The sequence below is a fragment of the Stereum hirsutum genome (genome assembly GCF_000264905.1).
Source record: "Stereum hirsutum FP-91666 SS1 unplaced genomic scaffold STEHIscaffold_3, whole genome shotgun sequence".
NCBI lineage: Eukaryota > Fungi > Basidiomycota > Agaricomycetes > Russulales > Stereaceae > Stereum > Stereum hirsutum.
This window is the reverse complement of record NW_006763133.1, coordinates 2,077,050-2,329,866: the sequence shown is the minus strand read 5'-3', so window position 1 is coordinate 2,329,866 and position 252,817 is coordinate 2,077,050. Positions and strand designations below refer to the sequence as shown.

The 252,817-nt window shown below is 52.6% G+C and overlaps 86 protein-coding genes across 86 annotated transcripts in view; 40 read left to right on the top strand and 46 right to left on the bottom strand.

The window, feature by feature from the left end:
- Positions 1-86: 86 nt before the first annotated feature.
- STEHIDRAFT_74721 (isocitrate lyase and phosphorylmutase) lies at positions 87-2,559 on the bottom strand. Its single transcript, XM_007300546.1, has 11 exons — positions 2,144-2,559; positions 1,901-2,068; positions 1,790-1,841; positions 1,691-1,738; positions 1,288-1,618; positions 1,063-1,221; positions 826-997; positions 704-759; positions 543-641; positions 360-465; positions 87-275 (listed from the first exon to the last, which is right to left on the bottom strand). The coding sequence occupies exons 1-11, from the start codon at positions 2,542-2,544 to the stop codon at positions 176-178; spliced, it is 1,692 nt and encodes a 563-aa protein (XP_007300608.1). The 5' UTR covers positions 2,545-2,559; the 3' UTR covers positions 87-175.
- Positions 2,560-2,812: 253 nt separating this feature from the next.
- On the bottom strand, positions 2,813-4,164 carry STEHIDRAFT_119206 (CDP-diacylglycerol-inositol 3-phosphatidyltransferase). Its single transcript, XM_007301102.1, has 5 exons — positions 3,976-4,164; positions 3,742-3,916; positions 3,567-3,680; positions 3,422-3,503; positions 2,813-3,365 (listed from the first exon to the last, which is right to left on the bottom strand). Exons 1-5 carry the CDS (start codon positions 4,100-4,102, stop codon positions 3,072-3,074), a joined length of 792 nt encoding a protein of 263 aa, XP_007301164.1. The 5' UTR covers positions 4,103-4,164; the 3' UTR covers positions 2,813-3,071.
- A 388-nt stretch (positions 4,165-4,552) lies between these two features.
- Positions 4,553-5,968, bottom strand: STEHIDRAFT_27189 (t-SNARE; the record flags this gene model as incomplete). Its single annotated transcript, XM_007300289.1, has 8 exons — positions 4,553-4,694; positions 4,755-4,840; positions 4,901-5,020; positions 5,074-5,156; positions 5,219-5,327; positions 5,390-5,620; positions 5,696-5,875; positions 5,942-5,968. Coding segments are annotated over 8 exons (978 nt in total), but the record flags the coding sequence as incomplete, so codon positions are not given.
- Positions 5,969-11,970: 6,002 nt separating this feature from the next.
- Positions 11,971-13,682, bottom strand: STEHIDRAFT_153990 (uncharacterized protein; the record flags this gene model as incomplete). The annotated part of the gene is made up of 4 exons (XM_007301101.1): positions 11,971-12,032; positions 12,087-12,488; positions 12,538-12,852; positions 12,908-13,682. The coding sequence occupies 4 exons, from the start codon at positions 13,680-13,682 to the stop codon at positions 11,971-11,973; spliced, it is 1,554 nt and encodes a 517-aa protein (XP_007301163.1).
- Positions 13,683-14,030: 348 nt separating this feature from the next.
- STEHIDRAFT_74714 (aldo/keto reductase) lies at positions 14,031-15,873 on the top strand. The gene is made up of 10 exons (XM_007300545.1): positions 14,031-14,327; positions 14,394-14,413; positions 14,477-14,574; positions 14,645-14,748; positions 14,816-14,853; positions 14,927-15,134; positions 15,208-15,320; positions 15,391-15,475; positions 15,550-15,623; positions 15,697-15,873. The coding sequence occupies exons 1-10, from the start codon at positions 14,259-14,261 to the stop codon at positions 15,782-15,784; spliced, it is 897 nt and encodes a 298-aa protein (XP_007300607.1). The 5' UTR covers positions 14,031-14,258; the 3' UTR covers positions 15,785-15,873.
- A 1,140-nt stretch (positions 15,874-17,013) lies between these two features.
- STEHIDRAFT_51955 (asparagine synthase) lies at positions 17,014-19,486 on the top strand (the record flags this gene model as incomplete). Its single annotated transcript, XM_007300444.1, has 9 exons — positions 17,014-17,179; positions 17,244-17,392; positions 17,451-18,018; positions 18,094-18,384; positions 18,456-18,558; positions 18,619-18,769; positions 18,830-18,948; positions 19,053-19,211; positions 19,393-19,486. The coding sequence occupies 9 exons, from the start codon at positions 17,014-17,016 to the stop codon at positions 19,484-19,486; spliced, it is 1,800 nt and encodes a 599-aa protein (XP_007300506.1).
- A 1,196-nt stretch (positions 19,487-20,682) lies between these two features.
- Positions 20,683-24,166, bottom strand: STEHIDRAFT_52275 (Dbl-like domain-containing protein; the record flags this gene model as incomplete). The annotated part of the gene is made up of 7 exons (XM_007300468.1): positions 20,683-21,325; positions 21,389-21,447; positions 21,523-22,329; positions 22,393-22,961; positions 23,019-23,197; positions 23,256-23,809; positions 23,867-24,166. The coding sequence occupies 7 exons, from the start codon at positions 24,164-24,166 to the stop codon at positions 20,683-20,685; spliced, it is 3,111 nt and encodes a 1,036-aa protein (XP_007300530.1).
- Positions 24,167-24,326: 160 nt separating this feature from the next.
- Positions 24,327-25,190, top strand: STEHIDRAFT_52185 (uncharacterized protein; the record flags this gene model as incomplete). The annotated part of the gene is made up of 2 exons (XM_007300464.1): positions 24,327-24,550; positions 24,602-25,190. The coding sequence occupies 2 exons, from the start codon at positions 24,327-24,329 to the stop codon at positions 25,188-25,190; spliced, it is 813 nt and encodes a 270-aa protein (XP_007300526.1).
- Positions 25,191-25,471: 281 nt separating this feature from the next.
- STEHIDRAFT_51041 (uncharacterized protein) lies at positions 25,472-25,843 on the bottom strand (the record flags this gene model as incomplete). Its single annotated transcript, XM_007300375.1, has 2 exons — positions 25,472-25,711; positions 25,781-25,843. The coding sequence occupies 2 exons, from the start codon at positions 25,841-25,843 to the stop codon at positions 25,472-25,474; spliced, it is 303 nt and encodes a 100-aa protein (XP_007300437.1).
- A 164-nt stretch (positions 25,844-26,007) lies between these two features.
- On the top strand, positions 26,008-29,773 carry STEHIDRAFT_74706 (P-loop containing nucleoside triphosphate hydrolase protein; the record flags this gene model as incomplete). Its single annotated transcript, XM_007300544.1, has 11 exons — positions 26,008-26,084; positions 26,198-26,432; positions 26,499-27,308; positions 27,382-27,546; positions 27,619-27,818; positions 27,921-28,357; positions 28,425-28,536; positions 28,615-28,807; positions 28,870-28,939; positions 29,113-29,129; positions 29,259-29,773. Coding segments are annotated over 11 exons (2,432 nt in total), but the record flags the coding sequence as incomplete, so codon positions are not given.
- Positions 29,774-30,003: 230 nt separating this feature from the next.
- On the bottom strand, positions 30,004-31,008 carry STEHIDRAFT_153982 (NAD-P-binding protein; the record flags this gene model as incomplete). The annotated part of the gene is made up of 1 exon (XM_007301100.1): positions 30,004-31,008. One exon carries the CDS (start codon positions 31,006-31,008, stop codon positions 30,004-30,006), a length of 1,005 nt encoding a protein of 334 aa, XP_007301162.1.
- A 2,741-nt stretch (positions 31,009-33,749) lies between these two features.
- Positions 33,750-34,139, top strand: STEHIDRAFT_153981 (uncharacterized protein; the record flags this gene model as incomplete). Its single annotated transcript, XM_007301099.1, has 3 exons — positions 33,750-33,778; positions 33,851-33,949; positions 34,013-34,139. The coding sequence occupies 3 exons, from the start codon at positions 33,750-33,752 to the stop codon at positions 34,137-34,139; spliced, it is 255 nt and encodes an 84-aa protein (XP_007301161.1).
- Positions 34,140-39,259: 5,120 nt separating this feature from the next.
- STEHIDRAFT_74704 (Pkinase-domain-containing protein) lies at positions 39,260-43,487 on the top strand. The gene is made up of 3 exons (XM_007300543.1): positions 39,260-39,540; positions 39,591-40,733; positions 40,797-43,487. The coding sequence occupies exons 1-3, from the start codon at positions 39,307-39,309 to the stop codon at positions 42,429-42,431; spliced, it is 3,012 nt and encodes a 1,003-aa protein (XP_007300605.1). The 5' UTR covers positions 39,260-39,306; the 3' UTR covers positions 42,432-43,487.
- A 985-nt stretch (positions 43,488-44,472) lies between these two features.
- On the bottom strand, positions 44,473-46,548 carry STEHIDRAFT_129002 (uncharacterized protein; the record flags this gene model as incomplete). The annotated part of the gene is made up of 6 exons (XM_007301098.1): positions 44,473-45,243; positions 45,533-45,721; positions 45,780-45,808; positions 45,872-45,962; positions 46,018-46,206; positions 46,267-46,548. 6 exons carry the CDS (start codon positions 46,546-46,548, stop codon positions 44,473-44,475), a joined length of 1,551 nt encoding a protein of 516 aa, XP_007301160.1.
- Positions 46,549-47,318: 770 nt separating this feature from the next.
- On the top strand, positions 47,319-47,870 carry STEHIDRAFT_153978 (uncharacterized protein; the record flags this gene model as incomplete). Its single annotated transcript, XM_007301097.1, has 3 exons — positions 47,319-47,409; positions 47,513-47,664; positions 47,727-47,870. The coding sequence occupies 3 exons, from the start codon at positions 47,319-47,321 to the stop codon at positions 47,868-47,870; spliced, it is 387 nt and encodes a 128-aa protein (XP_007301159.1).
- Positions 47,871-48,498: 628 nt separating this feature from the next.
- Positions 48,499-50,421, bottom strand: STEHIDRAFT_51469 (FAD/NAD-P-binding domain-containing protein; the record flags this gene model as incomplete). Its single annotated transcript, XM_007300410.1, is given in 7 exon segments — positions 48,499-48,838; positions 48,903-49,191; positions 49,205-49,406; positions 49,477-49,633; positions 49,706-49,941; positions 50,012-50,214; positions 50,289-50,421. The coding sequence occupies 7 exon segments, from the start codon at positions 50,419-50,421 to the stop codon at positions 48,499-48,501; spliced, it is 1,560 nt and encodes a 519-aa protein (XP_007300472.1).
- A 233-nt stretch (positions 50,422-50,654) lies between these two features.
- Positions 50,655-54,125, top strand: STEHIDRAFT_92910 (kynureninase). The gene is made up of 11 exons (XM_007301096.1): positions 50,655-50,776; positions 50,840-50,939; positions 50,998-51,086; positions 51,147-51,280; positions 51,339-51,560; positions 51,746-51,918; positions 52,075-53,426; positions 53,493-53,664; positions 53,721-53,810; positions 53,883-53,978; positions 54,040-54,125. The coding sequence occupies exons 1-7, from the start codon at positions 50,683-50,685 to the stop codon at positions 52,586-52,588; spliced, it is 1,326 nt and encodes a 441-aa protein (XP_007301158.1). The 5' UTR covers positions 50,655-50,682; the 3' UTR covers positions 52,589-53,426; positions 53,493-53,664; positions 53,721-53,810; positions 53,883-53,978; positions 54,040-54,125.
- A 495-nt stretch (positions 54,126-54,620) lies between these two features.
- Positions 54,621-55,038, top strand: STEHIDRAFT_51974 (uncharacterized protein; the record flags this gene model as incomplete). The annotated part of the gene is made up of 2 exons (XM_007300447.1): positions 54,621-54,654; positions 54,761-55,038. 2 exons carry the CDS (start codon positions 54,621-54,623, stop codon positions 55,036-55,038), a joined length of 312 nt encoding a protein of 103 aa, XP_007300509.1.
- An 897-nt stretch (positions 55,039-55,935) lies between these two features.
- Positions 55,936-59,011, bottom strand: STEHIDRAFT_153973 (nucleotide-diphospho-sugar transferase; the record flags this gene model as incomplete). Its single annotated transcript, XM_007301095.1, has 10 exons — positions 55,936-56,346; positions 56,417-56,867; positions 56,933-57,068; positions 57,139-57,560; positions 57,637-57,762; positions 57,823-57,986; positions 58,070-58,256; positions 58,336-58,599; positions 58,708-58,832; positions 58,889-59,011. The coding sequence occupies 10 exons, from the start codon at positions 59,009-59,011 to the stop codon at positions 55,936-55,938; spliced, it is 2,409 nt and encodes an 802-aa protein (XP_007301157.1).
- Positions 59,012-59,563: 552 nt separating this feature from the next.
- STEHIDRAFT_153972 (uncharacterized protein) lies at positions 59,564-60,797 on the bottom strand (the record flags this gene model as incomplete). Its single annotated transcript, XM_007301094.1, has 7 exons — positions 59,564-59,827; positions 59,884-59,968; positions 60,030-60,148; positions 60,206-60,367; positions 60,424-60,519; positions 60,575-60,601; positions 60,654-60,797. 7 exons carry the CDS (start codon positions 60,795-60,797, stop codon positions 59,564-59,566), a joined length of 897 nt encoding a protein of 298 aa, XP_007301156.1.
- A 1,115-nt stretch (positions 60,798-61,912) lies between these two features.
- STEHIDRAFT_92904 (pali-domain-containing protein) lies at positions 61,913-63,476 on the top strand (the record flags this gene model as incomplete). Its single annotated transcript, XM_007301093.1, has 6 exons — positions 61,913-62,115; positions 62,189-62,278; positions 62,340-62,407; positions 62,464-62,687; positions 62,786-62,895; positions 63,053-63,476. The coding sequence occupies 6 exons, from the start codon at positions 61,913-61,915 to the stop codon at positions 63,075-63,077; spliced, it is 720 nt and encodes a 239-aa protein (XP_007301155.1). The 3' UTR covers positions 63,078-63,476.
- A 768-nt stretch (positions 63,477-64,244) lies between these two features.
- STEHIDRAFT_166389 (uncharacterized protein) lies at positions 64,245-65,419 on the bottom strand. The gene is made up of 3 exons (XM_007301092.1): positions 64,941-65,419; positions 64,687-64,842; positions 64,245-64,595 (listed from the first exon to the last, which is right to left on the bottom strand). The coding sequence occupies exons 1-3, from the start codon at positions 65,211-65,213 to the stop codon at positions 64,455-64,457; spliced, it is 570 nt and encodes a 189-aa protein (XP_007301154.1). The 5' UTR covers positions 65,214-65,419; the 3' UTR covers positions 64,245-64,454.
- A 432-nt stretch (positions 65,420-65,851) lies between these two features.
- STEHIDRAFT_92902 (NOL1/NOP2/sun family RNA met) lies at positions 65,852-68,591 on the bottom strand. The gene is made up of 8 exons (XM_007301091.1): positions 68,233-68,591; positions 68,102-68,176; positions 67,539-68,042; positions 67,377-67,482; positions 67,149-67,326; positions 66,721-67,091; positions 66,205-66,655; positions 65,852-66,143 (listed from the first exon to the last, which is right to left on the bottom strand). The coding sequence occupies exons 1-8, from the start codon at positions 68,550-68,552 to the stop codon at positions 66,049-66,051; spliced, it is 2,100 nt and encodes a 699-aa protein (XP_007301153.1). The 5' UTR covers positions 68,553-68,591; the 3' UTR covers positions 65,852-66,048.
- A 192-nt stretch (positions 68,592-68,783) lies between these two features.
- Positions 68,784-69,712, bottom strand: STEHIDRAFT_119189 (uncharacterized protein). The gene is made up of 3 exons (XM_007301090.1): positions 69,419-69,712; positions 69,146-69,360; positions 68,784-69,085 (listed from the first exon to the last, which is right to left on the bottom strand). Exons 1-3 carry the CDS (start codon positions 69,675-69,677, stop codon positions 68,876-68,878), a joined length of 684 nt encoding a protein of 227 aa, XP_007301152.1. The 5' UTR covers positions 69,678-69,712; the 3' UTR covers positions 68,784-68,875.
- Positions 69,713-69,946: 234 nt separating this feature from the next.
- On the bottom strand, positions 69,947-71,482 carry STEHIDRAFT_92898 (uncharacterized protein). The gene is made up of 9 exons (XM_007301089.1): positions 71,403-71,482; positions 71,229-71,314; positions 70,973-71,178; positions 70,824-70,889; positions 70,736-70,762; positions 70,543-70,661; positions 70,452-70,475; positions 70,274-70,385; positions 69,947-70,206 (listed from the first exon to the last, which is right to left on the bottom strand). Exons 3-9 carry the CDS (start codon positions 71,103-71,105, stop codon positions 70,058-70,060), a joined length of 630 nt encoding a protein of 209 aa, XP_007301151.1. The 5' UTR covers positions 71,106-71,178; positions 71,229-71,314; positions 71,403-71,482; the 3' UTR covers positions 69,947-70,057.
- Positions 71,483-71,593: 111 nt separating this feature from the next.
- STEHIDRAFT_137659 (uncharacterized protein) lies at positions 71,594-74,091 on the bottom strand. The gene is made up of 7 exons (XM_007301088.1): positions 73,892-74,091; positions 73,743-73,829; positions 73,631-73,691; positions 73,508-73,575; positions 73,403-73,456; positions 73,286-73,354; positions 71,594-73,223 (listed from the first exon to the last, which is right to left on the bottom strand). The coding sequence occupies exons 1-7, from the start codon at positions 73,935-73,937 to the stop codon at positions 71,878-71,880; spliced, it is 1,731 nt and encodes a 576-aa protein (XP_007301150.1). The 5' UTR covers positions 73,938-74,091; the 3' UTR covers positions 71,594-71,877.
- Positions 74,092-75,029: 938 nt separating this feature from the next.
- STEHIDRAFT_137658 (uncharacterized protein) lies at positions 75,030-75,923 on the top strand (the record flags this gene model as incomplete). Its single annotated transcript, XM_007301087.1, has 3 exons — positions 75,030-75,188; positions 75,273-75,618; positions 75,684-75,923. 3 exons carry the CDS (start codon positions 75,030-75,032, stop codon positions 75,848-75,850), a joined length of 672 nt encoding a protein of 223 aa, XP_007301149.1. The 3' UTR covers positions 75,851-75,923.
- Positions 75,924-75,931: 8 nt separating this feature from the next.
- On the bottom strand, positions 75,932-77,932 carry STEHIDRAFT_74677 (DNA primase large subunit). Its single transcript, XM_007300542.1, has 8 exons — positions 77,854-77,932; positions 77,539-77,796; positions 77,357-77,477; positions 77,207-77,293; positions 77,018-77,155; positions 76,704-76,964; positions 76,498-76,646; positions 75,932-76,440 (listed from the first exon to the last, which is right to left on the bottom strand). The coding sequence occupies exons 1-8, from the start codon at positions 77,925-77,927 to the stop codon at positions 76,065-76,067; spliced, it is 1,464 nt and encodes a 487-aa protein (XP_007300604.1). The 5' UTR covers positions 77,928-77,932; the 3' UTR covers positions 75,932-76,064.
- Positions 77,933-78,167: 235 nt separating this feature from the next.
- STEHIDRAFT_119184 (uncharacterized protein) lies at positions 78,168-79,099 on the bottom strand. Its single transcript, XM_007301086.1, has 2 exons — positions 78,851-79,099; positions 78,168-78,787 (listed from the first exon to the last, which is right to left on the bottom strand). Exons 1-2 carry the CDS (start codon positions 79,064-79,066, stop codon positions 78,536-78,538), a joined length of 468 nt encoding a protein of 155 aa, XP_007301148.1. The 5' UTR covers positions 79,067-79,099; the 3' UTR covers positions 78,168-78,535.
- A 5,493-nt stretch (positions 79,100-84,592) lies between these two features.
- STEHIDRAFT_50766 (thioredoxin TrxA) lies at positions 84,593-85,049 on the top strand (the record flags this gene model as incomplete). Its single annotated transcript, XM_007300343.1, has 3 exons — positions 84,593-84,637; positions 84,699-84,872; positions 84,933-85,049. The coding sequence occupies 3 exons, from the start codon at positions 84,593-84,595 to the stop codon at positions 85,047-85,049; spliced, it is 336 nt and encodes a 111-aa protein (XP_007300405.1).
- Positions 85,050-85,757: 708 nt separating this feature from the next.
- Positions 85,758-90,783, top strand: STEHIDRAFT_74670 (ubiquitin carboxyl-terminal hydrolase 5). The gene is made up of 19 exons (XM_007300541.1): positions 85,758-85,876; positions 85,944-86,022; positions 86,083-86,224; positions 86,307-86,476; positions 86,549-86,735; positions 86,800-86,908; positions 86,964-87,066; positions 87,120-87,232; positions 87,281-87,389; positions 87,449-87,663; positions 87,728-88,124; positions 88,184-88,266; positions 88,335-88,584; positions 88,646-88,728; positions 88,782-89,074; positions 89,147-89,309; positions 89,369-89,950; positions 90,012-90,141; positions 90,229-90,783. The coding sequence occupies exons 1-19, from the start codon at positions 85,874-85,876 to the stop codon at positions 90,345-90,347; spliced, it is 3,330 nt and encodes a 1,109-aa protein (XP_007300603.1). The 5' UTR covers positions 85,758-85,873; the 3' UTR covers positions 90,348-90,783.
- Positions 90,784-91,060: 277 nt separating this feature from the next.
- On the bottom strand, positions 91,061-95,201 carry STEHIDRAFT_119180 (uncharacterized protein). Its single transcript, XM_007301085.1, has 6 exons — positions 94,859-95,201; positions 94,634-94,745; positions 94,477-94,569; positions 94,163-94,422; positions 92,140-94,105; positions 91,061-92,081 (listed from the first exon to the last, which is right to left on the bottom strand). The coding sequence occupies exons 1-6, from the start codon at positions 95,116-95,118 to the stop codon at positions 91,638-91,640; spliced, it is 3,135 nt and encodes a 1,044-aa protein (XP_007301147.1). The 5' UTR covers positions 95,119-95,201; the 3' UTR covers positions 91,061-91,637.
- Positions 95,202-95,352: 151 nt separating this feature from the next.
- STEHIDRAFT_74667 (uncharacterized protein) lies at positions 95,353-99,006 on the bottom strand. The gene is made up of 19 exons (XM_007300540.1): positions 98,934-99,006; positions 98,565-98,830; positions 98,454-98,487; positions 98,344-98,395; positions 98,251-98,290; positions 98,182-98,190; positions 97,953-98,125; positions 97,815-97,904; positions 97,655-97,745; positions 97,579-97,597; positions 97,441-97,519; positions 97,169-97,379; positions 96,803-97,115; positions 96,649-96,742; positions 96,553-96,589; positions 96,403-96,496; positions 96,269-96,349; positions 96,169-96,213; positions 95,353-96,111 (listed from the first exon to the last, which is right to left on the bottom strand). The coding sequence occupies exons 2-19, from the start codon at positions 98,783-98,785 to the stop codon at positions 95,524-95,526; spliced, it is 2,271 nt and encodes a 756-aa protein (XP_007300602.1). The 5' UTR covers positions 98,786-98,830; positions 98,934-99,006; the 3' UTR covers positions 95,353-95,523.
- A 1,638-nt stretch (positions 99,007-100,644) lies between these two features.
- On the top strand, positions 100,645-103,682 carry STEHIDRAFT_74664 (DEAD-domain-containing protein). The gene is made up of 11 exons (XM_007300539.1): positions 100,645-100,693; positions 100,792-100,974; positions 101,030-101,245; positions 101,295-101,606; positions 101,683-101,916; positions 101,975-102,119; positions 102,178-102,484; positions 102,552-102,718; positions 102,784-102,963; positions 103,022-103,431; positions 103,490-103,682. Exons 2-10 carry the CDS (start codon positions 100,910-100,912, stop codon positions 103,418-103,420), a joined length of 2,025 nt encoding a protein of 674 aa, XP_007300601.1. The 5' UTR covers positions 100,645-100,693; positions 100,792-100,909; the 3' UTR covers positions 103,421-103,431; positions 103,490-103,682.
- A 786-nt stretch (positions 103,683-104,468) lies between these two features.
- Positions 104,469-107,182, top strand: STEHIDRAFT_50834 (uncharacterized protein; the record flags this gene model as incomplete). Its single annotated transcript, XM_007300349.1, has 12 exons — positions 104,469-104,735; positions 104,798-104,939; positions 105,007-105,109; positions 105,211-105,355; positions 105,419-105,641; positions 105,701-105,737; positions 105,917-105,984; positions 106,049-106,164; positions 106,325-106,448; positions 106,560-106,575; positions 106,699-106,940; positions 107,028-107,182. The coding sequence occupies 12 exons, from the start codon at positions 104,469-104,471 to the stop codon at positions 107,180-107,182; spliced, it is 1,638 nt and encodes a 545-aa protein (XP_007300411.1).
- Positions 107,183-107,667: 485 nt separating this feature from the next.
- Positions 107,668-110,128, bottom strand: STEHIDRAFT_145273 (heat shock protein 70; the record flags this gene model as incomplete). Its single annotated transcript, XM_007301084.1, has 6 exons — positions 107,668-108,211; positions 108,278-108,651; positions 108,715-109,577; positions 109,647-109,791; positions 109,859-110,008; positions 110,082-110,128. 6 exons carry the CDS (start codon positions 110,126-110,128, stop codon positions 107,838-107,840), a joined length of 1,953 nt encoding a protein of 650 aa, XP_007301146.1. The 3' UTR covers positions 107,668-107,837.
- A 352-nt stretch (positions 110,129-110,480) lies between these two features.
- On the bottom strand, positions 110,481-113,866 carry STEHIDRAFT_119175 (protein phosphatase 2A regulatory B subunit). The gene is made up of 7 exons (XM_007301083.1): positions 113,660-113,866; positions 113,073-113,601; positions 112,815-113,011; positions 111,894-112,750; positions 111,736-111,837; positions 111,147-111,672; positions 110,481-111,082 (listed from the first exon to the last, which is right to left on the bottom strand). The coding sequence occupies exons 1-6, from the start codon at positions 113,681-113,683 to the stop codon at positions 111,375-111,377; spliced, it is 2,007 nt and encodes a 668-aa protein (XP_007301145.1). The 5' UTR covers positions 113,684-113,866; the 3' UTR covers positions 110,481-111,082; positions 111,147-111,374.
- A 156-nt stretch (positions 113,867-114,022) lies between these two features.
- On the top strand, positions 114,023-115,446 carry STEHIDRAFT_153955 (uncharacterized protein; the record flags this gene model as incomplete). Its single annotated transcript, XM_007301082.1, has 5 exons — positions 114,023-114,029; positions 114,082-114,159; positions 114,213-114,256; positions 114,312-114,826; positions 114,903-115,446. The coding sequence occupies 5 exons, from the start codon at positions 114,023-114,025 to the stop codon at positions 115,444-115,446; spliced, it is 1,188 nt and encodes a 395-aa protein (XP_007301144.1).
- Positions 115,447-116,527: 1,081 nt separating this feature from the next.
- STEHIDRAFT_166375 (citrate synthase) lies at positions 116,528-119,406 on the bottom strand. The gene is made up of 14 exons (XM_007301081.1): positions 119,128-119,406; positions 119,008-119,067; positions 118,829-118,942; positions 118,570-118,772; positions 118,160-118,518; positions 118,020-118,098; positions 117,826-117,951; positions 117,650-117,761; positions 117,531-117,572; positions 117,427-117,463; positions 117,316-117,353; positions 117,172-117,202; positions 117,037-117,102; positions 116,528-116,967 (listed from the first exon to the last, which is right to left on the bottom strand). Exons 1-14 carry the CDS (start codon positions 119,203-119,205, stop codon positions 116,933-116,935), a joined length of 1,380 nt encoding a protein of 459 aa, XP_007301143.1. The 5' UTR covers positions 119,206-119,406; the 3' UTR covers positions 116,528-116,932.
- A 248-nt stretch (positions 119,407-119,654) lies between these two features.
- On the top strand, positions 119,655-121,043 carry STEHIDRAFT_92870 (uncharacterized protein). Its single transcript, XM_007301080.1, has 4 exons — positions 119,655-119,815; positions 119,918-120,310; positions 120,433-120,695; positions 120,767-121,043. Exons 1-4 carry the CDS (start codon positions 119,725-119,727, stop codon positions 120,794-120,796), a joined length of 777 nt encoding a protein of 258 aa, XP_007301142.1. The 5' UTR covers positions 119,655-119,724; the 3' UTR covers positions 120,797-121,043.
- Positions 121,044-121,092: 49 nt separating this feature from the next.
- On the bottom strand, positions 121,093-124,128 carry STEHIDRAFT_74653 (uncharacterized protein). The gene is made up of 7 exons (XM_007300538.1): positions 124,048-124,128; positions 122,582-123,992; positions 122,468-122,531; positions 122,110-122,409; positions 121,877-122,005; positions 121,622-121,817; positions 121,093-121,550 (listed from the first exon to the last, which is right to left on the bottom strand). Exons 1-7 carry the CDS (start codon positions 124,084-124,086, stop codon positions 121,200-121,202), a joined length of 2,490 nt encoding a protein of 829 aa, XP_007300600.1. The 5' UTR covers positions 124,087-124,128; the 3' UTR covers positions 121,093-121,199.
- Positions 124,129-124,316: 188 nt separating this feature from the next.
- Positions 124,317-125,650, top strand: STEHIDRAFT_145268 (actin depolymerizing protein; the record flags this gene model as incomplete). Its single annotated transcript, XM_007301079.1, has 7 exons — positions 124,317-124,422; positions 124,488-124,666; positions 124,722-125,048; positions 125,113-125,206; positions 125,266-125,304; positions 125,358-125,582; positions 125,607-125,650. 7 exons carry the CDS (start codon positions 124,317-124,319, stop codon positions 125,648-125,650), a joined length of 1,014 nt encoding a protein of 337 aa, XP_007301141.1.
- Positions 125,651-126,126: 476 nt separating this feature from the next.
- On the top strand, positions 126,127-128,499 carry STEHIDRAFT_51031 (3-oxoacid CoA-transferase; the record flags this gene model as incomplete). Its single annotated transcript, XM_007300373.1, has 13 exons — positions 126,127-126,361; positions 126,425-126,448; positions 126,525-126,614; positions 126,684-126,738; positions 126,815-126,912; positions 126,971-127,199; positions 127,263-127,323; positions 127,400-127,743; positions 127,803-127,861; positions 127,919-127,977; positions 128,035-128,098; positions 128,152-128,231; positions 128,290-128,499. 13 exons carry the CDS (start codon positions 126,127-126,129, stop codon positions 128,497-128,499), a joined length of 1,608 nt encoding a protein of 535 aa, XP_007300435.1.
- A 153-nt stretch (positions 128,500-128,652) lies between these two features.
- On the bottom strand, positions 128,653-132,679 carry STEHIDRAFT_108696 (uncharacterized protein; the record flags this gene model as incomplete). The annotated part of the gene is made up of 16 exons (XM_007301078.1): positions 128,653-128,896; positions 128,971-129,024; positions 129,080-129,222; positions 129,291-129,500; positions 129,568-129,659; positions 129,718-129,840; positions 129,905-130,767; positions 130,878-131,200; positions 131,255-131,372; positions 131,433-131,562; positions 131,613-131,619; positions 131,684-131,805; positions 131,876-132,096; positions 132,165-132,315; positions 132,387-132,446; positions 132,508-132,679. The coding sequence occupies 16 exons, from the start codon at positions 132,677-132,679 to the stop codon at positions 128,653-128,655; spliced, it is 3,033 nt and encodes a 1,010-aa protein (XP_007301140.1).
- Positions 132,680-133,170: 491 nt separating this feature from the next.
- STEHIDRAFT_92858 (3-oxoacid CoA-transferase) lies at positions 133,171-136,164 on the top strand. The gene is made up of 12 exons (XM_007301077.1): positions 133,171-133,852; positions 133,930-134,043; positions 134,111-134,165; positions 134,230-134,305; positions 134,433-134,581; positions 134,638-134,739; positions 134,798-134,858; positions 134,915-134,996; positions 135,081-135,210; positions 135,278-135,412; positions 135,471-135,529; positions 135,587-136,164. Exons 1-12 carry the CDS (start codon positions 133,648-133,650, stop codon positions 136,000-136,002), a joined length of 1,584 nt encoding a protein of 527 aa, XP_007301139.1. The 5' UTR covers positions 133,171-133,647; the 3' UTR covers positions 136,003-136,164.
- Positions 136,165-136,283: 119 nt separating this feature from the next.
- Positions 136,284-138,835, top strand: STEHIDRAFT_145266 (uncharacterized protein). The gene is made up of 3 exons (XM_007301076.1): positions 136,284-136,563; positions 136,620-137,496; positions 137,553-138,835. The coding sequence occupies exons 1-3, from the start codon at positions 136,340-136,342 to the stop codon at positions 138,522-138,524; spliced, it is 2,073 nt and encodes a 690-aa protein (XP_007301138.1). The 5' UTR covers positions 136,284-136,339; the 3' UTR covers positions 138,525-138,835.
- Positions 138,836-139,058: 223 nt separating this feature from the next.
- STEHIDRAFT_166368 (uncharacterized protein) lies at positions 139,059-143,629 on the top strand (the record flags this gene model as incomplete). Its single annotated transcript, XM_007301075.1, has 9 exons — positions 139,059-139,259; positions 139,318-139,470; positions 139,525-140,674; positions 140,729-140,878; positions 140,934-142,038; positions 142,098-142,595; positions 142,658-142,845; positions 142,904-143,461; positions 143,531-143,629. Exons 1-9 carry the CDS (start codon positions 139,204-139,206, stop codon positions 143,627-143,629), a joined length of 3,957 nt encoding a protein of 1,318 aa, XP_007301137.1. The 5' UTR covers positions 139,059-139,203.
- A 1,317-nt stretch (positions 143,630-144,946) lies between these two features.
- On the top strand, positions 144,947-146,736 carry STEHIDRAFT_50952 (uncharacterized protein; the record flags this gene model as incomplete). Its single annotated transcript, XM_007300361.1, has 11 exons — positions 144,947-145,058; positions 145,138-145,204; positions 145,267-145,279; positions 145,328-145,531; positions 145,589-145,622; positions 145,684-145,824; positions 145,887-146,133; positions 146,211-146,242; positions 146,306-146,334; positions 146,403-146,476; positions 146,544-146,736. The coding sequence occupies 11 exons, from the start codon at positions 144,947-144,949 to the stop codon at positions 146,734-146,736; spliced, it is 1,146 nt and encodes a 381-aa protein (XP_007300423.1).
- A 273-nt stretch (positions 146,737-147,009) lies between these two features.
- STEHIDRAFT_166366 (Swi3-domain-containing protein) lies at positions 147,010-148,567 on the bottom strand (the record flags this gene model as incomplete). The annotated part of the gene is made up of 3 exons (XM_007301074.1): positions 147,010-147,717; positions 147,804-147,926; positions 147,983-148,567. The coding sequence occupies 3 exons, from the start codon at positions 148,565-148,567 to the stop codon at positions 147,022-147,024; spliced, it is 1,404 nt and encodes a 467-aa protein (XP_007301136.1). The 3' UTR covers positions 147,010-147,021.
- A 176-nt stretch (positions 148,568-148,743) lies between these two features.
- On the top strand, positions 148,744-150,003 carry STEHIDRAFT_74641 (DUF858-domain-containing protein; the record flags this gene model as incomplete). Its single annotated transcript, XM_007300537.1, has 5 exons — positions 148,744-148,831; positions 148,910-148,926; positions 148,998-149,674; positions 149,733-149,834; positions 149,902-150,003. 5 exons carry the CDS (start codon positions 148,744-148,746, stop codon positions 149,915-149,917), a joined length of 900 nt encoding a protein of 299 aa, XP_007300599.1. The 3' UTR covers positions 149,918-150,003.
- A 91-nt stretch (positions 150,004-150,094) lies between these two features.
- STEHIDRAFT_137644 (ADK-domain-containing protein) lies at positions 150,095-151,932 on the bottom strand. The gene is made up of 6 exons (XM_007301073.1): positions 151,595-151,932; positions 151,420-151,520; positions 151,214-151,322; positions 151,067-151,131; positions 150,817-151,009; positions 150,095-150,752 (listed from the first exon to the last, which is right to left on the bottom strand). The coding sequence occupies exons 1-6, from the start codon at positions 151,787-151,789 to the stop codon at positions 150,468-150,470; spliced, it is 948 nt and encodes a 315-aa protein (XP_007301135.1). The 5' UTR covers positions 151,790-151,932; the 3' UTR covers positions 150,095-150,467.
- Positions 151,933-153,547: 1,615 nt separating this feature from the next.
- STEHIDRAFT_153942 (mitochondrial protein) lies at positions 153,548-154,895 on the bottom strand (the record flags this gene model as incomplete). Its single annotated transcript, XM_007301072.1, has 6 exons — positions 153,548-153,921; positions 153,980-154,192; positions 154,276-154,531; positions 154,616-154,673; positions 154,736-154,790; positions 154,844-154,895. 6 exons carry the CDS (start codon positions 154,893-154,895, stop codon positions 153,548-153,550), a joined length of 1,008 nt encoding a protein of 335 aa, XP_007301134.1.
- Positions 154,896-155,096: 201 nt separating this feature from the next.
- On the bottom strand, positions 155,097-156,746 carry STEHIDRAFT_145261 (barwin-like endoglucanase; the record flags this gene model as incomplete). Its single annotated transcript, XM_007301071.1, has 7 exons — positions 155,097-155,642; positions 155,708-155,760; positions 155,817-155,896; positions 155,951-156,324; positions 156,384-156,399; positions 156,466-156,542; positions 156,612-156,746. The coding sequence occupies 7 exons, from the start codon at positions 156,744-156,746 to the stop codon at positions 155,487-155,489; spliced, it is 891 nt and encodes a 296-aa protein (XP_007301133.1). The 3' UTR covers positions 155,097-155,486.
- An 811-nt stretch (positions 156,747-157,557) lies between these two features.
- On the top strand, positions 157,558-159,075 carry STEHIDRAFT_92844 (scamp-domain-containing protein). The gene is made up of 11 exons (XM_007301070.1): positions 157,558-157,593; positions 157,655-157,873; positions 157,933-158,116; positions 158,174-158,218; positions 158,274-158,298; positions 158,361-158,379; positions 158,441-158,489; positions 158,549-158,566; positions 158,619-158,751; positions 158,805-158,846; positions 158,897-159,075. The coding sequence occupies exons 1-11, from the start codon at positions 157,584-157,586 to the stop codon at positions 158,948-158,950; spliced, it is 798 nt and encodes a 265-aa protein (XP_007301132.1). The 5' UTR covers positions 157,558-157,583; the 3' UTR covers positions 158,951-159,075.
- A 437-nt stretch (positions 159,076-159,512) lies between these two features.
- On the top strand, positions 159,513-161,887 carry STEHIDRAFT_108688 (polyadenylate binding protein; the record flags this gene model as incomplete). Its single annotated transcript, XM_007301069.1, has 7 exons — positions 159,513-159,727; positions 159,786-159,862; positions 159,925-159,976; positions 160,043-160,166; positions 160,187-160,381; positions 160,442-161,637; positions 161,698-161,887. 7 exons carry the CDS (start codon positions 159,513-159,515, stop codon positions 161,885-161,887), a joined length of 2,049 nt encoding a protein of 682 aa, XP_007301131.1.
- Positions 161,888-162,335: 448 nt separating this feature from the next.
- Positions 162,336-163,976, bottom strand: STEHIDRAFT_51100 (S-adenosyl-L-methionine-dependent methyltransferase; the record flags this gene model as incomplete). Its single annotated transcript, XM_007300382.1, has 9 exons — positions 162,336-162,406; positions 162,474-162,608; positions 162,745-163,042; positions 163,126-163,157; positions 163,225-163,280; positions 163,348-163,368; positions 163,450-163,521; positions 163,606-163,754; positions 163,836-163,976. The coding sequence occupies 9 exons, from the start codon at positions 163,974-163,976 to the stop codon at positions 162,336-162,338; spliced, it is 975 nt and encodes a 324-aa protein (XP_007300444.1).
- Positions 163,977-164,352: 376 nt separating this feature from the next.
- STEHIDRAFT_128963 (WD40 repeat-like protein) lies at positions 164,353-167,072 on the bottom strand (the record flags this gene model as incomplete). The annotated part of the gene is made up of 8 exons (XM_007301068.1): positions 164,353-164,459; positions 164,541-164,659; positions 164,842-165,035; positions 165,201-165,896; positions 165,982-166,128; positions 166,186-166,594; positions 166,675-166,676; positions 166,941-167,072. The coding sequence occupies 8 exons, from the start codon at positions 167,070-167,072 to the stop codon at positions 164,353-164,355; spliced, it is 1,806 nt and encodes a 601-aa protein (XP_007301130.1).
- Positions 167,073-167,241: 169 nt separating this feature from the next.
- STEHIDRAFT_51830 (signal recognition particle protein) lies at positions 167,242-169,379 on the top strand (the record flags this gene model as incomplete). The annotated part of the gene is made up of 8 exons (XM_007300434.1): positions 167,242-167,319; positions 167,384-167,551; positions 167,608-167,706; positions 167,769-168,114; positions 168,172-168,280; positions 168,336-168,584; positions 168,655-169,060; positions 169,122-169,379. The coding sequence occupies 8 exons, from the start codon at positions 167,242-167,244 to the stop codon at positions 169,377-169,379; spliced, it is 1,713 nt and encodes a 570-aa protein (XP_007300496.1).
- Positions 169,380-169,621: 242 nt separating this feature from the next.
- Positions 169,622-170,411, bottom strand: STEHIDRAFT_153936 (uncharacterized protein; the record flags this gene model as incomplete). Its single annotated transcript, XM_007301067.1, has 4 exons — positions 169,622-169,762; positions 169,821-170,003; positions 170,062-170,212; positions 170,266-170,411. The coding sequence occupies 4 exons, from the start codon at positions 170,409-170,411 to the stop codon at positions 169,622-169,624; spliced, it is 621 nt and encodes a 206-aa protein (XP_007301129.1).
- A 353-nt stretch (positions 170,412-170,764) lies between these two features.
- STEHIDRAFT_50993 (transcription elongation factor Spt6) lies at positions 170,765-176,099 on the bottom strand (the record flags this gene model as incomplete). Its single annotated transcript, XM_007300366.1, has 11 exons — positions 170,765-171,352; positions 171,406-171,536; positions 171,592-171,774; positions 171,833-172,850; positions 172,904-173,611; positions 173,665-173,997; positions 174,049-174,351; positions 174,413-175,138; positions 175,190-175,307; positions 175,361-175,805; positions 175,871-176,099. 11 exons carry the CDS (start codon positions 176,097-176,099, stop codon positions 170,765-170,767), a joined length of 4,782 nt encoding a protein of 1,593 aa, XP_007300428.1.
- Positions 176,100-176,337: 238 nt separating this feature from the next.
- On the top strand, positions 176,338-177,139 carry STEHIDRAFT_51906 (uncharacterized protein; the record flags this gene model as incomplete). Its single annotated transcript, XM_007300438.1, has 6 exons — positions 176,338-176,389; positions 176,440-176,491; positions 176,546-176,563; positions 176,622-176,694; positions 176,750-176,886; positions 176,950-177,139. The coding sequence occupies 6 exons, from the start codon at positions 176,338-176,340 to the stop codon at positions 177,137-177,139; spliced, it is 522 nt and encodes a 173-aa protein (XP_007300500.1).
- Positions 177,140-177,241: 102 nt separating this feature from the next.
- On the bottom strand, positions 177,242-184,640 carry STEHIDRAFT_119154 (uncharacterized protein). Its single transcript, XM_007301066.1, has 16 exons — positions 184,387-184,640; positions 181,853-184,336; positions 181,001-181,799; positions 180,834-180,946; positions 180,675-180,776; positions 180,449-180,619; positions 180,113-180,394; positions 179,974-180,057; positions 179,801-179,919; positions 179,678-179,745; positions 179,311-179,626; positions 178,576-179,254; positions 178,390-178,522; positions 178,179-178,333; positions 177,567-178,127; positions 177,242-177,515 (listed from the first exon to the last, which is right to left on the bottom strand). Exons 1-16 carry the CDS (start codon positions 184,588-184,590, stop codon positions 177,360-177,362), a joined length of 6,426 nt encoding a protein of 2,141 aa, XP_007301128.1. The 5' UTR covers positions 184,591-184,640; the 3' UTR covers positions 177,242-177,359.
- A 131-nt stretch (positions 184,641-184,771) lies between these two features.
- Positions 184,772-187,601, top strand: STEHIDRAFT_92828 (uncharacterized protein). Its single transcript, XM_007301065.1, has 11 exons — positions 184,772-184,950; positions 185,009-185,112; positions 185,187-185,412; positions 185,470-185,569; positions 185,625-185,652; positions 185,712-186,282; positions 186,342-186,829; positions 186,892-187,054; positions 187,122-187,276; positions 187,332-187,427; positions 187,496-187,601. Exons 1-6 carry the CDS (start codon positions 184,871-184,873, stop codon positions 186,047-186,049), a joined length of 876 nt encoding a protein of 291 aa, XP_007301127.1. The 5' UTR covers positions 184,772-184,870; the 3' UTR covers positions 186,050-186,282; positions 186,342-186,829; positions 186,892-187,054; positions 187,122-187,276; positions 187,332-187,427; positions 187,496-187,601.
- A 186-nt stretch (positions 187,602-187,787) lies between these two features.
- On the bottom strand, positions 187,788-189,268 carry STEHIDRAFT_74612 (replication protein A subunit RPA32). Its single transcript, XM_007300536.1, has 6 exons — positions 189,218-189,268; positions 189,053-189,165; positions 188,887-188,997; positions 188,680-188,825; positions 188,198-188,626; positions 187,788-188,135 (listed from the first exon to the last, which is right to left on the bottom strand). The coding sequence occupies exons 1-6, from the start codon at positions 189,225-189,227 to the stop codon at positions 188,057-188,059; spliced, it is 888 nt and encodes a 295-aa protein (XP_007300598.1). The 5' UTR covers positions 189,228-189,268; the 3' UTR covers positions 187,788-188,056.
- Positions 189,269-189,461: 193 nt separating this feature from the next.
- STEHIDRAFT_74608 (uncharacterized protein) lies at positions 189,462-193,579 on the bottom strand. Its single transcript, XM_007300535.1, has 18 exons — positions 193,381-193,579; positions 193,237-193,322; positions 193,043-193,181; positions 192,868-192,986; positions 192,696-192,770; positions 192,344-192,639; positions 192,062-192,288; positions 191,861-192,012; positions 191,468-191,810; positions 191,129-191,409; positions 190,911-191,067; positions 190,761-190,861; positions 190,518-190,700; positions 190,196-190,454; positions 190,060-190,142; positions 189,937-190,011; positions 189,730-189,882; positions 189,462-189,672 (listed from the first exon to the last, which is right to left on the bottom strand). Exons 1-18 carry the CDS (start codon positions 193,427-193,429, stop codon positions 189,559-189,561), a joined length of 2,892 nt encoding a protein of 963 aa, XP_007300597.1. The 5' UTR covers positions 193,430-193,579; the 3' UTR covers positions 189,462-189,558.
- A 304-nt stretch (positions 193,580-193,883) lies between these two features.
- Positions 193,884-194,141, top strand: STEHIDRAFT_153928 (uncharacterized protein; the record flags this gene model as incomplete). The annotated part of the gene is made up of 2 exons (XM_007301064.1): positions 193,884-193,906; positions 193,961-194,141. 2 exons carry the CDS (start codon positions 193,884-193,886, stop codon positions 194,139-194,141), a joined length of 204 nt encoding a protein of 67 aa, XP_007301126.1.
- A 401-nt stretch (positions 194,142-194,542) lies between these two features.
- STEHIDRAFT_128954 (uncharacterized protein) lies at positions 194,543-195,116 on the bottom strand (the record flags this gene model as incomplete). Its single annotated transcript, XM_007301063.1, has 4 exons — positions 194,543-194,593; positions 194,668-194,787; positions 194,841-194,888; positions 194,949-195,116. The coding sequence occupies 4 exons, from the start codon at positions 195,114-195,116 to the stop codon at positions 194,543-194,545; spliced, it is 387 nt and encodes a 128-aa protein (XP_007301125.1).
- Positions 195,117-195,690: 574 nt separating this feature from the next.
- Positions 195,691-196,517, top strand: STEHIDRAFT_119148 (uncharacterized protein). The gene is made up of 2 exons (XM_007301062.1): positions 195,691-196,094; positions 196,170-196,517. The coding sequence occupies exon 1, from the start codon at positions 195,783-195,785 to the stop codon at positions 195,990-195,992; it is 210 nt and encodes a 69-aa protein (XP_007301124.1). The 5' UTR covers positions 195,691-195,782; the 3' UTR covers positions 195,993-196,094; positions 196,170-196,517.
- A 1,868-nt stretch (positions 196,518-198,385) lies between these two features.
- STEHIDRAFT_128952 (uncharacterized protein) lies at positions 198,386-199,574 on the top strand (the record flags this gene model as incomplete). The annotated part of the gene is made up of 2 exons (XM_007301061.1): positions 198,386-198,465; positions 198,533-199,574. 2 exons carry the CDS (start codon positions 198,386-198,388, stop codon positions 199,572-199,574), a joined length of 1,122 nt encoding a protein of 373 aa, XP_007301123.1.
- A 354-nt stretch (positions 199,575-199,928) lies between these two features.
- On the bottom strand, positions 199,929-201,175 carry STEHIDRAFT_108677 (uncharacterized protein; the record flags this gene model as incomplete). Its single annotated transcript, XM_007301060.1, has 4 exons — positions 199,929-200,149; positions 200,222-200,794; positions 200,863-201,046; positions 201,107-201,175. The coding sequence occupies 4 exons, from the start codon at positions 201,173-201,175 to the stop codon at positions 199,929-199,931; spliced, it is 1,047 nt and encodes a 348-aa protein (XP_007301122.1).
- Positions 201,176-201,547: 372 nt separating this feature from the next.
- STEHIDRAFT_166349 (uncharacterized protein) lies at positions 201,548-203,553 on the top strand (the record flags this gene model as incomplete). Its single annotated transcript, XM_007301059.1, has 6 exons — positions 201,548-201,621; positions 201,690-201,763; positions 201,841-201,893; positions 201,969-202,943; positions 203,005-203,153; positions 203,216-203,553. The coding sequence occupies 6 exons, from the start codon at positions 201,548-201,550 to the stop codon at positions 203,439-203,441; spliced, it is 1,551 nt and encodes a 516-aa protein (XP_007301121.1). The 3' UTR covers positions 203,442-203,553.
- A 158-nt stretch (positions 203,554-203,711) lies between these two features.
- Positions 203,712-204,988, top strand: STEHIDRAFT_153923 (uncharacterized protein; the record flags this gene model as incomplete). The annotated part of the gene is made up of 2 exons (XM_007301058.1): positions 203,712-204,520; positions 204,583-204,988. 2 exons carry the CDS (start codon positions 203,712-203,714, stop codon positions 204,986-204,988), a joined length of 1,215 nt encoding a protein of 404 aa, XP_007301120.1.
- A 166-nt stretch (positions 204,989-205,154) lies between these two features.
- On the bottom strand, positions 205,155-208,261 carry STEHIDRAFT_128949 (SNF2 family domain-containing protein; the record flags this gene model as incomplete). The annotated part of the gene is made up of 12 exons (XM_007301057.1): positions 205,155-205,263; positions 205,321-205,582; positions 205,638-205,703; positions 205,762-205,931; positions 205,998-206,099; positions 206,161-206,494; positions 206,558-206,780; positions 206,835-206,908; positions 206,964-207,068; positions 207,124-207,246; positions 207,305-207,512; positions 207,560-208,261. The coding sequence occupies 12 exons, from the start codon at positions 208,259-208,261 to the stop codon at positions 205,155-205,157; spliced, it is 2,478 nt and encodes an 825-aa protein (XP_007301119.1).
- A 1,688-nt stretch (positions 208,262-209,949) lies between these two features.
- STEHIDRAFT_119141 (MFS general substrate transporter) lies at positions 209,950-212,415 on the top strand. The gene is made up of 10 exons (XM_007301056.1): positions 209,950-210,005; positions 210,070-210,273; positions 210,334-210,502; positions 210,554-210,762; positions 210,820-210,957; positions 211,010-211,238; positions 211,295-211,438; positions 211,495-211,670; positions 211,732-211,935; positions 211,996-212,415. Exons 2-10 carry the CDS (start codon positions 210,075-210,077, stop codon positions 212,166-212,168), a joined length of 1,641 nt encoding a protein of 546 aa, XP_007301118.1. The 5' UTR covers positions 209,950-210,005; positions 210,070-210,074; the 3' UTR covers positions 212,169-212,415.
- A 906-nt stretch (positions 212,416-213,321) lies between these two features.
- Positions 213,322-216,252, bottom strand: STEHIDRAFT_119140 (uncharacterized protein). Its single transcript, XM_007301055.1, has 10 exons — positions 216,129-216,252; positions 216,014-216,063; positions 215,922-215,936; positions 215,828-215,859; positions 215,611-215,753; positions 215,117-215,543; positions 214,385-215,059; positions 214,192-214,323; positions 213,825-214,134; positions 213,322-213,766 (listed from the first exon to the last, which is right to left on the bottom strand). The coding sequence occupies exons 1-10, from the start codon at positions 216,187-216,189 to the stop codon at positions 213,572-213,574; spliced, it is 2,040 nt and encodes a 679-aa protein (XP_007301117.1). The 5' UTR covers positions 216,190-216,252; the 3' UTR covers positions 213,322-213,571.
- A 210-nt stretch (positions 216,253-216,462) lies between these two features.
- STEHIDRAFT_92813 (dynein regulator) lies at positions 216,463-218,924 on the bottom strand. Its single transcript, XM_007301054.1, has 10 exons — positions 218,654-218,924; positions 218,512-218,593; positions 218,363-218,446; positions 217,999-218,314; positions 217,723-217,900; positions 217,573-217,669; positions 217,359-217,490; positions 217,187-217,303; positions 216,865-217,128; positions 216,463-216,796 (listed from the first exon to the last, which is right to left on the bottom strand). The coding sequence occupies exons 1-10, from the start codon at positions 218,689-218,691 to the stop codon at positions 216,773-216,775; spliced, it is 1,332 nt and encodes a 443-aa protein (XP_007301116.1). The 5' UTR covers positions 218,692-218,924; the 3' UTR covers positions 216,463-216,772.
- A 140-nt stretch (positions 218,925-219,064) lies between these two features.
- On the top strand, positions 219,065-220,088 carry STEHIDRAFT_92810 (uncharacterized protein). Its single transcript, XM_007301053.1, has 3 exons — positions 219,065-219,358; positions 219,423-219,528; positions 219,586-220,088. The coding sequence occupies exons 1-3, from the start codon at positions 219,109-219,111 to the stop codon at positions 219,632-219,634; spliced, it is 405 nt and encodes a 134-aa protein (XP_007301115.1). The 5' UTR covers positions 219,065-219,108; the 3' UTR covers positions 219,635-220,088.
- Positions 220,089-224,697: 4,609 nt separating this feature from the next.
- STEHIDRAFT_108671 (uncharacterized protein) lies at positions 224,698-226,807 on the top strand (the record flags this gene model as incomplete). The annotated part of the gene is made up of 2 exons (XM_007301052.1): positions 224,698-224,743; positions 224,910-226,807. 2 exons carry the CDS (start codon positions 224,698-224,700, stop codon positions 226,805-226,807), a joined length of 1,944 nt encoding a protein of 647 aa, XP_007301114.1.
- Positions 226,808-228,127: 1,320 nt separating this feature from the next.
- On the top strand, positions 228,128-230,566 carry STEHIDRAFT_52158 (glycoside hydrolase; the record flags this gene model as incomplete). Its single annotated transcript, XM_007300461.1, has 7 exons — positions 228,128-228,573; positions 228,629-228,666; positions 228,778-228,920; positions 228,977-229,095; positions 229,155-229,442; positions 229,499-229,964; positions 230,030-230,566. The coding sequence occupies 7 exons, from the start codon at positions 228,128-228,130 to the stop codon at positions 230,564-230,566; spliced, it is 2,037 nt and encodes a 678-aa protein (XP_007300523.1).
- Positions 230,567-231,437: 871 nt separating this feature from the next.
- Positions 231,438-231,982, bottom strand: STEHIDRAFT_166341 (uncharacterized protein; the record flags this gene model as incomplete). Its single annotated transcript, XM_007301051.1, has 3 exons — positions 231,438-231,753; positions 231,850-231,906; positions 231,968-231,982. The coding sequence occupies 3 exons, from the start codon at positions 231,980-231,982 to the stop codon at positions 231,598-231,600; spliced, it is 228 nt and encodes a 75-aa protein (XP_007301113.1). The 3' UTR covers positions 231,438-231,597.
- A 284-nt stretch (positions 231,983-232,266) lies between these two features.
- STEHIDRAFT_92803 (WD40 repeat-like protein) lies at positions 232,267-234,650 on the bottom strand. The gene is made up of 12 exons (XM_007301050.1): positions 234,617-234,650; positions 234,302-234,566; positions 233,868-234,246; positions 233,628-233,815; positions 233,287-233,576; positions 233,193-233,226; positions 232,965-233,139; positions 232,814-232,902; positions 232,684-232,749; positions 232,584-232,625; positions 232,498-232,532; positions 232,267-232,435 (listed from the first exon to the last, which is right to left on the bottom strand). Exons 1-12 carry the CDS (start codon positions 234,631-234,633, stop codon positions 232,324-232,326), a joined length of 1,692 nt encoding a protein of 563 aa, XP_007301112.1. The 5' UTR covers positions 234,634-234,650; the 3' UTR covers positions 232,267-232,323.
- A 2,677-nt stretch (positions 234,651-237,327) lies between these two features.
- On the top strand, positions 237,328-238,736 carry STEHIDRAFT_119134 (uncharacterized protein). Its single transcript, XM_007301049.1, has 4 exons — positions 237,328-237,432; positions 237,489-238,178; positions 238,240-238,280; positions 238,351-238,736. The coding sequence occupies exons 1-2, from the start codon at positions 237,390-237,392 to the stop codon at positions 238,061-238,063; spliced, it is 618 nt and encodes a 205-aa protein (XP_007301111.1). The 5' UTR covers positions 237,328-237,389; the 3' UTR covers positions 238,064-238,178; positions 238,240-238,280; positions 238,351-238,736.
- A 365-nt stretch (positions 238,737-239,101) lies between these two features.
- STEHIDRAFT_119132 (uncharacterized protein) lies at positions 239,102-241,725 on the bottom strand. The gene is made up of 10 exons (XM_007301048.1): positions 241,684-241,725; positions 241,411-241,576; positions 241,332-241,349; positions 241,179-241,274; positions 241,086-241,112; positions 240,919-241,016; positions 240,823-240,831; positions 240,212-240,712; positions 239,995-240,138; positions 239,102-239,920 (listed from the first exon to the last, which is right to left on the bottom strand). Exons 1-10 carry the CDS (start codon positions 241,698-241,700, stop codon positions 239,632-239,634), a joined length of 1,365 nt encoding a protein of 454 aa, XP_007301110.1. The 5' UTR covers positions 241,701-241,725; the 3' UTR covers positions 239,102-239,631.
- Positions 241,726-241,917: 192 nt separating this feature from the next.
- On the top strand, positions 241,918-243,453 carry STEHIDRAFT_119130 (uncharacterized protein). Its single transcript, XM_007301047.1, has 3 exons — positions 241,918-242,274; positions 242,360-242,588; positions 242,728-243,453. Exons 1-3 carry the CDS (start codon positions 242,108-242,110, stop codon positions 243,292-243,294), a joined length of 963 nt encoding a protein of 320 aa, XP_007301109.1. The 5' UTR covers positions 241,918-242,107; the 3' UTR covers positions 243,295-243,453.
- Positions 243,454-243,722: 269 nt separating this feature from the next.
- Positions 243,723-247,209, bottom strand: STEHIDRAFT_166337 (uncharacterized protein; the record flags this gene model as incomplete). Its single annotated transcript, XM_007301046.1, has 6 exons — positions 243,723-245,630; positions 245,716-245,887; positions 245,965-246,359; positions 246,443-246,664; positions 246,722-246,959; positions 247,030-247,209. The coding sequence occupies 6 exons, from the start codon at positions 247,207-247,209 to the stop codon at positions 244,294-244,296; spliced, it is 2,544 nt and encodes an 847-aa protein (XP_007301108.1). The 3' UTR covers positions 243,723-244,293.
- A 109-nt stretch (positions 247,210-247,318) lies between these two features.
- The window catches only part of STEHIDRAFT_92798 (uncharacterized protein), a 5,644-nt gene continuing 145 nt past the window's right edge, over positions 247,319-252,817 (bottom strand). The window contains exons 1-20 of the mRNA XM_007301045.1: positions 252,604-252,817; positions 252,445-252,542; positions 252,145-252,390; positions 251,665-252,077; positions 251,437-251,599; positions 251,266-251,371; positions 251,023-251,179; positions 250,778-250,935; positions 250,561-250,670; positions 250,388-250,479; positions 250,049-250,274; positions 249,665-249,936; positions 249,504-249,598; positions 249,209-249,403; positions 248,857-249,123; positions 248,620-248,780; positions 248,421-248,561; positions 248,294-248,361; positions 247,606-248,230; positions 247,319-247,548 (exon numbers count right to left, since the gene is read on the bottom strand). The exon at positions 252,604-252,817 is cut by the window's right edge and continues 145 nt beyond it. Of these exons, the coding sequence (XP_007301107.1) occupies positions 247,912-248,230; positions 248,294-248,361; positions 248,421-248,561; positions 248,620-248,780; positions 248,857-249,123; positions 249,209-249,403; positions 249,504-249,598; positions 249,665-249,936; positions 250,049-250,274; positions 250,388-250,479; positions 250,561-250,670; positions 250,778-250,935; positions 251,023-251,179; positions 251,266-251,371; positions 251,437-251,599; positions 251,665-252,077; positions 252,145-252,390; positions 252,445-252,542; positions 252,604-252,817 (3,501 nt within the window). The 3' untranslated portion in view covers positions 247,319-247,548; positions 247,606-247,911. The remainder of the gene's footprint in view (positions 247,549-247,605; positions 248,231-248,293; positions 248,362-248,420; positions 248,562-248,619; positions 248,781-248,856; positions 249,124-249,208; positions 249,404-249,503; positions 249,599-249,664; positions 249,937-250,048; positions 250,275-250,387; positions 250,480-250,560; positions 250,671-250,777; positions 250,936-251,022; positions 251,180-251,265; positions 251,372-251,436; positions 251,600-251,664; positions 252,078-252,144; positions 252,391-252,444; positions 252,543-252,603) is intronic.

Sequence of the window (252,817 nt, the reverse complement as noted above, 5' to 3'; positions counted from 1 at the left end):
TTATGATCTTGAGCCACGAAATAATCGTATGTTGTAGGATATCATGTTCTTGTTACGGCTTTGCAATACCCATCGATCTGAGTTTCGTCCACATAGCGATGTTTGTTTTTGCATTTATTATGAGATACAATGTATATTATACACATGCTTGAACTCGCGCCACGTCGGATTAGAATCAGAAAGAGTGTTCCGTGGAGTCCTTCCCCGTCGACGACGAGCTTGAAGAGCCCGAAGATATCGTTGACAAGATCCCGTCGATGTAGTTCGCGCCACTCCTATACGGGCAAAATAAGTTAATAGACCGTCGAAGAATATCGCACAATACTAAAGGAGAATGAGAGACAAGGAAGAAGGCGCACCATTTCTGATGCGTCAATACATCACATCCGATCTCCTTTTCCTTCCGTTGCACAGTCTCGACATAAGCGAGCATCCCATCCGTCTTGAACCGGTTCGCTAGTTCCGCTGCAAATTGAGAAACAAAGCCAGTCAGCGAAATATCTTCGTGTGCGAACAGAGAGGACAAAGGAGGTAAAACGAACCCATCGAGACGGCATTGCTGTGAAGGCCGGCTAGGGAGATGAGTTGCAGGACGAAACCTTCCTTAGCGATCTCCCAGACAAAGCTCTTCAAATCCTCATCTAGACAAACCACCTATAGTTAGCAATCCGACCGCTCAGGGACCTCCACAAGACCAACATACCAGAGAAACCATGTGCGGCCCAGTTGAAAGATGGGCTCAGGTTATAGACGAGCCACCTTCATATGTACGAAAGTCAGTACCAAGGAAAGATCGAGGAGACGAAGCAGGAGGAGAAGGCGCACTTTCCGGGATATTTCGAGCGAATCTTCCTTGCGATCATACGCGCCTCCTCCACGTTGGGTTCTGTCAACTCCAGCCAGAGCAGGTCGGCGTACGGTGCATATGCGAGCGCGCGGTTAACGGCACAGTCGACTCCGCCGGTAGTGTGGTAGTAGCCTTCACGAGTGCGAGGAACTATGCGATAGACAATTAGAACATCCTCGAGCGGAGAAGGGTAGAACATCGAGAGAAGTACTAACGATCCCAGTTCCAGTCGATCTGTTCTCCGAGTATACCGGCGGCGATTTCTCTCGCATCGGTATTAGACTTTCCAGCAGATGCGGAGCGGTATTGTTCCAAGACGGAGGCTTTGCTGTCCGACGAAATCGAGCTAGCTGACTGTATAGCCTTCTCAACAGCTGCAACACACCAGTGAATCAGTATCTCGGTCCCACAAACTACATAGGGAAATAATATTATCGCACCTTCATCAAACGTCAACAACTCACTCTCCGCCAACCACTGCGTCTCCAACTTATCAACCTCCGCCCCACTCAATCCCTTCGCCTCCGCCTCATCCAAAACCTCCGCTAATCCCTTTCTGCGCTTCCCATCGGCTCCTCGTGTAGCCACGCCACGGACGTAGGGGTGGTCACGGATATCGATGGTCGAAGAGAGGAGACGGGCGGATTCGGCGTCGGTGCGGGCGATGAGGAGCATGATGTTCTGCATTAGGTCGAGTTGGAACCGGGCGGCGATGAGACGGGAGATGTGGGCGCTGGTGGGGACGGTGACTTTGCCTGCGAGATGGCCACACTGGAGGAAATGTCGAGTATTTGGTCAGCTACGGATGGGTGATGGTGTAGTGTGAGGAAGGTGATAGTGTACCTTCTTGCCGCCGTGAAGTTGGTCCTCGAAGTGTATTGCGGATGCGCCCTGTGTTGTGTTTGTTCAGTGTGGCGAATATGAAGCACGAACGTAACTCACAGATTCAGCAAACAGTTTCGTCAGTTTAAGAACAGCAGAAGTGCCTCCATGTCTAACCCAAACACGTCTTCAGTCAATACGATACCATGCAACTAACCCAGCCATACTCACCCCGTATCCCCATCCGCAATAATCGGCCTCAAATAATCCACATACGCCATCTTCTTCCTTTCCTCCTCCGTCGCCCTCACCCTCGCATCATAATGCTTCTTATCATGCAACTGCTGAGCACGAAACAGCCGATGCACCTGGTTCGGAACGGTCGTATAAGGATAGTCTCTGCATATTGTGTTTCCCAACAGAAACGATCACGCACTGAGACTACATCGTAACGATGGGTGGACAGATGCTCACCCCAAGTCCGGCCCGACCTCATTATTGCCCGTCGTCAATACGCTGCTCGCGGCCCAGCCAGAAACGTATAGCACGGGAAGATGAGGTGCCATTTGTGTCATCTGCACGGGATCTATGGCTCCCATAGTATGGAGAGGAAGACCTTGGGCGGAAGCTCGCTGGAGCAAAGCATACAGTTTATCCGCGAGCAGAGTATTCGGGAGAGGAAGAGGAGGAAGAGATCCTTGCTTTGAGGCTACAGCAGCCGCCGTGTAGGGACGGGTAGTCGAAGCAAACCGAGGGAGAGCAAAGAAAGATTCCATGGCCGCGACTCTTGCATCGAAGGCAGCTTTCTTGGCCTCGGGAGAGGGGGGATCGAGCGCAAGTGGCTCGAAATTGTTATGAGGGACCTGAGAGGACATCGCTCGTCTCGCACGATAGTGAACTAGCGGCCTTGACCGAGCTAACAGTCGGACGCGGTGCATCATCGCGGTCCAGGAGCAAGTGTGAGTTGGAATGCGGGGAAATTGCAAACGCCCATGTTTATATGCCTCCTTACCGGCTCTCCGGTTCCAAGCACAAGCGGGTGCCACACTCGCCGGTTCGGTGAGATGAACAATCAATTCTAAATGACTAACTTGCTCTAATTCCGGCCGACAAGACCACGGCAGGCCAAAGATGACCCAGGGCCAGCAACATCGAAAATAACATAGAAAGGAGCGTCTATAAAAACGGGGCGTATTACAGTCCAGATGTAACAGTACTAGTAAAATACGACGCAGCACACAGCGACAGCGACAGCGAACGAACAACGCATTACCTATCTCAGCTTCCGCCCACCCACCACTTGTCCGGTCCATCGTCCACATCGCAACGCAAACGGGTCATCACCCCCACCTCCTACCCCCATCATCGTAATAATAATCCAGCAAATCTCGTCGACCCGTCCTCACGTCCCCTTCCTCGCCGCCTTCAACGAATCTTCCCGAGCCTGCGCCCTCTCCGCCAAGTCCACCCCGACAAGGATTTTCGATGCCTTCCATAGCTGGACCACATTGATCACGTTCTTCGTGAAGCAGATGGGGAGAGTGAACGCCGCGACGAGTAATGGCCAAGTCGCGGGCCCGACGACGGATTCGAAGGGTATAGGAATAGGAAGACCGATGGGCGTGTGGACCCATTTCATAAGGTATAACGAGACGAAGAAGAGTTCGTTGCCCGCGCACATGATGAATAATGTTCGCTACCATAGGCCGAGTCAATGACGCCGCAGTGGGGAAGGGTTCGAAATGCACTCACTGAATCGTTGTAGTATAGCCAGAGAATACGGCTGACATCACTCGTCACTAGTTTGTGGCTTCGTGCTCCGGTTACAAGGGAACTAGGCGGTGCATACGCTTCAGACACGCTGCGCTCCCGGGTTATGAAGAAAAGTAACTCTCACCTGTACATGTGCATGTAATGACTTGCGAAGTCCAGAGCGATGAGAAATTGAAAGAGGAGTGCCGAGTCGGGATACGCTGAAGCTAGATAGCACAGAAGGCACGAGGTCGTACACCTGAACGGACAGACAACTTAAGCCACACAAGAACAGGACGATTATAGCAAGATGAACGCACCTGTCGGTGACCATGTCAAGAACGGCTCCAAACTTGGATGTTTGTCCGAGTGCGCGTGCAGCCTGACCATCGACGGCATCGAGAAGACAAGAGATCCCATACGCAAGCGTGCAGTACTTCGGATGGTAGTTCATAAAATGAAGGGCCAACGCCGCAAGAAGAACGCGTGTGTATCCTGTCGCATCCCCGTCGGGGTGAGTTCAGAGCGCTCCGGAATCTCAGCTGGATGCGTACCGATGAGATTGGGGACGAAGAGGAAGACATTCTCAGAGTAAGTCTGCGCGGTGGCGAGGTCGACCGCAACTTTTGGGTCGACGACCTCGACGGACTGGTTTCGACGGCGGTTTGCTGCTTTGCCCATCATCGAGTTCGCGGGCGGGGATGTTGTGGGGGTATGTATGTTATGGAACGGAAAGGAGAGGAGCGGGACGATGCCCTCGGACGGTTAAACACTCGCAGACGAATTCCAGTGCCGCCGCGAGCGCTTCCAGCTTTTCAGAGGCGACTCGGCAGATGAGGAATCGCGCTTACGTCCATCCGCCGGCGCGTCCCCACCCAATCCCACACGTCCCTGCTTTCGCACAAACATTGTCACATTAGGAGGGAACAGTAGTATGCAACACGAAAAAGTACGTGATCAGACAAAAGAGACAGGTAGGTAAGAGTCCCATACAAATAAATAATAAAGAGCGTAAAGGGGGATATATGGCAGCAAAGCGCACGGGTGAAGAAGGGGAAGAGGGATGATAAAGCAGGCAGGTAGATAGTGCTAGTGAGAAAGAACCACATGCAATGGCATGGTCTAGCTCTTGTTCTTGTTGACATTCTGGCTAACCACAACTCCCACCACGATACCGACGATAGCGAGGATGATGAGGGTGATGAAGAAACAGATCCAACGCTTGCGTCGTGCGGCTCGTGCCGACTTGACGGCCTTCTCGGTTTGTGTGAGACTGCGATATGGATACAGTTAAGTGGGTGTCCCTTAAGACTTGCATGTTTCGAAAACGTACCCGGCTTCCATGTCGGTCTCGACTCGTCCCGCAGATTCCTCAATAACATTGATTGTATCATCTTGTTGTAGTACAAGGTCATTGAGCTACAAGGAACGGAAGTGTGAGACGGGCGTAGTCATGCAGAACAGTGAGAGAGTACGAACGTCATTGAACATCTGAGCAAGCTCCACGAGGGTGTGCTCAATCTTGCGAATGTCTTCATGCCGCTCTTGGACCTCACGGTACGCGGCTCTCGACTCTCCATAACGAGTCGAGGACATGAGCTGGCAGGGGCATAAGATATAGTGACAGTCGGAAGTTTTTAAGCCAAACGCACCGCTTGCGAGAACATCTGACTGCCAGCCCCGTTGTCATCGTTCACCACAGCAGCGACCTCGTCAGGGGTCGCGTCGGGTTTGACTGCAGCACTCAGTTGGTCAGATACCGTTGGGTGTATTCACGCGGCGTTGAGGTGGACTGACCTATTTTGAACTGCCGCTCGACACGCTGTCTGTACCGAGCACGATAATCCTTCTCGACCTCCTGATAACTCTGCAACGCGCTCATGAATCGCGTCCGGACCAGCTGGGTCTATTCATGACCCCACAGGTCAGCATCTCACAGCCTGAACCAGACCAGAAAAACGAGCGAACCTGGTTCTGCCGTATCCGCGCGTCCTGGCCTGGCGGCGTAGGCTGTTTCGCCAGCGTTTGTATCTGGTTTCTCAACTGATTGCTCAAAGCCCTAGTCTCGCCCACAAGTTCGTCGAGCACTGCGTGGTTTTGCTGCGAGTCGTCCATGGAGTTGAGCGTGCGCGAGTGCATCTCGGATATCCTCGACACGTTCCCGTCGAACTGACGGATCCTGTCTTGGATGGATTGTATCTGTGCAGTACGGAGCGCGTTCTCTCAGTCAGCATCGCGCCTGAGCCTGGTTTACTTGTGTGAGATAAGACGCACCTCAGCATAGAAATCTGCCATGCCACCCGACCCGTTTGTGCCTGCGCCGTTGCCATTGTAAGGCGCAGGAGGATACTGCTCAGCCTGTGGCTGCTGGACGCCCGACATCTCGTACGAAGGCTGGGTTGTCTGAGGTGAAGTCGGTGTAGAATATCCCGACTGGCCTCCTTGCCTTTGAGCCTGTACCGAACATCGCACATTAGCATCCCGAAAGGCTCGACGAGAAGAGAAAAAAGACCAGCGCACCCTCATAGCCGCCAAACGATCACGAGCTGCCATTGTTCGTTACTGAGTTGGTCTGAGATGATTAAGAGTTTGGATGTGATGAGAGGAGACGATGGTTGGAATAAGGTATCCTGGAACGAGCGAGCCACAGCAAAGTGGTCGGCGAGGGCTGGCCTGGCGGTGCGGGAGAGTCAAAGCAGTGACCGAGACAAGCAGAAAGATCGCACGAAGAATGGCCTGACGCCAAGTGGCCAGGGGCACCATCTGAGAACAGCCGCATGAGACACTCCCGGCAACCTCCGCGACTGTTTCGCCACCGCGTGCCACAACAAGTTCAACCAACCTGCTCCTGACAAACGCGTCGAGCAACGTGCTATCGCTTATAGTAGCTTCTTTGTACGCAAGGAACTGCACAGGTCCTGGCTCTCTAGTCTTCTCAATGGGGTTATCGCTGGTTATCGTTGTACTTTCTCGCAGTCTCGAGGATTGGAACAGCTGTGTGGCCCCGGCATCTTTTGAACGTCTGAAGCCAAATAGCAGCTCGGAGAAGTGCAGTATCGACGTGGTATCCTTTCTCTGAAAAAAGTAGGCAATATATGTCGCGGTTCACGTCAGTTTTGTTCTATCAAAACGCAAAAAACATGAACTAAAAACGGTGAATGTGGTGCGAGATTTGACACTCAGTTCGCACACAGCGACCTCAACGCTCTCGTCAGTTACATGTCCAGAGAGCCTTTTATTGGAGGTAATAAGTTAGGCATATTTGTAGCGATAAATTTCATCGCTAAAAATCTGCCCTAATAACTGATCAAATGTTTAGTGTCTGTGTTGGGTCAGTGGTGAATAAAACTCGAATGAAACTGACGGGCGCCACACTGACACCTCGGACGCGCTTGTGGCGTGGGAAGCGGAGTTTGAAGAGACTTTCGAACCGCACGATCGTGTCTGTGTCACTGTTTCCGCATCTTCGCTACGAATTCCTCGAGGCTCGACGTTCTCGACCCTTGCCACCTAGGTCTTTTGTGCCATCTCCATGATAACCATGACATTGCCGACTAAAGTCGAGGGTTCTCCGATCGCCTGCAAGGCGCAGGATACTGTACCTCCCAGACGTTAGGCGACGTCCGGTGTCCCAAGGGGCCCATCGCCCCCGCCAATTTTGCGCGGGTCTCCCGCCAAATGGGAGTTCCCACGTTATGTAAGCGTTGTCTAACTGCTGGGACGTACAGTATGATCGGTAGCAAGAAATCGGCACCTGTGAGCACACGCGACATGCGTGTCCAACATTCATTCGACCGGATCTGACGATGTCCCTTTGTCTCATTTCATAGGGAAGCTTGTGCACGGCACGTACTCGGGAGTCACCTTTGTCCTCAAGTACATATGTATCGCAAGCGGATGCTGCTTCGTCTTCATCCCCCACTGTTACTCCCTATCCCCAGTATGGATCCTCCCACTTTCCAAAGCACTCCGTACAAGAAACGCACTTCTCATGCTACTCACTCTAGTCAAAGGGTCACGAAGGCCGACGAGCTGGAGCTGATCGTGCACACAGAGATGCATCACTCAGCCTTCGGCAACACGCCCGATTTCTTCGACACACTGTTCGCCTGCGACGATACGCTCATCGATCAGATTTATGAAAGCTTCATCAGTGGGGACAAGCCTTTGTACTCCGAGGACGACGGGTGCTGGACCTCTCTCCCGACCAACCCGACGAGCGAGCACGCCCTTTATGAACCCCTTGTAAATATCTTGAACGCGATTACGGAGGCGAATGGCAAGGCAATGGCATTCATCCTCGTCTGGCAGGACAATCACTCCAAGAGTGTCAAATCAGATGCGGCTGCTGATCTTAAACCTGACATCATAGGCCTCATACAAGCATGTAAGGCCGACTCTCCCGACTTGTGGAGGCTGCTACAGACTATCATCGAAGTCAAGAACCCGATATCACTTCTACCTGGCCTTCTTCAGGTTCTCAAATACTCGCGTCAGGCCCTATACGAGCAGGTCGACAGGCGGTTTATGTCATGACCTTTTGTCATTTCCATGCCTTTTCTATTATTTCCTGGTGGGTGCCACAGTTGGGCCACACTTTTCCGAGTTTCTGTGCCACTGTGGCCTGGGTTTGGTTGTGTTTGGTTCTGGCTAGTATATAAACCTACCTACTTCCTGTTTTGTACTCTAGTCTTGAGATCGTCAGTCTCCCCCCTATACAACCTTTTCCTCGCCCTTGGTGTGTGTTTCTGAGTGAGAGATCGCCTGCCAGCAACCCCTCTTTGTAGGATATGGTTGTTCTGGTGTGGTCGTGACAGTTTATCTTCGGTCTGAGTCTTGTCTATGGTAAAACTGATCTTACTGTATGGCATGTTGATCGTTCGGGGACTCTGGGCTCTGAACCGTTTGACGTTCACAAGGTGTGTAACCGTTCAATAATCCTCACCATTTCAAAGTATATTTATTCGGCCTTCCTCTTGCGTTGTCTTTCTCCAGAATCCGAAACTCCTCATACGTGTCATCGCCTGCATCACCACAAAGAGTCCCCAGGAGCTTGGATGGGACACACACTTCAAAATGGTGGTCGGCGATCCTGAAAGAGTACCTCTTGAGTCATGCCATTTGTGGGAGGTGTCTGGTGGACATCGCTTCAGTCCTCATAATCGTTACGACCAGCACTGGTGGCTTTTGTCTATGCTTAAACCAAATCAAAAATCCTCAGACGGCCAGCGCAAAAATTTCGTTATATGGGGTGCCATCAGCTTAGCCAGAGGAGAGGTGATCCGTGGGAGGGCTACGCGAGTATGGAAGGCATGGAAGGAGGAGGATCTGGTCCTCGACGTGGAAAAACGGAAGGTGTGTCAATGTCTTATTCGCCTCCATTTCTTGTGCCCTGGCTGATCTAGCCACAGATCCATGTCATCAAGGACAATTGGCGTGACGAACGTCGAGGGCTCGAGGGAAAACTCTACGAGAAAATCGGGCCTGATGCTCCTGGAGTCGCCTCGATGTATTCGTACAAGACGGTTGCCTTTGACGGCGAACCGGACACAATGTTAGGGCTTGCACGAAAGGGACTATCCCACTCTGGTGCACCGCTTAATCTCCAGACCCCACAGAACAAACCGTCCCGTGTATACTCCCGAGATATCTATATCCACAAGAATTGTTTACCCGGCGATTGGGATGATTTTTTCGAAGTCACTCCGACATCAGAGCCCGCACATCCCAAGTGTCGTATTCACTCGCGCACAGTTCTAGAGATTCACGGTTGGCCTATCTCGCAATTCTCTAGCTTACAAGAGTTGGTCGAAGGGTTGCATGACGCCGTCAGAGGTAGGATCACATCCTCCATTGGCTGCTGTAGCACGTTTCTGATTCTTTTCTTTTGGAATAGGACATCAATACGCACTCGAGAAGGGTGTTCTTCATCGTGACATCAGCGACGGGAACGTTCTACTCACGGCATCAGAACAGCCAAAACGCGGTGTTATCATCGACTTCAATTACGCCGTCGACTTTGAAGACCATATACCCGTACTAGACGATGAGCGGACGGTAAGCCCTCTATGTATGCTTCTACATCAGCAAAGGTGCAAATCCCGCCTAGAGCGCCAGAGGCTGCAAGAGCTCCCAGAATGCTCCATTCACGCCGGGTGATCACCGTTGGGAAGAAACGACACGTGAAACGCATCCACGTCCGCCAACGTTCATATCAAGTTCATCTTATTTGCCAAGAGTCGACGCCTGGACATCGTAGGTATGACAGTGCCCAATCCACGCTACACATATACTCCTTGTTCCCCAAGGTCACTGAAACTTGCCCTAAACTGAACAGGTGTGACGTGTCTCCAGGCGTCACGGTCTGCATCTGTCTGCCTCACGCACTCGCCATCTGTGTCCTTCCACTGTATCACTCTCCACCCTCGCAATTGCAAGCTCCCATTTAGCCACATCTCAACAGCCTCTCCGGTCGTGAGAACAGCAAGAGCGACTTCAAGATTGTCCACTATATTTTCAGGTCATATGGTGCGTGTTGGTTCGTGAGTGATCCTTTCTTCCTTGACTTATCATCGAGTACTTCACCAGCCAGTCATGCCGCCTGTGTCGTGGCGAGGGATGCGGGACAAAAGCAGAGAATCAAGTGAGGTGAGTAACTCTTAGCCTCGCCATATGTATCCTGTGTGTCGTGTACCACATCCGCTTCACTGTGTTCAGCAGCCTCCGCTTCTGTTCTGCTGCATCACCATCATATCACTTCGGTAGCTCATACCTACACCGTTGCGACCGACTCCTCCCTGAAGTTATCGCTGTTTGACTTGCCGTCTTTATGTACCATTTCATACCTGCGACACCTTTTGCTACGAGTAACGAGGGTATACAAACTCACATGTTACACTCGTTCGTCCGTTTCACTCAGTGCATTACAGACCTCCGTTCGTATCACGTCCCTCCCTTTTCCCCATCCCCTTTTACTCGTCATTCTATCTGTGGGGCCTGTATTTCTGTATCATAAATATGCATGAATACATGTGAAGTGCCCAATACCACCGTTCGAGTAGGCTATAGAATGAGCAGGATGGTATCCATACTGAAATGAACCGAGAAAATGTGGGAGAAAAAGAACATTCTATTTTTGCCAAGGAGAATGATCGACGAGTGTAATCGGATGAATTATACACGCTCGCGGCGCGTCTTGACGCGTCTTGGAGCTCTCTAGGAAGCTCTCAATAGAGGGGGTGTCTCTAGAATCACTTGCCGGTCTAGGAGCTCTTGCTAGAGCTAGCAAGAGCCTCCCAACTTTGCTGATGTACAAGACAATCTCACAAAATTCTCTCTAGGGCACTTTAGCGTTCATGAGCGCGGAACTGGCAGATTCAGATCACGAGCCATATTGGACTCATGGTCCCTCGGCCACGCTCATTGCTCACCACAAGGGAGTTCCCCGGGTCACATACAAGGTCAATCGTCACGAACCTATACATGACCTTGAAGCTTTCTTTTGGATTCTTTGTTGGTTGTGCATTTCTTACAACGGACCTGGCAGGCGCGTCGTTTTGAACAAGAAGTCCTCCGAAGATAAACGCCTGAAGAACATCATCTATAAGTTATTCGATGGAGACCACGCTGGGCACAACATCGAGGCCAAGAGAAATATCATTACTAGGGACCTGGTTTTTGAACGAAACATACTCGACAACATACAACCTTACTTCTTGCCGATCCACGATACCATCGTCGAGCTCTATCTTCTGCTCCAGACGGCTTATCAGACTCGGACTTGGCCGACGATCCACGAAGACTTCCTGCTCACCCTTTCAAAGGCCAACACATTGCTCAGTGACGCCGCTCAGGACAACACGACGGCAGAGTATCAGGAGATGGAGCAGATTCAGCGTGATTTGAGGGCACTCGATCTTTTCCCCAGAGCGAACCCGCTTCCTGCGGACGACGCGAAGGCTGCAGAGGAGGAGGCTTCGGACGAAGAAGCTGCGGAGGAGGAGGATGTGGTCGAGGCGGAGGAGGTAAAGATGAACGATGCCTCTAACTCGAAGACCAAGAGGAAGGCCGATACCGACGATTACGCGGAATCCTCTGGGGCGAAAAAGTCTAAGATGATCTCTTAGGCGTCTCGCCGACTTCCTACTATGGCTTTGTTTCGAAGCCTTCCGCTACATTTGATGTTTTATGTCGTTCTTTTTTGACTACATGTAATATTAATATGGATACATCCCATACAATTCAATTACATCTCACTTTTCGGAAGATGTGTGATCGAAATTCCATCGGAATCGGAACACAAGGACTTGAGTAGATTGTGAGCCACACGCCACGCATAGTAGATTGCTAAAAAGGAGGAAGAGTAGCGCCAATAGCTGATCACCAAATACTGAGAGCGTGTCGTAGGGGAGAGGGGACTTTCTGGTTAATGGCAGACAAAACAGAGAGAGCATACAACACAGCAAGAGCAAGAAAAATGAGAAGAAGAAAAGGTGTTGTGATAATCGCCAATCGCTAAGTGCGTGCTGTAGGGGAAGAGGGTCTGATTTTCAGACACCGAACTGCTCCCGTGCTTTCATGACTTGCTCCGCTCTTAGCATGGCGGCGGTCACTGCGAAACATATCAAAGACTGACACAGCCATGAAAGCATATGAGACAACGTACAATTAGAATGTATCATTGGCCGCTGAACATAGCTATCATCAGAGGCCACCGAACTCTCAGATTTCTGCCGAGCCTTCTCTGCAGACTGGAGGGCCTCCAGGCCGTTGGAGATCTTTTGAAGGATTGATTCCCTCATCTTCTCCTGCACCTCAACATTTTTCTCAGAGAACTTGGGGCACACCCATGGGGCGACGAGTTGACTGTGGGAGCCGCGAGTGTGTATTTCCAACGTCGTCACCGCCCTGTACGCCGCAAAACACTCACCACACAGGGTGCATAACAGCTTCGAGACGCCGAAGTACGCGTAGAGGCCTGCCTGTCTGTGGAGGCTTGCAAGAAGCATACATTCGCAGTGAGGATAGACAGACTCGTACTTGGGCTGTATCTGTTGACGAGGCACGTCTGATTCGATAGTGAGGACTCAGGACTCAAAAGGGTGATATCCACATACCCTGTTTCGGTAACCGGAGGTTTTTGGGGAGGTCAAGGAAAACCTGTTCCAATACGTGATCACCGATCGACTTCCCTTCGCCATCCTTCTCCTCATCTTTCTTCCACCCGGACTCCTGCGCAGCTTGCCGAATTGTATCCAGTGTGATGTTGACAGAGATGGAGATGGGCGGTTGGGGATGGACGGCAACGACCTCGACCTTTGGGTCAATGAACGGGGCGAGAGAGGTAGACGTGACGAGGCGAGAAACGCATGAAAAATTACGGTGCGGAGTGATGAGTTTATTGATCCAACGCGCCAAGTCGTAACTGGAGCCTATCAAAGACGGATGAGCATTGCGGTATCGGGCGATCATCGGTGAAATCCTTACGGTCAAGGTAAAGCGTGCACAAGTTCAACACGTCCTGTCCCCGCTTGTTGACAACACGTTTGCCATATGATGCCTCCAGAAGCTGCATCGCTATATTCACCATGGCCGAGTCCTCTTTTGTCGGAGTCACGACGTCCCGGAGTGCAGCGTCCATAACTCTCAACGCCTCCGCGAACTTGGTGAGCTTTTCGCGCGCATCTGAGTCTCGCAGATCCTTGAGGAGATGCTGATGATATGCGAGAGTGTGATCATCGGGTGGGTTGCTGCGATCCGCCTCGGCGTGGACGTTGCCGTCCTCGTAGACAACATCTCGAAGAAGCTTGTTGAAGTCGTCGTATCGCTTGCGGAAGCGTTGCCTGAGTTTAGGCCACGCATACCCGATCACCCGATCCTCCAGATCATCGAGCTGTTTAATAATGGCGGGGTCCTGAACGTAGGGAGGAGAGCCCGGTATGCGGGAACGGATATCCCTGATGCAACGCACGATGTCTTTCAGGTGGTTGACGACAGTCTGTGGAACGGGGCAATTTTCGGCGACATAAAGGGTCACGAGGTCTTGGGTGATTGTAACACCTACGGCAACCACCTGGCCCTTCGCCTTGCAGACGGCGAGGGTGGCGAGGGCGTCCAAGAGTTGGTGTGTGCGCCTATCGTCTTTGACTTGCGAGGAGGTAGCCCTCCGGACATTCTCAGCATTAGGTTCGGGTAGACCAGAGGCGAGGGTAAATAGGGTTTGTAGATCGATGGATGGGGGTTGCGAAGACGAAGCAGGCATAGTGGATGGGTGACGGTTCCGTTATTTGAATTTTGTTTGAAGTAGAGGGAGGGACAAAACGATCTTGGGACGTTTTATCGAAGGTGGGGGATGTAATAGGGCAGAGCTGCAATGAATATTGGAGAATCAGGCGCACGACGGTTGAACGACAGCTACTCTGCCTTTGGGAGAATGATAGTGTCGAGAGAGAAGTCACTTAGTGAACGCAATCCACCCAACAGATCTGGTACACGGAGATTGCCGGTGGTCGCGCCTCGCGCCGCCACCCGCTTTAGACTATCGCCACAGACCGTAGTATTCTTTTCCTCTCGAGCTCGCTGATATCTCTGTGCACAGGGCCATTAGATTGGTTGCTCCATGTCCTTCTTGATATATGGACCCACAAGACATCGCCTTTTAGTTCGGCGGCGTTGGCTGACGCTTCCCCGCTGACAGCCAGTTACAAACACCAGGCTATGTTAGGCGCTCCTTAACTTGGATTTGGTATAAGTAGCCCACTCAGAATGCGGTCATCAGCTGAACCTGTCACCTCCGATATAAGCTTCACCATATTATCAGTTACTTCAGTACGATCTCATGCTTCAACTTCACAACACAGTCAACTTGGGTGGGACCGCCTCGAACATCGCTGTGGCGAGGATAGGGGTGAGTATCAACTTCAACTTCTTGCTGATAGCAAAACTCTGGAGGCTGATGTCGATCTTCGTAAAGCATGGGCTCATGCGAATGACGTGCGGTTTTACTCCTTCTCGGTGTGGCATCCCCAGTAACACTGCGCTTCGTTCTCACGACAGATGGAGACCTGACCCAGTCTCTGACGAAGTCGCTTTCGAGGCCATCAAAACGGGCTTGGACAGTTTGCCTGCGGGTGCTAAGATGTTGCTCAACAGCAGTGGGTATCACTAACGGGATACAAACATCAACGAACCTTAATCGTGAACGTATGAACCATTCCTTTGTAGGCGAGTTCTATGGCATCAACCCTCGCACGGCCAATGTAGAGCTCGTCGCGAGATTCTTTGAAAAATATCCGTCGTATGTGGATAAGGCGTTCTTGTCCGTCAAGGTTTGAAGCTTCTCACGCATTAGTATCCCTCCGCGTAATATATCGAGTGGCTGAGACGTTCTCTTAGGGAGGCTCCAAGCCAGATAGGCTCGAGCGCGATGCATCGTGAGTATTTCCCATCTCTCAGCCTCTGCCGACGCAGTCATCGGCCAACTCACCTAAATGAACATCTACCCAGCCCAGAGAATCTTAGACAAAGCGTCGACGGTATTAACTCCAAACTCCGCGGCACGAAAAGGCTGGACCACTTTGAATGTGCCCGTGTGGACGAGAAGTACGAGATCGAGGACCAGATGCGTACACTCGCAGGTTTCGTCGCAGAGGGTAAGTTCGACCATGTCGGATTATCGGAGGTCACTGCGGAACAGATCAAGCGCGCGAACAAGGTCAGTATTTACTGCATACTCGACGAATTCTGAACCACCTCTTGAACGATGGCTATTGACTGTTGCAATATAGATCGTCGCGGTCTCCTTTGTGGAAGTCGAAATCAGCCCGTGGGTTTACCCACCGAAGATCAAGGACGTTATTGAGACTTGCCGTGAGCTCAAGATCGCGGTCGTAGCCTACTCGTGAGTTTACATCCCAAGCAATATGTGACTAAAAGCCCATCATTGTCCATCTCGTGGCACCTCGTTATAGACCCGTCGGAGGCGGTGCGCTACTGAACAAAGAGCGCAACCCAGGCTTGGTGAAGGTCTTGGACGAAATTGCATCGAAGCTTCAGGCAAGTTGAATTCGTCTATTTGAAGGATGAATTTTGACCTATTAAATTTACATTACGCCCGTCATGATTTCTAGGTCACTCTTGGTCAAGTCTGCCTCGCCTGGGTTGCTTCACGAGGACCGCACGTCATTCCGCTCCCTGGATCTTCGTACGTGATTTCACTCCATCCATGAATGGATCTCTGAGATACATAATGTGGTTGTCGCGACGGTGATGTGCAGGAATAAGGCGCGTTTAGTCGAGAATCTCGCAGCTGGTGACTTGATCCTTTCGCCGGAAGATGCGACGAAGATTGATGCTGTTGTGTAAATGGGGCCGTCTGAGTCCGTTAAGCTCAAACATCGTAGATAATGTACGGACAGTAGGGCATATATGTAGTGGTTCACATCAGTTTCGTTCATTGGCATGCTGAGAGCGAAAAGTGTGAACTCGAAATCTCGGATGTGGTGCTAGATATAATACTCAGTTCACACTGAGTTTGAGTACTCGAGACGGATCTATTCCTGCTGGCATCCCCTTTTTCCTTACTGATGGCCTCTGATGCCTCGATTTTTCCGGATGCTACCGTACCTGGGCCTCCTGCGATAGTGTCTGTGCCGTTTTGAGACATGACAACGAACATGGAGAGGTAGGAGGGATGCCACTCTCGCGTCAAGTTTACCCTGAATGTGAATTGAGCTTTGATGCTCCAACGGGACAATATTGCGAAGTGTTGAACCCGTCACGGGTTTAGTTTACATCGCCAAAACACGATGTGAACCACTACATATATGCCCTAATACGAGGACAAAAACAATATGTGTACTACATTCATTCAAGTACAGCTACTAGGGCATATATGTAGTGGTTCACATCGTGTTTTGGCGATGTAAACTAAACCCGTGACGGGTTCAACACTTCGCAATATTGTCCCGTTGGAGCATCAAAGCTCAATTCACATTCAGGGTAAACTTGACGCGAGAGTGGCATCCCTCCTACCTCTCCATGTTCGTTGTCGTGTCTCAAAACGGCACAGACACTATCGCAGGAGGCCCAGGTACGGTAGCATCCGGAAAAATCGAGGCATCAGAGGCCATCAGTAAGGAAAAAGGGGATGCCAGCAGGAATAGATCCGTCTCGAGTACTCAAACTCAGTGTGAACTGAGTATTATATCTAGCACCACATCCGAGATTTCGAGTTCACACTTTTCGCTCTCAGCATGATGAACGAAACTGATGTGAACCACTACATATATGCCCTATTGAATCACCATTTCCTCTGTGATAATTTTTGCGAGATATATTGAGGTCCCTCGTCTTGACACGACCAATCATAGAGGACCGGAAAGGAAAGCGACGCTTTGAACACGGGAATTGGCAATGGCAAAAGGATGATCGCATCGGCATTGCGCGGCCGGGAGATCGGCGGCGGAATAATATCTAATCTAATCTTCAGTCTTGCAGTTTCTGGTCGAGTCAACAAATTCTGAAAGTTGTCCGTTAAGAACCCGTCTCGCCAGCGAAACGCTGCTTCACACCTCTCTCTACTATCCCCAACAATGTGTGGCATCCTTGCAGTTCACGGCATCGAACAGCCCGGCGCCGAGCGTTCTCATTTCCTCGCACTCTCGAAGAGGCAGCGCCACCGTGGCCCGGATTGGTCGGGCTGTTACGTCGGAAAGCAGAGTATTCTCGTCCACGAACGTTTGGCCATCGTCGGTGTCGGTCCGTAAATTCATGTCTTTTTTCTTCTACGATTGCACTCATATCTTGGGATAATGGTCTGTAGACACTGGTGCTCAGCCGCTCGTAAGCGACGACAAGAAGACTATCCTCGCTGTGAACGGCGAGATCTACAACCATGTCAAGCTTCGTGCTGCTGCCGGAGCTGGATACAAATTCAAGACCCACTCGGATTGTGAAGTCATCATTCCACTCGTACGCCCTCCTCAGAGTCATGCACACTCGTCTATCTTTCTCACCTTGAACCCGTTAGTATCAAAAACATGGCAAGGATCTTGTCAACATGCTCGACGGCATGTTTTCATTCGCCCTCCTCGACGAATCCGTAGAGCCTCCTCGCATCATCGCTGCACGCGACCCCATCGGTATCACCACCCTTTACCAAGGCTGGTCCTCCAAACGACCCGGCGCGACTTACTTCTCCTCCGAGCTCAAGACCCTCGTCGAAGAGTGCGACAAAATCATCTCCTTCCCTCCCGGCCACGTCTACGACAGCCAGGATAACTCCACGACGCGTTACTTCGAGCCAACATGGTGGGACGGCGACTCCGAGGGCCCAGAGGCACCGATACCTACGACGAAAGCCGACCTGACGTTGTTGCGCGAGACACTCGAGGCTGCTGTTCGGAAACGACTGATGTCTGAGGTTCCGTACGGTGTTTTGCTGAGTGGTGGTCTGGACAGCAGTCTCATCGCTGCTATCGCCGCCCGGGAGACCGAGAAGGTTGCGCTTGCTCAACATGTCGCTCGTCAGAAGAGGCTCTCAGAGATCGCTAACGGTCCCGCTACTCCTCCCATGAACGGCCCCATCAACGAAGATCGTACGTACCACACTACCGTTATCATGGCTCAACTTGACTGACTCTGACCGCGTCTCTGACATGCCCGTATGTTAGTGACCATCGCATCGTGGCCACAATTGCACTCATTCTCCATCGGTCTAGAGAACTCTCCCGATCTTATCGCTGCACGCAAGGCCGCTCACTACCTTGGCACGATCCACCACGAATACGTCTTCACCGTCCAGGAAGGTCTCGACGCGATTCCGGACGTGATCTACCACCTCGAGACCTACGACGTCACGACCGTCCGTGCGAGCACGCCTATGTACCTCCTCAGTCGCAAGATCAAGGCTATGGGTGTGAAGATGGTGCTGAGTGGCGAGGGGAGCGATGAAATCTTCGGTGGTACGTCTTATTCTCCGTATCATGTCCCAGTGTTCGTCCGAATGAACTCGTGGTGCGTATGTGTGCTCTAGGTTATCTGTACTTCCACGCCGCCCCAGACGCGAAGTCGCTCCACCAAGAGTGCGTTAAGAGAGTCAAGAACCTCCACACATCCGATTGTTTGCGTGCCAACAAGTGAGGTCACAACCATACTCGGGCATACACTCTGAAAAGCTGATCATTATTGTTGTCAAGGTCCACAATGGCTTGGGGTCTCGAAGCTCGTGTGCCATTCTTGGACAAGGACTTCTTGGAGGTTGCGATGAACATCAACCCCGAAGAGAAAATGTTCAGCAAGGGCTCTTCACAAGAAGTTGACGAGGACGGTTGCCCGAAGATGGAGAAGGTAGAGCGCCTTATTTCCTTATTCATGATCACCCGTCGCTCATCATGTCATCGTTTACAGTACATCATCCGCAAAGCTTTCGACATCTCACCGGACGGCAAGCCATACCTCCCACGGTCCATCCTCTGGAGACAAAAGGAGCAATTCTCAGACGGCGTCGGATACTCCTGGATCGACGGGTACGCTCACCTGCCTCCCTTACCACTCCCCTCTCCTCTTCCCCTCCCCTCTCCTCTTTCGTCTCGTCTCGGCTCCCAAAACTGACCCTCCCTCCTGCCAACAGCATGAAAGACCAAGCCGAACACGCCGTCTCAGACGCAGCCTTCGCCAAAGCCTCAGAACGCTGGCCCCAAGACGTCCCGACGACGAAAGAGGCGTACTTCATCCGTGACATCTTCGACGGTCTCTTCCCGTCAGAAGCGGCTGCCAGCACCGCCGTCAGGTCAGTACCCTTCACCTCAGCTCTTTCGCATCACCCATCATTCCTTCCCACCCAATCAACCATGACCGATTCAAACTCATCTCATTCCATTATCGATGAACGAGCTTGTCGATCTATCTTTTATATAACACTAAATACCGAATACCGAACGCTAACAAATCTTATACGTGTATTATCGTAGGTGGGTCCCCCGAGGCGACTGGGGCTGCGCGGCAGACCCGAGCGGCAGGAGCGTCAGCATCCATGCCGCCGCTTATGGCGCGAGCGAAGAATGAGGCAGGGCGCGGAATAGGGAGGAGCGGGAAGAGCAGGGAAGAGGGGAAGAGTAAGAGGGAAAGAGCAGAAAGCAGTATGCGATGATTATGGTTGTACAGTGAAAAAATTCGTCGTCGTCATTGTTGTTGTGGGTACGAAAGATACGATATGTCTATCTATATAGGTCCAGTACTGAAATAATAGAGCTAGAGGCGGGTGTATACATTAAACTTTGGGTGCGCGCTGGAACGAGTGAAAGAGGGCCCGGGGAGGGAATGAGAAAAGAATATAGCGCCGTGACAATAACAGGAATCGAAAGTCGTTCGACCGTTCAGTTCAGTTCGAGGGCAAACATAAGAAAGCCACTGATAAGATCACTCAAACGGGTTCGATCAGGCAACAATTCGAGCGACGCGACTGAGGTTTGGAGATTCGGAGCAGCAGAGATGTGTGATTCGGTTCACCATCATAGAGAGTCAAGCGTCACGTCAACAAAAAACCCGACCAACCAACCAACCAACCGAGCGAGCGAGAGAACAAACGTGAAAGTGGAAAAAAGAGGAACGGAGTGAGTGAGCGTGAGTGTGAGGTTGCCTCGGACGACGGTATGATCAGCAAATGTGAAAGGGGAAAAGGGCCATACTAAAAACAGAAGATAACAAAGAGTTCCCATGACAAGGCGAGACAAGGCGAGGCGAGAGGCTGACAGCATGCAAAAGACGTATGGATGGATGGTATCGCGCAAAAACAAAGGGTAAAAGAGAGGAAGAGGAAAAAGGTAGGTACTGATACGAGAAGTAACGAAGAGATATAAAGAAAATGATCCTTGACGATTCAGACAACGAGCAGGACTGAAACAAAAAGCTGAAAAACTGAAAACTGAGGGAAAGAGAGAGAGGGGGATGAGGATGAGGAAATGATGCATTGACCAATAAAGAGAGATTCAGAGAGAGAGAGGGAACAGAAGAGAGGAAAGCATGCATATGGTAGAGAAAGAGAAAAGCGGAGAGAAGATAGTACGATACGATACGGTGCGTGCGAACGTGAAAAAAAGGGAGCAGGAGCAAGGAGAGTGTAAGTGTAATAGCGGTCATCAAGAACGGAGGGATCCAACTGTCAGGGGAGAGAATCGTGATTGACAAGGTATAGGCGTACGAGCATCATGCAAGAAAAAGGAAGACGGAGCGATAGGTGGTTGCGAAAACGATCTAAGACTTCAGACAGCGTTCAGCGATGGATCCTGCGCCATCATCTGTCGATAAAGACCCACTCCAGAATCCTCCGACGGCGCCGGACTCGCCAACATCTTATTCGACGTCGTCGTCGCCCTCGTCGCCGCACTCCCCTGCGACACATTCCTCGTCCTCTTCGCCATCGGCGTCGGCGTAGCCGTCGCCCTCGTACTATTCCACGCCGGCTTCGTTGTCGTCGTAGTCGTGGTCGTCGTGGTCGTGGTGACCCGGACTGTATGACCCTCGTCCGACGCGACGCCCCGACGACTAGACGGCGTCCCCGACGCCCCCGTCCTCCGACTCGCAGGCCGACTCACGCCATGTCCGCCGCCGCTCGGAATCTCATTCGACACGAGCCTCGTACCAAACTTCGCGTTCGCCGACGATTCCCTGTTATACCCAGACGGCGTAGACGAGCCCGGTCGTCGCGTGCCGCTGCCGACGGGCGGTTTCGCCTTCATGACCGGCTTTTGGAGCGTCACCTTGTCTGCGCCCCAGTATGAGAAGGACATCTTGGACTTGCGGTCGGAGTCGTCTGATTCTACCCCACCGTCCTCGTCGTCCTCTGGCATGGGGATTATTCGGGGTTGGATGGAGGTGTGGATGTGTGATCGTGAACGGGCGACCCTGAGATTATTATCATGGCTGTCAGAAAGGTTGCGTGAAGTGCAGAAATAGCAGAAAGCCTACTCTTCCATCGTCACCGCCCCTTGACGTGGTTGCGCCACATCGATAGTCCAGTTTTCGATCTATCACAAAGACTCGAAAATGAACAACCAGACTCTGCACAAACGACCCGAAAGAAAAGAAAAGAGAAAACCGACCTTGAGGAACTTATACATATTCCTTGGCCTCGTATGCGAGTTCCTCCGCCCCGTACTCGCATACTTCGGCTTCCCCTGCAACTCCGGCATCGAATTCGCCCTCGAATTGTACGCCCCGCCGAGCGGCAACGACGTCGTCCCCGTCCTCTGGCACTTCAACACCACATCATTAAAGATCACCAACCAGAGATCCTTCTTCCCGCCCACGCCGCTCGACCCGGGCTGCAGCGCGTCGCTCAGACGCTTCAGGGACGTCTTCCCCTTCACGTTCTTCGCGGTCCCGTTCGAGACCGGCGGCGGCGACGACTTGGTGGCGACCATCTCGCCCGGCGAGGCGACGTACATCCGCTCTTCGACGAGGACTCTCGACGGTTTCGGCACAGCGAGCTGCTTGACCTTATCGAGCCCTTCAATCCTCGCAAACACGTCTCTCGTCTTATCCCTTTCCTCCTTCTGTATCTTCTCGTCCTCGATCGAACGCACGATCGTCTCCACCTCCGCCACCATCTGCAACGTGCTCTCGTACTCGAACGTGGAGGGATCGGTGTGGAAGAGCAGGTTCTGGAAGAGGAGGGGGTATTTGAGCAGACGCTGGAACGGTTTCGAGAGCGAGATGGCCAGGCCTGTTTCGCCCTTCTCGCCTGCGTCGAGTTCGAGCCGTTGGAGGAAGGCGCAGACTTTGGACCATTCGTCGGCGTCTTGTTTCTTTGGCTTCTTTGAGCTGACGGTGTTCATGCAGTCGTCGACCTGCTCGAGGGCGCGTTCGAGGTGTAGGACGTAGTCCGCATAGCCACGAAGGATGTTGGACTATGGCAAGTACGCGCATGAGGAGACACATACAGACGAGAGAGAGGAACGAGAGCGACGTACGTTGGCAACAAAGACATCGGCCAACGATCGCACGAGCGGATACTGCTCGTCATATCGCTTCCTAAGCCCCTCACTCAACTTCAAATGCCCGTCCAATATACTCCGCTCGATAGTCTCCAAACACTGCCTCAGATCGTCCGGGATCTGATTCGGAGAAATCCCCCCGTTAGCAGTGATATTATTATTGTCCGCCTTCGTCTGGCTCTTCTTCGTCTTGCGTAACACACGCGACGCAGGCGTGGCCGTCGACTTGCGCTCCCGGTCCCTCTCTGCCGCATTCGGCGAGGGACCGACGAACGACTGACGGCCGAGCGACTGCGTCGACGCGGTAGGATTCATCCGTGGGGGCGGGGGTAGGGAATGGTGCGATCGCGAGGGGAAGGGCACGATGGGGTTTTTGCCGGCCGATTTGCTGGGCGAGCCGTACGGAGATCGTGGGTGGTTCAGCTTTGCGGCGAGCGAGGTCGCGGTCGGTCGTCGAGAGCCGGGGTAGTCCTTGCCCATCTGGTCGTCGTCTTCGTCTTCGGAGTTGATGGATTCGGCGTCCATGGTCGGCGCGTCTTTGTCATCTTTTCGGGACGCGGTGTCGGCGGCGGCAGCGACGGGTGGGGTATCTGAGCGGAAACCAAGGGGAGAGAGAAAGCGGGAGGCGATGGGAAGATGATCCAAAGATTCTACAGGGGAATCAAAGCGCGGGAAGTCTTCGTAATCCATGAGGCCGGGGGAAGCGACGGGTGAGGTCGAGTATGGATGTAGTAATGGCACGAGGAAGGTATCCTTCATCTTGAGCAGCTCGGCTACATATCTGCATGGCGACGGAGTGAATACGGTGAACATATCGGGATAAATTGCGGGCAACTCACCGCTCCTCGCTACAGACGATCTCGAACAACACCTCCTGCCTTGTTCTTTCCCTTGGGCCCAAATTAGAAACAAGATCTTCCTCGGTAGCTTCACTCCAGGAGGCAGCGGGTGCGACGTTGGTCGTGCTTGCGGCGCCTGATCTCTGGGAAAAGGGCGTGTTGGAGCGCAGGGACGGGTGGATGGAAGCGCCGTCACCGGCAGACTTCTGGGGGAATGGAGAGGTGGCTGAGCGCGTCGACGTCGGGCCGCCCTTGGCGGTGCTCATGCTTGCCTTGGAGGTCGAGCCTACGTCTGTTCGAGAAGCGGAGGCAGCAGAAGAGGTAGAGCCACGAGCATCCTTGCCGTGCGTTCCCTGGAAGCGCGACACAGGAGTCTTCGTGGCGGCGGTAGATTCGGCGACAGATGGGAGGGTCGCATTAAGACCTGAAGGAGTGGGTGGGGGAGAGATGAAGGCGACTTTCTTCTGGATATCGCTGTTGGCACCCGAGGTATTGACGCTGCCATTGGTGGCCTTGCGAGAACTGCGACCGGTGGAGTCAGGGTCGGCTGGTGGCTTTGCAGCGGAAGTGCGGGTGGAGACGTTTGCTTCGGAGGGGTCTTCCTCTGCGACGTCGGAGAGAGGGGGACGGTCTGGGGTTGTATTTACAGAGCCAAAGTCAGGGAAGGGAGAGGGAGGATCGTCTATCGGAGGGAGCGGTCGGGACGAAAGCTCAGGAAGAGGCTTCGTAGAAGCAAGTGAGGAGGGAGTCCCACCTGGACGCTGCTGCTGTTGCTGAGGGGGCCAGTCGGGGAGCGGAGGCAGCTGCAGCTTCTCTTTCGAGTACAGGCGAGTGCCATCGGCGTCCTTGGGGCTGCCGTCTGAGAGCTTGTCCTTTGGGGCTCTGTTGAATCTGTTGAAGAAGGCCTTCATGGCGGACGGCCAGCGTGAGCGGTGGAGACGACAGCGACGACGACGACGGCAGGACGTGGGCGGGGAAGGGGACGATGGCAATGGCGATGGCGGGGAGAGGAGAGGAGAGAGCGAGCGGACGAAAAGGGCAGCGGCCTCGTGGCAGCTCGCGTCGACAGCCATGGCCGCTCTCCCCGCTCAGCACACAAAGCACCTTAACTCTCTTCATTACCCCTTCCACGACAACGACTTCCTCCTCGCTCAGCGCGACGATGGCGTATCCAACGGCACTGCCCTCTGGCTCGGCGGCCAGCTCATGGCTGCGTTCCTCTCTCAGACCCTCGCCACACGTCGCACTCCCCGTCTTCGCGCAATCGAGCTCGGAGCAGGCATCGGCCTCACATCGTTCGTCCTTTTCTTTTCGAATGCATACCATCATACTTCCTCCGCTCTCAGTCTCGTTCTCAGCTCCATAGGCGTCGACGTCCTCGCCACAGACACACACCACGTCATCTCCTCCGTTCTCCGCTACAACGTGCACCAAAACGCGCCCTCTGAATCCGCTAGCTCTGGCTCTATCCAAGTCCGCGAACTCGACTGGACAGTACCGCCCGACAAATGGAGCTGGGACAATACCTCCGTAGTTGCCTCATCAAACTCAAACGAACAAGTACCTCTACCGTCAGATGAAACAGACCTCCTCGGTCCCCCGTTCGATCTCATCCTCTCCTCCGATACCCTCTATTCCCCCAAACTAGTCACCCCCCTCCTCCGCACCCTGCACGCCCTCAGTCTCGCCTCCTCCCAACAACAACGCTCCACTCGTTTTCCTCCGGTCTACATCTGCCTCGAACGACGCGATCCTGCGCTCATCGACGCTGCCCTCGCCGAAGCGCGATCGGACTGGGGTTTCGTTGTCGAGCGTGTGTCGCAGAGGAAGGTGTGTAAGGCTATGGGGAAGACGGGGTTGGAGTGGGCGAGGGAGGAGTGGGAGGGGATTGAGATTTGGAAGATGGTGTTGCAGAAGGGGCAGGGGAAAGTGTAAGTAGTACGACGTGATCATGGTTGTTCATGACGAGGAAAGACGGAGAGCTCGATCGAAACCGTGTTTGCCCTGTCATTGTCAATGCCATTGTGAGACAATTGCGTCAATAAATTCGAACTCGATCGCGAGAGGTCCGGTGAGAGGGACACATACCAAATCCTTCCACGTCTCCGCTTCGTCGTTCTGCGTCTGCAATGCATACAGTTGCATAAATCCCTTGAACCTTCATCCGCAAAAACTCATCGACTTCGCTCAACTTTGAAATGGGATAATCGAAAAACTCACGTCAAGCATCCATCCTCCGTAACATCCATATACTCCCCTATCTCCTCCTTCTCCTCCGCACTCAACTCCGCCCCATTCGTATCCCGCGCCCATTCATCGAGACCTTCGGCGGTTAGGTACGCTCCTTCCGGTGGGGACAACAACTGCGCTCCAGATGGTGGAGAGGAGGATGGAGGGGAGGGAGAGGGTTTGGGCGTGCAGTATTTTGCGAAGATGTGTGCGAGGCAGGTTTCGAACTGTATTGTATTACCGTGATTCACTTGAGCATGAAGAGAGAGAAATTCCATGTGAGATGTAGCACGGACCTGTTCGGTAATCCCATCCTCCTCATCTAACAAAAGACTGCTATTCTCTACGGGCGAAGACATGACTGTAAGGCTGTAAGGCTTCAAATTCAAAACCCCTCAAGAGACATTTTACATTCAAGTTTTTGTGGCGCACGTGGCCGCGCGATAGGGTGCGTGTGGCACCATACGTACTGTATGTGGCCACGTCTTGTTTCTGACCACCACCACCACCACCACCACCACTACGATGTCGAAACTCGAGCCGCTCTCCATCGACTCGCTCCTCCTTAAACAAAAAGCTGAGAAAGAAGCCGCGTCTAAGGTCCGTCTCTCTTCTCTCTTCCCTCATCCTCTCCCTTCTCCCCACCTCCTCCCCCATCCACGTACTTCAATATCTGACAACCCCCACCCCCCCTCCACCCCCACAACACACAGCCAAAATTCCTCTCCAAAGAAGAACGCGCCAACCTCGCAATAGCCCGCCGCGCCGCCGAACTCGCCCAAGAAAAAGAGAAAGTAACCTCCGTGCAGCGGGACCGCGAGGCCCTAGAACGAGAAGCGGAGCAGCTTAGGGCGAGGGAGAGGGATGCGAGGGGGACGTATGGGGGTGGAGGTGGGGGTGGGGGTGGGAGGTATGGAGGTGGAGGAGGTGGTGGAGGAGGGGGGAGATGTGAGTCCTTTTCTGTTCTGCTTCGTGTTTAGAGATAGGTGGGCTGATGAATGGAATGCCGTGAAGACGAAGATAGGTATGACCGAGATGGTCGGGATCGGGATCGTTACAATAGACGAGATAATCGTGGACGTCCTGCTCCTCCGCCTCCAGCACCTGCTCCCCAGGGCGGCGGAGGAGGAGGAGGAGCAGGCTACGCCGGCGTACCCACAGGTCCTCGCGCCGACCGCTCCAAAGCCCCTCCCACCGGCCCATCAGCAGCCGCCTCTTCCTCCTCTCCCGCCCCCTCATCATCCATGCCCCCTCCCTCCCTCCCTCCCTCCCACGCCTCCACCCCCACCCCCTCTTCTCACCCAACCTCAACATCCACCTACACGACAACAACCTCCGACTCTTCATCAACCTACGTCCCCCCCATGACCTCCTCCGACCTCAGCGCGATCCGCTCTCGCTATCTAGGCGTCGACAAAAAAAAGCGCAAGATCCGAAAAATGAACGATCGGAAATTCGTATTCGACTGGGACGAGCAGGAGGACACTTTCAGCTCCGCCGATGCGCCCCATATCCTGCCTGAGGGCGTGACGAGGCAGGGCGCGCAGGTTATGTTTGGGAGGGGTCATATTGCCGGGATGGACGATGGGGGGAATTCGAGCGCTGCGAGGAGGGAGGCGGGTGGGACGGGGACAGGGAAGGGTGAGACGGGGGGGAAGGGAGAGACGAGGGCGGCGGTGGATCCGAATCTTGCGGATCCGATGGAGAGGAGGAAGGCGGCGAAGGCGGGGTATGATGATCGGCATTGGACGGAGAAGCCTCTGGAGGATATGAAGGAGAGGGATTGGAGGATATTTAGAGAGGATTTTAGTATTGCGGCCAGGGGTGCGTTTCGTCGTGTTCACTTTTTTTGTTCTTCCGTGGTTTGTTAGACTGATGTTTTTGTTGACATGTGAAGGTGGTAATATCCCGCATCCGTTGAGGTCGTGGTTGGAGTCGACGATTCCTCAGCAGATTTTGGATGTGGTGGATAGTGTGGGGTATAAGGAGCCGTCTCCAATTCAACGACAGGCTATTCCTATAGGACTGCAGAATCGCGATATCATAGGTATCGCAGAGACCGGTATGTCCTTTCTTTCTTTCACTCAGTATTCCCGTAGGGTTCAATGGCTAATCGCTGCGTGTGTGTGTGCAGGTTCCGGAAAGACCGCAGCGTTCGTGATCCCCATGTTGACCTTCATCTCGAAGCTCCCACCGTTCACGGACGAGAACCGGCATCTGGGACCGTACTCGCTCATCCTAGCCCCGACGCGTGAATTGGCACAACAGATCGAGTCTGAGGCGCGCAAGTTCGCGACGCCACTCGGGTTCAAATGTGTCTCTATTGTCGGAGGCGTACGTCTGATCCTTATCCCTCTCCTACCTCTCCGTTTTGCATTCTCTCATCCATTTTTTTTTTGTTTATTTGTGTATATTTGATGTTGTACACATACACAGCGAGCCGTAGAAGAACAACAATTCAACCTACGCGAAGGCGCCGAAATCATCATCGCCACCCCGGGCCGTCTCAAAGACGTCCTCGAGCGACACGTCCTCGTCCTCTCCCAATGCCGCTACGTCGTCATGGACGAAGCCGACCGAATGGTCCACCTCGGGTTCGAAGTCGACCTGACCTTCATCCTCGATAAGCTTCCCTCGGAGACGATGGAGGGCGAGGACACGGGGCAGAGGATGGACGTCGACGGGGAGACGATGGTTAATGTGGGAAGGACGAGGGTGACGACGCTGTTTTCGGCGACGATGCCGCCGGCGGTGGAGAGGCTGGCGAGGAAGTATTTGAAGAGGCCGGCGATTATTACGATTGGTGAGGCGGGCAGGGCGGTCGATACGGTCGATCAGAGGGTGGAGTTCGTTATTGGGGAGGAAAAGAAGAAGTGCGTTTGCTGGTTTCTTTCTTCCTTGTTACTGCTAGCGCTTGCTGATCGCTTGCTTGCTGCGAAGGCAACGTCTGTTGGAGATCTTGAACAATGGAGGGTTCCAGCCGCCCATGATCGTCTTCGTCAACCAGAAGAAGACCGCAGACCAGGTCGCGAAGGATCTCTCTCGAGCAGGTGTACGTCCCTCTCCTCCCCTTCTCCCCTTCCAATTACTCCATTCATTCTCAGATACTAATACTTCGTATCGCGTGTAGTGGAACTCGTCGACGCTGCATTCGGGCAAGAACCAAGAACAGCGAGAGGCGGCATTGCAAGCGCTGCGCAACGGCGACGCCGACGTCCTCGTCGCGACCGATCTCGCCGGGCGTGGTATCGATGTGCAGGACGTGTCGCTCGTCGTTAATTTCCAGATGGCGAACACTATCGAGGCTTATGTGCATCGTATCGGTGCGTTGTTGCCAACATTTCCCTCCGATTAGAAGACTGACTGACCGAGTGGCTGGATACAGGTCGTACGGGACGTGCGGGCAAGCAAGGTGTCGCGATCACGTTCTTGACGAACGATGACGATGAGGTCATGTATGTCATATCTTCCTTGTTACTTTTCTTCCCTGCTCCTCTCTGTCCCTTTCCCCTATCTAACAGAAAACCCCCGATCCAACACTTTTTTGCTTTGACTTTTTTGAAATGCTTTTGGAATGCCGAGGAACAATCTTATCTGACCTCTCCTCCTTTCTCTTACATCTTTCTAGGTACGATCTCAAGCAAGGTACGCTTTCCTCCCTTCATTCAAACTCAAATTCCCATCCCCATTCCCAATCCTCTATCTCCACCTTCCACCTCCACCTTCCTCATTCCCATCGACGTCTCGCTAACCCTTCTCGTCCCGAAATTCCAGAAATCTCCAAGAGCCCGGTGTCGAAGGTCCCGCCGGAGCTCGCCCGACACGAGTCTGCGCAACATAAGGTGTCGAGGGAGATGAAGCGCAAGCGGGAGGCGGACGACCTGGGGTAAGACGTTGTCGTTTCGTGCTTCCCCTCAGAGCTGCGATATACACTCGAGTACTAGTCTTTGGGCGCGATGTGTTGTGCTGGGGGAGGTTGAGAGTTTCCGAGGACTGAGTCGCCGAGATTGTGGGTGGGTGCCAGGGTGGGCTTGGGTTTGGGGAGTCGAACTCGGCGTCGGAGGCTCCTTGGTGCTGAGAAGTTATTTGTATATTTTCTGCTGGCCGTGTAATGCCTTTTGTGCGGATGCGTTGCAATCGGACCTCTTCGGACTGCGGTATGCTACCTTTTAGTGCTACTACTACTCCGTAGCTGGGTTAGCTTGTGACTTTGTTCTGGTATTTCGAATTTGGAATACTTGCTCGAGTGGCTAGGTAGGATTGGTCTGGAGAAATATCATCGTGGTCAGTGTGCTCATAATACACGCGAGCAAAGTATTACTAGGTCTAAGTTCTCTGAATGTGTGGCACCAGAGCGGGCAACTTTGCCACTTCGCCGCAGATCGCAATGCCAATAGTTTCAGATTGGCTGTCTGCCGCACACAAACAAGACTATACCGGTACGCTACATGTTTCAATACAGGGTATAACAAGATAAACAGACATATCCACGCAGAACGAACCCAAGATGACAAAACATTCACGTATCCTTCTTCTTCGCCTTATTCTCCTCGTCCAACTTCCTGAGCCTTGCGATCTCCTTGCCCATCAGCGAAACGACGACAGACCTCGGCATCATCGCCAACACGGCCCCCATCAGCGCATGCCTCCAATACGCCGTCACGAAGACCTCGCCACAGCCAACGACCTCCAGCGCCGCTTTCGCCATCACTCGTCCGGTGGGTGTAAAGAAGGATGGGGCGGAGAGGTTGGAAGAAGACGATACGGAGTGGAGGTTGATAGCGTGAATCATGACCACTGGTGCCGTCCTCCTCGTCGAAGGCGACGATGGTGCGTTTCGGAGACTTGGGTTCAACGGCGAAGTCGCCTCGAGCCAGCGGGTCTGCTCCTCCGGCAGCCACATCTCAAACTGCTTCATCTCCGTCGCGAGCGCCTCCGTGAAGTCAACAAAGTAAGACTTTGCGCCCGAATGCACGGCGAGGAGACTCGCGGGGTATTGGGAGGTCAGGCCGCCGATGTTGAGCATGGCAGACGGCTCGTTTTGCGCGAGAAGGGGGAGGAGACGGGATGTGAGGAGCGTTGGGAATTCGGTCTGGACGCGGAGGACGTCGAGCATCTCGGAGGGCTTTTGGTGTGCGAAGGGTGTCCATTTGGATTGATAGCCGACGTTGTTGACGAGGACGGTGAGGGGTATGTTGTTGGATGTGATCTCGTGTACGAGGGCTTCGATGTTGGCTTCGACGTTTGGATCGGCAGCGTCGTAGCAGAGCGTGCGGATGTCGAGGTCTGGGTGTTCGTATTGGAGAGAGGATTGTACGGAGGCGAGGGAGATGGGATTGCGGCCGTGTAGGAGGAGGTTGAAACCGCGTGAGGCAAGCTCCTGAGCGAAAGCATGTCCTACTCCTGCTGTTGAGCCTGTGACGAGAGCATAAGGCTTTGAGCTGGGCAAGTCTGGAGTACCGTGGAGGCAGAGGTCGATGGAGGAGGAGCGCACAGAGCGGTATATAAAGTTGATCAGACCCATGAGATGGTCAATGTTCAAGTTGTTGTGAAACAAAGCCAATAAACCACCGCTATATCACCGCTATGCTATTCCGTTTCGAGGTCTATCCCAGCGTCCAAGCGGGCAACACCGTAGCCTATTCAGTTCAAACAGTTCAGAAGCCCGTAAACTTTCCCGAGGAGACCGAGTATATTCTGCCAGTCCGGGTTTCATTCAAAGTCCTTGTGAATTATGAGCCCAGTGTCCTAGCCCAGCCGTAGCGAGAGATTTGGATAGGATGTCGTTGTCTACGCATTACGACAAAGTCTATGGAGGCAGAAAGAAACGTAGGAAGGCTCGGCGGAGAACTGGAAACTGATGAAGGGATAAACCGTGAGAATCCTGTTACGTCATAATGTGGCAGCAGGAGAACGACTCGGACTCGTTGATCTCGACAAGCCGCTCGTCCCTCTTTGCTATGCATGCCTTTCGGATGATTTTGCATGTTCCTCGCATCAGTGCTGTGAAGCTCTTCCCAGCAAACCTGGTCATCTGTGTCCGTAGAACTCTAGGGTACATTCCAATCGAGTATCCTTCCATTGCCACAATGTTCAACAATTGGTGTGTTCTTCCTCAGACTTGCCATCCTCCGAATTTGCGCTTGACATCAATGGGTGTTCTATGATCACATAATTGTCCTCCTTGAGTCCTTTATGTTTTGTTCATCCCGCTCTGGGTCATCAATCTATGTCTCCAAACTCTAAAAACTATGCTTGAGCTGCGACCATAATCATATCCCCAAGGGACTCAGACTCTGTAGGCTTGCTATTTCATTGGGACCCCGGATGTGACACATTGGGCTTGTCCTTCTTCAGCGCTAATTGCGTGTCTACGGTCCGATTACAATATCCACCGTCCTACCGCGCTCTTCAGTGGTAGGTCATAGATTGAAATTTAATCATGGCGTTGCCAGTGGGCCACGCAGAGTCATCATATTCATCGTGCGCTGACATATCACTACTTGCTTGCTCTCCCGTTCGACGGCCAAATATACCTTCATCAAAGGTGTAAATGATTTCCAGCCTTCGGATCGGACGCCACATGATTGGCAAACAATGTTATAACGGCGTCTCTGGACGGTCCGACCTCACATCTAACTCCACGGAGGGCCACTGAGCGCCGTGTTTGTGCTCTACAGGATGATTGATTCGCTCACAACTCACGGCGCTTTATTGCCTAAGAATCCGACCGCTTTGCATGATCATCGCCGTACGATTCGGAGCAGCTGCCTAATAACGGGGGCCACAAATGCGACGCGGCCAGTAATGGCCTGACATGTACGTCCTCTACTATCAATGTTTGAACCAACTCGATTGATCACCGTCTATGCCCAGGTCACGCCATATCCAGACAGCTTTTTTCTTCCTCAGGTGCAACTTTACGCATACTTATGGGGACGAAGAACTCGAAACTCGATGACTTATGTCTAGTCTCAGAAGAACCGCTTTGAGGTGAAAACGCGACACGACCCCTGCGCATGTATTTATATGTATGTCAGTTTCATCCTATCCCAGGTCTAGGTGTGTCGGGCGTACACTTGAAGTGCCACCCACGCGGAAGATTATGCATACCATTCACTCAGGCTGCCCGAGTCCACCGATGCGAGTCGTATGACGGTCGCATCGCAATCGACGATATATGGTTCGGCCTCACTTAGACTAGTAACTCAAGCTTGAACCTCTCGGATTCCCGTGACCGTGATTTTTCCCATTCATGATCCTCCATGAAATAAACCGAGTCTTTCGCGTCTATTATACGACTGTCGGAAATATTGGCCCGCACCATTGCTCAGCCTTGTCTGCCAAGGCCAGACATTACGATCCGCATCCCACAAGAATTAGCGCACTGGGCTTGGGACAAAGGACCATCATACTTGGTGCGCTGCCGCTGAATACCAGCGGCGGGTCTAACGCACAAGAGTGGCGTTGCGCAGGGCAGTCATGCATGCGGCGATCATGATTTATTGTTCCACAAGACGCTTCTTTGCGCTCGACATCACCGCCGGCATAAGGGTTCCTTTGTGGCGTCTCTGTTAGGGCTCACTGGCAGCTTACACTAGAAGAGACTGGCTGGCTCTGATTCTCCTCCTGACCTGCCCTTCTCGCAACATGCTCATGTGGGTATAAATGCTGGCTGCCACACTGCTGCAGTATTGGGATGGGCCGAGAAACAAAGTTCGTAGTCTGAACGCACGATGTACTACGGCACTGTGAATCACGTCCAGAAGGACTGCTAGTCTAGCCTGGGCCTTGTGGTATATTATCTGATAAACGCGCAGCAAGAGCGAGGCGTACTACACTGTAACACCTGAGCACTCCTGAAAGTGACTCCTGAACATACCGCGGCCGTTGATAATTACTCGGAGTGGCGGCGAATGGCAGGAAGTCCTGATAATTCGCGACCAACCAGCAGCACTCACTGGTAGTCCTTTCAGAATCGGGGATCGGAGTCTCGAACGAGTCTTTTTCCTTCCTCATGCAGGAAGATCCCCAGGCCTGTCCGAGATCTCGTGCAATACGCCGCCGTAAGAACATGGAACTGGCCCTTTGAGGCTAAGTACCCCGATTCGTCGTCAACGTTTTCGTGTCGTGTGACCCACAACTTATTTTTCCCCAGAGATCCGCGACAGAACTCGTGGGTTCTATGTACGCGTCGCGGGGTAGTCGAGTCGGAGATATGATGTGCACCTCGGACCCCAAGTGTGTTCGTGCTTTATTTACACAATGTCTGGACCAATCTTCGAAGAGGATTCGTGAGTCCGTTTGCGCGCAACCACTACCTTTGAGCTCGCATAATCGGAAACAAAACAATGCTTAGTGCTCAGGCTCAATAGGGTCTTGATAGACTTGGACTCGTCCGAGTCGACGTATGGGCGCAACGCCGCAAATCGGACGAACGGACGGACGCAAGTTGAGCGGTTTCCGTACGTATTGCGACAGCTCAATCTCCAGCGGATACTAACCCCATACTGACTGCCACGAAGTAGTTCTAAGCTCATCGACACGACCTCCAACAACACATCAAAGCGCATGCATGATTATTGGAGTTCAAGATCCGAGGACTACGTCGACAGTAGCACAGTAGTGACGGACACTGGTAACGAACCTGAATGATTGTGACGAAAAGAAACCGAGCGCTGCGCAACAAGTCATTGGACAAGCTAGAGTGTGAGCAACAGGGAGAAATAGGAGGACCTGTCTCGAAGGGGACGGAGATATAATTCTCTGGCGAGCGGTATCCCAAAGCGCAAGTGTTCAAAACGGTGAGTTGAAGTGGTATCATCCTCTCGGACTCGAAGTCCGAGTATGCGGACCAACGGAAGCAAACGAACCTGTTAGATCCCAGAGAAGAAAGGAATGAACAGGAGGTCAACAGTCTACGTGGTGATGATACTCGTCAAGCGAGAAGCAAGATCCAAAAGAGAAAGAAGTGCGTAGAGTCGCAGCCGCTCACGAGACCATCCAAATCGCCGCTAAGAACAGTTCGCCACAGTCGCTCGCCACGCTCGAGAAGTCGCCGCTCTTCTGAAATACCTGCACTCTTCCCGCTGTTATTATCGTCGATGCTCGACGTACATCGGCGCAGTCAGAGTCCGAGAAACCCTAGATTTCGAACTGCTGTATCCAGAGCGATGGCTTGACGATCATTTGAATGTCCTCGAGTGTCCCCACATCACTAGCACTCTGTCGGTGTACTTAATCCCAAATGAAACTGGTACCCAAAGCTTGAGCAAAGCGTAGACATGAACATACAAATACGCACTCAGCTCCTCACTAGGTGACACAAGCATCAAATCAGTACGCACAACTCGGATATACATCCTCTACGCCCACAACACTGGCATTTCGGACGTCGACGACCAAGCGTGTCACGCTCTGAGCCCAAATTAGGTATGCTCCTTGACTACTTACTCGTAGATCTGTGTCCCCGCACTATCTCGTACCGTTAAATGAATTGCGTACCCAAACCTTGAGAGAAGTCTATACATAATGACAAGTAGTCAGTTCTTCTCTTGGTACCACAACAATCGAATCAGTACGCACGATATAATTATATACATCCCCTACGCCCATGACTACAGTCTGAGGCTCATAGTCGACATTAATAGTGACGTCGACAACCAAGCGTGTCACTGGCATGCCCCTGAGTCCAAAGCAGGCAAGTTCCTTGACTACTCGGTGGGTGAGTTCAGGCGGTCTCGCCATCCTGTCCATCTAGGCCTCTGATAGGAGGATTGGCAGATTCAGACTCCCTAAGAAAGTAACCGACTTGGTCGTAGTAGATCTGTGGAGTCCCCGTCGCGTACGCGTACCCAAAACTTGAGCAAGGTCTATTCATGATGTCAAGTAGTTAGCTCTTCTCTACGTGAAAGGTAACACAAGCATCCAATGCGCACGATATACATCCCCTACGCCCTCGACGGTTGGCATTGACGTCGAGGACCAAGCGTGTCATGAAACTCAGCCCAAATCAAGCAAGTTATTTGACTACTCAGTGTGTGAGTCTCCGTGACGATCTAGGAGCGTTCCCCCGATGCAAACAAGACGATCTTATCCAATCAAAAACCGACCTGAACCTCCTTCCTGGGCATATATTATAAGAAACCTTAAGAAGCAAGTCTAAACATACAAGTGCGTATAATAGTCAGTTCTTCTCTGGGTAACACAAACATCGGATTAATACACACGATATACATCCCCTACGCCCGTAGCTACAGTCTGAGGCTGATAAGTAGTCGACCATTGAATCAAGTTGACGTCGACGGTCAACTTGTGTGTCATGCCCCTGGGGCCCAGTGTGCCCAAAGCAGGTAAATTTTTTGATTGCATAGTACTCAGTACTCGTAGTTCGATCTGATCATAGCCTGCGAGGTACTGCAAGTGATGCAATCGAGAAGCGCGAAACACCCGAGTGAAGACCGACATTAAAACTTTCATCCATCCACCACTTCACAACTTTTCCGCAAGCCTCCCAGGAAGTCGACGAACGTGCGGGCTACGCTCGAACGCTCGATTCTCGTTGGTCCCGACTCCGACCAAGTCAGTCGTGTCATCGACGATAAAAATGCGAGCGTGATAGGAGGGAGGGTCCCGGATGGCCAAGAAATTTAAAGCTTCCACGCACGAGATCGAGTCGACGTTCAATCGACCATCGACCATGGCAAGGTTAAAATGAGCTCGATGAACATTGAACGCTTTGAAACCATCGACTTCAAAAGGTCAGCCGACTGCCACTGAGCACCACTGACACCACCGCAAAGCCGGAACCAGAACATAGATCGATTCTGAATTTGAGTCCGCCTCGTCCCGCCTGGCCTAGCCACGGTACGAGTCTGCGGCCTCGAGACACTCGAGCCTCTGCTGGCTCGTCATTCGGGACTCGACCAGACAAGACACGACCCACGGCGAACCCACGGCGCAACTACCAACGTTCTGCCTCCGTCATCTAAAGCAGAAATGACAAAGAGTTGACAAGAACGCTAAGACCATCATATTGTTCCAGGACAAAGTGCCAAAACTCGGCGCCGAGCTGGCCGAGCTCAAGTTTGAATCCAGCTGTCCATCGGTGTCCATCTCGGCGTCGGTGTAGACGTCGATTGTGACTTTCTCGAGCGATACTAGAATTCGGTCGACTGTCAAAGAGGACGACTAGACCGAAACTAAGACTGGGCTGAGACTTGACAGGAACTAGACATGGAGAGCAACATATCATGCATGCGCAGTCACGGTCATGGCGAGCGAGCTCGTGGCAGACTCCAGAGGTAACTTAGAGTGGAGTGCTCGTCGCTCGTCAAAACGTGCCTCGATAATCAGAACCAGAGGAAAGCCTCACCAAAGAAAAAGACAAGAAAACCCTTGATATCATTGTCATTCTCCCAACACCCAACCACCCACCTCCAAGGCACCGAAAATAGCCCCTCCGCCTCCACCTCGTCGCCTCGAGGTACAGTACATCTGTCATCAAGTTAGCACTCGCCAGGTATTAAGATAGTCGATACTCGGCGGACGCTCGGCATCTAGATATCTAGATATGCAGGGCGGGACTACTAGTACTGAGGCTGCCAACTGCTGCCAACCTTTTGCAATCTCAATCTCAATCAATTATATGACGCAAGTGGCGTCGGTAGCATGTGCGACTCTCCTATACTTGTCCCTACTTGTCCTATACTTTCTGTGATGCGGGTGGCAGGGGGCTTGTGGGGATTCGTTGTCAAAAGTCCGGTGTGAGTCCGAGAACAGAGAAACTGAGAAGGAACGTCGACGTCTATTAGATCGAATTCGAAGCGAGCGAACGAACGACTCAGATGCCTAGCCCATAATTTAAATAAATCGTGAACTCGATGGGAGGGTGTGCGTGTGCGTGTGAGAGCTCGAGCTTGAATACGTGCAAAGCCTGTGAGATCCTGACAGCTCACAGCGCACACGAATACATCGGAAGGTTCAAGAATCGGAATCGGAATCGGAACACGATTGGGCTGGGGCTGAGGCTGAGGTTATACGGCCTGAGGCCTGAGGCTGAGGGGTTTAGAGATGATCGATGATTGGACGAGCCGGTCTTAGAGACAGTGATTGGACGAACCGCTTTCAAGTTTAGAATATAGAAAAATAGAAAATAGCACGCCAATAGCTATAAGAGCGTGCTCTAAGGATATACAGTACATGGAATTAATGAGGAAGTGGCCGCGGAGAGCGAAACGGCCAAGAAAGTTCACGTTCACGTTCGAACGGTAAGAATCCATGGCAGGATGGAGAAAACGTCTGCGACAGGGCTTGGCGACGATTGGCACGGTCTGAGAGGCTTAGAAGGGATGATAGCCTGGAGTAGCGGCGGGCAGCCGTGACGGATGCATGGAGCGAAGTGCGCAACGGGCGATGCAGAGTATAAGTTTGGGCGGCGCTGAAGCGCGGATTTTTGCCAAGGTCGATGGTTGGCGTCGACAAGACAAGCGGATTGGCTTGTGTGATGTGCGTGCAAGCCTCTCGAAGAAAGAAAAGGTTTGAGGCGACGGATCTTGTGGAGAAACGCGCATGCATGCAGCGCTGCTTATGCATTATGTTCGAAACGCGGAGGAAGGAAAGGGATGACGCGCCATGGTCTGCGGAGAGTTATATCCGACCGAACGAAACAACGAAACAAAATACAAAACGACACAGCTGCTGTAAGTGTGAACGGCGGGCAACAGTGCGGCGCCTAGGAGAAAGCAGGAAACGCTGGAAGTTTGACTTGTGCGTTGCATGGAACGGCGGACGCCAGGCTTCCGGGAACGAGTTGACGGAAGAGGAACGTTCCCTCGGGGGCAACACACGTCATCGGGCGAAGGTCATGCGATGTGTGGGACGCAGGGGGATCTGAGATTCGGGCTGAGAATGGGCGATCGTGATTCGCTCGCTGCTCGGGGCGATCGGGCCCTGGAGTGGATTTTGGGGATGGAGACTAAAAGTGCGGTGAGGTTCGGGGGGGCCTCGTTCGCTGGCGTTGTGGGGTATACAAACGTGTTTTAATAAAAAGAACGGGTGAGACAAGAGCGTGAGCGGTGTGGAGAGAAAGCAAGGACAAGGGAGGGTGGCGGGAGAGCTGGGTGGCATTTTTGCAAGAGTGGAACGAGGGGGAGTGCCTTACGGAATTGCAAGTCGGGGATGCAAAGCGAAGTCGGCAGGGGGTGCCGAGATGGGGATCGGAGGGCAGCCGGCGGGATGGGGATTGGATGAGTGATTGGCTGACGGGGTGGCAGCGCGTAAGAAATGGTGGGTAAACGCATAAGGAGGGCATGGCTCGGCAGATATGCTCATTCGTTTATCATTTCGGCGCAGAGCAGAGAGCGTGCAAGGGTTTTGGGTAGAGCGGCAGGCGGAAACAAGGAAGAAAGAGAGTGAACACAGAGGATGTCTGAGGGCACTGGGGACAGACGCCGCCAGGCCGGTGTAGAGGGGCACATGACTTGTTCGAAGCGGTGTGTGGGGGACGAGAGTGACGACGGCTTCGTGGGCAGCGGGGACGTCCTTGGCGAGGGCGCTGTGCAGCAGCTGTAAAGGATTAATGTGAGGTGTAAGACAATGAACGAAGCAAGAGACGAGACGGTGGATGAGAGGACGGGGTGTGGCGAGGTGGCTGTGGCGCGTTTGTTTGTTGGTGACGGCAGAAGATGAGGCCGGAGTCGGACCGGGAGTGTTTAGATGGAGAGCGTCGGCGAAGGAGTAGAGGTCACTCCTCTCCAGCCGCTAGTGCTCTCTTCCCCCGTCCACCACCACCACCACATCCTCCTCGACGTCGTCCTCGACGATGCTCTCCACCCGTCCCATGGAGCCCGTCGCTCTCATCAACAACATCCAGCCGGCCCAGCGCCAGTCGCCCCGCCCTCCGTCATCCCGCAAGCCCTCGGGCTCTGGTGACCTCACTCCATCCCCGCCTGCAACTCAGGCCCTTGCCCCCTCCGCTCGGAGCCCATCCCAGCTCTCCTTCCCCCACTTTCAGCACGACAACGCAAAGGCCATGCCCCAGACCCCGCCAAAGCAGGTCTGTATTCTCCGCAGCCTCTTACACTAACTTGCACTCATTCCTCCCAGGGCTCCCGCAATTCATCGTTCTTCTCCCCAAAGCCCGCAACTCCCTCCCAGGGCTCCCTCACGCCTGTCCCCCCATCGACAGAGCACCCCACCATGACTTCGCGTTTGGGTTTCTCCTCCCGCCGTCGCTCCCTCGGCTTCCTCGCCGCTGCCGCTGCCTCTGCACCTAATACCCCTTCCCAAACGCCCGCACCTAACGGTGTCGAACAGTCAGATCCCCCACCAGAAGGAATAGCAAACGATCCTACTGCAGGTAATACCATCAAACAATCAAAGCACTTCCCAGGTCCTCTTCACGACCTCAAGCGCTTCCTCAATCATCATATTCCCCATCAGCATCATCACTCCGCTTCTCAGTCTAACGCACATACAGCCGCTACCTCCGCACTTCAGACTCCTGGAGAACCTCACCAGCTCCCCATTGATCAGCTTCGTGGGGAAGACTTTGACAACAGCACCCTCTCCGACTCCCCTTCATCTCCAATCTCCACCCAGCCTTCGACGCAGCCGTCCTCACCTCCCCGCTCCAATGGCCCTACCCCGGATCCCTCTGCACTTCCTATTCCAGAAGTCAAGGTCACAAAGTCGCCCAAGGAGTTCAAGGAAGCCGAGAAATCCAAGATCAGTCTATTCTCGCGCAAGGACAAGCACAAGGACGACAAGTCCTCGATTGCTCCCAGCCAGAAGGGCCGCAAAGACCGCGGCCTTGCCAAGACTCCTTCGCCCTCCTTGTCTGCTGGATCGAGGAGCAAAGGCTCGCGCTCGCCCACCGGCGAAGCCTTTCCCCATCATCTTCACCTACCGCCATCTGCCCGCGCCTCCGGGACGTCGACCCCAGCCCACGGACAGCACCCGATCCTATCTCTTTCAGCCGCTACCCAGGCCCATCTATCTAAGAAGTACGGCAAGTGGGGTCGTGTTCTTGGTTCGGGCGCAGGTGGTACCGTTCGTTTGATCAAGGCTAGCAGCAAAAACGGCGGTCATATCTTTGCGGTCAAGGAGTTCAGGCCAAAGAGGAACGGTGAGTCGGAGAAGGAGTACCAGAAAAAGGTCACCGCCGAGTTCTGTGTCGGTTCGACACTCAAGCACGCGAACATCATCGAGACTGTTGATATCGTGTCGGATCACGGACATTATTACGAGGTTAGCACTTGTCTCCTCTGAACATGTCCATGGTGCAGTCGCTCAGACCTGTGTTCGGTACAGGTCATGGAGTACGCGCCTTACGACCTCTTCAGCGTCGTCATGTCCGGTAAGATGTGTCGTCCCGAGATATACTGCGTCTTCCGCCAGATCTGCGACGGCGTCGAGTACCTCCACGAAATGGGGCTCGCGCATCGCGATCTGAAGCTCGATAACTGCGTCATGACCACGGACAACGTCGTCAAGCTCATCGATTTTGGTACCGCCACCGTATTCCACTATCCTGGCAAGGCACAGCTGAAGGCGTCGGGCGTTGTCGGTTCTGATCCGTATCTCGCCCCAGAGGTCCTCACTCAGGAGAATTATGACCCGCGCAAGACAGACGTATGGAGCGTGGCCGTTATCTTCATGTGCATGATACTTCGTCGTTTCCCTTGGAAGATCCCAGACCCCAAGACCGATCCTAGCTTCCGTTCGTTCGTCAATACACATCCCGAGCTATCGCAGAAGCCTGCACCGAGGAAACACGTGACTTTACCTCCACCAGCCACTTCGTCCGACTCACAGGTCTCATTGCGCAAGTCTGCGACGACGCCCAACCCGCTCTCCAATACCAACGACGAGAAAGATGAATCGCGGACGGTGAACTCGACGGCCGACGGCGCCGACAATGCGTCAGCGACGGACGCCTCGAGTAACTTCGACGCACGGTCTGTGTCGGAAAGCTCGGAGAACAACGACGCGAGCGACTCGGCCTCACGGTTATCGGGTTCATCCTCTGAAGCAGAAGCAGAAACCGGACGCTTCAACGGTCTACTCCCTCCCTCTGCGCGCGGTCGTTCCACCGCCACCTTGCCCACCATCGTTCCGCGTCCCATCAACACAAGCGAGAGAGAGATGGACGCTTCGGTACAGATCTTCGCTCGTCCTGGTACCTCGACAGAATCCCTGCCTTCGTCTCCGACAATAGCACCCGTATACCGGGGCTATCAGGGCAATGGGTCCGGTTCGATGGACTCCAATGTTCTCGAGGACGTCAAGACGCCGACGATGAGGCCCGCGCAGCTCTCCCCTCGGAATCGTACCGCAACTTTCCATGGACCACTGTCGCCTCCTATGATCGCTGGTGAACTGAAGCGAGCGGATGCTGACCGTGGTTTGACGGCGGTGAAGGAGAAGGAGGAGGACGATGCGAGTGGCGAGGCTAAGAAGGACGAACAGAAGAAGAAGACGACATCGTCCGCTGCTGCGTCGTCGACCGCCGTCTCGTCTACCACTGGCACCACTCGGGGTACGCGGCCACGAAACGATAGTACGGCATCGGTCGCTACATTCCACGGTGGCGTCGGCGGCGCAGAGTCCATCTTCAGGCTCCTCCCCCGCGAGACTCGACCCGCGATTCGTCGGATGCTTTTCGTCGAGCCTGAGGCGCGGTGTACGCTCACCGATCTGCTGAAGGGGCGGGGAAAGTCTTCGGGGCTGTTGTGTGGCTGTCAGCATAAGCTCGAGAGCACGCAGAGCGGGATCGATACGCCACCTGGGGTCTGTCAGGATCACGATTGCTCGCCGGAGGAGGAGGACGATGGGGACGAGTGGATCAAGAGTATTCAGGCGTGCTCACATCCGGGAGTGAAGCCGGACCATACGCATATCAAGGTCATGGTGGACGAGAAGCCGTCGAAGAAGAAGTTCTTTTAGCATTGAGGGCGTTGTCCCAGGCTGCGGGGGCGTGGGATGGGCACAGGGGCTGCGTGAGAGATCGCCGTTCGGGAGCGTACGTAGTTGGATGCGACGACCACAGCGGCGGCGAGCGCCTGTAGTAGATGTGGACGTTCGAACACGGACAGGAATGTCGAGAAAGAATGCGGAAGAAGACGATATTATATGAAGCGCTCGTGCGCCCCTATGTGCTCTACTCTATTATCTTTGTTTTACCTTTTCATGTCCATGATCCATCTCCGTGATACGCGAATTCATCCCTCAAGCCTTGCGATTTACAATTTTCTCCATTCATAGGCCGATTTTCATCTTCCATCTTCAACATCTTTCTCTCCATTTCTCCATCCTTTCTGTGATCCTTCATGCCCGTACACTTTCTCCTTTCCATATTCTATCTATCTTTTCTTTCCCCTTTTTAAGCTTCATTTTTCATTGTGCAATGTGCATCTGCATGGCTCTTGCTTCATTTTCTTTTTTCTTTTCTTTTTTTCTGATGTTCATGCTCATTAGAGTTGCGCCACGCGCTTTCATGTTCATATATTACTATTTACACCTTCCTTTCCTCTTTACACCTTTCACCTCCTCACCTCCTCCTCACTTTACACGAGACCCTACCCACCCTCCTTCACTCACGCCTTCACGCCATCTTTCGTCGCCGGCCCTTCTTTATTTTATCATTGTACCATCTTCGTTCGAGCGGCGAACGGCCTGATTTATTCTTTCATTCATTCTTTTTCTTTTTCGCCGAGGTGGGCACGTCGACGTTCATATCCTCCGACGAGCACGGTCGATATCAATCCACAGTTACAGTACCCCAGCCGGACTGGCCAACGACCGTGTGTCACTGTCTGCTGCCCGCTTCATTCCCTCTCCTCTCGTTTCCTCCTTTCGTTTTGTGCGCCTCGTACGCCTCTTTCATTCATTTCTTCTTTTTCTTTCTTTCTATTCTTTGTACGACGCACGTCTCTTTTCTTTTTCTTTTTCCTTTTCCTTTATGATATTAGACTTAAGACCTCCCAACCCAACCAACCCAACCCAACCAAGCCAAGCCAACCCAATCAAACACAAGCACCTGAATCACGGCCCCTTTTCTGTAATAGTACACGTTTACCAAGTTACCAAGTTTACGAGCCTCCGTTTTTATCTGAATTCTCTTTTTTTTTCGATAACTATAAAGTGCAGTCAGTTTGGTCGAATATATATTGGACGCTGTTTGCTGATCTTTTTGGGTGTGTGTGTGCTAAGTGGTGAGTGTGTGATGTGTGTGTGTGATGTGATGGGGTAAGTGGTGAGTGGTAAGTGGTAAGTGGTAAGTGGTGAGTGGTAAGTGGTTTGAGGTGAGGGTGGTGGGAGCGGTAAGGGGAGGATGTGGATGGATTGTGGTGTGAAGTTGTTCGTCTCGGAAGGCTGCATTCAGTCAGTCAGTCAGTCGCTGTGTACGGTTTACTCTGATCATTCATGAATTATGGGTGTGTTCCCGCAGTGCGGGGTTCTCGCAAAACGTAGAGGCCTGGACGCACAGAAACAGAAAGGTGGCTCAAGTCGATTTACGATTAGATGAGACTCCTTATTTTGTGTTTCTGTGCATCAGGAAACTTCCTAGATTGCTCCGGAAGGTCTTCCCCTCGAGAGGGATGTGAGCTTTTAGAGTCTAAGTGCAGAGCGAAGATGAAGTGTAGCGTGGTGCGGATCGAGAAATCGCAGATGAACGTCAAGGCGTAGACCAGTTTCTAATCTAGTCAGTTCCTTCGCCGGAAAGCAGAGCTGATCCTTTACAGTAGTGTTTTAATCTCGAGAGTCTAAGCCATCTTCGCCGGAATGATGTTTGGGCCGACAGACCCGGATAGCTAAAGGATATACTTAACGAGAAGATATGAACGAATGGAAGTAAAGCCTCATGATTATGATACAAACAAACAATGTAACCAAGCAATACTGTAATCCGGAGCAAAACATGATCACAGCCAAAGCACACACTACAGGCAGGATAATCCAGCCACAATCGCAATCGCGGTCACAATCACAATTCATCCCTTCCAAGGCCTCCCTGGGCCTGACGACCCGCCCGAACCTCCTCCTTTCCATTCCCCTTCTGCTGTAGCTTCCTCTGCTTCTGCTTCGCCTCTTCCTTCGAAAACGGCACCTCTCCCTGCACCTCATACCCCGCCGCCCTCAAGGCCCTCATGATCGCCTCCGAATCCGGCATCCCATTATTCACCGCGTCCTGTAACGCTTCGTCCAGATCCACGTTCTCCAAGTCCTGTTCGTCGACGTCGAGTTCCGTGATGAGCTCGATGACCATCTCACCGTCTCCTGCATCTTCGACGATCACGCGTGGGGCACCCTCCCCGATCTGCCGATTGAGGATCCGTTCGAGGGCGAGACGGAGAACGTGACTTGGGTCGTCGAGGTTCGGGTCGTCCTCTGCATTACCATCCTCGTTCATGTCCATATCCATACTCAAGTCCGAAAGTTCTCCGTCTTCGTGATGTTGGTCATCGCCACCACCACCTTCCAGGTGAGACCCAGCGCCAGAACCAGGCGGCAGAGGCGTCCGTCGGGGCAGCTTGATGGGATGGTCGGCCTCCGGAATGTCAGGGTTCGTAGCGGCGAGTGCTTCGGCGTCGACAACCTCGCGACAACGGATGAAGGCCTCTTCGCGCTGGTCGAGGCGGGACTTGAAGCCCGGTTCGCCGCAGAGACGGGGGGTGTTGACGACGAGCACGTAGTGGCATGTTTTCGTCTCCTTGACGAAGAGGATCGAGTCGGTCATTGTCATCGAGCAGTGGAACTGGAATTTATGTGGATCATTGATGAGTTTATGTGTTTTTTGATTGGGTCGCGCGATTACGTTGCGAACGTCGAGCGACCCGAACGGCCAAGACGAAGGGACGCGCAGCAACGTGTACGACATCAATTTTGGACGTGAGATAATAGATGGAGAGTCGAGAACATAATATTAAACGTCAGCAAAACTCAATTCCGGGGTGTTGATGCGGCGAAACCGAAAAAAATCGAACGAAGGGTGATTGCGGAGTTGTGATGATGAAGACAGAAAAGAAAAAAGAAAAAAGACCGACCTGGACCTCAATTTCACGCCGTCTGCCTGTTTTGTCGCAGACGCTTCCGTCACCCCAGCGCTGGACGAGATACCGAGAGCCAGCACCGCGAGCGACTTCGAGGTTGGAGGATAATGCGGCTTGTTCGGCGACGGTGAGATCTGCGCCGGCTTCCGTGCGGGGCGCACGGCCAAGGTCGTATGCCTCCCACTAGAGTACCAACGATGTCAGCTAGAGGCGTAGATGAAGGTCAAGAAATGTAACGAGCGCTTTGGTCCTCTTGTATTTGATAGGTGCCTGCGAAGCGAGATATTAGATAAAGTGTGAAGGGGGAGAGATATGAAAGGCGATGGGACTAACCAGGTGCGACGGGGTGGGTTGGGATGGCTTCGCGGAACTGCCGTACGTGTGAGTTGTGGCAATATGCATAGGTGAACCAGCCTTGACGGTGCTTTAAGTTGTGGGATGAGTATTCGTGGGCCACACTAATGCGGCGCAGGACTCACATAGATACATGATCCTGCAAGAGGCTGTAGAAGAGACCAGCTATGAGCCAGAGTGACTTCTGCTGGTGATTCCTCTGGTTGAGAATTCTCTGGCTGTTCGATGTGTGGCGGAATGAGGCAGAGATATGACATGCGAGGACCAAGTTTCATTAATTCGAGCGAGTACGTAGAACTAGACGAGGACGCCTTCTGTTACACGGGCAAAGGGCGTAAGGACATGCAGATCGACGGCTAAGAGACACGACGGACTTGCTCCGAGGACCCCTCCTGGCCCGAGCCAATTTCCCTCAGTTTCTGCGAGCGGTCCCAGTGGACTTCATGCCATGGCTGGTCGAGAAATTCAAGATCGCCGCCACGGAGGCCATCGCGAAGCCACTTGTCGGCTGTTTCGTTGAGTACCGGGTGCCCGTTGAGAAAAGAGACGCGGTACTTGGGAAACGCAAAGGGATCCTCCGGCAGAGAGTGCAGAGGCCCTCGAGCGGCGAGAGCGTGTGCGACGACGGCGAAGGATATGGCAGCAAGAGCGAACATCGCAGTGTGGACGCGCCACGTCGCGCTGGAACGAACTTGACGTGGCGCGTCGAACGGTGTGGCGTGAGTCGGAGCGGGCCGGGATTGGGGCTCCGCGGCCCGGAGAACGCCGTGGCTGGATCGGGCGAAGCACGGGAGCCGGCGGGGAGTGCCGGCGGCGCTTTGACGGAGGGAGGTCGCTGTGGCTGCTCTCCGTCGTCGTTGAGGTCAGAACCTGCGGCGGTCCTGCCTTTTTCTCGTTTCTCACAGCTCGAGGCATGTGCCTCCGACGTAAATCGTGACAACTGCATTTCCCATACCCGACCGAAATAGGAGCCTGGGCCCGCTGAGACCGTCCGTTTTCCAGGTGACAAGGGTTGTCCCATTTCTGCTGATAATATCGCCAAATTCAATTCGCAGCAGCACTTCCCTCCGGTGTCCGGCCCCCCCTCCGGCCGGGTGCCGCGCCTCCATCAGCCCAGCACTGCTCGACGACGACCATCAGACGGCGCAAAAATACGAGGGGACGAACAGCGCAGTGGGTGCACGGGGGAAATAAATTGGGACGGCCGGTGGGAGAGCACGCGGAGGTAAGCGTCGAAGGGGAAGGGGCGGCGCCTGATTAATGAAATAATTACGTATTCGCAGGCCTCAGGACGGCCGGAAATTGCACGCGAAAAGAACCGCGAAAACACTTAGGGATTAAAACGGGGCGCACGCTTCGCTGCCTCGTCCCTCAACTCGAACCTCCTTCCTCCCGACCATCACCCGTCTCCCCCCATCACTCACAAATGTCGGGCTCTCCTCCAGCAGAGGACGTCGCAGACGACAACCAGGTCGTGGACGAGTTGGACGACGGCGTCCAGCCAGAGGCTGAAGCCGGTAAGTCCCTAACTACCGCTTTCCCCACCCCCCTCTGATCGATAACGCGCGTTCCACACCTTCACTGACCGTGGGTTCCCTTCTCTTTCCCTCGCTCATCCAGAGCCCGCGCCCCCAGCCGAACCCGCTCCTCCCGTCAAACGCGGTCGCGGTCGCCCCAAGGGCAGCAAGAACAAGAAGAACGCAGCCGCTGCCGCGTCCGCGGCGGCAGGGCCCTCCACCGGAGAGAAGAGAAAGAGGGGCAGACCCCCCAAGGTACGTCGTCTGACTCCTTCTGTCCGATTCGCGCTTCCGACGCGTCTTTTCTTTTGTTATAGCCCAGGCCAGAGGGAGAGGAGCCTCCCGTCAAGCGCAAACGCGGCAGGCCTCCCAAGAACCCAAAGCCAGAGGCTGCGGCAGACAAGGCTGGAGAATCGAGCGCCGCGGAGGGCAGTGCGACGAAGACAACGGCAGAGACCTGACGTGCTATCACGTCCCGCTTGGTTACGGTGGTTGTGGCACCTTGCTTTTCCATGGGCATTATCCTTGATCCTTCACTTATCACGCACGACCTATACGATCACTCTTCTCCTTCACGCCCAACTTGTGCCTTGCTCGTCGAACATTTCGTTATTGTTGCCCCTCGCTAGCTCTTCCTTCGCAAACGCTTCTTTAGTGGTTATACTATGCTCCCACCCTCTGCTGCTGCCCGTCCTGTACTCCAAGTGTTTGTCGCTCTTATTACCTTTATCTCTTCGGTGAACACGATATCGATTGTTTTCATAGGATTTCCGAAACTGTACCGTCGTCTGTATCAAATGTGACCGCTCGAGAGCGCCGTCCCTCAGTCTCAAGTCATGTTTGAACCTGAATCACAACCTTTTTTTCCCACTCCCATGGTCTTCCCGCTCTCACGGAATTCTAGATTCAAACTTCACGACACAACTGGGTTGGATATTGAGGGATATTGATACGGCATACATAGAATTAAAAATACCGCTTATCCTACATTCCAGGCCAGTTTCTAGGTTTCCGACATCTATCTAGGTCCTCCTCTGCTCTCGCTGTCCACCGCCACGCTGCTGTTAATAAATCAGACTCTCTATGTCACTAATGACCCCGCGTGCGATGATATAACGCCATCCAGCCCGCGAATAAGCTTGCTGCGCCCAATGTCAACGATCCGAGGACGCCAGCATTGGTTAACAGCTGAGACTGTCGTTCCGCCTTTTTTCTTGCCGTAGCATAGCTAATATCCGGCCGGAACGTGACCATCGTGTAGAGGGGAAGCCAGCCACCGGGGCGCGAGGTGGGGAACGGAATGCGAGACAAGACTGGCGACAAAGAGGCCCAAGTGACCGGACTGTGAGAGCTCAGAGAGAACAGAAAGTTGTCTACCGCTTTGCGCAGAAGGAATACAGGGGTGGTCACCAGATGCCGCATCTCGACGCTTCGAAGAGAGAGGCATGTGTTAATTCGGCGTAAGAGAGGATAAAAGACGAGCCAGAGCTTACAAGTTATTCATGGCGAGGTCACTAATAGCATCGAGATCTTCATGGCGGGTCTCTGAATATCGAGAAAGTGCAGCCGCGAGCCGGGGGTCGTCGCTGGCGTCAGAAATGAACGTCGACTCGACTTGTGCTTCTTGCAAGAGAATCGTGAGTACCCTAACATCTTCGAGTCCACAGTTCAGGCCTTGGCCGTAAAAAGGAACCATCGAATGGGCGGCATCGCCGAGGATGACAGCCCTGTCCTTGTAGTGGTACGGATTGGCCTGTAGAATTGAGACAATGATGAGGCGAGCTATCTCACCCACCGATGATGAATGGATAGCTCGCCTTCAGAGTCATGAGGGAGCTGCGTGGATTCCGCGCAAATTGTTCCAGCAATGATTCGGTCCCAATGAGAGACAAGGCGTCTGGGAAGTGCGCGCCAAACCAGCTGACAATATTTTCTTCCGTGGTTAACGTCTCGAAGTCATTCATCGGGGCAAAGAGTGTGCAAGTAAATGTCATATCCTAGAAAAAGGTAAAACATGCGAATCGTCAAGAGCTCGTCGGAGGTTCCGGTGTTATTGAACAAGCTCACTTGATTAGGGAGGGCGATGAGCATGAAAGAGTGCCGCGGCCATATATGTAAATGATTTGGATCGAGGAGAAACTTCGGTTTCCCTTCAACGTCTAGTCCAGCCGGCATTTTCAGCTCAAGATATTCGTGAGGAAGGTATTGTTGCTGGTAGTCCATCCTGCAAATTTATTCAGGATGAAAGAAGTATCAGCATATCTGGCAGAAGAATCTACAAAGAAGGTTTGCGCACCGTACAACTCTCATCATCTGACGCCTGATGATGGAATAAGTCCCATCAGTCCCGACACAAAGGTCGAAGTTCACAGACACGCTCTTGTCTCCATCCTCGTCATGAACGATCATGCCCCGTTTGTCAAAGTCCACCGATTGCACTTTGTGTCGGAAGAAAATGCGGATGTTCGGCTGGGACAGGGCTTCGTTCAAGAGCCCCTCATTTAAGAGCGCACGATCTATCGAATTAATGCACTGATTGTGTCAACGGAAGGTTAGCTCAGTACGTATAAAGTTGTGCGCTGGTCGGAAAAAGGGCGCTCACCTGTCCATTAGGGTCGTATGATTGGCTATCTTGGTTCCCGTACAGGTCATGGATCATTCTTCCTCGCATGGGGACAACCGTCTCCAGGAATCGGCTGGTCGCCGCGGGGTCGATGGTCTGCAAAGCGGCTAAGCCCCGAGACGATATCGCAAGGTTGATCGACCTTTGCTGAGCCGTGGCTTTTGCGGCTGGGAGGCGAATATCTAGCAGAAGAGATTGGAGGACCAATCAGAGGGTGAGAATCCGACAAAATCCGCAGAAGTGAGCGAAAACAGACCTTGGCGAGCTTCATAAAGCTCTACATCCCATCCCAGCGTTTTCGCGAATGAGATCGCCGTGAGGCATCCCACAGGACCGGCGCCGATAATTACCGCCCTACGCTTTGAAGGTTTGTTCTGGCTGTCGTCCATCATCTGCTAGCCGATGTGGCAAGTATGATGCCCAAAACGCAGGCGAAAGATGAAGTAAAGATACGACTGCGAGTGAATGGCCGGCAAGTAAAACTGTTCGCCGGATGTCGTAAGTAGTTGCCGGATCAAGATACTACTATTTACTGGTATTCCGGATCTTAACCATGAACCACGTACAAAATAAGACGTTCCTTCCGCGCCGCTGACCGCGTACTTCCCCAGTCCAGACTGCTCTTGCCGACATCGACGCCATCTAATCCCATGTCCGACGCAATTACACTCGACAAAGCCTCTTTGCGCGAACAGTTCGTCTTCCCGACGAATACAGGCGTGGGTGGCACACGTGCAGTAAATGGTCTGGCGCAAACGGCCCGTAGCCTCTTTCAAACAGTCATTTACCTTCCTTGATTTATTATAGGGGATGGACCATGCACATACTTGTGTGGTAACTCCTTAGGACTGCTATCAAAGACCGCGGAGAGCCGAGTTCAACGAGAGTTTCACGCATGGGGAGCTCAGTATGAACCGTCTTCGCCAGCACCGTAAGATCCACAGCTGATATCTTCTGATTCCCAGAGCTGTCATGGGCCATTTCTCTCATGTCGAGGGTACCAGTTGGTTGAATATGACCGATGATGTCGACCCCATCTTGGCCGAGCTTGTGGGTGCGTGCTGATGAGTTTCATCACGATTCCACGAGCACCGACTGAAGACACGCGGTGTAGGCGCAAAACCCTCCGAAGTGGCTTGCATGAGCACCCTGACCGCGAATCTCCATTTGATGCTGAACTCGTTCTATAAGCCTACGTCAGAGAGATTCAAGATTTTATGCGAAGGAAAAGCTTTTCCTTCCGATCAGGTGCGTTCTAGGTTCACGATCCCTTAGATCTTGCTGACGCCACACTGGGGATTTGTAGTATGCTTTCGCTTCACAAGCTCAGTCGCACGGCTTCAATCCTAAGGAAGCGGTTCTAGAATTATTTCCTCGTGAGGGAGAATACGTACTTCGAGAGGAAGACATCCTCGAGGTTATCCAGAAGCAGGGTTCTACTATAGCCGTGGTCATATTCAGTGGTATCCAGTACTACACTGGCCAGTGGTTCCCAATGAAGTCTATCACGAAGGCGGCTAAGGATCAGGTAAGTCGGCATTTGTGCCGAAGTTAACTTATCCTCTATCATGGGGCCGCCACAGGGGGTTCCTTCTCCGCGCGAAGTTCGAGATATTTTCTCCTTTCTATACGGTCAATGTGTAATTCCGATTGGATAGCAGACCATTTTCTCTATCGACGATGTTCTAATGCTGACGATCATTACTTCCACAGGGCTGTATCTGCGGCTGGGACCTTGCCCATGCAATCGGGAATGTTCCCATGTCTCTCCATGACTGGGATGTCGACTTCGCAGTGTGGTGCACATACAAATATTTGAACTCGGGACCAGGCGGGATAGCGGGTCTATTCGTGCATGAGAAATGGGATGATCGCGAGCTGCCGAAGTACGTGCGCTCCATTCCAAACCATGTTTCTCTTTCCTCGTGTTTCCCCGTGCTCCCCCTTTTCTCCCGCACCGATACTTTTTATTGGCCAACACAATCTTCCTTTCTTCCTTCCTTTTCACGGCCGTGCTGATGTGCTTCCCGTCGTCCTTCTAGATATGCCGGTTGGTGGGGCAATGACCGTGCGACACGTTTCGAAATGCGGCCTACCTTCTCGCCCATCCGAGGCGCTCAAGGCTTCCAACAGTCCAACCCCTCCACGCTCTGTATCGCCGCACTTTACGGTTCCCTACAGCTGTTCCAACAAGCAGGCATGATGCCCGCCCTTCGCAAACGATCCCTCGCGCTCACCGGTCACCTCGAGTCTCTGCTCCTCAAGTCATCGTTCTACGTTCCGCCATCCCAAGTCGCTTCACGGTCAGATAAAAAACCTGCCTTCACGATCATTACGCCCAATGACCCGGAAGCCCGCGGCTCACAACTCTCCCTGAAGTTCTTACCCGACACGATCATGGTGCCCGTGTTCGACGGTCTGAAGAGTTTTGGAGTGATCGGAGACGAGAGAAATCCGGATGTCATCCGACTCGCTCCTGCCCCGATCTATAACACCTTCGAGGATTGCGAAGTCGCCGCACGCTCACTAGAGGAGGCATTCAATTCTTTGTCGTAATCCCCACGGCTGTTCCATTACGATGTCTCAAGCCCACGTTGTAGAAGTCCTGTACAATGACACAATTATTTGACAATATGTAGCCTTTCGTTCGTCTTCTGCCACTCGATTATCGTGCTAGAATATTGACACATCCCCATCGGCGAGAATGAAATCACCGACTATACGCGCATATTTCCCTTCTGCCAGGATCTCGTTATGATCTCCATCGAGCTCTTCCCAGTTCTTCGACACCTTCGATCGAACGGCTGTTCCCTTGTCTACAAACAGCGACAGGTGATCGAACATCACCTGACTCTGGACCAAGTCGACCAGCGTATCCCCCGTCGAATGGATGATCAACCATCGGATTAGACCGCCACATTCTCTCTCCTTCATCTTCGCTACTGAGAACTGCTCGTACGACCCACGATCCTCAAATGCGTCGGCGACGAACATCTGCCGGTAGTCGGGGAACGACTGCAACAGGATGTCGAGATCATAGATGCCCTCCGACATGATAACACCCTGTATAGATTTGAGCAGTTGGGCGGTAGGTGTCAACGATGGTGTTGCAGAGTCGAGGACGATGGACGCGAGCATGTGCGCGCTGCAACTGTGACCTATGAGATACAGGCGAGTCGGGTCGTAAGGCGCAGAGTCGTATCCCTCTGGACCGCTCCAGGTCAAAAGGAAGGTGAGAAAGGCGAGGATATCTTCTGCGTGAGCGGGGTGCAGCAGCGTCGGCTCCTCAGCAGAGGGTTGTCTTGGTGTGAGTCGATAGTTCGGCAGGACGACTGGATATCCTGTCCGAGCGACGAGGTTGTGCGCGAGAACGGCGTGGTCCGCTTTATCTTCGCTGAAGAAGGGCAATCGTTAAGACGCGGAGCTCGAACTTTCATTCCTCCATGGATGTAGCACTCACGAACGCCAAGCGCCACCGTGGACAAAACAAATAAGGGGAGGTATTTCGCCTTTCCGAGGTGCACCGGACTCCGGAATATAAATATCGAACTCATGGAAGGTATCCCGTGGCTTTCCGGGGATGCTTGAGGTCTGATATGGCAGATTCAAGTATGTTTTCGTGGCCATGGCTGCTAATAGTGAAGTCACGGTGAACTTTAATATTGATGAACAGGCATCAATCACTTACGAAATACAGTGTAAGTCGGTCCGTCGACAGAAACGATATGTTTCTCTGACGAGAAATGTAGATCGTCAGTCGCGACCCCGCTGTACCAATCTAGTAAAAATGGTGGCGTCCGAGTCAGCTCTGGGCCCCATCGATTACCTGTGCTTATGTTCTCGCACTCACAGATAGGGACACTAACCCTGTGCAGCTGCGGTCAACTGGCAAGACTTTGATCTCAGGAGGATCAGCCCGCTGAGTGCAGTGATACAATGACCAGTACTGATAAGGCCAGATATGCTGTCAGATGACGATAACTATGACAGAATAAATACGAGCCTACATCGCGCTATGGAGTACACAAACCCACTGCTATCCACCTCAGAGAGCTCTCAAGAACGTAGGTTAGGTGCGATGCGTCACTGTAGGTTCGAACTGTGGATAATCATTCTTTCTTCACACACTTCGGCAAGAGCCCACCGTCGCCAGTGCAGCGGTAACGGTATCAACGCGGTCCGCGACGAGTTAAATAATTGACCTAAGGCGATGCCTCTAGCGCGCAGTCGCGAAGGCCCCCCATTCGCGGCCTGTAAAAGGATGTGGAAAATATTGCATTTTGGAGCAGACGAATATTCCGTATTTTATCTATATTTTTTTGTGAGCTGTTGTAGGCGGTGAGGCCGTCGGAGCGTTGGATGGGTCGTACGGAAGGTTCAGGGAATTGTGTGACTCGAAAGCTGTGGTTGCGGAGCGGTGTTGATTCCACAAAAGTGCACCGCCGACGTCAGCGTGCCTTTCCAGGCCTTGCCGCTATGGCGTCACGGAGGATTACATCATCGCACCGAACACTGAAGCGAGGCTATAAAGTCGATTTTGACGCGCACGTTCACGCTTCACTCTTACCCCTCACCACCATCTACACAAATGGCTTTCACTGCTTCTGACATCTGCAAGGTTTGTTTCTCTCTTTTTTTCTGCATGCATTCCAGGCTGACATCCGTTTTCCCTTAGATTCTGTTCGTTTTTCCGCTTTTTTCAGTTCTTGGCAGTCTCTTGACGACGAGTTTTCTCTTCGTTTAGCCTTGCCATCTTCCTGCCTCCTCTCGGAGTGTTCTTGGAGCGCGGCTGCAATGCTGACTTCGTGAGTGCATCTGGTTCAAACTGTAGAGACATGGGAGCTTACAGACCGTCTCAAATCTCAACAGCTTATCAACATCCTCCTGGTACGCCTCGTCATTCAAGCATGTTTTCTAATCTCTTGGCTGACGTATTTTCCCCTTTTAGACCATTCTTGGTTACATGTATGTCTCACGAACTGTACTCACTACTCACAGAAAGCTGACCTCCTTTCCTCGTCTCTTCGTACCTCCTCGCGGTATGCAGTCCCGGAATCATTCACGGTTCGTTTCTTGTCTTCGCGCACAATGCCTCGAAACTGACTTATTACTGCCCTGTACAGCACTCTACATCATTCTCAAGTATTAGGGCTGTCCTACCTGTTACGCCTTCCGGACCTCTTCGTATCTTATGACCGTTACTCCATTTCTACGACCGAACCTTGTGCTGTACATTTAGCCACCCCTATTTGCCTGTTTATGTTTAGTTGTTGACTGCAATCCGTCCTATACCCATCTGGACCTTTTTATTGCTCTTCTGTTGGCTGGGAAAAGACCGCGTGACAGCTACCTTCAAGCACAACCTTATTTGCACCCTTGTGGTACAGCAAGCAACGGAGAGCGAGAATTACAGCTGTTTGCAGAATCGTAGTCGCTGTTCGATTTCTGGCAGAGAAGCTCTGCTCCACATGAAGCCGCTCCCGACCCTTCCGATGGAGCCGCCACTAATTGGGCCACAGCAGGATTGTTTGGGGATTGTAGGCCTTCAGGTGGCCTATCATCAAAAGTGTCACTTAATATGATACTACTGGGTCTCCTACGAGGTCGACGGCGTTTTCACGTTGATTTGCCCAATATTTGAGGGATAGTCCTCCGTGGAATGCACCTCTGTTGTATATTGTGGCGCCGCCGCTGGAGGACGCTGAACTTGGCGCTCACGTCAGAATGGGAGTCGGTTGCTTCAAGAAGGTCCGACTGCTCCACCGAAAGAAAAAACGGGTACGACCACGATTCTGCAAATCGCTGTAAGACAAACGCAAAATCTATGACGAATTACAACAAAGCAGTGAAGTGTTTCTACAACATACAGTTGAAATCAAAGGTATTGATGCATACATATGAATTTATTCGTTATCTTCGTCTTCATCTTCATCTTCGTCTTCATCATCGTCATCATCCTCTTCCTCTGATTCTTCCTCTCCTTCACTCTCATCATCTTCCTCATTTTGGTGCTGAGTTGTGGTGCTCGCAGAGGCAGGCTGCCCCTCAACTTCCTCTCCCTCTTCATCGCTTCCTTCCTCCGAGTCTTCGTCCTCGTCACTCTCTTGCTCATCGAATTGATGGATCATGCGTGCGCCGACGATCCACAATTTCTTGAAATTCTCAAGGACTTCGCCTTCCTTGAGACCCTCTCCCTTCGACGCTGGCTTCGCATGCCACTCCCGAATATCGTCTTCGTCCACCACGTCATTTTGATACATCGCCGCCAGAATCTGCCCGAATAGTGGCATGCGCTCCGAGGCAGCACAATGTGCCTGTGCATAAGGTTAACCATGTTAACGGCATATCCAACGAACCACAACTGATAGCCGAGGGCACACGAACCTGTAGCAACTCAACGGTCTCGACGCCGTCCATACCACCAATCTTATTGATGAGTTCTCCCCACCTATCCATCCAGCGCTTAATCTCCCCACGCTGCTCTACAGCCCCATCCACGATCGCGATCTTCTCCACGACACTCCCAATGACCGCCCCGCGGACCTTCGTCAGAGGCACGTTACTCGCCATCCGGAGCGTCTTGAGTTCGACGGCCGCGTTGTCGACCGAGTGGCCCTCCGTGAACGCACGCTCGAGCGACTGACGGACTTCGGATTGGAATTCGTGTTCGGCGGCTTGGGCACCGGCGGAGACGGCCGCGGCTGCGAGGTTGGTGGCTAGAGAGGTGCTTGAGGAGGATGGGGATGCGTGTCCGAGGTGGAGAGAGTCCTCGGAAGCGTCGGATTCGTCTGAGGATGTGATGGACCCGGGGTCGGAGAGATCGAGGTCAGAGTGACTGTCGCCTGATAATGCGAAGACAAGTTAGTCTCGAGTATGCCTTGAAAGCATGGGGAGGTTGACTTGCCTAGTCTCACCAGTCGTTGGTTATTGAACGACTCTAGCTCGTCCACCTCCTCGTCTTCTCCTTGTGCTGATTTTCTTGGCCAGACAAACCCGTTGGAGTTCGTCCTGAGACCTGCAGCGAGCGTGACTTGATCTAGCGAGGGGCACAGCGCACAGAATCAGTATAAAGCGCCCATACAAACAATGTAGAACCAATATCTCACTTTCACGAGCTTCCTCAATCTCTGAATCGTCGTCGCTATCCTCTTCCTCTTCCTCCTCCTCCTCATCTTCATCTTCATCCTCATCATCCGCCTCCTCCCCGCCCTTCTCCTCAACATGTCTCCTCCTCGACACCCTCTCAAACTTAGCCAACCTCGCCGCCGGCCCAAGCCTCACCCCATCCGCCACAAGCGACCCCCTCGCCACCCGACTGCTCTCCCCGATCTCGACCCCGGCCCCAATGATGCTACAGTCGATGATACAGTTCGCTCCGACGACGACGCCGTCGAAGAGGTACGAGTTGCGGATGATGGTGTTTGCGCCTATGGAGCAGTTGGCGCCGAGGGAGGATGCGGTGATTTGCGCGCCGGCGAAGACTTGGGTGGAGGGGCCGATGAGAGTGTTGTTCCCGACTTTGCACGTTCTGTTGTCGTACGGTGGGCGAAGATGAGAGAATAAGGAAACAGGCTTTGGGACGGATTGGACGGGGAAGTACTGACCGGGACAGTACGACAGAGATGTCCTTGGGCATGTACCTGTTGCCGCGTAGATGTTCGTAGAGATGCTTTCCAGGATGATTGTCATCTGGAACCAAAGGGAACGTCCAACGGGAAAGGATGTCCTTACTATGCGAAGTATCAGCGATAGTTATACGAAATATAGAGCGTAGCTAGAACTGGACGAACCTGACGGCATCATAACTCTTCGTATCTTTCACTCGGGCAGCATATCCCTCCTTCGCGACATAACAGTAGATGTTCTTCATGAGAAGATCCGAAGAAAGCACGCCATAGACGAAATCACGTCGAATATCGCCATAGTCGAAGTTATCCTGAAACAACGAAGGGACCTAGGATACCATACCAAGTATGAGCTGATGTTCCGCCACTGGGTGGCACTCTGAAGACAGGACAGGGGGTTGGTACGACGTACCTCGACGGAGCAGACATCGATAGAACAGTCAATGAAATCGTTCCGAATCTCAATATTTGAGTGCTCTTCGAGTATCTCCCTCGGTATGTGAGCGATGTGCTTGGGTGGATATCCCGCCATAGGTTCGTAATGCAGACACTCTGACGTATCAGCGTCCAGAACGAAGACCGCCGAGTCTCCTCTCGACCTAACAATTCCAAAACACCACCATCTCAGCAAGTCCCAAACACAGCGAACAAGAAAACGAAAAGTAGAAGAGAACGCACTTCGTCCGATGCCTCACCCCTCCCTCCTTCACCACCATCGTCATAATCATATCCTTATTCGTCTTCCTTCTCTCCTTATGCACCTTCACCACCTCATCTATCCGCACATTGCTCACCAGATCGCCAAACACGAGCACGAAGTCGCTCGTGATGATTCCATGCGTGTAGATGTCGCGCATCGCGTCCCCGGGCGAGAACGTCTCCTTGGCCGTGATGATGGGCACGATTTTCATCCCAGAGCTCGGATGTGACCATTTCGATTTCCTGGTGGATGAGGGACGCGAACGAACAGAACGATAGAGGGAAAAGGAAACAAGATTAAGATGGAGGTCAGTTTGAGGCCAGCAGAAATAAAAGGTAGAATAGACGCACTTTATGGCCTCTTGTACTTCATCCGCGAACGAACGGCAGATGACGAAAACTTCCTGCACTCCAGCAAGAGCAAGACTTTCGAGCGTCCAGTCGAGCAAAGGTGCATTGCAGATAGGTAGTAGACACTATAAACCGATTCAAGCTAAAAGTCCTGTACGAGCGAAGCTTCGAGGCTGCTCACCCTTGGTCGGCTCGCGGTGAGCGGCTTGAATCGCTTGTCGAAGCTGTCTGCTAGTATCACGGCCTGTAGGACTTCATCCTCGTCTTCGACGAGCTTTTCTTTCCCAGAGTTTTTAGGAGGCATTGTGCGTATACCAGGGTAAACGAGTCGAGAGCGAGATGTAGCACCTTCATTGTCCCGTTCGAGCGCGAGGGTTTTCTGACTCGACCGATCAACGTCATCAAGCTCTCAAACTTAGTCGATCTTCGCGCGTCTTCAGAGGTCGTGTGCACAGAATGGATAGTGTGCCAAATGGAGAGGCAGATGAAAATCGCATTTGACTATAGAAAGATAGCGAAAAGCGAAGTGCGAAAGCGATCCAATGAATGAAAGAAGGTGGGTATAGAAGAGACCATGGGATCGCAATTAGGCAAGCCGACACATGGAGGAGAGGTGGTCGTAATGAGTAATCGTCAATGTAGCTGGGTAACCAGGACGAGAATCCCTCTGATCCAGACGTAGAATAAGGAGAGAATCAAAGGCATAAAAATGACACGAGAAGGAGGAAATGCTATCCGAGACGTGTGATAAGAAATGGGTAAAGGACGGCAACATGTAACCAAGGGTAAATAAGAGAGATGAGAGGGGAAAGCTCGTTAACAGTCGTACAGAAAGCCGGAGAGCGAAACAAGGAAATTATGCTGCGGCGGCAACGACAGGGGCAGCAGCGGGAGCTTCGGACTTGGGCTCTTCAGCAGCTGGAGCAGGAGCAGCCTCCTCTGTGGCGGGGTTCTCGAGGGGAGCAATGGGGGCGGGCTCCTCAATCTTGGGAGGGTTCTCATCCACCTTGGCGGGGGTGGAGGTCTCCGTCTTGGGCTTGGGCTTGAAGAATTCACCGACGCGGGCCGACAGACGACGGCTGACCTTCGCGGGCTTCTTCTCCTCCTTCTTCTCCTCCTTCTACGGGCACTATTAGCAACTGTATTTACTACGATACACGACACGAAGTCACTTACAACCTCCTCCTTGGGAGCCTCGCCCTCAGCGGCGGGCTCGGCAGCGGGCTCTGTAGGAGCAGCCTCGGCGGCAGCCGGAGTCTCGCTAACAAGATCCGAAAGTCAGCTATCGGTCACAGGTCGCAGAGATAGAACGAGTCACATACGTCTCCTTCACTGGCTCTGCGGCAGGCTCAGTGGTCTCCTCAGCAGGGGCCTCAGTGGCGGGGGCGGCGGGAGTCTCCTCGGTCTTGGCAGGCTCCTCAGCGGCAGGGGCAGGAGCGGACTGAAGTAATTTTATGAGCCAGGCCGGAGCGAATTTGAGAGCTTGGAAGGATCGTACCTCGGATTCCTCCTTCTTCTTCTCTTTCTTAGGGCTCTTCGGGGCCTTAACCTTCTTGTCAACCTTAGCCTTCTCGTTCTTGAAGGGCGCAAGGAGCTTGGCCAAGAGGCTGGGGCTCTTGGGCTTCTCCTCCTTGGTCTCAGCGGGAGTCTCGCCTTCAGCCTTTGAGAGTGAAAGGATTAGAAAAACGTCAGCAAGGAATTGAGGAGACAACGCACGGGCTTAGCCTCGTCAGCCTTGGTCTCCTCGGCGGGGGCCGCCTCAGTGGCGGCCTCGGCAGCAGGGGTAGCCTCAGCAGCGGGCTCAGCAACGGGCTGTGCAGCAGGACTTGAGTCGAGCAGAAGAAACGTATTGATGAAAAAACCGTACCTCAGCAGTCTCGGCCTTGGGGGCTTCCTGTGAAAGAAGTCAGCGAGTGCTCACGTGGAGGGTTGAGAAGAGAACATACGGGTTCGGCGGCGGCGGCCTCCTCAGCCTTGGGGGCCTCCTCGGCGGCAGGGGCAGCGGGAGTCTCCTCAGCGGCGGGTGCAGGAGTCTCAGTGGGCTTAACCTCCTCGACGGGGGCAGCAGTGGTCTCAGCGGGGGCAGACATTACGGCGACTGAAAATTGAGCTGGCAAAAAGAAGACGAAAAAAAGGGGGGAACAAAGGGTGAGCGACGAGGCAAACAGAGAAGAAAAAGGAGGATAAGATGTAGAAATGCTTACGGGAATGGGTATTAGAACAAAGAAGGTGGGGAAGAGGAGGAGGAGAGAGACGACGGTGAGAGGGAGAGGAGAGAGAGAGAGATAGGGAAGAGAGGCGGCGAGAGTACGCGGGTTCTTATTGCTGTTTGGCTCGCCAAACAAAGAATTGCCACGCGCGCCGCCTAAGTTATGCCCAAAACAAGGTCCTTCCTCGCTTCTTCTTCCCACAAGTCCCGCGCCCTTTCCCGTTGCCCGTCCCCCAGCAAAAGCCCAGGCTCGCCCGGAGGCCTCTCCCAAATGCGCACGGACCCCCTCGCATATATTCTCAGCCACTTGAGTACAACAGTCACGTCGTCTGAAACGGTAGACGTTGCGAGCCTGCGTCCCATCAATTCCAAATCGCCGTATCACGTCGGTGTCATCAGACCATCACGCGCTGTTAGCCGTCTTGCGCTCGCTGCATCTGGCCTCGTCTCTTCTTTGCCCCGACCACCATCCTATCTCGCCCTCTGCGACCTCCCCAGGCTTGCCCGCTGCACACGACAACCGTCCGGACGCGAGGGCGAACGATGCCAAGCAGATGAGAACACCGAATATTCGATTTAGAAACCCCACTTCCATAGAAACAATTTCAACTCTGATTTCCCGTCGAAACCGATCGCATTCGCCGACCCCTCGGTTCCTAGGCGATCTTGCGCGCCACGCTGAAGGCCTGAACCCGGGCGACAGTCCCTCTCCGGACTGCTTTTGTCTTCAACAACAACAACCACTTCCTTGTTCTCTCTCAGGCATCTACATGACTGCTGCGATGCTTCATTCTACCTGTATTGTTCCCTGTGGCTGCTACCCTGAAAAGCTATTAAGGAGCCACAGTCGCGTGCCTATTCTTACTCCACTCATATATCCTACAACCACCTGCCTCGTTGGTGCTACACGACCCCGACGCTGCGCGTCATAGCTCCTCAGCTCGACTTATAACCATCCCTGCGCTCATTCTCTGCTCAAACCTCTAGCATCTCGACATGTGGCCCGCCTTGCTCACCCCCTTCCTCCTATTCTCTGCTTTTCTGCTCTTGCTTTTTGTTTCACTCTCGGTCCCGATCATCAAGACCCTCTGGTTCTTTGGGGTCACTGCGAACGTCTCAAGCAGTTTGCTCAACTCCGGAGCCAGCGCCGACGTCCATTTCGGTCTATGGGGATACTGCGTTTCTGCTGTCGACGTATCGTACGTTAACCTTTTCAATTGGTTTATCTCCGCGGAGCTTGATCATTCCGGACGTTCCTGTTTCGTCAACCAGCGTTGTGGGTTTCTCGACAAGCGGAACTGCTGCTCAGTGCTCGCAGACAAAACTAGGCTATACCTTCGACAGCACTTTGTCGTCACTCCTGTATGTTCCTTTCGTCGTCTTCGACCCTTTCTTTCCAGCTCATGTAAAATCATCTTCGCAGCGGTATTGATGGGCTGGAAGATACCATATCTCACGCATTGACTGCTGTGCTCGTACTGCACCCTATCGGTATGGCTGCGCTGTGTGGTCATCGTTTTGTATCTTTTATCTAATACTCGCCCTAGCCTGCGGCCTCGTCTTTTTTGCGTTGCTGCCCGCGTTATTCATGTGCATTCGCCCCCGGGAAGGTCGCGGCGCACTAATCTCCATGGTGACCATGGTGCTCACCCTGCTCGCCACACTCCTCACGCTCATCATCTTCATCGTCGATTGCGTCTTGGTCTCTGTCGTGCACGGCAAAATCAAAGACGCCACCGATGGAGCCCTCACCGTCCAGTGGGGTGACGCAGTGCGTGCCTCTCCCTTTTATTTTATTTCAAACCCAAGCCTTTCTGTCTGACAGTACTTCTCCTGTTCTCTTTTTTATCATCCCGCCCGTCTCAAAAGGTGTGGATGGTTCTCGGAGCTCTCATCGCTCTTCTACTAGCAGTCTTTGGAGCCTGCGCCGGTATGTGCGCCTGCTGTGGATCTCGCCGAGGTCGATTCGGTTCCTCCAAGTAAGCTTTCATCTTCTCACCGTTCCCTCCGTCGTATCCGTATCCATATTCATATACTGATGTCTTATCTGCTTCCGTCTCTGTTTTACGTCGGGTTCCTCCCTTCGAATTCTTTCCCTCGACTCTCCGTAATATCATCGCCTTCGCCGTCGCGCAGACAGGTCGAAACCGCTCGCTACTAGCACTAGCACTAAGCAAAAGACGACATGAACCCGGCACACTGATTCCAGAATGGGGGTCACCGGGTCGGATGAACCGTATGACGCGACGCGCTCGCCTAGAATCTGAGCGATACGAACTATCTTCGGACCGATATTGAATCTCCTTCTACACCTATAATTTCTCCTGTTCACGATACTAGATACCCCGTACGTTCGTCTGTCTTCCTGACGCTAGTGTTGTCGATGATGCATGACAGCGGCCGTGGATACCTGTCGTGGCTCGGGCTGATTCGGGCGACGAGACTGACCTTCTGGCGACCGTTTGATGCGGACGTTGGTTGGTTGGGAAGCGGGCTGTCCTTCTTTATCCCCCTGTACTATATGTATAAGGCCTGTTTCGCTCTTTATTGTACTTCCTGTAGCTATTATACCACCGTATTTTTCGTGCTTCATGCTTTCCGACACGCCTTCAAGCTTCAGCTTCATACCTTGTCGGAACAAACGAACGAACGAACGAACGAACGAGCTTGGCCAACTCCCGAGATTGCTCCATACGTATGAGGTCCACGCACGTACTGGCACCCCCTTCATGCTAATGATTTTAGAGTGCTTGCGACATGAACGATGAACGATGAATGAAAAGAAGGAGGGTCGGTTAAATATAGTATGTACCTATAGACTCGGTTCCGACCGACCTCCCTCAGTATTTCGGTGTCCATTCTGGTCATACACGGAGTCGATCGCGATACTTTAAGCATTAATGTGCGCTACTCGGTACCAAGACCCGTTCATACGAATGAGAGCCTGAGGATTCGCAGCTTGGCATACTTGAACTTGGTGTTTGTCACGGTGCAAATCAGACCAGTCGAGGAATGATGCGAATTCAGAGGATCCATGTAGAGATCCTCGCTAACTGAGAAGTATAAAATGTCACAAAATAGAGTGCGAATTCAACCGACCGAGGAATGTTGCAGGTGAAGAAGGGAATCGGAAGCCCAAGTAGACAATCCTGCCCTTTTCAGGCTCGAGTGAGAAGTCACGAAATGGCGGATCGACGACTTCGAATGCTCGGATGCTCGATTGTTGACTGCTTAACCCGCCTACTTTGATACCTCATTCAACTCAACAGGATATCGACCCACAAGTCTAGCGAGGAGACGAGCACGGTATCCACCTCGACCATGAATAAACCCATCATGAAAAAACCATCAAATAGTAGAGTAGTCAAACGAGTGTACTTTGTCAGAAACTATGCGTAGTCCATGAAGTTGAAAGTCCGTGTAAAATTTTCCGAAATAGATTATCCTTGACTCGCAGCCCCGAATCCTTCTGAATCCTTGCACCTCGATAAACCAAAAAAGCCCTAAGAGGTACTTAAACCCACTGAAGACCGGCCGTTTACGACGAGGACGTGATGGTCAGAGGGGTGTAAAGGCCGCCCTGGACGAGGACCTGTTCGCCGGTGGGTCCGGCATTGGGGTAGGTGAGGGTCGTCTTCACGTTGAAAGTGGCGCCGCTCTCGTAGTAGTAGGCCGGGAGCTATTTTACATTTCACGCCACAGAAGAGAGTGTAATCAGCAAAGACGCCACAGGATGTGCAGATGTTGACAGGGAGAAGTCGGAAACCCACCGTGGTGTCGAAGGAGATACCCTCTGCACCTCCATCGTAGTCGTACCTTCCGATGATCACCGAAGCCCCACTGGAGGGGACGATGGAGAAATCGACGTATTTGGGGATAATGTTGTATTGGGCGCCACAGTCGTCAGTCCAGGTCAGGGTGAATGCCTAGCGCAGCGAGAGAAAAAAAAACAGAGACAATTGGTCAGCAAGACAGCAGAAGACGAGACTGGGTAAAGAGAAGAAGGGGAATTGGGGAGCCTCACATCACCGGGAGCCAAGTTCGAGTTCGACAACGACGTGGCGCCGTAACGAGAAGCTTCCGAACAAGATTGCCTGGGAGTGGGAGAGGCCAACGCGCTTGAGCACGCAGCGAGGAGAACGGCGAAAGTGGAGGCGAAGGTGAGCTGCATTATTGCTGATGAGGGGTGGGTTGAAGGATCGACGAGTAGGATGTGAATTAAGAGTAGGTAGAGGTCAAGTGTTGTAGAACTGAAAGCCTGGCTGTTAACGGGGCACCAGCCAGCCTTTATATACATTCTGCGACGCGGTGTATGATGCTCGAGTAGATCATGGGTCGGAGACCGATGTCAGATGTCATCCTCGCCCCGTACGTAGTTGCGGCCTTCTCTTCCCGTCTGTAAGCACTGCAGAGAGTAATGCAGCCTTCCCAGCCATCAGTGTCCCGCTTTCTACGAGAGGTCACCCGTGCACCAGTTGTTCACTTTCGTTAGACGGCGAGGCGATGCCGTCGAGTGCACCGCGACCCCGCCACATAATGGACACTCTTACGGCGCCACACGCATAACTAACCCACCTCCGGAACAGAGCCAACGGAAGACAGGTCCTCCAGAGCTTTTCGATCGACATGATGAGTCGTCGGACCAATGTTGTGCGGAAAAAAGTTTGCAAACCTGGGATCACCGTCGTTGACGATGATGCAGCTCATCTACCCTCTCGGAGAGATTGGAAGAATTCTGCATGATGAAGAGGATGTTCGGGGGATCCGAAGGTGATATGTTGAGGTGAGAGCAAGCTATGGGCAAGACGAAATTCTTTCGCAACACTGGTCCAACAACAATACAGCAAACCGCATCATATGCACTGCTTTCTGGATCAAAGGACCCAAAGCCTGCCAAAAAGTGATGCACTACCAGGCTAGTGCATGGAAATACGCCGAGAGCACTGCTGTCTTGGTGAGGAACCGGATGAGGACGATGATTCGCGAAGCGGATGAGCCAACAAAGGATCAGCAATCACGGGGGGAGAATGCCGCATAGTGTCACAACGGAACGTGCACCTGAACGTGAACGTCCAAACATCCAATACGTGAAAGGACAGAGAGAGAACATAGGAAGTAAACATTTTGGTGCGTTATGCCGTTGCTGCAACGGTCGTCGACGCGGTAGAAGGACGATTCCGAGGGGGAGGACGCAGACCCTTTGCCTTCATCCGTCTCCGCTTTGCCTCTGAACACGAAGTTAGCGCTCAAGCTTAGTATGGTCAGATATGAAAGAAGAAAAGACTGACCCTCGAGGTAGGGCTTGTCCGCCTCTTCATCGAACTTGACGTCCTCCTGCACTTCATCCACATCCATCGCCACACTCTTCACCTCCTTCTCCTCACCCTCGTCCTTCTTCGTCTTCACCCTCTTCTCGACTTTGAATTTAGCCACGAAGAAGCCGTCCATGTTATGGACATGGGGATAGAACCTTCTGGTCAGCTTGACGCTCTCGTCGAACGTCTTTCCGCGGTATCTTGCGTATCCTGGTTTTCCGAACTCGAGCCCAGTGTCGACGAGTTTGACGTTCGGCCGTTTGCGCAGAGCGTAGTCCACGACTGCCTCATTCTCGTCCACGGTGACGGAACATGTGGAGTACACAATGTAGCCTCCGGTTTTGGAGTTCGGGTTGACGCTGTCGATGGCGCAGAGGATGAGTTGCTTTTGGAGATGTGACAGGAGGGCGAAGTCGCGGTCAGACTATACATGGAAGATGAATTCAGTTGAGATACTGACAGTGGATCTGAGAGCGAGAGGTGACTTACTTTGTTGACCTTGACACTAGAGTCCTTGCTGATAACACCGGTACCACTACACGGTGCATCTAGCAACACCCTATCAAACCCACCCATCACCTTGGGGAACTCACGTCCGTCGTACGAGCAGACCACGACGTTCTTGCAACCTAAGCGGTGCACATTCGCAGTCAGACTCTTCGTCCTGGCCTTGTTTGCGTCGTTTGCAAAGACAACGCCGGTATTTTGAAGAAGCGCGGCGATGTGCGTGGTTTTTCCACCAGGAGCAGAAGCCATGTCCAGGACACGTTCCTGTGGTTGAGGAGAGAGGGCGATGACGGGAAGGAAAGAAGATGCAGCTTGGAGCATGTAATGACCAGCGAGATATTCAGGTGTGGCACCTGGACGTGACGTTGTTTTAGCTTAATATATCGAAGGAAAGACGAGAAAGCACGAACCTATTGGTACACTACTCTCGAATACTTGCAGACCAACGTTGGTCCACTTTCCGATGGGTTCGAGGTTGACGCCACGGTTGATGAGAGCCTGTGCGAGGTCTCTCCGCCTTGTACGGAGAGTATTTGTCCGAATTGTTACAGGCCGAGGAACTTCGTTAGCCTCGAAGAACTCGATAGCCTGAGACGGAGATTAGTACAAAATCGAATGTAAGAAAGTGAGGCATGTACCTCAGCAATGGGGAACAACTGGAACAGTTTCTCCGCTAGGAAATCGTTATAACCATAATAACTGGCGATGTCCGACACCAGCTGGTCAATGTACTCCGAGCGCGGTCTACATGAGCGCGATCCATCAGCGTGAGCCCATTGTCTATATTGGTGAGTGCGTACCGTCCAGACTTTTCGCCCAACTTCTTCCATTTACCGAGCACCCTCACACATTCTCGCATACGCCTCTGAACGACATGAAGCTCTGGCCCACCATTTTTCTTCTCCTCCTCCCTCTCCTGGACAGAGGGTAAGACAAACTCTTCCCCAGCAGCGCCTGGCTCACCCTCGTCCTCATCATCGTCCATGTCGTCCATGCCCTCGAACTCGTCATCATCACCTCCTTCAGCAGCCAGGCGTAACTCCTCCGCATCGAGTTCAGCCTCTGCAGCAGCTTTGTCATCCAAAGCTTTTGAGCGTGCCTCCATATTAGCAAGAGTAACGGGCCCGTCTTCGTCTTCATCATCCTCGTCAGAGTCAGAGTTAGAGGCGTCAGAGCCAGTCGGGATAATTTTGAGTGGGCGGTCTGCCTGTTTGGATTTCTTGGTCTTGATATTTGCGGGTATAGGTTCGTCGTCAGAATCGGAACCAAGATCCAGCTCTTGTGTTGGTCCACGGAGGATATCACTAGTAGGCTTGGTCAGAACGCCATAAGAATAAAATGCGTTCAGAATTGAGAAACATACTCGGCTCCGTCTACCTCAAACTTATCATCGACAATTTCGTCCATATCTTCCTCATCACTGCCATGAAATAATGACCTAACGCAAACACATGAAAAAACTTTCAGGTGTTCAAAAATCGTTGAGAAACGCACTGTGCATGTGCCTTCACGTCTTCATCATCCTCCATGTCATCCCATCCTCCACTGCTCCCTTCTGCGTCCGCATCATCCCAGCTCGTGGCAAGACTTTGCTGACCCTTCTTTCCCCTAGTCTTTGTGACATCTTGGACTCCCTTGCTTTCTCCCTTCTTCTTTGGGGACGTCTCCTTGACCTTCTTCGTAGGTCGCTTGCCCTCCTCAGGCTCCGGGTCGGCCTTGCGTTTTCCTGCCCTTCTGCCGGACGGTTTGGCAGAGTCTCGAGGTTCAGCCAATGGCTCCGGAGGTGCTTGCTTTGTTTTCGCGCGACGTCCCATAGTAGCAAGTGGAGGAAAGAAAGTCGGGGTGAAGCAAAGCAGTAGCCGTGTTATTCGCGGACGATCGACTGCAAAAAATCTTGCAGAGGCACAAATTCTGATTCCCACGCGCTACTACCATATCTGGACCCCTAACCCGAAGTTTAGGTCTACACAAAAGCCCCTGTCCTCGCCACTCTAATCAGGGCCACACTCTCATTACAAGTTGAATAGGATCGAAACGGTAGAGGTGTTTATGATTCGGAATGTATTTCACATAAATACTGGTGCTATTTCCCTCGTATCTACTAGACATTCGATAAGTGATACGCCCATATCAACTTTCAGCCAATCCTCAACCCTAGGGCCAACCCAGCAAGGAACGATGCCCTCGGCTGGAAATCCGCCGTCAAGAAGTCTACCAGCCAGTTCCACAAAGATGAGATAGTCGGAGCCTTCTTTGCCCCACTCGCATCCGTCTTGTAGAACAGGTTCTCAAACTTCCTCCCCATACGAGCCCAGTCCACCTTCACCACGGACATCGAGCCCAAGTACTGAATCGATTCAGAAATAAATGAGAATATTCCAATCACCTGAGAGAAACTGTAAAATACCTGAAGCAACACAAATATACCGCCAAGTCCAAATGCGAGGGCTTTGGCCCCTTTCTTGACGAATACGCCAGCGCAGATACCACAAACAGTGCCGAAGGAGAGCTCGTACAGGTTTAGCGAGGACTGAGGTGGTGGAGGAAGAGGGGGTAGACCGGGGTCATTTGAAGCATTTTTGGGAGGCGGCGGGGGAGTTGGGCTGGTAGGACCAGCTCCGGCTGCAAGGTGAGATCAGCACATGCCTTGAGAACGTATCAGGTCGAGTGAGCCTCTCACGTTCACAGTATATAGGAGTCCAGTTGGCAAGAGCAGACAATCCCAGGCCGACGGTGGCTACTCCTGCTACTTTCACAGCCGACAATGGTGTACTCCTTGCGGTTTCCCTGGATGCGGTGGAAGAGTATAGGCGAAAGAATGGGGTTTGCAGCCCAGAGACGCGACTAGGCTGAGGTCTGCCCAAAGCACGACATGAAGCTAAGGGTAGTCGATTGATTGAGAACGGCCGAGAGAAGACAGAACCGAAAGCGGTGGCCATTGTGAAAATCGGTCTGTGAGTACGGCGGTGAAGGTGAGCAAAACTGAAGTCGGTCAAACTTTGGAAAGCTTTAGAGTGCCGAGTAAGTTGACGTCATTGATCCGTGGCTTCGGCATCTTTGCGGCCCACTCGCCACATTATTATTTCATGTCCTCCCTTTCTTCCAACATCACAGGCGTACGTTACACGCAGTGCTCATCAGTTCCACTTTTGCGCTGCGGAAAACGACCTTATGCCAAAATGGTGTACGACGAGTACATATCACCACAGCAGTCCGCGTCCCAAGCCATACATTCCGAGTACTTCACTTCATCGTCGAAAACACTGCTCAGTACAAGTATCATGTCTTATTATGTCTACCATGTCTCCTTCTGCTCCAATCAACAGTCATCCAAAAAGCCCTGAAGAGCCGTCTTCTCCGTGCTATCGATCGTGAGGTCGTAAAAGTGCTTGACCGTAATCCAAGCGCGAACATATTCGCACTGGAAACTTGCGAGCGGAGGCATCCACTCTGCAGGGTCTCTGTCGCCTGCCATTCGCAAGCAGTTAGCTATAAAACACAAGGTGATCAACTTATATATATAATCATGACATACCTTTGGACTCGTTGAGGTTGTCGGTGACTGCGACGAGCTGAGGTCTGGTCAGGTCGTTCGCGTACGCTTCACGCTGAGCAGCAGTCCAATCTCTGGCTCCAGATATCCACGCCTGGAATAATAGAGGTTCGTCTCAGTCTTTCTCACCTCATGATAACCGGCTGAAGATATTACTTACCTCCTTCAGAGGAACTACATGGTCCTATGAAAACATCAAACAAGCTTGTCAACCATAGATGCAACTAATGGATGTCGAAGGTCAGACTCACGATGTCGAGGTCGCTCGCCAAGGTCGTGGCCACATTGTCATATGGGGAGACCCAGTTTCCAGATGTGGCCTTGCATGAGCTATCCGTCACAACGTTCGTGCCGTCCCGCTTCAAGACCGCTAGAACGAAGGTCAAAGATGAGCATTCTCACACGTTCACTGGCGTCGTGGTGCTACAATAAAGACCAACTCACTCTCTCTAGTATCGCACGTCCCAGAGACTATGATAGTATGATGGCTTAATCGTCTTCTAGTTACTGAAATACAACAGAACTAACGCACTTATGTCCCAGGTCTTGAACTGGTCGCGTGAATATGCCGGAGAGTTCGAGTCCACCGCAACAGTCACTGCAGACAAGGATTAAGGTAGTCAGCATGAGCTCCCAAGTGCTTGCGCTAAATGGTATGAAAAAAGAAAAAAAATGCCGCACATTGACTCAAATATGTCTTCGCAGTCGAGACGGCGACCGGCGTAGGCAGTGCTCTCTTTATCTGAGCAATAGGAGCAGCCGACACGACGAAGGCAAGCGCGAGCACGACCAGAGGGAGAGCGAAGCGTGCCATTCTGCGTCTAACCCTCAGTCGAAAGGACGAGCAGAAGGTGGCCCTCGTAGAGTCGCATTCCCACCTTATATCTGTGGGCCCAGGTCTTCTATCAAGGAGAAACGTTTCTGACCAAAAGACCAGTGTAGCAAGAAGAGACGTTTTCGGTTGGACGCACATGCGCATCCAGATAATCTCGCCAGTGCATTCCTGCAAGCTGGGAAGGGCAGGTACGGCCAGAGCACTTCTTTCTCCTTGCATACCACATGGAAGACCAGTGTGTCCATGCTTACGGGGAATGCTTTCCTTGGCATTCAGGACGAGTTTATAGATAAGGTGTTCCCCGGATGGGCGTTCTTGGTCTTGTGGCCATCGAAGAACTAGAGGGCCACGCCCGGTGCTACGATACTGTTTCGTCTTTCCAATAATACAACGTTCGTGTTGTGGCGTCTCGTGCCTATTTGCATAAGTATCGAGGGCAGAGTCAAGAAACCGGTGTCCACGGGTGCGGAATAAAACACATGTCTGCTCAATTTCGGTGTAGGCTATGCCCATTGCGATATTCTCCTCGAACGGAATACCTACAAGAAATAAAGAGTGTCCGGGTGAACAAAAGTCGGCTGCATAACTTGGCGACTACAAAGAGCGACAAGACCTGTAGAGCGATCGAAATCGAAATCGAAGGTATAATGTTCAGAATTTGTGCCCCAGAGAAACGATCGTAAGTCATGTACGTCACAAAGTCGCAAACAACAGAGAGAACATGACCAGGAAAATCGCGCGATGTCCAAACTCAGGCCGTCCCAAGAGCCGCGTCTCGTACCAACCGCCTCCACTGCGCATGGTCAACAACCTGTCCATCACTTCCTCTCCTCTCACCCAAAGCATAAACATTCGTCATCTCGTACGCTTCGTATCCTCTTCCGTATCCAACTTGCGTCCCCTGAACCGCACCATTCGGCACAGAACCGAACCTGCGAATGTGGGGCGACTTGGACGGAGTGTATGGGTAGTTGTACATCGGTAGGCTCGGGTCGTCAGGCCTCTCGAATCGAAGCAGTGCGCTCAGAGGCCGGCGAGTGGGATTACCGTTGGTGGAGGCCGGAGTTGGCAGGCCTGTACGATTACTTGAATGCGACATAGGTGGGAAAGTGTACGATGCCAGATGATCCGTACGCATGGGTCTGTCGGAAACATGGGAGTGAACGCTGGGGGCGACAGACCGTACGGATTGGGCGGCCGCTATTGGGGTGTGCGCACGAAGAGGAGTGGTGGTCGGGGGAAACAATGAAGGCATGTACCCGTTGGGAGGCGGGGCTGATGTAGGGGCCTGAACAGGGAGGAGGTAGGGACTAGGGTAGCGGTATGGGTTCCTTGCCGTGAATGGTGTTGGGAGCAAATACTCTGAGTCATGGTCCACTGGGATCATTTGGACTGGGTTTGTTGCCCAATTAGCCTGATTAGGAGGCACGGCATGGAGATCCCCTAGGATATTGAAGTGACCATGACCCTGTGCACCATTTGAATGAAGGGTGGTCGATGGCATTATCGAGCCTGCCGAGTATACGGAGTCCGATGTACCAGGACGCACAAGTGGACCTCTGAAAGGGTTCGAAAAGGGCAGAGGGCGTGACGAAGTCTGAGCAGAAATCACTGTAGGCGTGTATGGCAAGGGAGACGGCATCGCACTCAAAGGGTAGCCTTCCGGGAGACCGATTGGTGTCTTGAGCGACTGAGCTTGGGCCATGCTGAGAGCGAAAGATGATTGTGATGCAGGTGTACGAATCGGGAAATCGTGAATAGATCCGTAATGATCCACAGGCTGCAAAGGCTGTCTCGATCCCATTTCTGGGAAGACCTCCTGATATTCCTCCTCCATACGGTCACCGTTGACTACAAACAAAGGACCGCCTTGATGAAGACTCGTGACGGACGCTCTTGATTCGGAAGATATCGTTGGCTCATTCTCGAGTAACCCTGTGCGAGAATCGATGGATGAGTTGCGTCTCATGACGACAGGTGGTCGCTGGATGGGCATCCCGGGAGAGGTGGGGAGTATCACAGATGGCTTGTCAGGTAGATAAGTGACCGGTCGAGGCAGAAACGCTGCGATGGCCAGCAACGTGAGATACATAAGGACTACGTGAAGAATAAGTTAGACCATAGATCTCAGGTAGATTGTCAGTAACAGGGACACTCACGAAGGGCGCATACCGCCCAGGCATTAGCCACGATCGCCAGTCTGAAATCTGTGCATGTGTTTGTTGAACCTGAGAGGACGTCAGAAGTGTACGACTTAAGAGTGTTCGGAAATTTACCAAAGGTGACACAAGGGATCCTCGGCTTCAGAAGTGTGAAGATCACGGCACCTCCTAGAGATAGGTTAGGATAAGAATGCGACAAGAGATGAATTATGTACTGACCACTGTGCAGAACCAACACTATAAAGATGCGGGCACAGTCAAGCCAAAGGCGGAAGGGGACGACCATCCTGTGCGTAGGTGAGAGTTTGCATCAGAGCGATTTGACCGATACCAAAGGCGTACATGAGATATATTAGAATTGCGGAAAAGGCGTCCACAGCCGCCATGGCCACAAGGAGGATACCTATAAAGTGGGATTAGAGAAGGAAGAGAATGGGTGTCAGAATATGCTCACGTTGCGCCTCGCTGAGGAGAGTCCATCCTTGGACCATCGGTATGCAAAGTAGTCCGAGACCAGACAGGCATGAGAGAATGAGAAGAACTGGACTAGCGGAGGTAAGAACGGGAGAATTTGGGTGGTGAAAAGAGTCAAAAGATGCGTACAAAATAGTCCGATCCGCACCGTACGAAAAACAGCCCAGATATGCATAATGAACGAGTGAAAAGGCGAAAGAGTGTATTATTGCGAGCGAAAATAGAAGGGTAAAATATTGAGTCGAAGCGCACGACAGAGTTCCCAATAGTACTTGAAGTACCGAGAGGATGCCCAGTGCGCGCGGAGGACTGATCCAGTCAGTACGAAGGGAAGAAAGAGGGGTGGACGACATCAAAGAACGCTTGGTGAGATGATCTTCTTAAACGACCAGACTTGATCAGCGCGCCGTGATTGTTGGACAGATGGTCGAAGTTAAGACGGCCCAACGCACTCAAGGCAGTACCCATGGGTAAGATCACATTACAGACATCTTCCCACAGCCTTTGATCGTTTGCGGGGGGGAGGAGGGACAATAATCCATTGACATGGTTGAGAAGATGTGGATCATCAGCAAGATATTTTCCACAACATGAAAATACGCCTAAGATTATAGGTAGAGGCTGTAGCTGACACGGCGTCTAACCGAATGCTCTGAACTCTGTATCTGCTGGGTCAGGCCATGCGAGAACTGATGGTCTCTTAGGCTGCGGACATCAAAACGCGCTCAAAGTCAAGCCTTGACTCATGTCTCTTGCCATACTTTAACGGACCCTAGAGAAACCGATTCGTGAGAGTTCTTTCGATCATCGAGGATGTAGGGATACCTGATTGGCCGATCGATTCATCAACAGAGCTCTCAACATACAAGCGCGTCATACCGTGATTGCTACATGGAAAATGGGTAGCGACATTCGACGCTCATAGTATCATCTCAGTACACGCATCAAAGTCCCGCTGTCGCCCTGCGACTCGGTCGCTCAGTCGGAGTAGCCATTTCGCAGATGCTTACGCCCTGGGTCAACCTGAGCTTTGCGCAACATTATTGGAGACCAACGCCGAGACACTGACGAAGAAAAGATGAAAGAGGCAGCACAACGGTGATATACGAGCTCGACTCCGTTCGAGGACGGCGAGGGGGAAGAACAAGGGAAGAAGGTTGATGGAAACGTGAGCCAAAGGTGCGGCCCTGCCGGATTCGGCACTCTGCGTCCGGAGAGGATCGAGCCGAATTGGCCGCTTTGCCAAGCCCAACACGCTCAGGAAATAATGTCAGAGCAGGAGCCTCTCCTCGCCACCACATCCAACAACCCCGATGTTGAAGCTGCTAACGATGACTCTCCGTCGAGTTCGACACTCTCGAAATGGCGCACACGCGTCGGCGAGGCCCTCGAGGCCAAAATCACACACAAGATTGTCATTGCCTTGGTACGCACCCGTCTATCAACATCAACATCTGGTTCCGTCGTCGCAAGTATTGTGGCCCAAAAATGACTGATACTTCTTCAACAGATCATCATAGATGCGACATGCGTCGTTATTGACCTTGCCTATACCCTCCTCTCCAAGGGCTGCGAACCTGCAGGTCCCGATGCCCCGCTCTGGCTAGACATCCTTTCCGAGATCTCCACCGCCATAACCACATTTTTCTTGATCGAAATTCCTCTCGCACTTTGGGCCTTCGGATTGTCGTATTATAATCCGTTTGGAGAAGAGCCTCACTCCTCGTTGCATTTATTCGATGCGGTCATTATTGTCACGACGTTCGTATTAGAGGTGGCACTGAGAGGACGGGAGAGGGAGTTGGCGTCACTTTTGATCATACTGCGGTTGTGGAGGCTTGTCAAGCTTGTGGGAGGTGAGTCCAACCCATCTTCTCCTTCTTATGGCTCGTTGGTATTAAAGACTATGGTGTGCGGACAGGTGTTGCAGTAGGGGCAGGCGAACTGGAGGATGAGACCATCAAGGAGCTGGCAGAGATCAAGCGAGAGCTGGAGACGACGAAATCTGCACTGTCGAAGGCAGAAAACGAGAACCAGAAACTTCGCGCTCGCCTGGCCAGCTTGAATGCTGAAGAGCAAGATAATTGATATCAAATCTGGATTTACCTCGTTTGATACGCACACTCCGACTATATTGCTACTTCCACGCTTCGACACTGCTGTCGGAGGCGGGTCAGTTGTACGACACGATGGAATGCCTAATGCTGATGCGGTGAATTCCAGTCGAGATACTAAACATCATAACTACAAAGCATTACACGAGATGCGGAGGAAGACGGAAAACAAAACAATAATAAAGAGCTCATCCGACCATGACAACATCTCCGTCCCCATCGGCCCCAACCTCCTTCTTCACCTTTTCGACCATCGCTTTCTCCAACTCTCTACTTCGCTGAGCATACTGGTTGGGATGCGTGACACTCTCACCGCCACCTACGCCCTCCATCTTCTTCACTCCCTGATTCGCATGCGTGATTTCGAATACTCTGGTGCATGCAACGTGGTAGTGTCCACCCTTCACCGAGTTCAGGATGTCGGGTAGATCAGCGGTGGTGAGACCTTGGGAAGAGTACGTAGACAGCAGGGCAGTTTGTAGGTTGTCTACGGAGAAGTGGCGATATGGGCAACCGTGTGAGTCGTTCGAGCCTGGTTGGTCGGTCATAAGGATCTGTTGGCAGCTGAAAAGCGGGAGAAGAGTTAGTAGCAGGTTCTCTAACGGAGCGAAGTTCTTTCACCTCTTTGCTGGATAATTTGCCCGTTTACCCTCTAGACCGTAGGAGTGACGTATATTGTACTTGTAGCCTTTGTTGAACTGATCATCAGTCATCCCACTAAATGATCGGCGCCAGAATAAAACAGCTTCGTCTATCGATAGACCAAGAGCCTACAAACATTGAAGCTCGTCAGCCGCTAAGGAAGCCCTCCTTGCCACTACACATACCTTGATGAAGAGACCATATTGGAGGCGCCCAAAATGTTTGAGATGATGGTCCCTCTTGAGATTCTCGTGCAGGTTGCGCATACACATGGGGAAATGTTTCCGCGCGAGGTCGTCAATCATGTCCGCTCTGATCTCTTCTCCTGATCCCTCCGGCGCACCCCATTCCGATGGGACACCTGCCAAGAAGCCTTGCGACAGATTATTCAAGATAGGAACGATACGGTTGTCTTCGTCTAGACGGGGTAGACTCTTTGCTGTTTTCTGCGTGATCATCGTGTAAGCTATCAATAAAAGACATAGATAATGTAGCTCACCTCCAGCTGATTCTGTAAGTGCACTTGGAACTCCTGGAAGACGATGCTAGACTGTTCTCGGGCGGGAACATAAGCCCATCCCGCTTTGAGAAGTACTTTTCTCCGTTCAATAAGATCAGGCACTCGTGTCCATCGAACCTAGCCACACAATCAGGAAAGGTGTCAAGGCAAGTGAGGAAGTTAACAGACCTTGTAGAAATCCTGAGTATTAATATCCAACCCGGGAGACGCTGCTGCCAGCTCTTCAGCAAGGCCCACCTTCTCCTTCTCATTCACCTGAGGTAAATCAATGGGAGGCATTTCAGCGACTTAGGGCAGACAAAACTACGAGGTACGCACCTGTATCCAGTTAAAGTCCCTAGAGTTCAGAAACTCCTTCCGCTCGTCGTTCCCATCCGTATCATACCGAACGCGAAATAGCGTCATCTCCGCCTTAACAAACCGCCGTCTCAACTCCTCCCTTGCAGCACATATCAGCTCCTCGCTCACACCCTGCAGACGATAACGGAGCGATAACTCACGAGCGACAGAACGCCAGCCTCAGCACAAAATGTCCGATATGATCCTTCCTCCTCTGCGCATCCCGATTCACAGTCGTCGCGCTCGTCGCATTCAGCGGGATATACTTCTCGCACTGAGCGATGGCGATCGTCTTCAACTCGTCGTACGGCCTATTGCGCGCGAAACCGGACTCTATCTCCGCTAAGACGCGTAGTCTGTCGATGGCACAGGTCTCGAACTCTTCGATGGTGATGTCCTCCACTGGAGGCTTGTCATAGCTGGACGCGTCCTGTCAGGCGGACCCGGTTCCGAGAGTGAAGATGCATAGGACATACAAGTTGAGTCGGTGAGGGTATTTAAGTCGTGAGTGGCGTTCTACTTCGACTGCAGCTTTTCTTGTGCTGAACATCGCGCCCTCGTGGGTAAAGTGGCAGTGGCAGCGGGTAAAGACCTGACTGGGACGGTATGGGTGCCGGTGCAAACGCGCTCTGAGAAAACAGAAACGGACGCGCCGCGCCGCGTGACGTCACGCGTAGTCACCGTTCATTGTGGCGTTTAGGGTGCTTTGTGGCGACCCCTGGCTGAAAGTCCTGGCTTCCAAGTACGGTGCGGATCTTCGACCTGAACTCTCAGCCTCATAACAAGACAGGCAAGCACTTCTCTACATTATACACAGCAGACCTATTACCTCGTAACTCGTAAGACATGAACAGGAAAGTCGAAGAAAATAGCATAGTAAGGATACAAGGGCGTCATTCCGACATCAAGTTCCGAAACGCAATTCATAAGTACGAGTAAGAAAACCAAGAGGAAATTTCAGGAGGGAAACGAGCGAAACGATAGCTATCGACGAGCGAGCGACCTATCAGATGCGTCAAAACATAACTTATCAAGAGAGCAAAGTCAAACAACGAAAGCAGTATAAACAGAAAGCCGAAAGCACCATCGACGACGCACACCACTCCAAACGGGGCGGTTGACAGACCGCGAAACCAAGAGAAAATTGTGTAGTAGCCCTCATCGTGATGGTCGGCTGGGCCGAGTGTGGTACGCAGGTTTATTCCGTTGGGCATGAGGATGATCGCTCTCATACCCTTCGAACGTGACTCCCGGTCTCTTCCTGCGCGGTTTTGGTGCATCGCGAAGGTCCGCATCTTCTTTGATCCTCCATTCGTTCGTAGCCTGCACAGGGTCTCGCTGAGGAGCAGGCAGCTTCGGCGTCGGGCTACGCGTCGACCCTGCAGGCGAGGTAAGAATCGTGCTGTTACCCTGATCCAAAGAATGAGAACCGTAAGCTACAATGTTCAATGAAAGCGTGGACAAAAGGCTTACCCCAACTGTGCCATCCACAGCATCCACAGATGCAGCAGACACCGTCCGATGTCTCTTCGACACCAACCGAAACGGGAAAAACTGATGCGACGCGCTCGTTCTCCGCTCACGAGTCGGGGTAGTGGCTCCATTGGCAGGTGAAGGAGGAGGACCACCATTAGCAGCCTTCGCTGGAGCCGAAGGCGGAAAGGCAACGTTCTTCGCGCCGGTGTCCATCGGGATAGGCAGGGACGGCTCAGAGAACGAAATACGTCCGTGCCCGTGCGTTTGGATGGACTTGGGTGGTAGGTCTTGGGCGTGAGTCTGGGTTCGTGTCCGTGCGCGACTCTGACTGGGCTGTTGCTGCTGATGTTGTTGTTGCTGCTGGTACTGCTGTTGATGCTGCTGCTGAGATGACTTCGAGAGCGAAACCCTACGCATGATGTTACCGAGCAAACCGCCTTTCTTCTTCGCGTCTTGTTGCGTAGCGAAAGTCGAAGGGCCATTGGGGTCCGTCGGTGACAGAGGGGCCTGTGGGGTAGACGGTCCCAAGGACGAAGGCGTCAGAAGAGCATCGGGCTCAGGGGATGGCGAAAGGATGTATTTCCGCGAAGGTGCAGGAGTTGGGGGTTGACCCGGATAGCGAGGAAATGGCGTAGCCGACATGGGCTCGGCGGTTATTGGAGCATCGAAATACGAGCCACCGGATGCAGGCGTAGTAGGAGGCCGCGTGTTTCCGGGCTGAGAATCCGTTCTGACAGGAGCTGAGGGAGTGACGGGAGTCGTGGTAGATGGGATGTAAGGTGTCGCAGGAGGACTCGAACGCTGATTGACGGGATTGGAAGACATAGTCGACGGGTAAGGATTAGAGGCTGGATGGTAAGGAGATTGTAAGGTGGCGGCGCCACCGTTCGCTGGAGAACCGCCTTGCCCTTGAACACCCGGGAAACCACCAGGCATGAGAGGAGAAGCCTGCGAGGAAGGAGTCTGACCGAGGAGCGTCGTTGATCCTGTCTCGTACGAGGGTGTGTGGGATGCCATACGTTGTGTCAAGGGAGGAGCAAAAATTGGCGATGCGACGGGCTGCGCTTGCGAACGCGGTGGAGAATTATTGGATGGAGGGCGTGGCTGTGAATTAGAAGTGACAACTGGATTATCGGCATGACTCGTATAGGTGGCATATGTCTCTACTTGGGCAGGCTGAGAAGGTGCGGGGTATCCAGACGTAGCAGGGTATGAAGACGGTATCATATTGGGAGGGGGAGGAGCAGGGGTATGAAAACGTGGAATCTCCTGAGGCTGCGCGTAATTAGTGGTTGGCTGTAATGGTGCATGGCCTGACGAGGAAGGAGTCGTTTGGGTGAGATGTACAGCGGGGGATACGGAGTCTTTTGGAGGTGTGTTCTGCGTTACTGATCGTGGATGTTGTCCTGGGGATGGGGTCTTAGAGCGCTTGGAGACACGAGGATCGACTGGCTGAAGGAAAGCGGAAGATGGGATGCTGGCCGAAGGAGTGAGGCTGTATGGATCCAATTTGGAACTTCCTTGTCTGGTCTCGACAGTAAACTCGGCCTGGTATCTTTTCTCCCCCGACGATCGAGAGTGTGGAGAATAATTGATGGAGGGACCAGGTTGTTGTGGCGTCGATGTGGCGTAAGTAGCATCCTCGTGTACCAGAGGTTGTGCGGGAAGATCTTGAGCTGCTCGTCTTGAGCTACCTGCTGGCATTGGTGGTGTGGAGTCGTTCGTCTCAGCGTGCGTGACAGGATTGGTTGTCTGGCGAGAAGGAAACACGGCGTTCGGAGGTGGGATGTACAATGGCTCCGGAGAGTCTGGCACCTTCGGTGTAGACGCCCCATTGATACCCTCGGCCCAGCCTCCATACTCAGCAGTCACAGACGGCGGAACGGCACTGAGCGCTCTCGGAGGAGGTTCGACGCGACTCGGTTCAGTAAAGTAATCCTGGGATGAAGGTTGTGCAACTCCATTCGTTCTGGGGCTCTCCCTCTCCCTCTCCCGTGCAGATATATGATCCTGTGTGGCGGCCACAGTGGAGGTGTAGGGCACGGATTGAGAAGGACGGTGTCGCGAAGCGGATGACTGTTGCTGTCCATAGCTCGTTTGTTTCGACGTAACGTCTCGATCGTGCGATACTGTTCGTGCATGCGCAGAACGCGCTGCAGAGGAAGTATACGCATCTGGAGCAGTCTGACGAAGTGGAGGGTCTGCGACTCGGGTAGAAACGGGTGGAGGGTGATCTGCAACGTTAGTGGTTACTCCTTGTGCAGTGTAGTTTCCAATGGGAGGAGGAATGGAAGCTGGAGCGGAGGCCTGTGTGATGCTTGCTTGGGGATGTGAAGGATCAGCGTAGCGGTGATTAGCTGAGGTTTGCTGCGTAGCGCTGGACTGCTGATAGTCGGCCTGCGCAGATGGACGTCCGTACGATGATTGCCGATGTGAAGCAGAAGGACGAGCAGATTGAGCATACGGGTCATTATGTGCTTGAGCGCGTGAAGGGGGACGGGCAGGTTCTTGAGCAGTCGCTTGAGGAACTTGACGACTAGCCGAAGACGTATACTGCTGTGCGGGTGGTGGACGTGGTTGTTTCTGCACAGACGGATCTTCTGCTCGAGACTGGACTTGTGTTGTTGGAGCACGAACCGTGTCGACAGAGGGGTTTGTTGGCACAGCTTGTCGACCATACGAAGATGATTGCTGAGGGGCTGATGGACGAGAATACGGCTGACCATAAGCACCATCTGCCACCTGAGCTCCCGAAGGACGAGCAGTATCTGTCGATGGATTCGTCGCAACAGGTTGTCGAGCATAAGAAGATGTCTGCTGAGGAATTGGCGGCCGTGAGGATGGTTGGTTATAAGCCTCCTCAGTTGTCCGAGTGCGATAAAGCCCGTTAGATTCGGTTCCCCGAGAAGGGACCGCAGGAGCGCTCTGCGGATGGTCTCCATAGGGTATCGTGGCGGAAGCATATTGTGTCGGCTTTTGTTGCTCAGGTATTCTAGGATCTGAAGGACCTTGTCCCGCTCGGATCGTGACAAGCTGTGGGGGAGTATGGTTCGCACGACTGGGTGGTCGATTTATTGGAGCAGCAGTAGTCGCAGAAGGAGGCAATGCAGATGAGGGAGTGGACTTGGACTCTATCTTTGTATCACTGCGACCGAGGAACCAATTCGCGATACCGCCTCTCTTCGAAGATTTCTGAAAAGGTACAAATAAGCATGACTGGATACACCCGCGCCATTAAACACATACCTCCTGCTTCTGCGACCGAGGAAGCGTGTTCGATTGTTGTGAGGTATACGTCGCGGACGGTCGACTCGATCCCTGAACGGCGTCACGAGAACTGGGTTGAACTGGAACCTCGGCCACCTGTGGCATGGAGCGCACTGTGTCGTACTTGTGAGTCCCCTGAAAAGCAGGATGAGTAACTAAAGTCATACGAATGACACCTGTCGACGTACGCTCTCCTTCCTTGTCCGTGATGCAGGGTCCGCATCACTAGACGCCACACCATACCCAGGAGGATACGGGACTGTTTCGCTCCGAGATTTGGTGTGCTTCGTTGCTCTGGGTGGATCGGGTGGCTGCGAGGGTAGTGCGTAAGTCGGCTGAGGAGGTGTGGTATGTCTTCGTATCGGCCTTGTAGTGGCTCGAGGCACGTCGTTAGTCCGACTTGCGTAGGCCTGCTGAGGGGGGACGGGTTGCGAGGTGACCGTTGTTCGCTGTTGCTGATTGGCATAAGCATCACCCTGTCAAAAACAACGTTGAGCGGCCTGATACAGGTATAAAGCGCTCCCCAGGTGACATACGTTTGCGGGTAGTGCAGCACTCTGCTCATGACGGTGCTTCTGCCGTGAATTGGCCTTCCTGCGAAGAGAATTGTCCGAATCCTCGGGTTCTCTCGACCGCGCAGAGCTTGTGACAGCTACCAAGGTAGGTTCTGTAGGATCGTAAGGCCGTTCCCTTGCCCGATCACGTCCGTAGTTGACTTGCGTGGCTGCATATGCGTCCTCTCGTGCCCTCTGCTCCTGTTGGGCTTTCTGTTCTTCCTCGAGTCTATGCCTGTCTTCCCGCTCCTTCCGTCGTTGTGCCCTCGCCCGACGCCGCTCTTCCTCATGTCTCTCCTCTCGTTCCCGCTCCTTCTCTTTCTCCCGCTTCGACACGATTTCCCGCTCCTTCTGCCTATCCTGCCTAGCCTGTTCGTCTGCATATCGTGCTTCTGCGTACCTCTCCCTCTCCCTTTCCCTCGGAACCTCTTTTGGTCGTTCTGCCGTACTATCCTTCTGTGTCCTGGATGGTCTGGGAACGTCCTTGGAAAGTAAGAGCGATGAAGCCGGAGGTTCTCCAAGCGCGGCGACGGTGTGAGAAGTAGACGGGACGGCCTGAGAACGGTAGCGAGAACTCTTCGCCTGTCCGTCAGCAACAGGTGCTCTGTCCGGAGGCTGACGAGACGAGTATAACCGTGGGTCCTGTGACGGATCTGCATACCTCTGGGGTTGGGATGTAGCGTTAACGGAGGTGGGTTGCGTAGCGTAAGATGTCGTGGCTTTATGAGAGGAAGTGACGGGGTACTGGGACGACGAAGAGGGCTGTTGGTGATGGCGAGACGACTTGCTCGTGGAGGGCACGGTGTTGTAGTGTGTGGATGGGGGTGGAGCACGAGATGAAGAAGGCTGGTTGCTGTCGGAGGCGTACCCTCTCTGTTGTCTGCTATCTGTCTTCGTGGTCGTGCGGGGATCTGGCTGTGTAACGGTGCGGGAAGATTTCTGGCGTGGTCTGTCAGTGTCGTAGCCTGTGCGTGACTCGGTGGAAGGTTTCCATAGTTTGTGAGATTTCATAGTCTCCTGCGATGGGCCCGACTCGTTGTACCGATATCGACTCGAGGACATGCAAGAGCGCTGCGGGGATCGTGAAAGTGCCGGGCCCCGCCCAGGCAGCTGGAGCTGGTGGTTATGTAGCAGAAGACAGACGTCGCCAGAATTGTGGTGTCTTGGGCGAGGTCAGAAGGCATGAGGCAAATTCCACTTCTCAAAGGAACAGACGCGCAAAGTGGCGAGTGTGGCGGTGCCCTCTCTCCAGCCACTCTCCAGCCCTCGCCGCTTTCGTCTCTCTCCTGCGTGGCTCTCATCCACTTTCTAGCTCCAGTCGTCTTCTCCGTTTGACATATCTCTCACCAAACGCCCCCGAAGGTATCGCTGGAGACTGGATGTCCTCAGCCTAGGCCAATAGCCCGAATATTGCGCCTCATTCCCGCTCGAAATGAATCCTCATGGACGTTGCTTCCTGATGCTTCGGAATACTTCGTGGTCCGACTCGAGTACTGCATGCATTTTTGCGAACCAGCGGCAGACATCGTATCGCTGCTTCATTCGCTGCGATCCATGCAATGCACGGTGAACTTCATGAAGATTGGAGGGAACACGACGTCATCGATCTTCGTAGAAGGCCGGAATCAATTGTGTTGATTTTCTTCCGCACAGTTCGTCGAGACAAGATATATGTGCTGTGCTGTACCTGTGCTTGTGGTCTAATCTTTCGCCGCGTCGACTGGAAGTCTGGCCGCGGACGTTCGTGACTTGCGCTGAGCTCTCTAAGCACAGTTCCACCTCACGTGCAGTGCTGATTCAAGTCCTCGACTACGAACGACGATATAAAGATTGGCATCTTCTTTATCGCATCCTCTATCCAGCCCTCTCCCCGACCAAGTCATCCCTCTGCCGTTTCCCATATCTGCCCATTGCCACCATGCCCGTCACCCCTATCGAGTCTTTGGACGATTTCAACGCCACTGTAAGCTGTGGCCCAGCCCCCATTACTCATGGTCAAGGCTCACCTTCATATATTTTCCTAGATCAACAACAAGGACAAGGTGGTCATCGTTGACTTCTGGGCGACGTGGTGCCGCCCGTGTAAAATGATTGGGCCAGTATTCGAGAAGTATTCCAACATCTACACGGACATCGAATTTCGGAAGGTCGAGACGGACTCCCAGCCAGAAATTTCGCAGGAGATGAGCATCCGTTCCGTACGTCTTTCCTATCCTTTGGCTGGTCATTCTCTGGTGGCTTATAGTATGTATTTGTAGCTACCAACGTTCATCGCCTTCAAGGACGGTCAGAAATTGCAGGAGCTCCCCGGCGTGAATCCTGTTGCTCTTGAGGTACGCATAGTTCGCTATCATGTCAAAACTTGTCTTTGTTGACGATGTATTTTATACAGGCCATGATCAAGAACTTGCAGGCTGCTGGAGGGGAGGCTTCCTGAACGCGACAGGAAGAAATAGAATTTTGTATTTATAGTTCGTCTGCGAAAGCAGTATCTAATGATACCTAGCGTTATAACAGTACGTGAAAGAGTGAAGGACTTTGTTTGACAGCGGTATAGAACATACAGTGTTATAGACAAGACAAAAAGGATACGGAGAGGAAATGTGTATGCCAACAAGTGAAAAGACAGAATCCGTGTAGATGCACCAAGGCAAGGAGACCGTCCAAAAAATCACAAGCGGCGTACCGAGGAAAGATCCCGACCTGGCCAACTCCAAGACGAAGTTGACCAGAAGACCACATCCAACCGGTCTACTCTTACACGAAATTGACTCACTATCGACAGTGGGACAGCGGAAAGGCTGGTGGAGGAACGCGTCCTCCCTGTCGAGACAATTTAAGGATCGTGTGGTGGGGGAATAACTGGTAGTAATCGGACATGTGGTGAGACCAAGGTCACTTTCGTGAGGAATAAGCACGCAAAGAAATGAAAGGTTGCATGGATGGCAAGAGGACAAAAGAGGAGAGCGCAAAAGAGGAAAAGAGGGGCAGCAAGGTTTTTATGGGACTGTGGCGCCCGGCGGGAATGGCCGAGAGCCGGGTGTGGCTGGGGATGGCTTCGAGCGGGCCATCATCGCGCCCTCTGCCTGCTCCGTATCGGCCACTGAACCTGCTCTCTCCCTCTTACGCCCATCCTTCTCCCTGGCTTTTCTTTATTTCCTGTCCATACGACGTCCCAACTTAGGACTTCATCAGTAGCATGGTTTGTGCTTCCCCTTTCACTTCATCTTACGACGCGCGTTCTCATGCAGCCATGTGCGTCATAATAGAGTGACATGGAGGTCCTCGACGAGAAAGCGAACGGGGGGCCAACCATGGACATTGACGAGGTCGTATCCGTCAAAGATCGTGCGTTCTCTTTCTCTCTAACATCCTGCCTTGCTCGGCTTATGGGCGTCTCTCCCTTAGATGAGGCATTCGCCGCCAAACACATGCCCGACCTCGGTCACGACGTGAAGGAGTTCATGGTGTACACTTGGAAGCTAAACCATTGGAAGAAGCTCGAAAAGAAAATGCACAGTCCGGAATTCGAATGTGGCGGTCATAAATGGTGCGTTCCTTTCGCGATGTGACTCCTGTCTTATTCAGCACGGTTTGTTGACCGTGGACGCACGTCTTCTTTCGACTTGAAGGCGGATATTGTTGTTTCCATTCGGCAACTCCAACGCCCCACCGAATGATACCGTCTCTGTATACCTAGACTATGCTGACCCCAAGCGAGCGCCCGAAGGGTGGCACGCTTGCGCACAGTTCGCCCTTGTTATCTCCAACCCCCACGATCCAACAATCTACACCGTTAGCCGTGCGTATTCCTTTTTCTCTCACACGCGTTTTGGTGGCGATGTCCTCATCTCGCCTCATTCTCTCATTGCAGACGCGCACCATCGTTTCATTGCGGAGGAATGCGATTGGGGCTTTACCCGCTTCAGCGAGCTGCGTAAGCTCTTCAGCACACAAGAAGGCTACTCTCGACCGACGATTGAGGATGAGACGGCGGACGTATCCGTGTTCGTGCGAGTACTGGAGGATCCGACTGGCGTGCTGTGGCACAACTTCGTCAAGTGCGTCACCTTTCAGTCTCGCCTTTCAGTGGCGGTATATATCTGACGTCTAATTATAACGCAGCTATGATTCGAAGAAAGAGACGGGTTTCGTTGGTATGAAGAACCAGGGCGCTACTTGTTATCTGAACTCTCTGCTACAGTCCCTGTACTGCACAAGATCGTTCCGCAAGGTGACCCCTTTTGGATTTCTTGTATCCGTTAACGATACTCAGATATCATTGTTAGGCCGTCTACGAGATCCCAACGGAAGATGAACACCCAACAGAGAGTGTGGCGCTGGCCTTGCAACGAGTATTCTATCACCTACAAACATCAGATCAGCCCGTCGGTGAGCCGCACCTCGCACAGCTTTGTGAAGAAAAGGCTGACAAATCCTCGCAGGCACGACCGAGTTGACCAAGTCTTTTGGCTGGAAGTCATTAGATTCATTCCTGCAGCATGACGTACAGGAGCTTAACCGTATTCTGCAGGACAAGCTCGACACGAAGATGAAGGTGCGTTGATCTCCTGATTTGTCTCATCATGTCCAACCATGTTTGCAGGGTACGATAGCAGAAGGGGCCATCGGGAAACTCTTTACAGGGAAGATGAAGAGCTATATCAAGTGTGTCGATGTCGATTTTGAGTCTTCTAGGATTGAGGACTTCAACGGTATATACCTTACGAAATTTACACTTCTACCTCGCTCACTAATACGACCCATACTGCAGACATCCAGCTGAACGTGAAGGGCAACAAGAACCTGATGGAGTCTTTCAGGGACTACGTCGCGGTCGAGCCTCTTGAAGGAGAGAACAAGTACCAGGCTGAAGGGTATGGTCTTCAAGACGCAAGGAAGGGTATCATCTTCCAGTCATTCCCTCCCGTTCTACACCTACAGCTTAAGCGATTTGAGTATGATATCCAACGCGATGCCATGGTCAAGGTGCGTTCCGCGCATATCACATCATGTTTCTTTTTCGATCAGAGTATTAATAGTCGTTCGTTAGATCAACGACCGTCATGAGTTCCCCTTCGAGATCGATCTCGACGAATTCCTCGACGAGACGGCAGACCGATCGTCACCGTGGGTCTACAAGCTCCATGGTGTGCTCGTACATTCTGGTGATCTCCACGGTGGCCACTACTTCGCTCTCATCAAGCCGGATAATGACACTCGATGGCTCAAATTTGACGACGATAGGGTGACGCCTGTGACGGATCGTGAGGTGCTGGAAGAGAACTATGGTGGCGAGGCGTTGAATGGCGTTGTGCCAACTCTCCAAAGAAACCAAGCACGGTCGATGAAGAGGTTCACTAACGCGTACATGTTGGTCTATATCCGCGAGTGCAAGGTTCCTGAGGTGTTGCCACCCTTCACAGAAGAGGACACCCCTCCCCATCTCAGTATGTGGCCTCCATCTATTAATGCGTGGCAACTTTTCACCGATCTCGTCATCTTACAGAGCGGCGACTAGACGAGGAGAGGCTACAGATCGAGGCGAAAAGGCGGGAACGAGAGGAGCAACATCTCTTTCTCACCGCGAAGGTACGTCATCGCACCCTTTTTTTACGCGATTTTACGCGACCTCATACCCGTTCACCGTGCGCCTCCAGGTTATTACGGATGATACCTTCACGCAACACGAAGGCTTTGACCTGGCTTCGTTCGATGAGAAAAACTGGCCTCCTTCAGAGCTTCCAACGTTCCGCGTCCTCAAGCAAGAACCTTACAGCACCTTTAAGACTCGAGTAGCGCAGCATTTCAACTACCCCGAGAACCAGATCCGCCTCTGGGTCTTGGTCAATCGACAAAACAAGACTGTCCGGCCTGATGCTCCTATCCCGGAGAATGAGCCTCCTCTCAGTGCGTAGATGTTCAGTTGTTTGAGCTTGAGTGTATCGAGTTTTATTAAATCCTATCACAGCTGTCGATGTGATTCGGAACAATATGGCTGCGAGGCAGACTGATCTGCGACTGTACCTCGATGTCATCCCAGACCCAACCAAGGTATGCTCCGATGCACGCCTACTTGTCATCTCGTTCATGATCTTATGATTCAGTCGCAGCCCGAGCTCCCACAAGGGTCCATCATGATCTTCCTCAAGCATTTCGACACCTCGAAACAGACCTTGCACGGTGTCGGGAAGGTTTACGCCCAGCGAAACGCTAAAGTCAGCGACTTGATTCCGACGATCAACGAGAAGATGCGGTGGACGCCTGGGACGCCGTTGAAGCTTTACGAGGAGATCAAGCCTGGAATGATCGAGCTCATGAAGCCAAAGGTCACGTTCGCGCAGAGTGAGATTCAGGACGGTGATGTTGTTTGTTTCCAGGTTGATATTAGCGAGAAGGAGTATGTGCTTTCCCTGACCGAATCAGGAAATCGGAACTGACTGACTACTATATTCATCTTCGGTCTTTATAGGGTCCACGATCTTGAGAGCCAGGGTCTCTATTCGAATCCGATCCAGTTCTATGACTTTTTGCAGAACCGGGTCATGATCGTCTTCCGGCCGAAGGGCGAAGAGCCTGACCAAGACCGCACGGAGTTCAGTTTAGTGCTCAGCAAGAAGCAGACCTATGACACGGTATGCGCTCTTTTGCATCTACTTCTCCATTTCCCCAAGTCTAATCGATTTGTCTATAGATGGCCCAGAAAGTCGCTGAATACTTGCGACATGACCCCATCAAACTCCGCTTCACGACCACCCATGCAGCGAACGGCACTCCCAAGGCCATCCTCAAACGCTCATTAAACCAAAGCGTCGCCGAGATCATCTCCCCGAACTACGTCAACCCCGCCACGACCGTCATCCTCTACGAGAAGTTGGACGTCTCGATCGTCGAGCTCGAGACCAAGCGAAGCCTTAAGGTCGCCTGGACTGGCATCCACAACAAGGAGGAGTCCACACATTCCTTCCTCCTCCCCAAGACGAGCCCTGTCAGCGACCTCGCGGATCACCTGGCGAAGCAGGTCACCATGGTCTCTGGCGGGCCCGGGTCAGGGAAGATCAGGGTGTTCGAGGTGTCGAAGGATGGGAAGACACAGAGGGAGTTTACGGGCTCGGAGATGATTGGGAATATTCCAGATCCGGTGGAGCTTTATGCGGAGGAAGTGCCTTGGGAGGAGTTGGAGGCGGAGGAATCGGATAAGGTTATCAGTGTTTTCCATTTCTCGAAGGAGGTGTCGCGGACACATGGGGTGCCATTCAAGTTTGTTGTTAAGCCTGTGAGTACAATGGTCGCGTATACCCACCTTCTATGGCTGACCGAGTTTCCGTGTCTTACAGGGTGAGAAGTTCGCGGACACGAAGAAACGTCTGCAAGCACGACTCGGCGTGTCAGACAAGGACTTCTTGAAGTACCGCTTCGCACTGATCCAAGCCGCCACCTTCAAACAACCTTCCTATATCGAGGATGGTGAGTATCTTCGCCTTCCCCCATTTTCCCCCTCTCCTCTTCTAAGCAGCTCGAACAAAATGTTGACGATGGGCACGTATATTGCAGAGGACACGATCTACGATCACAAGTTCGCCCCCGAAGACGTCCTCGGCCTCGACCACCTCGACAAGTCAGGCAAGACGAGAACGGGCGCGGGGGAGAAGGCGATCGTGATCCGGGGTTGAGGACGTGTGGCTTCTAGGTCAGGCAGGCACATACTCAAGAGAGAGTGCGGACGAGCGATATGTAAATTGTATAAATACAGGTTGATGAGGATGAGACCAGGCCATCTATTTTTTCGTTGTTGTTCTACGCACGGGGCGATATTGGAGCTGAGGATGCGGGGCTAGGAGGAACGCTTCAGTGTCCGGCCGGGCTTCGTTGGTTTGGTGGTCTGTGGGTCTGCGACGGGCACTTGGCAGTCGGCTGCTGTCGTCACATATATGTTTCTGTTTTCTGTTATGTGTGCGCTTCGTTTTAAATTTTGTGGATTACGCTACTAGTAATGTCTGGACTACCGAACGTCGGTCGAGTCGTCTAACACGCCGTTTCTACCTAGTATGTTCATCACACTTGTACTTGTCTCGATTCTCTTTCAATCCCAATATTTGCCTCTCTTTTCTCTCAACTCCGCTCTCCGGTCGACTGCGACGTGAATGCATACGGAGATGAACTTGCTCACGAATCTGCCTGGTGGTAAGTGGGAGAATGTGCGTTCGAGTTCGATTCCAATGGTCCGTTGCACTGTGTGCCAATTCAATCATTACACTACCCGACGTATATATTTACAGAGGATCGCGGCCGACCACTGTCGACGAACCGACAGAGAACAGACCAGCAGTTAATATAGCGCGAAAGCAACGAAAAAAAAAAATAAGGTGGGGCAGAAGGAAGGAGGGAGTCGTCGGTCAGGCCGCGAGTGAGGTCTGATCATGAATCGGAGGGAGCGTCGAAGCGGATACGGGGAAGCCCATCGATCCTAGAGATAATTTTGGACAGTAATAAAGTGGGGGTACTGTAACGTATGTGCAGGGCAAGCGGACAGAAACTGTGACTGTCGAATGAGGAGGATGAGGGAGACGGCAGGGGAGGGGAAAATAAGGCCATGGGAGTTGATTGATAAATACGTGGTGTGCAATGCATGGCGTGCCGATAAAGTACGCAAATAATTCTAGATCCCGATGCTGAGAGATAGAGGAGAGATAGAGGAGAGAAGGGCGGAGAGAAAGAAAGAAAGAGAGGACAGGCAGACAAGACAAACCAGAGTCACGACGGACAGGATAAGATAGAACGAACCGAGAACGATGACCACAGCACAGAGCCAAGGAAGCCAAAAGGAAACGATGGACGAAAATGAAAATGAGGAGAAAGGATCGTGTGGAGTCGTATGATGATGGTGATGATGATAATGTCGATTGTGAGAGCAGACAAGAAACGTACTAGGAGTGAGGACGAGAGACACGCAAGCACGGATGTTAGAGTCCTTCAATGCCATCGTCCAGGGTAAGCGTCATCTCCCGCCTCGCTCGCTTAGGAGGAGTAGGGATCTTGAACGACTGGTTGCCTGGTTGTGCGCTGTGTGGAAGATCTCGTGAAGGTAGCGGTGATACTAGCTTCGTCGCGGTGGCCTGTGCACTCCGACTACGAGAAAGGCTTGGGGGAAATCGGCCGTCTGAGGGAGCGTGGAACTCTGCACCAAGGTACCCTAACTGCGACGGTCCTTGGGATATCGATGGAGATGACTGGACCATAGGCGAGTATGGACGAGGGGTTGTGGGAGTGGAGAATGATGAGACGTGTAGAAGAATCACGAATTCCTCTGTGGCATTGGTCAGCTTGACCATGTGCGATCGAAGGGCCGAAGACAGTGGATGCGAGTTTCCATAAGACTTGATGAGATGTGAAAGCTGGACGACGGTCTACGCGGTGGGAGCTATCAGCAAGCGTAACCAGTCGTAGAGAGATGGAGGAAAGTACCTTAACGAATGTACGGGCGTCGTTGTGTACACTCTTGCGTGCTTGTTCTGTCGCAACGGTCTGGATCCCAGACAAGCCCTCTTTCAGCCGCTGGGTGATAGCCTGCGCCCTACCCAACGTTTCCCGCACTTCCTCTCGCCTATCCGAAACATCCACCAAAATCGAGTTGAGCATGTTCCACACCGGCGGTGCAGCCTCAATCGCCTTGGTCATCGCGTCTACGGCCTCCTTATCCACAATTACGTTCATATTGTTGGACGGTACATCCAGTGTTGGCATCCGATTTATCAGTGACGGTGAAGAACTTGCAGACGAATCGAACTGCGACGATTGCGATCCTTGTCTTGAATGCGAGTTCGAAGTCATCAGCGGTTTCATGTTCGCTTGGAAGGCCGACTTGCTCGGTGTCGAGATGGAGATGGAGGCCATGTTGCCAGTCAAAGGAACGAAGTAACCGGCCTGACGCAATGCTGCTCGAGGAGTGGGTACCTCCGGACTCCCCATTGCCAACCCGGCCTGTAAATGGGGGGCATCGACGATAGGAAGGGCCCTGCCGATATTAACGTCTTCAGCGCTGAACGAGCCAGCATGCCGTCGGGCTTGATGGGTTCTTCCTGTCCCATCTGGGCCCGGTGTCGAAGGTGGATTATGTGGCAATTTCGGAGGAGTAAACATCGCGGCTCGTGGGGGCGCAGATGATGGGATATCTGCAGCTCCGGGGGTCGGAGGTGTCAAAGTGGCAGACGCTGAACGTTTGGTGACAGGAATTCGCCGATGATCCCGTAGTAAAGGCTCTACCGTAGCGATGTGAGGTGTCATAGACTGCCAAGCGTTGGAAATCTCTGCTGTAGCTCCATAGAGGACCAAGAGCATCTGCCTTGTATATCGGACATCGTCTCGGGTAGCAAGGACCTTGAGTTGAACAGACAAAACGGCTACGGCTTTCCCAAATGCGGCCACATTGTCCTTGCAGCTCTCGATGACCGCTCGGCAGACGGTCGGGGTGGGTATCGTTCGTCTGCTCATCGAATCAAAGCGGTCCAGCGCCGTGATCAGTTGTGTGATATAATTACTCGCCGGATCGAGCACTTTCAGAAGCACCGAAGACAGCCGTTCGTCAATGGCATACACTGTGTAGTGCTGCAGTGTCTCGTAAACTTGCGAGACAGCGAACAATATCCCACGAACGGCATCCACGAGCTTGAGAAGTGAATCCGGGATGGTTTTGGAGATCGTGGAAGTAGGGAGCGTGGAGAATCGTCGAAAATACGAGTTGCGTTCGACGTCCATGGACGGAGCAGGTCGGTCCATGGCGGTGGGCGATGCAGATATGGGGCCTTGAGCAAAAGGCCGAGCAGTACGAGAAGGTAGTGGTGCACCGTCCGAAGACTCGTCGGAGCCTTGTCGTTGCGATATTGGAGAAGGAATGGTGAATTGGTCAATGGATTTATTAATCTTCAAGGGCCCCGTATAAGCCGTATGTCCACCGGGTGACACACTAAAAAGGCCTTCGCTCCCAGTATCCACGCCGAGACGAAGCTTAGCTGGGCGGAGATCCGGAAGACTTTTCTTGCCATGAAGACCGGAACGATGAGTGCCTCGGGTGGCACCAGCGTAGGATGCATTCCGAGCATGGAATGATGAGAGGTCAGGGGGCTGCATGGTAAGCTCGTCATCCGTCGACGATACAGATTCCTCGGGAGTTGGCAGGTAAGAGTCGGGTGAGTGAGAGGGAGACATCTCAGCGGAGATAGATGCTACCAATTGGTCTAACTGGAGCGGTGGCGGCCGCGAAGAAGGAGAGGACGACGGTCCATGTGCACCAGATCCCGAGACGAGCCCTTCGACGAAGGAATATAGCGACGCGTCTGAGACGGTGGAAAATGTGCGTGCATGTGGAGTTGGGCCACTCTCGAAACTATTGTCCGGATCGGGGGGAATGGTTGGAAGTTTGAAAGGTTCGTCCCTGATTTGAGTATGATCAATACAAGTACCATGTGATGATATAGGGGGTGGTGCGTACCTTAGCCGAGCCGGGATATTTCGCTCGCTCAGGATAGAGTCCTCGCTAAGCTTGCGACTTCCTGGGGGGTTCGCAGTGTTGTCCTCGATCCATGTCTGGAGATCTTTGATCCAGTTCTGCATATCCTTCCCCGTTGAGTCCGTGACGGATTTAGGGGGCCATTCCAGAGGGTTCTGATCCACTCTCAGATAGTACATTTGAGTGAACTGAGAAATGTAGGACGGTAGTCGCGTCAACTTGTTCTTGTATAGGGAGAGTACCTAGTGGGACAATGACATGAGGAGATGTATTACTAGAATAGACGATACACATACTCGGAGGTTCACAAGGTTTCCTGGCTGTGCTGGGAGCCTCTTGATTTTATTGTGGCCAATTTCGAGGATCTCGAGGCAAGGCATGATAGTCAACTGCAATATAGAGTGGTCCATGAGAATTAGGAGAAACTCGGTGGAAGGCCACAGATGGACATACGACATCAGGAAAGACTGTAAGACAGTTCTTCTTGAGGTTCAAGTACCGTAGACGAGATAGGAGCGCAAACGCCATAGGAAGCGTTGCTAACCGGTTATTGGCCAAGGATATCCTATATGAACATTAATGAGCACCGGAAGCAATATTTCAAGCAGCACTAGCACAGAACCAAGAGCAAAGGACGACCACTCCGGACGTATATGGACGGTCCATTGTGTAACTCACCTGGCAACCGAGCTCTCGTCCTCCACATGATCCTCACGACCTATCGCAGCCAGCTCTTCCGCCCCATACTCGCCCACGTCTGTCAGGCCCCTATGGCTAAAGTCCAAAGTAGCACCATTATCCTCCGACTTGGCTAGAGCATCTGTGATATGTTCCTGGTTCAAGGAGGTAGAAGATATTGGAGACGAGGGCCGGCGTCTGTGTTGGAAAGGGCCTGGGGAAACGCGTCCAGCGTAGGACTCGACGTCTGAGATTGCCATTGGAAGAAAGGAGAAGGAAAAAGAGGAGGAGAGTTGAGGTTCAGACGAACAGCATTCCAACTCGGTTGACGTTGATGGCGTTCGACCTCCCGCGAAGCCTGCCTCGAGCTCTCTGCCTAATTCATCGCCTTCCACTACAGCCTCGGCGCTTGCCGCGAGGCCCAGAATGTTCGCCCGCCACAATTCCCCGCCCTTGTTCATCGCGATTCGCGGTTCCCATCCCTTGCACAGACAAAAAGGTCACAACAAGTAAATAATGTATACGACAACGACAGGAAAACAATGCAACGAGACAAGAAGCAAAATATTACAATAACACAGTCGGCGTATACAATCCAGTAGTACTATCAGACTCTAACCAGAGAACAAGAGACAAAAGAGCCCAAAATGGAGACAAACTGAACATCAGACGCTGTAGCCGCCTCGTGCTTGTCCATGATCATGACCAGCAGATGGCGGCCAAACAGGATACCCGGATGGGTCGTGCGAGAACATGTCCGCCTCCCATCCAGGCGCTGGCCGCGGAACATCACTCTGAGGGAGTAGCACACTCCCGTCCTGTGGAATCTGTCCGTACTGTAACCCATGCACATGCGTCACGAAATGATTCAAGCTGAAGTCCATCTCCGCCTCTCCCGAACCCTGCAACACCATGTTCTGCGGGTGTTCTGCTCTTTCGGCAGAGACGAGGGTTGGTGGGAGGATGGCGCCGGTGTCGGGCCACATGTACGCGTGAGGGGGAGACGGCCGACGGTCAGGCCCGTACTCTGGCACGAAGTCGGTGGACCCTGGGCGTTCGGGGACGTGGGTGGCTGGCCGCTGATCGTACTTCTTAAGCAAGTTCGAGAGGAACCTGTGGTAGAGCGCTGGTGTGTGGCGCTCGTCCATGGCAACGTCGTTCGAACCCAAAACATCAATGAGGGATCCCACAATCTTAATGATCTTGGTTTGCGTGGTTTCACCAAGGAGAGGAAGGAACTTGGGTCGAAGGAGCTGATAAAGAAAAAAGGTTCAGATATTGCAGTGCTAGCCACGGCGGACTTAACTTACATTGATGAGGAAGGCAGCGGCGAAGGCGACGTAGAGGAAGTTCGCCTAGGAGGCCATGGTCAGCGCAGGATCATGTGCGCCATCGAGCGGAAACTCATACCTCCATAGCAAAGCGCAAGATACCCGTCGGGTACAGTCGCTCAACCATGATTTTGATCACCGTACAGGCAACATCGATGGACTGCCGCGAAGTCAGCCGGGCTGGCGCCGTGAAATCGAGATGAAACTACTGACCGTCTCGGCAACATAGCTCTCGCGAACTATACCCTTTTTGACAGCGTAAGGGAACGCCATAGAAAGAATAACCAGCCTCAAGTACGTTCCAATCCTGTAAAGCGACGTCTCAATATTGTTGTGAATATAGCACGTTGGTCTGAGGCTCACATTTCTGTCGTGTTGCATCTGTACCTGCATAGTCGATCTATGATTCCAGACTGGTGAATGAGGACGTCTCATGCGACTATATTGAAATGCACTTACCATTGCAGGCTGTATAATCCTCTGCGTATCTTTCCTTCCAGAAGGTAATCTTCTTCGCCAACATCTCATCATACATCTCGCACTGTGCGATTATCTGCGACTCGAGCATAAGCTACCAGTCAACGCTCAAGTGACAGGAAAGAGAGGGCCTTACGCTGGCAGTGTCTTCACCTGGATGTTCTTCAAACCGTTTAACGGCTTTACGGAACCGGGCCATGAGAGCGATGATGTCCACATAAGCGACGAGCTGCAGATCAAAAGGCAGATTGAACCGTGAAGACCGATACCAGTCCGTGCATGATCGAGACACTGCATCATCAAGGGAGGACATTGGCAATTTCCCGAAGGCAGTCGCATGAGCTCCGTCCACACAGAAACAGTTCAGCCACGTTCTGATCCGGTTCGCGCATTCTCGATCGTCTGTCCCTGGTGGCGGATGCTCGTGCAGTTTGAGCTCTAACCCCATCCTGAAACAAAGGATTGGTATGAAGCGCGGAACTAGGAAAGATGTGACACGAACCGTATAGCCACACCCATGAGTATCCAACTGCGATCTTTGTCCCATTTCTTCCCGGGGCGAGGATAAACAGCCAACAGGAGGTATGCTTGACAAACGTCGATACTGATGGTTCCATCAACTAGAGCTTTGCCCGCAGCGTCTCGAGCAAACTCCATGGAAAGAGAGTAAAGACTGGGCTTCTCGGTGATGAAGCGGGAGGCGAGTGCGCAGACTGTTCCACGGTACCTCGCGATCAGGGAGGTGATGGAAGAACAACAATACAATTTACTCACTAACGGTGAACAGAAACGGAGAGCTCCAGATGAGTTTGTTGGGTGTGTGGAGCTCGGGATCAAGGAGTGAGAAGAAAGGCTGTATGGCGGGAATCGTCAATCAAACAGAACAAATGTTCGGCGTAACATGGGACCGACATTGATCTTATCGAAGAAGCTTGACACGAAAATCAGTCTTTTCTTCCTGAAGCAGTATGTATGTCCGGATGCTCACATATGGAAGAGCAGTGCTATGTCGTCGGGCGCGACCACGTTGTACTTGATGATATCTGGTGGCTTCAAATCCACGGACTGGGGTGAAGCGTCTAGAAAGCAGGAGCATACTAGATTAGTGACCTTCAGAGTTGTGATCCCATGGCAGATTTTAGATTTACTGAGAGGGTTGCTTCGGTATCGGAGGTTCTTGAGCGTGAATGCCAATTGTTGGTCCTCCGCTAAGGGTGTGTAGGGCGCAGGCGACAAACCTTGGAGCATATGAGCTATGGACTATGAGACTGTTTAAAAAAACATACCCATAGAACGATAGGCTTGACTCGTTGGGTCTGAGTCCCGGTCCAACTCTCTGTTCGACTTCATTATCCACTGCCTGACCTTCTCGTCCAATTCCATTTGTTCGATCTTCTGTAGCAAAACGACGATTTCTCTGTCTTGTTGCATACACTTCTCCTGCAAGTCTTCGTGTGTCCTGATGGCAGTAGGTCATTACATACCGAGTCTGTACATGAACAAAGTATAACTCACGGAGCAGCCCTAATAAATACCGAGATGTTATTGAATGGCTAGCACACACGGGGGAGATAATGTACTCACTTTCGTTTCTTACGCCCTCGAACTTCACATTCATGCTTTCCTACGAACCTAGTCAGACGCTTCCAAGGCCAGGTAGGGACAATCGAAACTGACCCGTCTGACAGCGGCGACATATAGTCTCGCCTGGTTGAAACATGCATTTGACCTGATACACAAGGGTCAGACAGCTCTTAAGTCAAGGATGTGCCAACATATGTACACACCTTCAATGTTTTGCAGTGTGAACATGCTCCCCCTCTACGACGCGGAAGTAGATCGACAAATGGATCCGACAGTCAGATCGCGACCTTCAGCCTTCTCGCAAAACCACTCACATCTTACTCTTCTTCTTGCGTCCTCGCTGCGATCGCTCTTCATCGCTGCCTGATTCGTCGCTTGCTTCGGTAGCCTGCGCGGCCCCAAAGGTAAAGACGGATGTGGATGTGGACGTGGTTTGTGCGGTGGCGGAGAAGGAGAAAGATGGACTGGACATGGAGGAACTGGATGCGGATTCGGCGGGGTTATGACCCTTGGCGCGAAAGGTGTCTTTGCTCATGGGTGGGATAAACTTGAGTCTGAGAGGCGGGGGAGAGCGCGGCTCCTGGGGGCGCGGCGAGGGGAAGAAGGCGTGTGCGGGATCGACAAGGGTGAGATTTACTTATAAGGAGATCGGGAGATGAGTTTGAATTAGGATTATCACGCACCTGCTTCAAAGATGAAGGAGGAAAGTCATGACGGGTTGATGCTGAGGAGCGAGGCCCGGTTGTCCATCGTGTCTGTTAGCCGGAATGGTAAGACGAGGTCCTCCACCGTGACACTCAACTCATTTCGTAACCGAACTCACCATCGCCATCGGTCGCTGCCGAATTTGATCGCCCTTCCTCCAATCCTTCTGCGTTGGCTTGGTAGCCGTTCCACTCGGAGCTTTCTTTCGTGTGCGTGCTGTCTTGCCTTTGGGTGACAATGGCGACCAATCCCTGAGAAGAATAATCGCCGATTTTCTACGCTATTACTAACTCGGCTGAGGTCAGTCGGAGACGGTTCAGAGGAAGGGCCAGACCAGTTTCCGTGTGGATGAGCGCTAGACGAGTTGCTGAGAGGGGCACTCTTATACTCTGTCTCTTGTTATTCCGCCATCTTCCCTCGCCGCTTGCATGACTATGATCGCTTCTCTCCAGGAACTGCTTGCTTGCTACTTCTGAGCAGTGTGAACTTCAAGGCGCTTTCACCAACCCCGGGGCAACGTCAACCTTCATCTCTCCGGTCGTTTTTGGTCAGCCGCACGTATTTCCATCCTCACGTCACCCATGATACACAATCCTGCTTCCTGCACCCACGCGCGGCCATTCAATCTCGGCAAACCGATACGTCGCTGGCTCGAACACCACCTCCTCATCTTACAGGCAGACGCTGGTGCGCCACTGGCTACTACGCTGCGAGCCAAAGCGTTAAGGCCGTACTCTGTTCGATAAACCCTCCGAGGCATTCCGATCCCGAGACTGTGGGTTTCGTGGTACACGCGGTTTGAACCGTCCGCTCGACGTGCGCCAGAAGTCCCGTCGATCCCACCACGGTGCAAGTAGAAAGGTTAGAGTGCGGGTCCGTGGCGAGTGGGACGGAGCGCACGTCCAAGTGCTGTAGTAGGCCAGTTGACCTTCCGTTTACATCTGTACTAACCATTGTATATGTGCTCCTAACTTCTAAGCGCTCTCCTTGTCTATTTTTGCTGGTCATCAGTTGCACCGAGTCTGCGATCACTCCCACTATGGTAGTTGTACTGAACTTTCTGATCAACGAGCTCCGTACGAACACGGCATTCATTATAACTTAAGGTAGTTAGCCTACATACGTTCTGAGCTTCGAGAATGAACGCCAACACTGCGTGCTTCTGCGTGCTCACAGTTGAGCCCGATACGGTCTTGATGCCGATTCCGGTGATTTGTGGTGGGAGACCCGATCCGGTTTAGTGGCCGAAACCACTTGTATGTGCACTCCTCAGCGCCCAAATCTTCTCCTCTTTCAAGCCGTGACGCCCTGGGCCAATGATGGCTCAACCCCTCACTTCGTCTATCTTTGCCTATCCGATTGTTTGCGGCACGCCGTGGTGGGAAATCGGGCTAATCGCGATACGAATCTTCCCACTCAAATATAAGCGCATTAGGATGCACTACAAATTGAAAGTCATTGTTAGCATGCATGAGCATGATAGACTGGTCGTAACCTGATGGTGAATGCGTTGAAGCAAAGTGGCGAACTTAAGACACTACGCCACACTGACACGGGCAAGTTGAATAAACCACGTACATCCGGGCACTGCCGGGCGCAAGGGTCCGATCGGTTGGCGCTCCTGTGGAGTTTTTCGTGCTTTCATCAACGACGACTTCCAAGTTCGACTCGCGTGCCACTCTCGCACTCGGATCGAGCTGCCTCTGCCTGTTCTCCTTCTGTTCCCGATCTGTGTATTGTAAGTACATCCGATCACCTAGTCGTACATTGAACGCTGAACTATAAACTCTCGATACATATCTTTACTGTCTGGCCGGCCTTCGAATCGCCACCCAGCTCCTGAAGTATCTTGTCACCAATAGCGTTTCACTGCGGAACTCTTTCAACCCGGTCTTCGTCAGCGTCCACAACCTTTGCTCGTTCTTCAGGCCCATTCCAGAAGTGATATTTTCTCATGGCTTCCGTGACCGCTCTCGCTGGATCATGGGCCTCGCTGCCAACGCCCTTAACATCATGGGTGTAAGTTTACCATCTGGCCCGCAGAAAGGTCTAGTACTCACATTTATTTCTGCAGGTTTGATGTTGTTCAGTCCATGGGGCACACGCAGATGACACCTGTCCAGTCGTCTACCATTCCTCTGTTCATGAAGAACAAGGATGTTGTGGTCGAGGCAGTGACAGGTTCCGGAAAGACGCTAGCTTTTGTCATTCCAGTCCTCGAACGCCTCATCAGACGAGACCACAAACTTCGAAAGAACGAGATCGGGGCGCTCGTGATCAGTCCAACAAGGTGACTTTGCCTACCGAGATTGTATTCGCCGCGGCCTGACAGTTTGCAGAGAATTAGCTTCACAGATACATTCAATATTCTCCCTTTTTCTATCATCACAGCCAGGAACTGAGCACCCTGATCCCGATGAGGACGTCCCTTCAACATCCGAACCGTCCTCTTCAACTCGACTACCTCCACCACTACTTTTAGTTTCTTCCGCGCAATCGTCACCCGTCCAAGACGTCCAGCGGTTTGTAGCCACGGGTGCAGACATCATCATCGGCACGCCAGGGCGTGTCGAGGAGTTTTTACTTGGTAAGGGCAAGAATGCCGTGAGTACCAAAGAGCTGGAGGTGCTCATACTCGATGAGGCCGACCGGTGGGTTCATTTCCCGAACCTTATTAAGCTTTCACCGGAGGTGACTTAGGCGCGTAACTGACCATGTGCTTCATAGGTTACTTGACCTCGGATTTCAACAGACGCTCACTCGTATCCTCATGCACCTACCGAAGCAAAGGCGCACGGGCCTATTCAGCGCCACAATGACAGACGCCGATGCCCTGTCGGAACTCGTCCGTGTCGGTCTTCGTAATCCTGCGAGAATCGTCGTGAAGGTCCAATCAAAGGCTATTGCAGACTCGGGCAGAAAGCTCGGTCTGGGTGGTGAGGAGAGGAGGATTCCCGCTAAGTGTGTCTCGGGCCTATCGAGTAAACAGGGAATCCGATGCTGACCGGAGCTTTCTCAGCCTAAAAATCTTCTATGTCCACTGTCGAACGTCGGAGAAGCTGGTCCAACTCTCACGAATCATCTCACAAGAAACCACACAAAACGGGTCCTCGCGTTTCATCGTATATTTTGCGACATGCGCATGCGTCGACTACTTCTATCGCGTAGGTTTAGGTTTTTATCCCCTTTGTTCTGTGTGCTTCAATTCTTTTCACTTGACAGACACTGCCTTTATTCCTTTCTGACAACGCTAATCTCTACTCTCTCCATGGGCATCTTCCCCCGGCCGCCCGAACCCGTACCCTGAGCTCCTTTGCCGAGTCAGTTTGCACACCCTCCTCACCCTCCATACTCCTTGCGACCGACGTCGCCGCAAGAGGACTAGACCTTCCGGACGTAGATGTGGTCCTTCAGTTCGACCCACCATCGGACACAAAGGCATTCTCCCACCGGTGTGGACGCACCGCTCGAGCAGGTAAAAGTGGAAGAGCCTGGGTTCTTCTCACCGGTCGAGAACGAGAGTACGTCGGTAAGTAGATCAACCTATCACGCCACTTATTACTGTGCCGTTGATTAATCCATTGGGTATGGTACAGATTTTTTGGCCGTAAGGAAGATCCCCCTGAAGCAGCGCCCATACCTTCTCGATGATAACTCCGCCGCTCCCTCGAACGACGACGACCGTGTCGAAGACGAAGCGGTCCCCGCGTACTTATCCAAAATACGGGAACTGTTACTGAGTGATCGTGCCCTTCATGATGCAGTGAGTCGCTGTTTCAATATATATTATTATTATTGTGCCTCACGACTTGTCCTGCGTGTCTCAAGGCGGCAAAGTCATTCGTGTCGTTCGTGCGTGCCTATAGCAAACACGAGGCGTCTTATATCTTCCGGGTGAAGGACCTGGATCTGGTCGGCGTGGCAAAGTCATTTGGGCTGCTTCGCCTTCCGAAAATGCCGGAGTTCAAGGGGGAGGATATTGGCGATTGGAAGGATGCTAATGTTGACGTAAGTGTTATTCATTTCTCGTAGTATGTTCAACCACTAAGAATATTCGCGACTACAGTGGGATGCATACACCTATGCGGACGAAGCTCAAGAGACAAAACGGCTAGCTGCTTTGGAAGAAAAAGCGTCGAAGATCTCTGCACCTCGGCCTCCACCTCCTGACAAGACGAAATACGTGCCGTGGAGCAACAAAATTAGCAAGCAAGAAGAAAAGGAGAAGAGGCGTGAGAAGAAGGATCGTAAGAAAAAGTGGCTGAAGGCCCAGACGGCCACAGAGTCAGGTAAAGATAGCGAAGCACCCTCGGCCTCAAAGAGAGGGCGTGATGATGATGCGGTAGCGTCGGGGAACGATGAGGATGATTGGGAGGAGCTTGCACGGGAGGAGAGGATGGCCAAAAAGCTGAAGAAAGGTGATGTCAGCCAGCGCGACTTTGACATGGAGTTTGCGGAGTTGTAGTGATGTATCATGTAGGTATGCTGACATCGCACGTTCATGCTGTTGCTCACTATCTCCGTTCATATACAGTCCATGCTACATCATCGTGCCCATCTATCGCGTAGTCACGACCCCCTTGACAGGATCTCCATTTTGTTGATTTAGAACGGGACATCTGACTCGCCTTCTCTCGTTTTCGCACGGTTATCAATGCATGTTTTGCTGCAAGAGGTGGGTCGGTGTCCACGACGACTTCATTGTACCTCTTAGCAGCGTCCTTTCCCCTCCGTTCCACGCGCTGCCTTGAAAGCTCCCACAATTGTTTGGACATAACGCATCAACTTCCTCGGAAGCGGAACTCCTTATGTCTTCGTATTTATCTCACTTGGGCGCGCATCTCCAATCATCGACCTCGGTGAGCAACGTGCGCCGACGGTAACAGTGCTGAGCCTCGCTGAGATCGTCTCCAACGTTCCAAATGACCCCTCAGCTAGTCTGGTGCTCGAGTTCTTCTATGCGAAGACTGACATGAAGTGGGTCATTACCATTCGGCCCTCCCTGATTTGCCGAAGCTTTTAAAAGGGGGTCTTCGAGACTTGAGATGCGTCCATGAACCCCACCATCATGAAGTCGACGCTCGTCTTGCTCTGCATCGTCAGTGCAGCCACTGCCACTGAGCTCCTCGATCGTAACTTAGTGTACCGTTCGCCATTTCTGTCTCACCCTCAAGTACGTATTCCTGGTTCCGGGTGGTATTCTCGGGGGTTACTCATGGATGTGAATTATTGTAGTTTTCCCATGACACTCGCGAGATACAAGCTCGTCACATTCGGAGTTTGAAGGAAAAGAGACAAGTAGAAGCGAACGAGTTTTCGGATGATGCATACCCGACATTTTACGGAGCCGACTTCAGCAATGTGAGTTGAAACGACTTGACCTCATATGTTAGAAAGTTGTCTGATTACCGTCGTATCAGGCTCCATTTGTATGGAGCGGGGGACTGAACTTCACTCATTCCGGTAACAGACAAATACTTGTTGAAAGACGATTATTACCCGCTAAGCAAACCATGATTTTTTTGCCTGCAGTCGCAAGTGGAGACCCGTTCAACACTTCCGTCCTGCTATGGACACGTGCGGTTCCATTTAATAACGAGACAGGCACGGGTCCATCGCCTGAGAGCGTTCCCGTCTGTGTCTCCTACTCAATCTTCAACGATTCTTCATTGGAGGGAACGCCGGTAGACTCGGCTCAGGGGTTCACCAGCTTTGATGTCGATTTCACGGTCAAGATGGAGGCTACTGGCCTTGAGCCTGACACTAAATATTGGTACCAGGTACTGATATTCCAGTTCATAGATTTTCTGGTGCTTGAAGCTCATTCTCTCATTTGTCATAGTTCGCAGACTGCACAAACTCTTCGAACGTCAGCCCCGTTGGTGCGACGAGGACGATCGCCAGCCCGGACACGCCTGCCGAGCAAGTCAACGGCGGGAACAACTTTACTTTGGCAGTATTCTCCTGCTCACAATACCAGGCTGGTACGCAGAATGAGGACCTCTCATCATTTGCGATAGCACTGACGCCACAGATTCATCTTCGGACCAGGCTGGTTCAACGCCTACAACTTCGCGTCGCACAACACTACTGCTGACGTCTTTGTTCACCTCGGTGATTACGTGAGTGACTATTCAAGGAACGGGGTAAAACAGTGATTTATTTTCCATCGCCGTAGATTTACGAATCTCTCGGTAACGGGTACGTTGAGTAGATTTCGTGCGTAGGGATTGCATGTCTCACGGTGATCTTTAGTGAACCTATCGGCCGCAAAGTCGAGGGCCGTGAGCTCGCGACCGTACACGACTATCGTCAGCGTATCGGCCAATACAGAACGGACGTTGGCCTCATCGCTGCTCACCAGAACGCTCCGTGGATCACTGTCTGGGACGACCATGAGGTTAGCATATGTCGGTCATTTTCTCATATATATGCAAGCTAATTGAACTGGTCTGGGTTGTAGGTGGCAGACCAGGCGTGGAAGGCAGGAACGGCGGACAGTAACGATTCGAGCGTCGGTTGTTCGTTCTCTGAATCTGAGGCCTGTTTCACGGATCGGAAGCTTGCTGCTGTTCGTGCGTATCACGAATGGTTGCCCATCAGGCAGGTCGATGCGGACGACAAACTTAGGATCTGGAGGAACTTCCAGATTGGACAGCTTTTGGATTTGACCATGCTGGATACCCGTAAGAGAGGCTCTGGCTTTTGAGCCCAAGATTCTTGCTGATCCTCATCGGTTTCAAAGGCCAATACGATCGCGATGTGACTGACGTGAGTTTGAAGTACATCTTCGACAATCTGCAACATAGACACTGACTTTGCGCCCTTTCTGGTCAGTTGTATTACAACACCGGTAAGTAAGCACCATCTGGTCGACGTCTTAATGTGACTGACTCTACCAATCTTCTTGTCTTTAGAATGTAAGACTTTTGACTCTTTTTGACGGGCGCATGCTCATGAGATATGTAGATGTCAACACCATCGCCGCCTTTGCCAACCGCTCCTTGATGGGCTTCGAACAAGAGAACTGTGAGAAAAGTCATTTTCGCCAGGTAGAAGTTCTCCCATAGACCGCTTCGACCTTACTACACAGGGTTCTTCGACTCATTGACCGAGTCTCAAGCCCGAGGAGCGGTGTGGCGCGTTGTGGGTCAGCAAATTGTCTTCACACAGTTGAACGAATCTGGAGTCTGTACGTTTATTCCTGCCGTCACTCTATAGTTGACTACCATGACATCTCACCATTATAAATAATTCGCTCCCGTAGTCGACTTGGTGAGTATTGAGCTGGCACGGTCCCCGTTCCGCCCCGGCGCCTTCGAGCTTCAAGGTTCGACTGATATAACTGATATGACTATGCTTCGCGCAGGACGCATGGGACGGTTACCGCGCGAACAGGCAGCGCGTGCTCGACCATCTCTTCTCGAACGGGATCAACAACACGGTAATACTTTCTGGGGACAGTCACGCCAATTGGGTGTCCGATCTCGCTCGTGCGTCCCGTCCCGTCTGTCCATTTATCTTCCGCACCATTTAAATAAAACCTTCTCAACTGACTTCCACCCCTCATTTGTATTCCTATACCTGATCCGTCTGCCTTCCAGATCCCAATGATACGAGGTATGTGCATGAGAAAACCTTGTATCACCCTTACCCTTACCGCCCGCAGGCCTCCAAAATTAAAGTCGGAAAAGAATAAGCCCTATGTACTGACGCTCTGACTTCTCGCCTTCATTTCCACAGTTACGATCCAATCACCGGCGCAGGTGCCGCAGGCGTCGAGTTCGCCGGGACTGCTGTGACCTCCGGGTCCTCCTTCGGTGCAAACATCTCTCCCGCCGCCGCGGACGTTATCTCGACGGGCCTCGTCGCCGCGAAGGGCAACGAAGAGCTGCAATGGAGCGAAGGGTCCTACCGTGGTTTCTTCACGTTGACCATTAATCCTGATACCCTCACGGCGACGTACTACGCCATGAACAACACCAGTGCGTTCTTTCTTCCTCGCTACTGCTTACTGCCTGTGGCCTGAACAAACGACGTGCCGCTCTCTCCTCCTCTTTTGTTTGCCACAGATTCTTCGAACCTGGACGGCTTCGCAAGCGCTCAGTTCGTGGTGGAGAACAACGCCAATAAACTCTCGAGGCCTGTCGCTGGAGGTGTCGTTAACGCTGGCGTATTGAAGAGCAGTGTTGTCAATGCTACGAACTCGAGTTCGTCTTCGGCCTAGGAGGCTTGTTTATGATAGATGACTCGGAGGAGCATTCTTATGTCTTGACTTGTCGTTATGATTGGATTATCGTTCATGGATGTCTTGTACTATTGTTCGGTCTGCGTTTCCTTTTTATTGAATCTGTTCTGGATGCACCTTTGAACACAACGTCACTGTTATTTATCATCGGTGATACGCCGCGTCGTCTGAATTGCTACGACACCAGCACGACAGCGCAGGTAATGCCATCCGAGCAAACAAGTCAAATCGTCATTTTCATTACAAAGACGACATCTTAGCGTCGCTTCCAAGTTCCAACAACATCGGGAGTCGTTCCACTCGAATGCTCACGTTCGCAATCTCACACAGAGTCAAGAGAGAGTCAAAAGGAAATGCGATTCTTTGTTCTATGCATGAAGTAACATAAGCCTACACGACGGTCATTACTTTTGAACATAACGAGTCCTCAGAGGAACAGACAACAGCATACGAGACATCATGGAGCGAGCAAAGCAGACGAACGGAAAGAAAAAGAAAAAGAAACGGCGACGAAGATCAATGATGGGTGTGAAGTACATGGAAAAATGCGCGTGGTAAAAAAATAAAGTAAAATCAAACAGCAACAATCGAAACCCGAACGAAAGACGAGACCGAGAAAGGGGCGAAGAACCGCTTAGTCGACCTCCTCGACGCTGGGGCCCTCCTCGCCACCAGCGGGAGGAGCGCCACCAGGGAAGCCGCCTGGTGCGCCACCGGCACCTGGGAACCCTCCTGGTGCACCGCCAGCACCGCCGTAGAGCTTCTGCATGATCGGGTTGGCGATCGCCTCGAGCTCCTTCTGCTTCGACTCGTACTCGTCCTTCGAGGCCTCTTGCGAGGCGTCGAGCCATGCGATGGCCTCGTCGACGGCAGAGGTGAGCTTCGTCTTGTCGGCGGGGTCGAACTTGTCGGCGAGCTTCTCGTCGGTGATGGAGTTACGGAGGTTGTAGGCGTACGACTCGAGGCCGTTCTTGGACTGGATGCGGGTAGCAGCCTCCTCATCCTCAGCTATAGAAAAAGGATGTCGTCAGCATCGAGTCAAATGATACGAAGAGGAAGGAAAAGCGACCGTACCCTTGTACTTCTCGGCCTCGTTGACCATGCGCTCGATCTCCTCCTTCGACAGACGACCCTTGTCGTTGGTAATGGTGATACGGTTCGACTTTCCGGTGGTCTTATCGGAAGCGGAGACGTTCAGGATACCGTTGGCGTCGATGTCGAAGGTGACCTCGATCTGGGGAACACCACGGGGAGCGGGAGGAATGCCGGAGAGCTCGAACTTTCCGAGAAGGTTGTTGTCCTTTGTCCTCGCACGCTCACCCTCGAAGACCTGGATGAGCACACCGGGCTGGTTGTCGGAGTAGGTCGAGAAGATCTCGGACTTCTTGGTGGGGACGGTCGTGTTACGCTTGATGAGCGCGGTCATGACACCACCAGCGGTCTCGATACTAAAGAAAGAAAACCGTCAGCGTCGAAGCACTAAAAAGTGGAGACAAATAAGAAAGACATACCCAAGGGACAGAGGAGCGACATCGAGCAAGAGCAAGTCCTGGGTCTTCTCAGAGGTGTCACCGGAGAGAATGGCGGCCTGGACGGCAGCACCGTAGGCGACGGCCTCGTCGGGGTTGATGGACTTGTTGGGCTCCTTGCCGTTGAAGAAGTCGGAGACGAGCTTGACGACACGGGGGATACGAGTGGAGCCACCGACGAGGACGATCTCGTGGACGTTGGCCTTGTCGATCTTCGAGTCGCGGAGGACCTTCTCGACGGGCTCGAGGGTAGAACGGAAGAGATCCTGGCAGAGCTCCTCGAAACGGGCACGGGTGAGGGAAGTGTAGAAGTCGATACCCTCGAAGAGCGAGTCGATTTCGATGGAGGTCTGGGTGGCGGAGGAGAGGGTACGCTTGGCACGTTCGCAAGCGGTACGGAGACGACGGAGAGCACGGGGGTTGGAGGAGAGGTCCTTCTTGAACTTCCTCTTGAACTCCTGGACGAAGTGGTTGACGAGACGGTTGTCGAAGTCCTCACCACCCAAGTGAGTGTCACCGGCGGTGGCCTTCACCTCGAAGATACCCTCCTCGATGGTCAAGAGCGAGACATCGAAAGTTCCTCCTCCGAGATCGAAGATGAGGACGTTCCGCTCGCCGGTGACCTTCTTGTCGAGACCGTAGGCAATAGCGGCGGCGGTGGGCTCGTTGATGATACGGAGGACGTTCATACCCGAGATGGTACCGGCGTCTTTGGTAGCCTGACGTTGTGAGTCGTTGAAGTAGGCGGGGACGGTGACGACGGCGTTCTGGACGGTGGTACCGAGGTAGGACTCGGCGGTCTCCTTCATCTTGGTGAGGACCATGGAAGAGATTTCCTCTGGCGACTATAAAAGGAAAAAGGCGAAGTCAGTTATCAAGAAGCGAGATGTAAGTAAAACGCAGAAAGTACTCACGAACTCCTTCTCCTCACCACGGTAGGTGACCTGCACGTATGGCTTGCCACCCTTGCTGAAGACCTTGAAGGGGAAGTGCTTGATATCGGACTGAACCTCAGCATCATCGAACTTGCGACCGATGAGACGTTTAGCGTCGAAGACACTGTAATGCGAAAAAACCAACAAGTCAGCGGTTGATGTCGAGATTATGCAGAAGTATGTGTACGTACGTGTTGTGAGGGTTCATGGCGACTTGGTTCTTCGCGGCGTCACCGATGAGACGCTCGTTGTCGGAGAACGAGACATAAGATGGGGTAGTCCGGTTACCCTGGTCGTTGGCGATGATCTCGACACGGTCATTTTGCCAGACACCAACACACCTGCACACATTGCAAACCCCAAGATCAGCACAAAGAAACAGGTTGCCCAAAAGAGAGAAAAAAAAAGACGTACGAGTAGGTGGTGCCGAGATCGATACCGATGGCTTTTGAGGAAGACATTGCTTAATTCAAGAGCGTTCGAGAGCGTAAAAGTGTGGAAAAAAAGGCGGGGATGGGGTGCTCGATACGATGCGAATGGGAGTTGATGTGGTAGATGAAAAGTGAGGAGGGGCGGGCAGAGGGGCTGCCATCTTTTATAATCGCTTTTCGACGTTCTGTCGTATTCCAGGACGTTCCTTCCGGCCTTTTCGACGCCCTTCGACCACTTTCGCTGACGTCGGTTTACGTCAGCAGCACCCACCCCGCCACCGCCACCCTCCGCCCTCTGCCCGCAGCACGCACACACCACGATGCGGGATACCCCTCGCCCATTCGAGAACGTTCAGTCCGAATCCGGAACATGTTAGAATTGCGGAGAATCGTAGGATCAAAAAGAACAGAGCGAAAGAAGACTAAGACTAATAAACGAGTGTGGGTTTTCGACGATAGGTAAGAACATATCGGGACTATACTAACTGGTAACTAAGAACGCCGTCTATACTACGCACGCGGGGCCACAGACACATCGTCCAGGTCGAACAACGGAGAACACTTCACGCAGTACAGGAGGCCACATCCGCGAAACTCATATGTACACCGAATGTACTTAGTAGACAAGTGAACGCTCGAGGACCGGCCGCGAATATAGAACATCCCAGCAGCGACAAGGGGAGGAGATGGCAAGGATTGTGTGACAAAGAATTCGTAAGGTAGTTGTCGACAAACTGCGAGTGTGAAGAAAAAGACACAACTATGGGAGAGGCATAAGCGTTAAAACGACGAGGCGAAACGAAACGAAAAATCACAACTCCGAGCAGGGAAACAGCGTGCAAGATTTCCGAGAGAGAGAAAGAGAGGATGAAAGATATCGTCCGAACGGACATACTCATGATGATAACAGCGACTTACTCCCTCATGCAGCTCCTCCTTCCAGGCTCTTGTGCGCTTGCAGATCACGTAGGACCGTGGGGTCAACTGGACAGAGGCAGTTTACTAACTCGCATTCAGAGAACAGACTGACAAATGGGCTAGTGCTGACCTGGCAGGACACTTTTTCGGCGCACATGCGGGCCCGCACCTGTAGGCGACTGTGGCGGAGCGGCTCCAATCTCAGGTAACGGTCGCTGCAAAAGCCGTGTCGATTCGATTCGGTCGTTTTTTCGATTGTGCGAAGCAAAGATAAAAGAAAGAGCATGGGTCGTGCAACAGGAATGGGGAGAGAAGAAAGAAAGGGAGAGAGAAAGGGAAGAAAGAGATAGAGAATAAATTAGCCACTGCCAAAGGTATGCAACTGCTGTTGTCCACTGACATCCATTCCAGGATCCGCCATCGGTACTCTCTCTATCCCCGTATCATCCAGATCTTGTGGCACTTCTCCGTCGATGGACACCGCGTTAAGCTCCATCGAGAGGTCCATGATGTCCAAGTCCTCCGGTGGTGGTGGCGGAGGTGGAGCCGGCTCGTCCTCCGCAAATCCTTCGGGCAGATGACCGTTTGCGTTCGCCTTTGCCTTCTCCCGAATCTTGAGCCAGCCTTCGTACTTGTCGACCATATGCTGCCGCTCGCTATAAACAACACGTCGCGTCAGATGCGATCGACAACCGTAAGAGAAGAAAAGGGCAGCGCACTCGATTCTCCTCTGCTTATACTGCTGCGTAACCTCGTCGAAGAGATCAGGGTTCAGCTCCATGAACAGCTTGAGCGCGTTGTATACCATCCCGTGTATTGTCCTAGTCATATCGCGTCAGCAAGATGCGTATTCGAGCAAAAGAGAAAAACCACTCGCCGGTTCCAATGTGATTTTGAGTTCTGATACAACGCAGGGAACACGATGGGTAAAATGACGCCCATATTGTCGCTCATGAGGTTCACGATGTACTCATTGTTCCAATAGTACAACGCCCTCTCCGCCACCTGGAAATGCTGACTGTTGATGCACCTCGCGAGCTGCTGGAACAGCGGCACCTGGATCTTTTGGAACTCTGCGAAATCGATGACGTCGAGGATCTCTTCCACCTCGCTGAGGAACATGACCTCCTTGGGCGAGTTCACTTTGGGCCAGAACTTGAGGAGGCCCATGACGACATCCTCCGCGAGCGCGGCATCCTTTTCGAGGAACTGAACGACACAGTACGCCAGCTGTGGGTGGTACATCGACAGGCTCTTCACCTTGTGCAGCGGGAGGAGGGCGCGCATGAGGAACGCCTTGTGTTCCTCCTTCAGCGGCAGAGCAAAGCCATTGATGATGGACCCAAGGATCTCCAACAACTCCGCGATTCCGTTGTGCCGCTCGGTCTCGTAAACGAAGTGATAGAACACGTTGTTGATCGACCGACGGATGGGGGCCCGCAGGTTCAGGAACTTGCCGTAGATTCGATGGAGCGTGGTTTTAAGGAAATCGCGTTCACGGGGATCTTCCGAGTCGAAAAGCTCGAGGAGGTTGAGAACGAAGGTCTGATCGATGTATCGCTTGGCGAGGTTCGTGTTGAAGTCCGGGCTCTCGACGAAACGGAGGAAGAACTCGTATACGATCTTGAGGTGAGGCCATGCGAGTTCGAGAACAGGCTCGTCCTCTTCCGGGTCGAAAGCGTCGCCCGTGGGATTGACGGGCGGGGGTATAGCTCGGAAGAGATTGGTCGCGAACTAGGCGAGGGAGAGCGAGCTGAGGATTACGGTAGGGGAAGCGAGGTAATAATAAATCACATACCATCTTCACTACCTCGGGGTATACGTTCTCAGTAATGACGCTGCGCTGCGTCGTGATATACTCTAGCATCTCGTGCAGAGTCTGAGCCTTGATTTGTTTGCCTTTCAGCTCGGAGCTGGCGTCGTTGAAGTCGAATAGGACATGGCATTGGTTCAATTTCTTGATGAAGAGCTGTGGCCGCTCGGCCGGAGGTGTTTCTAAGAGAGATAGATAAGAAAGGGCATATGAAGGAGAGATGTGGATCTAGTGAGGACATACCGAGGAAGGGAGGCAGACGCTCGATCTCGACTTTCTCGGAAACGACGAAGCGACTGCTCCTCTGTTTCCTCGGCGGCTTGCCTACCATCGGGATGGTATCCTTTGGGCCCGAGCGGAGGCGGTTGAGGGTACCGGCGCGGGGAGGAGTGGCGGAGCCATCAAGACCTCCCAGAGACGTCCTCTCGATTCCATCATACGAGCCCGAACGAACATTGGGGTCCGGAGCGGAGTCTGGACTGGTGACGACGATGGGAGGCGCGGGGGTGGTCTTGTCGTTGTAGGGGTACTTGCGATCTGTCGAGGACTGAGAGGAGCCGGGAGAGGCGGTACGGGTGAGAGATGAATTGCTCTGCGAATTCAAAGAGTGGTTGCTGCTGTTATTGGAGGAGAGAGAGGAGAGGGACTGTTGTGCAGGCGGTTGGGGGTTTGGCAATGGCTTTGAAGTGTTCGGAGGAGGATTTGGTGGAGAAGGTTGGGCGGCTGGCTTGGGATCCTTGTTCTTGGACGAGCTCGAGTCCTTCCTGTTGAGCTATAGAAAGAATGCAGATAAGCAAGGCCGAATATAAAAGATAATGTAAACGACGAACGAGTGTCTTCTTGAAGCTCTTCATGGCGAGCTGGAGGGGGTACGGGAGAGAGCTAGGTGGCGGACCGGGATGAAGAGAGCAATCGATGTTCGTTACCGCGTTGCAGCGCTGCCAGCAGTCGGTGTTCCCCACTCGGCGTGGACGTCGCCCGCGGGATCGTCGAGCACGATGGGGGCTGGGATGGCGACGGCGTAGTTGGCGGCGGCGGAAGAGTCGTCGACAACGGTGGAAATAGCGAAGAATGTAAGGAGCGGACTGCGTAGCACACGCCCAGCTGATCCGGCCTGTGCAGATAAATAAGACTAAAGCGGCGGCCTGCGCGAGTTGCACGCTTCGCCTCCTTCTTGCTTGTCCTCTCCTTCAATGGCCGGTCCGTCCTCTCTCTCCTCCTCCTCGTTCTAACCTAATCTGCTTTCTGCCAGCCATCTATGCCGTCTACACCTCCCCGACCCACCCACCGATACCCAACCATCTCCCGACCCTCATCGTCACCCCCCACGGTACGCCTCTGCTGTTCCACTGCGCACTACTGTCCTTGCTCATCTTTCTCTAGGTCAACCCTCGAACATCCTCTACTCGTATCTCCACACAAACTTTGTATGTTCTCGTACTCAGAGTATATGTCTTGCAGTCTCTGACCACTACTGCACAGAATGCCGAGAACTACCTCTTGACGCCCTCTCCCCAAGGCGACCTCTGCGTTGCCAAGCTCTTCCCGCCGCGCCCAAACTCCAATGTCCCAGGCAAGGCCACAGCGTCCGACCCAGGTCACTCGCACTCCTCGTCCAGCACACGGATCGTCCGCTGCGAAGCCTCTCGCAACCTCAAATGGTCCATCACGAACACAGGCGTCATCTCTCCCATCTACAAGCTCTCTCTTCCTGCCCCAGACTCTCCAGACCTCCCCCTCTTCCAGGTCTCCAAACCGAACCCGAATGCCGCTTTCTGGAGCATGTTCTACTTCGCCTATGCCGGCCACAACATCCCACCAAAGCGCATCGAATTCGGAAAGATACAGAAGAACCCGCCCGGTCCGAACGGCGGTGGCACAAGGATCACCATCTCTGGGAAGACGCCAGAGGAGAAGGCGGTCTGGCAGACCCTCGGTGAGGGCAACGAAGACTGTGTCGAATGGGTCGTCCTCTGCGCAGCTCTCAATCTCCTCGAGTGAGTCTCCCCCCATCCATCTCCCGCCCCTCCATCCCACCCCCACTCTCCAACTTACGCCACGTCTCCTTGACAGCGATGAGATAATCAAAGCAGCAGAGAAGAATCCGCCTCAGCCTGCTGCGTCCCCCATGCCAAACGGTCCACCGATGCCAGGCCCATCTCCAGGAGGAGGAGGCGGTCCCCCCTCCGTGCACGGTCGTGCTCCAGTCTCCCTCCGCGACCCCGGTGCCGCCCCTCCTCCCCAACAACACCCGCCACCCCCTCAACCGCACCAGATGCCCCCTCCCCAACAACACCGTGGCCCACCGCCACCCAACGCCGGCCGTGGTTACCCCCCACCCGGTCCAGGGGGCCCAGGGGGCCCACCACATGGCGGTTTCGCCCCTCCTCCGCACGGCGGCGGTCGCCCTGGAATGATGCCCCCCGCCGGCTCGTTCCCGCCTAACCCGAACATGCAGGGACGGGGGCCGCCGAATGGGTACCCTCAGCCGCAACAGTTTCCTAACCCCGCGCCTGGGAGCATGTTCAATGCGCATCCGGGACAACATCCGGGGCCACACCAGGGTCAGCCGCATCCGCATCAGCAGCAGCAGCAGGTCCCTGTCAGACGATTCTAAGTTAGGTTCAGGGCAAGGCAAGGCAAGGCAAGCAAGGGCTGGACTGGACTGTCATCGTCGTCGCTGTTGTTCTCATACCCCAATTTTCTTCTCTTTTTTCTTTGTCAAGCGAGCGAGATCGATTTGTGGTTCCCTTTGCAACTCCTGTTTGCATTCGAGTATCTATTCTATCCAGTGGCTGGTCCTCGTTCTTTCTTGTAAGGCCCTGTCCTGTCTGCGAGCTCTCTTTCTCTATCCTCGTCTTCGTCTTCCCGGTTCTTGGTATCAATATTGTGCACAAGCTCTTCCGTCCATCCACCCATCCGTCCATCCCATTCTCCCTCTCCATCCCACCCCATCCAATCCAATCGTGCCATGCTCTACGAACCTCTACGAATCTCCATGTGTGGCGTGGCGTGAAGTTTGAACATTTGTCTGTAAATATGTAATCCAGAAACAACCAAGTCAGCCCTTCGTTCTCTCTTTCCCCTCTTTTCTCGTTCTTTTGCGTTCTCGGTTTCGCGTGTCACTTGTTCGGCTTCTCCGTGTCACTTGTTCGGTTTCTCGTGTCACTTGTTCGGCTTCTCGTGTCACTTGTTCGGCTTCTCCGTGTCACTTGTTCGCCTTCGATTTTCTTTTCTTTTCTTTTCTTTCCTTTTTCTTTTCTTTTCTGTCTGATAGGGTATCGTGCGTCAATGAAGTTATTTTTTTTCTTGTCTTTGAACCCGTCCAAGCTCCCACTCTGTTCTCTTGGCGATGGAGTTGAGGGTTTCAGTCGTTCGTTCGGTCGGTGGTGGTGAATTGTGGTAGCACGACAAGAAATTGTGAAAAGGTCTTAGTCCTACCGTTGGTCTTGGCCTTGGTAGCTCGGCGTCGGTCGAAGCGTCCATGCATTCATGCGCGCCCACTCTGATGTTCGCTAGTCGGTTGCTGGACGGTGATATCCGCGCAGTGCACTGTCGGGCTCATGCACTGAGGGATGACCGCCTCCCTCGTTCGCGTATTTGGAGGGCTCGCGGGTAGAAGGAGAAGGACCATGACCGTACTGTACTGTATACAGAAGGACCATGACCATATGTTGACGTCGGATCTGAAATCGGAGGGGAATATACACCGTATGTGCTATGTTACTGACATGCGAGCAGCTACTTAGCCTCCAGTTCCCTCAGTCAACGAAATCATATACATACGTACTCTACATCCACCGGCACCGTCACTGGCACAGGTTCCTACCAGCCTGAGTAAAAGTTTGTCAAATATCGTACATACATACATTGTCGTCGGCTCAGTGAATCCACAGCATAGTCCCACACTCAGGCTGATCCGAAACGACACCCGAGGCCCATGCGCCCATCCCGACTCCTCGAACCTCGCTACGAAAAGGTTGGCAGTCGAGCTAAAACCCCCCAGAATGAAAGTGACTTGGGAAACGCCGGCAATGCAAAGCGAGGCGAGGCAAGCGAAGCGAGTGAGGACGCGGCTAGGCTAGGCTCACGCTTCCTAGCTCTTAGAGCAATTTCTCGAGCGCATCCATGGAGAGCGCTATTAATTGAGATGCAGCAAAGACATGTCAGCGAGGAGAGACGAAGATACTGATCATAATTGACGTACATTTCGGACGTTCGAGTGGCAGACCGAGCGCGCGTGCCCAGACGAGTTGGGTCAACGCGCCGAGAGCTGCGAGCGAATACGTTCGTACGTGAGCAATTAGTATAGAGCATCTAGAGGGCAGGCGACATTGTTTACCTCTGGAGACGCCGAAGATGACGGTGTAGTACTATATTAAATGACAAAACGGACGTGCGTTAGATTGAGAGCCGTCGAAGTGAGAGGAAGTGGCGCGTGGAAAGAACGGCGGCGAGTTTAACTTAAGGAAGGAAGGATACGAACTTTGAATTCTGTGAGGCCGTAGTGATGAAGAACGCATCCTAGAGGAGATTAAAGATCGTGGGAATGTCAGCTCGGAACCCTAAACTACTCAATTTGTCGGATATTGCATACCTGAGGTGGCGTCAACGTTCGGCCATGGGTTCTTCGTCTGCAAGACACGAGTGAAGCCTATCAGTACCGTTCTGTTTTCTGTACGTGGTCCATAACCCACTCACTTTGCCATGTTCAGTCAACACCCCAGGTGCGACCTCATACGTCTATCGAGTCCGTCAAGAAGCACATCAGGCTCGTCCGATCCGCGCATCAGCACCGATAAAACACCGCAATAAAATACCTTCTTAACCATCTGGACAATCGGGCTAGCGAGCAGCTCCGGTCTCGAATCGCAAAACTCCAAAAGCGCGACGAATCGCGGGTCCGACTTCCTCAGCACTCCATGTCCGTACCTACCATCGAGTTAGCCACGCGAAGGATGTTATTGAGAAGGAAAGGGGAATGGATGTGACGCACCCTGGAACGACTTGCCCACTCTTGAGCGTTCGCCAGAGGTACTCCTTGATGTGTTCATGCGTGACGTTGTCTCCGATCTCTTTCTGCATGAGCAGTTGCCAGCGGAGGACTTCTTGGTTCGCGAGTCTGGTATAAAGTGTTAACAACTATGAGGACGTGGCCGAGCGGGAGGATAAGACGGCGACGAAATTTACCCGTGAAGAGGGCCCGCTAATGCGAACAAGGCAGCGGAGTATGAGAGGTAGGGATCCGACAGCGTCGAGCCCACCAAATCTGTAAGCACGCGCATGAGCATTAGACTCTTGAATGCCTACACAGGTTTAAGAAAACCCACGAGCAGTATGAGCAGACGCATTCCCTCCCTCATGGTCTCCATGGATCGATATATACAGTCTCAAGTACTCCATCAAATCCTTATTCTCCCCATAGCCCAGCATATTCGTATAGTTTCCGACCAGATCGAGTTCCTTGTCGAGTGCAGGGATTGCTTGGCCGGGCTTGTATACATTCCTGTAGATACGTGCGGCCAGAGCAGGGAGTCGAGCGATGAGGTTGATGCAGTCTTCGAGTGTGTAGGTCCAGTAGTCTGTCTTCTTCATGCCGCGCTCGTAGGCGGCCTGGAAGGCAGAGTCGTGGTTGAGAGCGGCGACGCCCATGCCGAGTTGTGTCATTGGGTGGAGCGAGTTGGGCAAACTATTCATGCAATGTTAGACAAGGAGCAAGCTGGAGAAGGGGTGGACGCACGAGTCGATGAGCTTCTCGACAGCTACTGGGAGGTCGCCTTTCTCTGCGAGCTCGCGGGACAGTTGTCTGACCTCGGCTTCGGTGGGGATCTTGCCCGTCATGAGCAACCAGAGCATACTCTCGGCTATGATCTCTTTGCCTCCTGGAGCTGCAGGTAGCTGCTGCTTGCAGTCGGTGATGCTCAGACCATGGAATCGAATGCCCTGTACCACGGCAATGTCAGAACATTATTTGTGATAAATGATTTCGAGTAGCTCACCTCGTTAGGATCAAGGACCGAAGCTTCCCAGAGCATGGACTTCAGTCCACGCATGCCGCCAATGACATTCTCGACCTTGATATCTCCGATGACCTTCTGGGAGTGTTCTGCTTTCTGCGAGCGATGGTTCGCGTTAGGCAGTGTGCACACTGAGAATATTGTTGAGTCAATCCACGCACAAGCTTCTTCAACTGAGCTTGCTTTGCAGGAATGACCTCCTGAAGGGCCTCCTTCAACGTCTAGAGGTAATACTGAGCTTAATACCGAGAACAACGTGTCTATTGATAGAAACGACGCGCCTTGGTAGACGCGAAACGTCTTCCCCAGGTGGCGCTCCTGGATAGGGGCTTAGCGGACAAGTACACTCTGTGCAACATATCGAGGAGCGCAAGAACTGGAAAGAGAAGGTGAAGATGCGGGATAAGTGAGGCGGGGTAGGCGAGGGCGGCAAGGATATATTCTGGCGCCCCGGAGCATACATGGCCAGCTGACCGCCGTCAACAATCACGGTGCAAGTTACGAGAGCGCTTGGGAAGCCCGTTCGGCTCGAACCGATCGGTGTGAGTGCGAACAAGGCCCAGTCAATCTACCCAGTCCGTCTGCGAGTGAAATCAATAGGTCAATTCTGAGCTGGCAGCGTTGCCCAAAGGGAGAGTCCGTGACGGTACTCGGAGCAGACATATTGTTCGAGAGAATAAGGACGGATGATTGTTCAAGTCACGGTGCGGAGAACTGGAAAGGGACAACAACGCCAAACAAACGCCTCTTGACGGAGGCGCGCGTCGAACGTGGCACCGTACAGCAAACACCGTCGACGTGCCACCGTTTGGTGCCAGCACACGTCCACTCCTCGTCCTCACCGTCTCCTTTTCTCCTCCATATTTCGTTCCGCCGCCATGGCGTCCGTCTGGGTCCCCGTTCTCTACGTTCTCATTCTCTTTGGCTCTTTATTCACATTCGGTACATATTACCGTAAACGTACTGCAAGTAAGCACTTCCACCATCACACCCGTCACGAATTTATCTCCAAGTGCACAAAGAGACTGTTGGGATTGAATTTATTCTGATTGTCATTGTATTTGTTTACAGCTAAGCAGCTGGAACCTTACTTTCCTCGCCACCTCGAACGAGACATCTACGTCACCCTCCTCAACACCTCAGATCCCCCCACACCCGACTCCCTCCTCAAAGCCGCTCTCATGCGTCGAGCCGTAACCGACATCACACGCATCCTCCGCGTTCGCGAAGACAAACCCGCGCTCCAAAATCTTCTACAGAAAGGCTCTATTGGCGATGACCTCTGGAACAGTCTCCTTGCGGCAGAGAAGGAGCTCGAGGCGGAGATCATCGAGGTCGTCGCGGAAGCGAACAGTTTCGTCCCGGGCTGGGGACAAATCATCTTCCAAACCGCGGGTGAGATGATCGCTAATGAGAAGACGAAGTCTGTATGGGACCGTCTACCTGAAATGCGAATGGAGAACGGTACGTCCGCGTTTCTCCCTTTCATCTCACTTTCTTCGCCCACACGCGCAGTGGTTGACCTCGAACGTCCCCTCCTTATTATGCACGCGTTGAATTTACCCTCCTGGGCCATGAAACATTAGAACGAAAGTATGGCCCGAGCAAGAGACACATACAAGTCCAAATGGGACCTGCCCCGTCACCACCAGTCGGTCCCAAACCACCCATTGCCGCAGGACCAGCACCCCCACCCGCATCCTCCCCCGTCACACCCGTCACACCCTCAAATATCAAACGTCCCAACGGTCTTGTGCCTGGTGCTATCCCATCATCCATCAGCAAGCCCGAGAGCGTCGCCGCGTCGAGCGATGGTGAAGGCTCTGTTGCTTCGAAGAGTACACCGAAGGTAAGCCTTTTAACGTTTACTTGTTTTGTTAGATCGGGCTTGCTGACACGGAACGAATTGGTGTTCGATAGTCGGGAAAGAAGAAGAAGGGCAAAAAGTAGCTGCATTGCACTGATATCCATACAACATTTATATATTGTCTCTCGGGGGATTCACGGGATATACCATGCCATGCGTCCCTTTGTCTGCCCTTTACGCGACGTACAGTCAAGTCGCTATTTTGTGGTGCAGGCAACGACGTAAACGTGCGATCCACAGAGGCGTGCATCAGCAACATATGTACGTAGCAGTAGGCCTTAGACCTCAGTCTCATGCATGCTCCTGTAAAAGTCAGCAGAGACAAATCTCACCAAAAGTCTAAAATCTAAAGTCTAGCGCCATCACCGGAAATGTATCCGCGAATGCACCCTCATTTATTAAGTGGTAATGCAGAGGACACAGCCAGAACAAGAGATCCACCAAGAGTAAAGGCAAAAACAACATCGCATCGCACAAATCACACATCTACTTCCCCTTCCCCTTCTTCTGCCTCTTCCCACTCGCACTCGCACTCGCACCACCCCCAATCCCACCCCCATTCTCCTCCGCATTCGCCAACACCTTCTCGATCTCCCCCCTAATCTCCCTCAAATTCGTCTTCAAAGTCTTCGCGTCCTCGAACTTGCGCGACGCCGCCGCCTGCTCCACGAACGTCTCCAGCAGCGCCTCTTGTTCGAGTAAGGGCTGCAGGACGTGGGCCACTTCGGAGTCGGGATCGATAGGCGCGGGCGCGGGTGTGGCGGGTGAAGAGGTGGAGGCGGGGGAGTTGGAGGTTGAGGAGGTTCGGGAGGGGTGTTTCTTTGGTTTGGGGAGCGACTGAACGATATAGAAAGAAGAAAAGAGAAATTATTATTAAATCTGAAGTGGGATGTCGAGAATATACTGACCTGCAGAGGGAACATATTTTTCTGCAGAAAAGCCGTCCCACGAGCGAGGATCGCGGCCTGAACACGATCTTGCGAACTCCCCGGTCCAGGAGTCGGCAGCGTCCGTATCCGTTTCGCAAGCGCGTCGTATTGCGCGAACGCTTCTAGCAGTCTCTTCCGTGCGGCGGAGGCCTCTACGGTAGGCTGATCATCGTTGCTATATGTGCGATGTGTTTATGAGCCGAGCGCGTGAAGAGCGAAGATGATAGGACTAACTTGAGGGTCATGAGGAGCTCTTGAAACAGAGGCAGAGCGTCCTCGATCTCCTTCTCCAGATTGATGAACGCATCGTAGAGCTTTGAGAACGTCGGGACCTGCGCAGCCTCCTGTGTATACCTATGTCGTCTTCATTCCCCACATCCCCAACCAAACCCAACAAAAAAAGAGGGATCGCGACGTTACAACAAGTTACACCCCGCGCGACTGAAGACGATACAAGAGAGACGCACAACAGCACCGGAGAACAGTCCCGACAGATCCTGACGCCTTTCAAAAACTTCTCCTCCTCAGCGGTGATGTCCTTCCCGGTTTTCTTTCCCTGAGCGGGCCCGACCGTGCTGCTCGTCCGCTTACGAACGCCGTAGTCCACGCCTTCGCCTACTTCTTCGATCGCCCCGGTCTTGGGATCAGCGACGAAGAGGAGGGAGCAGGTTACGGGTCGTTGAGGACGCTTGACAGGGAGAGCACAGACGATTCGTCCGCAGAGACGACAGTGATGTTTCCGGTTCGTTATGGGGTGGAAGGAAGCGCTATACGGGATTGAATGTGAGCGTTATGGTGGGAAAGGCCACGAAGGACGTGACTTGCGCGCATAGTGGACACTGAGAAACAGATGCATCCTCCTCCCACGGTGTGATGCTCTGTTCAGAGGCTACAATGTTGATTAGACTTAATAAAACTCTATCAAACGAACGTGCTCACCCCGTATATCTGCCTTACTCCCCGGTGCAGGCGTCTGGCTCGTCACAACCCCACGCCACAGGTCTCCAGCGTCCATATTCCTCAAATCCCGGATATTAAAATCGAAAATAGACGAAGCCCGCCTAATAGCCATCGTATTCGGTCTCTTCTCCGTCTCGGCCGCCTTTTCCTTGTTCGCAGGTTTATGCTCGCTGAAATGCAGAGTGATGAGCTTTTCGAGCCGACGCTCCAATCGCGTTCGTTCTACACGATCCACATCGCGTTTCTCTCGACGAGCGTCGAGAAACTCGTCAGTCCGAGGACGATAAACGCCTTTCGGCTGAAACCCGGGACGGTACGGCGCCGATTGACGAGGAGCTGCGGAGACACGTGTAGGTGTGGACGTCGTCGAGCGTGGAAGGGTAGTGGTACTGGGGGATGGAGAGTGGAAGCCAGAAGGTGGTCGGGAAGGATGAGTAGAAATAGGAGAAGGTGATTTGGGAGGAGGCGTGGGTGGATGGCCTTGGGACTGGGTTCCGGTTTGTATCGGGCTGAGTGTGGCGCCACGGCTTGGTGAAGAAGCGGAACTGTGTGGTTCGGGAGTGAGAGCAGGAGAGAAATTCGTATCCAGAGAAGATAGTGGTCTATCTTTTGCGGGTGGTTGTGGTGAGGGGCCGAGGGGAGAGGGTATGCGAACATTGCTGGAGCTACCGGTGGATGTTTCTCGAGAAAGTGGAGCCGCAGACAGACGAGCGTGAGATACATCGGAAGACAGTCTACTGCGTGGTAGCTCTCTAGGTGGAGCTAGTGTCTGCTCAAACGCTCGAGAAGACAGAGAGACAGCACGAGAGGGTGCTACGGCCGGTCGGAGTGGGGACGAAGGGAGAGCAGTGGACTGGCCGCGCAGAGGTACGTGGCGGAAGGTGGACGTTCTTCGTGTAGTTGACGCGGAAGGTGAAGGGGGAGCAGGCGAAGCCGAGGTTGATGTTGATGCTACAGCATTTGATTCTGGGATGGGGGGAGAAACAACAGAGATTCGGTTGATGGCAGGCGCTGCAAGTGATGGCTGTGGTGCTTGTACCGGGTTCTCTTTAGGTGGCGGCGGTGGGGTCAGTGACGGAGCAGCTTCACTCTTCTTGTATGTAGCATAACCACTCGTCAACGGTGCATTCTGAGTGGGAGAGCTGGCACGAGGTACAATGAGCACGGATGAGTCCGTGGAGGAGGAATATGACCGTGTGTGACCGTACTGCACCCCATTGCCATTGGGAGACAGCACTGAACTACCGTTTGGCAACGGTGGGTGAGTATGCGTAGGAGACGACGACGGAGGTGACAAATAAGAGCCGTTGGTCGACGGACGCGTCGGTGAAGGTGATGCAGGACCTGGGGATGTGTTCTGGCCGGACAGGTTGCGAGAATGTCTCTTCGACTGCAGCCCCTTGCTCTTAGCATTAGTTTCAACAACGCACCGCATACGAGCTCACCTTGTAAGCTTGATACGGTACGAACGGCGCTGTGTCCATTGTGTCCAACGGTACAAAGAATGTTGAGCTCCACTGGAGCCTGCAGGGAGGAGGGAGGATGATGGGCACAAGCAAGGCTTATAAGCCGCGCCTAGAATTACCTCCGGCTACAAGCCGGTTGTAGTGCACTACGATCAATCCTTGATGATCACTACGTTTACTTGTAGCAGTTCTGGTCGTTTATAAGGCCCGCGGCTAATTGGCGATGCTTCACTTCCTTGTCCCAAACGATGTCTGCGACCTCAGGCATCGGTATCTCTCCTGAGCTTTCTTCTGCCTTTGCATCTGCTACCTCATCTCAGTCAGTTCGTTTCATCAAGGTCTCCATCCGCAATGGTCCATGTCCTTCTGCTACTTGTGCCCTTCGCCCAACTCTAACACCCGTGCTTGCGTCTAAACAGAGACTCTCGTCTCGGACACAACAATCAATGCATCTGGATCTGTTGAATCTGATTTCGGGAAGATAGATGGGTTTCTTGAGGAAAAGGAGCCCGCCTACGTTCTCGTCCGTCTAGACGATCCTCCCACTGAGTGGATCGCCATCCACTACGTCCCAGACTCGGCCCCTGTTCGCGACAAGGTGCGTATACGATGCCAAGGCCTGCGACCAAACTACTCAGAGCCACTTGCTCTAGATGTTATACGCCTCGACTCGCAACTCTTTGACCAAGGGACTGGGCTCGAGCCTCTTCACCGATACCATCTTCGCCACCTCGAAGGACGACCTTACTCCCGCTGCATATGCCGCACACAAGCGCCACGTTGCTGCACCTCAGCCCATGAGTGCCAGAGAGAAAGAAATGGCGGAGGTGAAGGCTGCAGAGCGTCAGAGCACAACATATGAGGGTAGTAGAGCAAGACAGAATCACATTGGAACTCCAATCGGAATTCAATGGCCTCAGAATGTCCAAGATGCCGTCAAGGACATGACTAGTCTTTCTCAGGATCGTCTGATCGTTCTGGTATGCTCTCGGATTGTCTTCCCTGGTTTTATATGACGGCTGTTGAGCGTGGTGTGACTGTCAGAATACGGATACCACTGCAGAGAACTTGGTCTTGACCAAGGACGTCCAGTGTGGGCCCGACGAACTGGGAGCAAGCATATCCTCCTCCGAACCTTGTATGTCTCATGTTGACGACTTTTCTTGTTCACACCTGACTTGATGCCCATCACCTCAGGCTATGCTTTCTACGCTTACACCAAGCTTTCGAAAATTGGTTCGTCCTGGGGATTGTTTCAGTTCCTGATTTGTGCTTATCCCTTGCATCAGTCTTCATCTACTCTTGCCCATCTGGCTCTCCCGTCAAGCACCGTATGATATACTCTTCCGGCAGCCAACCGCTCTACCAATACGCCAAGCAGTTCATCCCAGCTGAGATCCTTGCCACACGCAAGATCGAGACATCGGACCCATCTGAGCTCAACGAGGCATACCTTCAGTTCGAGCTGACGCCCACCAGTGTAGACCAAGCGCGTTGTGCGACCTCGACCCCTGGTGCGCCACCGGCGAGTGATGTAGCGAAGAGCTTTGCAAGGCCCAAAGGCCCCCCGAGGAGACGTTAGAGGTGGGGTTGGATGGAGATGTGATAGTCGCCAACAGGGCCAGCGGAATTCCGAAATGTGTATGTACTGTGAGAATAGGGGCTTTGGGCCACACGAATATCGGAACATTGGTGGAATATGTATTCTTTGGACTCTGCAGCGTTGTCCTCGGTCCTTCGTACATACTTATATGTTTTCGTCGGCCGATTCTCTCACGAACACAGCACGAAAGAGACATCGACCGTCTAATTTGGTCAGAGGTTCACTGGAAGCGTTGCTGCGACTCTGTTCATACCGAACTTGCTTGCCAAATGGAGGCAAAGCGTGATGACCCGCCCGACACGGTCGCCTTCCTGGTCAGGTGTCGCCCCTTCCACCGCCGCCCGCTTGCATGAAATATAAAGCCTGTCGCTCTGAACAGCCGTCATCGCCCTCATTGTTGCCTCCAACCACGTCTGAGTGAGAGCTAGACGAGAGCCTGAGCTCGAACGAACATCATGCTCTCGAATCGGACGCGCCTCGTCGCGTCTCGTGTCCCGGCGGCACGCTCGCGCTACCGACTTTCTTCGGAACTCACTGCTCTTCTAACTTTCTCTTACCCAGTAGGACTTGGTGGAAGGAGGGCGTATGGTACGCCAGTTGATGCTCCGATACCTAAGAAGAGAAAATTCTACGACTCGGTTGCAGATGCTGTAGCGGATGTCAAGAGCGGGGATACATTGCTGAGCGGAGGTGCGTTTTATTTCAGTCCTTGAGTGCTTTGTCTGCTTTTACGAAGAGGGATTCGCCTTGTAGGCTTTGGTCTGTGCGGGACTCCAGGTGAGTAGTATTGATCTTCGTTTCTTCAGCATTCACTCCAGAGGGCTTGACGCACGGCATTCAACGCGATGGTTAGACACCCTCATCGGTGCCCTAGCGGAGAGACCAGAGGTCAAGAACCTCACCGCTGTATCCAACAATGCGGGCTCTGGTGACAACGGTCTGGGTGAGTTGCTATGTTTGTTACACCCTCGGATACCAGAGCATCATGTTGATATGCCGTGTCATGTGCAAGGCAAACTATTGCGTAGCGGTCAGATCGGAAAGATGATTGCTTCGTACATTGGCGGGTGCGTCGCTTGGCCTTCATTGGTTTTGGGGATAGGTTCTTATTGAAGTTACCCTCGATACTTCGTCGTATTCTAGGAACAAATTCTTTGAGCAACTCTACCTCCAAGGCAATATCGCACTAGAGCTCGTCCCCCAAGGGACGCTCGTAGAACGAATGAGGGCGGCGGCGGCGGGTACGTAACAAACACGGTTGATTCGTGTAGACGTTGACAATGCGCGCACATGGAACAGGCATCCCAGCCTTCTACACACCCACAGGTGCCAACACGGCCGTTGAGGAGGGCTCTATTCCCATCAAGTATAACCCAGGAGGGATGGAGAAGGGCGTGTTGATTCCGGGGAACAAGAAAGAGACGAAGGAGTTTGGAGGAAAGAAGTTTGTGCTCGAGCCGGCCATTCCTGGCGATGTGGCGTTCATCAGGGCTTGGAAGGTAGACGAAGTCGGGAACACGGTTTTCAGGTGAGTTTGTGGTTGTGAATCGTCCAACGATTCCGACCAGACTTCATATGTTGCATGTAACAGGTACACGGCGAATAATTTCAGCACCGTCATGGCGAAGAACGCGAAGTTGACCATCGTCGAGGTGTGTGGCACCTCAAAGTATGAGTAAACCCCTATACGCCACACATGCTGATCGAATCATGGCGCACTCCATCCAGGCAGAGAACATCGTCGCAGTCGGTTCTCTCGACCCCAACTCGATCCATCTACCCGGAATCTACGTCGACCGCATCGTCAAAGCTACCGCACCCAAGCAAATCGAAATCAGGACCGTAGCGACCGAGAAATCCGAAGCTGGCACACCGAACCCCGCCAAGGACCTCCGTCATCGTATTGCACGACGTGCGGCCAGAGAGTTGAAGGATGGGTTCCATGTTAATCTTGGGATTGGGATGCCCACGCTGGTGCCGGAACATTTGCCCAAGGGTGTTAGCGTTTGGCTTCAGAGTGAGAACGGGATTCTTGGAATGGGTCCTTATCCGCCTGAGGCAGAGCTCGATGCGTAAGTCCCATGGTTCGTGAATCTCATAGAGGAGCCTATTATATTGATGCGTACGCTAGTGACCTTATCAATGCTGGAAAGGAGACCGTCACGCTATTGCCTGGTGCCTCTGTATTTGGTCAGTCCCAATTGTCGGGACTCTGAAGGCTCTGACTGATGGCCTCCTGCGTTGCAGACTCTTCCGAGTCTTTTGCCATGATTCGTGGAGGACACATCGATGTCTCTATTCTCGGGGTATGTCTTTTCGGTTTTCTCCATTTATCGAGACTTTCATTGACCTGCGTATTACAGGCTATGCAAGTATCCCAAGCAGGTGACATCGCCAACTTTATGATCCCCGGAAAGCTTGTCAAAGGTCAGAAGCCCAACTATCATATACTCGCCGTTGACTGACCGATCCATTCTCAGGCATCGGAGGCGCCATGGACCTTGTCTCCAACCCAGATAACACTCGAGTCATCGCTGTTCTGGAGCACTGCGACAAATACGTTGAGTAGCCTCCCGTCCTTGATGCTAGAGTCGCAGCTGACGATAGACCACCAATAGGGAAAATCAAAGATCCTGAAGTCGTGCACTCTTCCGCTCACGGGTGCGAGGACATGCAGCCAGATCATCACTGAGCTCGCGTCTTTCGATGTCGACAGGGTGAACGGAGAATTGACGTTGACGGACTTGGCCGAGGGTGTTTCGTTAGCGGAAGTCAAAGCGAAGACCGATGCCGATTTCAAGGTGGCGAAGAAAGTGGGATCATACTGAGTGCCACATACTCGGTATCTTAGTCATGGCCTATGTCTTTTCATCTATATAATTGTAACAATTCGATGTATAAAATAGGATTAAGTAAAACCAAAGGACACTCTCGGCGTCACTCGCCGAAGGGTATATCGTTGCACACAGTAAAGTTTTCCATCAACAAGAAGCCTTCCGGGTTGTCCATCCGGGATTGTTGGAAACGATAGCATCCCGACTCGTCGTCCATGTTCCGTCTAGGAGTTCGACCGAGAAACCGTCTATGACTTTCGCGTCCGTCGTGTTGTCCAGTGCCCAGAGCGAGAGAGCGACAGTGTTGTGACCGTTGGTGTTGATGATTCCAGGTGGGACTGGGAAGACCAATTGCGGGCCTAAAGCACCCACTCGCTTGCCGAACATCCAGCTATACGAATATTGGAGGAAAGAAAATGCGATCAACCACCAAATAATAGATCAAGAGATGCGCGTTTGACGGACCCATTGACATAAAGCTGAGAACGATAGTTGCCAGTGGTGTCTGGGTACACGAAACTAAAAGGGATTATTAGCATCGAGGGAGGGAATGGCTGTTGGGAAAAGTACGCACCTCAGAGGAGCCTCCAGGCCTTTCGGGACGTGCAGCTCAAACTCGGTACGGAAGAAGCCCACACCCGGCTTCGTCAATCCTTCCGAAGGCGAACGCTTCACCCACTTCGAGTCGTCGAATCCAGGAAGATGGTATCCAGCCCGCTAAGAGAGGTCGATAGCATCAGTCATCGAGCATAGTATAAACAAAGGGTCACATATGTTGAGCATACCTCAGCACAGAGTCCTCCTTCGTTGAGAATTCCTCGCACTCTATCGGGGAAGTGCGTGTTGCCGCCGTAGTTCCCTTGGATCTTCCACTCGAGGTCGGTTGAGAAAGAGTAGCCGCGAATACCTCTCGGGAACTTGATATCGTTGGGGGTACCGCCGTTGACGATTGTCTGGTCTGTCTGATCGAAGCCCATGTGGTCCGCCAGGATCGTCTGTTGAATTTTCGTGAATGAGTAAGTTTTCGTTCGCAGGATATCACAGATAGAAGTGGTAGCTCACCAATACGTTGTCTTTCCCGACTTTCAGCGCATCTTGAGGGATGGCGAAGGTCGCATTGACGTCCTCAATCCCAGCAGTTGATTCGACATAGGCTACCATGGTCCGTCAGTAAAAGATGCACCAGTATCGAAGGTTTCAAAATGAACTTACCGCTACCGAGGAACGCTTCGTTCAACCATACACTCCCAGCACCTGAAGGGCCCGTCGAAAGCGATATGTTGACCTCATCTTCCTTTCCAGTAGCCTTGAAATGCCCGCGATAGATGACATTACCTACCACAAGGCTCTGTCAGGACCAAGCCAACCCGGCCAACAATGATAACAGTCCATGACTCACCCTGCATGAAGCCATAATCTTGGGAATAGAGCACGGATTTGCCATCGTATGGTTTGTTCGGGTTGAGGGTAGTGACGTGGTCCGCCTTCGTCCAAGCCGAATCATCGAAACCCTTCTCGATTTCCGGTAACGCGTCGATAAAGCGCCACTCGCCCAGCTGAGGTGTCACCACGGATCCGATGGAGTGAGGACCAGGCAGGTCGACGGACCACGCTCCAAACGCGTTCTTCTTCGCCTTGGTCAAGACACCATTCCAGGACACACCCTTTGCGTGTGACGGTCCAAGCACCCAGAGGGATGCCGTGTCGTTCAGATCTCCCCGCAAGGCGATGATCGACTCCTTGTCTTCCAATTCCACATCTCGAACGAAATACGGTCCTCCGACCAAGACCGACTCCGTACTTCCGTAGCCCGCGTAGGCACCGAAGGGTTCGCTCGAGTCGGTGATAGTGGGGTTCCAAAGCTGATAGCTCGTGAGCATATCCGCGAACAAGACAAGGACCGATCCTTCCGCGAAAGTGACCTTAAACGTCGAGACCCCTGTCGAGATACTGTTCCAGTTCAAGATGATCTTGTCCGACTCGGTGGCTGTGGTGATGTTCACATTAGCAGCGCCTGAAAGAGGCTTCATCTGGCCGCGCGTTCCAAGGAGCGCGATCTCGAACGTCTGTCCGAGTTCGCCGTACAGGACCAAGACGTCTTGGGAGCCAATGGTCGTTCCCAGCATCACTGGCGCAGTGCTGTACAACAGCGTCTGTTTTGACCCGAATGGAAAGTCGGTCATGAAGACACGAGAATCACGACCTGCGAAGGTAATGTTTCCTCCTAGGCTTGGGACAGTGAAAGAGCCAAGAGAAGTGTTTCTGTAGCAAGACAATTTCGATCAGAAGGTGAAGACAGGCTCGAAGAGATGAGACCAATGCTCAGGTAAAAGAGGCTTTGATGAGAAAGCCGAGAGGATGAGGAAACTCACAGCGATAACTTGAAGGTCTGGGTATCGAAAGAAGAGCTATTGGTTTGGCGTCCGATGTAAAAGCCAGCGTTGTTGACAACATTCCTGAGTTCGTCCACATATACGCCAGAGTTGTCCACGTAGCCTGCTGAGCCGTTTCCGACAGGCACGGTTTGTGGAAAGTCGATCGCATAGCGAAGCCAAAGGCCGAGCGACTTGAATTCCCCGTACTTGTGCGGAACCAATGCTCGAGTTTCCTCGACTGGAGCTGCGTAGTCGTATGAGGTGATCGCACTGGGGTACATCATTTGGCCGAAGTTCGTCCCACCGAAGAACATGTAGAACTATGACATTGCTTGAGACGAGAGCAGACGCATGTAATAAAAAGGTTTGCGTACGTTGATCATCTTGATGTTCATAGCGAGCGAGTTGAGATAGAAGACACGTTCAAAGTTTGCACCCGTGAGTTGACGACATCCACTTGAACCAGTCTGGTTCCAGCCAACAAAAGCCCCCCTTTTAAGTTGAAGTGAGTTCAGTGCTGAATCTCGAGTATTCGATATATAGGATACTCACATCTGATACTCTGGAATGAAGTACGGTTCGTCATACTCACCACTCGTCGTGGCAAAGAAGTCAGTGGCTGTCCATTGAGTGTCGACTGTGTACCACGAATCCGGAGAGCTGCAGGAGAAACCGAGCGGATCTATGATATAGGTCAGTAGCTGTTCACGCCACACTTTATCACTGGCTTACAGGCGTCCTATAAAAGTGGACAGTGAGTGACCCAGCACCATCATGTATTGATATGATTTAATTGGACGCACCGCTCCGTACAGTTGCACTGCGCCTGTGCCATTCAGGAGACGGCCTTCTGGGGATGCATCATTGAACGTGAATGGAACATCGACACCGACCTCACGCATCTGGTTCTCGAGGTCCGAGATATCTGCGATTTGTTACACAGTAAGCATCCCGAAGAGCTGGTGACCGCTCAGGGGGACACTTGAAATACGCACAGGTACGGTCGATATCACCCGCCCAGTTCAAATAGTACTCGTTCTCTATTTGTACCGCGATAATGGGGCCGCCGTTGCTGACTTGATTGTCAGCAAACATCTTGCCAACAGCTCGCCAGTATGGGGTATAGGCTGCAACAAAATCGGATGCGTTGGTTCGAAGCTCGCCCTCGATGTTGGTGACCCATCCCGGTATTCCTCCGGCCGTGGTCTCGGCATTGCTGTCAAATGAGAGTGTATATTTATCGTTCAATACGGAGCTGCCGCGCGACGAATTCAGTGAACTCACATATAAGGTCCAGGGCGCGCAATGAGATATAGACCACTTTCTTTGGCTGCGTCGAAGAACGGTTGAAGTGCACGATAGCCGTCGAAGTCAAGGGTGCCGTCAGAGGGATTCACGAGCCCCCAATGGGTATAAAATGACAGCGCATTGAGCCCTGCGGGAACAGTGATTTAGGCGTTAGGGTGAGCAGAGACAATCATATGAAGCTGTGTTTGTGTTTCTGACCCGCAGCTTTCGCCTTCTGGCAAATGTCGGGCCACAAGTCGGGTACCGGTAAACGCCACGCTACGAAGGTGCAAGCGACGATCAGATGAATGGAGAAAATCGGAGGGAGGGAAGCAAGTACTATGAACTTCGCCGCTCCAAAGAACGATGCGCTTGTCGTTCACAATGAGGCTGTACTTATCCCACTGAACCTGCGTCGTCAAGCTGGCCGAGCGTGCGATGTGAGAGCCCTGAGTGAACGGAAATAGCAGGGCCAAGAGACCAAGAAGCCAGCTGAGCACCGTGACTTTCATGGCTGGCGCTGATGCTGGGAAGTCCACAACAGCACTCGAGCACGCTGTGGAGACAACAGAACCGCGGTACCATTCGCATATCGGCCCTGGCAGTGTGCATCGTGCCACGTTCGCTTGCGATGAAATACTCCTGTTCGAAGACCATTAGTTTATCAAGTGGACGTCCCTCAATTCATGATGATATACATAAAAGTCGGATGCGATCCGTGATGTCCGGGGCGCACCGACGATGACTGCGCGGTCGATTTCGGAACGACGAACGCGCGGGACGTTGCGGGGACGGGTGGAAAGTGTGGGGAACCGCGCCAAGCGGCGTCGGGCAGTACGGCTGTCCGACCTCTGGTCCCTGCGTCCGCCAACTGTCCGCCAGCATAACGTAGTATCGGAGCTTTCCCCGACTTGTTTCCGATGACCGACTATAATTGTTCTCAAGTTACTTGCATATGCTTGCAGAAAGTTTGTTTTGTCCTGGTCACTCTATTCCTTGAACTGTGCGAGGGATTTCGACGGCAGACTTGCTGGACCTGGGGTATAATTACTGGTGGACCAGACCTTAACTAGGCCAGGTCTTCTTTTGGCTAAAAAGCACATGCTTCCCAGCAGGAACATGTCCACTCCGTCAAACAAACCATCTCTCCGCTCCGTGACACCGTTGTTTGTGCTCTGGATGGCCCGTGCGAGTCGATCTTTCTTCACAGGCATCATCCGTGCAATGCCGAAGAAGTCAACGACTCGGAGAACATTTCACCCGTAGCCACTGCACGATCGGTTCTGGCTCAGATCTTCCGGGTTTGCGATATGCATATTTATAAGACCGCTCTGTGTTCCAGGCGTGGAGAGTCCTGTTTACCCCGCACCCTTCATCTTCCTTCCTCTCAACTCAGTTCCAGCTTGGGTCTCTGTCTATCTAGCCTTTCTCCTCCACACTTCGTCGTTGCTGGCATAGACTATCTTTGGCTTCAGGCACTATGTTGTCTAGTGCTGTGAGGGCTCCGCACAGCAGGGCTCTACCCCTTCTCCCACGTCAAGCAATTCCGCGGCGATTCGCAGTCCCACGGCATAGATTGTACTCAGTCATCGTCGACGCCGAGCCTCCAAAGAAGAAGAAAGTTTGGGCTTCTGCAGATGAGGCGGTCAAAGACGTGAAGAGCGGAGACACGATCCTGAGCGGAGGTACGCCACTTCATGGACTTATCTGCGCCGCAGACGATGCAATTGTCTGACGGAACCTGGCGGCCGTACGCGAGCAGGTTTCGGATTGTGTGGTATCCCCGAGACGTTGATCGGTGCATTGGAGAAGAGAAGAGAGGTCAACAATCTGACTGCCGTCTCTAACAATGCTGGTGCCGGCGAACACGGTCTTGGTGAGTCTGATCGCGTTCGTATCAGCCTGTCCTAATGTCGTTAATAATCTCGTCATGATGCCTCTAGCTCGATTATTGAAGTCGAAGCAGCTGGATAAGCTCTTGATATCTTACCTCGGAGGGTGAGTGGGAACGGTGTGGCGTTGGTATCGTTGATGATGATGTCAATGCGTTCATGCCGTGCAGAAACAAATACTTCGAATCCATGTATCTCAAGGGAGAAATTTCATTGGAACTCGCACCACAAGGAACTATCGTTGAGGTACGTCATCTTGCGTTTCATGAACTTCGTCGGAACGTTTCTGATGTTTCAATTTTTTTTCTGTCTACAGAGGTATGCGAAAGTTCATTACTTCCTCGCTGTTCGTGGGTAGTCCTAACATAATCACAGGATGCGTGCACACGCCTCTGGCATTCCTGCTATCTATACTCCGACCGGCGCAAACACGGCTGTTGAAACAGGAGAAATCCCTATTCGCTACAACTCTGGAGGTTGGGACAGTGGAGTTAAGATACCCGGTAACAAAAAGGAAACCAGGTGCGTTATGAGTCTGACTGCGTCGTAGTAAGTACCATAATTAAACACAATGACAGGATATTCAATGGCAAGAAATACATCTTGGAACCTGCTATCGCTGGAGATGTTGCGTTCGTCCATGCCTACAAAGCTGACGAAGTCGGTAACTGTATCTTCAAGTATGTCCCAAGGTTTAGTTTCTACCTCCCCATCATAAATACTAACATGCTCTCGCAGCTACACGGCAAACAACTTCAACGCGATCATGGCACGGAACGCAAAGTTGACTATCGTCGAGGTTGGTTTGTTTCACCTAACGATCATACCAAGATCTGCCACTGACCTTATTGGTAGGCTGAGCATATCGTCCCCGTTGGAGCTCTGGAGCCCAATGAGATTCACTTGCCTGGTATTTACGTCGACCGCATCGTTCAAGGTGAGCCTTCGGATTGATAAAGGAGTAGTTGAGATCGAACGGGCCTCCATGAAGTAAAAAGAACTGATAATCAGTTTTATTCAGCTACCCACGAGAAGGCTATCGAGGTTCTGAAGCTCGCACCCACTGCTGAATCAGCCTCCAAAGCCGGTGATCCCTCTCAGGATCTCCGCCACAGAATCGCGAAGCGTGCTGCTAAGGAAATCCAGGACGGGTATGTTTTTTTTCCGGTTCATCACAACCCCCAATGCCGTATCTCACAACGACCGTCATGACCATAGTTTCTACATCAATCTTGGTGTCGGTATGCCCACTTTGGTCCCTGAGCACCTCCCACCCGGCGTGAAGGTTTGGCTTGAGAGCGAAAATGGCATTCTTGGGATGGGCCCTTACCCCACCAAGGACCAAGTCGACCCGTAAGTCCATCGAAAGATCTCGTCAGTGCGTAGGTCGTTTGACTCACTGTGCGTGTAGTGACATCATCAACGCCGGCAAGGAGACCGCTACTTTGCTCCCTGGTGCCTCAACTTTCGGTACGTCGTGTTTAGTGAGAAGAGTCGGATGCAGAGAGACTGATGTTATCGTCACAGATTCGGCTGAGTCCTTCGCTATGATTCGTGGCGGCCACTTGCACGTTGCCATCCTCGGAGCCATGCAGGTCTCGCAGGCTGGAGACATCGCGAACTACATGGTTCCCGGCAAGCTTGTGAAAGGTATCGGAGGCGCCATGGACCTCGTGTCGAACCCGGACAACACGAAGGTCATCGTTCTGATGCAGCACTGTGCGAAGGACGGCAGCCCGAAGCTCATGCAGAAGTGCACACTTCCTCTGACGGGCGCTAGGGCCGTGAGCCAGATCATCACCGAGTTGGCTGTCTTCAACGTTGACCGTGCGGCGGGTGAGATGACGCTGATTGAGCTGGCGCCTGGAGTGACATTGGAGGAGGTGACGGCGAAGACGGATGCGAAGTTCAAGGTGGCGGAAAACCTTGGGCGGATGGAGTAGACGACTACATAGATCATGGACTGTAATACTATCATGCTTTGTGGATGCACTCTGTCGCGTATCAGTCCAGCGTGTCGAAACGAGGGCGTTCTGGAAAGGTGTCGACGAGGGTAGGTGCTGTAAGCTGCGTGGCGCTGGAGAGCGGCATCACGCATCATGCGCAGCGGCGCTGAGGGGAGTGGCGTTCGCCGATCGACCGAAAAAGGGAAGTGAGGCGGGTTGGACTTGAGTGCCACCGGGCCTGCGACAACAGAAGCGAGCGCACGCTTCACCGACGACGACGACCGACCCCGACTACGATAGCGACGGCCACGACACCTAGCATTCCTTTCAAATAATGAGCTGGCTAGCCTCCTTGTTTGGCTCAAAGTCCAACAACAGACGCTCTCAGGCGCTCACTGCGACCCAAGAGGCCTTTTCTATGCCTTCGCCCTCCTTTGGCCCGAGAGCAGACGGCTACCACGACACGCTCGGCACACCAGAGCCAGACTCCTCCGCAGCCTTCACTTACCCTCCTCAGTCCGGCCTAGGACACAATCCGTATGACTACGTACCGACGAGGTATGCTCACTTTCGTCATCCTCTATTTCGCTGTATTCATCGCTGTCGAACACAAGCGCGTCTCGCTCTCGACCGACTTCATTGCTGCCCCTTCACCATGCTCCCCTCTCCCCTCTTCCATCATATCCTCCCCTAGAACAGACATGGACCCGTCTAAAAGCATGGCTTTTCAACGAATATCCCGAGCTCGGTGATACCCTTAACTACGGTATCCTCCCCCAGGACCTCGCCGATATCGAGATGCAATTCGGCTTCGCTCTTCCTCAGGCCGTCCGCGAATCGTATCTCATTGTAGATGGACAAGAGCCGGAGTCCTCCACCGGGTGCTCAGAGGGCCTCTTCTTCGGTCTGGTGTTACTTCCTCTCGAAGAGGTCTTGGAGGAGTGGAGGTTCTGGAGGGAGGTCGATGATGATCCCAACAGTGGAGGCCATTCGCAATTACGCCAGGTTATGCAATCCATCCCACCTAATTGGATCCGAAAGGAATACTCGCAGCGCGGCTGGATACCACTCATCACTGACAAAGCCGGCAATTACGTGGGTGTGGATCTCAACCCAGGAGACGGTGGCTCTGTCGGCCAGGTCATCGTTTTTGGACGTGATTTCGACACCAAGGTCGTGCTTTGGCGTGGGGACGGGCAGGGAGGCTGGGCAAAGTGGTTAGCGAGCTTTGTTGAGGATTTAGAAAATGGAGATGGTTTTGAGCTTGGTGGACAGAATGATACGGAGGGTAGTGAGGATGACCTTGGTTATGACAGCTATTTCGGTGGGCGTGGTACCGGGGATGGGAATGGGGACACTGGGGGTACAGGCTTGAGGTTGACGGGCGAGTACCGGGGCTGGAATGTCTTCGAGGCATGGGCGGACAAGAGTCTCAAGAAATGGCAGGAGTCAGGGGTCCTCTCGGCACCATCGCCCAAAGACAAGGGCAAGGTTAGTAGCTCATCCTTACTCTTTTCGGTATCGAGTATTTACACAACTTCAAATAGGCACCGGAGAGGAAGTCCGTTTTCCTCGACTTTGCTAAATCTACGGATAGGTCAGGAGGAGCTGAAGTCGCCATTCCCGTATTCTCAAATCAAGAGCCGCACGAAAATGCACAACCCCCGCCCAAGTCAATCCCTGCCCCCATAGAGGTCGAACAACATAGGCCTCGACAGTCCGTTCCCACTATCTCCGTCACCAAGCCCCCGGCCCCTCTTCCTGTGGACCTCCCAACCGAAAGCGACATCATCCCCTCCCCAACCACCCCAGACTCCGGTGCTTCCTCACCTACCGACCTTGAGAGCGGAAGGCAACACATGATGCGCGAGATTAACGATAGACGTTTGGCATCATCGAAGGTCAACCCGCCAGTAGCTGCGCCGACGCCGTCCCAACCAACAAACGAAGCTGCGCTCATCCCGCTTCCCGTGTCTCCTGAACCCGAATCTCTCTCTTCGCGGTCGGTCGAACCAACACCCTCTCCAGCTGCATCCGCGCCTCTTGCCGATATCACTGATCTGCTTGCCGATTCCGCTCCCCCTGCGCTTGATGTCGCTGCCCCGATAGAGCCTTCAACTTCACCTCTGTCTTCTTCGCCACCTGCCGCATCGCCTCCGACTCTTTCTGACAATGTGTCCGAACCTGCAGCCATTCTAGATGAGGAAGTTGAGATACAGGAGGAGGAAACAGAACCTGATACAACTGTTCGCTTGATTGGTGGTGGTGGCACGGCTGGGGTTATTGGCGTTGACCAAGAGTCTACGCTGGTAGACGAAGAGGACGACACGGTAGAACCAGAAGCTGAAGCTGGTGACGAGGAGCATTCGGAGACGGCCTCCACCAATGGTGAGTTTAAGAAGAAGCACGAGAAGAAGAAAAGCAGCCTATCGTCTAGTCTGAAAAAGGTTGGTAATCTGGGAGGAGCTGGCAAGCGAAGAAAGGACTCAAGTACTAGTGCAAAGGATATAACGGTCTAATATACACGCTCGTCACATCATCATCTGGACCTTCTTTCTTTCTTCTTGTTTTCTACTTTTTTTTTCCCCTTTGCCTTGCCCCTCTTTTACCGCTACAGGACATTTATTTCCTTTGCTAGTCTCCTCTGCCTTCTCCTATAAGTATTTTTGCATGTCTCCTTTCCGAGAGCACTTTACGCAGGCTAATCTTCTCTCGCATGTTCTCATCACTCCCTACACTGTCGTCTCGTTCTCAATGATTTGAATTCGTGTATGGTATACATTCTTTTCTATACCCGTAATCTCATTCCGTCGATGGCCGGGCTATTCGTGCGGGAATTCACCTCTGCTGTGTATGTGGGCGTATGTGGATGCTTGTTTATTCTCGCGATGTGGCGTAAGACACAGTCGCCCAAAAAGGGAATGCAAAGGTTGCTCTGAACCACGACCGTGACACCTGCCCGAACATTATACCATTGCCTATTGTTCACCCTCTCAGTCACCTCAATATCTATTACGTCTACCTTTGTTCGGTTCTTTTCAAACCCCGCCTCTGAAATAGAGGTCTTGACGGCTCGGCGAATCCTGTTGCGACCTCATTCCTTGCCACACACCTGCGCTTGGTCCTTCCTGAGCTCCGCCAAGGCTGCGCGTACACAACACAATTTGGACCGAACTCTGGAGCTCTCTTGCATAGACCATGTCGGTCTCGGAAGAGCTCGAGTCGTTGGTGGAAGAGCGGATGGCTCAGTTGAGGTGTGTGGCCCAAGCTGACATCCTCGCGGGACTGACTGACCCTCCAACATATCAACAGCGAAATTTCCGACCGTCGCAGGGACTTACTACGCGAGATGTATTATCTCATTCAACGTCGCGGCAACGTGGGCTCAACGTTGTTTAAAGAGGAAGACGAGGGCGAGTATACGGGCGTGGAATACTTCATTGAGCGGTTTGACTTGTCCAAATAGTGCGTCTACTACTTCCGTCGTCCAAGCTGGGATCTCATTATCATTGCCGGTAGTCCTGAGGCTGGTAGCATCTTGACCATCCCTGATTCCGAGCTTGAGGTTCCATCTCCACAAGTTTCGAGAGAGCCGTCTATAGAAGTAAATGCGGACGAAGGCATGAAAGACAGTACGCCGGAGTTAGTTCTCCAGACTCAGGACGCAGAACCACTACCCCCAGCCCATCACGAATCTCCTATGTCCGATCCTCCTATATCGTCTGCTCGACTGTCCGCAGAGCCTGAAGAAATATTGAACGTCGAAGGCGCGGAACCACCTCTATCTGTAGAGTACCACGAGGTGGATGCCGTGGAAGAGGGGCATGAGGCCTCTGAGCCACCCATACCATTAAATCCACGCTCCCCATCTTCATCTCTACCAACTAGCCAAGAAATTGTCCAATCTTCCGTTCGGAATGAATCGCCAATTCATACACAGGTCTCGATCGACTTGCAAGAACCTCCGCAGACTGCTGTCGATGTACGAGATGCTGAGCTAGATAACACGCAACTAGACGACATGCCATCGTCTCCTGCCTCAGACATGCCGTTCGAGGGGCAGTCCTCACGCCAACCTTCCCGCTCGTCCCGCTCAAAATCTGTGGTACAATTATCTCACCCTTCCTCGCCTGAACCGAAGTCCGACCCCATCGTCGCCAAGGTCGAGCTGGAAGATGTGGAGATGGAAGACCTTGTACCGGAAGAAAAGACTGTCGTGCTCGATCCCCCCGTACCCACCACGCAACCTACCGCTGAAGCAGAAGTAGTCATGTCTCCCGCAGAGCTCGCTCTTCCTATACACGAACCTACCATCATCACCATTCCTTCCCGCCTGACCCCCATTACCGCACCGCCTAGCTACAACTTCCCATTGGAGCCCCCGCCAAGTGAGATACCAGAACAACCTCGTTCACCTTTCCCCCTTCCAGACCGTGGCTATACACTTCCTCCTCTCAAAGACCTACCTCCCGAATTTCAACGGAAGAGCAAGTCAGGAAAGCAGCAGAAAAAACGCGAAAAGGAACGCGAAAAAGGGGACAGCCGTCGGGAAACCAAGGAGGAGTGGCAGTCGAGTGGGCTCAACAAGTTGGGGGTCATGATGCGTGCCAATCCTATCTACAGGAAGATATCCCGTACCGCGAAATGTTTGAGTACTTCTGACTGGAATGTGCGCGTTCTGTTCCCCTTGTGTTACTATCGAAGTTACTGAATCTTGCTACAGGTTGCTCATAACGAGCTACGCATTATTAGGGTCATGGAGAAGATAGAGGCGTTGAAAGACGATGGAAAATGGGGCTATAGGCAGATGAAGAAGCAACGAGGCGTAGGCGGTTTGACCAAGACACATTGGGATCATCTCTTGGAAGAAATGGTGTGTATGACTCTATCTTTTCTTATTTCCCGATCGATGCTGACCCCGAACTTAGAAATGGATGCGCATTGACTTCCGCGAGGAGCGCAGGTGGAAGATTGCCCTGGCGTTCGACCTGTCCACGGCGGTACTCGAGTGGCATCGTGCAGGTAGTGAAGCAGAGCGGAAACGACTGGGTATCATCGTTCTATGGCACAAACCTCGTGAGGAAGAACAAGTCGAGGAGGTCGACGATGCTCTTCCTGAGGATCCCATGGATCGCGAAGAATCTCAACCTGAGCAAGATAATCTTCCGCCTGGTGACTATGGCTCGGACGACAGTGATGACGATCAAGATCAAGACAAACAGGATGTCGTCGATGCTTTGGAACCTTCCGCCGCCGTCGACGACGCTATCGAGGACTCTCAACGTACTCAAGTTGAGATTCAGCCGTCTCAGTCTCAAGCTGTAGATCATGTTCGTCCGAAGGAAGAAGACATGGACGACTCCTTCCCTCTGCGTGGCGCTACGGAAGCCCCAATGGACGTCGACCAGAGTCAACAACCCACACCGGCAGCCGAACCCACCTCGCAGACTCCTGATCCTGCAGTATCTGCTCTGCGCCACAGTTCGATCAATCCTATCTTGGGAGGTGATCCTGCGCCAACGACCACCGGACACCCTACAACCACCTCCCACAAACCGAGTTCTAAGTCCAATGCATACGCACCTTATCGCAGTCAAATCGCATACTCTGACGAGAGTACTCTGTTCCTTAATCTCGACGATTTCCCGCCTGTCAAGAAGCCCTCGTCGGCGTCAGCAGAGCATGCACCTCCTGAAGAAGGCCCTCCACCCGCAGATCTCGCGAGCTTGTTTCCCGATCTCCAGATGTACACCATTTTGGATGTAGCTCCCGATGCTGTCACCACTTCTTCCACCTCAGATAGCAAGAAGAAGACGAAAGTCGACAGAGAGGATCCTCACAAACGGATTGAGGAGGCTACCCTTATGAAGTTGGCCCCTCTGAGTAGATTTACGCGCGAGAAACCGACATTGACTGGCCCTCTACAACCATCGAAGCATTGGAAGGACGGGCATTGGACGGGATTAGATGACGGGCTCAGCTCGGCGGACCTCGAGGGCCCTCCTCCGAGGGTTGGTGACGAAACATCATGTGGTATGTCCGTTGTCTTGGAGTTTTGGATCTGAGCTGATAGTCATGGTGGGATCCAATAGCTCTATTCGAGAGTCGTAAGCATGCAAACTATGTCGACGATGACTCCCGTTTACCTAGCACACCTGCGGACGCCGACAAAAGGATGAGAGAGATCTGGTGGACCACTCAAGACGAACAGCTCTTGAAGAAGCTAGCGGAGCGGTATCCAAGGAACTGGACTCTGGTCGCCGACACGTTCAACTTCCATCGACGCGCCGCCGGATCTGACAAGAGGACTGATTGGGAATGCAAAGAGCGATATGTTTCGCGCTTTATGGGTGGGCGCCGGGAACGAGACACCCCTCATGCGGATGGCGAATCATCAACAACGCCCGCCCGTCCTCAGCTGCAGATGCAGACGCGCAAGAGGCTCGCGAGCATCTCCAATCCACCTGCGAATGGGGCATTGACCACGCCTGCCCCAGGGACAGAGGTCAGGAGACGGCGAAGACATATCCTTGTGTACGACACCGTGAACAAGCTGAGAAAGAAGAGGGAGCTAAACCAGAAGGCTAACGGTGAGCGCTGGAACTCGTTACGATTTGTGTGGGTGAAGCCTGACCTAGTTCCATTGTGCCAGCATCGCAGCGTAAGCCCAACTCACAGCCGCACGATACCCACCTGCAGTACAATAAGATGCAAAGATACGGTCCTTTAGAGTTGAGCAGGATGAAGGCGGAGAAAGACTCCCAAATAGCTCAAGCAAGGGCTGAGCAGATGCGCCAGCAAAACGTACTTCAAGCACAGCGTATGGCTGCCGCCAATCAGGTATAGTAAACTATGTAGGCAAGATTGGATCAGACTTCTAAGCAACATTGATTCCCAGGCGCAGCCCGTCCCACAGCAAGTACCCAACGGTCAGGCGAGGCCAGCAAACGGTATGCCGCCCCATCAAAGTGTGCCGCAGATCCGACAGCAACAAGTGAATATTTCGCAGCAGCAACGCGTCCCTTCAGCTATGGTCGCGGGCAACGTCCGGATGTCACCCCAGCAACTCCAGATGTTACACGCTCAAGTACAACAGCAGGCGCAACAGCAACAGCAACAGCAACAACGTCAGCACCCGCCTCCGCATGTTGTTGCTGCGAATGCAAACTTGGCCGCTGGAGCTCCCTCGGTCACTCAGACACACCTTTCGCCATCATATGCTTCTCGAGCCGCCACCTCTTCTCCCTCGGTATCTCAATCGTCCCCGCCGCGCAATTCCTCGACACCGAATCCACCGCGACCGCCCTCTGCCCAACCGCACACCGGAATGTTGCAGGCGTCCCCGAATATGCAGAGTCGTCCAGCTTCGAACATGGCAGCCCACTACATGCCCATAGCGCATCATTCCCACCCCACACCGGAGATGATCGAGCAAATGCGCCTTCAGAATATGGCGGTGAGTCTGTCAGACTCAGGCATGGATGTTGGTTCTTATATTGACGGTGTGCTTTCGCTGTGATACTAGCAACAGCACCACCTTCGTCAAGCTCAGGCCCAGATGCAGCTCTCCAACAACCATGGTTCGGGTGGCCAGTACTCTGGGATGCCGCCCCAGCAGGGCTGAACTACCTCCTCGCTTTGTCTTTGCTCTCATTTCTTGTACAGATATCCATCGACGCTGTATTTCTACATGTAATTCCGATGGCGTTAGGGCGCCCGAATCAACCTGCGCAGTCCCGAGTGAAGGGATGCTTTTGCGTGATTCGATTCTGTCCACTTCACTCTGACCTGTACAGCCGTGGCTGGACAGGCTAACAAAATGACACTCGCGTGCTACAGACTTCGAGTCGATGGTCTATGCAGATCAGTTGCTAGTGGGTGTCAGTGGCACTTTGTCCCGATAGACTGGCTATGCACACGGATCTGACCGTTGCAAACCCGAACTTCCGGCTCTTGCTTTTATACTAGGGGTATGGTTTGGGTATGGTGGAGGAACGAGTCTCTTGCACGGCCTTGACCTCGCTCCATCATCCTTATCCTGCTCCTTCAGAACAGACGGAAGAAAGCATCGAGACTCATTCTTCACTAGACTAACTGCTTCCCTGAAGACATCATGACAACAAGAGGTGGCACAAGGATGAAACACTGTCGTTCTGCGATTATGGCACCGTGGAACCCGTCCCACCATTGCAAGTATCCCTGTGCTCCTCGCTGATCATTGATCTGTAGGCCAGAACTGATGCTGCCAGTCAAGTAAACCGTCTCGATGAATTCGTTGATGGCCATTTTTGTAGGTTGGCGGCAGAAGGAAATGTAGTACAAGGCACTGGACCTGCTATCTTAGCGCTACCCGCTGCCATCGGCACGTTCATTCCCCCGGAAACCAGAATCTGGCCGTATTTGCCAAGAGGTCCCGCCACAAGTTCGAAATTTAGGCGTCGATTGAACGGATACAATCGGCGTTTACAATACAGATCAGCTCGGCCCCGCTTCCTACCAAAAGTTCTGAACTTGCGTCGACAAGCGCCGGTCGATTGGTATTGCGTACATAAATGGGCGTGCACCGGCAAACGACATCCTTTGAGTTGACGCTCCCACCCATCCCGCTGCTCGTAGAAATGGCCCCTCTACTGTGAGTCTGTTTCGTGGGCTCACTTCTCGAGTACAGAAACAACCGAGGCATAGACGTTAACTAACTCCCTTTTATTACAGCAGTCGGAATAGGTCGACACTACGCAAAGTTGTCGTGGTCACGCAAGTCTTACTTGTGGGGCTTGGCTTTGCGTTGTACTTTGGCAGGTCTGATTCGGGCACACATCAAATATCCTACAACAACTACATTCACTTTCCTTCATTTTCTGGCGACGTATCCCCTATTCAAGGCAGCGAGGATGACTGGAACGTCGAGACCTCGCCAGACATGACACGCCTAAGCCACGCCATGATTCCGGCGGTGGAGCAAGATAATCTGTGGACGAACGACAACAACAAGATGATAACGAACTTGTTTCAGTGTATGGAGATGGGGACATGTGCGCCGAATCAGAAGAAAAGTGGGTGCTATATATTATCTTGTTTTGATGCCAATGCCACGACGCTAGCACTTCAGCGCTGATTTCTACTATGGCTCAGTTATTATCCTTGGGTCCTATCATTTTCTCGGCGCTCTGGTCGGATGGAATGGCGGAGAGGATATGTGGTAAGAAATACTGACTGTCGATTCCTATACGCTGGATTTGACGTTGTCATATTCCCTTATAGGTGTCGGTCAACGGTACTCTAATCTAGACTTTGAGTCTCGACTGTATCTGACCCCACGCAGGTCCTAGCTCTCAAGGAACGCAACTACACTATTTTGTACGCCTTGAACAACGATCGCGCCGTTCAGCTCTACCAGATGTTCCCGAAAATGGTCAAAGCTGTGCTCTTGGAGGTGCCAGAAGTCTACAATTGTCACGCGGATACTGAGAATTGTGTACTTTCTGATCGAAACCCACACGGTATACCTATCTGGAAGATATTCAGTGTGAGTACTCGTATTTCTCATTGTAGCCAGCAGTCTTGCTCATGATCTTACCTTTAGTGGCATTTCTGGGTGCATACTGCTCATCCATTAGGTTCGTAACCTTCTGATGATACCTGTCTTTCCGAACTCCCCGGACCTTACTTTCGCCGCAGGACGACTTTGGACATTAAATCCAGAGCCATACGAACTCGAAGGCCACGAAAACCCGAATACGTACGTTGGCTACTCTGTCGAGCCATCCTGTCTTTCGACTCCATATGTTCCACCGGCGCAACGTCGTGGTCAAGGATATGGTATGCCTTCACGCATCCTTCACCTTGTGATTTACCTTACTTAGATATTCGATGCCCCTTAGTCATGGCCAAACGTCTACACTACTTCACTCCTATTCCCGAGAGAGCGTGGTCAAACGACTATTATGAGGACGCAGTGGAAGCCGCGGGTATCGAACTAGTCCTCGGGGCGAACTTGCTGGACGGCGGAGAAGCTTCAAGAATAGAGCTTCCCAAAGGTATCAGGAACCTAGGTGTTTTACCTCAGCCAAAGTTCATGGAAGAGGTAGCGCACTCGAAGGTTATGATTGGGGTGGGACAGCCGTGGACGTGAGCTAACCACTCTCCTCCTCGGAGACTATATTTCTGGGGCTATGGCACTGACAAAAGCGTGTCGTGCGTTCTAGGTCTCCGACGCCTTATGAAGCTCTTTGTCTGGGTAAGTGGGCTTTAGTTACCTTGAGCAAGGAAGTCCGCTGATTTCCCGAGTTGCGTCATAAAGGTGTACCATTCATCAATCCCATTCTTAGTGTACGTGCCTCGTCATTCTCATTGCTTTCCGAGATCGAGGCCAACATGCTTCCGTACTTCTCTTCCAGTGGGACGAGAACAACAAGACGAACCGGATGGCCTGGTCCACACAACATGGCCTTCTTCGTCATCTAAACCCCCCGTGAGTGTTTCTTCGCCACTAAACCTGATAAGACCATATCTCCTGATCATGGATGTTCTTCACACAGATACGTATACAATGTCCATCGAGACGACCATGCTGGATTTGTAGCAGCTGTCAAGGCGGCAGTCGAGAATCCCATCGAAAGACACATTCTTAGCCGAATGCGTATTCCGGTTATCGCGGAGAGGATACAAACTCTTTTTGACAGAGATTGGGAAGCAGAGTACAGAAAGTTGTTAGATGAAGGTGAACTGTGAGGACCAGCGTTTTTGGCTTCAGGGTTGCGCCATCTATGGCCCTGTTTGTTTGTATATGTCGGTTTTGGCTAGGGCATTCTAGGTCGTGTATTCTTTGAGTAGCTTAGTCTTGTAGGGGATATCGCACACGCACATACGGAGTAGCCCCATCCTATATCCTTTATCTTTTTCCCTACGTGGATCATTGGTGTATCACATCACACATTCGTTCTCTATGACTGAATGCAATCCTCAGCAGATACTAGTGCTAAATTAAAGGTGAATATGCCCGTACTCGATTCTCCACTAATCATACATATCGTCCCACTCGTGCTCATCCGCTGCCTTTTCTAACACAGGCTTCGCATGTGGTACAAGACCACTGACCGCAGGGCCTGCACTAGAAACCGGTTTCTTAGCCTGAGCCTGAGCCTTCTCCGCCTGCGCCTCTTGCTCCATCTCACGCATTATATCCCACATATCCTCATCTTCATCCTGGAAATTCTGATTCTGATTTGTTTGTGGAAGGGCAGGCTTCTGTTTCTGCGGCGGAGGCTGTGGCGCAGGGGCATCGAAGTCCATAGCATCAAGGGCGTCCCACATTGCGTCGTCGTCCGCATCCATGTCGTACACGGATGTAGAGGCCGCAGGCGCTGTATTTTGCGATTTGGACGGACCCGATGCGGCAGCGGAGCGCTGATTGGCAGCAGCTGTTTCTGCTTCCTCGGCGGCGATTAATGCGTCCAAGTCGTATTCCTCTTCCGCAGGTGAAGAAGAGGAAGGGGGTCCATGTGACGGTGGACGTGAGGGGATGACTTCTCCATCTGAGTCCATCTCCATCACGTCCTCCACGTCTGAGGGTCCAGAGGCAGCCGATACCTTGGCCCTCTTTGCGCTTGGTTCAACTTCGTCGTCAGAAGAGATATCAAGAGCGTCGTCGTCGTTGAAATCTTCGCCATTAATCAACCCTTTGGATTCGTCTCGCCACACCGATAGTGCCACCTAAAATGTGGGAATATGAGATTATGAGCAAACTTGTACGGTGCACAAAGATAAAGCGGTCGAAAGTGAAGGTGAAGGGCACACACATGCATCCGTTTGGAATGACAAAGCCTCTCAACGCGATCAACAGTATCTCGAAATCGTGTCTTCGGATACATTCTTGCTGTCCAGAACTGGTATATCTGGAGTACTTGGTTAAGGTCTGCTGCCTGATGTCGAATGCCTCAATAACTGAAAACAGAAGAACGAGAGGGAAAGAACAGACCTCATGTCCTTTGCCTCTAGGTTTCCAATCCTTCGTAGTCTTTATCAACGCCGGAAAACCGTCCTTGCCCAACAATCTCGCCTCGTCCATCTTAGGTATTGGCTTTCTCTTCTTTTTCTTATCCTTCCCTTCACCCGCTTCCTTGTCCTCTTCGCCTTCGTCTCCACCATCCATATCCAGCGCATACGCTCCTTTATCTTTTCCCTTCCCCTTCCCCTTATATTGGCTCTGTGTTTGTGTTTGCGTGGGTCGAGATGCAGGGACGGCAGGGCGAGCTTTGTGCGCGTTGCGCGCGTCCGCTTGACGTCGGAGAGCATCAAGATCGAGGGCTGGTGCGAGCTCCTGGAAGTCATCTGGTTCGTCGATGTCTGCGAACAAGGCATCAATCTCCGCGCGAGAGGGTTGTTGCTTCGATTGTGTGGATGTGGTCGCTTTTGCCCCTGATTTGGACGGACGAGATGAAGCAGTAGGGCCAGCATCATTGTCGGATTCGTCAGAGGGAAGGAAGAGGGGTGCGTTGCTTTTGGCGGGCACTGTCTCGATCTCGTCAGCGGGAATGTCCCAGATATCGTCTAGAGAGGCCATTGCTATTGAAAGATCAGGCAAGGGGCGGCGAAGAGCTTGACGTTGTGTATGTAGCTGAAGCGCGACGCGCGTTGAGTGCAAGACGCGTGAGAAGAGACAAGACGCGTCGACGCGAACGCGTTGTGTACAGCTGTTTGTCCGCTTTCCTCTTCCGTCTTCCAAGATCGTCAATTTCCATGTCCACCGTCAAAACTCGCGAACCGGTCGCAGAACATGGCATAGAATACTGGGCGAAACAGCCTGCAAGTTATGATGGTGTGCTAGGTGCGACTCATAAACTTCCTGTACTGTTTTTCTTTCGAGCCGCCACGCCCTGATACATTTCGTGGCCCAATCGCACAGGTGGATTCGGTACAGGCGTCAGTGAACTCTACGATTGATATTTTCTCTCGGTGGACTAAGCACGATACTGACGTCACTTTTTTGGTAGTCCTTACCTAGGGTCGAGACCCTCGGCTCTCGACAATTCCTTCTACATATCCGACCAGACCTCCTCACTGTACCGTCCGCTCTGCGCCCTTTAAACGCACCTACACCCGATCCAAACCATCGTACCCGTGCACTCGACGTAGGAGCAGGCATCGGACGCGTCACAGCAGACGTCCTTCTCCACTTCTTCTCCGATATCCTCCTTCTCGAACCCGTTGACAGTCTCATCCGGGAAGCCTACAAACGCGGCTCGGACTCCGAATTGGATGAACTCCCTGCCCGAAATGAAGACGATGAAGGGACAGATCCTCCGCCTGCACGTTGGAAAGGGATAAAAGAGAAGAAGAAAAGTGTTACGTTTCAGCAGGGCGCCTTACAGACATTCAACCCTGCTCATCCACGAACGTCCTCCACATTCATCGGTCGCGTGGGTTTTTCTCCGCCCGACGCACAGGCGGACTCAGAGACCGGATTCGATGTGGTGTGGTGTCAGTGGTGTTTGATGTACATGAGCGATTCCGACCTAGTCGCGTTCTTGCAGGGGAGCAAGAAGTCATTTAGGGATGAGAAGAGTGTGATTGTGGTGAAGGAGAACGTATGCCGGGAGAAGGTGGTCGAAGGGGTCGAAGGTGGTGAGGCGACGGTGGAGTTCGATGAAGACGATTCGAGCGTGACAAGGTTCATTCCACTCCTTTCTCGAGCAGACACTGTGTACAAGATCTGACGGGGAATCCAGGTCTGATTTGAGGTTCAAGGAGATCTTTGCTCAAGCAGGACTGAAGATTGTACACGAAAAGGTGCAGGGCGGTCTCCAAGAGGGACTATTTACCGTGAAAATGTGAGTCCCTGGTATATTTGCTCGTGCCGCTCGTCGAATCATGACTGACCATCCTTGCGGGTGATAGGTATGCTCTGAAATGATTTTTGAAAGGTGTATGTTGTTGTATCTAGTAACCCCGCCGGCAAAAACTGCCTCTTTGTCAGTATTGCGAACGTTTGCTTTCAACCCTCGGCTTCACCACTGCCCCATACGAAATAGCAGGTGCACGAAACACCCAAGCGCCCACAATCGCACCAATCTCCATAATGCACCTCGATGGAGGAGAACGTTATCCATAAGATTCCGAGCGCGCATAAGTAAGCCTACTGATACACTGTCATCGCATAGCATCAAGTCATCTCCTGAACAAGTGCACACGGGGTAATGCCAAAAAGGACCCTGAACGGCACCCACAGCAACCACGAAAAACGAAAGCCTATAACACTTTAGATGAAAGAATGTGCAATCAGCTGGCCAAGTTCATACCGGCCGAAACAAGCAAGGTAGGGACGCACAAGTGCGAAGTCAGAATGTGAAAATGTGAACCGAAAGGATATAAGCAGAAAAAGCCAGGGAAAAGCGGGAAAAGACATGGATACAGTGTAAAAGAAGATGAAGAAGAAAGAAAGAAATGCGACAGAAAAAAGGAGTTCACGTAGAAGAGGCAGTGATTCCGGATGCTCTTCGACCTGCCTCCTCCTCGGAAGCGGCAACAGCATCGCTGAGACTCGTCTTGCGGCGGTATGCTGCCCGTTCCCTGAGATTTGGTACGACGGCCTTCACAGTCCTCTCGAGTAGTGGCCAGATCTCGTCCGATGTCTCTCCGGTGAGTGCGACAAGTTTCGAGGACTGCTGCTGTTTATCTTGGTCCGCATAATATGAAAGCAATGGAGACGTCGAGGAGTAGAATTGGGCCAAGCGGCGGGCAAAAGTTTCCTGTGAAGCCGTACATCAAGGGTATTAGTGAGAGGAGGACGAATTATAAGGTGAGGATGCGAACAGGGTTATCGTCCGGGCGCTTCGTAAGCGGTTCGCCTGTCTCGTCATCAAGGCCGTCGACCTTTGGTCGGTTGTAGGACATGTTATACACTCGTCCTGAAGGGAGATGGACCCATCGGTCGGATATACGACTCAGAATTATTGAGTCAGGAACATCAAGGTTCACGATGAGGTTCAGCGGCATGTGCTGCGCGCTGACAAAGTTCAATAACATCAGAGGATAGGCCATGTATACAGGTTGAAGCACATACCGCAAGTGAGCATCGAGCAATTTACCTTGCCCGACCGTCCGAGGGAAGCCATCAAGAATCCAGTGCTGTGGTACGAAATCGTCTAGGGTTAGAATCGGGTTGCCCTTAATGGGAGAAAGATTGATAGGGGTAGTGTATAGGTCATACCTTATTGTGCAGATGGTCCAATTTAGAGGTGACAACCTTCAACATGATTTCGTCCGGGAGGAGTCCACCGCTGGCCACTATTGGCTCTGCAGCCTTCCCCACCTCAGTTCTAGGTAGACAGACAAGCAGCGACAAGGCTGATCAGACCGCCATCTATTTTCTTCCCACACCAAGGAGGTCCTTTGCCCGAGAACCTGAGCACGTACTTTTCTGCAATATGCTGCCTCAAAAGATCGCCGGTCGAAAGCGAAAGAATGTCATATTTTGTGGTCAAGCGCCCAGATAGAGTTCCTTTTCCTGCCCCTGGCTAGAATGAAGCACCGGGGATGAATATGCGGTGTACCGCGAGAACGACCGCAATTATTTCGGACGACGACATACCTTGCCGAACATGATCATCCTTAAACCTGACTTGGATGAACCAGCTGCTGGTGCATCTTCGCTGTGAAGAGCCCCAGACCGAGAGCTATTGAGGAAGAATGGAATGGCCTTGTTCGGGGTCGAAGAGCTGCCGAACGCACGCGCGGAGTGGGGGGCACGATGCGCCACGGCAGTGGGACGGAGCGCGAGAGCCATTCGTTGCACACAACAAGTAGACGGCCAGGAAAGGAGAGGGATGGGTGCGCGACGCCCAAGCTCTGCGGACGTCTATAAAGGCCTGGTCGTAGCGGAAAGAAACGGCAGGGCGACGTAGCTGTGCCCTGAGTCGGCCAAGATTTATGAAAAGTGGGTGCTTACCCCAATGGATGAAACCATGTCATACGACCGACGCAATCACACATCATTGCCGCAAGTGATAAGATTAGATCCTCGTCATTCCCTCTCCTCCACCCGAATTCTTCGTATTTTATTCCTTCCGGACCGTCGTAAAGCATATTTACTTGCAGTTTTTCTCATCTTTTATTGGTACTTTCCCAGCGTATAAATGGTAAGAGCCGCGGCAGACATATCTCCTAGACACTCATCCCCTCCATCGCTCGAGATGGCGTGATTTTCCTCTTATGTATTGTCTCTGCGACGCCAAATTGGGCCACACTTTACCGCATGGATATTTTCATGCAGCCTGTAGTCACCCTTGTGTCAGCTTCCTGACACACTCTCAGGCTGAGTTATCTACTGTATCATACCACTGTGCTTGCATCCCCTCTTTGGGGTTTGAAACCGCTATGATTCACCTGCGGCCGTCAGAAAGAAGCGCAAGGTAGTTGGGTTATCTCCTTCGAGCCTTTCTCATCTTATCAGGTCACGAAGACCGTCAGAACTCTTACACGTTACACACACTGACTCGCCCAAAGTTCTTGACGCTCGTGGGTTATTATCGGGACTGCTGTTGCGTTCTGCCCGTCCGATGGGCACCTCTCTAGGGGAAATGAAGATGTGAACGATCGTCCAGAAGCCACGAAGGTCCTGCAGTACAGATAAGCAAGGCTACACGGCCAGCGGGAATTCCTAGTAAATCGTCAAGACAGATGGTCCGACGAAATCAGGGCTGCACAATCATAAGATATTCTTGAGGCAATCCTAAGAACTTCTCAAGACGACCGTTCTTGAGACTTTCTCAAGACCGATCCCGGACATTCCTAAGATCATGCTCGAGAATATCCGAGGTGCACTGGTTCTCAGGTTATCTCGGTATACCCTCATCGGCCCGCATCCGGCTTCCGCACAAGCGACTCGCGAAACATTCACCAAGTCGCGCTTCCCTTAGAGAGTCCAAGAGTCCTCTTGGTATGAGCTCCTTGCACAGGCCGTAAAAAATTTGTGATATTTTAGATAATATTTGAGGGACTCCCAGTGACCCAGAAAGGGCCAAGAATGTAGCATTATCCTTTACTGTGTCTTGCAAGTGGGCCTCGGACGATGGCAAAGCATGCGTTGATGTGGATACATTCAAGTTAGCTAGATTTATAGCTAAAGCCCTTTGGCGCAGTTGGTTATGATGTTGGTTATGTCTTGTATATCCTCGGTTCGTTATGCTCTGTTGGCAAATTTTTTTGGCTTTCCGATGCCGGGTTTCGCCGAATCCCTCATTTTGCGCTTTACGGCAGACCCTGGAATTCTGTTGATTTCACGTCAGACTGATCGACTTAGGAACATCTGGGCTGCACAATCATAAGATTTTCTCGAGACGATCCTGAGAATATTTCGAGACAATCTGACCTCGGACTGTCAGAGATAACTGGGCAGCTGTGTAAGTATGTCGCTGCGCTGCCGATACGTAGAGAAGCTCAACAAAGGATCGCGGACAAACAATACAATATCTGTCGGGGTGGTCTAAAATTAGCACGGCGGTAAGACGGGGTTTAAAGAAAGAAACAGTCTGACATGGTCTCTTCAGCTCGACTGAGGATTTACATGATCGACAGCAGTACCCTTCTCGGCCCACCCAATCAACCTCCTCATTTCCTTGACACCGACCACACCGTGTACGTCGACCCTCGTATTATCCACGGCAATACAAATCGACTCGGCGACATGGTCCACATGGATGGGCGGTAGCACCAGAGCGTTCGCCATAGACTCCAACGGAGAGGATTGCACGGGGGATGAGGATGAGGATGACGCGGGCAATGCGGCAGAGAGTGTACGTAGGAGATTCGAGGGCGTGGGTAAACCTGGTGGGAGTCTGGCATGGACGACGGAGGAGAGGTCGAGGAGAGCGGCAGCGGGTGAGGTGAAGGGACGGAAGTGAGGATGATAGATGAGACCTATGCATGAGAGATGAGTGAATAAAGTCAACAAAGCGGAGGTGGACATTAAACGCACTCGGTCTGATGTATACGCCGCGATACTCGTGAGTTCTGCTGGCTATCAAGCTCTCTATACCTGCTTCGGCTTCTCGTTTTGTCTCGATGTATCGTGCGGGGATGATGGGTCTGAATATGTCTTCCGCAGAAAGATAGACGAATGGTCGAGGACCAAGAAGTTGCAGACTGGGTTCCGGCGTACTCTCCAGGAACGTCTCAGCAACTCGCAACGCTATCATAAACACACGAATTACCAGCATCAAAGTCAACAGAGCATACCCACAGGAGAATAGAATAGAGCAGAGCAGAACGCACCAGCATCACGATTCAACACCTCATACGTCGTTCCGCTCCGTCCACCACCAACCCCTCTCTTCAAAGGGTTCCCGGTCCCACCAAAGATGCTGGAGACGAAGCTGCTCACCGCACCGCCGACATTTCCCTCTCGCAATGCTTGCTTGTATCCCGTGTCTTCGAGCAAGGTGCCGAGCGTGTGAACGACGGCTGAGACCCCCGGTAATAAATGCGCGTATGTTTCGGGATTCAGGGCATCAGCTTTATGCCAATCAACCTAACATCGGAGAAACACAACGTAAGAAAGGCAATACGAAAGAGTTGTCAAGAGAGGGAGGAGTATCAGAGTAACTAGGCGTACGCGTGAAGTCCAGGCGGGCGAATGGCCTTTCGGTGTGCGAAATGGGCTGCCTGACGAGCTGATAGGCGATGGGTGAAAATGAGAAGCCAGTAGGTCCACGGAAGCATGTTGAGGTCGCACCTTATACTGGTCACTTGGTACCCTCGAGCGAGAGCAGCCTTGCATACAGCGGAGCCTACCAACCGCTGTCAGTCGATGCGCCGAAACGAGCGTGCCTTGCGAACACACCCACAAAGCCATTTCCACCGACCACTAGAATTTTTTGTAGGGCGCGTTCCATGGTATGGGGTAGAAGTGAGTTCTTCGCCCGAATGAGCGACTCACGAATCTTGAGTTCGAGAGCCTTGTCTACGGAACGAACTAGATCTTCCGCGCTTCATCTTCAGATTTCTCCATAAGGAATTGGACTGTGGGGTAGGCTCTCTCGGTTGGCTTTTCACACTGAGGAAATTTGAATCTTAAACAAAGTGTTTGCGCACAGCGTAATGGTACCGATTGCATGACAAGAGTCCATCAAAGTAGCAAGCTATCAAGTGAATGAACTATATACCATGCTCTCAAACAAATAAAAAGAGGGAGACTACAACCCCGCCAAAAAAACAAGAGAAAACCACAAGCACAAGAGATAGCATTGAAAAGGAATGGGGGTAACATAGTGAGCAAAGCGGTGAGGTAGGTAAGAAACTTCGTATAGGAGGGCTAAAGCCACCAGGGTCGTTAGTCTCGTATCAAACATTTCCACAAAACTCAGCGCAGACGCCACTAAACGACCTGAGACAGGGCTTGCCCCATCTCACGAGAGAGAGCAAATCGAGGAGGAGAAAGCGGGTGGTAGAAGGGAAATGAGAGTGCGAGAATTGGCACGACCCAATTAATCCAAGATCTTCCAGGCGATGTCAATGAGACCGGTCGACTCATCGGCGATGGCAGTGAACGCGCCAACGGACATGTCGATCGAGTTCTCATTGTTGCAGGTAGGGCACTCATCCGCAACGACAGCAGTGACAGTCTTCTGGTTGGCGGTGTTCTACAATCGTCGCTGTGGCATTAGCGTCGAATTATGTGGAGCACAGAGAAGGAGCGAAAACGCACGGTGATCTGGACCTGCTTGCCGCAAAGGTTGGAAGCGGTGTAACGGGTGCTGTCTGTGGGCACATGAGTGATGAGTGTTGATGCCAAGAAACGAGTAGGAAAAACATACCCATGGCCAAGACGTAGTCGCTGTCGGAGTGAACGGTTCCACACGCACCGGCGACACCGTTTTGGTAAAAGAACGTGCCACTGAATTTTACCGACTATCAGTAGAGGCAGTGATATCAAAGCAAAAATACTTACAAGCCACCGGTGATCAAGTCAGTGATGCTCGAAGCAGCAGAGCTGACTGCGGAGGCAGCGGACGACCAGGAGTCGGCAGTCGAAGAGGCGGTCCAGTCAGACGAGGTCGTCGTGGGGGTCCAGTCTGAAGAGGAGCTCGAGCTCGAATCAGCCCAGGCACCAACAGCCGCTTCAGCAGTGGGGGTCGCCGCAACGGTGGAGGTCCACTCAGTGCTGGTGGCGAAGGTGCTGGTGGCAGAGGCAGGGGCAGCGGACTCGTCCTCACAGTCCTCATCATCGCCATCATCGGTAGCAGTGGACGTTGCCGCAGATGCAGATGCAGAGGACGAGGGGATGCACTGGGCAGGACGAGCAGTGGCCAAGTCCTCAGTTGCCTAGTAACGGAAGTTAGTTGTTTGATGCAGAACGGAGACCTCCAAAAGGCCGTGCTCACAAGAAGAGGGTGGCAGCTGGAATATATTCGGAGCAGGAAGTTATGAGTTTGGGAGCAGCTTCAAATAGTGCCTCGTACGTACCATTGGTCGAAGAAGGTAGTTCCGTGTTGGTCCTCACAATCCAGAGCAAGGTACCGGGTATGGTATGTGGTATAGTCCTACAAGGCGGTCGGATTGTCAGGTCAACCAAGTGTTTTTTTCTTTGCGGGAATTAGTCGGAAAGGTACCTCGAGGTAGCCCTCAGCGTAAGTCGAGGGGGCGGTGGCACGCTTGATGACTCGGTGGTTGGAGGGAATAGCAACACCGGAGACAGAGGACGCGGCGAGGAGGGCGACGGAGGTGAAGGAGATGAGGCTGAACATGTTTATAGTTTATATGGAGGGTGGGGCCGTGAAGTGAGTGACGGGCGACAAAAGTCAAGCGAGAGGATTCCTAAAGAGAGAGGGAGGCTGACAAGCCAATTCAGCTGAAAGAAAACAGATCAGTACCGGCGGAAGGGCAAGGACGACGAGGGAGACGAACCGGCAGAGAGAGCGATGAGGGAGAGCGGAAGAGGGTGGGGGATCAACGCGACCCGAGCGGGTCACTCTTTATATCTTTTCCTCTTCGGTTCTGGCTGAATTGGCAATTGGAGCCAATCATAGCTCTTGGCCGCCTGAATTCTCCCTCTCAACGTGCGCGTCAGCGGCGACGTCTTCCCGCCGCTTCCATGAGCACGCGTTGTCCAAAATAGTCTCCCGTAGGCCCCAACATTCCGTCTCCAAGTTACTTGCATTTCTTTGCGTCGCTAGCGTTCTCAACACTTTCGTGTTCCGGGGGATTAGTCAACAATAGCTCTGTCGGAGGGTCCCAGAGCCGGTGACCTAAACGGTACAACGTATGTCCAAGCGACTGTCCCTCCATAGGCCGCGAACTTCACGTAGACTCTGGATAATATTGTTGTTCATACATAAGTACTCTATGGAGATGTTAGAGCGCCAACTCGCTGCCAAGCAGGAACCGAGGGTTGGGGGTTTGTTTGAAAGTCCTTCGTCCCTTTCGTACCTTGTCCTCGCCGGTTCCTAGGATATCGATATTTCACCTGGCTGCGGAGGCTCAGCCGGCCGAAGCCGACAAGCGTCGGCGCGCGTTGTGGCTGAGCATCACCTCTCACAACAACCACCGAACCTACATCGCAAACGCCACGAATACCGGCCACTATGGAACCAGGTATCATGGATTGTACCCAGGCAGTATAGCTCTTACTTATTCAGCCTGTAATTGACAATAGGAAAGAACCCCTTCGGCTCTTCACACTCACTCGACGCCAATCCCTTCGACGACCCCTTCTCTGAACCGCCACCTTCCGTGCCATACGGACAATCTTCTGCCGATGCTGCTCGCATGCAACAACTTAGCGAACGGGAGAGAGACCTGGAACGAAGGGAACAAGAACTTAACCAAAAGGCGGAGAATATCAGGAGGAATGGGAGGAACAACTGGCCACCTTGCACGTCCTTGTCCTCTCAGTGTTAGGCCCTTCGCTCACAACTCTTATGGCTCCGACAGTCTTCCCGCTCCTTTTTCACTCCATAGCAGACGAAATTCCTGAAGCCTCAAAACCTCTGATAACCCGATTGTACCAGCTATGGCTCGTCCTTGCCCTCACGCTGATCATCAATATGGTCGCTTGCATATTCGTCCTTACTGCAGGTTCTTCCAACGGAGGCAAGGACCTCGGCGCTAGTATTGGGTAAGCTGCAACGCAAACATCGGCGAGCATGCTCTCACTTGCAACATTGACTGCCAGCTACATCCCAGTGATTGGTGTCCTCTCGTTCCTGCTTTGGTACAGGTGAGGCTGTGAAACGGTGACAACGGGTTTCGTCTGTCTAATAACCTGTCTCTAGGCCGATCTACAATGGCTACATGAAGGTATGCCGCTATTCGCTTCTTCGAACCGGTACTTCGGATGCTCACTAGAACACCTCACTCAGGAGCAATCGCTCTATTACTGTATGCTCATAATAATCCCCAGCATCTCTGACATTGGTGCTGACTTGCTCATACGACTCAGACATCTACTTCTTTTTCGGTGGCTTCCATCTGCTATTCTCCATTTACATGTATGTATTCATATCCCCCTATATCTTTCATTTTGCACTACTTACTCGTATCTTGTCAGGATTCTTGGAATTCCAAGGTAATACCTTTGCTTTCTGCACATTCGGACATGCCTTGACTCGTGGTTTTAGTACTGGATCTGCAGGCTTGATCCAGACTATACAGATGTTTGTCAAGCCAGCTATCGCTGCTGGCATTTTGGGTACAATCGCGACGGTAGGCTGGGTAATACAAGGAGCCGGGTTGGCGTATCTCTACTGGAGGGTGTGTTACCATTCAGTCACCACTTCCCTCGTCTGGTGTTAATATCAAACTAGATTTGGCAACATCATACGGCCGCCGGTCATACTGTGGACAAAGTGAGCGCATTTTCGTCGAGAATCCTGAACTGTACTGATTCGTTTTGTAGGCCAAGTCGGAATTCGCGATGCACGGTGCGAAGGCGTATTTCACGAGGGGTTAGGGTTATATCGACGTGTTTCGCGCTGTTTGAATTTCTGTTGCTTCGAGGACTCTTTTGGATAATTAGCCCTGTTGTTTGTGCTGTGTAACCTGAATGTGTTGGACAATGAGATTACTATTGTTTGTGAGACCATCTCGCTTTGCGTGTTGCCTCCAGTTCGCCATTGTTTTGATGAAGTAAAGACAGTGACACATGTTTCACGCATGTCGCCGGCGGAGATTGAAAATGCAGTGAGATGGCGATAAAAACCCGGGGGCTCTTTTCCTTTCAGCCAACCACCGTCATCTAAAGGTCAGTCCACCGCCCGTCCCGTCCTCCTCCCTTGCTCACCCCCGTTCGCTCACGACTCACAATACATCTCAAATAGCCGAAAACCAAGTAGAAAAACTCAAAAAACCCAAATCCTAAAAGTGGTTGTTTTATCTTCTTTCCATGTGCGCACCCTTATCCTCTGCTCCCTTGGCTGCGCGCCCACTCACTCTCTTCTCCTTTCTCCGCCGTTTCTAGACGAAAAGTCCATAAAGCAGTAACGACCTCTCACACCCCGCTCATAATCCAAAAAATGTCTGCATCCCCTGCTGTCGCACCCGCCGAAGTCGCGCCCGAGTCTGCACCGGCCCCTGCGCCTGCTCCCGCGCCCGCTCCGGCATACAACCCCCCTGCCCCCTCTTCCGTAGCCTCCGCTCCTTCGGCTTCTCTCTATGTCGGCGAACTCGACCCCACCGTCACCGAGGCTATGCTGTTTGAGATCTTTAATATGATTGGGCCGGTCGCCAGGTGCGTGTGTTCGCGTTCTTGAGGCTACTCGTGAGTTAAAACATGTGTACCGCTCCAGTATCCGTGTCTGCCGTGACGCGGTCACTCGTCGTTCCTTGGGCTACGCGTATGTCAACTATTTGAATGTCACCGACGGTATGTCCAAAACCACTTGATCCCATCCCACCTCTTTTATTCTGATGCTGCTGTCGGGTCAGGTGAGCGCGCCTTGGAGCAGCTTAACTACTCGCTCATCAAAGGCCGCGCCTGGTGAGTTTGGCCGATCTTGCAAAATTTTCATGTCACTGATATTGGACGATGTGTCACCTCCCATAGCCGTATCATGTGGTCTCAGCGAGACCCCGCCCTCCGCAAGACCGGACAGGGCAACATCTTCATCAAGAATCTCGATGAACTGATTGATAACAAGGTGCGCACCGCTCAGAAGACTCCACCTCACGTCTGTTAAACACTCTGCAGGCTCTCCACGACACCTTCGCCGCTTTCGGCAACGTTTTGTCTTGCAAAGTCGCCACCGATGAGCAAGGTCGCTCGCGCGGTTACGGATATGTCCACTATGAGACTGCTGAGGCCGCCGAGTCTGCTATCAAGGCTGTCAATGGCATGCTTCTCAACGATAAGAAGGTTTACGTCGGGTACCACATCTCTCGCAAGGTTCGTTTTCGCACAACGAAATTTTCATAGATGTGTGTTAATCCGATCGATGTCCATCAGGAACGTCAATCCAAGCTTGAGGAGATGCGCGCTCATTTCACCAACCTGTACGTGAAGAACCTCGACCTCGAGGTCACTCAGGATCAGTTTGTCGAGCTTTTCTCTCAATTCGGTGCCGTCACGTCTGCCGTCATCCAGACTGATGAGGAGGGCAAGAGCAAGGGCTTTGGTTTCGTTAACTTCGAAAACCACGAGCAGGCCGCCAAAGCTGTCGACACTCTTCACGACACCGACTTCAACGGCAAGAAACTCTTCGTCTCTCGTGCTCAGAAGAAAGCCGAACGCGAGGAGGAATTGCGCAAGTCGTACGAATCTGCAAAGATGGAGAAACTCAGCAAGTACCAGGGCGTTAACCTTTACATCAAGAACCTCGAGGACGACGTCGATGATGAGAAACTTCGCGCTGAATTCGAGCCTTTCGGCACCATCACGAGCTGCAAGGTCATGCGCGACGACAAAGGCACTTCTAAGGGCTTCGGTTTCGTCTGCTTCTCCTCTCCCGACGAGGCTACCAAGGCCGTCGCCGAGATGAACAACAAGATGATCGGTTCTAAGCCCCTCTACGTCTCCCTCGCTCAGAGGCGTGAGGTCCGCCGTCAGCAACTCGAAAGCCAGATCGCCCAGCGCAACCAGATTCGCATGCAGCAGGCCGCCGCCGCCGGTCTTCCTGGTGGCTACATTAACGGCCCCATGTACTACCCCCCTGGTCCGGGTGCTTACCCTCCTCAAGCTGGTCGTGGAATGATGGGATACGGTCAGCCTGGCATGCTTCCTCCTCGTCCCCGATATGCGCCCAACCAACAAGTTCCAGGTATGCCAGTCCCGTCGCCGTACGGTCAACCCCCTCAAGGTTACGGAGGAATGCCCGGATACCCTCGTGGTGGTCCTCGCCCGCCCGTCCGCGATGGACCTCCTGGTCAGCCCGGTGCGCCTCGCGCGAACGGTGTGCCCCCCGTCAACGGTGCTGGGCCTCGTCCTGGTCCCCCTGGTGGTATGCCCCCCAACCGTGGCCCCGCTGGTGCGCCTGCTCCTGGCGGTCGCCCTCAGGGTTACAAGGGAGCACCTCCCGCTCGCACAGGCCCCGCTGCCGCTGCTGCCCCAGAAGTTCCGGGTTTGAACACTAACGCCCTCTCGACGGCTTCCCCTATGGAGCAGAAGCAGATGCTCGGAGAGATCATCTACATGAAGATCGTCGCGTGCGTATATCTTTTGTGTTCGCTACCCAAATAACTCTGATGGTTCTTCTCCTTTATCAGCGAACAACCTGAACTCGCCGGCAAGATCACGGGTATGTTGCTCGAGATGGAGAACGCCGAGCTTATCCACTTGTTGGAGACTCCTCAGGCGATGGACGCGAAGGTCAACGAGGCGCTTGCCGTCTTGCACGAGTTCGCGGCCAAGGACGAGGCCGCTGCCGCTGCTGCTGCCGCCGCCGCCGCCGCTTGAGGGGACGAACAACAGCTCAGAGTTCATCTTGTTCGACGTGTCGAGATTCGGTCTGTCCTTTACCTTCTTTCTTCTTTTCGTTTCGGTGCTGTTGGTCATCGGGCGCTCCTCCCCGCCGCTTTCGTACTGCGTTCTAGTCTTGCTTGTGTGATGCTGTCGTTGTCGCTGTCGATGCCGGTTCTTCACGCGGGCTCTGTGTGGTGGTCGTTCCTTTGTGTACTTGGCAGGAACAGAGATGATACAACTGCTTTACGATATGGTTTCCCGGTGTGTTGTACGAATGACATTGATGATTGGTGTTACAATATGGTGAGGGTGCGAAGACAGCAAGGTTGACAAAATGCAAAGTGAAAGTAGACATCCGTGAAGAATGAACACAACAAAGTCCCAGGCGATATGAGTGCAGCGGTGTCCGTGATAGTAGTATGTGTGTATAGAGGCACCGGCTCTACGAATCTTTTTTGATGGCGTGCACGACATACAGTCTGCTCGCAATGTGAACTAATGGGTAATACAGATCTGCGGTCATAGTGACGTTCAACACTTCATGTTTATTGATATCCGACAAAAGAACAGGTAGACTAACCTCGTTGGGCGTCCTCGATGAGAACGTTGACTTCGGCTTCGGACAACCCTGAGGACAGAAGCAAGGGACGAACGGCGACCAACAACATATCCCAGTTCATCCATGCGAGCTGGCCCACGGTCAGCAGAGTCGGATCTTTGTCGGTGGCGGTAGACGAGTTCACGAGACGATGGTATACCATTCAGTCAAAGTTACGGAGTTAAAAGATTAACGAAAAAGGAAGGCGTGAGTGCGATGATCGCGTGATAGGTTGAGCAGAGCGCAAACGTACCTTTTGGCCAGAATCCTATGGGGATGTCAGCCTGCTGTTGGCGCACGCTCTCGTACCAGCCGGTGTTGTCCACGAACTCTGCCATGCGTTCGGGGACGGAACTGTCGACGCCCCGCATCTTCAGACATCGCTTAGTCTCCTCCTGGAGCTTGCACCAGCCTGGAATGCCCGATCTTGTGGGTGTGGGAGCGAACTGGCCGTCCGCGATTGGGCAGAGGTCGAACTCGATGAGAATGAGAAGACCACCCGGGCGTAGTATACGGGTCAGTTCTCGAACGAACCATGGATAGTCGTGGATCTGTTTGGGGAGGATCGTGCATGCAGTAATCCGAAACGAGTAAGAATAGTGTTTGAGTCCCAAAAAAGATGGGTATGACGAACTCCGGCATGCATGTTGCGAGCGTGCACGACTTCTATTCATCCAGGAGGTCAATTGAGAAGATCAGATGGCAGTGGAGTGGAAACGTATCACTGACGTACCGTACGAGTTACTGGGGTATGGTATGCAGCCCTGGTCTAGATCGCAGAGCTCAAAGCTGAGCTCGAGCAGAGGCGGCTATGAGAGGAGAGCCTAGACAAGGGGCGATATAGAACGTGACTGACATGCAATTTGGAGGAACCATCCTGCAGAAATAGCCAGTGAGTCAAAGGAGGTTTGTACCGAGCGCGCACACGACTGGACCAAGGTTTGAGCTTTGAGCTTACCTCGGCTGCAGAGGGGCGAGGTCGACTCCTGTGACCTCCACATGGGGGAATTCATCTGCCATTTCGATGGCCCTTCATTTCATTTCGCCATAGCATCAATGAACCAGTCAGCATGAAGTCGCCACAGCCTGGTTCCCATCGGAGCAAAGCACTCACCAAGTCCCTCCGCCTGTACCTAAATCTAAAACTCGCAATTTCTCCTTTAACAGAGCACCCTTTTCGGGTGACAGTATTTCGTCGGCTGGACCGACGTAATTTTTGCTGCCCAGGACGAACTTAATCATCCTATGGAAAATGTCGAAACGCTTCAGGTCCCCAGTGATAGTCAGCCGTGCTCTCATTCTTGGCCACGATATTCTGGGTGCAAGAGGACATAGCACACTTACCTTCAGCTCATCATCATCGGCCGGCAAGATGTAGCGGTCGTTGAGGACATTGACTGAACGACCAAAGACCTCTCTAAAGAAGCGCTTCGACTCGCTATCGTTGAGAACAGGGAGCTCTACAGGAACGCATCGAGGACACATTCGGGAGCGGACTTGAGCTAGAGAGATGTTAGAGAAAGCGTAGAGCAACTCCCGAGAGGGTGAGAGGGCGAGTTGTGGGTGTATTCCGACCCATGCGCGAGATTTTGTACAAACAGTGAAAGAGGCTGATGATGTGTACACCAACCCCCATAAGATCCCATCGGGATGCCGTACATGCTGCCGTAAGAGGTACTATTGGAAATGTGTAAAGCTACTTGTCCCCGGGGAACATGCGAACCGTCTCGGCCTGTCCGCCGCTCAGCCGCACTTGCCTCATTCACGCCACTCCTCTGGATTTCATTAGCCTCAAAACACCAGCCGCCACCCCGCACACGAGACCGCTTCGACAAACGAATCCGGGCGACGCAACACACAGTCAAAGGATGGTCTTAATGTCATGTACAAAAACCGTGCGGGTAGCGTCCCCGTGCCAACCCCTATTCCCACTTGCGCTCACGAGGAAGCGTGCACCTGGATCAATTACTGTACGGCGAGTTGACCGGGGCAAATGAGTGAACCTAAACTTGAACGAAATGACGTTTCCATGCCAGAACCGGTACGCACCCATCTGTGAGACTATTCCACCATGATGTCCTGGAATAATCTTAAACTGCACCCTCCCTCGCGTCTCGCCCTCCCCAGCCTCTGCAGCGTTCCACAGTCGAATATTGTCGTTGGATGCACTATAAGCGGCACATCAGCTCTGCGTTCCCAAATGGAGTTTCTCTGAAAGCAGAAAAGCGTGATGGCTAGGGACGGCAAACACAGCTTCAACGAGGATGCGGCTAGAGCATCATGTGGCACCACACTTGACTATTCTCATACCCGCCCGTTCTCAGCCCAAACATTGAAAAATATGGCTCACCATGCAATGTGTCGCCCATCCGGGAACGCCGCTACACAGCTGACGACTCCAGAGCTGCTGGGGTTCTTCAACGTCTTCAAAAGGCGGGGGACCTCGGCCGGACCAGAAGTCCCAAGTTGTCGCACATCCCACACGTCAATAGTTCCGTTTCTTCTGCCGGCGTACAGTTGGGCGCCATTCACGGACCAACATGCCTGCGAATGAGGTTCAAACGTTCTAGTCAGACGACCAGTAACTGCATAATGGAAAGAAGCTTTGAGCTAGAAGTGTGGCGCGAGGGACTGCCCCACAGAACCTTCAAGGCTCCAGCACAAAGCTTTCCCGCTGATCAAAAAAGGGTCAAGAGAAATACTACGCACGGATAAACACCATGGCGGCGTCTTTTCGCTCATCCAAAGTCGTCCAACTCCTCGGCCTGGGCCTGGAACGGAGACACGCAGATCCCAAAGGACAACTTGGCCATCCATTGCAGCCGTCATCAAGATATCCGGAGAATAGGCCGCACAAGAGACACGGTCTAGCAAAGGAGGGGCATTTTTCGGCATGGGAGCCGGCCTTTGAGGTGTCTGTACAGGAGGTCCTGTCGACGGAAGGTGCAATGCAGGCCCAGAGTTGGAGGCAGGCATGGCAAGCGACTGTGGTAAGAGTTTCATCTCCGGAGTTGGAGAGGCTACCATTCGGAAGGTGTCAGCTTCGCCATCGGCGTCAGGCTCAGCGTCGAAAAGAGGATCGAAAGATGCGTCTGATTTAGAATCCACGTCTGGAGCAGGGGCCTGCTGATGAGGCTGCTGGGAACTGGAGGGTAAGGCGGACGAGCCACCGCCAAGGTTTGTAGGTAAGTCAGTCACAAGCGGTTCCGTCTTCGCTTGAGTCGAAGGAAGCTGAGATGGTTTCGTATCCTCGGAGACAGCCTGAGTATTCACCGAGATGTTTACTAGAGGACCCTGAGCCAGTTGGGGATAATCAGAAGCAAGAGGTCGAACTGCTAGTGCTGCTAGCTGTGCTCCATGTGCAGTGAGACGACGAACGATTTGACCGGTGTTTAGGTCCCATTGCTGGACAAAGTCGCAAGACGAGAAAAAAGAGGGTATGATCGGTACATTGGGCGCAATTCAGAAGAAAAGAAAGGGAAGCAAATACCAAGGCATCACCATCCCATCCTGCCGAGAAGAACCCCTTCTCATCGTGTTGGAGTGACAAGGCTGACACTGGGCCGCGGTGGCCTGTCAAACTTGTGATGTGACGGCCAGGCTCATGACGAACAGTAAAAAGGTTCACATGACCTGTCTGGAGGTAACACAGTGAGTCTCTCGGGTTAGAATTAGGAAAGAGCAACTTGCTAACATTGGTTCCAGCCAGACCCCATAGTGCGTCAGAGTGAATGGCTAAGCTATGCACAGGAGACAGGTCCGAGTCGCCTCCATCTCCGGGTCCAGCAGGGTTTTCCCACCACGACCGTATCTGGCCCGCCTTCATAATTCCTTCCACAACGCCTGCATGATGCCTTTGAGGAGCAGATAGAAAAACCTTGCCGTTGACGGCACTAAAGATGTCGTAGTCGCGCACGTAGCCATCCTCGGAACCTGTCAGAAGGTGCAACATACATGGGGAAGCTGCAAGTGCGTGCGTGGGCACTGGATGTGGAAGAGCAGCAATAGCTTCCACCTGGTAGGACTTCGGAAAAAATATCGAGGTGCGAAGAGCTGCTCTTCGCCTTGCAGCAGGGGAAGGAGAACGCTTCCGTCTGGGCGGACTTCGGGATGGAGGGGTGGATGCTTTGAAGAACGATGTATCAAACCGAGAACACCAACCGGTATAGTGACGTCTACATACCTCTAGGTGATCTGGAAGGTTCTGCAGGAGGCGAAGGTGCTGCTGCGGGTGATGGTGGTAGCAGAGGTGGTGGAGGTGGTGTGGCCCGCTTTACAGCAATGGCGGGGGTGGCGGGTATAGGGGGTGGTGGCGCCTCGTTGGCTATGGCCGCAGGCTGGTCATCATCCTCGTCTTCTTCGGACGAATCGTCAGAGTCATTGTCATCATCGAGTCCTTCCTGGAGAGAATGAGATATTAGTGGCAATGGCATAGAAGGATGAACGCACTGAGTCGCCATCGCTAGCATCGTCAGCCCCGGCCTCTATCGCGTCTAAGATATCCTCATCAATCTCGTTCTCCTCGTAGTCGTCAAAGTCACCATCGCCGATAGTCTCCGTGTCTTCATCGTCGCTCGCCATGATGTGCTCTTGTTGTGTTGCGCTGTGGCCCGTCGCGGTTCGATTCAAGATCGACGCGAGCGCAAGCCGCGACACGTTTCCTGCCAATAAGGGAATTGGTCATTGATGAACCCTGGGACGAGACTCCCACGGTCATTGATAGTCCTCTCGTTGTCCGCAACTCACTAGTATGGTTCTCGCTGACTTGGGCCGGAAACTCAATGCGGCCCTCTCGTCGCTCAACAGAGCATCCCTGGTCGATGACAAGGTGCGAACATATATCACTTGCTTTTGGCGCATTTTCTTATGCGGTAAACGTGGCCCATCAATAGGTGCTCGATGCATTACTGAAGGAAGTGTGTGCCGCACTCCTCGAGTCTGACGTCAACGTCAAGCTCGTTTCGCAACTTCGCCAAAAGGTCAAGGCAAAAGTCAAAGCATCACTGGAGAGTAGCGGTGATAAGGTGAAGGAAGTTAATAGGAAGAATGTCGTTCAGAAGGTGTGTGGCGAACGTAGCGCCTCGATCCGTTTGTCACTGACGACGTGTGCACCTAGGCTATCTTCGATGAGCTCGTCAACCTCGTCGACCCAGGAGTAGAGCCTTATAAGCCTCGAAAAGGTCACCCAAATGTTATCATGGCCGTTGGCTTGCAGGTACGTCCACACTCGCATGAGTTCTTTTGAGCTTTGCACGACCAGTTTCTCGTCATCTTTAGGGCAACGGTAAAACTACAACATGCACAAAGCTCGCCGTTCACTACCAAAAGCGAGGGTTCAAATCATGTATTGTTTGTGCGGATACGTTCCGTGCTGGCGCCTTCGATCAGACTCGACAGTCCGCCACGAAGGCGAAAGTGGCGTACTTTGGTTCTTACACGGAAACGGACCCCGTCTCTATCGCTGCCCAGGGTGTCGCAAAGTTCAAGAAGGAGAAGTTCGAGGTGATCATCGTGGATACCTCAGGTAGGCACAAGCAGGAGGGAGAGCTTTTCGAGGAGATGGTGCAAATCGGGAAGGCCGTGAAACCAGATATGACAGTGCTGGTTATGGATGCGAGTATCGGTAAGTCGAGGCCCTTGCTACTGTTTGGAAAATGTTATGTCTCATTCTGCGCTCTAGGTCAGGCGGCTGAGGCTCAGAGTAGCGCTTTCAAAGAGAGTGCAGACTTTGGCGCAATCATCGTCACCAAAATGGACGGCCACGCCAAGGGCGGAGGAGCCATCTCAGCGTATGTTCAACTCGTGTCAGAATAGTCTTCGCTACGACTGATTGAACTTTCTCAGAGTTGCCGCAACCAAAACTCCTATCATCTTCCTGGGAACGGGAGAGCATCTCACCGATCTAGACAAGTTCTCACCTCAACCCTTCATCTCGAAACTTCTGGGCATGGGTGACGTCCAGGGCCTCATGGAACACATGCAGGACCTCGCCACTCAGAATCCCGATCGTCAAAAGGAGATGGCGAAGAAGTTGGAGGAAGGAAAGCTCAGTATTCGAGACTGGCGGGAACAGATCCAGAATGTCATGAACATGTACGCCTTTTCTATTCTCGTCGAACACGCCTCGTCTATCGTTATCACGCCGTATACTGATCTAACCTAGGGGCCCGATATCGAAGATTGCTTCGATGATTCCCGGTCTTCCTCAAGACATGCTGGCCGGCACGGACGAGGAGGGTTCAATGCGCATGAAGCGAATGATCTACATTACCGACAGCATGACCTCCGCCGAACTGGATTCCGATGGTTCTCTTTTCTTGGAGATGGGAAAGGACGGCAAGCCCGTGGACTTGACATGGCGTGTCACACGTGTGGCGAGAGGAAGTGGCACGAGCGTGCGTGAAGTCGAGGAGCTGCTCTGTCAGTACCAGATGATGGCCAATATGGCGAAACAAGCTGGCGGAAAGAACGGTTGGCTATCGGCGATGCAGAAGATGCAGTCAGCGGCCGGTGGCCGCGGGCGCGGTGCTAATGGGATGCCTACGCAAGCTCAGATACAGGCGATGCAGGTGCGTCAGCGTACTCCTCTTCTGGTATCGTTTTGTCCGAGGCTGACATTAACCCCCGTAGCGCGCAATGCCTCCCGGGATGTTGCAGAATATGCAGAAACAGATGCGTGGTGGAGGTCTGCAGGAAATGATGAAGACCTTGATGCAGAGCCAGGGCGGCGGAGACATGGACATGGAAGAGATGCAACGGATGATGTCTCAAATGGGTGGCGGAATGGGAGGGCTTGGAGGACTCGGAGGACTGGGTGGCGGTATGCCCAACATGGCAGACATGTTCAAGATGATGGGCGGCATGGGCGGGGGATCAGGAGGCCGATAGTACAATACGTTCATCTGTATCGTTACTTCTTGGTTGGGACAAGGTTTTACTTTTGATTACATTGTATTACGATTCACGCTATGTACTTTTCACCTGCTCGCACGCTACATCTGAGGTGACGAACTAACATCATATCAAGACGCAAAGTGTCTCAAGGCGCAATCCAGTATGATACAAGTCAAAATAGATACAGAGTGTAATGCATTATCCCAGATCATATATAACTCACAGCCGACAAGGAGCTAAATACTCCTCTTCTTCTGGTCCTTCTTCCACGCCTTCTTCTGCGCTGATGCTGACGACTTATTTCCGAAAATAAAGGAGCTCGTGTGCTTATCGGCTCCCGTCTTATTCGATATCAGACCAGCATTCCCAAAAGTGATCTGCACAAAGTAAAAGTCAGACATTCTCTGCAACGGAGAGCGTGACGTGGGAGCTCACCGCCCATAAACCCCATAAACCAATAGTGCCGGTACATGCAGAATATAAAACCGGAAGACCACCCAGACCAGGTGTATTATACGCTATGAAAGCGCTTAGTGATGTAGTCACAGTCGTGATGACGAGCAGAGGATGATTGGGCGTCGTGTCTTCGAGCCTGGGAACTGGATGGGCAGAAGGTATCTACTCATACGACGCGTCAGTCATGGAATAGGACAAAAAGTTTGAACGGCGTACGTACATGGATGATAAGACCTGCAGATACTCCGGCTAAAAGAATCCCAAAGTGGACCGACAGGAAGGACTCGAATCCAGTGAGGGTCTGTCCTTCCTCGGCAGCGAAGAGCAAGAATCGAGGAAATAACATCAACATGATGGACCACAGCGATAGTCTATAGGTGTGCATATGAGTGCAGTAGGAGCAATACGCAGAATAGCGACGAACATCGAAGCTGCAACCCAGCTCCAGGCTGAAAGAGTGCTATCCTTGGTGTCATCGTCAAAGGGCTGCTGGTTGCGCTCAGTGGCAAGATCTGGGTGAACTGGCGGACGTCTGCGATTCAGCTCGTCCATTTCTATAGCGTCTGTCATTTTGGGGCTCCAGATAGAGATAGACAGCGGCCAAAAACAATGTAGTGGTGCACACCAAAGGGGACTGACGTGGACAATACTACGCAACGCGTCGGCCACGATCACTGAGTGTGGCAGCGGTGTGACAGCGGTGTGGCACTCAGTAGGATCAATGTATGACGTCACACGTCTTTTGTACAACCTACTTCGGCAAGTCAACAAATGCCATTTTTTGAGCATGGATTCTCAGTAAGTCAGAGGAGTCGAAGCATGCACTCCTGATAATAAAAGATTCATAGAGAGCAAGCTATACAGTACAGATGCGCTACAGAAGAACTAAAGAACCTTAAACGTCCAAAACCAAACCAAACACATTACCATCCAGCAGACCCATTGGGAGCACCCCACGTAGGAGCACCCTGAATCATCGCCGCACGAGCTGGATTCATACCATGTGGGTCTGGGGGTGCTTGCCCGAATGCATTAGGCACAGCAGGCGGCTGCACTCCCCATGCTGGAGGTGCACCTGGGAATCCGTACGGTGGGGCTTGTGGCGGAGGCATCCCGAATCCAGCCCCGGGAGGATACGAGGGCGGCATACCAGGGGGTACGGGAAGAGATGATTGGGGAGGATACGGGTTGGGTGTTCGAGAAGCTGCCGAGGGAGGTGGGGCGCTGCCATAGGGGTTTGGTGTACGACTAGGGACCGGAGGGGGTGCTGCATAGGGATTGGGCGTACGTGCGGGCTGCCGTACCGACATTCGCCCAGGAGTCATACCCGACAGTGCAGCAGCTGGCGTTCGTGCAGGTGTGCGACCTCCGTAAGCGGTCTTCCCACCTGCGCCGCTACCTGCATTTTTAGATTCGTGGATGTGGCGGACCTTGAACGCGTTGCAGAGCTCCGGAACACCCGTCGCGGGTGTATCGAAGAGATAGTATGCTTCTGGAGCAACTCGTACAGGCTGAGGTGGTGATTAGAATCGAAGCCACTGCAGATAAGCGATGGACAACGTACCCAGGTTTGAATAGTAGCGTTCTTGTTGGCCAAGAAGCAGAGACTGAAGTGTCCTGGTCGCTTCCTGTTGAGAGCAAATCCGTATGCACTCTTCGAAGGATTGGCGGCAACGAAGTTCTTGAGGAAGAGATCTGAATGATGTGGAAGATTCAGAAACGGGCGCAGAGAAACCGTAAAGATACTTACGGAGCTCGTCTTCTGGACCGGCCTTGAACTTTTCGAAGGCCATAAGCTCCTCGACGCGACGAGCCATTGCTTGAACATGGTTGACAATCAACTCGTCCAAGTCAGAGAACTCGTATTTTCCGTCGATGATCAACCTAGTACCAATGCTCTGACCAGTAGGATCAGCATCAGGCTCCACAACGTCTAGTCAAACGAGCGTCAGCATAGAAGACGCGACGACGCAAAAGAAAACCTTAATTACCGATGTGCTGGTAGAGCTTGTCGTCCACCTTCCAAGTGATGGCCAGATGATCAGCCCCCTTGGACGATGGACGAATGACCACGTCGCCCCGTTGTTGTTTGTCCAAGTAAGTCTCAGCCTGCGACGAGTTGAAGTTATGGAAGTTCGGATGCTTGATGACGCGACGCGTCTTGTCGACCTCGGCGCGTTTCTTCCTCGCCTGAATTTCCTTGTCGCGCTCCCACTGAGAATGATTCCAGGCGTCGTCGTGCTTGACTCTTCTGAACTGACTGTCGCCCGCTGCTACGTCCGTCGGCCTTGACGAAAGCTCGACCAGGAATTTGTTGTTCGGAAGGTCTGTAATGACGTGAATGATGACGCCCGGAATGGTCTGACCCCTCTTGACGACGTCCTCTGCCTTCTCTGTGCCATTATCAGTCAAATAGTGGGAACCAATGACACCTTCGATCCCCGAGTCAAGGCGCACGGCGACGATATTGCCCTTTGGGAAGCGAACAACCATGACGGCGACGATTAAGCCAACACGCAACGTCCTCTGAGTCTCGCCAGACAGCATTGTCAAAACCTCCCAAGGTGTCGGTGATGGCATTGGCTTCCGCTTCTCCGCGAATGGGTTGATGAGCTCCTCGCGAATAAGTTGAAGCGTAAGTCGTTTGCGTTCACCGCCAGACTCCATCAGACTGACGGCAAAATCATCGAGGTTTAGCTCGTCGAGCTTCCTGACATTGTCCGCATCCTGCATGATCAACGAGACGACGTGAGATGGGTGTTCTCCATGGATGTCTTCCTCGTCGAGTTCCAGAGCATCGGTGGCCATCTTTCGCGCTAAATCGTAATCCTCAGGATGGATCCTGGTGTCGTCAAGAGGATCCTGGACCGTGTCGTCATCGTGACGACTCTTCGAGGGCTTCTCCATATGTTCTTGTACTATGCGAAGGAAACCAGCAGCGTTCAAGAAAATCTTCGTCGTCAGAAGTTCTGCGCGAATGAACTGATCGCGACTAATGAGAGTGCCTCCCTAGATTGACGACGATGAGTGCAGGTTCAAAAATAAGACAAAACTAGACAGACCAGGCTCGCAATCTTCTTGACAAGGACCTGGGCTTTCCGCGGTCCGAGCCCGCAGACGAATGGTAGAAGGTGCTGATAATACGCATCATTGACCGCACGATTGACGTCCACACCCACTGCGTTCGTGACATCGACCAGGACTCGCTCCAGGGCGAACAACAATTTTTCGCGCGGTATGAGTTGTTGATGATCCTCCTCATACGAGATTGACGTAATGTCGGGACCGAGAGCGGCATACTCGTTAAGAGGACTCTGAACATAACGCGCGAGTCCTGCACAGTACTTGGCAATGGGTGGCCAGGAAGGAAACTCTTCCGCAGCCCGATTACTATGCTGAAATATGCGCGCGGTCTCGTCCTGGGCGTACATGAGAGCGATGTGCTGAAACTCATTCGGATCCCGATTTGTTTCGGGAGGGGAATGAAGGAACTCTTTGACGAGAGAGAAAAGCTTCGTGGTTGTCATCGAGAAACCTCCGATAACGACAGCGTTCCAAGGGCGCTTTCTCAGGAGTTCTAAAAGTTCTGCTTTTGGATCCGCATCTTGGAGGTTGTCAATTTTGAGATGTTCGCGCAAGCGTCCACCGTCGTCGAAGCCGACACAGGTTATGGCGTCTTTTTGAGGGTCACCCTTGCCCCAAGACATTGCCAGTACCCAGGGTATCCCCTCGGGTGCCTCTGGTGGTCTGTAGGAGGCGACATCGATGCGCTGAGAGGTCCAAGGTTGAGCGGAAGTGCAAGGAGAGTTGTCATCAAGCTTACCTCGCGCAGAGTGTCCCCACATCTCGACGCCATGAGGTCTTCTACCTCGTCTCTCAACCACTCTCGAGTCCACTTGGCTCCGACAGGAAGCAAATGCTGCTCAACGGTTTCGTTAATGACGCGCAAGCGCTCCGCATTCCAGGCTCGGGCCGTATCAGTGTAGCTGTCCGACGCGAAGGCTTCTTCCAAACGGCGAGAGAAATTGGCCTTTGCCTCGTCCGGAAGGAAGATTGTGATCGTGACGAGGTGTTCGGATTCCGCTGCGAGCATATAGAGAAACTGAGACGACTCCCGGAGGTCCACGACGGGCTTCTGGTATAGGTACTTGAATGCCTGGAAAAAACTATCAGATTAAGTCCCAGAGCGAAGAGATGGCCAGCGTACGAAGTATGGGTGATGCTCGTCGATCTTGTTCACTCCGCGTTCGGTTGGTAGAACGGAGATTCTTGCGTGGTCCTTGAAGACCTGTCGCATCTCCTGCCTTAGGAGTGGATCCTTACCGAGCTCGGTCGCGATGATCATTCGTGCCCGTCGAAGAAGCTCCGCGACTGGTAATGCTTTGGTAGGGTCCGGATCCACAAACTGATCAGCGTACGCCTCTGGTGCAAGATCTTGATTCTCGACGAAGTGCGCGGTTTCAGATGAAACGAAGTTCATGACGATCTCTTCGGGTTTGATGCCGAATCCCTAACAAAAATGGATTAATACCAGCCTACGTGTGGTGAGGCCTAACGCCAGCAAAGCTTACCTCTGCCAAGTTGGAAATAACGCTCTTCTTGGCCACTTCATATCCAGAAGAACGACTGGGAAGTTTCCGTTTTTTGTCCGGCTCCGCCTCCTCTTCATCGTCATGAAAGTGCATTTCGAACGACTTCTTGTGCTTCTTCTCATCCTTGTACTTCAAACCCAACCATTCCGTAGTGTCCGCAATAACCTCCACGCTATCGATCTTCCGGCGTATCTCGTTCTCGAAGTGCTCGTCCGAAACACCAAGCCGGGTGTAGAGGGCTTCTAGAGCTCGTCGTCGCTCGAGTAAGGCTCGATACTTTTGTCCCAGATAATACACGCGCCAGAGTCGCTCCAAGTTGAGAAGATTGACCTGAGTACGGATGTCGCTCGCATGGAACCAAGTGAGGTAGTCGCGCTTATGAGTCCAGATATAAGGCACCTCGAATTCCTGGATGAAAAGAAGGCGCAAAGAGTATGCGACGGCGGAGACAAGGTCCTCCAAACGATCGAAATGTTGACCATCCGGCCGGAAGAACTCCCGCTCTATTTCGGAATCGATACGGGTGATAACCCAAGTCGCCGCTTCATCGATATCCTCGTCTGCGAATGTCTGGTGCATGGACAGGGAAGTTGATTGAGAAAGGGTAGACGTCGCTAGCTGCATGCGCTCAGGTATGTCTCGAGCGCGAATGAGATCATCATCCTCTGTAAGGAGCCGAGCACGAATTTCCGAGGGTTCGAAAACCTAAATGACAGGTAAGCATAGGTGCAGAGTACCACAAAACAGAGGGCTTACATCTTGGTAGTTCATGTCGGGTTTGACCTGCTCCTCCTTGAAATCGTCCTCGTCGTCGGCCAACGCCCAGTCATAGTCATGACCGTCACCGAATACTTCATGAATTTCATCCCATGCACTGGACGTAGTGTTAGCAGACAGCCAGAAGAGGGACTCAAAGACTGGACATACTTAGCGTCGATGCCCGTTAGTTCAGGGCGCGACCCAAGGGCTTTTCGTCGCTCCTTCTCCAGTCTCCGGCGTTCCCTTCTCCTCTCCTCGCGTTCCTCCTCGTCCATGCCTCCAGCTCCATCCTCATCCTCGTCGTAATCAATGAAATTATCCATGTCGTCCAAATCCTCGTCCTCGTCCCTCCCAGCCGCTGCCCGTTCATCATCCCAAATGCGTTGAATGTCCTGAACTTGGGGAAGTTCCAAATCGTCCGCATCCAGGTCGTCATCGGAGGACATGACGACGGCCTTACGCTTGGACGACGAGGCTCGTGGGGGTGATTCTGAATCGCGTCCGCGACGAAGACGGGTCAGCTTGGTCTTGCTGCGTGCGAACGTGCCTCCAGTGTTCTCTTCAAGAAGTTCGAGATCATCTTCCTCGAGTCCCTCGTCCTCGTCCTCATCAACTGTTATAAGGGTGTAAGCGACTGTGACCGGAGAACAGGGTTCAGGTGGAGGAAGACAAGTTCACCTTTGCGATGACGCCTCTTGCGCCTCTTGCGCCGCCTCCTACGCTCCTCTTCACTATTCTCCTCCTCATCCTCCTCCTCGTCATCATCTTCATCGACGATGAACCCTTCCCGTATTCTGCGTTCTTCCTCCGCATCCTCCTCCGGTTCCTCAGAGCTGTCTTCTGACGGGGGTGCCGCGGCCTCGGCCTCTTCGCCCTCTTCGTCTTCGCCCTGACCGTCAACTTGCATAGAATTGTCTATGACTGGAAGCTCCGGCGAGTCTTGTGGCAGAGGAGAAGACATGACGGGTGGAAGTGGAACGGTGTCGACCGTCGAGTTGGTTTCAAAAGGCGTCCCGCTTGTGGCGTTATTCGTTGCTCGAGGTCAGCTTAGTCATCTCCGGCAAGTGCCGTGCGCCCGAAAACCACGAAGTCGAGACTTTCTGTGTACACATCAGTGCCCCTTCTCCTCCCATCCTCAGTCAGCCATGCGTGTCGAAAAGTGCTATTTTTGCTCGAAAAGCGTATATCCTGGTCATGGTACGCTTTTTATCTGATTTATTTGATCTACAGTGCTCAACGAACCAAAGGTTCGGCTTTTGTGAGAAATGATGCAAAGGTTTTCCGTTTCTGCACCTCAAAGTGAGTACAGCTCTTATCAACATCCTTGTCTTCTTGTTAACATTTGTTCCCCAGATGTCATAAGAACTTTAAGTATGCGTTGACACTGATAAGCTTGCTGTCCAACCGTTTGCTCACCTTTGTGCCGTAGAATGAAGCGTAACCCTCGTAAAGTGAGATGGACGAAGGCTTTCAGGAAAGCAGCTGGAAAAGAAATGACCATCGTGCGTCTGCTCATTCCTACTTCCGGACCTAACTCATCGTCCCGAACCTTGTTAGGACTCAACAATTGACTTTGAGAAGCGGAGAAATGTTCCTGTACGCTACGACCGCGAACTCGTCCAGACCACGATCAAGGCCATGAAGCGGGTGGCAGAGATCAAAGCGAGGAGGGAGCATGCTTTCTGGAAAAACAGGTGCGCCTTGCCCTCCTTTGTGGTTTCAATCTTGACAATTCAACTAACCACTCTGATATGCAGAATGCTACAAAACAAGGAGAAGGTTCGCGCACACCGGAAAAAGACCATGGAATCGGTCAAGCTCCTCCAGCCAGTGTCAACCTCACCATCCGCAGAGAAGGTCAAGGAGAAAATCAAGGTTCCCACAAAATCGAGAAGCGCACTCATCGGAGGGGAGGGGCGTTCTATGGGCATGGATATCGATGGTTGAGTGTATCTTGTTTTGTTCTGTTCTTGTTCGACATCCTTGTATTTGCTTTCGTTTCATACTCATATTCTGTGCCACCACATGGGATCTCTATCACGGCTTTAATACACATGGCGTGGTTTCATCGGCATCATCACTAGCGATCTGAAGGTTTCAAGACTATTGTACAGGAGGCACGAAAGATGAGAAAATTTCCATAAGACGATCAGAGGCTCCCTAACTCTCAGCGCTGTTTGTACTTCGCTTCGTTCTCCAGTCGAACCTCGGGATCCATCGAGTTGTGAAGACCAAGAAGGGTCTTACTGACAGCTTCGCTTGCACCAATCATAGGTTTGAGGACCGCTATCGGTACAGCTCGTATAACGGCACGGACAGGACCCTTGTAAGGAATGTCAATGACAATTCTGTCAGAAAAACAACAAAGACATACCCCATTGCCCGACCGTTCATACACCTCCATAGGCACTGCCAGGATAGTCTGTGCTGCTGAGTTGAGGTTGCGTCTGAGGCTGGTATACGCAGACTGGACGCCCTCCGTAACACCTCCAGGCTGTTCTGCGTATTTGCTGATTAGATCCACCGTATCCCTATCTTCAGGCCAGTTCTGTCCTGTTTGTCCGAATCCGGGTTCGTCAGGAGAACCAATGACCGTCTCCGCCGTGATCTGTTCGTCGAAGGCACTCCCAAGGACATTCTCCGTCTGCTCGAGGATGACCTGGGTGCCTGTCGCCAACCGTGCTCCCAACTTTACTGCCTCCATCGCAGTGGACTTGACAAAAGATCTGGCTCCCTTCTGCACACCTCGGAATACGCGGCCGTCCTTGCGGTACTGTGCGATGGGAAGCAGCACCAGGTCTGCTACGCCTGAGCCGACGTTCACCACAGACCTTATGGGTGCCACTCCCGAGATAACATCGGCAAGCTGAGTCGCTTTAACATCTGGCGTCCATAGGTCATTCAAAAGATCGAAGAACCTCGGCCATCCGGTAATCTGCACAATCATTAGCACCTTCAAGACACCACAAACAAAGCGCGAACTTACCCCAGACAGGGTGATATGTCGCAATGTCATCTCCGCGCCGTCAAAGTGGAAGAAGTTCATGAGTTCGATCGTCTTTCCATCGCGAAGAGCGCGGTAGTCGACCCGTCGCGGTTTGTAGTCTAATTTCAGACCCACAGGGAACACTTCCGCTAGTTCTGTGGGATTATGTCAGAGCTGGTTGTGAACCTCGTATAGTTTTCACTAGACGTACGGAAGTAAATCTCGTTGGCAGGGGGTTTAGGAGGGGGTGCAGGTGTAGGAGTCGGGCCTTGGAAGCTGAAGAACTTCTTCAAGAAATCCAAGGCATCTTGATCAACATGGAGGCGTAACGGCAAAATCTTGGCCTGGCAGCACCAACGTCAGTAGAGGTGTAGGTGAAGAAGATACCATGACATACCCTTAGTCTCGCCTCTTCAGATAGATTTCCTGGTACTGGCTTGACGCTACGAAGCTCAACTCGAACCATGTTCGAGCCTGTTTCGCGTACATTCCCGCGCGAATCTGATCGAAGCGCCGTGAGGAACTTCTTCCAGGTAGAGGTTTTGACATGATCCAAGATCTCGATATCCCTGACTGTGGCAAAGGTTCTGGACACGATGTCTTCTTCAGGAAAAAAATGGTCCACCTCAGCATCAAGCCCCATCAACCGGAACTCGATGCTGGGCCCTCTCGCTCTGGTTAGTCGATGTCCACCGCTAGAACTTCGAGTCGGAGGTGGGGCACTCTTCCCGGGGCCCTGTGGTCTCAGTGACTGCCATGAACTCTGGCTGACGGCGTCATCATCGTCCTTGAGCTGCTCGTCGATGGCGGCAACGAGAGCATCGGGCTCCATATTCTCCAAATCTTGCTCCAATCCAACGTATACTGAATTGAAGAGCAGAGTGCTGGTCTCATCCACCTCGGGATCGTAAGTTTGTCCGCTCGAGACGAGCTGTCGAATCTTCGCGAGTCGTCGCTTCATTTCCTTGATCTCTTGCTCTATCGTTTTCCGAGTCGATGCCCAATCGTAACCGTCATATAGGAACAAAGTTATGTCTCCGCGACGGACCCGTACTCGGGAGTCAGTCTCGCCCAACCTTATGAAGACAGCTTGTTAGTAACTCCGTTGAAGCACAAGTAAACCATCGCTCACTGAGGGCTCTCCTCAGAAATGGCAGGGAGACTCTCGAAATAGTTCTCGACCATCGGAATGCCTTCGGGTCGAAGCATCCTGATTGTCTCGCCTCCGACGTTGGAAATGATGCCTGGGTCGCCAGGAGCCGCAGAACTCGACAAGATCTCTCCTTCGTCAAAGTCCTCCAGATCCTCGTCATCGAATTCGCGAAGGCCAGCAGCTGCGCCGAACGAGGAGTCGAGGTATTCCGGATTGGAGGGAAGGTCATCCATGATCATGTCAGGGGCTGCGCCGACCTCAGGTAGCCTGTAAAATGCTTGTTCGTCTAGAGAAGCTAGAACCAGGTCGTTAAAGTTGGTTTCAACACAAATCCGAGCAGGCTTACACAAAAGAGCCGTTTGCGTATCAGGTCTTGAAGACACCGTAGTAGGTGCTCTCGAAGGTGGTGTTGGCCTACGTTCTGCTGTCAATATGATGCGATCCTTCTTGAGCAACGTATATAACTAACCGTTCTGAGTCGTCCACCACTGGGCTGAATGCTGAGCCAAGGTCACCAGCAAATGCTCCTAGTGCACTTCCAGTATCCGCGCACAAATGCATGCGGAGGGTGACACCATCGATGGTGACCTAGACAAACGTCTGAGTGAGCCTCTTCCAGCCTGCGCGTGCAATCGAATGTACCTCAGAGCTCGGTGGCGGACCATTCAACTTCCTGATCAACAGATTCAGGTCAGAGAGTTCTGCCAATAGTGCATGTCCGGCTCTCTAATGAAGGGTCATCGGTCAGTGTATCCTGAGATAAATTTGAGGACGAACAAACCTTCCAATACGTGCTCCCCTTGCCTCCCACGAGCTTCTGGGCAGAAGCGCCAGATTGCTCAGATGCAGCCTGGGCGTCGTCAGTCAATAGTGCTTGGAGAGCTGGTACTTGCAAGCTCAGCTGAAGTTCAGGAGAGTCGCCGACGATGTCTGTATTGAACTCTGCATCCTCGATATGAACAACGAGGGCCCCAGGGTGCGTCGGAGCAAAGAGTCTAACAGACCCATCGGCCACCTTAATAGACACCCGAGTTCTCTCGCTGGGAACAACTTCTTCGAATGCCTAAGATACCAAGGTCAGAATAATCACCGTCTAGACAGACATTTGTTTACTCACACCTGGTGGAGATTTGACAAACCGTTCTATGTCTGTGATCCACCGAAGGTCTGAAGTGAAGTTATAGGTGAAGTCGCTTAGGGTGACTCTAATCCTAGATTCCTTTGCCGTAGATTCTGGCACGGTAAGCGAGTTGAAGCGAAGTTTAATCAATGGTCTAGAGAGCGACGACTAAAACCAGGAATAAGCTCGCGCTCTTATAAAAGAAAGAACGACTGGAGCTCACCATGCTACGAGGGGTGGCGGCCAGCAGATATGGCACAAAGAAAGAGCTCGCTCTATCAATAACAGCCATGTCCGTTACTGAGAGAGTGATAACGGTCTCGTCCTGAGTATATGGCGATCAGTTCGATGGACATATGTATAATCATTGTCGCACACTTACTTTCCCCTCCGGCTTCAGCTCGACGAGGGCATCGATGTCCGAAGAGAGCAGATCAAAAGGCTCGGTAGGAGACGATCCATTCTCTTCCCGCGGCAACAGAAGTCTGATGAACACTGTTTGGAGGAGATTATTATTAATTATCAAGGTTCATGGTTCGGGGGGCATACCTTCAGAGATGGACGCTTTGATCACAGTTTCGCTCGAGGCACTGTCGGGGCGTTGGGCTGCGTGGCCACTGCCCAGTATGGTGCTGCTATCCTTCGAGCTCTTGCGGCTGGTCTTGACGAAAAAGCGGCTTCCAATCAGACTCGGATCCGCGCTCGATCCTGTCTCTGTGTCGCCGTCATCTGTAGTCACCCCGAACGCTCGGCCGCTGAGTTTCGCGATATCGTCCGCCCAAAACTGCAGATCATCCAACACAGGTTTGGACAGACTGACATAAAGCGAAGGTAGTTCGAATGCCACGACAAGCGCTCCAGTTGTCTTCGAGTTGGGTGATTCTGCAGCGGATGTCGGAGGCCGTGAGATAGACAAGCAAATTGGTCGGGGAGGCAGAGTAGGTGTCTGTACTGATGGGGACCAATGATCGCCTTCGCCGCTTGAGGCTGTGGTGTCATCGAGAATGGGTCCTAGAGACAAGAAGCATTGTGCTTTGCTTTCCCCGGCTAACGAAGCGGCAAACAAAACTCGTTGGCACTCCACCGAAAGCAGCTTCGTGGACCTAGTGGCTGGACCTTGCGACATAGGTGAAGATGGTGTATCGTCGGTGCTGGAAAAGCGTGTAGAAGGTCGAGCCTGTGTAGCCGAATCCCCATTGCATAACATGAATCCATGAACGTCTACGACGAAAGCGCCCGAACGAGGAGGAGAGTCCATTGGGGGTGGGCACCGAACTTCCATCCTGATTATGGGGAATCTGACCGTTGTTTGGTTAGTCCGGCTTTCTGTTGGCTTCTGGGGAGGCTCCTGAGAAGCCAGTTCAGCACACAGTGAAGGACGAATAGGATCAGTGAGCAGACCTTTCGTTTGAGTCTTCGCCTCTTAGACGATTCTTGGTGCTTAGGTTTCGGCTCGGTCGCACGATAGTCCATCGACAAGCCCAAATCCTCAATCCAATATCGGTCCAGCCGTTTCCTCTTCTCTGCCTCACGTTCTTTCGCAGCCTCCTGCAAACGCATGGCCCGCTGCATACGAGGTGAAGCAGGAGGTGTAAGCCCACCGTCTCCGTCATCCTCGATAGATGTCAGGTCGCTGTCGCTGTCGTGGCGCTCCGTACTTGACTGGACCGGTGAAACATTTACATGAGCAACGGGTAGGTCGGAAAGTTCGTCCAAAAACCGGAGGGCCTCGCTCGAAAGTTTGCCACTAGCGCTGCAGTCGAGTAGCGCCAGATCAGCAAAGATGTGCAGAGGAGCGAAGTCGACTTCGATTACTGGGTCGTGACGCTCCTCGGGTGTTTGTTTTCGCGGAGCTGTTGAGCGAGACGATTTGAATCTCATGGAGACAGCGTTCCGAGGGGCATCATTCTCTAGTACGACCGAAGGTAGCGGAACATGAGGAGAACGAGGGGATGCTGTTGCGGTCTGTGACGGGTGAATATGTGGCGCGCGGACCCGCCACCGGGACAACTTCGGTTGGGTGATTTGATTGGACGGCGATGTCCAGTCCAAAAGATCAAATAACGGTAGCTGGGGGGGTTGCGGAGGTATAGATTGTTGGCCACTGTGTGTTGCCAGTCGAGGCGGGGCGACGTGCTGAGCAATGTACTGCGAAGGAAGATGTGGATCTGTGATGAAGATTGGAGTAACGATGTGTTCGACGGAGTCTGATGGTGATGTCGTGGAGGAGTTTAGCTGAAAGACGCAGAGCGATATGTCGTGTACGCTCAGAGATCCAGTCACGACGAAGGCAGCTGTAGTCGGCGATGAGTGTTTGTTTCTTGAAGACTTTTCATTGCCTACACCTGATGGGGAATTTCTCGATGTGACGAAGGATGAGGAACCATGTACACCGTCAACGAAGAGTCGTAGGAACGCGCATGGTAGTTTAGGTGGTACCAGGGGTCGCGCGAAAAACGTCGCGAGGGAGGATGGGTCCACAGTGATATCCGGTCCCGCTCCAGACGGTGTGGGCGGTGGTTGTGATGAATCGGAAGGAAGTAAAAGGAATACAATCCCGCGGATATGCAAGCTGGCTTCCACTTGGTCTAGCAGAGAGGTCATGGAAGACGGTACCGGATGGGACGATTCGACCTTCTTCGCATGAGAAGGCTGTGAATGGCGTGGAGAAGGAGACGATGGTAGAGAATTCATAACGACTAAAGCGCTGCGTAGATGCCGTGCTCGTAATGCACAGGCAAGCACGCCGAAATTGGCGGATATGCTGACTTGCCCTGATCCTTTGGAAGTGGACTCTACGCTCGAGGTGGTGCGTGAGCCAAGCGATGTGGTAAGCTGGATGGTGATAGGTTCGAGAGCGAATGAGAATAATGTCTCCTCCTGTAGAGCTGCATGACCTGCGAGAGCTGCAGAAAGTGGCGATGAGATATGCGAAGAGTGCTGATCGTATTCAAGGCGTTTCTCAGGTTGTGGGGACATATGTCCACTATCGGAAATCGCGTTACTCTCCTCGGGGACTGTAGAGATTGCACTCTGGAACATGCTGCTGGCCACAGTGCTCGTGGGGGAGACTGGACGCGCAGATGAAGACGCCATAGGGAGCGACGCAAGAGACTGAGACATCAAAAGGTTCGTATCCTCATCCATATCGGAATCTGACTGAGCTTCTGGTGAAGCAGGTGGGGAAGGCGACGGTGGACTGGGATGCGACGTCGAGTACGAATCGTGAGTGTTAGAAGACTTGGCAGGTGGGTTGTTGAAGGGAATCGAGTCTCGTCTTCGTAGAGGTGTTAGGTCTTGGAATGACACTTCGAGCCCCCCTATGGTCATTACTCTCGTCTCCCCTTCAGATGCAGGGGCATCATCCGCTTTGCCGTACTTAACGTTCGCTATCTTCAAGGTAAAGCTAGCATTCCCTGGATGCACGAGCGTTATAGCAATATCAGCGATGTCAAACTCAAACCGAGATAGAAGTCGCTCAATCAATGTCGCAAATACAGAGACGCCGGCAGGATCGACATCGGGTGGCACCACCTCATCCAGATTGATAAATGGATCGAGGCCACCAGGGATGTTTGCACGCACGTCAGGAGGAAAGGGTTGGTCAGGATGGATAGATTCACGCAGGGTAGCCTCTTCTCCTGGTGTGAGTTCATCGTGTATGAAAGACTCGGCCACACTGAAAACCGAGTCTGCAAGATCGGGTGGTTGAGGTGCAGCTTTGGTGGAGGCTGCAGGATCAAGATAGAAGGTGAGATGGGGTGACTGTACGGAGAGGCCTATGCTCGCAGTGAGTGGATTTGGCCACGGTATTCGCGCCGTCACGGACGAGATGGAACCATCGTGCAGCTGGACGGGGAGCCCTGCAAGCAACGCATTGATAGCCTTTGCCAACAGTTGAATAGAAAGCCATCAACAGTAAAGGTACTACATACATCATAGTCAAGTTCCAAATCTCGAACTTGCACGTAGCCAGACCCGATCTGAGAGTCTATTTGTTGGACGTCAAGCTGGCCAGGCTTAAGGAAGTGACCTAATGTGCGCTTGAGGATGAAAGAGATGAATCTGCCTTGAATTCCCGAAGGAAGCGAGAAGTCAACTGAGGGTAGGGAGAGCCACGAAGGTGCCCACCAAGACATGATAGGCCTGGCTGTAGGGTGGTGTTGCACAAGCAGTGTGCAAATGCAGCTGGTCACAGTGGCGGAAGAGAAGAGCAAACAACCACAGCGAAGCCTAACCGGACGTCACTTCCGTTCTGCCACGTGCGCGTATCCGGTATCCGCTCATCGCCGCGGTGTCTTTCCTTCTCCCATCGTCCTGCCAGTAACTTCTCTGCGAAGGGATATACCTCACTGGTATAACGTCTTGGTTATAGCTGCTACTGCTTACTATACGATATCAGTGATATTTACTTCCCTCATGCCAGTGTCCAAGTCAAGAGTGTACCAGCTGGCTCAGGACTGGAAAGGTTTCGATGCCATAAAGCATCTAGTAGTATTGTACGTGTTATCCTTGTTTCTCACAGCTACCATAGCCAACACAACCTGCTCTCTACAGTGGAGATTCGTACAGTTCAGTTGGCTACGACTCGAGATCTCCCCATCCATCTCTGGCCAAACCGCTCGGCGTTACATTTCCAGGGCCCTTTAATTTCCTCTGGAGTCAGTACTTAAATCTGAGCATTCCGAAGATCGAATTATGCCCCTCAACTAAAAGCCGCTGTCATTTATGTTAGATGAGCCTGATCTTCCAAACTGGGTCGGCCATCTCATCTCTACTCACCGAGGGAGCAAAGCACCTTTACTCGTTTATGACTATGCTGTCGGCGGCCATCGCCTCTCCGGAGTCAACAGTCAAATAACCAATCACTTCTTACCGGACGTTGGTAAAAAACCTGACTGGGCTCCGTGGACCCCATCGGATACTCTTTTCGTTACATGGGTTGGCATTAATGATTGCGCGTGAGCACATATATATTCTGCCATGCTCGCATCGAAATCAATGCCATGAACTTGCAGATACGCTAATGGGGGTGAATACGGCTCGTTGTTGGAAGAATTCTTTCGTCTGCAGCAAAAATTGTATGAGGCAGGGGCACGCAATTTTCTCTTTATCGATGTGCGTTACCTCTCCATTTTAAAAACGCACGGCGTCGTTGCTGATGATCCTGCAGGTACCTCCAATCGAAAGATCTCCTGCGAGTGAGCGTAGTCATATCATAGATAAATCACTGACCGACTGAGCTTATACTCTTGGACAGTCCCGGATCACGCCTCTGAAGCTTACTCCGCCAAATATCTGAACTGGAACGCCGAACTATCCAAGCAGACCGAGAAATTCGTGCAATCGCATCCAGACGTCTCCGCATTCGTCTTTTCCTCTTGGCAGACCTTCTCATGCATCCTCGATGATCCTGATATCTACGGATTCCTCCCGTCAGCTGCTCGTCAGTATGGTGGAGATGTGTGGTACGACCACCTCCACCCGACTTCGGCAGTGCACAAGATCATATGTGACGACTTCTACCAGTTCGTCTCCAGCATACCTCCCCACGAGGAAAAGGTGGCGGCGGAAGTCAATTCCGAGGAGCCCGTTTAATCGACTGCAACTTAGGACATATAATCTCGGGTTTATGGAATTGGAAACAGATGGCTGTACAACTAGTTCATACATTGGGTTTAGACTTCTGCGGAATGTAATTTGTACACGCTTTGTAACAAAGCAAGCTAAGCAGTGGGGGATGGTCATGATGCTAATCTACCGCGAGAACATGGAGGTCATCCTCCGTCGTGTATATGAGTTCCTGACGTATGAGAGATTCAACAGCGTCCCTTGAAGTCATAAGAAGGACTCAGTGACCGCTCTCGACGTACTTGACAATACCACTCACCACAACTCGCCCGGATTGGGGCCATGCGAAGCATTTAAACCCCCTGCAATAAGAGCTACCGGCACTCCACCGGGACACAGACTCGCATTGTTGTGTACTGCGATTAGAACAGTACGTTCCAAAGAACTGAGGTACGACAGTGGATCGCTACCGATGAGACAACATGGTTGGCGCTCTGGTGAGAGAGAGGGAGAGGGCGACTTTGGAGGAAGAAGACGCCGCGCAGTGTCCGAGTCCTCTGTATCGGAGTCGTTGTCACCGTCTACTGCACTCGAGTCGTCCTGAACTTGCTCTAATGAGTCTGATTCATTCTCCGAATGCTCTGAAGGATTTGCGAGACGTTCGGTGTCGGCGGTGACGATATGTGACTGGACAGCGTTGTGTTGAGGGAGAAGACTAGGACCAGCATTGATAGCGGTGGCCTGCGGGGGCCCACTTATAATACTCTGTTTTGTAGAATAGAGGCCTCTCATGTCTTGCACACTTAGCTGTAGAATCATGGCTGTAAATATGACGCGTAGCGCATTCGACGAAGATAAAGCACACTCACAGGTTCACGGCCACTTTCGTGGTATAAAGTTGCTACCATCGCTTCCGCCAGATGGCAAAAAATCTGATGCTTGTCAATGACAGGCTTGATGGACCTGACTTTCAAGTATCTGACGTTGTTGTAGTCTTCTAGCTGACCGAACGCGCAAACATAGCTGAACTCCCTGAGTCGCACGAACTAGAGGTCATCCCAAGAAAATACGATATATGATAAACATCATGTGGACTTACTGGATCCTTTCGATTTCATCTGCGTTCGCTTTATAAAATGGGTGGCTAGTCCATAGACGAAGGCGTATATCACCTGGGGTGCCATCGTCCACATCCCAGTCTCTCCGTTTATCATGGAAAGTATCAATCTTAGCGACCATAGCCACAACAGACACCTGATGAAACTTGACTTTGAGTCGAGAAACATTCGGAAGATGATGACCTACTTACGGTCTCTATCACCACTCCCTCGATCGTATATGGTGCAGTGCTGTGAATTTGGGTAGCCTCTCGAAGTTGGCGCACGGTTACAGGGCGGAGATTTTGCTAGTTAATCGTGATTGCAAAACATCACCGTCACTCTTCTCGTTGGGTACTTAGCGGAGAAGGCATACTGATGAAGAGCTTGCCATAGTACTAGTAGCGCTGTCTCAAAAGCTTCAAAGAGGCCTAGGAAAGTGACTTAGATAGGTTCCGTTCAAAGTAGCAGTCTGAGGGAACGAGAACAGAAGAAAAATGTTGTTGCGTTTGCGACGTTGTAGCGGACAGCAACTGTTCAAGATATGTTCAAGATCAAATGGCAAAGGAGGCCAAAGGCCAAGCACGACTGGCTTGCACGTGGTCGGGCCACACGCGAAGACGGCTCCCATGGGCCTCTTGCATCAGAAGGGTAAGTATGAATCTGTATTGGTGGTGATGTCGAAGATTTTTTTTATCTCCGGGAAAAGAGTGGGAAAACGAAAGGAAACGGGGCAGACAGCATTTTATAGATACATTGATTCATGGTCGGAATACCAGTGTGGCGCAGCACTCATTTTCCTCTACGCCACTGGTACCCCGCCGATCGAGCGCGAAGAGTAACTCAAGAGTTGAGATATCAAACAGACAGCCAAAAACCAGCCACAACTCGACAGTAAGGGGACGCATAACTGGTGCAAATGGAAAGAATAACATAATTATGCCGAGAGCGCGTAATGTGTTTCGTCGATGGTGCTGTAGAGTATGCCGTGGTCCATCAAGGCCTCAAGAGCGGAGCTGTTACAGACAATGTTTGAGGGACGGTACAACATACGGCATGTCAATAACAAGATACGCACCCGATATCCGGCGCTTGAAACGGCACGTTTCTCGCGATGTTGGAGACATGGATGCCTTCCTCATGCCTTGGTTGCGTGTGCATGAAGTAGGCGATAGCCTTCTCACACGGCGGAAGGTGCGCATACTGGTCGTCCGCTGGGATGCTTGTCTGTGCGGTGTAAGCCGAATTTGAGTTTGTAGACTGCCCTGCCCCACTAGGTGCTTGTGCTCCAGATGGCTGTAGAATGCATACATGAGCAACAGCAGGTTGTGATTTAGGGGGGAAACGCACCGAGCCCCTCTCATGAAACAATGTGACAGCCATGGCTTCGGAAAGGTGGAAGTATATCTCATGCGAGTCCTTAGCAGGCCGGATATTGATACAGTTGATATACTTCTTGTCATTGTATGTCTTGATGGTGCCAGTAATGCGAGCGTATTGCAACTCTCTGAAACGAAACGTCGCATCAAGAAAGAGCTTTTAACGAGAACTCGCGCCTACTTGATAGTTGAGGAGTCATCGCCCTCATTCTCATTTGTCGAGTCCGACCAGAAACGAGCGTCTATCTGGTCGGTGCCGTCGTCGATGGTGTAAACGCAATTAGTGGTCTGGGCTTTGATTGTCAGGACTTGGGCAACGACGGTGATCTAGGTACGCAGTCCGTTTTATTGAGTCTATATGTTGCAAAAGTAAGTCAATGATACGCACCTGTCCGATTTCAGTGTTCTCCCAAATCCAGTCTGCGTCGGCATGGGCTTGAGTCGAGGCGCCGATTTGTTTGATAGTCATAGGACGCAGCGATTGGGACAAGGCACCTCGCTAAACAAAGTGGTATTCAAAGACTGAAGAATGGGATATGACCAAAACAGTTTACCCGTGCAGCACCACCAGGGCTACCCCCAAATGGTGAATTACCAGTCAAATATCCGCCGCCGCCGCCGCCACTACCACCCTGAGTGTTGCTGTAGTAGGGGTTCTCGTTGCCGTCTGAGCTTCATGAGATGGTGCATTCAAAACCGAACGCAACGCAAACACGTACATTGACTCATGTTGCGGTATCGTTTGTTGAGGATATAGAGAAGGAGCGGGGAAAAGATGCGTGCTAGGAGTGAACAGCGCGATGGTACGAGGAAGAATCCCGACGCGCCAGCCACTTATTTGACATTTCGCGGCGCGTCGCGTCACGCGTGATGGCGCGTGTCTGTGACTCGATCATTGATCAACAAGAGCCCTCTGTGTGGCACCAGAGTGGCACCTCTCTTCTCCTACAGAATTCATGCAGAGCAGTGGTGATGATAGCATTTCAAACATGAGATTGTAATACAATGCAGTGGATGCTGATGTGTGTAGTTCTAGCGAAGTCTATGAGGTCCAGAGCGATCATGAAGCATAGTTCGTGGCGACGCGAGTCATTCCCTTCCCAACACCTTCCAAAACCTTCTTACGAGCGTCGGTAACCTTCTTCGCGATGTCGAGGACATAGTCGTGATTCAACTGATGTATTCAAAGTCAGCTCGAGAAGAAAATCTGAGAGAGTAAACAAAATGCCACCTCGGGAACAGCTTGAAGAGATTTGCATCCCTCGACGAAGGCCTTGCGCTTCTCAGCAGTACCTTCACCTTCGCCGAGCTTTGTTAGTGATGAACTTATCTCCTTCAAGACCTCGACGGCTTTCGCGCGAACAGGCTTGAAGCTTTGCACCAACTAACCAGCAGGGATTCAGCATGAATAGAAGGGCAGCGGCGATTCAGTGCTCACAGCTCCGAGTTTGTTGACTTTGACGGTGGAGGCGTTCTTGAAGCGGAAAGTCTCGATTGCAAACAGAATGAATGCCTATTAGAATATTAGCAACCATCACCGCTTGGGAGAGTATGATCTGACCTCTTGCGTGAGAACGGCCACGTGAAGCAAGTCTTGCACGGACCCCTTAGCTTCAGATACCTCCTTGAAGCGTGAGAGCATGTCTACAGATCTCTGTGTTAACAAAAGACCTATTGATGCATATACAAGTACTCACTATCGAAGAACTCGACCAAAGACGGTGGAGGCTCTTGGACCTGGGGAGCGTCCTCAGCCTTTTTGGCGTGGCCGTTGGCGTTACCATTCTCAGGTGAAAGTTCAATGTTCTTCAATGTATGTCCAGTTTTGAGCTCTGTCATACGGACAGCCTCAGCCAAAACCTGCGCGGGAGGTGGTCGGGTGTGGTTGTGGTAAGGCTCGAGCCAGTCTCCTAGCGCCTTGCCATAATCGAGAAGGGCGTGCTCGTCCGGAGTGAGCTATTGTACCGAATGATCCTGAGTACGATAAAATGTGCTTGATGAGGCCACGAGATGAATTACCTCGGCGAGCTCTTCAGGTTCCCGCTGATCCAGCCGTTCATCCAGCGGTAACCTACACTCTAGGTCGGCAGGCTGTTTTGGCCGGTCACCGATGAGGAGTTTCTCTTCGACGGCCTCGGACAGATCACTGGCGTGCTGGAACGCTCGGATGTATATCCTGAGGAAATTCCACAACCATCCATGCTACAATATGAACTATGTCCTCAGTGGTGTTCACTAATATCAATGCGGATGGGGACGTACTCCTGCGTCACGACCGAACAATCGAGTTTGCTCCTGGAAAGAGGGTTGACACCGTGGCTGGTAGTTGGGCATAACATCGAAGTCCCTATTATCGTGGTGGCCTGAAAGAGCGTCAGCATCATGAGCGAGAGAAGGTCCGACTAAACTCACGCCGATCAAAGTTGAACTTGAGCTCAATCAATTCCACGTCGAACAGGTCTTGTGATATGGGTTCGTGTGTGATACGCATCCGGAGAAGCTCTGTCCTCGCCAGGTTTCGTTGAAGGGAATTATCTAGCCAGTCTTCGAACAGGACAAAATCTGGAATCTACACATAATACGATCAGGAATTCATGCAACAATAAAGCGCGTCACAAATTTATTCGTACCTGAGAATACTTTTCGCCGCCGAAGGCTTTAACGACATATTCCGCCGTCTGGCGCACGTTAGCAGGGGGAGATGGCCTTTGAAGATGTCCGCTCTTTACCTCCTGGGTGTTGGTGAGATAGATTTGATTTTGTTCAAAGCTCTCGGCGATATATGTGATGTCACCCGTTGGGGCCATAGAGAAAGTAGACGATCTTGAGAGAAGGTAATGGGAAAGGGTGTCGGTTTGAATCTGCTTGACATTCAACAGACGATAATGCTCCAGCGCAGGCTGAGGAGCACCTGAACACAAGTAACACGATTTCAGTGACAACATCACGAGGTATGGAAGGGAACTTACCGAGCAAGCGATAGATTTGGACAAGCGACAAATGTATCTGATAGGATTGAGGGCTCTTTTTGGAAGCGAATTCCAACACGACGACAGCATGATGCAAGTATGACTCGTCCTTTGTAAGCTGGTACAGGCTCACGTAGACATGTCCCGCGAGAACAGCGAGATCGTCTGCCGGTTGCAGCTCAGTCTTAGGTAGACCCTTGCCCAACGCAAGCGCTTCGATGTACTCATGTACGAGCTCATCAGCACGAGCAACCTCAAGCTCTACCGTCAGTTGTGACTCCTGAAGACTATAGCGCCGGAGTTTGTAGACATTGATCTGACGCTGAAGTTCTGCGAGTGTAGACTAGAAAATGTTACGACGAAGCATATGCACAGTGATGAATAAAGACACACCGAAGAATATGAAAGTCCGTCGAGGTGAGATGACCATTGCTCTGCTTCTTCACCTTCGAGACTCGTGTACGGCCGGAGGTCCTCATAACATACACTTTTGTCTCCAAACCGCGATAGATAGTCCTTTAAAAGGTCTAACATGCGAGATGGGTCTACAAGGCTGCATGAGCTCCAGTTGGAATGTGTGAGAGTTCAACGCACCCGTAGCCAATCCATGAGTACGAGCACGCTTCTCAAGCTCTAGTAATGCCAATGAAGCTGAACGGTCGTTTAAGCCGTCTTTTGCTGCAATTCCGTCGAGAAGTTCTCGGACCTCCTGTATGCGGGAAGAAGAGTCGTCGTCGTCGCTCGAAGACGTCGCATCGGGTGATGCCAGTGAAGGAAATGTGGCGTCCAAAACGGATAGAAACTCCAGCCAATTGCGGTCACTATAAAGCAGCCATTCGGATCAATATGCTGGTATAAGAGAGATGGAACACTGACCCGTTCTCTATCCGTTCTTTAGCCTTCACGCCCTCTTCCTTCATCCAGCCGGTAGTCTTGTAGATGTCGCGCCTGAGCTCATCACATGCCAGACTTCGTGAGCAAAGCACCTTTCCCTGTTCACTCTCCAGTAGTGTACGCGCATCCTCGTAGAGTTCGAGTTGACGGAGGATGGAGACGTGCAGGTATAGACGGTCAGGGTTTCCCTCCATCGGAGTCCAGACGGACAACATCAACCGATGAGCGAGTTTGTACAATATGCCGCTGACGTTGCTGGGCGTGGTATGGTCCTTGGCCTAATGTCGATATGTTATAGATGCAAGGTTACAAGAGAGGGTAGAAGAGCCTCAACTTGAAGAACAGCGCACATGATTCCCCAGTAGACGTATCTGTCATCGCGGAATGTTTTGTGCATTTTGGTAGCCAACTTCCACAACAGACCATCAGTGCCCAGCCTCACTTCAAGATACAAGAGCAAGAGAACACGATGAATCGGGGAGAAGGGATGGCAAAGGGTGACACACCTGCTGTCCGGCTTTCCAATTGCTCGTACGAAGATTGGCAAAGAAAGACTGTATTCCAAGCTCCTCGTTACCAGGGTTCTGCTTGAATGCCTCATCGAACATGGAAACCATGTCACTGTCTATCCGTTTCGAATATTGAGACCAGAGAAGCAGCAAGGTAATTGGTGTAGCGTACGGCGTCCGAGACCCCTAAGGACATGCATCATGGCAGACAGAGTACCATCGTCGGTGGGCTTGCTAGCCAAAATCTCATCGCAGAGAGCAAGGGTCTCCTCGATTTTCTGTGATCGGAGGAGGGCAAGTGCTTTCAAGGCCTATAAGGGCCGGTCAGGATTGAATGTGCCTCTGATGAAGACCAATGTGGCGCACCTTAAGCAAGTCATTCTTAGGGTACTTTTTGAGCAGTTTGTTACAGCTCAGCAACGCAGACTTGTTCGAGCCAGTGTCGAGCGCGTCTTTACAACGGTTTGAATATCGAGAAAGTGCGGGGTAAGATCGACGATGCGTGCGTACCATAAACCGGGCGAAGTTGGCGTTCGAAGGCTGGCGACGAAAGAGACATGGGAAGCAAGACAAGGCTAAAGACAAAAGCCAAAAAGCAAAGGAAGAAATAGAACAGGATTGTAACAGTTCTTGACCTGCTGATGGAAGAGGCAGCAAGCAACACAGAGTACACGCGTAAATGCTTTCGGAAATTTTGTGTGCGAGTTGCGTTGTCCGTCACGATCCGCTCCGACGGTTTGAGGCGTCCCGTTCCGAATCCCCACGCAGATATTACGCTCACTTCCTGCCCTTCACCACGAGCCCAATAAAATCATGTAGTATATTTTCCAAGTCGTCCAGCGATTGACATGCGTATTCCTCGAGCTCTGGCCAACTGAAAGGCAGGTTTTACGCGTCACGCGTCGCGACGACAATCCGCCGGATCGGCCTTTGCCGTAATTTCGTAGACGTCCTTCCGGATCCCCTCTCTTTGTCCATGTTCCTGACGTCCTAGAACTGCACTCACTCCCTTCATGGCGCCTGTGCTCTTGTCTCGGTATGACTTGATTTTATTTTCTCACTCTCGAAAGTCTCATACAGGTCATCACAGTGGCCTCGACCCCGTTCTCGGCGTCTTCACCGGCGTCCTCGCGTACTACTTGTACGAAAATAACCCTCGTACTGCACCTCCGCCAGATCAAAAACTGGAGTCACTCGTTCGTTGGAAGATGGCAAAGAGGCAGGCAGAACAGCAGCGCTCTGTAGAGGAAGCCAATCGGAAGGAGGCTTGAGTGAGCGTCTAATTGGGGCCATGTTGCTGCCTGGCCGGCACTGACAGGTTCCCATAGACTTCTATACGTTCTACATCTTGTTGTTCTTGCCATGATGGTATGCGCGTTTTTCATCTATGCGCGTCGACATGTGCGTTCCATCCTTCAAGACCACACTAGTTGGATCAAGGCCGACGGCATCTCATCAAGACAAAGTAGCGTGCATGAAGGTCAACACGGCGAGTGACTCTGTTGAATCTGGTCGGTAATAAAATGCTCTAGAATGCGTGCGTGTGGGTTCAAGAAATGCAAAACATACGACAACACGAAAGCAACAGGAACACAACAAGATAAAGCAGACAAGACCGCCTGTTCAAGCATCAATATACGGATCAAACCAACGTGATAAACGGATGCATGAATCATCTACCCATGGAGCTCAGAACCCTTCGACGAACTACGAGAGCGAGATCCTGATCAATTTGACGCAACAAGATATACCGTTAGGCAAGAAGATTAAAGATTCAAGAGTGTGAATAAGACGTACCACAACGAGAGCAGACAAACTGTTGCGCTTGCGGAGCTTGCGGAGCTTGCGCGTCGCTTGTCCGCTATGGATGGCCTCCTCAAGATTGTCAGCGGCGGTCATCACCTCGACCACGTCCATCTACGGCGGTGGTCAGTCCAACAATGAGGTATGCAATAAATGATATGGCGTGCCGGCACAGGCCCGTCAAGATGCGCAACCGTTCGGTGGTCCACGGTGGTCTGAGTAAAGGGGCGAAATGAGGGACGAGGAAGAGAGAGACTGTGGGGACAAGGACGCACCATGAACTCGCCGGGTCTTCCTAAGCGATTTGGGTGGGAATGATGGTGGTGACGTCCGCGACGGGCGCCCTTCTTCTTGTTCTTGCGAGACGAATGGGGGCTGTAGCCCGACTGCACCATAGCAAGAGTGAAAGATGGATACGGAATGTCGGGCGAACGAGCCCCCATCGGTCGCAGCGACACGAAGAGGAAGTGAGGGGCTAGTTAATCGAAACGGAAACGTGGTGATAGAGAGCAAGCCGGTGCCATGGACTGGTTTTATAGGCGGCACGGCGACCTTCCTGCGCCATACTCAGCGGAGAGGGGGGATAGAGTTGCGCAGATCTGCGGAGAGTTATATGTGCCTTCTTCTTTGGGACCGTGACGTGCCATTCTGTCGGGTCTCCTTGGTCCAACCTCTTCCACATCCTCACCCAACCGGAAGACCTCCAATCTGTCCATTGCTGTGAATGATGTGGCCCTTTCAGTATCATAAGTGATCATGGTCTTCCGTAGAGGAGGCCTACTTTCTGCCCATCGCCGAGGAGGATGTCAACTCCGTCTCAGAGACGAACAAGGTGGACGTTAGTCTACCGATGGCTAGGACAGGGCGGTCAAGTCAATAGAAGGCCATAGGTGAGTCCTTCAATGTGATGTAGAGAGTGGCCGGCGGGGTCCCCGTTGTCCCTCGATGAGCGGTCGCGAGTACAGCAACCTATAAGTAAGTGTCCTCCATGAGCGATCAATAATTGTGGCCCAAACAAAATGAGATAGGTCCGAGCATACCGCCTTCGCAGCGCGTTGCACAGAATTGTTCTGTACCTGAATACACTTTTTATCCATGCACCACACCATATGACTCTATTTGGGATTGGCCCAGAGACAAGACAAACTGTTTATTGTTCATTGACGCAACACATGTACGTCCATTCCATTGCGCGTCAATTCTTCCGCTGGATGGGCACCCTTCATCATCGACAGTCTCTGTCAAATTCCTTCACGCTCTCGAACAACCATTCATCGAGGATACTGAGTTATCTATTCTGGCTCTCCTTCAGAGAATAGAGTGTGACGAAAACTAGCGCCCTGTCACACCTTTACGTGGGTATGGTAGTCGCCGTTTTGCTCGCATCGTCCTCTTCATCGTGTCGTAGAACCAAGTCAACTGATAGATCAATCATTTAATGTGACGCAGAAATATGCCACGTTGGCAGAATCGTCGACGAAATGAGGTACTTGCCTCAAAAGACAATGCAATAAGTATATGTGCTTCTAAATACTATGCACATTGTCGGGCTGAGGTAGTACCAACCACTCTATCCCGTGTTCTCAGTACCATCAAATTGGGCCACGAGTGGCTGGGTAATTCAGCGTCAGGGAAATGGATTGAAAATTGTCGTCCACAAGCACACAAAGGCCAGCGCGGGCGACGATGACGACATTACGGCACGGTGTTCACCACTTCGCATTAAAATCTATTAAAATTGATCACGCACCTCTATGCATATAGACTGTCGATTAAATATCGACAGCTATGTTCTTGTCGTTGTTAGAACTCATAGGAAGCCGTCGTTCGGGTGTGCTCAACACCATAGAGGTCGAGGTAGCATCTGGCAAGTGTGGCGTGGCGCCCAGGTTCGGTTCATCTCCTATCAATGTCTTGGAATGCTAGATGCTAGCACGTTCGTCAAAGCTTCAGAATGTAGGAGGGGAAGCCAAGGGGACGATGATTCAGAGCAAAAGGCTTACCGGACAATACGTCTTGGATGCTCTAGCGGCATCCTGCGACCATCGCACCTTGACACCCCTGACCACGTTGACAATGATAATTCTGTTCAGTGGATTCTTAGCAAGATAGCGGTGGGATCGCTTTTTATGCGACCTATGCGTGCAATAAGTATGACGGTGAATCGTTGCACGTCGTGGTGCATGTCGCGCAAGGAGCATTTGACGGTGAGGGCGGGAAGAGAGTTGGTGGCAGGTCACCGCGATAGATCACCGTTCCGGTGTTCAAACTCGATCACTCCGTTGAATATTTCCCGTTCCGGCCTGCAGTTTTGCGGCTGCTCACACGGACTCTTACTGCTTTCTCTTGTCTCTTCCTCCCTGTCGCTCTCCCATCCCGCATAGTTTTCCGTCCGAGCAGCTCCTTCGTCATTTATGGCCCCTCTCCCACTTCCCGACTGATACAATGCGCTCGAGGTTGACTTCGCTTTTGCCATCTTCTTTGCCATGTCATGAATATCGTCTGGCGACCGCCGCTCCGAAAGGACATAGCTACCTTCCCTCTAGCACAAGCCGTGGACATTAGAATAGGTGGATGATCTCGAGCATCGTGGTGGGCGATCTGCTTGGCCGGTAGGACAGAACTAAGACATCCTTCGGTTTGACACGTCGCAAGTCGTATACCTCTCCATCGGCCTGGTGCGTCAATTCCGACTACCGTATCTTCTTTCCACTCATGTGCTTATGTGTCGATAGTGCCAGATATAGCGGCAGTAGCACACAATTACCGTTCTTATAGGGCCCACCATTGCGAACGTGACCCTCAGCTTCGGCCAGCTCCTATCATCGCCTATCCATACCGCGAGAATCATCTCCCATAACCATCCTACCCCAACACCTTACCTGCAGCGCGCGCTATCTGCGACACACTCCACCTCGAAGTTTGCCCGCGTGCGTCATTATAAACGAGTGGAAGACGATCTGTTGTCGTACGCGTGTCTTTCTGCTTTCGGAGGAATGCCGTTCAGGGAAGTAGAGGACAGATGGCAGGAAGGGGGCGTGTCTCCTCGGATACTTCGTCTTACCCGTTTGGTATACTCTTTGATACGGCGCGGTGGTAAAATCTGCTGCCTGCAATCCAAAATCTAATCGTCAATGAATTGTTAGGATCCGTCTCGTCACTGGCCACTGCACAGAGCGATCTTGTAGCTACCCGTCGCGATTTGTCTTGTTCAAGCCATAGGAAGCCCTGCATGACTAGGCTTGACGGTTACCCGAACGGTGAATTTTGAACCGTCCACCAGTTTTCAACTTCAACTTGCTGTCATTGGAATATCGCCGCCACGTTGTCGGAACCCACGTCATGAGTCATCTAAATATAGCCCGTGAGAATGTGGCGCCAAAGTCTTCCCTTCGCCACACTGTTCGCGACCAGGCATCAAGTCTCAAGGTACCACCACCATCGTGAATCACAAGCAGGATATGCATCCATAGGAAATGCGTTTTCTGAACAAATTCTCTATATCTGTACTAGGTGAAGTATGAGCACTGCCTTGGGCCTCAATTCACCCCCAGGATCTCAAGTTTTTACTGACTCATCGCCGCCATCTTTCGCTGCCGCAGCTTGCAGAAGTCGAGTAGGATCCCAAGAATCTACTCCACCTTCATATTCTCCACCATTCGCGTCCTGAACACCATCTGGCTTGTTACTATAATCGGGCTTCATCTGTGATATGGCTACGTCTGGGACAAGAGGAGGGACCGCGAGGCCCGCTCCACCTCGAGAGGTCAACAACCTGTTACATACACTACGGTGCGAGGTGATCTCATTCCTGGTCTGGAATCCCGAATATTGACTTCTACTCGAAATGCAACAAAAGGGGCGAGCACTTCCGGCATGAGCAGAACCTCCAAAAATCTCGTCCTCATCCCACTCTCCGTCCTTCTCGCGGCTCGAGTGGGCCTACCTTGCCTTACTCCCTCATCTTCGGCCAAGAAGAGAGCACTTCAAGAGTCCCGGAACCACCTGCTCCGACGACTAAGCCTGCAGCTGGACCGACGCCACGAAGCTGGGCTTTACAACAACATGTACGAGATACCGGTCCCCCAGTCTATGATTCCGCTCATTGGAGAGAACAGGCCCTTTCCCTGTTCTTCACGCATTGTCCCCTCAGCGACGGTAGTGCTCATAGTCCTTCAACTTCCTCAGATGAAGCCCACATACCATCTCTTACGAATCTATGTCTCCGTATCCTCTTGAGATACTACGGAGATGAGTATGGGGCCTTTGCGGAGGATATTGTACCATACCTTTCGCCTCATCATCGACGCCAGCTCCTGCGATACACCGCCGTCCACAATCCTCTTCCCAATTCCGTGATATATCCCCTATTTGAACCAGATGGGCATGCAGATGGCGAAGTCATCGTCGTAGGGCCGCAAGCTACCCTTCGCAGCGATTTCTTCCAGACAAACCCACCAGGGACACCCACGCTCACTGGCTCAGCTACTCAACCCGACGAAGACGAAACGGGAGATACCGCAGACGTTTGGGACGTCACTCCAGATGACTGGGAGTCCTCGTCCCACCCAATCTACAGCCTAGCCCTACTCTCTACCTCCCTTTCCGTTCAAACTTTACTCAGCTTTCCACCTTGTCTTACCCATCTCGCTCTCATCCGACTCTCATCTCCGATCCCGGTACATCGACTGCCTGCGAAATGTCCATCTTTGGAGGTGTTGGATCTGTCGTATAATGATTGGTTGACGACGACGACATGGGGCGAGGAGATCGTTAGTCGGATCAAATGGAGTAATTGGAGACAGTTGAGGGTATTGGGGGTGAGGGAGTGTGGACTTGATCAGGAAGCGTTGAAGAAAGTGAATGAGGGCCGGTGGGAAGACGTTGAGATCATATCATAGGCTTGGTCCATTCTGTTCACGCTTTGCACCGGCACCCCGGTCCACAACAATGAACGTGATGATAGGTTGCGTCAAAACAAGGACCTAAAGTGCGACAACGAACAGACCGAAAGGCGAGAGATGTACAGATGATCATAATACAGTGAACCACAAGATACTGACGATGGCCTCATAGATCCAAGAATGGAGATATATACAAATGCAAGATTGGGGAGGCAGACGAGAGGGAAGGAGCTCGAGAGGGGGTGGAGGGAGGAAGGCGCTATGAGGAGGATAGAAGGGTCGCTAAATCAAATGAAGGGACGATCTATTTTAGACGGTCAGAATTAGCAAGATCGCAAAAGAACCACAGGGTCAAGGGGAATATACCTCAGACACATCCTTGTCGACACCGGCCACCTTCGCTGTGGGTGCGACAGAGCTGATGCCACTATGATGACGAGCCAATCGAAGGCCGGAGGGTAGACTGCTCGTCGACGGAACTTTGACGTGAAGATCGTTCAGAGTGTTCAACATGGTCGTAGTGTAGCGTACATATAGCTCCAGGGACGATATAGGCGAACCACCATTTTTATCTAGAACCGCAGAGTAAATAAGTTTCACGGAACTGAACACAAGGATCAGAGGGTGGGGAAGAGGGAACGTACGCAAGATGGCACTGTTGATTTGTTCCGCGACTTGTTCCCTTCGAGCCTGGGTATAATACTTCGCTAGGTGACTATGTTCCGGATCCTTGTACGCCATGACGCTGGTGATGACCGACAACTCTTTTTGGTAGGAGACGCGGTCGGCGGGGTCGTTGAGGTTCTCAGCGCATTCGTACAGTTCGCGAGCCAGCTGGAATAATTGAGAGAGATGTTCGTCCGAGTCTGCATTGTGTAAGGGTTCGCGTATGTTAGAAGTGGCAGGTGTTGACGGCCGTGAAGGGGATGACGCATCGTCCATGGTGATGTCGGTGCTGGGTTGAGAAGGGTGTCGCGGAGGGTATTCAAGGGGTATTGTGCGTGATGTTTCGAGAAAAGCTAGGATGCGGAGGTTCAGGTCGAGCTGCATGGGGTCCACAGAAAAGGGAAGGATCGACTGTATAGTGTCTGGTGAAGAGCGGGGTTTGATGGGCGCATTTGACCAAAGCGGCGGCGGCGAGAGAACATCTGGAAAGTGTTTCTGGAGGAGGCTTCTCGCTGTGTCGACACTACCAGAGAGAATACTTGTCTGAATTTCTGACGGCGGGAAATAGAGCGCGTGCGTGAGCTCATGTATGTGAGGTATGGCGAGATGTCGCGAATACCTCTTCTGATCTCGACCTGCTTTAGATCTTCCTCAGTCACGCCAGTACTGTCCCGCTCGTCTTCTCGACGAGCGACCATCTCATCGCCGTCAGCATCCAGATGGCGGACTGTACTGTCCTGCGCAAACGCTCTTGCCGTACCCGTGTAACAACTGTGGCACAGGTAGTCGAGCACGAGGGATCGCTGCGGTACACACGAGTTATTATTGAAGAACACAGACGACCCATGAGAAGAGGATCATACCAGCTGCTGCGTCGAAGGGGTCACAAACTTCCCATTCGGCGAGGAGAGCTTCAGTTGCTTTACGTCCATGGTACCGGTCAAGGTGAGAGACTCAAGTGAGCACGGTAAGCACGAGCAGCAATATGTCGCCAAAGAGGTAGACTCGTCCCGAAAAGAACTGATGAACGATCTACTATAACAGCAACGAAGATCAGGCAATGATGATCCGACTGGTTAAAGCTGGGCAGCGTCTGACGATGGGAGGGATGATGAGAGTTGTGGCGAGAGTTCAGTAGCTCTCAGCTGATGTGGGGAAGACGGAACAGAGCGGGAGATAAGCCGTGGCCACATCTCGGGCGCTCGCCACGGGCCACCGCGAGCAAGCCCCCCTCAATTGTATCCTTTCCCTTCCATTCATCGACCACGACTAGTCGCTCTTGTCCCACACACTCCAGGCCAACAATGCTTGACACAGCGCTGGTGAGCGATACTCTCGGTTATCTATCCATAGCTTGCTGGCTGGGAGCACAGTTCCCGTGAGTTTCATTTTCTTGTCAGCATCGATATCTAATGCTCACCACACGACGTATCATGAACTACCTAGCCAGGTCATAGAGAATATACGCCTGCAGTCATGCGAAGGCCTTGCTTTACCTTTTCTCGCGAACTGGTTCCTTGGTATGCTCGCCGAATCTATCCCGGATCTTACATGTGCATGTTGAACACTCATTCCCCAACGCTTCGACCTTCCCCAGGTGATATGACCAACTTACTCGGCTGCATCCTCACGCACCAATTGCCATTCCAAGTCCGTGTGGCGTCTTTTCATCTCTATCACTTTTCGTCGATTGACCATTGTATTGCTTGTCTGACAATCTTGCAGAAATACCTCGCGTCCTATTTTTGTTTCGTCGACCTCATCCTCGTCATGCAATACGTCCACTACCGCAAACCAACCCAAACAATCCCCTACGCCCGCTCACGTTCCCGAACCGTCTCCTCCCTCACCCGTGGTTATACTCCCGAACGAGCCGGACCATCCCACTACCGCACCATATCGGCCGTAGCAGCCAATGTCGCAGCCGCGGCCTCCCTCGCAGCCCGAGCTGAAGAATCAGGACCCACTTCACCACACACCCGTTTACGAGGGCATCATTCGTCCGACGGTATGATGGACAGCGTGATTTTGTCTGGGGATAGAGAACGCACGGAGGATGAAGATGAGGTGGACGAGGCGCTTGCTGCGTTGGCTGACAGTTTCCATTCCGAGAGCGGTCGCAAGCGTGTTTCTTGGAGTAGAGAGCGCCATTTGACAGGAGGAAGGGGTCGCCAGTTACCAAATGCTGGTATGCCCTTGATGCCTCAGCAAGAGGCGATCGAGTATCTCGCTCGAGGGCGCTCTTTGCAGCGTAATGAGGTCCCTAGAGATGCAGAGGGTGAGGAAGAGGAAGAGGAAGTGCGTAGGGCAGAGGATGAGAGTCAGAGACGGCGAAGTTCTAGAGCTAGTAGGCGTGGTGCGAGCATGGTATTTATGGGGGCTTGGGCCTTGTTCGGAGTTGGGACCTTGGTTCGCAATGGCAGGGGTGTGGTAAACGAGAGTGGTTTGCGAGTAGGCCGTGTGTTGGGCGACATTGAAGTCCCAGTCGCCACAGTACCACCTCTAGTCTCGCCATCATTGGACGAAGTGGCTGTTCCTCCACCATCGGTCACATTGATGTTTGAGCAGCCAATATCGGAGGACATGCCAGAACACGAACATTTGCCACCACCTTCGACAGAGCGCATCATTGGACGTATTTTCGCATGGGCTTGTACGACCCTTTATCTTACGTCTCGACTACCTCAGATATGGAAGAATGTGAGTCCATTTAATCTCGGTGCTTTCTTTTGGCGTCGTTTCTGATGAGGGTCTTGCTCAGTTTGTGCGGAAATCAGTGGATGGACTCACTATCAGTCTCTTCATCTGTGCCTTCCTCGGAAACGTATTCTACGTCTCATCCATCCTCCTCTCCCCGAACATGCAACTTCCGCCTGCAGAAGCGCGCGCCTATCTCTCCGAGAGTATACCGTACGCCGTCGAATTTTCCTGCTCCCTCGTTCTGATTAGCTCACGCGACGAATCACATACAGGTACCTACTAGGTAGCGGTGGCACGCTCATGTTCGACGTAACCATCGTCTCGCAATTCGCTCTCTATCGACACAAAGCTTCACCTCGGGAACGTGGACGGAGGACTTCCGTGTCGAGGCATATAGCTGAGGAGGAAGGGTTGTTGGGCGAGGATGTGGAGGAAGGCACAACCACTCCTCAACGGCGACGGCACCCAGTAGAGGATCGGACATACACTGAGGATTAGAGCGATTTTATTCGGACTGGGACTCTTGTGCTCAGATTATCTTGTTTCTTGTCTGTGTCGTGTCACCTCATGCGTATTTATTCTGAACGTTGCAATTTGTATCTATAACTCCATCATACTTACTCCTCCGAAATGTGGCGTAAGGGTGCGCACCCAATCAGAACGATCGTGGCGTAATTGCCAATTAGTTCCCACGCAACGTTCTTACATCACTCTCGCTCAACTCACCCGTCCTCCATCTCGACCTCCCCTCACATACTTATACCCCCGATGCCTCCCCGACCAGCCCAGAAGAGATCCGCAACCTCGTCAGAAGCGGGTCCCTCCACCCAACCCTCCTCCAAGAAAACACGCTTCGTCGAGCCCTCCGAAGATCCCGCCAAATTCGCCGAAGACGTCGACGCGGCGCTCGAGAACCCGTCTCTCACGCGCAAAGGACGCGTCAAAACCGAGGGCTACGATTCGGACTCCAGCGATGACGGCGAGGGCGTAGTTCCCAGTCGACGGCCTGGTGGTGCGGACGGTGGTGAAGGGGAGGATGAGGATGAGGATATGTTTGCTATGGCGGATAAGGAGGAGAAGAAGGGGGAGGATGAGGAAGGAGGGGGGAAGAAGAAGGAGGAGTATTTGAGGTTGGGTGATATTGAGGGGCAGGAATTTGGGAAGAGCGATGATGAGGACGACGAGGAAGAGCCTGAGGACGAGGATGATGCGGAGAGAAAGAAGAAAGTAGGGATGGGTTATGAGCTTTCGTCGTTCAATATGCGGGAGGAGATGGAGGAGGGAAAGTTCTCGGCGGATGGGATGTACGTCCGGACGTTTGACCCGCACGCGTTGCACGACAAGTGGATGGACGGGCTGGACGAGAGAGAGATCAAACTGGCGAAGAAGAGGAAGAAGGAGCAGGAGAAGAAGCAGAGGGAGAGGATCAAGGCGGAGGAGAAGGAACTGCAGGAGTCTGGCGGAAAGCCGGCCATGGAGCTCAAGGTTCTTGCTATGCTCAAGAAGGGCGAGTTCGTCCTTGAGGCTTTGCAGCGGTTGGGCGCGAAAGCGAAGAGAGATAAGCCAAACGGCAAGAGGTACGTGCTCGCCTTTGTGAAATTGTTTGATGGGTAAACTGACCGTCGCTCTTTCTTTCTAGCAAATCTGCGAAAGCAAACTTACATGGGGAGGACATGCAGGTCGACAAGCCCTCCGCTGCCTCCAAAGCCACCTCCGACATCGACGAACTCACACACTACGCTTCCGCACTCATGTCTCTAGGGGACATCGACATCTACTCCAAGACGTACGAGGAACTCGTCCGCTCCGTCCGCTCGTCTGGCCAAGTGGATACATCGTGGGTGCCACCGTCAGCAGACGTCACCTACGAGTATAAATGGGACGTCCCAGGATCGACGGGCCAGGATGGGCAGGTTTTTGGTCCGTTCAGTGAGGACGACATGCGGGCTTGGTATAAGGCCTCTTATTTCGGGCCCGCTGGTGAGAAGATCAAGGTTCGGCCACCAGGGGGTGAATGGACAGATTGGGACGATACGTTTTCATGAGCTGGTGTACTTGCTCGCCGTCTGCTTCATGACCGAATAATGTACCATTATTGTATTGTATTGTCCATCCGCAAAAGGTAAGCATGAGTATTACCATCAAAGCAAAGTACAGTATAGTACAAAATCCTGAACGAAAGACCCGAACTTCGGGTATGGGGTAGGGCGACTAATGACTGATGTACTGGAACACGAACGAAACCTCAGGTTGCCCCACCTCTGCCCGCAGTAGATCATCGTGATTGTTCTTCAGTTCGGCATTCGTGAAGTGATTCCAACTAGATGATGAACCGTGAGCAAACTACGCCGAAGAAACAAGCAGCATTGTGACATACGTGCTAGCATCACCATACAGAAGGGCGGGTGCCTTAACCATCTGCTTCCCGTTCTTACATCGCTTGCACTTGAACGTCTCGTGCGTCTCACAAAGGGTCTTCTCGTTGAACAAGAACAGCTGCCGCAAGGAGTCGATAGAGAAGTGTCGTTCTGCGTCCTCCTTTTCGTCGACGACCGCGGACGAAAGAGCCTGCTTGGAGGCCTGACGCTGGAAGATTTTCTCCTCGATAGTGCCGGTAGAGATGAAGCGGTATACAAAGCCTGCACAAATGTAATCAGGATGATGAAGGACCTTCGACAGGAAACGGTGTCTCACATTCTTTCTTCTGACCGTCACGCCACACACGAGCCAAAGCCTGCTGATCAGCAGCAGGATTCCAATCTATGATTTTTCGTCAGTATCACCCAAGCCTAGACGTCGACAACGAAGAGCCACAAACCAGGATCGAACAGAATTAAACGGTTGGCACCGATGAGGTTGATACCACAACCGCCAGCTTTGCTACTAAGGAGGAAGACGAACTCCTTGCCCTCGGGATTGTTGAACTGGTCGACGAGCTTCTGGCGTTTCGGGATATTCATCGTGCCGTCGAGTCGGAAATACCCATATCTGAAGAGAGAATAAGAAAAAGTCGATCAGGAGCTAGACGCAAAAGCTAGAAGCGGACGCATGTACTTCTTGCTACGCAGCATCTTTTCAAATATGTCAAGAGTTTGTGTATAATTACTGATGAGGACGATCTTGTCGTTCGTCTCTGTGTGTAACCGATGAAGGAACCTTGAGACAAAGCAGCCGTCAGTTCAAGCGCCTCGTGTATAAAATGAGGGTAAAAGCGTACCTCTCCAAGACTATAAACTTCCCGCTCCACTCAGTATGCACGTTCTGGCCGGCATCGCGACCTCCTCGACTTCCTCCCTTGGGTTTATTCGAGTCGTCACCAGCGCCACAGAAGCCTTCCGGTATCAGATGATCGCAGCCACGTAGGTCTTGCGGAAGATTCAGGAGCTCAGGATGGTTGCAGAGCTTCTTCAAGATATTGATAGCCTTGAGAGGCTGGGATTCCGCACCGCGGAGCAGAGCCTTGATCTCCGGCGAAGAAATGAAGAGGCGGTAGAGTTGGAGCTGGAAGTCTGATAAGCCACAGAAAACGACCTGTTCGTACTTGACAGGCACTGTAGAACGTGACCATTGTCAGACAGATGTGCACAGAGAGGCACGGTAAAGGAAGGACATACAATACTTAGACAGCAGATCGTTGGTCCGGCGGATAATGAACTTGGAGACCAATTCGCCAAGCTCCTTCAGTTTCTTTTCGCATTCAGCCTTGTCCTTGTCTGTGGCATCTGCGTCGCGACCACGAATAATGATGTTTTCGAAGTTCTTCCTGAAGTCGTTCTTCGTGCCCAAGAGATTCGGGTTGGCAAAATTGAGGAGGGAGAAGTACTCTGAAAGATCATTCTGGTGCGCCTTTGTTAGTGCCGAATGGTGTCAATGATTCAAGGTAATGAATACCTGAATCGGAGTTCCTGACAGAATGACCCGCCGCTTGACATTGATCGCATCAAGAGCTTGGAAGGTGAGGGACTCTGAAAAGGGATATTAGCAAACCGGAGTGGCTGACAGGAAGGTATGATTACATACCAGAGTTCTTCAGACGATGACCTTCGTCACACAACAGCAATCCAATCTGGCAACCGTTCAGGTATACCGTCAACGTTCGGAGGGTTTCGTACGACACGATCATCACTGCGAACAATCATGAGAGACAATGCACAAGAGCGAGGTAGAAAAGGCCACTAACCAGGCTGCGTCACATTCCGACCACTGGCAGCCACCCATCTCTCCACTCGTTGCAGGAGCTCGGCCTTGCCACCCTTGCCATCCACCGCCATCGGCGTGATAGTGTCTTTACCCAGCCACTTGGCTGACAGTGACACATGTGAGCAATAATCGCCATGGAGTATAGATAGAGATGGATGTACCGAGTTCGTTCGCCCAGTTCTTCACCAGGCTGGACGGGCACGCGATGATACACTTCTCAAGCGTCCCCTTGCCTGACCGAGGCGACTGCTTCAGCAGCGTCCACAGCAGCGCAATGCACTGCAGCGTCTTTCCGAGGCCCATCTCGTCGGCCATGATGCAACCGTACTGACCCTCGACCACCATTCCGGTAGTGCAGCGATAAAGAAACTATGGCGGGTCAGCCGAGGCAAGAGCAATAGGGGCAACATGCATACCTTGACACCCTCAACTTGATGTGGCCGGAGCACTTTGCAAAGACGCGGGTCGATGACGACGGGCACACGGGTATCCACTTTCTTCTTCTTCGACTCACCAAGCAGCAACTTCAGACTCTTGTGAGGGTTGAACAGCCCCACGTTCTTCTCATCAGCTTCCTTCAGTGCTGCAACCTTCGCCTCTTCCTTCTCCCTCTCCTTTCTCTCTTCGTCCGTCTCCCGAATGTCAATTGTTGGATCATAGAGAACGATAGCATGATCCTCCATGGGATCATGGAGCGGACGAGGGATGATATTAGCGAGAGGGCGAATACCAAGAGGGGCATTGGATGGAACAGTTCGGACGACCTCCCCGTCCTTGTTCTTCATCACTGGTATAGAGTACCTGCGTGTGCCGAACACCTGCTGGAAAGGCTTTGGCTTGTACACGGGGTAGGACGTGATATTGTTTGCGAGCTCCGTGTATATGCCGTCGCCATCAGACTTTCTCCGCTTCGCCTTCTTTCCACCAGAGTCAGAATCAGAGTCGTCTCCATCAGGCTGAGCCTCTTTATATGAGACTCTCTTTCGCTTGCGTGGTGGTTGGTCGCGCGATGCTGCACGGAGTGTAGTTGGGATCTTGAAAGGCTTGGTGACACGGGGACTCTCTTGGAGGGGATCGATGGGCCTGCCATCTGGCGTTGTGGGTCTACGACGAAGCATGGTATTGAAAGAAAACAGAGACCGTCCACGAAGATTAACAGTGCCGCCGACGATGAGCTCGACGATGGTGGAGGCTGAGAGCGAGTCAGCACGAACAACGCGTGGCGCGATATCGGGAACAACGACACGAATGACAAATCCATCACGGTACACGTGATCGTGTGGCCAGGCATTCCCAGGCTCGCAAACGCTCGGAATTCTCGCCACTCGAGCCAGTCCACATCCTCGACTCCGACAACAAACTCTCGGCCAACTCTGGACGATGTCCTCGACCATCGTTCGGATGCATTCGGATCACAAACTCTTCCTCCAAATTACGTGTCATTTTCGACTTGAAGGCGACCAAAACCGTCTTCTTGTGGCAAGTTCTCAAGATTTTAGGCGGTTCCCTTTTTTCCATGCTGCCAAGTCTCCCCTTCGATGCTTGACCTGCTGGAGTCTGTGCTGGTCGAACCGGCGTTTCACTTCCATTTTATTCAGCTAATATTCCTTCCTATTTTCTTTTATCCGAGTGGCCTGCGGTTCGCGGGGTCGGCGATCCAGCCCGCCCTAGCCTGCTGAATTTGCACTGGCAGCCTGCAGCTCTGGGGTCCTCTCCCAGATGAAAGAACTATTTGACGCTCCCAGAGAGATGGTCCTCGACCCTGTAATAACGTCTTATCAGAAGTTTCCTCCATGCACCCGCACGCTTTCTGTCAGCGAGGTACATATCCATTCGGAAGACTCGGATGAGCGGCGTGCTGCGTTCCGCTGTTCGAACTCACAAGCGTGGAATGAGTTCCGAATTGCCCATCCACTTCCACATTCCGGGCAGTCTTCCCAACGTGGTCTGGGTATTGAGAATGTGGCCGCGACTGACGCTATTCTCTCTGACAAACCAAACACTACATGGGCGGCCGAAATGGCTCATCCAATATCGCTGAAAACAATCGAAGGGCTCCAGTGGTTGGAGCCTGTTGATGACACACGCTGTGGGACCCGTTGGCGCGGCGAAAATGCTCTTGTACACTGCTCTGTCCCCGACTTCGCAGTCATTTCAGTGAAATTAGTCGTAATTTAGGCTACAGCAGTCTTCACTACAAATAATCAGGTTTAATATCGAACCCTGACGAGTCCTCCGCATTCTCCACTCGCGAATTATGGGACCCCCAACCTCCCCATCTTTCTCCTCGTCGTTCTCCAGGCTTCTCCAGTAGTCCCCAGAGCTGACTACAAAACCTATGCCTGCGGCGACTCAGGCACGGGTCAACCTTGAACAATCGCCTCGATCACCGTCGTCACTTTTGGCGCCGAGCATATTTCCAGGGACTTGGATTCCTACGTCATGACAAATGATGACTTTTCGCCAAAGTTTCGTCTTAGCCTCGATCCTGGCTGAATCAGGACGATTTCGCCGTCAATCATTCGCCTCGCCCGCCTTGGTTTCCACAGGTTTCCACTTTGAGATCAAAATGGTTTTCACCATCTTTTGCCACCCCCGATCGCACCTCAGATTTGCGCATCTCCGTTGGAACCCGACAACCGGAGGAGGAAAATCGAGTAGGCAGAACGGATCTGGTGCAAACATCCTCGTCGGACCTGTCTCGACAATGTCGAATTTTCGGGGTTCGCGAACATTTATAAAGTGGTCGGAGCGCATCTTCCTGGCTCCCACCCCCTCCTCTTATCTCGTCCGGGCATAACAGAAGTTCCTTGGTCCACCATCATCCCGACTCGTCTCCCCGGCTTGAACACATAGGCATAGGTATGTACTCTGTGCCCTGTCGCCCCCCGCAACGGTCAGTAACATCGATGATGGCGTTGTATAGTCACCATGTCTGGTCTAAAAAAGACCACGATCAACGCCCGTGCGTTCTATCCTGAGGAGGTCGAGCAAGATCACCTAGAGCATGTTGGTGCCGACACTCCCGGCGCAGGGGCATCATCCGGTGCCGGCGGCTCGACAGAAAAATCCCATGCCTACGACGACAGCAAGATTATCTTGGTAACATTTGAAGAAGGCGATCCCGAAAGTGAGTGTCTAAGCACGACAAACTCAGTCGTTCATTACTCGTTACTGATCGCTGCAACAGATCCCATGAACTGGGGAAAGGGACGGAAATGGATGACGACAGCTCTCCTCTGTTTCATGACCTTGACCATCGGTCTCTCGACATCGGCCTACTCCTCTGGTATCACTTCCATGACCGAAGAGTTCGGTGTCTCGACAGAGGCTGGCGAAGTCGGGATGTTCATGTTCAAGTACGTTCTCGATATATTTTCCACGTCGTCATATCTGACACTCTCCTGCAGCGCTGCTTGTGCCTTCGCCCCACTTTTCCTCGCTCCATTCTGCGAGCTTGTCGGGAGACGTTACATCTACCTCGGCTCCTTCGGATGCTTCACCCTCATCTTCATTCTTCTCGCCATGGGTAAAAATATTGGTAGCGAACTTGTCGGTCGTCTCCTGTCTGGTCTGTTCGGTTGTGTGGGCACAATCCTAGTCGGCGGCACGCTCGCTGGTTCGTATATTTCCCAGTTAACTGTCATTCCATCACCAATTGATCATTTCCCGACAGATATTTGGGAAACGAAAGAACGCAGTGTCCCTATGGCATGCTTTTCATACGTCGCTATTCTTGGTACTATCGCTGCTCCCTTGTACTGTGGCTACATCGACGCTGCCATCGGCTGGCGTTGGATCGAGTGGATTCACAGTAAGTGGCCCATGTCCCTTCGGGTCGTAAACCGTCTGACTGTTTACTACAGTGATCGCCTCCGGCGTCTTGTTCATCTTGGAGCTCATCTTCTTCAAGGAAACTCGTGGAGCCGCCATCCTGAAAACTCGTGCCAAGAGGCTTAGGAAGGAGACAGGAGACAATCGCCTGCGCGCACCCATTGAGCTTGAAGCCGAGAAGTTGTCCGACTTGCTCCATCAGAGCAGCACCCGTGCCATCTACCTCACCATCCGCGAACCCGTCATCTTCTTCTTTGGATTGTGCGTCTACTGTACATTGCTCATTCCCGTCTTCCTTCTGCTAACTCGTTGTTCAGCTGGATCGCATTTGCCTGGGGCATCACATTCTTGTTCCTGAGTGTCATTCCCTTGACCTTCCAAGACAATCACGGATGGGCGGAGGGTAACGGCGGCCTGCCTTACATTGCGCTCATCATTGGCACCACGCTTGGTTTCATCTCGTACGTCTTTGACGGACATTGGTGGTTGACGTTGCACTCACGACCGCATTTCACAGCGGTTTCTGGCAAGATGCTAAGTACGACGCCGTACGTGAAGCGAATGGTGGTGTCGCTATTCCCGAAGCGCGGTTGTATGGCGCGATGATCGGTGGACCTTTCCTCCCTATCGGCCTTTTCATATATTCGTGGACCCAGTTCGGGTTTGTCCATTGGATAGCGCCTTGCATCGCCCGTACGTCTCTGCAACCTGATGATCTGTTTGGACCTTCTACTGACGACGATTAACCCCACAGTCGTGCTCATTATCTTCGGTATCTACCACATTTTCCTGGCCGTATACAACTACACTGCGGACTCGTACGGCGAGCTCTCCTCTTCTGCTATCGCCGGTCAAGGTTGGATGCGAAACATGCTCGGCGCTGTCACCCCTCTGTTCGCCAATCAGATGTTCAACGGCATGGGCTACCAGTGGGCCGGAACACTTCTCGCATTAATTGGTACGTCCTCTCCTCAATATGCCGACTTGAATTTGACGACTAACGTCTTCTTTTTTCTAGCTTGCTTGATCACACCCCTTCCCTTCATCTGTTTCGCGTACGGTGACCGCATCCGTGCTAGCTCGAAGTACGCCGCCGCCGCTACCGGAGCAGTCGTCCCGGAGAAGAAGCAGGCCGACTTCGACGACATGAACGAGAAGGGCAAAGCTGTGGACAACGGCAACGCCGTTTAATGCATTCTACGCATCGCCTTCACGCCATCATCACTTTTACGACTGTTTACATTTCGATTGGGTTTGTGTTTGGGATTCAGGGATATATCTAGACTCTAGACAACTTAGACAAGATGGTTCGGCAACTAGACACTAGACATATTAGACTACCCATGCATACCCACGACGACTTGCTGAGATCCCCCTCACATTCTATTTATGACCCACCACTTATTCGTCTCATTATCATTACCTACATAGCATGCCACGAAATCTGATGTCTGCGCTGTTTTAATCACCTATCACGGATGTACTATCGTCACAAAATACGCTTATACTCAATACACTGGCGTTCATCGTTCATCTGACTGGTGAATGTCTTGGAACCTCGCAATCTCGTTCACCTAACTTGTCGCAAAGAATCACATTCAGCGATGAGGGTTTAAAGTGCACCTTGGTTGTGTATGTACGAGCCAGAGATAAACATCATGACGTTACGAAGAATTTATTAATATAAGCGTACTTCTAGCATTCATGACGAGAAATGAGGGGCCCCAACTGGGGACTCGGGTGATAGAGGTGGGAATGAGGGGAAGACGAGGGGAAGCGAAGGGAGGGAAAACATGATTACGTACGAATATGTAATACCTCCCGAGGACTCAACATCTCCGCGTCTCCTCGAACAACGAACTCATCCTCGACCCGGAAGCATTCGAAGCCCATCAAGCGCCAGATTGCCCGATGTTCATTACCAAGTGCTTGGAACTCGGAACTCTGTGCGCTGGGGCACTGTGCCAACAGACCGTTCCGCCTGGGATGACCAGCTGACCTCCTACGTCAAATTCCCATACGGTGGCGGACCGGTATTATCGCGCTCTGGCTGCCAGATTCGGATTCGGAGTGTTGGGAGGAGTTTGCGACGGACTGATGAGTTTCAGACCGTGCCTGCTCAGTTTAAGAGCAAAACGGACTTTGAGACTTGTTCGAACATGACGCTCACAGCGAATGCGGGGTAAGGACGAGCAGAGACATAATTTGAAATTTGATGTGGGGATGACATCCAGACTTTCAGTGCCACTGTGGCGTACTCTATGACTGCTCGGCTACATAGTAGAGTGATTCCCGTCGAAAAGGCAGCCCAACCGAAAGACATGCGACGCCGGATAGTTGAGGGGTTGTATATGAATCTGTGACATGGCGCTTGCGACATACGTTCGTCCTTCAACGGTTTCGTCTGATGAAAGAAGATATATACGTAGAGCAACGACACCAAAGGATGATATCAGGCCGGCACAAGAAATAATGGTCATTTCATACGCATGGGGATGTAAGCTCATAAGAACGGACGAGAGCAGATGTCAAGGAGGGACGATCAATGCAGAGGACTGAGAATACCAAGAAGTGTTACGCTACTAAACACTATCCTACCACCGGACATCCTCATACATAGTCGCCAGATCCGCGTACTTCATGAAGTCTTGCATATGCAGGTACGAGACGAGCACAGTGTCCACCAGCCCACGAAGAGCTACCGGGACATCCAGCTTCTCTACGAGGTGCTTGTTCGTTGCCGCATAGTACAGCATCAACCCGACATGTGGCATAGAAGCCGTAGCAATCTGCACACCACGATTAGCACAAGTTCGTTTATGAGTCAGTCAGCGTAATACAACTAACCGCGCCACCTTGACTCAAGCGAGCAGAGAAAGATTGGAACATAGCTCTGTGTCCGTCATTCGCTGACTCGTGGAGAGTCACACGGGCATGCGACTTCGCCTTTTCCAAGGTGTCTACGATCGAAAGCGAGAGCTCTTGTGTGTAGAATTTTCCGGGTGGCGACTTGTCTCCCTTGCGTCTGATATCCTGCATAATGGCGTCGATGGTTTCTCCGTCGGTACGAGTGGTAGGATGAACATCTTTTGGCTCAATGGGCATGGATACTTGGGGTGTGAGGAATATGTGGAAAGGTGCTAATGATGCGTCGGTTCTAGCGGAAGAGACCCAGATGAGCTGACGCTCCTTTACACAAAGGATGGTGACTCACTGATCTTCCCTCGGGGAGAAATAGCTGCCACCCATGGTCAAGGGACTGAACATAGACGAGCTGGGTCGTTTGAAACCAGCGAACATATCCGGCCTAGTTACAATCACAGGGGCTGCGGGCTTCTCCTGGATCCTGGAAGACGTAGAGAAAATGTAAGGACGTGACATCGCAATGGAACTGGAACCTCACTCACGGTGCTGGTTCAGCAACCACAGGGGCCGGCTCCTCGTCGAAATCAGGTAGCTCATTGGCATCCGCCTCATTGTGTCCAGCCAAGGCCAACAGATCTTTTCCTGTCGGCTTCGGTTGAGCCTGCACGGACGTTCCAGGCTGACCAGATTCTTCGTCTGAACCGAAGAGGCTCGCATCGAACGCCTCAGGGCTATTCCTAGACTCTAGGACTTCCGCAGTATCCTCTTGCATAGGCTCAGCAGCTTTCGGAACTCGTTTCAGCGTCTTGAGACCACCTTTCTCGAAAGTCAGAAGCGAGTCCTTCCTGTTGGGAAGCTTTCGCTTCGGTGGCCCAAACTTCCTGGGCGGGGACTGATTAGAATCTGTACGAGGCACGGATGGCCCGGCAGTCGCGTTGTTGGTGGCGGCCGTCCGCCCGTTACCGGTAACGGCACGAGCTTTGGTGGAGATAGCACCGTTCAGAGACACTTGTATCTCTTCAGGATCGAGAAGTTTAACGCGCGGGTTAGCTGCGCGGGCACGGTGAGCTGGGAGTGCAGGAACTGGAGGTGTGGGTGAGGTCGAATCTGGAACGATCTCCATGTCTGAGTTCGTAGGAGCTTCAGCAGGCATAGGCACATCACCATCTGGGCCGAATAGGTCGTCACCCTCAGCCGTCTGATGAGTAATTTCCTCTCTATCCAGATGCACTGATCAGACACAAACGCATGCGAGAGCAAACAACGGCACTCACCCTTCATCAGCGACCTTAGCACCCGACTTCGACGGCTTATCACCCCGTGAGAGACGGCCGCGATTTCTCGAACTTGAAGTCTCTGGTTCCGTAGCCCTTTTCTCTACTGCCCTCCTCGCCTTCTTCGGTGTCGGTTCCACGATTTGATCGACACTATTGTCGGCCGCGTTCTTTGAGGAGCGACTTCGCTTGCGCGAAGACTTGCGAGGAGATGACGGCCCCGAGTCTTCTATCACTTCCACGTCGGATGAATCGGGTGAAGGATCTCTCTTACGAGGCCTGCCAGTTTTTCGCCGCGCAGGTTCGACAGAAGGGGAGGCAGCAGCTGTGGTTGCATTTTTGCGAGTAGGAGTAGGAGTGGGCTTCACAGGTTTTGTTGGAGGGGATGGCTCTGCCTGCAGCCTCGGGGCAGATTTCTTGCGCCTCACTAGACATAGACCGTTTGAATGCCAGAAGTCAGGGGCATAGGGAGAAAGGGTGTAGAAGAGACGTACGTGGCGGTCCTGTAGGATGAAACTGCTCATCGTGATTGAAGTCAGCTGCAACGTTCCTCTTGCGTCCTCCTAGGTTGACCCGCTCCCAGAATTTGTTAACGATCTCGTCTGCGCTGCCGTCGAACGATTCCTCGGGCTCCCAGCTAGATACATCGCCCAAGGAATAAGCAAGAGTAACTTCGACGGGATGACAAGGTGAAAGTTGAATTTGACCCACGTGTTATCTTTTGGGTCATTGTATCCTTTCCACTACGATCCATAGTCGTGGCAGGTAAGTAGGCTGCTCAGAACGAAGAACGCGACAGACGCACCTTGACATAGTACGACTGAACCATTCAAGCCAGCGACATCGCAAGTTAGACCTCGTCTCACAATGAACCAACTTCCAGAAAACTAGACTCACCCAAGTCAGTTTCTTCCCCCTTTTCTTAGCCTTCGCCGAAATGATCGACTCTGTATTGTTCACGGCCTGTTAGCGCGCTTGCCTCACCACAGGCTTCACGACGGTGAACACTCACCGACTTCATACTCTTCTTCCTCCTCCTCCTCAGAATCTTCTTGTTCGCGTCGCTTGGGCATGATACGGTAGTCGGAGGGCTAGCAGGCAGGTGGGCCTCGAGGGTCGAGCAGGGTGTTGACGCGGGGACGGTCAACGAGACTCCGCTCGGCTCAACACGCTCTCGAGTCTTGCGGCTCGCGATCGCGATCACGTGTAGCGTTGTGGCGCCACTTCGTGTCTGTGGCCCTTGACACATTCCGTCCCGGTCGTGCTCTTCCATCCCGTCTTCAAAAGGTCATAGGTGACCCTTACAACAGTACAGCCCGCGCTCGCACACATCTAAACAACGTAGCATTTCACCCAAAAATCTGACAAACAATGACGACTGCCGACCATATAGATATAGTAACACAGCATCATTATGCCGAAGTAGGTTTCCGTGTGCTCAGGCTCTGGCGAGATACCGTACAATTATTACTAGTGAGAATCAATCCGTGAAAATGAAAAAGGAGAAAAAAATGATCGTGATGCAGGATACATAGCACAGCAAGAAAGGAATGGTATGAGGGAGCGACGAGCACGGGAATCCGCAACGAAAACTGGAGATCGAAGAGACATCGAGACCGGAGCGGTGAATAACAACGAATCAATGCATGGAGCTCATCATGGCAACCAGATCTTCACCGTCTACGGAACGAAGTGAAATGATAACCTTTCAGTAAGGACATACGAAAAGAGTCGGAAGAGATGCTCACCTGGTCACTCCCACCCGTAGCTATCACGTTAAGGAGTCTCGTTGGTGCCGGGCCCTCTGATGAATTCCCGTTGGACGACTCCGCACTGACAGTCTGTCGTCCCCAAGCGATACACGACACAAATCGCTCGTGCGCCTCCACCACCCGCACACACCGTCCAGTCTTCAGATCCCATATGCGATAAGTGCTATCGTCTGCCGCAGTGATCATATGTTTGCCGGCAGGGTGGAAGACGATGTCGCGAACCCAGTTGTCGTGTCCGACCTGTCCCAAGACCTCAGCATTCGGCGCAGAGAAGCCGCGAGAACAACGAAGCACTTACGAAGGTCCATAGCATTTGTCCATGCGTCGCGTCCCATAATCTTACTGTCCGATCACGGGAGCCAGTCGCGACGTATGCAAACGAGAGAGAATCGGCGTCTGGGACAGGGGCCCCAGGCTAAATGCGCAGAGAGTCAGTATGGAGCAAGCTCGCATTGAAAGACTATACTGACTACTTGAGCGACAAGCTCCTTTATCGCTGGGACGGTCCCTGGTGGTACGAACATAGCTATTTCGACGACATGATCGTGGCCTCGGAATTCAGCTCGTGTCGAACCCGTCTCTGCATCGATGACTTTTGCAGTCTGCAAGCATCGAAGATGGGTTCAATCCGGAGATGTCAGGATCGAGTAGCGTAGGGTAGGATACGTCAAGAGGGATACTGACGTGGTCCATCGAGCTAGTCACGATATACCGTCCAGTCGTATTGGTCAATGCTCGACAAATCCATTTGGTATGCGGAGTAAAGACCTTTATGCAATGTCTATAAAGCAAAGAGTGAGCCTTCAAGACGAAGGACGCAGAGAAACGACTGACGTGGTTGAAATCTCCCAGATACGCACGGTGGCATCACGGCTGGAGCTCAGAATGTGGGTATCTCCAGGTAGAAAGCGTGCAGATGAAACGGAATGGTCGTGTCCTCGGAGAGTTGCAAAGTTGTGATATGCGTTATCAACATTCCACAACTTGATAAAAAGATCATAGGATGAAGTTACTGGATGGGCCACATGAGCGCGTTGACCGTGGCGGCGAAGATGCAACTTGAGCCCGTAGAGCGACAGAAATGAGGGATTAAGCAGGGGTGGGACGCACCAAGTTGTTTTCCTTTCGAATCGAACTGACAGTCCGTAACGCGCTTGGTGTGCGCCTTCAGCGTCCGCTCCAGCTCTCCGGTCTCCCAATCCCAAATTTTGATCGTGAAGTCGTCTGAGGCGGAAGCAAGTACAGAGTACAGTGGATGGAAAGCAACGGCATTGACCATCCCTCGGTGGCCTGTTAAAGTGTGCTTTGACCCTGCTGTTGGTAGCCAGTCTGGGTTCGTTCGTTTGGTGACTGAGCTAGGGCCTATAGAGACCATATTCGACGTCTCCTCCAAGGCCTGACTAAGTCTTGCTTCAAGATCCAAAATCTACATGGACACAGTTAGTTATGCTCAAGAAGCTAACACCAGCCCTACCTTCTTCTGCAGTCGGATGATACTCGTCCATTTCTTGACAAGAATGCCAGAGGTCTTGGACGCAGGATCCGGCTGGAAATCGGCCTAGTGTACATGTACAGTTGTAAAGACAAAGTCACAGAGGATTATCTCCGCGGAAGCGGACGCACCATGCCTGGAACCTCTGCTTGGAATTGCTTCATCGTCTCCGTATAGCCTGCAGAATTGAGATAATCGACAATGGATTTATGTCTATATTGGGCAGGGTTTTGAACAAGACTGTAATTTTCGCCAGTAATGAGTGCGGCTCACAGTTCATCCTTCTGACGTTCAGAGAGAGTCGTGGCCATGGTAGGCGGGACGGAGGTTGAGGGTGAAGTCGATGAGGCGAAGTGGAGAGTTGGACGCGAGACGCGGTCGATTGTACAACCTAGTTAGGCGCCCGTGGGAAGGGTGGCCGCCACAAGGCTTTCAATTGGCGGGTCGCTTGCAGACTTATCTCGCCGAATCACGCTGGATATTGACGAGAAGCCTGAGAGGACGTCCTGTGAGTGCTCTCGAAGCAAAAGGCAGCACAGGGACCGTTGCCAGACACAAAGGGAAGCCAACGGGCGGAAGCTAACAAGTTGCACCCTTACGTGATCAGTGGGAGCTATCGCTTTGCGGCTGTTCTGCGTCAACTTTTGATGCTCATGGCTATCCGCCTCTTGCTCTCACCCACATCCTAGTCTCCCTCCCTCTACGTTTCCACAAACAAATTCGCCACCATGGTCCTGATAGACCTGAAGCCGTCTCAGGATGAGGTCGATGCCGAAGCTCGAACACAGACACAACCGGCACCCGTCCCTCCACCAGCCTACCCTGCAGCATCCTCATCTGCACCACAACCCAGCACTTCATATCGACAACCTGCACGTCCACCAGCAGCTGCCGCATATCCACCACCAGGGAGCCCATATACTGACAGAGCAAATCCATATGGCAATCAGTGGGTAGGAGACTCTTACCGGACACAATGTGCGTCAGAGTTACTCGGTCGGACTGTCTCCATTCGTCTGACCGAACTTCGTTGCCCTTTTAGTTCTGCACCGGTGCAATCAGGGAGACCACGATGTTACCACCAGCTTTGGACTGTGTGGCATCGTTTGTGCAATCCTATTATTCCCCATCGGTCTAATGTGTTTAGTGTGCGTTTCGCCTCTACTTAGCCGCTACATCCCCACCTAACCAAATTGAACTTTCAGCATCGACACAGAGAAGAAATGTGCACGATGTGGCGCTCGCATTGACTGAACCCACCCGTTTCGGCGGACTCACGACGCTTCCTCGCGGGCGATAGCTTCACGATCCACCCACTCCCCCATCCTCAATCCTCATCCCCTTCTCGTTATCCTACTATTTCCTCGGACATTCAGTGCGCACTAGCAGTAAGACCCTTTCGTCTAGCTACTAAACTACCCGGTTTCACTCTTGTTTTTCTAACGGCACGCTCACTATCACGCACGCACGCACGCACACAACTTTCTTTGCATTCCATCAGCACGGACATGGACACCTTCTTACTTACCTATAATATGCTCTCTGTATTGTGTACTTGCTTAGTTCTAGTTAGTTATGTCTCCCAGGGATTTCACGTATCCTTATCGAGGCAATCCGACGCCTCCAGTTCTTTCAGCTTTGACTGTTTCAAGCATCGACAAATACTGTATATAATGATATACACAAGCAAAAACACGTCAGAAATGTGAACAGGCAGAGCAGGAGTGCGGCGCAGAAGCGGGCAAGCAAGAAGGCAGGGTAAATCAAGAACGTAAGGTATGTGAGATCAGATGGTGGGGAGATGGTGGCTAGAAGTGTTACAGTGTTAGCAGGCGAGAGAATCAAGAAGAGTTAAAACTCAATCGAGATATATACTGAGAGATACAAGGGAAGATAGTGTTAATGATGTGATGGTTTAGTTTGAGTTCATAACATATCAAGTGGCAGACTCGCGAGGGTGTGCTCGTCCAGAGATGAGACAATCCTTCACCCACTGGAAGGGTACGAACTTGTCCATCGTCGCCTCGGGCAGGTCCTTCTCCGTAACCTGATCGACGACGATGTAGTCAAACGACGCGAGGTTCGGCTTCGAAGCATACTTCAGCTCAGGCACGGCCTCCACGCTTGTGGCACCCATGCATAGGATGATGTGTGGGACGAGCTCGGTCGATCTGTCAAGCGAAAGCGATGTCGTCGATGCTTGCTAGGAACGCACGTAACGCGTGACGAGTCAGGAGTCAGGACAATGCAACGAAGTGAAAGAGCCAATGAGCGAAACGCGAAACGTACCCTTCGATTCTTGCTGGGAGCGGGCGGGAAGAACTCGGCACCGACAACCAAGACGGACTTGTCCTCGAACAACCTGAACGTCAAAGGGTTGGATGCGATCTCCGTGAGGTGCTCCTTGCTGGTTCCCCAATTAAAATCGACCTTCTGCGAAGGCCTGGCACGCAATTCGTCAGAGAATCCAGCTGGGAGAAGATATCGCGTCCAATCTTCCTGCGCCTAAAAAGAAGATCGGACCCGCCGGTCACTCATGCATGCTTCAAAAGTGTAAATGAGAACACTCACGTTCACTTCCAATGCGTCAAGCCAATCAAACGAAACGCAAGGAATACCCAACGCGAGCGCAATAAGATACTTTGGTTTCTGGTTCGCTTTATCCGAAAGCAGGAAGACCTTGTCGACGTTCTTCGTAGGGGTCACCTTGAAGTCGCTCTTCTTCGCCACCCATCGATTCTGTGTCTCGTGCTTGAAATCGATAGGAAACACGGTCAAGTGCCACTCGTCCAGATGTACCCCGCCCATCGTCTTGATCCTCCTGACATACTGATCCTTCTCCGCTCCGGTAAGGACGATGCCCGTCCTCGCGAGTGGACGCGGAACACTGGGCGTTTGGCTGCGAATAGACATCTTCGTCGACGACATGGAAGCGTTCCTCCTGTTTTTGGGCTGGACGATGGTGACAATCTCGTTCGGAAGGACAAGCCTATCCTTCCACTGCCTCTTGAACGTGAGCGCGGCGATCGTACAATCTCGCAACTTGACCTCTTCATAACTCAACTCCTCACCGTGGTCGATCTCGACAGTGACGACGCCATGGCTAGCCAAGCGATCCATCCTGGAGATTTTTCCCTTGTCGCCAGCATCGACGTTCAGAAGAAGGACCTCATCTCCGAGCCGCGGTTCAGCACGAGCGATATGTGAGACGTCCACGACCGTGTCCGTTTCGTCGTCGAAGTGAATCTTGAACTTAGTCGTAGAGCCGTCTTGGAGCGAATGAACGGTCCCTAGGTAATAGTTCCCGTCGTCCATCCACAACGCAAAAACCCTCGTAGCCTCTCCTGACGAAGCCCCAATGCTCCGAACAGTCGAATTATTCCCCTTGAGTCGTTTGTTCGAACGGGCAGTTGGAGTCGCAGTGGGTTCCTTGGTCCGCGTGGATGATCGGGATACGGTCGGCTTAGAAACATTAGACGAGGCCGTGCGTTTACGCTTACGAGGGGCAGATGTGGAAGCCTTCTTGGTCTCGGATTCGGACATCTGTACATCGGAAGCAGGCTCGGTGGACTCGTCTTCCTGTTTCGTCGACAGAAGATCTAAGGGATCCTGACTCTCATGCGAAACGTTAGCTTCCTCCTGCTCGTTCTCCTCCTCCGTCAAAGGACTGTCGGTGTCGTCGGCTAGCGTAGTGAATTTATGATGGCCAGTACGAGTTGAGTCGTTGTTGCTCGAAGCGCGCTCTTTGCCCTTGCTGCGAGAGTTGGTGGGCTCTAGTTTAGGAGGGCGATCTTGCAGGGGCACCGACGAAGGAACCTCCGATGACTCTGCTCGAGGAACAGACTTAGCACTTCGAGAACGAGTGGACCTGGAGGTAGAGGCAGGCGGCACGTTCGCGTTTTTGGCCTTCGTTCCCTTCTTCTTCTTCGCGGCTGCTGCATCAACCTAAGCGCCAAACATTTAGTTCTCAACAACAAAGTTTTGATATATATAGAATGAGACGAACCGGGAGTGTGGTGGAAGGTTTCGCTGTAGAAGGAAACGGAATAGTCGACGCGGGCGGCTTTGTGGCGGATTTCGACTTAGCGCTTGTGGCCGACGTCTTACGCTGAATAGTGATTGCCAGTGGTGTACCCTCGCCCTCATCATCGTCGTCACTGTCTTCTCCCTCTTCTTCCTGCTCACCACGCTGCTCCCTGGAGGAATCCTGCGCCACCTCTCCGAATTGAGCTTCCGAGTCCGGAACACTCGTGTCCCCCGTAGATTCCGATTGCACGGCCGAAGACGTGACCATGGCACGCGCTGGTTCAGAATCAGGGACAACGTCAACCTCCATAGAACTCTCATGTGTGACCTGCGGCGGTACAGGAGGCCCGCGAACACCTGCAGAAGATGCTGGGGTGGTCTCCTGGCGCGAGCGCATGATGGACTCGAAAAGCGCTTCCTGTTCTTGAGACTTCGTTTGCTTTTTACTACCGTTTGAGGATTCGGAGATGACTTGGGTGCTGCCGTCATCGACGGGCTGAGTCTCGGCCTCTGCTTGGGTATCGCCACCGGAGTTGTTCGGGATAGCTTGGGTCGAGCCATCAGACGTGTTGGGCACAACTGAAGTGGAGTTCGAACTGGGGATACTGTCTGGGGTAGGGTTATAAGGAGGAGGGGGAGGAGGAGGATGAAGAGGCTTCCGTTGTGGAGCGACGCGAGGAGCGGTGTTGAGGTACGCCTTCGCTCTCCATTGTTTGTCGCGATTGACGACGCTGGCAAGGCTGCGAGGATGGGTATTTGTGGTCGTGGTCGTGTCCGCGGTCGTAGAGGGTGTATTTCCGGTGTCATGGACGATGAAATCGACCTGAGGCCTGCCTCTGGGGTCATGGTCCAACACTAAATCGCTCTCGGATACGGGCTGAGTAGACGCGAGCTGGGTTGCCTCGAAGGAAGGGATTTCATCTTGTGAGGACCCTTCCTGGGTAGGACGAAGAGGAGGCGTAGAGAGTTGCGACGCGGTGGGCTTAACGGGTACCGGAGGTGGGGGAGGTGGCTTGAAGGGCTGAGCGTACTCCTGAGACTCATCATCGGAGCTTGGGTCGAAAGGATTGAAATGCCCTTTTCGTGGTCGCTTGGGAGTGGATGTTTTGGGTGGCGACAGGGAAGGAGAACGACTGTCTGTGAGGGTATGAAGGACTGCTACTGACGAAGCCTGGGACCCGAACACACCGTGCCTCTGATCTCGTGTCTTTTCCTCCTCTCCCTGATCTTCGTCGTCGTCGTCGTCCTCGAATATCTGTGATACCGGCATTTGGAACATAGGGTTCTCCCTTTCGTAGAGCTTGTCAGGGAATGGAGGGCTTCCGGCGAACGAGTCTGGCGAGGCCGGTGGAGAAGAACGTCTGTCCCGACGAGTATTCGAGGTGATTCGAGGCGGAGGAGTTTTTGGCTGGGGTGGCGCGTGCATCTTGTTCTTCATAGTGGAGAGTGAAGGTGGTTTAATCGAAGCTTTAGTCGGGGGTGGCATGATATCGTTCAAAGGGAGAGGAGGCGCGTCGGGCTTGTTGATAATTTTAACGGACGTGACAGAAGAAGAAGGTCGGTTGAGGGCAAGTGACGACTTTGCGTCTTGAACGGGAGATAACTGCCCAGACTGCGACCCAGACGGAGGTGGAGATCTGGAGATGACCGGCTGGGATTCGTCGGTACTTGTAGGCTCATTCTCCTTCTGGGAATTGTCAAGATCGTCGTCCCGTTCCTTGCTACTGACGAGATCCAGTCCCTGAGTCTGCGTCTGCGTCTGCGTGCCGGTCAAGCCGGGGAAGTTGTATCGCAGGCCCGGGGGCGCAGCAACTGGCTCAGATTGAGGTGTTTGTTCTGAGAATTGCAAGGGCGTATAGTCCTGGGTCTGGTCGCCGTTATGGTGCTTCCACGACGCGTCGAATTCGCTACCGCCGAGAACGTGACCGTTGATCTGCGTCTGCTGCGACGAGTCGGACAAACGCGTTTCAATTCTAAGGGGAAATGTGGGAAATGATGAGCATATTTAAGGTTACGGAGGAACGGGCTTTGACTCACTTTGCGCTCATATCTGCGCGGTTGCCGAGTTGGAGTTCACCGCTGTATGTAATAATCTAACTGTATGGGGATGGCGATGACCTAAACGATTGCTGCTGAGCCGAGATACGCAAGAAAGGGACGTCTATATCGACCTCTATCGTAGGATTTCAAGAAGATTATGGACGATGGCAACCGGATGAGGGGGGAATCCGAGGGGAGAGGAGGAGCGACAAGGCGCGACGGCGAACTGAAGCGAGATCAGCTTTGCGATAATGCGTCGATCACGTGCGCCAAGCGCGTGGACCGCGTCAAAGTTCGGTGCGCGTCGGTGCCGCGTTCATTTTTGGTTCATTTCTCTTTGCTCTCATCATCCCGCCGGCTTTTACGGTCACGGTTTTATCGTTCTCTACCTGCGCTGGTCGCGTATCACGCCCGCTCCTTTCGTTTCTCGGTCTTATGTCGCGCCACTCTACCACGTCTTCAGCTCGTTCCACGCATGCAAGCAACGACACGAAAACAAAGCAGAAAAACGCCTCGAAATCGAATGTGAATAACTTGGTCGTTTCTCAATCGGACGACGAAGACAAGGATAAGGACAAACCATCGCACAAGCCACACACGAACCCACCAAAGAAAACAGAGGCCAACCGCGAGAAGGCGCAGACCAGTACCTCTAATGACCCCCCTGCTTCTCACTCATCCTCTGGAAACGCTCCGTCTCCATCTTCTTCGCTGTCGACTCCCGCGCATACGAACTCGAGCCTCACAACACTGAACCTGGTCGTCTCTACGGTCTCTTCTCCTACTCTGACTCTGCCAGCTCCAACGCCTACTATTCACGCTCCAATCGTTACTGGCCACACCTCTATGTCTGATACTGTATATCCTTCCTCGTCTTCTACTCCGGTTCATTCGCCTGTCAGCAATTCCGAGGCTGGCGCTGCTCGCATCGGTCAACAACCACATGGGTCTCTCCCGACTGTTGCTATCGTCTTACTAGCCATCGGCTCTGCTATGCTCCTAGCAGCCGTCTACGTCGTCTTCAGGATGTGCAGGAAACCTCGTCGACCACCCATGCCACGACCCTCTTTGCCTATTCTTCAGCACGACTCCGACTTCCTAGATGGTCCGGACGAGGACCCCGGTTCACCGTTGTTCGGAGGCAAAGAGCGACTTTCTTCTCGACCCGGCAGCAATCAAGCACCTTGGACTTGGACTCAGTATCGGTCTGGCATCCCGAAGCAAGCGACCACTGGAAATCAGTTCCTCTCCCCTGGCGGGTACGGCACTCGCAACGTTTCGTCACCGTCTCGCAAGCCTGCTCCCAGACACACAGAAGATCCCCGTATCTCAATTTCTTCGGCTCACACTGCTACGATACAACAAGCATCGAATGTCATGCTCGCTCAGCCGATGATGCAACAGATGCAGAACCCTGGTACCTCCCGACTCTCTGCTGTCTCTATGTCCATATACCCCGGGACGCCTCGGATGACCGCTCGGGGTCATGAAGACATCGGTGTCGCGGTCAGTGATCCTGCTCTTCAAGGTATCACCGGGGCCAACACCGAAGTCGACCCCGTGCCCAAGTCAAAGAGAAGATCTAGCGCACGCCGGAGTACACTCGACGCTCGTGCCATGGCAAGACGGTCCACCCTCTACGGCGAGTCGGAATACTTCGCCTACGAAGGAGCTGAAGTCGTATCGCCTACTCTGCCGGCCCCAGTCAAATCCGTCGCTCAAGGTCGCGCTCCGGTCAAGGCTTCTTACAACGCTGGGTCCTATGTGCGTGGCTCCGCCTCTACGTCGAACGTCAAGAGGGTACCGCCTCCTGTTCTAGCCGATCCTTTTGACGACAATCTGCACGCGGTCCCACCTGTTCCATCGCCGGAGTCGAGTGAGCAACGTCACAGAAGCACGAAGGCGTTGACGATGGCGCTCGGTCTCGCCACGCCGGAACTTCCTGATCCACTTTCGCCGGGCATGACCGTCTGGCCCGACGATTCGTTGAGCAGGAGAGGGACGAAGAAGGAGAAGGACTTGGGGATGAGGATGTTGGATAGTCCGGGATTGGAGGCGACGACGTCGTTGGGGATGTTGATGTTGTCCTCGGACGACGTTGTTTCTCAGGCTGGGGTGGCCGAACAGACTAGGGCTATGGATAATGGGACGGGAATGGCTTCATCTCGATCCGCCTCGCGGAAACGTGACACCTGGAAACAGCCTAGAGTGTCTACAGCGCCACAGCTGCCTACGCTCGCTCAGATGGCTCTGGCGCATGCGAACCCGACAGACTACGAGGACTATAGGAGCCCTACGTATAGTATCTATGGATTGTATGGGCCGGACAGGAAGAGCAGGATGGACGGTGGTGGGTATTGATGAGAGAGGGGTAATGATTTATGGACGACTTTCGCGTGTTTGTGTTCTGTTCGATTTGTTCTAATTTTGTCATGTGGATAGGGTTTGGGCGTTGTAGGGGAACATGTTCTATCATACCGTTCATCAAATACCATTCTATCTCTGTAACTACTAGCACACATATACCTACTAGCACACATACATATACCCTTAGCAGGCGTGTGGATGTCGACATGTATTCCAGTTATGTCCCGCTTTGCGGTCTCTTTCGTGTGGCACAGACTAACCTGTGATGTGGCGCAAACCACGGCTTGGCATGGCCGTTTTTTGGGATAAAGTTGAGGGCGCGTGATCTATTTCTGAGGACGATGCAGTGCAGCGTGGCGTGCCGAGAGATGCAGATCGGGAAAGCTGGGGAAAGCGCGCGGCTTCCTGCACGCGTCCCGCATCCATGTTCCCGTAATGCTGCTCAATAATCTGAGAAAAATGCAGGAAACGAGGTAGGAATGCGCAAAAATAACCAGCAAAAATGGAACACGCTGGGTTCAGGGAGAGGAGCCGACGCCGAGCCGAGGAGGAGGAGAGAAAGGCAAGACATCGTGACATGGCAATTGGTTGGACGCCGGAAATAACAAGCGTGATGGCTGGGCGGAGAGCAGATATTTAGTTGGATGGTGGACTTGCTCCGTGTGGTTCAACGCTCTCTACCACACCTCCATCAGAGCCTCGCCCCGCTGTCCCCTTTCCCAACGTCCTCGCCTTCGTCCTCCTTGTTTCCTTCAGTCGCCTTTCAGTACTTTTTGGGCGGCGCCACCGAACTAGTCCCTCGTTCGTTGTTCGTATTAATCACTAATTCGGCTCGCTTCATGCTCCTGACAGATCTTCGTTCATTCATCGCTTTTGGCATTTTCGTAATTCCCAGTTTTTACCCTATAGCGCTTGCCGACCATGTCTCGTCCGGCTGGAGCGCAGGGCGGTTCGTACGACCCCCTTCCGACTAACCACTCCACACCCGACCTGGCCTACAGAGACGAGCAGGACATCGCTGCCTCTGCCTCCTCCACTCCAGGATACGATCATCTTCAGTTTGACTTTGATCCGACCACCATGGCCTCCCTCGAGCGTCCTCGTTTCATGGGCACCGTGCCCGGAGAGGGTCCCAGCATCCGCGACTCTGTGGCCTCGTATAACACTCGCCCTCAGTCCACTGTCAACTCCTCCGTCTACGCGCTGAACACAGACCAGCCAGGCTCTGCTAGAGACTCACCAGACCCACGCAGTGACTTCAGCTACCGTGATGACCCCAGCGCTCCCTATCCTGACGAGGGCACGGGCGTGCCCATGGCCGAGGTTGGCTCCAATCGCTACCTGAGCGAGAAGCGGAACACCTACGCCGCGCCAGGGCCACTCAAGTCCAAGCGAAACCTCTTCATCATCGGCGGAATCGTCGTCGCCGTCATTATCGCTATTGCAGTCGCCGTGCCAGTCGCGATTAACGCCAAGAAGAGCTCCTCCAACCTTTCCGCTTCTGGCTCCGGCAATAGCTCCTCGTCGGACCCGGGCTCAAGTTCGGGCTCCTCTCCCAGCTCTGCCAAGTCGACCGTCAAGACAGGTGGAGATGGGAGTACTGTTACCATGGATGATGGGTCGACCTTCACTTACTCGAACAGCTTCGGCGGCACATGGTACTTCGACGAGGACGATCCGTTCAACAATGCCGCACGCGCTCAGTCGTGGAGTCCCGCGCTGAACGAATCCTTCAACTGGGGTGTGGATAAAATTAGAGGGTGAGCGCAATCAGTCCGTCTCCATCTGGCAAGCGCTCATCCTAATCGATTGCAGGGTTAACCTCGGCGGGTGGCTTGTCACGGAACCTGTACGTGAATTTATGAGCTGTCCTTCAGTTTCAAAGAAGCTCATATTTGACCCTTGTTTTAGTTTATGTAAGCTTCGGTTCTGCTGTCACTCCGTTCGTCTCGTCTCATTCCAAGTTAGTGCTCCTGCTCTGTATCAGAAGTACGCCAATGCGAATCCCGTCGCGATCGACGAATGGACGCTCAGCGAGGCCATGGCTGCAGACACGTCGTCCGGCGGCGGAATTGGACAGCTAGAGGACCATTACAAGTCGTTCATCGTGAGACATTGTATTGCTGCACGTATTGGACGTTCTCTACTAACACAGTGATATAGACTGAGACGGACTTCGCGGCTATCGCTGGAGCTGGCCTCAACTTCGTTCGGATACCTATTGCTTACTGGGCTATCGAGACTCGCGACGGAGAGCCTTTCTTGGAGAAGACCTCGTGGACGTATGTTTACGGTCACTTTTCGCCATGATGATTTGAAGGGTCTGATCTGTATATCACAGATACTTCCTCAAGGCTATCAAATGGGCACGCAAGTACGGTATCCGGATCAACCTCGACTTGCATTCTTTGCCCGGCAGTCAAAACGGTTGGAATCATTCGGGTCGCTTGGGGACAATCAGCATGATGAACGGCACCATGGGCTTGGCCAATGCTCAGCGCTCGCTTGACTACATTCGCATTATCACCGAGTTCATCTCACAGCCTCAATACAGAGACGTCGTCGTCATGTTCGGTGTCACCAACGAGCCTCAAGCCTCTGTCATTGGCTTTGACAACCTTGAGCTTTAGTATGTTTTATGTTCTGTCTCTTGTGTCGTGTTCGCGTCTAACCGGATGACTGCAGCTACTACCAGGCGTACAAAGCTGTTCGTGGTGTGTCTGGGACTGGCGAGGGTAATGGGCCCATGATCTCCTACCACGACGGTTTCACTGGTGTGCCCAAATGGGCTGGCTTCCTCGAGGGTGCCGACCGGATTGCGCTTGATTACCATCCCTACCTCTGTTTCCAGGACCAAATCACGGCTCCTCTCAGCTCAGAGATCAATGCGCCTTGCACCGCGTGGGGTTCGATTATGAACACCTCGATGGACGCATTTGGGATGACCGGTGCAGGCGAGTGGAGTAACGCTATCAACGATTGCGGTCTCTTTGTCAACGGAGTGAACTTGGGCACGCGGTACGAGGGAACGTATACTGGCTCATGGCCTGTCATCGGCAGCTGTGACCCGTGGCTGGACTGGGAGAACTATAACCAGACGACGAAGGATAACATGAAGGCGTTCGCGATGTCGAGCATGGACGCTCTCCAGGTTCGTTTCCACTACGAAAATATACCTCCCGTGTGCTTTACTGATTCATTTCCTCTTAATATTAGAACTGGTTCTTCTGGACGTGGAAAATCGGCAACTCCTCCGAGACCGGTAAGGTAGAAGCCCCAGCATGGTCTTACTCGCTCGGTTTGGATCAAGGCTGGATACCCACCGATCCCCGTGAGGCCGTCGGCGCCTGTGGCAACAGCGATCCCTGGACCGGTTCCCTCTCCGCCGCTCAGACTGGCGGCGCCGGTGCAGGCGACATCGCCGCTGCCGTCACCTCCTCGTTGACCTGGCCTCCCGCCTCCATCTCCAACGCTGACGGCGCTGCGACTGACTTACCCACGTATACCCCTACGGGAACTATTGTCACGCTTCCGCCTCCCACGTTCACCGATTCGAAGGGCTCCACCGTCGACGCCGGGAACGGGTGGTTCAACACGGCGGATCAGACGAGCATGATGGTGCCCGTCGCGACTTGTTCGTATCTCTCTCCTTGGGTCGAGAGTGCGGAGGCAGCACCACCAGCGTGTGGGACGGCTGCTGCGAAGCGTGCGGATGTTCCTCCACCCACGATTACCACGCCGCCGAAACAATGATCAAGCGATATGGTATGATACCTGCTTCCTCTTTGGGTTTTTGTGATGTGCTCGTCAACGGACTACGTGTGTGTTTTAGTGTGCGTCTGTGAGAGCTGCTTATAATAGTATGTTAGAAGCGATCTCCTAGTGTGTGTATAGTTCTCCCTTTTTACGGTTCTTCGTCGCTCGTCGCTCAGAACTTTTTCTGTTTTTGGGTACGATTGTCCCTCGCAGCAGCAACATTTACAGTTTATCTAGTCTACTTACCCCCTGCCCTGCCTCGTTTTTGTCGCGCTTCCACCGTCTCATCTAGTCTCGTATCGCTCTCATGGACATTGCCTGTTTGTTTATTATATCATCTTCCCATCCTCATCCTCATCCTCACCGCTAAAGCTACGCGCTCGCAATCAAGTAGGCGATTTACACCTTATTCGCACGAACGCTATCCTTTCTTTCACCCTGTCCGCTGCGTCTTGTTTTCGTATCCGTGTCTCATTGTACCCTCGTCACTTCACTTCTTACCCGTTCACATCATGCTCGTCCATCACATATGAGTCGACCCATCTCCGAGCCGAGCCGTTGCGTGATCTCACCGATTCAGACTTGCAGAGCGCGGCTGGTTCTTTTTTTACTTTCGAATCATGGACAGTTTTGCCTGGTTTGCCCGCTACAGTATTCAAGGTTGTTCGGTCGTCCAATCACATTCATTTGCTATCTCGCCTACCAGTCATTCACGCAATTAATACGCTCGTTTTCTTGACTCTTAGGCTCGTTCACAGGCGGGTTTTGGCTGTAGAGTAGAGTAGTAGTGGTGGTTGCTTATCCGATCTGTATACCCGACTCGTCAATTCAGCTTCGAGTTCAAATTAGAGCCTGGGCTGTGGGTAGTGGTCAGATAGGTATGGTCTGACAATATTTTTCGTTACTGCATCGAAAAGCTATTCATACATCGAAACTGTCCATATTTCGTCGGTCGTCCTGTCTTCCCCTTCCTACTAGCCCCTGAGCAAACGACTAGAGCCTACCACCACCCGAATAATATCTTATACTCAATGCTCCCCACTCGTCGTCGCATACCTATCCTCCAGATCTTCCTGTCCTCCATAGCCACCCTCGAAATCACGATCCTTCGAGGTGTTCGTGCTGCTGGCAGGCTTGCTCGCATCGGAGTTCTTAGCACGCAATGCTGCGAGTTGTTCTTGCTCCTGTTCGTTCAGACATGTCACAGGGGATATAAATATGGCGTCAAGAAGTTGAAAAAAGCTCAAACTCGTTTTGAACTCGAGGGGACAGAACAGTACCTTCTGGTGAGCGTACCGGGCTTCTTCGCTGGTCTCCTTCGCTTTCCATGCGCCGTCCTATTATTAGCCAAGTAAATCGGCGAAATTCGGTTGAAAGCATGTATGCTCTGAGGCTTACTTGTGATGTGGACATGGTGGAGGTGAAATACTCGGTGGTGATTTATTGTGCAGGTTCGTGAAGTGGTTCCTTGTGAAGGAGCCCGTTGGAGGCGATGACCATGACAATGGTAGCGTCTCCAACGGGCCAGTGACGTCATTCCGAGGGTGGCCCCTTTGAAGTGGCACTTCGTAGGTTAAGTTCAACGGTAACCTGAGCTCATACCGGAACGCACATAGAAACAGCGAAATAATGTGACATTTCCCTGTCAAAGCCAATAGCGTATATCCAAGAAAGACACAACAATGATAAGAATACAGATGAGGATCCGCTCAAATATGGAGCCCGAAGAAATAAAACACAGCTCAAGAAATAGCTTAGTCGACGTCGGGCGGTGCCCATAGCACGCATCGTCCGCTGCCATTTCCGCTGGCCGCACGTTCGACTACGTTCGGATGTGACGCGGTGACGGCTTGAACGGCGGTAATCCTGCGTGAAGGTCAGAGTCAGCCATGAAGTTTTGATTAAGTGAAAGGGAAGAGCGAACGTACTTTGAGCTATCGTGTAATCTCGCAAGAAGATCGCCCTGGGAAATGTCAGCGCTGAGTGCGCAACCAAGCACGGGAACGCTACTTACATTGCCTGCGAATATGTCCAAAGAGTGTTTCATATTGCCAATCTAGAACCCAGCCCAGTCAGTACGGGCTTGGAAAGCGCAATTCGACAAAACGACTGACGGTGAAATGTGGGAGAGCATCGGTATTTGGCGACCACTGAGCTTTGAGGATGGTGAGCCATCTCCCCTGCGAGACCAACATGAAGGCGTTAGCACTGTCAAGCAAAGATGTAGTCACTACATGTTCATACCGTCTGACAGTCATGATTGAGCTGGGCGAAGGGGCGAGTAGAAGGGAATTTGGCGTCTTTGTCGAATATTGAAGGCTTGAAGTCCCACACTGGCGGTAAGAAAATATGAGTATGGCCACCTATATACTATAAGCCAGTGTTGGGAACTTACATCTTAGCTTGTCGTCGTAGCATGTGCTGACGATGGACCTGCCCCTTGGATCCCAATAAGCAGCGCTTACGGATTTTCCATGACTCCATTCACCGCGCAAGGTGGTCTTCCCCGCTGGTGACGCGAGGTGCCTTCCGACTTGTTCAGAGTCGAATTCTAACAAGTCGTCCACAACCTGACACCGTTTATCAATATTTGAGGGAATTGTTGATTCGCGAGTATACTCACAGGAAGATTGCATAGTCGACGCACATCCCAGATCCTATGAAAAGTAGTCAGGCTTTGCAGAACGCCCAAAGCACAAATAAGATATATGACTCACTTGAGAGTGCGACTGTTCGACGCGGTCACCAGATACTCCGGTCTTCGTGGGTTGATGCTGACGCTTCCAATCTTCTGGTCGCTCAGTTGATACCATCTGGCGTGAGCTTTATCCTCTCGGAGATCCAAATGCGTTAAACCACCAAGAGCGTCTGATATCCACATTTCGTGACCAGAAGGCGCCAAGTCGAAGGAAGATATGAGGGTATCGTCGGTGGAGAACACCTCTCGAGAGAGTCCCGAGGTGAAAGAGAGCTGTCGAATGGTACAGTCATATGAACTAGTGAAGACCTAAAGTTTCATAAGTCAGAGCGTGTGCAGGGCCGTGAACGGTGAACTCACAGAGTGGGCGTCTAGAGGATCAAATTTGATGCATGATATCGAAGATTTCGACGTGGCGGGCCAATGAGCCTGCAATCGCCAATACTTGCCGCCCTCCTTGTCCTCCGGGGGAACCGAGGACTCCTCGTCATCGTCGACTTCATCGGCTGGTGCTCGAGCATCCCAGATGCCCAGCTGTCCATGTTTGTCTACGTATGAGGAGTGAGTTGGTGAATCACAAAAGGATAATTTGTGCCTCACCTCCAAAAAATATCAAGTCTTTGGTGACCTCCGGGTGGTATGCAGCGCTATAGACACGGTCCTGGGTGACCTTCGCTCTGGCTACGACTTTCAGAGTGCTCAGCTTCTTCCGTAGATCACCCACTTCTGCCTCCTCCGCCTTGCTGTCGCCATCAAACGTGAAGGCATCGTCCTCACCCACTCGACGAGGGTGTGGTACTTTGCAGACTTGCTGAAGAACGCCATAAAATTTGGTCAGGCTACCCTCCTCTAGTTCCTCACTTTCGGCCAAGGTCGACAGCGTGAGATCTTGATGACGAGGCTTCTTAGTTTCACGAGCGCGTTCTTCAGCTGCGAACCTTTCGTCCTCTTCCTTCTTCCTTGCATCCTCCTCTTCTTTCTAAGAAATGGTCTGTGTCTTGGTATTGTTCTTATATCAACAAGGAGCTACGTACCTCGCGTTTGCGCTTCTTCGAAGGGCTCTCGTTAAGATCAGGCGTAGGCGGCCTCTTAAGTCGAGCAGATTGTCTCCTCGTTGTCACATCAGACCCGGATGCTTCCTTCTTGACTCTCTTAGAGGGCTGAATCGGCTTCGCTTTCGACTGTTTAGGTTCTGGTTTAGTCTTCGCTGGTATTCCGAGTGCGGCGACGGCTTCCTTCAGCTCGAGTTGCTCGAGGAGAGCGCGATTTCTCGCAATATTCGCCTCGCGTTCCAATTCACTATCTCGAATTCAGACCAACGTATAGCATGGCAAGAAAGTGTTACTCACTATGCTGTCTTGACCATTCTGGCGTAGGCAAAAGTGTGAGACGCGTTCCGGTTAAACAAGGTGATGTGATCGCGAGTCGCGACCGAGCGTTACGGCCACTCTTTCGCGTAATGTCACGTCACACTCACGACTGGTCACTTTTGGTCACTGACGCGTATTGTCACGTCACCGCCAACTCTGCGCCATACCACCACTAGAGTCCCTGGGTAGTGGTCTTCTTACGCCACTATACGATGCTGGCATCGTCTCTTTCAACTGGCAGCGAAAGCATGGCACCCTCATCTTTGCTTGTCGTGATATGCTCCTTCGTAGCGGCTCCTTCCCTCCTATATCTCTCGATCCTTTTATGCACAGGTTCTCGGCGGCTCTCCCTTGCGCTCACATCGCTCGCTGTAGTGCTCTGCGCCTTAGATCCTGATGATGTTTCTCGCATACTTCTGCTCAGATTCGAGCCAGTACTTGGAACAGCCGTCCCCGTTACCACATTTCCCTCAAACAACAGCTTTCTTTCTGCAAATGCCTTCGCTATACCAGCTCTCGAACCTCGAACTATCGCTGGGCTCCTCACACCCTGGAATACACTGTCTTTGAATGTATCATGTCTTCTGGTTCTCTCACTTTATACAGTCGTCTCACGACCTTCCAACAATTCTACCTCCCGCGTCTCGATCACTACTACACTTTCAAGCATACTCCAACCCGTCCTGACCCTCCTCACTCGTCGACTCTTACCTGTTACGCGGGACCTTTTCCAAGACATTTTTGTCTTTGTCTACGGGGAGGCTCTTCCGTGGCTTGCGACTCTGCTTCTCTCGGTCTTGATGGTCTTACACGACTTGATCACACAGGCTTTCGCGACGCCCAGCGACCTTTCACTACCTTCTACCAATTCCAAAAAGAGCCTTCCATGTAGCTTCAATGTCAATTCTCCCACTTCAGCGGGCTCTCGTGCAAATTTAAAGGACGAGAAGCAGAAACAGCCGATGCTCGTAGCTCCTGGACCGCCGCCGAGGGCATCCAAGGTTGACAGGAAGAGAGTCGCCCCGATGTCGAAGAACAAGAGACTCTTCTACGGTGAGATCCTTTGGGAAATTCCTCCATCGCGGCTGGCATCTCATTCTTGCTAGTAGCTACCACAGAGCCGATGATTCAAGCTTTGGCGGGAGACGAAACCATGACCGACAGCGACACGAGCCTCACTCGGAGTGACAACGGCTCCGCTTGGAATGATCCGCCTTCTGCGATAGTCTCCACACACCCTTCATCCTCTACCCGTCAGAACCGCTCCCGAGTGACTCGTACTCAATCGGAAGACACGCAGTCGACATCAGCCTCAGTTTCTCGGGTCCAATCATCCTTTCACGTCAATCCCGAGACAAACCTACGTTCAGTCCCAAAGACGACAGCTACCATGATCACTGCTACTAGCATGGGTCCCTCCAGAGCACAATCTTCCTCTGCGGAGAAGAAGAAGAGGATGAGAGGCAGGAGGAGTGGGGTGATTAGAAGGTCTGCAAGACGTCGCGAGCCGAGCACGAAGAGCGAGATGACGAGAATATGACGGTGAAGGCTGGGGAGGGGTTCACATTGAGAGAAGATATTGTCGGGATGGGGGTAACATGGGGAGAGGAGAAGAAGAGGATCGGGGGGAGCATGTGCGAAGGCTCGAACGGCTGGGGGTCTGGATATAACATTTAGGACATTTTTATCATAACATACACCTAGAGTCATTCAAACCTCTTTCGAGAGGATCAACCCTGACTGAGTAAATAATTCAGCTAGAAGAATAAAGCATCAAGCTTATAAGTCACAAAAGGAGGGACTTCGACGAACACCGAGGTCCACCGGAAGACTCCGGGAAACAGGGTCCGGGCCTTGCCGGAGCTCAAGCGGTGAAGTTCTTGCCGTTGGCTTTTCGAACCACGCTCTCACCTCAAATATTTGACATTCCCAGTCGGTACGTGACGACTTCATGCCATCACAGTTACTCTCTGTGCTTTGTACCAGTTTAGGCCTCCCGGAAACAAGTTTCGATCCGTACATCTGACCAAGCCTAGACACGACAAGGCAACCAAAATGGCCTCGCTGCGAAAATCGAAGACGTCGAAAGTTGACACCCTGCCACCTAGTAGCCTTAAACCCATACCTACCTCCCGCGTCCCAACAATTCCCTCATGTTCTTCGTGACCGCTGCAGCTATCCTTCCTTCGCGCAGGCTGAAGCCCCCGAACCAAAGACCCATCAACTCATAAGTTCAATCGCCGCCCTACCATACTCCGCCGACTCCCGAAAGTCTCGAGGTCGTTCATTCCGCCAAGAACCCCGTTGTCTCAGTAGCGCTAGAAGTCAAGCCGTATGAGTCCAAACAGGTCAACATATATTTTGCGACCAATCATGCACCACCTCCTCAGTTGACCAGGCATGTGGCGGCTTGCCTCGCCACATCAAGAAACTCCACCAGATTACACGGGAAAGGAGCAGTTCTTCTCAATCCCCTTCTTCCGAGATAGGCACCGCCATCGAAAAGGATTTTCCTCTGGGAAGATGTATACCCGGATTCAGAAGCAAGACCGATGCAGGATTCTCGCGGAGAGGCTTGGGGACGCGCTCAAGGCCAGCAGGTATAACGAAGCGACAAAGACCACCCTGGACGAGGTATTGTTCGCGTTGAATGAACTTCTCACCATAGTCGAGCCATACAAATTTTATCCTATTACTATCAATGCAATTCCACAACGCCGGGACATTACTCTCCATCACACTCGCGAATATAATGGAGGAACGCGGAGAGGTATACCGCGAATTAGAGAGCATTAGTGAGTGCCGTTTTGCGATGCTCAATGTTGGCGATTCTTACAGTATGGGCGAACAGTGGTCAAAGATCGATCCGCGATCCACATTCTGGAGAAAGCTTGCTACCTTCCTCGAGCACTCCACAATCTGGTGTCGACGGTCATGTCGGCCTCGATGCGAGATGTCAATATGCACAGCGCCACCGCGATATGGGTTCGACCTTCTTTTACGAAAAGCTTTGTGGCATCCTTAGATCCCAACCTTTTCCAGGCCTGGTTCATGGACCCACCTTTGAACAACGCCTGGCCTGAAATCGTCTCGCGCGCCCAGGAGAAAACGCCGACCGGCCTCACTCGAACAGATCTCAACTTCTACAGAGAGCAATCTACCGTACACTGTGAATGCCTATTGGTCGCATATCTGCTCGAGAATCAAATTCCCGTCTACCCGTTCATTGGATGTACAAAGCTCTCGTGCTATGCCTGTACCATGTACATCCAGGCCGTCAACCAGACTTTCGAAGGCCTGTTGCAGTCATTTGCAGTGAAAGGATCGCACGGCAAACTCTACCTTCCATGGTCCTGCCCCGATCTAGTGGATGTTGGTCGGAGGGGTATCGCCCTCGAGAAGTGCCTGGAGGAGAACTTACTGTAAGATCTCCGGGTACTAGCGAAGCATATTAGTTCACATGCATCCGACAACTCAGACGACTCCAGAAGGCCGTTCTCTTCTTCGTTAGTGGCGAAGCTGTCGAAGAAGATGCGTGCCAGTGAGTGATTTCCGTCAGCTCGTCCCTGCCGTTGTTGTTTCTAAAGACTGATGGGCACTAGGACACGCCGAGCGAACGCACAGCGCTCGAGAGGCCGCCCAGGTACACATTTTTTCTTAGGCCGTCGTTTGCTCGTTTGCGAACCACTTATCTGACTCAGTTTCTGCACCAGGAGGGTTAGGACGTTCGCATTCAAAGCGCCACGACTACAGAATCCCGCGAGCCTTATTGCCACATTTTTACTCACGTCGGTCATGGTTCCATACTCGTTCATTCCCTAACTGCAACGGAACAGGACACAACTTCTTTAAATGCTCAGGTCACGGACGGTCAAGTTGTCAGTCGGAATTCACTTGACCATAGGTCTCCCTCCGCCCTCCGCCCTCCGATCGAGGACTGAGTGCGAATACCGAGAGTGCGAGGCTGTCATGGCGATAAGTAGTTGTGTATGGGAGAAGGACCAGGGCTAAGGCGGGCTCAGGAAGGTCGTGTGGCACTGCATATTCGATGCGTGGAGAGATGGACTGAGGTTGAGGATCGAGGGGTGGGACTGTGTCAGAGGGTTCCACGGATTCGACGGCGACTGCCCCCAATCTATCTGCTTGACAACATGTCAATGCCCGTGGATGTTGTATTTGCGGATACACAAAGTTTGCCACATCCTTCTCTACCCTGCTCGTGCATAGTACGATGTCTACTTCACACCAAGATCAACAGCATTGAGAGTCACAACCCCAGAACTAGGATAACGAACCTAGATACATAATTCACCATCGCGACAAAGGAAGACACTTATACAGCAGAGGCGGCAACACCAAAATAGTAGCACTAACACCCACAGACGCACACAGTCGAGAATAGAGGAAACAACAACGAGTAAGAGAAAGACAAAGAGGAGAGAGAGAAAATGTTACGACGATACAGGGGGGCGTACGGACTACTTAAACTACACACAGTACATAGACCGGACGACGACGACTACACGATGATTGAAATGGATGAGAAGAAATGGACGGATGGCAGGAAGACGACCAACGAAAGCGAAAGCATTTCATAGCTACGAGGTAAGTACGAGGAGAGAGGGGGGGTTGGGGGGAAGTTTACTAAGTACATCATGATGCAGAAAGGGCGGACAGACACTGGCACATGGGTGATGGGTAGGTAGGGCAGATTCGTGAGCGGACGGACGGACGGATGCATGTGTGTAGATTCAGCCGGTCAGCAAATATAGTGAAGAATAGAGAGGGGACATCGCGTGGAGAGAGAGAGAGAGAACTTAGAAGCGAGCAGACGACGGATCGAGAGGCGGGCAGGTATGAGATGGTATAGTAGTATGTCAAAAGAGGTGCGTGCGCTGCAGACCCGAGAAAGGAGAACAGAACAGAAGAGAACAAAAACAAGGAAAAAGAAACCTCAAACCCCTCATCCTCCTAGTACCCTCACCCACTCACACTCACGTAACCTCCAAAACCGAAGTCTCCAAGATTCTAAACGCCGTATTATCCTTCGAAAGCTCCGTCCACCCCACGACCTCCCTCCAATTCATCGCATTCGCCTCCTTCTCCCCCGCGCCCGCGAACGTCCCCATCTCGTCCTCCGTCAGACCGCGAAAGATGAGGAATAGACGCGTGAAGACGCAGGATTCGGCGGTGATGGACATGTCGATCGCTGCCGCGATTTTGGCGGGGGTGAGGAAGCGGTAGGCGATGTTCTTGTGTTGGGCGAAGGAGTGGAGGTGGGTGCTGTTGCGTTGGGTAAGAGTGTCAACCCTTTGGTCTCAGAGTACAGTTAGGATTGGGAAGAGAGAGGTGCTTACTTGATGAAGTCGGTTCGTGCGTGGACGGACAAGCCGAGCTGGTCTAGTACGTTCATGAGATGGGGGATGAAGTCCCTGAAGGACATGGCAAAGCTGCTCCGTGGTGCTACAAATTCTTCGGGAACAACCATCGATGGCTCAGGCCTATACACCACGATCCAGCATTAATATACCAATCAGCGAAAAGATCATGCTCGAACGAAGAACGGCGACGCACATCGCTTCATAATATATAGAAGTGGCGACCATCTCCGTCTCGAAATGCTCGAATCCACCTCCTGGATGAACCCTCAAGAAATACTTCACCTTCCCATCCTCCAATATCTCCGCAGGCGGCCACGTAACCCCCATCTTCCACATATCCGAACACGTCAGCGTGACATCGACATACTGCACCGCCGGCGCGAGCAGACTCAGTCGACACTTCGCCGTTGCCGGTTTCGCGGCGACGGCGAGCTTCGTGATGACTCGTGAGTCGACCATGAGATCAGGCATGTACTCGTCTGCTTGGATCCGTGTCCCGCTGAATTCCATGGAGTGTTTGTCGCCGTCGTGTACGATGTCGAGTTTTCCCCAGAATATACCGTCGACCGTCGTTCCGTCTTCCATCCGTGCCATGTCGAGTTCGTCCGAGGAGACGGTCGTGTCGAGGGCTACGTGCTGACCTGGTACAAGCTCAAGGTTAAAAGTAGCAGGCATCTCCAGCACCGGCGGCGGGCTGTCATCGAGTCAAAAATAAAAATAAAAAATCGCATGAACGATCAAGAACAGACAACATCGTTAGTATAACATGTTGAATATTTCTTGAGGAGGGGTAAGAATGCATACGGTGGTGTCCTACCGGAGAAGAACCGCAGCGTTAGCAGCGCGGCCCCTCTGATGAGGATGGTAGGACACGACGGTGAGGCCCTTGGCAGCACTTACGGAGGTTCATCGGGTGGCGGGGGACCATCGCTGACGATTTCGACTCGTAGACCGGGAACGCCAAAGCTGGCAATCTGGTACGAGTCTTCACCGGTCAACTGGAGAGGACGAAAGGAACGGCGGGTTGAGTCCCCGATACGATCGGATAGAAAGAGAGGGGGACGCACGTATACAAAGTCTCCGGATACAAGACGCTAATAATACTTGTTTGTTAAATGGCTGTATAGGCTGTCGATAGTAAATAGGGTGGCGGCGCTTACGGCGGTCTGAATATGGACATAGTCGATGGGTACTCGGAGACTGAAGATAGCGTCCGGAGGGGGTTTGATCCAATCTCTGGCCAAGGCATCGAGTTCCTAGATTCGATACATTCAGTCAAAGCGTAATGTGGCGCAAGCGAGGACATCACATACGGCGTATGTTGTGGGCAGCTGGTCCGATGATGGATATCTTAGCGAGATAGAACTGAAGAGAGCGAGCGTACGGACGCACCATCCTGACGGTCTCCATATCCCCGTAGACGAGGGTGAGCAGTCGTTGTCTGGTCAGGGCCATGTTGGGAGTCTGTGGTTGGCGCATGTCAGACTCCTTCTTTGGGCCCGAGCCGCCCTTGAATTTTGACCAGAAGCTCTGGGTGGGCAGGCTGACGTTTGTCGAGCTGAAAAGCGGGGCCAGAGTGAGCGGGGTGATCAGAGCAGAGACAGGCGGCTGAGGGGAGGTGTGGGGAGTGTTTATGGGACGGAATTGAAGGACGGGGACGCTTACGCTGGGGAGTGCAGCATGGAGGTGATCGTGAAAGATGAAAGTCTAAAGAAAGGAGGGCAGGAGTCATGCAAGCCGTCTGCTGCAGGATCGAGGTGTGCGACGAACACGAGGCCGAGCAAAGCCTAATAGAGCATACCGAACCGCTATCGCCCATATCAGCCCTTCGCCCACCGCTCAGCACTAGTCTCACACAATGCATAGAAATAATAGATCAGAGCGACCGACGATGAGCACCGATAGACGCGTCCCGTAACGCGTTTGCTTTGTTGGCCTAGTTGAGCAGGCGATGTTGCCTCCGTCGAAATATCTGTCCGCGCACGTGGCCCGGGGCTCTGGACGAGCCCCGTCCTTCTTGCTCCGCTGCTCGACGTTATTCGTCCTATTTTCCCCGCTCTCCTCTACCTCGTCCTCGTCGTCGCCCACGATGCTCCGCGCCTCTCTCCACGCCAGATCTGGGCTCAGGCAGCTCTCGTCGACGCCTCTGCGGCACAACGCACGCACGCTCGCCTCGACCGTGCTGTTCACCAAGACCTGGGAGAACGAGCCGGTCTCTGAACTGAAGAAGGAGGCCAAGAGCCGTGGCCTTTCCACGTACGCTCTTTGTCCCATCCCCGTCCGAGTCACAACTAACATGTCATCGTCAATCACCGTCTCGCGTTTTATTTACTTTTTGAAGGAAAGGAAACAAGTCGGTCCTGATCACCCGCCTAAAGGAACACGAACAGACCCTCACGGGTCCGCCTACCCCCCGTGACGCACCGTCCTACGCCCGGAGCGCATCTACCACTACTCAATCGAGCACCTCTCCATCTAACGACGTCCCGCCCGCCGTACACGCGAAACTCTACCTCGACGTCAAGATCCCCGACTTGTCCGCGCCACCTCCCGAACCGCCCATCGCAATCGTAAGTTTCCTTCTCCTCTCCACATCAGTTACACCCGTATCAGCGCTCACGTACAAACCCCCACTCGTCGCTCACATGCATCACTCACCCTCTTGTTATATTCCATGATCAACCGTGACTCGTATGCGACCCCCCACAGCCCTTCGTCCCCGACTTCTGGGAATCCTCCCGCGTCAAACACGAAGCCGCTCCAACCCCCACACCCACCGAACCCGGCCTCCCAAAAATCGTAGTCGTAGCCGGCACATCCACCCACGCCGCCGGCGGACCCACCTACAGCCTCTCCTCCGCCGACGAATTCACCTCACCTCCCTCTTCCTCCCCTTCCCCTTCCTCCTCCTCCTCTTCCTCCGACTCCGCATCCAGTGGTGAGGGAGGCAAGAAACTGACGGGCCTATGGGCCGATATCGTCGAGGATCTGGGTTTACCTACGACGTTCACCGTCCCGCGCTTCGGACGCGTGCTCGGGGACGCGGAGAAAGCGCTTGCGGACAGTCTTCCGGATGAGTCTACGGTTGGGGTTGGGAAGAAGGAGGGTGCGAGTGCGAGGTATGAGGAGAGACGGTTGGATCCGGAGGAGAAGAGGGGCGTTTGGGTGTTGTTGGGTTTGTTGGGTGGGTCGTGGGTCCTTGGTGGGGTTTTGAGCAGGCCGGCTGCGTTTGCTGAGGGTGCTGAGAGTGCTGAGGAGGCGAAGGTGGAGCATTGAGTGGCATGTGCGTAAGCCTGGCTATGGGTATGGCTATGTTGTTCGGTTTGGACAGATGTAGAGTACGCATGTTCGTACATAGACCTCTGTTCCCTTACACAACATACCTACCAATCCCAATACCAATCCTCACACAATCAAAAACTCATCCCCCCAAAAAAAAACTCGTCTCAAGGCCTCGAATCGTGAGTCATGACAAGACACAGACAGAGTAACTTATACTTATGACAAAGTTCAAACCATACACCAACGCTATACAAAAAGAATCGCCCAGCGATATATTACAATAAGCAACAGCAGCGGCATGGGTATGTGCACATCAGAGTCAAGGTAGGGTGCAACGCAAAGTGAGCCAGGAAGGGGTAGTGCGATCGGTCGGTGGGGAAGTGCTGGTCTGGCAAGTGGGCGAGTAGCAGGCGGGGATGGGGATGGGTAAGTGGGCAGGTGGATAGGTGGATAGATGGATAGCCCTAGGATGTATGTAGCATGAACAGACTGAGGAAGGTCGGAAACGGACGAGCCGGAGGGGCATAAGATATAAGAACAATTTTTAATATGAAACATGAAGCAGCGAGGCGAGCAAGCAGATAGGGAGAGAGAAGCAGTGGATGGATAGAAAAATGTTGGAGACGGCAGTCATCAGGAGTAGGAGTAGAATGAGAAGAAGAAGGAAGAAGAAGCAAATCGTGAAGTAAAGAAAGGGGAGACTTAAAGCAGAAGGCAGAGGCTAGACACGGATCCTTCAAGTTGAAGAAAATCCCCATCTATCCTCTAATAAGTAATCGAACACACAAAACACAAAACACAAAACCAAGACCAAATAAGTAGAAAAGCGGCTGCGCCACACAACAAAAGGATCCGAATGTCCAAAGTATAAGAGAAGAGACACAGACCATACCATATGCATATGAGAAGCGTTCAGATAGGGATAGGAATGGTGAAACCGCAAACAGGGGCGACAAACAACAGACTCATACACACCTCACCCTCCTCAAACTCTCAAATATCCGACCCCGCACCTCCACCCCCTCCCGCACCCCGCACCTTCCCCAAACTCACATCAATCCTCTCCGCCGCCCTAACCGCAATACTCGCCATCTCCCTCATATCCCCACTCGTATCCTTCAACACCTTCAATATCCCCGCCTTCGTACTCCGCATCTCCTCCCTCACGTTCCGCATCTCTTCTTGTGTGGCTTCCATGCGCTCTTCGAGGGTTACGAATTGCGTGAGCAGAAGCTGAAGGAGGCCGGAGGAGTTCGGGTCTGTGGAGGAGGTGGTGGTGGTGGAGGGGCCGGGGGCGACGGTGGCGGTGGAGGTTGTTGTGAGGGCGCGAGAGGTGAGGGTGGTGCTCGTGTGAGGGCTAACAGAAGTCGGACTGAGATGATGATGCCCCGTTGGCGTCGGGTCTTGCGGTGTGATCGTCGTAGCGCTAGACGAACCCGAGCCCGACGGCAAATTCCTATTGAAGATCGAAAGATCAACAGGCTGCAACCGTCCTAACGGTGCCGTTGCTGGGTGTGGATAAACCTGCGGCTGCGAATCCGCCGACGCGACCTGGGTGGCATTAGGAGCGGAAGGAGAAGAAGAAGAGCCACCGGCGGTCTGTGCCCCTTGAAGCGCAACCTGCCACGACAACGGAATATCGGAATCTGAAGAAACAGAGAAAACAGGCGACACGGGGATATGATCCCCCACTCGCGACCTTGGCGGTTTCATCGTCGTCGACGTTGCTGGCGTGGCCGTCGTCGTCCACGTTGCTGGAGTAGCCGTCGTCGAGCCGTCCGACGTCCTCTTCGCTCTCTCTCGTTCCAAGTTCTCCCATGGCGGCGGCGGTATCTGGTCAGACGAAGGCCGATGCCGCTGAGGAGGCCCCACCGACGGCCGATTCGACGCATCCGAATGTCTATGTATAAGTGGCCCCGCCGCCGCCGCCGCCGACGACAAAGACGACGACGAAGGAACGCCCTCCGTAGGCAACGTCGTCGCCCTCTCCTTCCCTTTCCGAGATGGCAGTGGAACGTGAGGCCCATGTACATGTGCATGCGGAGGCGCAGAAACCGCAACCGGCGAAACGCTGCTCTCGCCCGTAACCGTAATGGGCACCGTGGGCGACACGGACGTCTTTACGGTACTGAGCTCGCCTTGTGTCGAGCTCCCCGAACGACTGGACGATCCCGCGCTCATGGTCGTCTCGCGCTCGTGCATATGTGTCGTCGTCGGCGGTTTCGGATGATGGTGTGGGGAGATCGAGATCCCGTTCGGTTGGAATCCTGGGTCGTGGGACTCGAAGGACTCGCCGCTTGGGGGCTCCCATGGCGGGGCGAACTCGTAGCCTGTCATGTCGCCCACGAGTTAGATTATAGCAAGAATAAAGATAAAAATGGAACGAGACGGGAAGGTGAAGAATGAATGACCCACTTTCTGGCTCGGGGGTTTCGTCGTATGGGTCTCCCGTGTTCAGAGGTGGTGCGTTCTTGTAGTAGCGGTGCCCGTACGGATCGCACCTGCTCCTGGCGAGATGACAATGTTGACATGCCGGCCTCGCGTCCGAGGCCACACATTCCAAGTTTCTCTTGGAGCATCTCACACACTACAAAGCCCATGAACACACGAGTTTTACAAAGTTGGAAAAGAGGACGAAGTGAAAACGGGAACAGGAACACGGACCTTCCGAACATAGACGCTAAACTTTTCGTTCGTAGGAATGAGCGGGATGTCGGCGCTAGTCCTGGACGTTTTGCGGGGCGCAGAATAGCTCCGCGACGGCGAAGGTTCATCCATCGACTTTCGTTTCCCACTTCCATTATTATTATGGGCGTGAGCGTCGTGCGTATTCACGCCGAGAGGTGGCCGAGCGGCGTGTGTTGGTGGTGGTGGTGCCCTGTGTTGTCCACCCGCACTCGGTCGAACGGCCCCGTAATCTTTGCGCGAGGGCGAGTCGGTCCTACCCCTGAGCTCTGCAGAGGTCGGTGGATGATGGCGATGCTGGTGGAGACGAAGGTCGGGCGAGGAATAGGGGCCACCGACGACGGGGACGGTGCCACCCGGACTGGGTTCGCGAGCTTCGAAATGAATGGAGAACACGGGGACGGGTTCACACGGTGCAATATAAATGAATGAAAGCAGGGAAGGGTGGGAGACGTACGGATCTGGGGAATGTGATGGAGCAGGACGCGACCGGGCTCGTCCTCGGACATGCCCATCCCGCTGTCTTCGTCGGTGTTGTTCCCGTCCGAGTCGAGGTCGATTTCGATGGGCAGGGGCTGTTCTTGCTCGTCGGGATCGAGGCAGGATGAAGTGTCGGAGTCGAGTAGCATGAGTCCGGGGTCGTTTGGCCTGTATCTTCCGACGCCATCCTTGCGATTGCCTACAACGAAACCAAATAAATTACGGTGTAGACGATGAGACGATGGAGGGGACGCACCGAGCGCTCGCCACCACTGGTTGTCTCCGAGAGAGTGGTGGTGTACGTTACGGGAGCCAGGAGGGGTGCGATCGCGCCTGTATAGGGGATGGGACTGGACGGAGGGGTCGTATCTGGAGATGGACTTGATGTCGGCAGGCTGCCGTTCTTGACGGAGGATAGCATTGTGGGCGCTAAGCCAGAGACGAGGGAAGATCATGCAGTGCTCCCATGGTTTGACTGCCGCGAGACATGACACCTTTCGAGAGAAGTATAAGATATATGGAAAGACTGCGGCTACTCGAGCGAAAAGAAAGAAAGAGACGGACGAGTTCAGACCTAAGACCGGCTCTGTAGGGGGCCTGCTCTGGGTCTGGGTGGGCGCTGCGATAGCGGAAGTTCTCGAGGGCGTCTGAGATGCGCGCGGTGGTGAATAGGATGTTGTTCTGAGCGTCCTCGCGGGTCGCGCAGACGACGGCAGAGGCGGGCCTTTGTGGGGGAAGAGCCATCGACCGCCTTCGGTGAAGTGAAGCTGAGAGCGGACGCCAATAAAAGGCGCGCGGCACCAACCGTCACTCGCTCGCCACACTTCCTCCTCTTTCACCCACCGCCACCATCCACACATGAACCCCCGTCGCTTCCACTCGTCCGCGAGGGCGTGCAACCTCGTCGGCCCGTCACACCCACTCTCCAACCTTCGCCCCGTCATCTACGACGACGCCCTCCCTCAGCCGTCGCCCAAGCCGGCCCACCCATACTCCCTCTCCGAGTTCCGCGGCGTCAGGGACTACCAGTGGAAGCTACAACGCCAGCAGCTCGACTCCTTCAATCACGTCTTCTGGGCAGAGGTACGCTCTCTCGAAATATTCACCAAACGACCACCTTCTTAAATAATCAATTCTCAGAGCAATGCACGCTTTGAATCCGCCAAGGCCACGGCCCTGAACAGTCTCCCCAAGGACGCCTCTCAACGCAGCCGCGACCTCGCCCTCGCCGCCTTTCACAAGAAATGGGTCATCCAGGAATCGGCCAGACAGGCACAATACACTCGCGAATGGAGACGTCGCTGCTACGAGGAGATCAAACTCGCCGCTCGTCTTCGCTACCACAACTTCAAAGTCAAGATCGGCATGACTCCCCCCAGCGGCCTCCACGACGCAGAACCCAAACACTAGTTACAGTAACAGTTCGTTTGTACGATATACTCCTACCTACGCAAAATCAAGCTCCACCAACTCACTCACCCTCTCATACTCCTTCTGCAACTCCCACCCCCTCAGCCTCTCACACTCCTCCCCATAATCCCTCGCCAGCGCCTCCACCTGCTCCGGCGACATCCCCGTCCACCTCTGCCCGATCTCCTCCGTCGACGGCACCCCCTCCAGGATCTCGTTCGGCATGAGCGCATAGCCCGCGTTCTGTCGTCTCTGCGCGATTGTGTTGCGCAGGACGTGGAAGAGGGCTGTTTGGCGGTATCGAGCGTTCACTTCGTCGTCGGTCAGACCTGAGGTCTGTTTGATCTGCCACCAGCTGTGTCGAACTTATGTTAGACGGACGTGTCATGCAATGCAATGGAAAAAAAAGGGTACATACTCATCGTGGTCGTATATCCTCCTCCATATCGCCTTGAAAGCGGTCTGTCGTCTCGTCTCCGGTATTTGCTAGGGAACACTAAATCAGATCTTGTTGGTGAGATGAAAATGTGTGCGTGAATACATACCGCGTCTGCCGCGATCAAATCCAAACACGTCTTATAATCCGCCAAAGAATCCGAATTATCCTTCAACGACATCAGATCCGCCGTATCTTCCACCGACAACGCCTTTCCCTGCAACAACGACCTAACGAGCTGCTTGAATACCTGTTGTATTAATCCCATGAGTATCTTCCGTCTGGCTCCTCGAGAGTGAAAGGCTCACTAAGGGAAGAGCACTGTACTGCGCCAGCTTCGTCGCTTTCGCCCGCGTGATCGCTTCGACTTGACTCTCTAAGGATTGTTTCCCCCGTCCGGGTAGTGCAGACTTGAGCTCGTCCGCCAGCGACCTATGCACGCTCACGAAATTCAATCGATCATGGAACGCTAGACACAGAACCGAAAACAAGGATCAGCATAAATAAATAAATAAACCCCTTTCGCTGCAGACGGGAAAACGCACCTTTCGCAACCCCCTCCCCACGTCCCCCACCCCCTCCCTCCCTCACACAAACCAACCCCGCCAACTTCCCCACACTCAACACCACCTCCTTCATCGCCAACTCCCCCGCGCCGTCCGAAACGCCTAACAACCTCTCCGCCGCGTCGTCCCATTTCCCCCGCTTGAGCGCATGGAGCCACGAAATGGACGGGTGGCCGAAGCGCGCGAAGAAACGGTCTATGTGGGTTGGGTAGAGGGATTCGAGGGCGAAGAGGGCGCGGAGCTCGCCTTGATGGATCATGAATGCAGTTGAGAGGTGAGACACGTTGCAGGAGAAGAGGAGGAAGAGGGAGGAGGAGGAGAGAAGACGTACCATGTTCGATGTACCACTGGAACAACTCATCCGTGAACGCGTCCTGGAATTTCTCGACATACATCTGTATCATCGCCCCATTCGGGTTCATCTCGGGCGGGTAGACTACTTCCTTCGTGCACAGCGCCGCCAGACTCCTGTAGTCGTGATACTGCTCCGCGAGCCGGAACGCCTCGTTCGTGAAGCCGTTCCGTCCTATACGATGCGTGGGAAGTGTGAACGATTGGACGATGGATGATTAGCGGTGTACTATGGTAGGGAGGGGATGGAGAGGAGGAGAGGAGAGGAGACGTACGGAGTGTGTCGAGGACATCTGGTCTCAGATGCGTGAACCTTTCCTCGACGAGTGCCTTATCCCGATCCGTCCCAGGTTCGCCCGCCGCCGCCGCACTGTTATAAATGAACGTCAGTATATGCACAGCAGTACACGGGATAAAACAGAACCCAAAAACGCACCTCTGCACCCACGCCAACCTCTCATTAAAACAATGAAACACCACCGCCGCCAGCTCCGCCAACTGCGCCCTCAACACCCCCACCCTCTGCTCCTGCAACGTCTCGCCCTCAGTTTGCTCTCTCGACTCCAAGAACGCAGCCGCGGTATCGAAGAGCTCCATCGCTACCTCGATGATCTCGACGGCGCTCGTCCATGGCTTGATGTATGGCAATTCGACGCCGTATACGCGCCGATTCCAGTCCCGCCACTCGAGCGCCGACATGAGGACTGTCTGTGTTGCGTTCATTCCCGAGTTGAGTTCAAAAGTATCACAATATCAGAACCGTTAGAAAATCCAGAGGCAGGGCGGAGGACGAGGAGGGGTGATAGATGAAAATACACACCAAAACGATATCGTTCACCTCCGTCAACGCCTCCAACTTCACCGCCGGACCCTCGTCCATCCTGCTCTTCGCATACGCCCAGCAGATAGGTAACACCTTCCCGAGCTCCCCGACGTGCAGCCGGAAGAAAGCGCGCTGTTGGTCTTCGTGGTGGCCCTCGCCTACGCTCTCCATGTACTGCCTCACCGCGGTGAAGAATACGTGGACGTTGTGGATCGTGCCAGGTCTGATGTATAAAGACAAGAGGCGTGAGTAGTTGTAGTTTCGGTCGAGCGTCAGGAGGAAAGTGGGTGGTAAATTTTTATTTTGAGGAGTTGGGAATGGGAGAGGCAAACGTACGCGTACATTGCGCTCAGGCGGAGCCAGAGCTGTTGGCCCGCATAGAGCCTCTCCGCGTCCGTAGCCAGGCGTTGGCGGCATCGCTGCGAGATCTTGGAGTTGTGTGCAGGTGGTCCATGTCAGCACGAGTGAACCGACTAACTCTAATAAAGAAGTGGAGTGAACACTCTTACTTTTCCGAGCACGCCGTTCTCGTTGATGAAGTTGATGAGGAAAGCGAGCCGGGCCTTGCGGGTTGTCATCTGTGCGTTCAAGTCGTTGTTGGGGCGTACGACCAGGTTATCTGACCAGCCGTGCACAACATTTAGAGAAAGAATGAAAAAGTCACAGAGCAGCCAGTTAGCTCCTTGGTGCGGGTGGCTTAGAGCACGTAAAGTTGCTAATTCCCACCTGACTCGAGTATCGACCGACTGAGCTGCTCAGCGCCAGCCATCAAACTGTCCTCGTCAATCTCAGGCGGGAAACTAAAGCTCAGCGGGTTCCCTGCGTTAGAGCCATACAGGATGGCTTGTGTCATGATGGATTGAATGAGGTTACTTCGGCCGGTCCTGTCCATGTTCATGATGAGCAAAGAAAATCGAACCAGAAGAGTTAGATAGGTGTTAGAAAATGTGGGTAATAAGACATGAACGTACTCCGGATGGAAATTCTCCACTCGATCATAATCCAGTGTGACCTTCAGCATAGTCGTAGCGGTCAGAATGAGGAGCTCGCTCTGGGATTCTAGGACACCGACGCCTAACGTCCGGTCGGCTGCAGACTTGAGCTCGACGCGATCCTGGTACCCGGTAGCTTTTCAAGTCAAGTCAAGCAACATCACCGTCAGCAAGTCAGCCAGTCAATCAATCATGGGTGGCAAAGGGGGAGGCCCCACGGACCTTTTGCGCTCAGTGTCACCGCATCACCAAATTGGACGACATCAATAACGCCGCCTAGCATGAGTCGCAGTTGGGGATGCATAGGGGCTTGTGTGGCACCGAATGTCTTTTAAGTGTAACGAGATTAGTGATTGTCGTAGAAAAACACGGAGGGCGAAAAGAATAACGGACCGTCTGGTATGGAACGTTCATCATACTGTCGATCGTAATTTCAGCAGCGGATAGGACAGACAATCGAACGAGGAGGTATATTCTTCTCGGTGTGGCGCCAATTTCCATGTCAGTGTTGTCCTCGAGCCCACCATGTGAGACCAGGACGACGACTTTTCCGGATCTATATGATGTCCAGAATGTGTTAGCAAAGCTACAGTCTGCGGATATTAGAGCGATATGGCTCACTCGACCGCCATTGACAAGAACTCCACGTCCAAGAAGATCTCTCCCGACGCGGACGATCCAGGCCCAAGCAACGAATCCTGCAACGCCGGACGCACGACTGTGAGGAGCTCCACATCGAGTTTAAGCTCTTCCCATCCGTCCGTCGCCATATTCCACTTCTGAAGACGAGTGTCGACCAAAGCCCAGACATCTCGGCCTGTAGCGCTTTTGGCGCCCATAGCCACGGCGAAGGTATTGCCTTGTTCTGTCAGCATACTTTGAGGAGAGAAGATGTTTGGGAGGAAGCGGGTGAGTGAGAGGGAGGATTGAGCACGGGCGAAGAGGCGGGATGTGAGGTGGTATTTTCCTCCCGTGGAGGTAAGGGTTAGACGGAAAAGACGGCCATAAGATGTGGAGGCGATAAAAGTTTGAGACTAAGGGATATGGCAGACAAGCGACTACTCAGTTCAAAGACACGGTAGATAAGGTGGAGGCTCTTACGTCTGATCTTGCCAGCGTTGTGGCAAACTCTCCGGATTCGATCCCAAGTTGGCTTTTGAAGTAATGCTCTCCCCCCGCAAGACCTATCCCAATGCTATCCCAGAATCTGATTTCTCCCGACGGTGATAGAAGGATGAGGCCTGGCTCGCGCGAATGGCCATAGGGCACGAAGGCATGGAATGGTGCGCTGAACGAAGCGTCTTCTGGACAAGAGAAGATGTAGCAGGTTGGTATCACTGACACGGCCTGGACAGTGTCAGAACGACGTATCTACGGGAGGTTCAACACAGGAGCGCTCACCTGGGTATGTTGCCACACGAAGCATGTTTGGGATGTGGCGACAAGAGCGAACCCGGTGTCCATGTCGATATCTCCCGAATACGAGTCTCGAAAGAAGTCTATTTCGATAGATTCGCCTCAGCATACATATATAGCCCCATATAATGTCAGTGGACGTACCAGCAACTTTCAGAACCTGCTTGACCTCTGTCGGTAAATGGGAATGCAAGGCCACCAACAACTCGTCCGACTTCGCAAACACCGTCTCCTGCTTCAAGCTTCTCTCAAATATCGCAATACCTCCCTCGTCCACATCCATACTCGATGCCACCGACCTGTCATCTCTCAAGGAGTTGGGACCGTGCCCTGTGGCGCGAGCAGGGGTCGCAAAGCG

Bases quoted from the DNA above. Each gene is read 5' to 3' on its own strand.
- STEHIDRAFT_74714 (XM_007300545.1), top strand. From the start codon at position 14,259: ATGCTTCAACTTCACAACACAGTCAACTTGGGTGGGACCGCCTCGAAC. The intron at 14,328-14,393 runs GTGAGTATCAAC...ATCTTCGTAAAG, and splicing joins TCGCTGTGGCGAGGATAGGG to CATGGGCTCATGCGAATGAC. The intron at 14,414-14,476 runs GTGCGGTTTTAC...TTCTCACGACAG, and splicing joins CATGGGCTCATGCGAATGAC to ATGGAGACCTGACCCAGTCT.
- STEHIDRAFT_92828 (XM_007301065.1), top strand. From the start codon at position 184,871: ATGCCAGTGTCCAAGTCAAGAGTGTACCAGCTGGCTCAGGACTGGAAA. The intron at 185,570-185,624 runs GTGCGTTACCTC...ATGATCCTGCAG, and splicing joins GCAATTTTCTCTTTATCGAT to GTACCTCCAATCGAAAGATC. The intron at 185,653-185,711 runs GTGAGCGTAGTC...ACTCTTGGACAG, and splicing joins AATCGAAAGATCTCCTGCGA to TCCCGGATCACGCCTCTGAA.
- STEHIDRAFT_119134 (XM_007301049.1), top strand. From the start codon at position 237,390: ATGGAGGAACGCGGAGAGGTATACCGCGAATTAGAGAGCATTA. The intron at 237,433-237,488 runs GTGAGTGCCGTT...ATGGGCGAACAG, and splicing joins CCGCGAATTAGAGAGCATTA to TGGTCAAAGATCGATCCGCG.
- STEHIDRAFT_137644 (XM_007301073.1), bottom strand. From the start codon at position 151,789: ATGGCTCTCGCGCTCCGTCCCACTGCCGTGGCGCATCGTGCCCCCCAC. The intron at 151,323-151,419 runs GTACGTGCTCAG...CTGTCTACCTAG, and splicing joins AGGCAGCATATTGCAGAAAA to AACTGAGGTGGGGAAGGCTG. The intron at 150,753-150,816 runs GTTCGCATCCTC...ACGGCTTCACAG, and splicing joins AGCGCCCGGACGATAACCCT to GAAACTTTTGCCCGCCGCTT.
- STEHIDRAFT_145266 (XM_007301076.1), top strand. From the start codon at position 136,340: ATGAGCTGGCTAGCCTCCTTGTTTGGCTCAAAGTCCAACAACAGACGC. The intron at 136,564-136,619 runs GTATGCTCACTT...GTCGAACACAAG, and splicing joins TATGACTACGTACCGACGAG to CGCGTCTCGCTCTCGACCGA. The intron at 137,497-137,552 runs GTTAGTAGCTCA...AACTTCAAATAG, and splicing joins CGCCCAAAGACAAGGGCAAG to GCACCGGAGAGGAAGTCCGT.
- STEHIDRAFT_92810 (XM_007301053.1), top strand. From the start codon at position 219,109: ATGGTCCTGATAGACCTGAAGCCGTCTCAGGATGAGGTCGATGCCGAA. The intron at 219,359-219,422 runs GTGCGTCAGAGT...TTGCCCTTTTAG, and splicing joins AGACTCTTACCGGACACAAT to TTCTGCACCGGTGCAATCAG. The intron at 219,529-219,585 runs GTGCGTTTCGCC...TTGAACTTTCAG, and splicing joins ATCGGTCTAATGTGTTTAGT to CATCGACACAGAGAAGAAAT.
- STEHIDRAFT_74677 (XM_007300542.1), bottom strand. From the start codon at position 77,927: ATGTTCAGCACAAGAAAAGCTGCAGTCGAAGTAGAACGCCACTCACGA. The intron at 77,294-77,356 runs GTGCGTACCTCG...GATTTACCTCAG, and splicing joins GGGACTTTAACTGGATACAG to GTGAATGAGAAGGAGAAGGT. The intron at 76,441-76,497 runs GTGAAAGAACTT...CCCGCTTTTCAG, and splicing joins GCAAATTATCCAGCAAAGAG to CTGCCAACAGATCCTTATGA.
- STEHIDRAFT_119132 (XM_007301048.1), bottom strand. The intron at 241,113-241,178 runs GTAAGCGCCGCC...AAGTATTATTAG, and splicing joins ATGTCCATATTCAGACCGCC to CGTCTTGTATCCGGAGACTT. The intron at 241,017-241,085 runs GTGCGTCCCCCT...CGTCCTCTCCAG, and splicing joins TATCCGGAGACTTTGTATAC to TTGACCGGTGAAGACTCGTA.
- STEHIDRAFT_74667 (XM_007300540.1), bottom strand. From the start codon at position 98,785: ATGAGCAAAGACACCTTTCGCGCCAAGGGTCATAACCCCGCCGAATCC. The intron at 98,488-98,564 runs GTGAGTGGTTTT...TCCGCGTCGTAG, and splicing joins CGCAAGAAGAAGAGTAAGAT to AGGGGGAGCATGTTCACACT. The intron at 98,396-98,453 runs GTGTGTACATAT...CTTGTGTATCAG, and splicing joins CACACTGCAAAACATTGAAG to GTCAAATGCATGTTTCAACC.
- STEHIDRAFT_74653 (XM_007300538.1), bottom strand. From the start codon at position 124,086: ATGGACACAGCGCCGTTCGTACCGTATCAAGCTTACAAG. The intron at 122,410-122,467 runs GCAAGTCACGTC...AATCCCGTATAG, and splicing joins TCTCAGTGTCCACTATGCGC to CGCTTCCTTCCACCCCATAA. The intron at 122,006-122,109 runs GTGCGTCTCTCT...TGGGGAATGAAG, and splicing joins GACTGTTCTCCGGTGCTGTT to ACGACATAGGTATACACAGG.
- STEHIDRAFT_74608 (XM_007300535.1), bottom strand. From the start codon at position 193,429: ATGTCTCTTTCGTCGCCAGCCTTCGAACGCCAACTTCGCCCGGTTTAT. The intron at 192,987-193,042 runs GTACGCTACACC...CGAAACGGATAG, and splicing joins CCTTAGGGGTCTCGGACGCC to ACAGTGACATGGTTTCCATG. The intron at 190,143-190,195 runs GTGAGTACTTGT...AGAGATCTGTAG, and splicing joins TTTGGTCGAGTTCTTCGATA to ACATGCTCTCACGCTTCAAG.
- STEHIDRAFT_119141 (XM_007301056.1), top strand. From the start codon at position 210,075: ATGTCTGGTCTAAAAAAGACCACGATCAACGCCCGTGCGTTCTATCCT. The intron at 210,763-210,819 runs GTTCGTATATTT...ATTTCCCGACAG, and splicing joins AGTCGGCGGCACGCTCGCTG to ATATTTGGGAAACGAAAGAA. The intron at 211,239-211,294 runs GTGCGTCTACTG...CTCGTTGTTCAG, and splicing joins GTCATCTTCTTCTTTGGATT to CTGGATCGCATTTGCCTGGG.
- STEHIDRAFT_119175 (XM_007301083.1), bottom strand. From the start codon at position 113,683: ATGAAGAGCTTCAAGAAGACACTC. The intron at 113,602-113,659 runs GTTCGTCGTTTA...TTCTTTCTATAG, and splicing joins AGAGCTTCAAGAAGACACTC to CTCAACAGGAAGGACTCGAG. The intron at 113,012-113,072 runs GTATGTCCTCAC...TATCTCTCTTAG, and splicing joins GCGTCTGCCTCCCTTCCTCG to AAACACCTCCGGCCGAGCGG.
- STEHIDRAFT_92813 (XM_007301054.1), bottom strand. From the start codon at position 218,691: ATGGCCACGACTCTCTCTGAACGTCAGAAGGATGAACT. The intron at 218,594-218,653 runs GTGAGCCGCACT...TGCCCAATATAG, and splicing joins GAACGTCAGAAGGATGAACT to ACATAAATCCATTGTCGATT. The intron at 218,447-218,511 runs GTGCGTCCGCTT...CATGTACACTAG, and splicing joins AAGCAGAGGTTCCAGGCATG to GCCGATTTCCAGCCGGATCC.
- STEHIDRAFT_74612 (XM_007300536.1), bottom strand. The intron at 188,826-188,886 runs GTGCGTATCATT...CTGCGTACCTAG, and splicing joins AGAACACTGAAATCGGACAG to ATCACCGTCGTTGCCCAAGT. The intron at 188,627-188,679 runs GTAGGCGCGAGT...GTTTCGTTTCAG, and splicing joins GATGACTCCTCAACTATCAA to AGAGTTGCAATACGCTCGCA.
- STEHIDRAFT_119189 (XM_007301090.1), bottom strand. From the start codon at position 69,677: ATGGCCACCGCTTTCGGTTCTGTCTTCTCTCGGCCGTTCTCAATCAAT. The intron at 69,361-69,418 runs GTGAGAGGCTCA...CTCACCTTGCAG, and splicing joins GACTCCTATATACTGTGAAC to CCGGAGCTGGTCCTACCAGC. The intron at 69,086-69,145 runs GTATTTTACAGT...GAATCGATTCAG, and splicing joins GTATATTTGTGTTGCTTCAG to TACTTGGGCTCGATGTCCGT.
- STEHIDRAFT_119180 (XM_007301085.1), bottom strand. From the start codon at position 95,118: ATGGCAATCTCAGACGTCGAGTCCTACGCTGGACGCGTTTCCCCAGGC. The intron at 94,746-94,858 runs GTGAGTTACACA...ATGTTCATATAG, and splicing joins GACGAGAGCTCGGTTGCCAG to GATATCCTTGGCCAATAACC. The intron at 92,082-92,139 runs GTACTTTCCTCC...CCCACCGCGTAG, and splicing joins ACGCCCGTACATTCGTTAAG to ACCGTCGTCCAGCTTTCACA.
- STEHIDRAFT_74721 (XM_007300546.1), bottom strand. From the start codon at position 2,544: ATGTCCTCTCAGGTCCCTCATAACAATTTCGAGCCACTTGCGCTCGAT. The intron at 760-825 runs GTGCGCCTTCTC...GTACATATGAAG, and splicing joins CGCTCGAAATATCCCGGAAA to GTGGCTCGTCTATAACCTGA. The intron at 642-703 runs GTATGTTGGTCT...TGGTTTGTCTAG, and splicing joins GGCCGCACATGGTTTCTCTG to ATGAGGATTTGAAGAGCTTT.
- STEHIDRAFT_92803 (XM_007301050.1), bottom strand. The intron at 233,227-233,286 runs GTGAGTCATATA...TACTTTTCATAG, and splicing joins TCGAACAGTCGCACTCTCAA to GATCTGGGATGTGCGTCGAC. The intron at 232,750-232,813 runs GTATGAACATGT...TTGGTCTCGCAG, and splicing joins TCAATCATGACTGTCAGACG to GGGAGATGGCTCACCATCCT.
- STEHIDRAFT_92898 (XM_007301089.1), bottom strand. From the start codon at position 71,105: ATGGCACGCTTCGCTCTCCCTCTGGTCGTGCTCGCGCTTGCCTTCGTC. The intron at 70,662-70,735 runs GTGAGTTGGTCT...CCTTCGTTCTAG, and splicing joins GACGTGCGATACTAGAGAGA to CGGTCTTGAAGCGGGACGGC. The intron at 70,207-70,273 runs GTATGTCATGAT...TGCGAATGGCAG, and splicing joins CAACCTCAACGAGTCCAAAG to GCGACAGAGACCCTGCAGAG.
- STEHIDRAFT_119206 (XM_007301102.1), bottom strand. From the start codon at position 4,102: ATGGGCAAAGCAGCAAACCGCCGTCGAAACCAGTCCGTCGAGGTCGTC. The intron at 3,917-3,975 runs GTACGCATCCAG...GGGATGCGACAG, and splicing joins CTTCGTCCCCAATCTCATCG to GATACACACGCGTTCTTCTT. The intron at 3,366-3,421 runs GTGAGTGCATTT...GGCCTATGGTAG, and splicing joins GGCTATACTACAACGATTCA to CGAACATTATTCATCATGTG.
- STEHIDRAFT_119140 (XM_007301055.1), bottom strand. From the start codon at position 216,189: ATGCCCAAGCGACGCGAACAAGAAGATTCTGAGGAGGAGGAGGAAGAA. The intron at 215,060-215,116 runs GTGAGTGCCGTT...GCATCTGGATAG, and splicing joins GCTAAGGTCGCTGATGAAGG to AGAGGAAATTACTCATCAGA. The intron at 214,324-214,384 runs GTGAGTGAGGTT...TACGTCTTCCAG, and splicing joins GTGGTTGCTGAACCAGCACC to GATCCAGGAGAAGCCCGCAG.
- STEHIDRAFT_166389 (XM_007301092.1), bottom strand. From the start codon at position 65,213: ATGTATATAAAGGCTGGCTGGTGCCCCGTTAACAGCCAGGCTTTCAGT. The intron at 64,843-64,940 runs GTGAGGCTCCCC...TCGCTGCGCTAG, and splicing joins CGAACTTGGCTCCCGGTGAT to GCATTCACCCTGACCTGGAC. The intron at 64,596-64,686 runs GTGGGTTTCCGA...AATGTAAAATAG, and splicing joins GTATCTCCTTCGACACCACG to CTCCCGGCCTACTACTACGA.
- STEHIDRAFT_92870 (XM_007301080.1), top strand. From the start codon at position 119,725: ATGGCGTCCGTCTGGGTCCCCGTTCTCTACGTTCTCATTCTCTTTGGC. The intron at 119,816-119,917 runs GTAAGCACTTCC...ATTTGTTTACAG, and splicing joins TTACCGTAAACGTACTGCAA to CTAAGCAGCTGGAACCTTAC. The intron at 120,311-120,432 runs GTACGTCCGCGT...ATGAAACATTAG, and splicing joins TGAAATGCGAATGGAGAACG to AACGAAAGTATGGCCCGAGC.
- STEHIDRAFT_119148 (XM_007301062.1), top strand. From the start codon at position 195,783: ATGACTCTATTTGGGATTGGCCCAGAGACAAGACAAACTGTTTATTGT.
- STEHIDRAFT_166375 (XM_007301081.1), bottom strand. From the start codon at position 119,205: ATGTTGCACAGAGTGTACTTGTCCGCTAAGCCCCTATCCAGGAGCGCC. The intron at 119,068-119,127 runs GCGCGTCGTTTC...TATTACCTCTAG, and splicing joins GACGTTTCGCGTCTACCAAG to ACGTTGAAGGAGGCCCTTCA. The intron at 117,762-117,825 runs GTGCGTCACATC...ACTCGATGGTAG, and splicing joins AGTGGGCAAGTCGTTCCAGG to GTACGGACATGGAGTGCTGA.
- STEHIDRAFT_119130 (XM_007301047.1), top strand. From the start codon at position 242,108: ATGCTCCGCGCCTCTCTCCACGCCAGATCTGGGCTCAGGCAGCTCTCG. The intron at 242,275-242,359 runs GTACGCTCTTTG...TACTTTTTGAAG, and splicing joins AAGAGCCGTGGCCTTTCCAC to GAAAGGAAACAAGTCGGTCC. The intron at 242,589-242,727 runs GTAAGTTTCCTT...GACCCCCCACAG, and splicing joins CCGAACCGCCCATCGCAATC to CCCTTCGTCCCCGACTTCTG.
- STEHIDRAFT_137659 (XM_007301088.1), bottom strand. From the start codon at position 73,937: ATGCATATCTGGGCTGTTTTTCGTACGGTGCGGATCGGACTATTTT. The intron at 73,457-73,507 runs GTCAGTACATAA...ACCTATCTCTAG, and splicing joins AGTGTTGGTTCTGCACAGTG to GAGGTGCCGTGATCTTCACA. The intron at 73,355-73,402 runs GTAAATTTCCGA...ACGTCCTCTCAG, and splicing joins GATCCCTTGTGTCACCTTTG to GTTCAACAAACACATGCACA.
- STEHIDRAFT_119154 (XM_007301066.1), bottom strand. From the start codon at position 184,590: ATGTCTTGGTGGGCACCTTCGTGGCTCTCCCTACCCTCAGTTGACTTC. The intron at 179,627-179,677 runs GTAAGCCTGCTC...ACCTGGTTCTAG, and splicing joins TACGCAAACGGCTCTTTTGT to CTTCTCTAGACGAACAAGCA. The intron at 179,255-179,310 runs GTGAGCGATGGT...TGTCTTCATAAG, and splicing joins ATTTCTGAGGAGAGCCCTCA to GTTGGGCGAGACTGACTCCC.
- STEHIDRAFT_74664 (XM_007300539.1), top strand. From the start codon at position 100,910: ATGGCTTCCGTGACCGCTCTCGCTGGATCATGGGCCTCGCTGCCAACG. The intron at 101,246-101,294 runs GTGACTTTGCCT...GACAGTTTGCAG, and splicing joins CTCGTGATCAGTCCAACAAG to AGAATTAGCTTCACAGATAC. The intron at 102,719-102,783 runs GTGAGTCGCTGT...GCGTGTCTCAAG, and splicing joins ATCGTGCCCTTCATGATGCA to GCGGCAAAGTCATTCGTGTC.
- STEHIDRAFT_119184 (XM_007301086.1), bottom strand. From the start codon at position 79,066: ATGGACACCGGCGCGAAGAACGTTGCCTTTCCGCCTTCGGCTCCAGCG. The intron at 78,788-78,850 runs GTAAGCCTTTTG...TCTTTGGATCAG, and splicing joins CTGTGGATGGCACAGTTGGG to GGTAACAGCACGATTCTTAC.
- STEHIDRAFT_92844 (XM_007301070.1), top strand. The intron at 158,219-158,273 runs GTGAGGCTGTGA...ACCTGTCTCTAG, and splicing joins TCGTTCCTGCTTTGGTACAG to GCCGATCTACAATGGCTACA. The intron at 158,752-158,804 runs GTGTGTTACCAT...ATATCAAACTAG, and splicing joins TGGCGTATCTCTACTGGAGG to ATTTGGCAACATCATACGGC.
- STEHIDRAFT_92858 (XM_007301077.1), top strand. From the start codon at position 133,648: ATGTTGTCTAGTGCTGTGAGGGCTCCGCACAGCAGGGCTCTACCCCTT. The intron at 134,044-134,110 runs GTGAGTCTGATC...TGATGCCTCTAG, and splicing joins TGCCGGCGAACACGGTCTTG to CTCGATTATTGAAGTCGAAG. The intron at 134,997-135,080 runs GTGAGCCTTCGG...AGTTTTATTCAG, and splicing joins CGTCGACCGCATCGTTCAAG to CTACCCACGAGAAGGCTATC.
- STEHIDRAFT_74704 (XM_007300543.1), top strand. From the start codon at position 39,307: ATGCTCTCCACCCGTCCCATGGAGCCCGTCGCTCTCATCAACAACATC. The intron at 39,541-39,590 runs GTCTGTATTCTC...CATTCCTCCCAG, and splicing joins CCCAGACCCCGCCAAAGCAG to GGCTCCCGCAATTCATCGTT. The intron at 40,734-40,796 runs GTTAGCACTTGT...TGTTCGGTACAG, and splicing joins ATCACGGACATTATTACGAG to GTCATGGAGTACGCGCCTTA.
- STEHIDRAFT_74670 (XM_007300541.1), top strand. The intron at 87,664-87,727 runs GTGCGTTCCGCG...GTCGTTCGTTAG, and splicing joins AACGCGATGCCATGGTCAAG to ATCAACGACCGTCATGAGTT. The intron at 89,951-90,011 runs GTGAGTACAATG...CGTGTCTTACAG, and splicing joins TCAAGTTTGTTGTTAAGCCT to GGTGAGAAGTTCGCGGACAC.
- STEHIDRAFT_92902 (XM_007301091.1), bottom strand. From the start codon at position 68,552: ATGGGACGTCGCGCGAAAACAAAGCAAGCACCTCCGGAGCCATTGGCT. The intron at 68,043-68,101 runs GTATGTTTCTCA...CAAGCCTACTAG, and splicing joins TTTGAGGTAGACGGAGCCGA to TGATATCCTCCGTGGACCAA. The intron at 67,327-67,376 runs GTACATGCCTCA...TCTCCGTCTCAG, and splicing joins AGTTGTTCCCCATTGCTGAG to GCTATCGAGTTCTTCGAGGC.
- STEHIDRAFT_92910 (XM_007301096.1), top strand. From the start codon at position 50,683: ATGTCCGACGCAATTACACTCGACAAAGCCTCTTTGCGCGAACAGTTC. The intron at 50,940-50,997 runs GTATGAACCGTC...TCTGATTCCCAG, and splicing joins TTTCACGCATGGGGAGCTCA to AGCTGTCATGGGCCATTTCT. The intron at 51,561-51,745 runs GTAAGTCGGCAT...TTACTTCCACAG, and splicing joins CGAAGGCGGCTAAGGATCAG to GGCTGTATCTGCGGCTGGGA.